Source organism: Caloenas nicobarica, chromosome 5 (genome assembly GCF_036013445.1).
Source record: "Caloenas nicobarica isolate bCalNic1 chromosome 5, bCalNic1.hap1, whole genome shotgun sequence".
Taxonomy (NCBI): Eukaryota; Metazoa; Chordata; class Aves; order Columbiformes; family Columbidae; genus Caloenas; species Caloenas nicobarica.
In genome coordinates, this window is record NC_088249.1 from 48526804 (window position 1) to 48815161 (window position 288358).

A 288358-nucleotide genomic window follows, 5' to 3' on the forward strand; every position below is an offset into this window, starting at 1 on the left:
ACTGTGGTCAACAGTGCTTCATCTGTGGGCAGCAGAGCTGCCATCAGGTCAGTTGACTTGTCTGGTTTCAGAAGGTTTTGTCTGGTTTTGGTGGGATTTTACCTGGTTTCAATTTGGTTTTGTCTGGTTTTAGTGTGGTTTTGACTGGTTTCTATTGCATGTGGCTCTTGAAGAGCTGGGGGAGGCTGTTGTTTGGAGGTGGAATCAGCAAGGCAGGGGAGTGCCAAAAATGTCTGGTTGCACTCTGCGACGGCAGTACTGGTCTGGTCGCCACCTTCAACTAGTTTTAGTGCCTCATCCCTCGGACCCACCTCAGTTTCCCTGGAAGGGAAGGTGCAGTTGAAAGGGGCTCTGCTGAGCCCATGCTACTATGCCTGACCCAGCATGGCAGTTCTGCCCTTTACATTTTGTGTGTTTGGGTTTTTTTCCAGAGTTTAGGGTTGATTATGATGTTTATATATTATAAAATGTATGCCTATCTGTGAATGAAGATGCACAGAGGGGACATTGTGTAAAGCAGGGAGTCGCCTTCTAAAGCAAAGGGAGACAGCCTGTCTGCAAGTCCCAGCTCCCACACCTGCCATCTTCTCTGCATCTCTTCCCAATATATAGTAACAGAGCCAGGAAAACGTGTTGTGCTCCTTATCAATTGACATAACGGACTTTCTTGGGGGCTTGCATCATCAGGGCACTGCAGCACCATGATAGCATGGTGTTAACAGCTCTTCATCAATGCATGTAAGCAAGTAGCTGAGGTGGTGTGGTGCAGTCCACGGTCACTAGAGCTAATTTTCCATCATGCTAACATTTGCCTTGCCCATTACGAGGGTGGGATGTGCTTTCTGTGAATGACGGCAGAGAGCTCTGTTTTATAATGAGTGTGAATCATGCATGAGGTGATTTTTTTATATTTACATATATTTGTTGTGATAGTTACTCATCATAATGTGGAAGAAACAGCAGAGCTGAAAAAGTTTAAGGATAGGGTAGCTCTTGTGGGTACCTCATGTAGAGCACATGAGAACTTAAGGGTAGCACAGATCCCTGTGTTTCTTTCATATACTAAAGGAAGGGAAAAACGATACATTTCTTTAATTTCATTAAGAATCAGCAATCTAGGATAAAGCAATGCTACTTTGAATAATGTGTCTTCAGATTTTTCACGTGTTCATCTGACATGGTTCAACTCAGTACAGCTGTACATCTTGCTGCAAATCAATGACCAACTCAGCAGATTAGCCCAATTAAAACAAAATTATTGATATTATAAAGAGATGTAAATATTGAGGGTGCTGCTGCAGAAAGAAGCATCTCTTTCAGGAGAGAAACAGTGAATCAAGCCAGAAATAGGCTCAAATCTTGGGCTAGAAGAGTAGGGACTTGATGGGAGCCTGTCTCAGCATAAAACATCTTCAAGTTGTTTTTTGGACAAAGGGAAGCTGTGTGCTTATCTTTCTTTGTATACCCTCCCTTTCAGAGTAAGGACTGAATTTTGCCTGCAGGCCAGAGGGAGTCCACATCTTCCACTTCACACTGGTATTGTGTTCAGGAACTTTAAAGTTGGGTGTAGGTTGCTTGGAGTTCCTCTGTTTTTTATCACTTTAGAATCATAGAATAGTTCGGGTTGCAAAGGTCATCTAGTCCAACATCTAATAAACACAGAAAGATAGGTTAAGATGCTTTCTTCTAAAGAAAAGGTTTATCAGATTTATTATATAATAGCTGCAAACACGCTAACATGTCCTGGCCTCTGTCCAGGTACATAGCAGAAACTCTTGCCAGATGCTCAGGTGCTTGGTTTCATAATGCCCATTGCATAGAAGGCTGGACATGGTGTCAGCTTTCTTTTTGTTTCTATGTTTTTCCTACAAGTTGACCAAGCTTTGGCTCCTGTGCTTTCTGCAGGCATTACTGGTTCTCCCGAAGATTGAGTCATAGCACAGCAGCCAACCTTGCTCACGTTACCCTTCAACATATGGTGGCACATCCTTATTTTACAAAACTCTATAAACAGAAGCCCTCCCCAAGTCGTGGGCCCAGTGGGTTGCTTCCATTAGAAGGAGATTGTTGGCTGCTGGCTCAGACACATGATCATCTTATTCTGCCTGAATAAATTAGTAGAGCTGCAGCAATTATGAATGCATGTGATCTTAATGTGTCACAAACACATGGTGAAAATGCAGCAGCATGAAATGTGTTTGCTGACCCACTGGGCTGAGCAGTTAGGTCTTTGAGTGTAGAGCCTGGTTTTGTTTTCTTTTTCACGCAAGCAGATAATAAATCAAATGAAATGTAGTAGCAGTAAAATATACAAAAAAGGTTTATCCTCAAAGTAATCATCATGAAATGAGACATTGTTTCTTTTTTTTTTCTCATTATTTCAAGTGGTGCTCAGTCCAGAAAGCTCTCTAGGCTGTATTTGTTCCACATCTAGCAGTGAGTACCTGCACTGACCACAGTAAATGGAGATTTCACAATATAAAGTATATAGAGGCAGTTCAGGTTGTATTGTCAATTGTCAATGACAGCCTGTACAAACGACATTGCCCTGGAACCTGCAGGCAGGGAGATAATAGGAGAGAATGGTCTGTGGGTTTAGATAGTGGATAAATGAGAGTATAATGTTAAATAGCATTCTCAGGACAAACAACTAGGTTGTTAAAAGGATGATGAGGTTATAACCTTTAACAAGTACCGGAGGCAGTATCTGGAGAGGGGATTAATAGAGTGTAGAACAGCTACTATAGTAAAATAGGTAACTATCTAGTATATAATACAGTTATGACAAGCATAAGGCTTGTGTTTACAACAGAGTACTGTTAAACTGTGCTGATGTTGACACATTCTCTATTCTGAGTAAATGTGCCCTGGATGTAAGCGATGGATCTCAACTCAGAAGGGGCAGGATGGTATTTACACTGGCACACATCTGAATTTCAAGGGTTTTGTCACTGCCATCTCAATTCTGGGGAGGTTTGGGATATCACAGGCACTGGTTTTGTCTTATAGAGTTCCTGTCAATATATTTCTAAATCTTGATTTCATGTAATTATTTTTTAAATCTACAACTATCTGGGTGATACTACCATTACCATATAAGTTGGTGTGGCAGATGCACCCACCTCGATAAAGACCAACATTTCTAACATGGCAGTTGCTGGTGCTTTCACACCCTTATTTTCATGCCCATTTTCACTCCCCATTGTGTCTGTCATCATGTACACACCTTGGTCAGGTGCAAACCATCATGTACTCCCTCACCAGGTGTCATGGTTTAACCCAAGCTAGCAATACAACCATGACAGCCACTCACATGCCCCACTCCTCACCCCCACCGCCCCTCCCCAACCCCACCTACCCCAAGAGAATTGAAGGGGAAGGGAGAAACTTGGATTGAGATAAACACAGTTTAATAAAATAACGAAATACTAATACACTACTAGTAAATATATATAAAATAGAAATAGAATATAAAATAAAATATACTCAGTGCAATTCCTCATGAACTCCATCCACACTGAGCAGCCAGTCCCAGTTCCAGGAAGCAGCACCTGGTCCTGAACAACTGATCCGAAGGAGAGAAAAAAGGAAAAAAGGCAGAAAGGCCCAAAGGCCTCTGCAAAATGGCAAAAGGCCAAACTAAATGTCCTGAGCCGAACTCCCCCAGCTCCCACAAAAAGAGCAAAGAAGAACGAGAGAGAGAGAGAGGTTGAAAGAGAGCAGAAGATCCCGACTCTCCTTAAATATGAATCATGACGCTAGTGGGATGGAATACTCTTATTGATCAGTCTGGATGCCAGTCAAGTTCTGGCCCATCCATGCCCCCCTTCCTCAATGCCTCACACGTGTGGGCAGAGCTCTCAGAATGTCCTTGGCTCTCAGACCAGAGCAATTAAAAACATTAACTCTGTCCTGGGGTGTTATCTCTTGTTCTCAAACTAAGTCCAAATAATGACCATGCTAGCTATTAAAAAGAAAGATTTCTAACTGCATGAAGAAAATTAACTCATTTTCAGTCAAACCAGCACACCAGGGTACAGTGACCCCAGTCTCTCCCATTTGGGGGAGCAAGAGAAGTGGGACCCCTTGGTCAACAGACAAGGTCCACAGCCAATGAGGTGCCTCAGCCCAGAGAAGTTTCTGCACCATGACGAGATAGGACAACAGCTCAAATTGGACCAGGGTATAAATGGGCCCCTGCCAGAGACCATCGTTGAGTTGGTCTCTTTGGAGCAGCAGGTCTGTGATCAGAACCTCTCCCCCTAGATTGGGACACCATCTGATGAAACTTCCCAGGACTGAGTATCCTTTCCTCCCCCTGGTGAGTGATTATTTCTTCTGGATATATCCTTGAGACAGCCTTCACCCTCCAGGTGAACTATCGTATCTTGAGAGAGTTTCCCTTTTGTGAGTGTGCGCGCACTTTGGATCGTCACTCTTCTGTGTTTAAGTGCAGTAATAATACCCCGACTGGTACAATGAATTTGTTGTGTGTTACATGTTATTGGAGTGTTGAATGATTTTGGATTATCCCCATTTCACATTGGTTTCTGTCACTTGTTTTTGGCATTGTTGTGCAATAAAGTTTGTTTGAGCTTATCCTTTGTTTGGATTAGTTTTGCTATACCTCCATGACAGTGCTAGGGCACTTCTATCTCAAGGCAGAAACAATTCATGTCTACAAGAAGGATCTTAAGGTTCTACTGAACAGTTAGGTCAAACAAGGAGGTGATGTATGGTGACTGTCCAGTGTCACACAGGAAGGTAAAACAGAGGCAAAACCGTGAAATCCCAGTCCTTTATCCCTGAGACTTGTGTGCAACTATGAAGAGTGCCACACAATTCCTATGCCTGTGATTACAGGCAAATCAGAAAAAACAAACAAACAAACAAACCCCACAAACAAACAAAACCAACCAACCAAACAAAACCCCAACAAACCAACAACCAAAAAACTGGCCCGCTTTGAGTGAATGTAGTATTTAATTGCTGTCTGGCAAACTCTGAGAACTTATAGCTATGGTCTCTGACCTGAAGCTTGATAATATTTTACTAAGTGGGTTGTTGCTAGTATTACAAATGTCAGTATCTTTGCAACGGCTGCTGTCTGGGGCACTTCAAGAGGCAGCCACTTCTGATGGATTCCTCTGATCATTCAAGTTAGCCACTTCCTCAACATAAAGTGGTATGCAAATAAAACAAACAAACCAGCCTGCTCAGTCACCATCACCCCATCAGCCAATGGTGAGCATATTTCCTCACTATGCACCATTAACCCCTCAGCCATAGCTGCTACCACCTCCTGAAGCTGGTAGGGGCTGGTGGACCCCACTGCACAGGTGCCAGGGGGAGTGTTTGCTAGGGGCTGCTGTGACTCAGCAGCTCTGCCACACCTTGGAGAACAAGATTGTCTTCCCAAGCAGTGATGTAGCCTGCCAAGCCAGCTCATCCTGTGGCTCTGCGATTGCTAGATGTGACACAAGAGGAGGGAAGACAAGACTATACCCTTTTAGCAGCATTTCACCACTTGCTGCTGCATAGTCATGTCAGTCTCTGAGCATGTGGGGTGTGCTGCTGCTTCAGCTCTGCCAGGACAACCATGGTACTGTTCCTACTAATATGTTGTCTTTCCTTTGCCCCTCCAGGACAGGCTGAGGACCTAGGTGAGGGACCTTATGAAGAGTTATGTATTTCCAGTTTGCAGATTTGTGTTTCCCTGCAGAAGCAGAGAAGCACCAGTGTCTGCAAGGCAGCAGGAGCACCTGCGTACAGGTCTGGAGTTGAACCTTCCTAGAGGCAACATCTGGTCATTTAATCATCATGGGCACAAAATGAAGCCATAGTTTAAACCAGTTTTAATCTGATTGTAGTTAACTCTTCTGAACACTGACAAGTTACACTTAGGAAACAAACCTAGAAAGAATGGGACAATTGGGTGCCTTGCATCAAATAGTCCCCAGCTGTGTTAACACTAAATATTTGTAGAATAAGGTCAGCCAAGACAGAAACACTGCTGATTTAACCATAGACCTTACAAAATCCTTTATCCCCCTCATAGTTCAGGAGAGAATAAAGCCCTTTAAAGAATTTCAATGACTTAGTGTTTAGCCCAACATCTTATTGAAATTGTGAAAACTAAGAAGCTTTAAGAAGAGGAAAGGAGCATTTCTGAACAATGACTTCATGATTATGCTCCTGAGGGTGAACATGAATGTTTTGCTGTACCAAATCCACAAGCTAATCCATTTAGTTGAAACAAAATGTTCAAATTCAGTTTTCTAATCTCATTCTCAGCACTGATCCTGTGAGCATTTTTAAGGCAATGCTGCTGGGAAGTAAGATGAGACCTGCATACCATCCCTGTGGCCTTGCTGGAAAGAGCATAGGCATAGAGGGAAGCTTTAGTACCAACCCATTTGATTTTCACCTGAACCATGTGAGCTTTAGCAATTCCCTGTTCTGTCATAATGGGAGGGTTTATATCAGGACTGGTTGTCTTCCTCTCTCCTCACTTATTTTCTCCCACCTGCCCAGCATTAGCAATTATGGCATGCCACCTGGGAGCAAAAAGCAAACAGAACGTGTTAGCTTTGGTGATCTGCCAGCAAGGCACACAGTGTGGGCACAGCATGCAGACTCATGGGCTGTGTGAGCCTGCTGGGTGGCTAGAAAAGTGTGGTGGCTCCACATGACAGCTGTCCTGGCTAACCAAACCCATTTCTCTTGGCAGAATGGTTCTCATGTTTTCTCAGAGGACTTTGGATGCTGGCAAAGTGTGCCAGCAGTATGGGCAAAGCACTGAGTGAATCCCTAATAAGCTCAACTAGGCTCACCAGCATGAGCTCTGTGCTGCTCCTGCTGGAAAAGGGTAGGAAGGGACAGTTCTGATGAGCAAGTAAGCAAGCAGCAGTGGGGAGATTCCTGAGACATGGAGGCCTAATTATAAAGAGACTAGTAAGATGTTTAGAGGGACACTAAAAAGGAAATAACCTACAGGAATTATAGGTTCCTTGGGTCTGGGATGTGACTGGACAAGATTGTTGCTTTTATGAGGTTAATAGGAATGTGTGTCCTCTCTGGGAGGTTTTGCAAACGGAGAAGTTGGAAATCACTGAAGGACTGGTGAGGCTGGCGGCTGAGATTTGTTGAAAAGATAGGTGAGTTTGAGGCAGATTCTGATTAATGCTCCAAGTGCTGTGAAGTCATCAAGAGGAATTTATTGCACATGGTGGGGGGAAATTTGAACTTTCTCATAGATGAGCAGCACATAGAGAAGTAGAAGGTGCTGGCCTTCTCTCCCAAAAAAGCATTGCAGTGATGAAGGGGCTTGCTTTAGCAGGAAAGAGTAAAGAGATTCACAAGTCTATCAGGAGAAACATATCCCTGTTTTAGTATCAAAGGTTCTGTAGAACAGTCTGTCTTGAAAGAAAACAAGTTAAAAGCTTGTTAACAATGAACAATACAGGAGAAACTAGTGAACTCTACAACCGGGCTGTCAGCTCTGTGGAGGCAAGAAACCCCTGTACTGGGAGCTAAAAGGCTGTTCAAATTTGTGTTTCCCTCACTTCTCCAACTGCAGTCAGATAGACAGCAATTACATTGCCATTAACAAAAGCCTGCAAGTATCGGGATGTCTTATGCACTTGTAGAAAATCCTCAGAGGACTGGAAACCATGATTTCTTTTATCTGGTAAGTTTAAGGGCTCCACAATGTTCTAGAAACAGTGAATGTGACTGTAGTGAAGAGCTTTGAGGAACCTTCTCTCAGATTTGACTGTCCTATTGCCACATGAGTATTCCTTTTAAATGTTTTGAGCTCTCTGAGGTATCTTTGTGTTTCCATGCTGTGTTATGTGCACATATGTATATGTATGGTCTTCCTTGCATGTATTGCACAGCTAGGAAACATGATTATTTAGCTGAGTACCTCTTGTGATTTCTTCACATCCATTTTCTAAAAGAGCAGAGGAAACACTGACATACTGGGCAGACCATGGTCAATAGCCATTTGTGCAGCACAAGGCAACTTGACGTAGTTTTTTGGAAACTCCTGTACCTTATTACATCATAAAATGGGTGCAGAATTGGAAGCCCAGTGACCCTGAACATTGCTCCCTGGTGCTACCACTGACCCTATGTATGTGGGATGGCTTCCCTTAGCAATGACCTGTGGGTTTTTTTGTCCAGATAAAAGGGTTGGATGTTTATAGTTTATCTCCAAACCAAACGTAATACTGTTAATTAGAAATCATGGGGAACAGAGGAAGACCTGGTTACATCAATTATTAACATAAGAAACAAGTTCTGCTCTAATACTAAAATATGTTGTACTGTAAGCAGGAGAAATAATGAAGTATAATTTCCAACAAATATTTGAGGCTAACACTCAAGTCTAGAGATAAAGGTTAGCAGAACTTAATTCAATGTCCATTAAACACTCACCAGACAAAATATGTTTGCAGCACTCAGAGCAGACACAGAGAAGTTGCCTTTGATGGTGGGACTACAGCAGCACTTATCTTTTGCTGGTCCAACTGGCCTGACAGGAGGTTGGCACCACATTCCCACCACAGGAGAGCTTGTAGCCCTGAGAGGTACAGGTTGAAGTTCCCATGGGCAAAGAAGGGGATGGGAGCTTTTTATCCTGCAGCTTCATTAAGTGGGCTAGGCACTAGACCAGGACTGTATTTATACATTTATGTAGGAGTAGTTACATTTATACAGTCCTAAAATTACATTTGGCCCTTTGAAGGCAACCACGAGGCTGATGTGGCCACTGGTAAAAATGAGTTTGACACCCCTGCCCTAGACTGTTTTATATGAGGAGCGCCTATCTCCATTTATTTTCCCTATGGCTGCTCTTCAAAATAAAATATAGCCAAAGACTGTGAGTTGTGAAGAGTCCAGTATCTTGGAAGCATGCCTAGGACTTGGGATGCCAACTGAACTGAACTTCTGGGGACCCAGGCCAAGCAAGGCAGAGTTTCAGCACTGTGATTCATATGTGAGCTGCTTGGCCCTCACAGGGATTTTTTGATAGCTTAAAGCTTGCAGAACAGCTGAGCAGGAGGATTGCAGGATTGCAATTTTAGACTGGAGTGTCTTAATCCCCTTTCAAGCAGTTAAATGCTTTGGATATAGATACTAATAACACAGAAGAGGAAAAATGGAAGAAAGCTGCTAAATAAATAATTGGTAACACAGATTTGAGGAGAGTGAGCGTTCATCTCTCTTTTGCTTCTTTAGATGTGTTGTGAGTGTGTTTTTGTTATCTAGTTACCTATTTTAAAAAAACAGTAACACTGAGTTCGGCAGCAGTGCTAATTACCAGCATAACCACATGACTGCTTTAGGCTAACGATAGTCCTAAACCCATGTTCTCTTTTAATAGCTAAGCTGATTAAAGTAACACAGTGGAAAAACAAGTTGGAGAAATTACCTTCATGGTACTTCTCCTAGGAAAATTAAAATGCTTTCCAAGTGTGCGAAGTGAATATTGTGTCATTTCCCAACAAGCCAAGATATAGCTGCCTGGTAACTACTGAGTTCACATTTCTGTGAAACTAGTCCAGGACTGGAAGTGATGACAGAAACAGGCTGGGTCACAGAGGCAAGCTTGTGAACATGAGGAGTAGTCATCCGATCAGATGCATGTTGTAAGCAGCAATTGCAATTTATTTTTGCTTTAAGCTTTCCTCTCCCTTCTCTTTCTTCCCCTTCAATTCCACCACAGAAGAAGGTGTGTCATCCCCAAAATTGGTCAAGATGGAAACTTGTACAGAGATTAAGTACTGCAACCTTGAAATACAGAGCCAAATTCTGGTTTTACCCTCTTGTTCCACTGGATAGGAAGGAACAGAGAAGGAGAAGATATTTCCCTGTTTGAAGGCCAGAAAGGACTGCTATGATAAGATAGCCCATCCTTTGGTAGCTAAGATGATTAAATGAGCATAGGAAAAGCAAGGTGGAGAAATTACCTTCACAGTACTTTTAGGAAAATGAAGATGGTTTCTTCATCTCAGCTACCATCTCTTCCTATCTCTCCTAGCTGGCTGCCCTCATAGCATGGTACATATATTCAAGACAGGCAGCACGGCTTCACCACAGGCAAGTCTTGCCTGACCAACCTGGTGGCCTTCTATGATGAAGTAACTACATCAGTGGGCAAAGGAAGGGCTATGGATGTTGTCTGTCTGGACTTCTGTAAAGTCTTTGACACGGTCCGCCACAACATCTTTCTCTTTAAGTTAGAGAGGTATGGATTTGATGGGTGGACTGTTTAGTGGATGAGGAACTGACTGGATGGTCACATCCAGAGAGTAGTGGTCAATGGCACAATGTCTGGATGGACACAGGTAATTAGTCGTGTCCTTCAGAGTTCTGTATTGGGACCAGTACTGTTTAATATCTCCATCAATGACATAGACACTGGAATTGAGTGCAAGCTTAGCAAGTTTTCAGATGACACCAAGTTGAGTGGTGCAGTTGACATGCCTGAGGGGTAGGATGCCATCTAGAGAGACCTGGACAAGAGTGAGAAGGGGACCCACGTGAACCTCATGAGGTTCAACATGGTCCTGCACCTGGGTCAGGGCAACTCCCAGTATCAATATAGGAAGGGGGATGAAGGGATTGAGAGCAGCCCTGCTGAGAAGGACTGGGGGTACTGGTGAATGAAAGACTGGATATGAGCCAGCAATGTGCACTTGCAGCCCAGAAGGCCAATTGTATCTTGGGCAGCATCATAAGGAGTGTGGCCAGCAGGTTGAGAGAGGTGATTCAGCCCCTCTACTCTGCCCTGGTGAGACCGCACCTGGAGTACGGCACCCAGCTCTGGAGCACTCAGTACAGGAAAGACACGGATCTGTTGAAGAGAGTCCAGAGGAGGGCCACAAAACTGATCAGAGGGCTGGAACCCCTCTCCTGTGAGTAAAGGCTGAGAGAGTTTGGGTTGTTCAGCCTGGAGAAGAGAAGGCTCCAGGGAGACCCTATTGTCACCTTTCAGTACTTAAAAGGGGCCTATAATACAGATTGGGCCAGACTTTATAGCAAGGCCTGTTACAACAGGACAAGGGGTAATGGTTTTAAACTAGAAGAGGGGAGATTCAGGCTAGACATGACAAAGACTTTTTTTTACAATGAGAGTGGTAAACTACTGGAACAGTTTGCCCAGAGAGGTGGTAGATGCCCCATCCCTGGAAATATCCAAGGCCAGGCTGGCCAGGGCTCTGAGTAACATGATCTGGTTGAAGATGTCCCTGCTCATTGCAGTGGGGTTGGACTAGGTGGCCTTTGAAGGTCCGTTCCAACACATTCTATGATTCTATGGTATGTGCACACATGAGGACTGCTCATCAAAAGGATTAGGCCCCTAAGAAGTGTGATTGCAAGTAACTGTACAGGTAGTTCCCATCTCTGAGATAGGAAATGCAAAGACCTCATCACCCACTTGGGCAATGTTGTTAAATCCTTTTTTTTGTTAGGAAAGAGGTACAGGCGTACCATATATTGCCATATCCAGGCTGAACAGAGCTTGAGCTAACCTTGGGATGGATTGAGACAAATAACACCATGTGAGGAGTAGTTTTCCAGCCCCTACTTGAGATTTTAATGAATAAATTTCTCCAAACTAAACTTATCTCACTAAGGACTTGACTTGTAGCAAATGTGAAACACCTGCCCTGCATCCCACTATTCCAACCTCCCCCACCCACTCCCAAGTCTGGGCTTTAGGTAGCTGATTCAATCTGTTGTGCTTGAGGTTTTAATCTGAGAGCTTCTTTCCCAAGAATAATTTGCCTATTGGTGTGACAGAAACAGGAGGGCAAGAGTTTTGAAATGTCCTGCACCAAAGATTTCTAAAGAGTGCCTGATAACCATTCTGTGATACCCTCAAACAAATAAAACACCCTCACCCTTGTGTCTTCTGCAGCATTTGAAATATTTGAGAAGCTTCTCGATAATGTCCAGGCTACTTTAAAAATCTGTGGAAGTTAAGAAATATTCTGTTTCCTGAACAAATTGTAGATAGTAATGAGTCAATTTTTTTTCTACCTGAAGACTTTTGCATTGAAGTGAGTCATACCTCTCATCCTTTGGTGATAATGTGGTGTCAGGAACAGCTAGTATGTGCTGGAGGCTGCTTCTATGTCAATCATAAGTTGTCTTCAAATCTATATTTTCTGAATAAATTACAGACTCTCAATACTTACTGAATGACTCTGACCTGGCCAGACAAATCCACCTAGCTCGCTATATCTCATCTCCCTGCTCTTCCCATTCTCCTTACCTGCTGGCCCCAAAGCATGGTACATGTATGCAAACATGAGGAGTGCTGGTCAAAGGGATTAGATTCCTAAGACGTGTACGAGGTTGCATTTAACTGTTCATGTAGTTCCAATATCTGAGATTGGGAATGCCTTGCAGAGACCTCCTGACCTGACTGGGTGATGCTGTTTAAATCTTTTTATATTAAGAGGGATGTAGGCACACCAAGGACAAGAAGTATTTGCAAGTGTCTGTCTTCCAAGGACCCACAAAGGTATCAACAGAAGTTGGTACTTAGCCTTGAGAATCTAGGCCTAAATAATGTGCCTAAGGCTGCTGAAAAAAAATCTGGAAATAAATTTATATATGTCCAAGCCTTGTACATGGGTAATGAGAATTTCTGCTTTTCTTGGGTTTGTAGGTTTTGAAGGTTGTGTTTTTTTTAATTTCACTATTTTTTTTCAGTAGTCTTTCCTCATATGTGACTCTATATATGTATATGCAGGTAAAAATACTTTTTTGGGTTTTTTTAATTAGACGGTCTTAATAGCTGTGAATGGTGTGTCAGAGGAGCTGTGTGTATTTGGAGGATTTATGTCAGGCTTCGAAAGCTCGGTTTTATTCCTTGTTGAATTACTTGGCTTTGTTTGTGCGTTGATCTAGTGTCGATTTTCAAATTCTCCCCCTCAGGCAGAAATAGGTGACCTACTTTTCGGCCCTGGACATCTGCTAACTGTAGCCCATCCCTCCCCCTGTCCTTTAACCCCTTCTTCCCTCCCTCCATCTCTGCAGAGCATTTGCCATCTCCCAGCCCTTCGACTGCTTTAGGACTGGGGGAACACCTCTGCAGCAACAGGCAGATAATCCAGGAGGCAGTGCTGAAGTGAGGGTGCGGTGCACACATGATATCAAAGAAGGTTGTAGCTCTGTCTATGTGCCACAGAAGATCACCCCAGTAGTGTTCCCAAAGTCGTCTGGACTCAGGTAACAGGTGGAAAGTCCTGGTGCACCTTGCCTCCCCCTCATATCCTGGTGACCCAGCCAGGCCTCCTGCAGTTGGCCCTGCAGTGTTGCTGTATAAGTTTCCAAGAGGATCTGGATCCAGCCTATCAGCATCTATCAGTCCCTTGCAGGCCTGGCTCAGCAGGGAGCAGTGGTGGGGCTAGGATGAACAGATGGGAGCCCCAGGACACATCTGGCTTCCCACCAAATGAGGAGAACACCACAGGGAGCTCCTTGATGCTCCCTCCATCCTTCACCACATAGGCCCTCGCACCAAGGCTGCTGCCTGTTAGGAGAGGTGGTGGGGAACGTGAGAGGGCCGCAGGGTTGGCTGCAGCCTGAGAACAAGGGAAGAGCTCTCCTTGCCTAGTTCAGATAAGCCCCTAGACCCTGAGACAGTCTCCACCTGAGTGAAGGTTCCTGGGCCCAACATTGAGAGAGACTTTTGCTTTCCCACAAGCTTCTTAGGCACTCTTTCCCTATGCTGAACAGGAATGCTGTGTTTGCTCAGCAGCACCCATGGGGTGGTAGTCAAATATTCATCCTACTTCTCATTAATAGAATAGTTCAGTTGGATGGAGCCTACAAGGACCATGTAGTTCAACTGCCTGGCCACTTCAGGGCTGACCAAAAATTAAAGCGTGTTATGAATTTTCTCCATTCAGAATTTTCCCTTTTACAGAGGCACTGTTTCTTCCTAAAGGCCTCCTCTGCTATGAGTGGTCTTACAAAGCAGCCCTTGAGCATCACCTTGCAGTCAGCTTCAACAGTTTCTTCTGTCCCTGCTAGCCCCTTCCCTGTCCTATATCAGAAACCCTCAGCAGGAGGCAGCAGTGGTGTTTGCTTGCATTGCAGCTTTTTCAGGCAGTGCCAATAATGTGCCTTGGCTCTGAATGGCATGGTGGTAGACTGTAAGGCTGTCCAGGCTCTGGCCTTGTCGCTCCATGGCATCTGCATATTTGCAGGTCAAGAGTGTAGCAGGATGATCATGGTGGTGGAGACCAGACTCTAACCTGTGGTACCCAGGTCCTTTGATTGGTTTTCCAATACAAATGTTTCTAGTTCGGTTAGTATATATGCACTGGCTTTATTGATTATACAGTGTCTTCCTTTTGACAAACAGCAGGTGGCATGTTTAGATCAAGAATGTAAGTGCTCTGTCTCAAGACTGGGGGGCAGGGGAAGATGCTCGGGGATTCAGAAAGAAATAATGCAGTAGAGATGCCCTTTCACTAACTTTCCATCATAACCTTAAGCTGCCAATGAAAAGGTCAATTCTGGCTGAGCAGTCCTGCTTCCTCTTGCTAGTGATGGTCCAACAGGAGGGGAAGGATAGCATTTTAGACTTAGGTTATGGTTGGATTCGATGATCCTGAGGGTGACTTCCAACCAGAGTGATTCTATGATTTCCCCTTGCAGCAGCCCAGATGAAGGTGCTCAGGCACCTGATCTTGTGGGATGGAGTGAAAATATGCCCATTTTGCCATTGGACTTTTCCCATGCTGATGCGCTGCTGTTGATTTCTAGACCTTTGGTAAGGTTTGATGGTGACAGCCCAAACAATGTACAGAAGGAAATAAAAACAGGGGACAGGAGTAGATAATGGGCTCTAATTATATGTTCTCATTTAGATTCATAGAATAGTTAGGGTTGCAAGGGACCTTCAAATGTCACCTAGTCCAATCCCGCTGCAATGAGCAGGGACATCTTCAACCAGATCATGTTACTCAGAGCCCCGGCCAGACTGGCCTTGAATGTTTCCAGGGATGGGGCATCTACCACCTCTCTGGGCAAACTGTTCCAGTAGTTTACCACTCTCATTGTAAAAAAAAAGTCTTTGTCATGTCTAGCCTGAATCTCCCCTCTTCTAGTTTAAAACCATTACCCCTTGTCCTGTTGTAACAGGCCTTGCTATAAAGTCTGGCCCAATCTGTATTATAGGCCCCTTTTAAGTACTGAAAGGTGACAATATGGTCTCCCTGGAGCCTTCTCTTCTCCAGGCTGAACAACTCAAACTCTCTCAGCCTTTACTCACAGGAGAGGGGTTCCAGCCCTCTGATCAGTTTTGTGGCCCTCCTCTGGACTCTCTTCAACAGATCCGTGTCTTTCCTGTACTGAGTGCTCCAGAGCTGGGTGCCGTACTCCAGGTGCGGTCTCACCAGGGCAGAGTAGAGGGGCTGAATCACCTCTCTCAACCTGCTGGCCACACTCCTTATGATGCTGCCCAAGATACAATTGGCCTTCTGGGCTGCAAGTGCACATTGCTGGCTCATATCCAGTCTTTCATTCACCAGTACCCCTAGTCCTTCTCAGCAGGGCTGCTCTCAATCCCTTCATCCCCCTTCCTATATTGATACTGGGAGTTGCCCTGACCCAGGTGCAGGACCATGTTGAACCTCACGAGGTTCACGTGGGTCCCCTTCTCACTCTTGTCCAGGTCTCTCTAGATGGCATCCTACCCCTCAGGCATGTCAACTGCACCACTCAACTTGGTGTCATCTGAAAACTTGCTAAGCTTGCACTCAATTCCAGTGTCTATGTCATTGATGGAGATATTAAACAGTACTGGTCCCAATACAGAACTCTGAGGGACACCACTTGTTACCAGTGTCTGTAAGGAATGTTTAAGGAAGAAATGTTGTTTTTACAAAACTAAGGAGCTGGTGCCTGACCCCAGCGGGCTGGGGGGAGGACTGAGAGAAAGCAGGCTATGGATCCTTAATGTAAAACAAAGTATCTTCGAACTAATCCCAGAATGCATACTGATACCTGTATTTACAAGTTAATCTAGAGGGAAGAGTAGCCAAAGAGCCAGGAACCCATATTTTAAATTGATTGATAAGGGGAAGGGCATTGTTTGGATTAGATGAATGAAATTTGTAAACTGAAGCAGGCGTTGGGTAGTCTGTAAACCCTGCAGTACCCAACCAATGGGGAACAAGGGAGGGAAATTGTGGCTGGGATTTGGGGGGATATAAGCAAGGGCTTTTTGCCCTATTATGTGTGCCTACCTTTAGGTAGAACACCTGACCTTGCAAAATCGTTATTAAAATATGCTTTGCTGAGAGATCTTGCCTGGGCCTATTATATTTGCAAGGTTTCCTACATGTCCATCCAGACATTGAGCCATTGACCACTACTCTCTGGATGCGACCATCCAGTCAGTTCCTCATCCACCAAACAGTCCACCCATCAAATCCATACCTCTCCAATTTAAAGACGAGGATGTTGTTGCGGACCATGTCAAAGACTTTACAAAAGTCCAGACAGACAACATCCTTTGTCTACTGATGTAGTTACTCCATCATAGAAGGCCACTAGGTTGGTCAGGCAAGACTTGCCTGTGGTGAAGCCATGCTGGCTGACTCAAATCATCTCCCTGTTCTCCATGTGCCTTAACATAGCTTCTGGGAGGATCTGTTTGATGATCTTCCTGGGCACAGATGTGAGGCTGACAGGTCGGTAGTTCCCAGAGTCTTAATTTTTACCCTTTTTAAAAAACGGATGCAATGTTCCATTTTTCCAGTCACCAGGACTTAGCTGACTGCCATGACTTCTCAAGTATCATGGCGAGTGGCTTGGCAACTACATTGGCCAATTCCCTCAGGACTCTGAGAGGCATCTCATCAGGTCCCATAGATTTGTGTATGTTCAGCTTCCTTAAATGATCATGACCCTGATCTTCACTTTACAGTGGGAGGGACTCTGCTCCCCCAGTCCCCATCTTGTAGTTCATCCACTTGAGAGGTGTGGGAAAAGAGCTTGCCAGTGAAGACTGAGGCAAAGAAGTTGTTTATTCGATGAGCTTGAAATTGGCTTTCCTAAAATTCAGGGTGCTGACTTTACTCTTCACCTGTCCCACATACCCACCTACATCCACATTTAAATAATGAGTTGGATGCTGCATCCCCATGTGCTTTGTGTATAGGGTAATGAGTTCACAGACATTTCAAGCTTCTGATTTCCCATGCAAGGAAGAGTAAATCTCCAGTTATTTCATTAACTAAAAAAAGAAAGGCCATTTGAAGCAAACCCTGCCCTCTGGATAGGAGAAGCAAAGCACGTCCAGAAATTCGATCTCATTCTTTTTGAAATAAACTCTGGGCTTACACACCTGCACGATAAACAACACAGTCTAGAGCAGGCTTTGCTTGGGCATACTATTTGCAAGCACCCAGCCCTGAGTCTGGCTCTCTCCAGCTCTGCCATCTCCTGCAGCAGCCTTGGGTCTGCATAGAATCATACTGGTGTCCCTCAGGCCCAATCTGCTTTATATATGAAGCCTTCGCAAGGGACAGGAGGCTCAGCACAGCCATTTAAGCCTGTGGCATGGAGCAAAGGTCAAAAAAGGGACAGTACAGAAGTGATGGTCAGGAGAATAAATGTATGTTTTCTTCCTAGGAATCTGGCTTGGCTTTGGGTATATGCAGGAGTTCATTTCAGTTGGACAGAGTCAAGGAGAGTGAATTAATTCCCCAGGATTCCCAAGCACTGACATCTAAGCATATGTAGAAACTATAAATACATATCTAGAGATATTACACGTATATGTAACCTCAAAAGGACAGTACAGAAAGGACTAGGAAGCAAATGTGTATATATATTTGTATAGACAGATAGATATCTATTTTCAACAATACCAAAGGATCAGTTGTCATAACTGTTTAAACATCAAGCACTAGTCATGAGACACTTCATTGTTGGGTATCTTTCTGTTGGCAGTGAACAGCAAAACATGGGCTGTCCATGGGCAAGTCGGGCACTAGCATATTTCCTGTCAGAAATAAGTGGAAAAACAGTCTGCATGAGAGAAATTATTTCCATGTGCTGTCATACAGCACGCAGTCTGCAAACAAAAGTAGCTACAAGTGTTTGCACTTACCCTATGGTTGGTTGTGCCACTTCTTCCTGGTGATTCTAATTCTTCCCCATGTCCCTGTCCCATGCAGGTGTCCCTGCAAACAAGGGAAAATGGGGCAGCCTGTTTTTTTTTCCAAAAGACCCTTTTAATCTCTCTGGGCATTTGCCTTCTTCTGATTGTCATCCCTGGATTTCCATACCTTCTATCTTTCCCTCCAAAGAAAAAAAATGCAAGAGAGAGATTAACATAGTTTTAAAAACCTGCATTGGTCTCATTATATTCAAGCTGAAGTCAGGCACCAAACAAATTGCTGCTGTAGCTACACAGATAAAGCTGCCTAGCAGAATTGCTGCTTCTACCAGCAAAAAAGGGGATTTTACCGTTACAGATTTTCTAGGGCTGATGGAAATCAGCAATAGCAGCAAAATATTTATTGTCATGTAATTGTTTCCATGGTAGGGCCTTATTCTATAATAAAAAATATCACTCTCAGAAAAGCTACACACACCTTCAGTGTTTACTCTACGAAACCTAGCACAAGGTGAAGAGAGGGTAATTACCTGTTGAAAAGGGCAGTTCTGGAGCTCTGTTTTTTCAAAATGAAGTTTGGTGAGCAACACTTCACAGCAGGTGAATGTGCCACCCTTTGGTTAGTGCTAAGCTCTAAAGTATTCATGGTTTTTTACATGGATGTCTCCCTGTAAATGCCAGATCTAGTGAAACAGCAAGAAAAAATGCCCAGTAGTTCTGCAAGAAAGGCATTAGGAGTCAAGAGTCATCCCTAATGACCTAAATGAGCCACCTAGTAGATGAGGGAAAGGCAGTGGATGTTGTGTACTCAGACTTCAGCAAAGCCTTTGACCCTGTATCCCACAGCATTCTCCTGGAGAAGCTGGCAGCTCATGGCCTGGATGAGTGTACTGTTTGATGGATAAAAAACTGGTTAGAGGGCCAGGCCCAAAGAGTTGTGGTGAACGGAACCAAGTCCAGTTGGTGGCCAGTCACAAGTGGCATTCCCCAGAGCTCAGTACTGGGGCCAGTTCTGTTTAATGTCTTTATCAATGATCTAGATGAAGGGATTGAGTGCACCCTCAGTAAGTTTGCAGATGACACCAAATTGGGTGGGAGTGTTGATCTGCTGGAGGGTAGGAAGGCCATACAGAGGGATCTGGACCAGCTGGATCGTTGGGCTGAGGCCAGTTGTATGAGGTTTAACAAGGCCAAGTGCTGGGTCCTGCACTTGGGTCATAACAACCCCAGGCAGGGCTACAGGCTCAGGGAAGAGTGGCTGGAAAGCTGCCTGGCAGAAAGGGATCTGGGAGTGTTGATTGACAGCTGGCTGAATATGAGCCAGCAGTGTGCCCAGGTGGCCAAAAAGGCCAACAGCACCCCGGTTTGTATCAGGAATAGTGCGGCCAGCAGGACTAGAGAAGTGGTTATGTCACTGTATTTGGCACTGATGAGGCCCCGCCTTGAATACTGTGTTCAGTTTTGGGCCTCTTATCATAAGAAAGACATTGAGGTGCTGGAGAGAGTGCAGAGGAGGGTGATGAAGCTGGTGAGGGTCCTGGAGGACAAGTCTTATGAGGAGTGGTTGAGGGAACTGGGGCTGTTTAGCCGGGAGAAAAGGAGGCTGAGGGGAGACCTTATCACTGTCTACAGTTACCTGAAAGGAGGTTGTAGCATGGAGGGTGTTGATCTCTTCTCCCAAGTAGCAAGTGATAGGACAAGACCTCAAGTTGCACCAGGGGAGGTTTAGATTGGATATTAGGAAAAAATTCTTCACAGAGAGGGTGGTGAAGCAGTGGAGCAGGCTGCCCAGGGAAATGGTGGAGTCACCATCCCTGGAGGTGTTTAAAAGGTGTTTAGACAAGGTTCTTAGGGACATGGTTTAGTGCTAGATTTAGGTTAAGTTATGGTTGATCTTGAGAGTCTCTTCCAACTGAAATGATTCTATGATGATTCCTAATAACTTTACATTTGTTGTTCCTACTGTCCCATATTAGTCTGCCCATATGCCCAACTCAACCTACCAGCCTGAAGGGCAAAACCTTGAAATGAGTAATTGTCTGCTGCACTGGAGGCAGGGCAGTTTATTCTTGGTACTTCTTAACCTAAAATCTTCAAGGTCAGATAATCTTTGGTCATTGTTGTTGTTTTTTAACAGGAGTTGTCTGAAACTCTAGCACCTTGACATCACAAATCACCTCTATGCTGCTTTTTCTCAAGCCCTTTGCATCCTTGATGCTCAACCAGCCTGTACCATTTGGATCCTGCTGCATCTGAGGAGGGCACAAATGGAGAGTTCTATAAGGAAAAGGCCAGCATCTGTTTTGATGGTCTTGAGCTCAAAGTGGAGGGTCCCTGGGATCAGACTCTGTGTATGGATGGAGGCAGTCTGCCCTATCTCCATGTCAGTTGAAGGGAGGAAAGGCCAGCAGAAACACAGAAGTGATACAAGCTGTGGAGGTCACAGATCCAGATCAATTGCAAAATGAGGATAAGCCACAAAGTCTCTTGCAGTGCTAGCAAATGGTACTGAACACTCAAGAATGACTCTCTTTTTTCTGAAATGTGCCACTGGCTTGTCCTAAGTAGTGTTGACACACATAAGCCTGGCAGGAGGAATTAAACTACCATTAACTCATTTTGTTGTTGTTCAGGTAACTAAGCAGTGAGATAGTGAGCAAAGGACTCAGCTTCCCTTGGCAAATTTGATTACAGATAGTGGGAGCAGCAAAAACGAAAAGCTGAAATGAAAACAAACAAAAAATTACTCCTACACTTCCCTAAGAGGAGGAGGAGAAGGAAGTTCTTCATTCTAAATAGCTGACTTTAGGAAGAAAAAAACCCCACATCAACAGATGCAGATGCCACCAGGTGTCACAGCCAGTCAGGAGAGAAGCTGTGCACTGACCTTTCAATGTAGCTCTCCCACTGTAGCTGAGACTTTAAAGGGTGATGTATTTTGAATCTCCTATGTTTTGTGATGTTTAAAGATTAGCAGAATTTACTAATAAAAATTTCCATTTTCAAGTAAGGCTCCTGCTGACACATGTTGACATCTCCTAGGAGCTGCACACAATTAGTTTCCTCCCACTGTTTTTCTCCAGACTGAAAGCCACATTGGAAGTTTTATCAAAGATCACTTGGAACCACTTATAGGGTTTAAATTCCACCAGGGGACACCCTCTGTGGTGGTCACAAGTTTACCCTTGCTGCTTGTGCCAATATGAAATGGTCCTTCTAACAAGGCTGATGCAGCCTTTAAGCAAAATAAATGATCTTGTTTCTTCATCAAGACCCTGGAGACTGGATTCTTTCACCTGATCCTGGGCAAGTTGTGGAACCTCTGTACATGCCACAGGCCAACCCTACACCTGCTTAACTACCACATTTCACCCATGGGTAAGTTTGTTGTGGATTTCTGGCGTCAATAGGTCTTGCCCTTTTGATCCATGTAACTTGATTTTTGTTAAAAAAAAAATCAGTTTTTTTCCTATTGACATGTTTCATCCCCTTCCCCAGCCTTTTAAGTAACTTTTCTGTCTCCAAGCATGTCTTTCATATGCTATGATGCTAGATTGAAATCCAAATCCAGATTCTTATCTCTAACTCCAAATATTGCTGACACCCAGAGATTTTACAAATATGTCATATGTTGTTAGAACGGTTAACTCGTGAGAACATATGAACTATTTTTACTACAGAATAATGTTAATTTGTGAGTGTTCTTTCAGAAGAAGAAATCACTAGTAAGCTTACTATCTAAATACATGCAACATGCCAGCATTATTATCTAAAATGTTAAATGCTTGTAAGCAGATTTCAACACATATTTTGGCTGTGTGATCCCAGTTTTTGAAATGGGAGAAGTTATGTCTGTTTTAGCAGAACAATGCTGCCGTAACTGCAGTCTTCGATCTCAGGTGGAAGTTATTTGCGTATCTTGGGGAATTGTCTGCTGTCTCCAGCCTGTTGACTTACCTGACTGGTCTTTGAGGAACCTATCTTATGGACACCCAGGGTTTTCCCTTCTCCTTTTTGATTTAGGTCTTCTCCCTATGCTTTGTTCTACAGTCAGTTCTCCCTTACTCTAGTTACAAACTAACAGAACTAATCATTCTTATAAATCATTAACCTATTTTATATTAAATCAGAGATGCACCAAGACCTTTGGGAAACCTGTGATGTTTAATACTGAGAACTCAGTGTTATGCTGTCGAAGACTACCATACACACTGAATGTCTGTGTCATTTCACTTACATTTGTGAAAACATCACAGACAGACACTGGCTTTGTAACAAAGACAGAAAGTGGACCAGTAAGGCAAGAGACCAGCTGTTATATACAATTTAAGGTGATTGTAACTAAACTGCTTCACTTAAATGCAACAGATTGTTGGTAAGACTGAAGATTTTGGTCTTTCTAAACACCAAATATTGATTTTTTGGAAGACGGAGGTTTCTGTGTTTTTGTTGGAACATGTGATAAGGAAGTATGAATTGTTTGATCTCTTACATTACAGGATTACAGGCTACAGAATATCACCTCTGCAGAGCAAGTATCAGAATAATCCTGTCTGGTTGTAAATCTTAAGAAACAGAATTTGACAGGTTTCTAAAACCAAAAGTGACTGATATAAGAACATGAGAGAGAACATGCCACTCCAATAAAAAAAAATCACTAATCCATCTTCAAAAGAAGTAATTCAAAGTGTTTGAAACAACTTTGAATGACGCAGAACACATGAAGGAAGTGAAAATTCCTTTAAAAACGATTTTCACTTATTTTTCTTTAGCCAGAAGAAAAATAACCTTTCAGCAAAATTGGAAGAAAAGATGCTGTCCCTTTGACACCTGTCTTCTTCCTTGTTTTGTGAGCAAGATGGAAAGCCATCCTATGCCTCACAACCTTAACTGCAACCGTGTTACTGAAGTTACGGTGATGAAATACAATCTTCTGTTGTAAGACTGAGAAGTTTTTGTCCCTGCACCTGTTGCTGTCTTTACAATGCCTGACCTCTGAGAAGCACTTCTGGATGAAGATAGAAAATAGTGGTCCCAGAGATTCTAAGCATTACTTTGTTGGCTGCATCTCTAGAAATTCAGCAGGATCTGGAAATAAACTGGAATCAAGTGCTCAATTCACAAAATCTAGCCTTAGTTGTAGGTGGGAAAAAAAGACACCAAACCATAAAAAGGGAAAAAAATACTTGTCCCAGTGAACACTGTCTCTCACAAGGCCCAAGTTTGCACAGTAGGCTACAGAATGCACATATTCCTCAGTTTCTTTCATCACCATTTCCTCATTTTTCAGGTCTTATTCTCTAAGCATGTCTACTAGTAAAGGGGAGTTCCCATTCAGTCTAGCTTTCATTTTAAGTCTACTGTACAGATACAGCAGTAGACTTTCTACATTTTGGATTTTCAAATGTTGAACTTTCCCTAACCCTGTTTAATTCTACCTGGGAGATGAATGCTGTATGTGAACAAACATGGGAAACATTGTTCTCCAGGAAATGTGTGACAAACAGGTCCTCTGAATGCTTGCACACCTCTCTCCTAACTTTATACTTCAGTATTTTCTGGATACACCTGCCAGAACTGCAGAGAAAAGGGGTAAGGATGAGGCCCTAGAGCCCATAAGATGCTCACTTCTCTGCCAGGATCCCTTGTCAGCCTTCCTGTAAGGGACAGGATTAGTGTGTTCAGGTTGAGAAATGTAAAACACCTGGGATTCGGTTTGTTGCTGGCTCCTGTCAGCATACCAGGAGCTAAAAAGGATTGAACTGAATAACTGAATGGGAGCTTTTTTTTTTTTTTTTTTTGTCTTGTCATGATCAGTTTTCAACACTCAGGTTAGTGTAGGGCTAGGGAACCTAATGGTTTGAGAGACCAGTTGCTTGCTACTTTCAGTCAGCACTCTTTCCTGGCTCCAGCACCCTGCTGAATCAAACAATAGTTTAATCCCTAAATCTGCTCACTTCCCTGTAATTATAGGCAAAGGATAGACACCTGATGTGCAAGAGAAGCCCAGGGCACAGTCTCACCTGCATGAGCGTTGCTCCCAGCTCTAGCTCTAGGGAATCTAGCAGATGAACTCTTGCCTCTCTATTGTTGCCAATACATGGGCTTTTTGTACTATACCTTACAATAGAAAAGAGAAGCTAAGGATACCAACCCTTCCTAATGCTGCAGGCTATGTATAATGTGGGAACTGTCTGTAACTTTTGAAGCCTGGGATTTCCAAATTCTATTTTGAATATTTCTCAGTGACTGTCTATGTACAGTACAATGCCTACAGTAAAATGAACATAAGCACTAAATATATGGCCATACAAAGTTCAGAAACAAACATAACTCCCTAAGTAATAGAGTGTTAAAACTGTTGCTATCACTTAATTCAGATTTATTGCCAAAATAGCTCTGCCTTCAGGAAACTCTAAGAGAAGGCATCAGCCTCAATTAGAGAAAGCCCAGATCCTGTCTTTGCAGGCTGACAAGAATATGTGTGAACTAACAGCCTCTTATCCCAAAAGCCAACTCTAGCCTCAAGCCTACTATTCATGTTAATTAGAAACAGGAGACCAGTCACTAATTGTAAGAGGAAATTCAAGAGCTCATCCTGCCCCTGTCTTCCCTTTCCCTCTCCCAATTCTCGTGTTCCATGAGGAATTAATGAAAAACCCAAATTGAGCAGGCCCAAGTAAATTGCTTGTCCTAATCATCACTATGATCTTAGTCAGCTGATCTGGCAGTTATTATCCTCATCTCATTTTTACAATATATTCAGAGTCCAGCAATTAGCTTGGCTCATCAAGCCTCTATTTCCCAAACGCTAGCTTTGTCTCCAATCTTAATTATAGGCAGAGACCCTTTAGTACTGCCTAAAACCACAATAGCATTGGCTCCTGTGCACACCAATCCTCTTCCTGTTTGTGCTTTCTGAGCAGACTCCAGCAACCACCTGGGCTCTTTGGAGAAAGGCTGTGGTACACAGTACTCTGTGCTGCTAGCAGGGATGTAGGCAGCCTGCTGTGGTCAGGCACTCTCACAGAAGCCATAAAGTATGCATGCTCAATTGCCTTCACCCTGCTCTCCACAGCAGCATGCACTGCCTAAAAGGCTGCACCAACATTGTCTGGCCTCTCACTTGCAGGACAACCTGAGACCTTAAGTGAGTGAAAGGCAAACTGCCTGGGGAATACCTGTCCTAAATAGCATTAGTTTCACATGAAGAACTTTCTTCCTCTCACAACCACACATGGGCTTTTTGGCAGCATGTGTCCAGTATTACTTTATGCTTAATTATTTTCTCTACGGTCTATAATGGATAGCTTCAACACTGCTCTGTTTAGCAGCATTTCACTCCTAGTTGCTTTGGGGCTGTCAAAGCATGGAAGGAGATCCAGATAGCTGCATAGTTTGAGATTGGGCTTTTCCTCAGCGCAGCTGTGGATCACCCATGCTCTGGCAGAATGCATTTTAACCACTTTAGCCACCTCCTAGTGAATCCACAGTGATGCTGCACTGAATCAGCCAAACACCTGGATCTGCCCTGCAGTGGACAATAACAACTGGAGCAATTTTATGAAAAAGTGGATTTAGAATTAGGCATCCTTCCCTGTGAGCAGAGGATTGGTCCCGGGAACATATTCAGAGTCCATTGGGACAAATGGCATAACAGAATCGTATTTCCCAGTTACCAGATTAAGGCATCTGTAAGCTGTGGAAGTGTAAGAAACACTACAAAGATCCAGCCATACACCTGAGCAAGGTTTTCTGGAGCAAAAAGAAAATACTGTCTCCTCCAGTTTAAAAAGAGACCTTGAAACATCTGCGATTAAGGCATTGGAGGAGCAGGAATGATTGGTATGTCATGCAGAAATCTGTATTCTTTGTGTGAGATACATGTGCCAAACTCCTCCCTGCAACCAGCTGCTGTGTCAGTGAGGGTCTGCTCCAAGAGACGAAGACCTGGTGCATCTTCTCAATTGAGAAAGCCCAGCTACAGCCAGGAGTTCTGGAAAGAAGAGTGGTGCTGCTCTGCTTCACACCATACAAGTTCTTGAAAAGCTTTCTGTTCTTCTGGATAATTTGGTCCAACTTTCCTAACACAATAGGATGATGGATGGCCTGCTCCAGGCTGTGCACAGCACCAGAAGGCCAGATTATTACTATTTTTTTTCCCTCAAACTAAAAATTTATCAATGATAGCAATGGAATAAATCACTAGAGTTAGGCAGTCGTCACATGGCTGGTCCAGGGTCCACTTATATTAAGCATTATTAGCAAGGGTAATGTGGCTATGAGGAAAAAGTTTTCGATGTTTTCTGGTTCGGTACAATACAAAACCTAAAACAACTTTGTAGGAAACAGAAGCATGTCTCTGAGTTTGTATGTTATATTTTTTTCCTACCCTGGCAAAATCCAAAGAGAGGGAATTGGACATCACAAGGACTGCTGATGACTGGTCAGAAAGACTTCATTCTGAGTCTCATCTAACCAGCATGCAGGAGAAGGGATATCTTGATTAAAGATTATTTTGACTTTTAGGTTAAGGTGGTAAATTTCACAAATCTGAGACCACCAATATTGACTGCAGAAATCAAGACCAAACTAGACTCAATGGAACTAGTTTCCAAGTATGTTCACCACAAAAAAAAAAAAGAAAAAAAAAATCTGATCTGGTCTACTCAAAACACAAGTGATTTTTCCTAGGGAGTGTAACATTTTTGATAAGGTCATGATGCTGACAAATATGTGGTAAACTCTATAGCTAGCTAACAATTTTAATTCTAAAGGCAACCAGTTTTCCAATCAACCTCTTAACCTCCTTGCTCTTGCTGTTATTGTACATTTTAAATTAAAATCAAAGAGACAGAAACACTATCCTTATCTTAAACAGTATCTAAGAGAATTGTGATGCTGGCTGGTCGTGTCTACAGTAGATGATGAAACAGCTTCACTCATAAAAAGGGCTGCTAATCAAATATTTTAAAAGTATTTATTATAAAACAAAATCCACATAATCTACAGTACAAATGCAGAGTCTGCTATCTGTACAGATATTTAGATAAAATACCAGTTCCTTCAAACAAGACTTTGGTTTTGTTAACAAAAAGAAACATTACATTTTCATGGCCAGAAAATTTTTAACATATAGTGGTCTGAAGTGATGAAAGCCTCAAAGAGGTTTTTCTTAAGACAGTATTACCAAGTTCATTTGTATGCTAGAAGGCCATGCTTGGAAAAATACTTGGTGAAGACTTTCTGTAACACAAAAAAGATTTTATGGTTTTAATGAAAAGTACTGTACTGACAATCTGAAAGTAGCATCAATTTAATCCCCAAATACGTAAGTGTCAGTTACTGGGGTTTTTTTTAATGTTGTGTATTTTCGACAGGTGTAAAGATTTCTGTTGAAATAGCTATGAAGATATTAATCAAAGTTCACTTGAAATAATGCATTTGAGACAAATTCCAATATATTGCAAATTCAAGACATGCATGCTCTAAAAAAATTCAGAAGCTGTCGGCTTTCAGTTAGTTCCACAACTTGTGGATGTATGTATTTTAACTGAAGAGAACTCCATCAATAATACAAAGCTTTGTTAAAAACAAGTGGAGTACAATCTACATATGATTCTCAGGGCACTTTTGATTTAAGGCCTTTTTTTCCCCCAGCTAATATGCTGAACTGTTTAAAAAACTCAAGGCACTGAAGTATTTGGTTTGGTTTTCTTTTGTAGTAACAAATGCTACAAAATGATACACATATAAAGCTGTAATTATTAGGCTGTTTGAAGAGTACACATTTTAATATAAATTAAAAAAAAGACTGTGTGTGGGTTTTATCATAAAAATTCTTGGTACTCTTTGTATATTCATGTACCTTTACAATAGCAGCAATTGCAATACAATTAGGTAACAGGTTTGTTTATGATGCCCTCCAAACTTCACGTACAACAGCAAGGCTGTTTTCAATATTTTTTGTTTTATCTCCATAGGCTTATGAATTCCATTTACAACTATAACTTGTAGTTGCAACCAAAATACTTCCATACTTATTTGCAAACTGAAGGATTTCTGTACAAATCAAACTGAATTATCATTCCCTTTGTCAAACACAGCTACCTGGGAACACCATCACAGGAGTAGCACCATTAGTTTTTAGAGAAAAGTGTGCCAGTGGGAGTACTTGCTTTTCAGTTATGCGAATGACAGTGAATTTGTCACTTACTGCAGCTGTCAATGCTCCTCTGATAAGTCTAAGCACGTTCTCTACCCATATTTTGTCAATATAACATGACCCATTTAGGCATTGCTATTGTGGTTTTCCATCCACCAGGATTCTGTGTTGTCTGGAGAGAACCCAGCCCCTGACTCCAGAGGTGGGCTGCAACAAGAGCTGTGGTTTATGCTGGGAACAGCCAGGATGTGGCAGCTTGCTGTCATGAGTGGCTGGGAGCACCGTCAGTAGTATGTCAGGACATGGCATTTTGAACGATTTTGTTGTGGAATGCAGAAGCCATTTCTATCATCAGACTTGTTTCCATTATTCCTATCAGCAGGCTTACCATTTCTTTAAAATAAATTTTTCCTCTTTACCCCTCAAAGGAGTGCAATCCTATGTGAAAAGGCCAACAGCATAGTTAGCCAACCTCAAAATAAACAAATTAAAGAAAAATACCCTTTACAAAAACTAGAGTAAGTGTTCTCAGGAAGGAGAGCTAGAAGACATGACAGGATTGAAAATATTTATGTATATTAGTATTTCTTTTAATATGTGGTAAATACCTTAAGCTGTTCAGCTAAACTTACAATAGGGGAAGGGGCTTTTTACATTTAATGATGAACAGAAAGTGTTGCAACACCTAAGAGAACAGCAAAAGAATCAGCAGACACCTCTCAGAATTTAGGATTCAGCCTTCCCTGAACATTCTATAGACAAACCAAATTTATCGTGAGGACTGCACTCATAATTCATAATGGAGTAATAATAAAAGCATAGAAACAACTGAATAACTGATTTGTAAATATCTATCATCTTTGACTGTGGGTTGTCTAACACTCTGTCGAAACATGGACATTTTAATAATGTCCTTCAGCACTGTAACAGCAAATATGTTACTTCTAATTCAGGGCTCCATGCCAGGCACTCTTGTCTGTTATTAATTGTTGGGAACACGCTTGCCTGCTGTTTTCATTTCCTGACATTAACAGATATTACTTGCAGTACAGTTATAAGCACAGCTACTAATTTGAACTGACTCAACATCTACCCCAATAAAATGAATGACATCGGAAAATACCTGCTTCTGAAAATGCTTGTAACAAACAGGGCATACAACTTTCGTGAAGTTTGACTGATCACACTAGTGAAGTAGTACAACATACTCCAGAGGCTCTGAAGAAGGGTATCACAGGAGTTCTCCCTAGCAAAGGGATCTGACCCTACAGGCAATAGAGGAATGTCCTTGTGACTGGCATATTACTGAGTGCTCCTGCTTCCAAATCTGTTGTGCACTGAACTTTAGAATTCCAAAAGTCTCAGAATCCAAGAGGCACTAGTTGGCATAAAAATGAGGACAATATGATGAGTCCTAGCATATGACCTCCTAGATATCAGATGGAAAAAAGATCTAGGATAAACAGGACTGTAGATTTCCAGAAGGCCCATCCTAGGTGTGTAGAACAGGTATTGAAGGCAGAGATCCTTTTGTTGTTACTTTGAAAAGAATCACAACTTCTAGGAAAGCACTTGCACCCATTGCAAACCAGAGAGATCAAAGTTTATTAGCGAAAAAACAAACCCATTATTCCAAAAGAAGCAGCTTGTTTCCACTCATTACCACCTTCCTCTTCAGAATATGCTAATAATGGCAGTCTCACTTTCAGACATGGGGCATTTTATACTATGACACTATCCTAAAGAAAACGTTATTTGTCATACATACAGATTTAGCTTAATCTTAGCCTAAGTGCTCTTTAGCAATCTGTCCAGACAGAAGAAAACTGAACCAGTAAGACAGCTGGGATACTGCTAATGAAGTTTCCTCAAAATCATCCAGCAATAATGAATAAATTCATTATCTCCATTCCAATTTCCAGGTGCAGTGGCTGTTGACCAGTCTAGCTATAATTTACACAAAACTTTTGCTTGAAATTAAGTAATACTTCACTGCCAAAGATCATGACTTGTCCATTTACCTTACAGGTTCACACTGTTGCTACTACTTGCAGTACAGTTATAAGCACAGCTACTCATTTGAACTGACTCAACATATACCCCAATAAAATGAATGACATCAGAAAATACCTGCTTATATATCTGTTCTGCAGATAGGACAAATGCTACAAAAGAGAACACAGGTAGCTGCTTTCATGACTGCACTGGAAGGCAGGTAAGTTGCCCTCTGCTAGGACATCTGTCCTTAAAATGTAACACAGAATCAACCATATCATTTGCCCATCACTAGCTGCTCTCCAGGCACAGTTCTATATTACACCCTGAGCTGTTCTGAGTCATAATATGCAGTCATAATGGGCTTGCAAAATAGTGGTTGAAAACACAGGTTCAAGTACTCGCAAGCTCACACAGGTAGTCACATGCATCCCTGTGCAGGTTCATAAGGGAGAAATCTTATAATATTTCTGTCAGCTTTCTCACAGAAAGCTTTTGCACTGTTAAAGCTACACCTAAACCTTACCAAAACACATCTTTATCTCACTTATTTCCTATTCAGCCCTGAACTACCATAACTTGTCATATGCATTCACCAATTCCCTGCAACTCTTCCTGTCATCCTGATCTAGAAGACAATAGCACCTATTTTCTACATTTTAGCCTGAAAGTTCACAGGATGGAAACCACTAAGAGCACACTGAGGATATTTCTGCAGAGAAGTAGCTCCTGTCCCTCAAATTTTCTTTCTGGTCTTTTCTAGCACCATGTAATCCTTTTAAAGTATATATAGCAATCAAAAATAATATTTAGTATTTAAATGTTAAGATGCTAAATTTGTATACAAATTCTTGTTAGAAGAGGCTTTTAAAGTCAGTATTATGGAGCACTGTGGGGCTTAGATTCTCATCACCAAACTTCAAGCAGCTCAGAGGAGGCAATTTTTCAGCAAACATCAGGCTATGAATGTCCAACTGAAATTAAAATGTACACTCTTAATTCACCCCATTCAGCAAGTGCTTCCTTCCTTCTGAATACCTAAGTCCCAAAAGAATTTGACTCTTAAGACAGTTTATGCTAATTTTCTTGGACTCAACTCCAAACTTTGCAATAGGATACAAGTCTTCAGACGAAGTTGTTAGGATTGTCATAGTTGTGGTTCTTTAAAAAGATTGGTGGTTTAATGAAAAAAAAAAAAGTAGTTTTGCATCTGGTGTCACCACAGGAATACAGGAAAATTAATGTAGTATGTCTCTAAGCTAGAACTATAACACAAGACAACTAAACTAATGAATTAATTATAAACAGTGAATAGTTATCATGCACAAAATTACAAATGATATGAAATTGGACTACCAACTGCTGTAATGCAGAACAAGTACTCCTTTATATAATTAACACGGTCCATAAAATATCCTGGGGATCTATATTCCTATTTTAGTTCACTGAAACATGATCACATGAGAATTGCTTTGTTTCACCAAATCATTAACACTTGTTCAGAGATTTGCCAAGTCAATCTGAGAGTAGCAAACTCTGACGTTGTACCTCTTGGCATAGTACAGAATTACTAATGTTGATAGGGGATGGGGAAAGAACCCATTCTTAAATTCCAAAGTTGTATTCTCCAATTCTGAATTCTTCTCCATCAAAAATGGTGGGCACATTTTTTGTGCTCAGTCTCTCAAGTGAAAATCTAGACATGAAGGTATTCTAGTAAAAGCTACTTTTAAGAGTTTTAGTAACACACCAGTGACAGCACAAATCTTATCCTTGAACAACGTAGATAGGAAGAACAAATCTGGACTAATAAATCCGAAAACACAAAATGGATCAGAACAGTGTGGTCCCAGCCCCTCCACTGTCACAACAAAGACCCCTCTCCTGGAGTTACAAGGTTCCTCTGATGTTCTCTTAAATAACATGCTAAAAGATCCAAAAGCAACTATAATTTAAGTTCAAATGAGAGGAAAAGTTTTCATTGTTGCAAACAGTATTAAGGCTGTCAAAGGCCCAACACATCTGCTGTTCAGTAGCTGAAGAACAGGTATGCCTTTGCATATTCAGAACTTCCCTCAGATGTCCCAAGTAAGCACTCACATTTTTGTTACCAGAGCTGAATTTATAAAGTGCTATACAATACCTAATCCCTTTTGTTACAGCAAGAGACCAGTCAACACAAAAATTTATTTTCTGTATTTTGAAAGGGACTGATCCTAGCTCCCCAAAGGGTTTTTTTTGTAGGAGTCATAAGCACTTTTCTGATCATGGTATCTTTAGGTTACAGCAGTTTGTATGTGAGTTTATGTTTTTTATTTCAAGACAATTAAAAAGCAGTATTTGTGTCCTCTCCTTCCTCCCCTGTGCTTTTTCTGTCTATTTCTAAACCTAAACTAATGCCGTGGCAAATTTTTAAGAGATATGACTAAACTGTTTGAATGGCAGGTGTTTTAGTTTTGAGATAGGCAGATACCATTTTCTACAAACACCAATTAGAATCAAACAACTTTCCTCATTTAAATGAATACAAGTGACCATATCATTTCACTTTGGAAAATGAACACTAGAGATTCAGCAATTCTCTGATCAAGTCAACACAGATAAATATCTCGGAGACCTGGCACAGTGAATTACTGGACTGCTGGGAAAAAGAGAGCTGTGCTTTGAGAAGTAGCTGACTATTACAGCCTCTTCCCAGACCATCATCAATGCCTCACATCCTTGTGGTGGATGAAGGAGCTTGGTTTCATCACTGTTAAAATGGTGAGTCCGACCCAATCTGCAGTTTGTCAGGTATTTCTCTTAGCTTAAATACCACTTTAAACTTGCTCTTTGCTTTCACCCACAGATTAACACAACTGCTTTGCTACCATTGACCCAGTGCAGTGGGGAAATGATTGGAGCTAAACCAAGCTTTTTATGGCTAGTTATCTTTTTTAGTTTGAATCAGTTCCAGAACTGGCCATGTGCTGTGACATGAGGTAGGGTATGATACCTGTGGGCCTAGTTAAGACGGGAGTTCTGGCCAAAAGAAGTGTTCTTCCAGTTCAACGCTAAGCAAATGGAGGGGAAGGTTTGAAATACAAGTCTCAACATACAAGTTCTGCTGGGAAGCATTCAGCTCACTTGCAAACAGGGGCATCTAAGGGTTGTGATCTTTGCATGTTTTCTCCCAGTGGTGGGTATCTCCCAAGAAGATACTGACAATGTTATTTAAATGTGTTTTTATTCTCTGTATTGCTTCCCCAAATCCTTTGGAGACTGAGTCATTTTCATGACTTCAAAAAGGCAAATATGGCACAAAAGAATGGAAATTAAGTTAAAAAAATCAATTTTATAAATATCCTCCCTCTGTACAATTTTTCACAGCCCCATCCCTCCCACTCATTTTTATTCACATTTTATTTTTTTTAAATTCCCACCCCAATTAAATCATAAAATATATATTTAAAATCTGTTCATATTTTAAAATATTTACAGGAAAAGTTCCTTCTGTTGAGGTCATGAGGAGTCCGTACAAGGAGAGGGTGGAGGAGGATAGAGGTGAAAATAGCTTCGTTCCGTGGCAGGAGACGGAGGGCAACTTTCTTCTGCTGACATGTACTGACTGCGAGGAGTGGGTGGAGGAGGATAAGGGTCTGAGTCTGAATTTAAATCTATATAGTATTTGTTGGCTTTCCATCGACTAGTAGTATAGTCACTGTCACAAACATCTGTGCTGCATGGGGTTGTGGGTGGAGCTATCCCTCGTATAAGGTATGGCCTAAAAGAAAAAAAAAAGGACATATGCATTAGTTGCAATCTGGTGAAAAAAGAAAGAAAGAGATTGAAAATGAACAAGCTCTGTGTCCTCAGTCAGGATACCTGTCCATTAATATCATGTGAGACTTAACTCAAGTTTTCTTAGGAACCCAAGAAGTACCTGAACTGTGTTAAATATAAATGGCACAACTACCCTCAGTCAGCAGTGCATTCTTCCAGCCCCTGACCAGTCACAGGAAGCCACCACGACCATTTAGCCCAGTCACTAACAAATAGGTTGACTCATCAAAGAGTTTTAAGATAAGCTTGAGGAACTGAACAGAAAACACCAACCTTCTCCATACAGGATGCTAAGTGACTGTTACATAGCAATATAGTCTATATATATTGCATTATTACTCAGTAACACTGTACTGAAAGGTGCTAAACCCTGTAGTGTCAAACTAAACACAAAGCCACTGTTTAACACCAAAACTGGCAGAACCTCGATTTGAATGGCCATTTATTAAGAGAGGGAAAAGTCTTTTTAAACAAGGCAAAGTCTGAACAAGAACATTTTGCTTAAGATCCAAAACTAAAGGACAGATCAACAGAAGATTATTAAACCTTTTATCTGAGCTGTACCTGTAGGATCTCGTGGTAGAAGGAATGTTTGAGGAATAAAACATCTCCGCATTATACAGTGAGCGATCAGTAGCTGGGGAAGGAGGTGGGTTCAAGATCTAGGAAGAACAGCAGTGTGAAAGTTTGGATTAATTATATGACTGTACTTATTTTGTAAATATTATTGATGCTTTCATCCTGTCACTCATCCTTATTGTAGTTTCCTTGCTGCCTGGGTGGGTAAATGCATTTTTAAAGATCACGGAAGTTCATTACGAGACTTTACTCTGGGCTTAGGTACACTAGGCATCCAAAGTTCTCAAAGCACAGGGAATTTTCTTCCTTGCCACACACATTATTACCTGGAAGGCTGGGGTAAAGGTGGAGGAAATTAGACCCAGTTTTACAGAATCTCAGTGCGCTTTCTTGAACATAAGGACTGATATCATCCTCAGCAGATGCTAATGGTAAATGAAGTCTGTTCCACACTCAGCCCCTAAACATACCCCCAAGTCAATAGCAGGGTCAGGAGGCGAAGTTCCTTTACTATAACTAACATGACTCCATCCTTCCCTGAATACTTTTTACTGCCGTTCTGTAAACATATCATTTTGGCACAGCTCACAATGCAAACAGTCTAAGCTAAAAAACAGCTATAGCCTGCCCTAGCCTGTGTGTACATATACATGTATATGAACAAGCTCTGCGTGGGTTTTGTGCTGGTAACCTTCACACTAGGAAAACAGTTTATTATGCTTCAGAATCCTTTAGGATTCTTCCCCTAGCAGGAAGCAGAAACCCTGACACAGCCAGCAGGACATTGGCCTAAAAACAAGGAGAGTGCTTCATTCCCTCCAGTGTGGAAAATTACAGCATTGGTGTTGATGGTAGGGCCTTGCTACTGATGTGAGCACCTTGTACACAGCCTGTCCTGGGCATTCTGCCAAGCCATGGCCTGCCACAGTGACCATGATAGCGTTCTTCCTCTGCCTCTGCTCTTCTCTCATAATAATATTGTAAAATCACTGGAGTGGAGATCATTGGTTTGGTCTTCACTGTGCAGCATCTAGCAAAATGATTCCTGGCCATTGAGTTGAGCTCATCATTACTAATAGTGACAAGCCTTGCATCCAGATCCATGTGAGGGGAGACAAGCTTCAATATCATCATTGGCAGCTGTGGGGAATGACAAGGAATTGCCCCAAGAGTATCTTTCAGAAATCCTCTTCCTTGGAGGAGCACTGCATGCTACTCCTGGATTCTCTCCTCCTAGCACCCTGAGCTGCATCAACACCACTTCACGGTCAGATTAAATCCAGCAGAGTGTCAGCCAGGATGCCTGTGGCCAGGTTCCCAGGTATATAAACTGACTTAACTCCATTGACATCAATTCTTTCCTGGTCTCTATTCACTAGACCATCTCTCAGTACCACTAAGAGGTGTTAAGCAAAACAAACAAAAAAGCCAAGACAATGAGACGCTTAGATCTCTCATTTTTATTATTAACCTAAAGCCTACCTAACCAAAATATTTGGATTAAGTAGTAACTTCAGTATAACAAAGCCCTTGCAACAGCTTCCTTCTAAGTATCCAGCATGCCTTGCCTGACGGAAAGCCTGATATCATGCTTGCAGGCCCTGGCTGACACAGCCTGGAGTGGAAAGTGTGGAAGAATTCCCTGTAATAGTCACATTAGCTCAGACCAGAAGTCCAACTGAAGAGTTGATCTTTTGGCCAACATGTATCCCATAGAATGGCACAGGCAGATCAGCTCTTCAGCTTCTTTCCTCTTTCAAGATTTAAGCAAGGGGTTTTTCATATAAATTCAGGGAAGTTTTTTCTGTTCATCCTTTTTAGTGTGGCACTGACACATCAACTAGGTAGCAGCATGAAATTGTTCAGCAAGTTACAGAGACACTGGTGAAGCATGAGACAAGCTAAATTAGGAGGGCTGCTGAGTTCTAAACTTCTGCTAGCTGTGACTACCTTCTTGATGGTTTCATTGAGAAGGTAATGCAAGAAATAAGTAACTAATTTTAATCAACAAATAAGCTCATGAGCCTCTCTTTTCTGTCTTTGTCCTTCTTAAAGGTGAGAGAGAGCACATTTGCCACTGGTCAAAACACTATCAATCAAAATGCTGACACATAGCATAATAGTTTACATGTAAACACATTACACATATACCTGCACAGTATGCAGGCTCCTGATTAAATACCACTGGAACATCAACTCAATAGCTAGTAGATTGACTCTGCAAGCTTGTGTGAACAGAAGAGTGAATATATGTTTTGCTCAGAAGCACTAACGAAAAAACCTGTCATATGACAAAATGCTGGTGAACAGTAACCTTTGTATGTCTCTCCTACATATTCTAGGAGAATAATTTCCGTTTATACTATACATCTTTGAATTAATGAAACTTTGACATGGAGACTAAAATTCTGTTACTTCCAACAGTTAAAAACCGGAAATGGAGCTAAATTACAGCTGCAAAACCCAAAGAAAGTAACCTCTGCTGGTCCCAGTGTTCTCTCCCAGTGTATGCACTTAGTTTTCTAATAAAGCATCGATAATTGACACTTTATCTAAACAGCAAGCCAAGCTTATTTCGTATGTGTTTGCATTCTAGTCCTGCCATGTCTTGTTTTTCTTTTAATTCCAGGTGTGCCTCCAGCATTACACACTGCAAAATGTCATTGGGCCACTGACATAATAGTTTACAAAGAACAAAGGAAGTGGCATCTCCAAGGGACACAAGACAGGAGAACGGAAGTGCCCACGAACAATCCAACTGAGTATTTAATAACAAAACATTTTTGACACCATATAGCATCGTGTAATCCTGACAGACTACAACAAAGCCCTTTTGTGAAGGTCAGTGGGTGTCATACTGGGCCTGCATATCATAAACAGAGAACAACCATTATTAACATTCCATTTAGTAATACAAATTTTGATCTTCCTTTCCTTCAGAAGTGGGAGATACCTAACTCACAGGTATATTTTCAAAACATACTTGTGGGTAGAAAGTGGCTTTGGTGCTGGATGAGCTACTCGAAGAGGCTCCAGTAACGTGGTTTCTATCATATAAGGGGGCACCACTGCTTCCTCCCATGAGACTCATGGAGCTAATCATAGACTTTCCACAAGAGATGCCTGCAGTAAGACAGAGAGGAAAAAAAGATTAGGTAAACCACAATTTCACCTACCAATGCAAAACAAAACAAATCCACAGATCGGCAAACCCATGCAATGCTACTGGTTGTCACTTCGGAAACAGTGTTTTATGTAAAAACTTCAGGATTACAAGAAACAACATATTGTGTAAAGAAAACACCTCACCTCCAGACCACCTGTTGTCTCACTGTAGCACTGAACTCCTCACAACCTGCTCTCACACTGTGCTGAGAAAGGAATCTCCAGAACAGTTGATCCAAACTTTTGCTCAGATCACTAAGAAATTTCCAATTAAACAAACTCGGGCATTTGCAAAAAAAGTGTTACACCTTGCCCAAGTAAAACAAGCTAGAAACCTTCAAAGTTTTCATTTCCATCCAAAGAAATTCTATTGTAAGTACACGAAAAACAGCGAAAAATAAAAAAAACCCCAGGTGACAGGAAAGGGGAAGACAACATTCTCCAATCTGTTTTACTCCAATATACACTTAGATCAGGCAATATATTTTCAGCTTCTTCCTGTCAGAACATTCGGTGCTAATGGAAGAGTTTAGTTTGGGAAGTTTTCAGAAATTTATCAGATACAGGAAATATTTGTTACAAGTAAAGTGACTCTATTTGTGATCCTCATTCATGACTATTTATCTTTTTTGGAAATAGCATGGTATTAGGAACCTATGTTTTTTCTTTAGAATTAAAGTCTATGGTAATATTTTCAGCTGTTGTAACTTGTGACAGCAATATGGATTAGAAAAAAACCTAACAAATACGAATGAGAATCAGAATGACAGCTTAGTTTAGCACCCACAGAAGTATAGATGAAAAACACTGATATTTGCTTTATTTAAAAAAGTTTTAGTGTGAAGTCCAATTTAAAACACCACTGCAAAGATTTCACTTGCTAGGATTTCATCCTGAAATTTTATTTCCTACCACAAAAACCTCTTGATAACCACAAAAACATAATTTAAACAGGAACAGCTGATCAGAGTCATTAAAGTGTGAGAAAGGCTAAACCTAAGTTGTATCTCCCTATCTTCAAAGCCATGGCTAGAACAAAACAACAATTAGCACATCTCAAAAACTTGTTTAATATTAAGCAGTGACACATCTTTTCATTTGTCTTTATCATCTACCTGATTTTCAGCTGACATGAAAAGCAGACTCCAAGCACTCCAAAGCATGGATTTCTTGTATTCTGACCCTGAAGAGATGTTTTTTCTTCTCAGGGCTTTGTAGTTAAGAATTTGCTATTTCGTCTACAAAAAGTGTATTCTACATTTTTAAATAATAATTTGAGGTACATCATGGGGGTCACAACACCACCATGCAACACTACAAGCTTGGGGAAGAGTGGCTGGAAAACTGCCTGGCAGAAAAGGAACTAGGGATATTGGTTAACAGCTGGCTGAATATGAGCCAGCAGTGTGCCCAGGTGGCCAAGAAGGCCAACAGCGTCCTGGCTTGTATGAGAAATAGCGTGGCCAGCACGACTAGGGAAGTAATTGTCCCACTGTACTCAGCATTGGTGAGGCTGCACCTTGAATACTGTGTTCAGTTTTGGGCCCCTCACTACAAGTAAGACACTGAGGTGCTATAACGAGTTCAGGGAGGGGCAACAAAGCTGGTGAAGGGTCTAGAGAATAAGTCTTATGAGGAGCAGTGGAGGGAACTGGGGTTGTTTAGCCTGGAGAAAAGGAGGCTGAGGGAAGATCTTATTGTTCTGTACAACTACCTGAAAGAGGTTGTCGTGAGGTGGGTGTCGATCTCTTTTCCCAAGTGACAAGTGACAGGACGAGAGGAAATGGCCTCGAGTTGCAGCAGGGGAGGTTTAGATTGGATATTAGGAAAAAAATAATAACTGAAAGGGCTGTCAGGCATTGGAATAGGCTGCCCAGGGAAGTGGTTGAGTCACCGACCCTGGAGGTGTTTAAAAGACACATAGATGAGGTTCTTAGGAAAATGGTTTAGAGGTGGACTGGGCACTTATTAGGTTAACGGTTGGACTTGATCGTCTTAAAGGTCTTTTACAACCAAAATTATTCTATGACTCTATGATTTAAGAGTTTACTTTGATGTCTATATGAGGTTTCTGGGTTCTTATCTACTGGCTGAATATCCTGAGCTTTTATGTATACTTCGAGTCCTCCTTCTATATCAGCATCATAGCTGCATGCACTTCTCTGGATGCATGCTTTGAGTCCTTTGTGAGGTAGAGAAGCTTTGCTGTTTTACAGATGGAGGACTGAGACACAGAGAGAGTAACTACTTTGTCCAAAAGCAAACAGGAAAGCTATCTCAGAGGTGAGCTAAACCAAAGGGGATGTTTTCATTACGCTTCAGGGAATGACCAGCCAGACTACAGAACTGCAGCCAGACTGCTTGTGTTCTTCTACATTTGCTGTTTTAACTTTGGGCAGGGAGGTTTATCCCCTTCTTTTTTGTTTTATAGTAAACTAAGCTGCTTCACTTCTCTGCTTCTTTCCACTGTGGAATGACTTATCCATCCTGAGCAGTCAGGACAAAACCGTGTGAAGACCTTGACGGACAGGACAGAAACAAGGATATCTGAGTACAAGACATGAAGAACAACTCAACAGAGCTCTCATTAGAATGCTGAATGGTACATGCATTCTTAGTTTCCAATATTTCATGTGGTTCACTACTCTTCATAGTGTTTTTCAGGCCTTAGGTAAGAAGTGCTATGCAAACCCCAGGCTTTATTATATACAACAGAATTAACTATTTAAAGAGGATGTTTTCACTGGCAAAATACTGTAGCTTTTCTATTAAAAACATAGATATGTGTGCAGATGCAACCTAGCATGAAAATTGCATTTGAAAATCTGGCAAGATGCCTAATGAAATGCATCTAATAGTTTTTGCATATGATTCAAATGACAGATTTATACCACAGCCACTGAGCAAGCAGGTCAACAACATCTAATTTCTGTTCTTTGAAAACTTCACATCTAGCACTCTTAATAACCTGTAAAACTCCAAATACAGACAATGTAACGCTACTGATTAGATGCAAGGTCCTTACCATCCTTACCAGTAAAAGTGCCATGTTGAGAACTTCCTGGAGCAATAAAATTAAGAGGGACATGAGGGGTGCCACTGACATACTCATGTGGAAAAGGACTATTGGGCCCGGCATAGCGCTGACACACCACTCGCTGACAAACAAAGTACATTCCTCCCATGACAAAAAGTGACAGTATTATACCAATGACAGGACCAATGGCACTACTGTGTGGCTGTGCCTCATCTGAGGCTGGCTTTGTTTTTTCTGGAAAGAGAGGAAAAAAAAAAAAAGGAGATCATTAAACGTGGGGCAATATATATATATGTTGGTGTCCTGGAGCTCATGCAGGAAATCAGTCAGCTCACAGTCATTCACACGGTGTCTTTAAAAGTATCTACAAACTCAGGCATCTATAACTCCGTGTATTCGGATTCAATGCACCAGACTTCCTCCTCTTCCCCTCCACGTACATAAAGCAGTATTAGCATGGTACTCTCCCTTTTGTCTATCAATTAATCTGTAACAGGATTACTTATCATCTTGACATAACAACAGCCTAGAAAGTTTCCGTTTCTTCCCCCCACAAAGTCTACAGGTTAAGGATAGAGCACATTTATAAACATGAAGTCCTGAATCAGGGAGGAATCTGCATTCTCAAAAGCCTTTTGGACTAGCAATAACATTAAAAAATTAAAAGAGTTTACAAGTAGGGAAGCTAACATATGTGTTAAGCAGTGGTTGCCTTCCTAGCTAAAATAAGTCTTAAAATAGAGTACTTCTCCTTCCTAAAATATTACTTGTTTTCTAAAAAAACCTCTTACAAATTACAAGGAAAACAAAATCCAGAATATTTCAAATGCTTTCTACTTGTTATTTCTGTTTCCACTATATAGCCCAATGTTAAATAACAAAAAGTCCTGCAGTATTTGAGATGAGCATCATATCTCCCCTGATTATAGGTAACACATTCAAAATTCTTGCCAAATAAACCTGACACCTCTGTTTTTTGCATATGTGACATTCTTCAGTGAAAACATTTTTTCCATGTGATTCACACAACATTTATTATTTTATTTTTTTACATAACCAAATACATAAAGCGAAAAAAAAAACCCATCTTGGTAAAAGCCTACCAATTTTACATGTTCCGATCAAACTACAGACCCCTTCCCCCCTTAATGAAGTTGTATGAATTGAAATGGTTCATGTAAGATTCAAGCCTTCCCTTCATAAAATTTTTCTCCAGTGGTTCTAAGTTTCATTCCCTTCAATGAAAGGGAATGAAAACCAACTGAAATTTGAGGATGGAGATAAAGGAAATACAAAGATCTACCAATGAACTCTTTAACAGCTCAGCATCAAGAATTAATTTCTGTCTTAAAGTCTTTATCTACTTTTCACACTAGTGCATGATAGCTTTTATGTCAACTAAGGCCCTAACTATGAAAGAGTCAGATTAGTTCAGTTATGACACCAGAAGAAAGCAAGGCCAAAATTAAAACATGTTCCCAGGATTTTAAAACACACAATTCTCATTTTGGTTAAACCTAGCTTCTTTTCAATGCAAGATCCTTATCTAGAAAGACGCAATCATTTTTATTCCCTACTTGAGTTCTTTCCCTCTGTCAAGCAAGAATCCACAGAATGCTCCATTCCGGAGAGACTCCAGAAGAGACAGTCTTATGTCTATATAGAGACATGTTTAAATCAGTTAAGACCTAATTGTAGGACTGGACTCAAAGTGCTAACAGGAAACGGCTGCATTAACTTGGCACCAAAAGATTTTGCCAAGTGCACAAAGAATTTAAAATGAAAAAAAAATACAAAGGCAGAAGTGGATTACATTATCCAGGGAACTGAGGGAACTGGGTGAGAACTGAGAGATAAATGGAAAATGTGAGAAGCCTGAGAAGCATAGAATCATATAATAGTTAGGACTGGAAGAGACCTTTACAGGTCATCCAGTCCAACACCCTGAAATAAGCAGTGACATCTTCAACTAGATCAGGTTGCTCAGAACCCTGTCCAGCCTGGCCTTGAATGTTTCCAGGGATGGGGCATCTACCACCTCTCAGTCTGAAATTTCCAACAGGAGAGCTAAATAGTTTTTGTCACCATTCTTTTAGCCTTTTCTTCATTTCACCACTTGGGCTCCTTTCACCACTCTTGCTCATGAAATACACTTTTCCTTGCTGTAGCCACTGTGAGAATGGAAGGAAGAAACAAGGTTACCCTGACCAGACCTGGTGACCCCTCCTCTCGCCCCAGAAGTGGTATAGCTTCTGACAACTGGTGCTTCAAAACATGACAAGACTCTAAGATATTAAAAATGTCACAATTAGCCAAGGTCCTATAGCCAACATTATTAAGCAAAATGCAGCATTTCTCTACACAAACCCAACACCAGATATTTTTTCAGAATGAATCACCAACAGATCAGCACATCTATTTGCTTTTGTTCAAAAATGCTATGTTCCAACTATTTTTCCAGGCCACTCATGAGCTACTAAATTGTCTCTTTATCTGCCCCATTGCCTGAAAACTTCATGCACTAGTCACCCTGATGGTGCAAAAAGAGGGAAATCGCAAGCAGAGCACAACTAAGTAAACTTTACTGCCCACTTTGGACTGCAAAATAACAGACCTTGCTAGGGACTAATACAGCAATTGCCATCAGTGTGCCTGTAACTTGCATATACCTATGGCCACAAAAATGCAAAGTATCATTTTGACCAGAACAATCAAGGTCTCTCCTTAAATTCTTTCCCTACTGGCACTTCAAAAGACCAGCTTATGGTTTCTTGTGGACATTTGCTTATCGTATGCTAGTTCCTCCACATAATTATCCTCCAGCTTGACTCTGTAACTGCAGTGGATAGGGCTGCACATTTTTGAAAGCCACACCAAGCTTAGCAGCAGCTCTGCAAGTTCCAAGGTACTGAGCAGAGCAGAATCAGGTCCCTTTGGGTATGGATCTGAAGGCCCATCTAAACAAGACAGTGTTGTATCTCATCCAGTATTGCAGAACTAGCTTGAAGTAACACTGGTATTTCAGTTCATCTTCACTACTGCCGTTCCTGCATTATCTGAAATTTACCCGCATTACAGACTCACTACACTATGCTGCAAGCTCACACTTTTGCTGCACAGACCAATGGCACAGGATGACTATATTTAGCAGCCAAATACAACTGTGAGAGTATCTGGCTTCCTGATTCACTGGGCTTCCCTGAAATAATGTAACTATATAAGCACTGGGGATCTGCATAATGATGTAGGACAGTACACTTGAATACAGCACTTTAATCTCAAGGAAAGACAACTCACCACACATAAGCTCATCAGAACCGTCAATGCAATCTGGAAAGGAGTCACACTGTTGCTTTAGGAGGATACACTGGCCACTTGTACATCGGAATTGACTGGGTAGACAAATTGCTGTACAGAAAGAAAGAAAAGATTAAGTAGTACTTGCATGAGAGCATTTGAGCATCTTAAGAAAACCAAAAGAAGTAAGACATGAAGAAACAGTGCATTTTAGATTATGACCAGGTAGGCACCTGAACACCTTGTTTGCTGCTGTGGGTCAAATGCAAGTCTGCATTTCTCAGATTCTTCCTTCTTGTTATACATCATACTCGGTGGGGCTAAAATAAAATTCTGATCCCAGTAACTCCCCATCCTTTGTCAAATCAGTCCTGTTGGGGCAATACTGGGATCAAATCAGCAAGAATCTCTTAGAATAACTGAGTGTAGTTATTCACCTGATGTTAACAAAATCACAGAATCGCAGAATGTTAGGGATTGGAAGGGACCTCGAAAGATCATCTAGTCCAATCCTCTCACCAGAGCAGGAACACCCAGATGAGGTTACACAGGAAGGCGTCCAGGTGGGTTTTGCACGTCTCCAGAGAAGGAGACTCCACAACCCCGCTGGGCAGCCTGTTCCAGTGCTCTGTCACCCTCACTGTGAAGAAGTTTCTTCTCATATTTAAGTGGAACCTCCTGTGTTCCAGTTTGTACCCATTGCCCCTTGTCCTATCATTGGTTATCACTGAGAAAAGCCTGGCTCCATCCTTGTGACACTCACCCTTTACATATTTATAAACATTAATGAGGTTATGTAGTAACTTGGCATATTATAAAACCTTACATACTCTATATTATCTTAGGTAGCCCTGTATAATATAACCTTGCTAAATAACTGCTAAATTTCTTATCTATATTCAGAAGCCTTTGTTTCAACAAAAAGGAATTGTTAATTAACTTTGCAATCTCTGTCAAGTCAAATAATATTAAATGATCAGTAAAGAGACTGTCTTACGAGGGCTACTGACCAGCAATTCTGGAAGGTTCACAGTACAGGTTATTCAATGTAAAAAGTGTAACTTTCTTCTGGAGAAGATACACATTCATGTTTTGGGTCACAGCACTAGTGTTGTTGTGAAGTGGACCTCCTGAATAGCCATACTTACTTTGCCCTGATCTAGTTTGCAAAACAATTCTTGGGTAAGAAAACTAAATTGTGGAGAAAAAAACTTAGCTAGAACCTCCAAATGCATCAGCTCCTGATTTGGACTGGTATGCCCCCAGTAAGTTGGGTGCAGCTCTACAGGCTCCTACAGTGCATACAAACACATGTTGATAGAAGGCTCTAAAAGTATCTAAAGCTCCCACCAGACTACTTAGGTTCTTGCACTATGAGAAGGGCCATGTTCTGTGTTCACCTTCCTATTTGCCAACAACTGCCAGCCATCTACTGGCTGCCTGCTGCTCCTTTGTCTTCCATCGAGACTTCTGTCTTAATATCCTCTCCCTTCTGTCATGGTTTAACCCGAGCTAGCAATATAACCACGATAGCGACTCACTCGCTCCCCTGCCTCCCACCACGAACAGGGGACAGAATCGAAAGGGAAGGGAAAAACTCATGATTGAGATAAATGCAGTTTCATAAAATAACAAAATAATACTAACATACTACTCCTACTAATAATACATATAAAAAGAAAATAGAATATGAAACAAAAGATACTCAATGCAATTCCTCACGAACTTCATCCACACTGAACAGCCAGTCCCAGGAATAAGCACCCTGGTCCCAAACAGCCAATGCCAGAGAGAGAAGAGAGGGAAAAAAAAGGCAGAAAGGCCCAGAGGCCTCTGCAAAAGGCAAGATGGCAAAAAGCTGAACTAAAGAAAATCCCAAACAGAACTTCCCTGAACAGGGAGAAACTTGGGACAAACCAGCTCCGAAAAAAGAGAACTAACCAGAAGATCCTGACTCTCCTTAAATATGAAACATGATGCTAATGGCATGGAATATTCTTATTGATCAGTCTGGATGTCAGTCAAGGCCCATCTGTGCCCCCCTTCCTAGCTGACTCACACCTGCAGGCAGAGCTCTCAGAACATCCCTGGCTCCCAGACAACTTTTACTTTGTCCTGGCGTGTTATCTTCTTGTTCTCCAAACTAAATCTAAACAATGACGAGAAAGGTTTCTAACTGCATGAAGAAAATTAACTTGTTTTCAGTTAAACCAGCACACCTTCTTATGTGCCACATCTTCTCTTTCTGTCCTGCCTTATTGATGTTTGTGCTGGTTTGACTGAAAATGGGTTAATTTTCTTTGTGTAGCTAGAAACCTTTCTTTTTCATAGTTAGCATGCACATTATTTGGACTTAGTTTGAGAACAAGCAGATAACATCCCAGCACAGAGCTAATGTTTTTAATTGCTCTGGTCTGAGAGCGAAGGACTCTGAGTGCTCTGCCCACAGGTGTGAGGCAGCGAGGAAGAGATGGGGCAGAGCTTGACTGACATCTGGATTGATCAATAAGAGTATTCCATCCCATTAGTGTCTTGCCTCATACATAAGGAGACTGGGTGTTCCAGTTGTCTCTGCTCTTCTGCTTTCTTGCTTGCTTGCTCTAGGGCACAGCCAGGGGAGTTTTTAGCCTGGCCTTTTGCCGTTTTGCAGAGGCCTCTGGGCTTTTCTGCCTTTTTCCTCTCTTCTCTCTCTCTGGGATTGGCTGTTCGGACCAGGTGTGGCTTGCTGGGACTGGCTGCTCAGTTGTGGACAGAGTTCGTGAGGAATTGCCTTGAGTATCTTTTATTTCTATTTTATATATATATTTACTAGTAGTGTATTAGTATTTTATTATTAAACTGTGTTTATCTCAATCCAAGTTTCTCCCTTCCCTTTTGATTCTCTCCCCTGTTGAGGGGGCTGGGGGCGAGTGAGTGGCTATCACGGTTGTATTGCTAGCTCGGGTTAAACCATGACAGTGTTGCATTAAGAAGACTAATTTAGCAGAAGTTAAGCCCCCTTGCTGGGCTGAACCCCCGAGTGATGCCCAATTACATCATATAACCTCAAGCTGGCACTGTAAGTCTGATTGTGCTCAATGCCTGGTAAGCGCTTGCACAGATTCACAAATAGTATAATATATACTATAAGTCTGAGTGCATTCAATAACGTTGAATTTGCACAATAGATTCATTAATAGCGCGGGGCAGTCGCAGTCATTGAATTTACGCCGTTGCGCAGATTCACAAATAGTATAGTTTATACTATAAGTCTGAGTGCATTCAATGAGAAATTCTCACTACAAATAATGAGGTCTATTAAAGCAACGGGTGCAAGTTCTTTTAGATACCATTGATTAATGCACTTTCTGCAAAAACACACTTTAGTTGCAAAATACACTTTAGTTGTAAAAACAAATGCTAGCTGCAAGAAATAAGTATTGGTACCATATATATGTAAATTCTAAGATGACCAAATAACACTATTAATGTGATTACAAATACAAGCTTGAAGTCTAACTGTCTCCAGGAAAACTTGGTATGACTACGTGCACAAATCTCACCCCAAAGCATCCCTTTGGGGCAGAGAAGATAGGCACAGCCTGTCGACTGGTCTGACAAGTCTTATGCTATTCCCTTGACTTCTCAGTGATGGTGTCTTCCCTCACCCTTCCTCTATCGTTAGGGTATTTTATACTATTTTCTACATTTAGGTGGAGCTTGAGTGACTCTAGTCATACATACCTTTGTTATTGATTGGTGTAAAAAATGTTGCTTTGATTTTTAAGGTAAAAACTTCACTATGCATGTTCCAAAGTGTGCTAGAGGCATATACCCTTTGAAATGGAGGTGTGTTTTGGCATTATTATGAGATTATAATGAGCAAAGTTCATCCATTGGACAAATTTCTGGCTCAGCAACTAGTATTTTGGATGGAATTGAACACTTACCCTTTTTAATTGACAGCAGCTATATCTTATCTTTAAAACCGGTGGCAGCTATACCATCTGGTTCCTGTACCTGCCTTGTTATACGGGGCCTGGCTGCGGTATCTTCATATCACTCCGCTCCCTGTATCTTCTTAATTGGTACTACACTGAGCTCCCCAGGTACTACCATCCAAGAATGCAGGCCAGGTGGAGGGGGGAGCTGAAACCACTCTTCCCCACCAAGCAGCTGCCTTATATGCTGAAGATGTGGATATAGCTTTATTCTCAATAAGTGTATCCTTGATAATTAGTTTCAATAACTTGCCCCCTCAGTAATTATTCCACAGTGGGACTCCTTGTTTCTTCTTGATCCAGCAATAGAGAAGTTGGAGCACTGAACTCGTGTTGTACAGAAGTTTCTTCAGTGGCATGGTAATCCAGATGCAGTATCAAGAGACTGTTAACCCTGTGACTTTCACTTGGTATGAGAGGGCCAGCTAGCAAAGCCGCACTAAATTCAAGAAGATGAAAGCCACAGTCTTGAAGACGTGGGACAAGAACCACAAACCTATCCAGAGACATTTCTTCGGCCACTTCCAGTCATAGTCTGCAACCCCTGTGCCAATGCTTCAGATTTAACTCTCCAAAAGCATGCCTTGGGAAACCAGAGCACAAGAGAAGTAGCTTCTGATAGAATCAAGGCACTGAACTCAGACCCATGGAAAGGCACTGATTATCACTGCTCTGACCAGAAGGCAATTCCTCTGATGCATGAGGTATAGTAGAAAAGTTCTGTTAAACCCAGTTAGCCTTGCCACCTTAATAAACCTCATCTAAAGAACGAGAATGTACTATATGCTGCCTTCCCTTCCCCAAACAATGGATTATAGGCTGATACACACTAAGGGATGAGAAAGGCCTATTGGTTTTATTTTTGTTAAGAACCCACTCAGGCCGTGGCCTGTAAAGATTCCTGAGGACTACAGAGGTCACGTTTGCCACATCTCTCTCAGTCTAACCCTGGACACTGAGTATGTTCATAGGCTTTCTAGGGATGTGTCAGATAGCATCCTGGACAGAAGTCTAGTCTTGGGTGGCCCAAGTGCTTGCAGAGGACTAGGCATACAACCACTGAGCATTCAACCTCTGAAGAAACATGTCTTCAACTATTCTAGACCAGATGGTAAAGCTCATCTGTGCCCGCAAGGCAGCTGTGCAGGGCAAGGCAGATGCCTACAGTTCATATGGTGCCAGGAACATTGGTTTAAGTTTGCTTAGCAGGGCCTACTATTTCACAGGGAGATGACCAAATGCACATTTCACTTTGACTCTGTGCGTGGGTAATGGCACTGTTACACTGCATACAGGCTCCACAGTGGACAAAGCAGAGCCTCTTGATGAAGCAGCAGAGGTAGTAAGTACCACCTCCCACAAGAAAGACAGGAACTCAGACATGGTTGATCCTCTTCTTATTTGCAAAGAAGGTACTGGTGTTCTGTTGTCCAGGCTTAGAGTTACAGAAGACATTGCAAATCCACAAAATTGTTCATTGAAATGTCCACAAAAATCTACTCTGCTGGCCCAGTGTCAATGGTTAGCTACTGAGTGGGTAGAGACAAGGGTCTTGAGGCTTGAGGCAAGAGCCTCCTAGAGCCTAGAGGCTCCTGAAATTTTGTACAGCAATAAGAAGCCTTGGTGTCAGATCATAGTCAGGTGTCTGTTTCAGCTATGCCTTAATACTAGACACAGAATATGCAAGTTGTCCCAGCAATGAAAGGATGATCAATTGCACCCATCCATGCTTCTCTCTTTGACTCAGATCCTAAGGCTGACTGCATACAAAGCAGCTGCAGCAGCAGGAGTTCCTTGGATGTCGTTCCACAGATTTCTCATAGAAATGTACACCCAGGATTATAAGCATCAGCTTGCTACGAGTGAACTCTCAGAACAGCCATTGCAGCCACAGGATTAAGTCCATCTCTTCCTCCCTGTGGCACATTGCAGTGACCACCGTCCAAAGGTGAAGTGGACACCATGGAAACAATGCAAACCAAAATGGTAATTATGCAGGGGGAAAAAAAAGCATGTGGTAAGTTCTGCCAGTTTCTTTTCTATTTTCGTTCTAAATATGGATTAAAGATACTTTCCCCAATCACCCCCACATCTATAGTTACATGGTCAGCAACTTATGTAGCTATAGAAAAGTTTAATTTGAACAACGAAGTAAGGAAGAGGGAAATACAGAGTCAGTGGATAGCTAAGTTAGGCTTATGGTTAAGGCTGTTTTATCCCATTTGAAACTAAAAATCATATATATATGTATATATAACCAAGAGTTCAGGAAAATTAATCTTACTATCACAATCTGCTTCATCAGATTTATCTTGGCAGTCAATTTCTCCATTACACCGTAAGTGTGCATCGATACACTGTCCTTTCTCACACTGGTACTGCGATGCAGAGCATATGGGGCAGTTATCTTCATCGCTCTGGTCATCACACTCTGGAAATCCATCACAACGCCATGCCATTGGGATGCAGTCAATCTCTCCAGTTGCACAGGTAAACTGGTCGGGGGAACAAGTTGGGGGTTCTGGAAAAAGGGAAAACAAATCACATTTATATATTCAATTTCAGCCCTTACAACAGTAAAAATGTGACAGACATTTTCAAAAAAAACACACGGATGCCTGGACTGAAGTTCTGTGACAATCTTAAGATTCCGGCATAGAGGAAAACATGATTTTGCACAGGGAATGAAATTTTGCCAACTTCCTAACAAAAACTGTATGCATGCCAATTAGAGAAGCTTGCTCTAGCAGGCAAGCACTGAATTAAGGAAAGGAACTACTACTTTTTGGAAGGCACTGTCATACACATAACTTCAAATGAATACTCAATTTCTGATTGCAAACAATATTCCCCACAATTCTAATCCCTGCAATTATATTAGCCTGGAACAAATCTTCATAAAAATTCTGGCACAGGGAGTTACTTGGCAATGGATACACCTAAAACATATAACATCTGCTTCTACAATATCTGTTCCTCTATTTTTCCAGTGGTTTCTCTGCAAACAAATTTCCAAGTCAGATATTAATTGAAAAACATGAATGGAGAAAAAAATATCTGTAAAGGCCTGTTAAATATCAAGCTAAGTCCTCTGGAAAGTTTCTGGGCTGCAGGTCAGTGGATGTTCAGACAGCAGTCTGAGGAGCTCTGTAGGCCTGCCCTGATCTCACATTCTTTCACTACAGTCAGAGACAGAACACTGGACCTTTTGCACAGCCATTTTTACGTTTGTTGGACTGAAGAAAGCTGGGACTTCCCTTCAAATTTGACCTTTAATGGACCCCAAGATTCTGGCATCAATGCATTCCACATCCATACTGTTACTCAAGTTGCAATCACACACTGATAGCATTAAGCAGCAGCTACAACCTCATGTAGAGATGCAACAATTATCCTGTAATAAGGCATTCATAGTTGCTTTCTTCAGAATGTCAAAAGACAAAGGCATTCCAGATCAAGAATCTATTGCAAAAAATGTCCCAAATTCTTATATAAAGCAAATTAGCACACACCTTTTCACCATTAGTATCAATGAAAGAAACGGTTGACATATTATATAAGTCCCTTCAGTTGTTATCAGCACCAGTTAGCTATGTTCAAAATGAGGGGACCATCTCAAAACACTGCTGCAGTGAACAGATACATTTCCACTAATTTCCAAAGTAGTTGTGTCAAATCCCTGTGACCTAATTAAGACAGTTAACAGTCATTAGTCCCCGGATTTGCTGTTGCCAGCTAATACTCTAAGTAGATGCTTTACCACTAGGATTAACAGGGTACCACATCGTACCCTGTCTAAGACAACAACATTGAGCAAGCTGGAGGTGTGCTCTGACACTGGATGGTAATACTCCCCTGGAAACCTAATGAGGTTTTAACATTCAGGCTCAGGAATGGACTTCACAAAGAACCCAGCAAAAGGAAAGCTTCTCAGTTGTAACTAATGACAACACTTTTGTATGAGTATTTTTCTCCTGAGGGTGATGTTACTGATCCTACAGCTATGCAAATACATGCAAACCATTTTCAAAGTGCTGCTGTCCTTCCTTCACTAGGGAGAAATGTTCAAGAACAAGACTCAAGTATAATCAAGAGCTTGAAAAACAACATACAAATAAAAATCCAAATGCAGTTGATTTTTGAAAATGTTATGATATTTAAGTTTCTGATTTATGATTATTTGGTGTAGCAATATGAGAATTACAAATGCAGCCAGTGACCTGACAGCTATAGGTAAGATAAAGACACTGGATACACACATCAATACAATTTTTGAATTAGATTTTTATTAAGTGTGCTGTTTAGATAATTCAACAGACAGATTACTACTTCTCCATTTAGAGGCACATTTAATGTTGCATTATGGTTGCACTTGGTAGGCATAAGCTTGTCTTGTCAAGAGCATTCATAAGGTTACATGGACAAATGTTCTCCAGCTAAAATTGCTATTAATTTATTTTGAAATAGTGGCTATTGGCTGCTACTACGGCAGACAAGATACATTAAAAAGTTGTTGCAGGTTTAGTGAAGGATTAGAATAAAAAACCCCTGATATGGCCACTGATGTGGAGGCCCCTTGATTTTAAGATTTATAGCTGAAGACATCAAAAGAGGAAGTAAGAAGCTCTTATGGCCATGTTGTGCAACAACAGTACAAGAAATATAAACAGATTGATTTCCCCTGTTCCTGCAGATGTAACCACCACTACCCTAAAACCACATAGCCTGCTGTGGTCATGGGAAAGAAAACAGTCTATAATGGACATGACTGTCCCATGGGAGGTCAGAGTTCAGCCAGAAAATGATATCCATAGAAAATGAATACATAAAAATAAGTGGACCAACAGAGCCAAACATTTAAGATATGATGCTTTCCAAAAAGAAACAATGTTTTATTTGTTTTGTTTTTAATCCCCTCTGCAAGTGTAACATAACAATTTTCAGAAATCCTGGGACTGTGAAAGGGAAGTCCAAAGAAAAAGTCTACCATGTGGAAAAAGGATTGCAATAGAGCTTTTGGCCTACATTTCATAACTAGACAGTACAGTGTTTTGTGTTATGAGGCCAAATTCATTTAAAAGACTGGAGTATGACACTGTGGGAATCATATGCAGTTTCTGCTGCTAGGTCATCACAGGTTGATGCGACAACATCTTGTAAGCATTTGTTTGAAGCACCAACCTGTCACATCATACAATTATAAAAATGTCAGTAGAAGATGCAAATATTTTAAGGTCAAACGAGAATATTCTGCTCACAATGAAAAGTCACATATGTCCAAAAACTGAAGCAAAAAACAGTTGGTAGAAGAATCAAAGGTCAATTTAACACATGATGCAACACACCATGTATAACAAAACACTGTGTGTAAATCCACATTTTGGATTGGAATGCAACCTCAACCCCCATCTCTTCTGATGTAAACTGCTTAGCAGTACTGTTAAACAAAACTCACCTCCACATGTTAAGAGATTTTGTAGAAGCACAAGGTGCTCAGGACATGAACATCTTGGAGTCCCATCCCCTTTGGCAATGCAGATGTGCGAACACCCACCATTGTCACGAGAACATGGATGGACAGCTGGAAAAAACACACAAAAAAGTATATTAGAGAGCATAAAAGAAATCATAACCACTCATAGCTAGGGCAAACTCACAAAACCACTTGTGAACCACTTCTGTTTGAGTAACCAAAATTGCACTACAAATTAACAGGAAGCTAAATGCAGGATTTTTCAGTTCAGTGCTCAAAAGCCGATTTACTACTTCATGAGGACTACATTTCTCCCAGTCACAGTGATATGGAGACCTTTAAAGGACTTCTAAAAAGAATTTGGAAGCTCAGGTGAAGAGGAATGAGAAGGCAGACTTGAGAAGGTCGCACCTAGACCTAGGATAGCTCACTGTAGGAGCGTCCTGCCAGTTCTCCCTCCCTCACTGGAGGCTTTTACATCATCGATTGTGCTAAGACAAACCAGTCATGCGTTACAGAGGGGTCTAAAACCCGCAGAGAAAAGGCAAGTACAATTATTTTATTTCATTTTAAAGGTTTTCCAAATCTTATCACTTGGTTGTACTTAAAAAATAACAACCATAATTATAAGTAGCCTTTAGAGTAAATTCCGTATCATGTGAGCTTGTATAAGGCAAGTAACTAAGTGCCATGAAATCACATATTCTAGCTGTGCAGAAATACTCCTCTGGACAAGAAAGAGGAACTTGTTTCTCCATCTCTTCTAGGATCTGATTGTTTAAGTTGAAAGCACTCCGTGGCTTACAATATTCAGCTGGATGAGGATTTTGAGAGTGACCAAGAGTGAGAGACATTACAGGTATTGAAATAAACTCACAGAATTCCTCCATATCAAGCTCTTCCACAGCATGAATGCCTGTTAGGTGAGCAATTCGGCCTTGAATTCTAGTCCTTTTGTACCCATTTATTTTCTCCACTCTCTCAATCATCTGTTGCTGACGATCAATCCAATACAAGTGATTCCCCAGCACAGTGAGTCCCATTGGCTGAAGGATGTTGGAGTCCTCCAGGGTCACGCGGTTAGCACCTGAGTTAAACAAAAAAAAGGCTAGTTTTACACTAGTTGACTTTTAACTAATTTATTAAAAAAACCCCAACCAAACCCAACATTGAAAATAGTTAGCTGTAAAGTCATCGGCTTCATTTGTCTATGCAGAGGAAGGCTCTGCTTGTTCAGCCTTATCTCAGGTGAATACAACCAGTTGCCATGTCACCAGAGCAAGCAGATACAATGTGAAACACAGCTCATCCTTGCATATACTGGCTGGTCAGCCAGCCATGATCAGCCTCATGTTAACACGCTCTGTTATGTGTAACTGTGTGCAATCTCTAAAAGCCTGTGTCACCAATAAAGACTCAACTCTTGGGCCAAAATTTTTACAATACATTCACACACTGAGCAGTACACTTTGTTGGAATCTACAAGCAAGCATGAAATACTACCAATTAGCTTCACTGCCATTACTCAGGTAAAACATACATCATGCAAAGCAACAGGGAAATAAACCCTGTCATATGCTATATCACAACCACCAGAGATATGATCACAAAAGAAAAGCTCACATTCTAACAGTCACACTTCTTTCTTCACTTTCTCTTTTTTCCTCAGTAACCAACCAGAAAACCAAAACTCCAACTAATTCAGTATGCCCTTAAACAGAACACTATCAAATGCTCAGATTTTCTGCTCCACAGAAATATGTCAAAATCTGCTCTCAGCCACTGTGTAAAAATCAGGATAAATAAAAATGCATTTATGACTGCTTTTAGCTTTAATTGCTTGCAGTCTTCTACTGCGTACTGTCCTACACTTAGTGGCCTTTAATTGTTGCTTTTGTTATGCTTGTCTAGGGTAAAAAAAAGATTCCAAATTATTCTGTTAATTCACATAAACCATTTTGAGGCTGCGTATGCCTATGTATACTGGATATATGTGTTTTTTAAAATTAATCAAAACAAAATCTTGCTGCTTCTGCTCTTGTATTTCATTTTGGAATGAAGACCTTATGTCTGCTTGCACTTAAAAAATAAAAGTTTTGAATATCTACACAAAACGAGATTACAGAATCTGGATACATAATAAAATGCTATGAGCACAGGATTCCACTGTTTTGCTGCAGAAATTATGTAGAGCTCAGCCAAGCACAAGAACGTAACATATATTTCAATTACAGATTCTATTAGTTTGGCACATAAAATTACCACCTGCAATGACTCTTGCTTGACTGTCAGGACAAACAGCATGCATGCGAATGTAATTTAGTTGTACAGAGATCAGAAATTCTTGGACTTCGAGTTTTAGTTCTTTAGTGCTGAATTTCTTTTGTTTCCAAACCAATGAGGAAGACATCTTTGTTTCATTCCATTTTCAGAAGAAACATGTATGAACTATATGTGACAGTAGAGTCCTGTAATCTGATATATCTATTATTGTATGCACCTTCCAAGTACCATGGAATTTTACTCTTGGGCAGAATAAAAGAACAGAATGGATGCACCTGCACTAATTCTACTACATGGGCACTAAACCTGACCCTTAGTACTACTCTCTAGCAGTGCAGTTCCTGAGATGTTCTTTGTCTTCTCCAAAACACATCTTAAAATTTAGAAATACTAGGAAACATTTTGACAGAAGAAGGTTCTCAATTATCAAAGCATGGGGCTCTTTGTTCATTTGCCCTGCAACCTGCCGAGCGCCTTTGGCCCCTATGAACTTCAGTGTCATTGGATTTTCAAAGACAAGTCCTTTTGTCAGATTAAGTCTCATATTTTGACCCAAAAGCACAATTTTCAGCTGCATTCAAGATACCACAAGAATAGGAAAGCCTCATTTCAACTCGCTATAAAGAAAACAACTTCTGCCTTCATGACTTTTTAAGTACTAAATTGCTCATCCCTTTAGAAATAAAAGGCAAGCTGGTTTCCTGAAGGATATCCTGAAGGCATCCTGAAATCATGAATATATGAGGTGTCAGGTGACATTTACAAGCTAGCATTCCTGCTACAATCCTAGCCTGTTTGGACAGCCTACCAATCCAGTCCTAGAACACACTGCATTTAATGGTTTACAGGGGCGTACATCAAGCATCATCGTTTTTCTCCCTCATATGCAAAAAGCTGAACACTGGTGATTTGGGAAGCTCCTGGAGGTAGCACTAGATAAGGTGATTAATCTATACTATAATTACATTGGATTTGATCTTAAGTAAATGATAGTTCAAATTATTAATTAATAATTTTAAAAGGAGAAGCAAAGGGCACCTACAGCACTGGATGATATAATTAAATTGTTGTTTAGAAGAATGATCAAAATGAAAAACTTGATCTGAATAAATAAAAAGATATTTTCAACATATATGGTTAGAATAAAGAAGACAAAACATGTTGCAAATAAAGAAGTGTCAGATTTCCATAGTAATCAGTTTGATTCCCAGAATGAAACAGATGTGTAGTCTTTACAAGATGGAAATCAATAATAAAATGTAAAGAACATGAAGAAGGCAAGACACATAACTCCTCTATTTAAAGTCCAATTGAAAACAAAGCAAGTCAAATTTATTCAGCAGCCTCAGTTTATACTAAAATCCTTTTGCTAATATATGCCCATTTCAAAGTGTTTTGCTCAGAAAATAGTTTTTAGAGGAACTAATTCAAGCCAACATAACTTTGGCTGTCAAATTTTTTCTGAAGCTGTGATGCAAAACTGCAAAATTATTTTAAAATAAAAATATGTCGTTATTTAAAAAATCAGTAGCTCACTGAATCAAATTACACTGATCTCAGCTGCAACAAATACAACCATCATTTTCTGGCTATATTATACATGTCCTCTAGTTAATAAAAATTGCTTTCTTTTAATCCTGTAGCTTTCCCTTGATTTTATCTTACCTACAGGGTTTGACTCTTTAGCTGTGGCCCATCAAATATATGTGCACTAAAAGCTTTGGTTCAATATTAACTACAGAAAGTTTAGTTTTCCCTGTAAAAAGATCCAAATAATTGGATTAAAATATATACCCAGTATGCAAAAATACGCTTACAGGGAGTTTTAATGGCATGAAAATGAAGAATGTGTACAAAGGAAGCTGCAATCCCAGGATACAACTACCAGCGTGTGATGGTCTAGTTGCTGATTTATTCATGTATCAGTTTACCTAAGTCTTATTGTCAGGTCTTATTCATTCAAGACTTAGATCTAAAACAATAATTAAACAGACTCCTCTGCATTTCATGCTGTACTGTGCGAGGTCACAGTCTACATCTTCCAATCTGTAACATGACAAGCAAGAAAAACCTGCCCCCTTCCCAGCCCCATCTGCTAGCTGTGACTCAACCTTGCATGTGTGCTAAATCAAAGGGGAAAAAAGAAAGCTTATGTACACACAAACAGACAACCTACACATGGCTAGGTTCACTAGCTACAGTTTCATTAAGTAATATGGCTTCCTCTTACATGGGGGGCCACCTTTTTATCAGTAGCAGCACCAGGTATTGATCCTGTCTTCCCTTCTCAATCCATTAACTTCTCCCTGGTACATAGCCCCTCTCCTAAACCATATGATTTCCACATAATTCTTTTTGTTGCCTCTTCTCTAGCCCTTGCGTTTGTAGATACCACTTCAGCCACAATATCTGCGTGATATGCTGCTTTTCCATCTTGTCCTTTTACTTTTGGATTTCCTCCTACAGAACTTATCCTTTCATCACTAGACAAAAGCCTCTCAGTATCTCTGATGCATTTTGTGTTACATGTCCTATTCTGTCAACCTTTACTTCTCAAACATGGGTTTTTGCACAAATCAAGCCCTCTGACACCTATCCTGGATTGGACATTTTGTGGCTACACAGGCAGTTTGACAATACTCCCCCATCCAGCTTCCTAACTGATGAAAGACATGGGCGGCTTTACCTTCACAGCTCCAGCTTCATGTTTTTGTATCTTCCCTGGCAAACACGAGTCCAACTGTGAGTCAGTTTTAGGTGCTCAAAAGTGAACTGTCCTTGTAAAAAAGTGAACAATTTTCTCCTGTTCCAGTTTGTTGCCCCACTACAACACAAGGGAAGGATGTGACTACATGGCAAAAAGAGAAGAGCCGCCAAAAAATGGAGAATCAGCCTGTTAGGGCAGGTGCCAATCACTACAACAGCCCAGCTTTTACTCCCTCACACTAGTTCACTTTTCTCTGTGCTTCCTTTGGGATTTCATTTCTTGAGAGACCAAATCATGAGTCAGAAAGTAGGGCCATTGGATCCTCTGTGCTATACTTGCTCACCAGATAAGCAAGCCCATTTCTCCACTTCTTCAGCACTATCAAGTGCTTTTAAAAGTCAATGATGAATAGCAGTCTCTAAGATCCATGTGGTGCTCTTGCTATGAGCGTGGAGTAATGTTTTATTTTACTAATGTGGGAAAAATGCAATTAATTGACATCTCTCCACTGTTTTGCAACACGGGTATTCCAGATGAGCTGCCTTATCATCCACCTTAGAAAAAAGCCATTCCCCTTCCTTCTGTTTTTTCAAGCTACCTTGATTTACTAAGATGTAAACTCCAGAGAAGGAAAAATTGAAGAGTTATGCAAACTTTTCAAACCCTAACGAAAAAAAGGGCACAGGGGAGGTGATTTAGAGGTTCCATGACTGGCAACACCTATTTAAATCTGATCTTGCAAAAGTTGCTTTTGGAACATACCAAAAGTCAAATGGGTCTCTTGGAGGGTGGCAATCATTACAGACATGTTTAACACAATCAGATCAAAGATGGGAGCCCACAAGCAATAGTTATCTGCGACTGCCTACACAGAACTGGAAACAGCAGAGATAAAATTTACTGCGGTCAGCATCAAAGAGGGAATAATGTCCTATACATACACACACTCTGCTCCAAACATTTAACTGCTACCACATACCTGACAAGTCACAGCTTTCGATGCGCTTCAGATCTGCATCCACCCAGAAAAGCTTTCCAAGTTTGTTGTCAATCACCAGTGCCACTGGTCGGATCAACCCAGTTGTAAAAAGCACTTCTCTCTCTGTGCCATCAAGGGCTGCACGCTCAATCTTGGGAGCTCGATCTTGCATGTTGGTGAAGTACATGTACCTGAGAACAAAGAAACCAGGTGCTTAACTGAGAGCTTCAGAAGGGAGGCAACTCACCTTTGCATATAGGTTCTATGTTGTAAGTGGGAATGGTTTACACAGGGACGACTACAGTGACTGTTGCTCACAGCTGCAAAGGCCCAGATCTGTCAGCTGCAGAACCCCAAACATTTGTTAACTGGCATATTGAAACAGCCTGAAATTAAAGGCATTTTTCCTTAATACACCAAGTCACAAAATGCTTCAGTACTCAGCACTACTGCACTGTTCCTGCAGAGGAGGTGGTGCTTGTAAGAGACTAGCACGGATTTTCTGCAACCATCCTTGGGTAAAGCTGTCCCCATCTGTGAATCAAAGCCCAGCACCTCTTTCTGACAAAAAGCATTAACTGTCACCTCCTCTCCTTCTGGGCTGCCTTCCTTCTCAGCAAGCAGAAGTTCCTATCAAATGTGAGAGAAGCAAATATCACAGAAGGAAGAGGAACTGAGGATGGCATGTTCCTGATGTCTTATTTCCATGAATTCTTTGTATCTGCCTAAGCCAGTTCAGATGCAAACAGAAGAAGTCTCTGTCCTCCCCCTGCATAGGGAAGTTCAGAGTTTTAGAGATAACAAACCCAAACACCCATTTTAATTGAGAAAGCAGATAAGCTTTTATAGATACAAACTATGTCCAAGTGACTTAGTCCCAATAAGAGTAAAATCTTTCCTCTAATTGCCTACTCCCCACACTAGCTTTTGAACTGTGCAGAGTACACTGAGTATTGTGTAAAATACCAATCCTATAAATGCTCAAGATAGACTCTCTGGGTATTACCGTATCCACACAGTTATGAAATATTGTCATTCAAAGTCTGCCAAGCACATGCTAAGCCATTTAGTAGTAAATTGCAATTTAAGCATCTAACTTATTAAAGAGAATAGTAAAGGACCATCTTTGACCCCTAAGAATTAAGGTACTAACCACCTGAGGTGGAGATGAGGTCTGCTGAATCTAACCAAAACTGCTTTGCAGCAAAACAACACATTTTCTTCCTGTGGGAAATCACTGCATGCTACCTGGTTCAATTCGTTTCAGAAGTTTTCTGAGATACGCATCAAGGCAGAACTAACTTTAAAAAGTATAGAACATAAGGGTTTTGTTTGTTTGTTTGTTTAACTTGCTGCTATTACATAAGCAGGGATAGTTGTATCATATGAGAGATCCCATTTTTTTTCTGGAAACATTTATTTTATGATGAACAAAACTCTCCTGTTTTTCCCATTAGGTGGCAGGGCTGTGCACTCACACAGCAAACAGGACAAGATTGTTTTGCTTTGCTGTTCCCACCTGGGTTAGTTCCTCACTACAACCAACTGCAAGGCTGTGTGAACATCTAAGTCAGTACACCAGAGGAGGCAGCAAAGGAGAGAACAGTAAGAGAAAGGTGGATACCTTTAAAAGCCACACACACAGCTGACATACATTCCAAGAGAGCTCTGTACAAGGTACATAAAAGAATCTCACCCTCGCTCTGCATTCACTACAATGGCTCTGGGCTTGTCATGATCCCCTCGCAGCACCATCCCAATTGACTCGCCATTCAGCCTGTGGACATTGATTGAGTTTGTGGCCTCACAGGTCCAGTACAAGGTATGGCTGTATATATCGATGCTAAGGTCATGTGGCTGCTTCTCTGGGTTCTGACTTTGGTTTGGAGTACTCATGACAGTGAAAGGCTGAAAGACAACATATGGGGAACAATTTCCAGTAATTATTCTGATTACTGACTGAAGAACACTGATTGCACAGAAACATCGTCTACCTACCTGATAGTCCAGAAACACCTAAAACCACCCACAAGGAAATAACAGATACAAGAAATGTGATAAAGCTTAAGAAAAAAAGATTTGATTCAAACTGTGGATTAGAGGAACAACATCTGTAGAAAATTTGTTGTAAGATTATGCGAAACTCCCCAGAAAGCAGTTGTGGGGCCTCCTATAGTAGAATTAATTAGCAGGAGATGGAAGAAAACAATATTGAATGTTTATGCATAGAAAAATCTTGAATGAAACAATGCAAGAAACACGACAGCCTTCTGGCCAGACCTGCACTGTTATACAATTAACTGAACAAATCTCTATTTCCAAAATCTCCTTACTTTATTTTTTGTGGTGTAGTAGATATTTATTTTCTTTAAGTCCTGGCATATCTTAAAAACTAAAATCTTTTAATGAAACTGGGTTCTGTTCGCTTACATGTCAAATGGCTACAGCTCTGCCTCACACCCATACTAACAACATTACCTTGTTTTCACCCTCATGTCTTTATGACAAACCTTATAAAACTTCACATTATTGCCAAGTTCCTGGAATCATTACCCCAGACCCCTCCTAATCCAACTAACATATTATTTACTATGCTTTTTAACTCTATGTTGAATACTAACAGAGACTTCAATACTTTATTCCTGTGAAGAGCACTGGAGCATATAAAAAGTCCCTAAAGAAAAATAATCTTTCTGTTGTTTAACATTACACAGGCTTCACTAGTGTACAGCCAATCCCAGTGCCATTGGGGTAACAATACTGCTGGCAGGACTCCCAACATCAAAGTAGCCTTCAAAGGTGACTGCTTCTTGTGACATGATAATGGTGAGGGGAAAGCAGTGGCTTCCTCAAGTGTCCTAATGTGGTGCTCTCAATCCAAACATAAAAAAGTTCACATGGGTCAAGAAAGCTGAAGACAACATTCTGTGCTCAACTTAAGTCAAATGAATTACCCAACACAGCATTTCTTGTGAAAGTTATATTTCCACAATTTGGTTTTAGTCCTCCAAGTTCTGCAATAGTGATATACAGGCTTTTTTATTTTTATATCAAGCTTTATCCCTATTTTGTCTTGACAGTGCGCCTAGAAATCATTCTTTCCTGAAATCAAAGGTAATATTACCCAGGTATGACACTCATATTCATCATCTGCAAACAGCACACGTTGGCAAAACTAAGTAAATATAGTTAGTGAAAAAGAAAGTCAAAATCTGCAAGGGACCTGCATCTTCAAAGCTGTGTGACCAAGGTAGAAGAAAACACAGCAAACAAATCTCCATTGCAATTTACACTTAGCAAGTACCAAAGAGAAGCTAGACTACAACAATTAGCACCTAGCATAACTGCAAAAAGCAAGCGCAAAACTTCTTCGAAATTCATCCACAACCCAGTTGGCTGCTCATCTCAACATACCTTCTCCCAATCTTAAAACAAATGGTCAAAAAATTGTCACTTCTTCCTTTAAAGGAAACTGTAAAACCTCTAAGACTCTAGATGCATGAAGAGACCAGTCCATTTCCATTGATACCATGTCACGTTGTTTAGACACGACTGCTCAAGAACTAGGAAAATATAACTTACCCATTCTCTATTTAACTTTATATTCTTATTCAAACCATAGTTCTTAAAGAACCTGTTATCTTGACCGGCGAGTTAAGCTATATTAACACATAACACAGCCTGGAAGTACAGTATACTTCTTTCCACTGTTGTGTTAGTAACTAGTGCAAAAGAACAATGTTCCCAACCCAGTAAAACAATTAAGCAGGTGGATAAGCCTATCCCTATCTGGCACAGCAGTCAACTCTACATTCACTCAGGGTTTAACTACAGCCTGGATAGCTGAGGGTTTTCATTTTGAGAGAGATTTACAATTATGACAATATTATCACACAGTTGGCATACGCAATATTGATTTTAGAATACAATTTTTCTGTCCTGAGTATAGTGAGTCTGCCTTACTTCAGTGCCCATTCTTAGCTTAAGATTGCAATTCAAGGCTTATAGTTTCAGATACATGTGATGTACTATATTCTATTACACTTCTTTGAGTATAAATTAAAATCACGATCCTAAAAGTCTTCAGTAATTTCCACATATGAATATAATACACATGAGTAAGTGCTGGCAAGAGTAAAGTTGAAACCAACGATTCCTTGGTGCAGGAGATGGAAGGAGAAAGTCAAGCACAAAGCACACAAACAGAACAACACAAAACTATATACACCAGGTAAACTTGCCTGGGTGCCATCATCTTTGGCTCTTTTTATAATATTCTGACGTCCATCTACCCAATAGATCAATTTATCTAAGGGATCATAATCAATAGCCTTGACGTTCCTTAGACCATGCATAGGCAGGATGATATCTGGACTTTGCTGATCATCTGGTATCATCCGGCTGATCGCAGATTTCTGACTAAACAACAAGAAGCTGGCAGGGGCTGAAACAAACCAAAACAGAATGCATAAGAAAATGCAACTCACATGGTCAAAAATACAACCACATGTAGACAAAGAATATTTAGGACAAAATCCCAGAGAGACAATTATATTCACAAAGAAAATGAAGGTAATTCATAATTAGAGATTTTTGCTATTAAGCTGAAAATGTTTCTTTATGTAGTTCTGGAGGGTAAATGTGCACAACCTCACTCAGAAAGTATTTCCTTTTCATATTCTAAAATAACTATGTTCCCCATGGGGAGTTTAAGCAACACTATTGACAGTGGGCAATACGCAGTCACAGGTTTCCTATACTAGCATAGAATCATTTTGGTTGTAACAGACCTTTAAGATCATTGAGTCCAAATGTTAACCTAGCCCTGTCAAGTCCACCTCTAAACCATGTCTCTAAGTGTCATGTCTATATGTCTTTTACATCCCTCCATGGATAGTGACTCCACCACTTCCCTGGGCAGCCTGTTCCAAAGCTTTACAACTGTTTTGGTGAAGAAATTTTTCCTAATATCCAGTTTAAACCTCTCCTGGTACAACTTGAGGCCATTTCCTCTTGCTGCTTGGGAGAACTGACCAACACCCACCTCGCTACAACCTCCCTTCAGATAGCTGTAAAGAGCAATAAGGGCTCCTGCCCTCAGCCTCCTTTTCTCAAGACTAAACCACCCCAGTTCCCTCAGCTGTTCCTCACAAGACTTATTCTTTAGATCCTTCACCAGCTTCGTTGCCCTTCTTTGGACGTGCTCCAGCACCTCAATGTCTTTCTTGTAGTGAGGCACCCAAAACTGAACACAGTATTCGAGGTGCAGCCTAACCAGTGCCACAAAGAGGGGTACAATCACTTCCCTAGTCCTGCTGGCTGCATTATTCCTGATACAAGCCAGGATGCTGTTGGCCTTCTTGGCCACCTGGGCACACTGCTGGCTCATATTCAGCCATCTGTCGATCAATACCCCTAGGTCCTTTTCCGCCGGGCAGCTTTCCAGCCACTCTTCCCCAAGCCTGTAGCGTTGCATGGAGTTGTTGTGATCCAAGTGCAGGACTCGGCACTTAGCTTTTTTGAGTCTCACACAATTTACCTCAGTCCATCGATCCAACCTGTCCAGACCCCTCTGTAGAGCCTTCCTACCCTCAAACAGATCGACACTCCCATCCAACTTGATGTCATCTGCAAACTTACTAAGGGTACACTCGATCCCCTCATCCAGATAATTGATAAAGATATTAAACAGAACTGGCTCCAATACTGAGCCCTGGAGAACACCACTTGTGACTGGCCGCCAACTGGATTTGACTCCATTCACTCTTTGCGCCTGGCCATCCAGCCAGTTCTTTACCCAGTGAAGAGTACTCCTATCCAAGTCATGAGCAGCCAGTTTCTCCAGGAGAATGCTGTGGGAAACAGTGTCAAAGGAAAGGCTTTACTAAAATCCAGGTAAACAACATCTATAGCCTTTTCCTCATCCACTAAGTGGGTTACTTTGTCATAGAAGGTTAGTTAAGCAGGACTTGCCTTTCATAAACCCATTCTTTCATCCAGTTAAAATTTCTTTATATGCTACTGTGTCAGGATGTCTGAAGCTTTTTTTTTTTTTTAATGTCGACAGTCCATTTTCTATTCATCTGCTATTTTCACTTGAAACCTAAATTCGTATCGGATAACCAGTGAACTGGCAGGCTTATAATATCACATACAGGGGGAAAGCAAACCTATTTGAATTTTAAGTGCATGTGCATGTTGTACAAACTACTTAGGAAAATCTTCAGCCCTAATTCATGTCACAAACATGGATATAAAACCCCATACTCTGTCCTCCTATTTAACGATCAGCTTTAAAGCCAGAACCTTTGAAATGGACTTGAAATGGACTTCACTTTCTATACTGAAAAGGATCATTAGCACCTGGGAGCCACAAGCACTGAAGAATATAGCAGCAAACAAAAAGGCTTACAACTACAGTTCCTGCTGTTGGGATCCAAGGTATAGTGAGCAGCACAGCCACACCTAAATCCATTTGGTATGGCAAGGCACAAGTGACCACAGTGGCCGTTATTTTGCACACAATCATTCAAGCCATCCTGACGTGAAGAATGGAAGACCAATATATCCATCACAAAATCCAGATGGCCCTGAATAAGTGTCCTGTTCTTCCCACTGGTCTTGTCTGCTCTTTCTATGCTGTGAAGATTCCAGTCTGTCCAGTAGATGTAGTCACTGTATTGGGTTAATCCAAATGGATGAGGTAGATCATCTGCTATGATTTCTCGTTCTTGTCCTGCAAAAATACAGATAATCAACTACAGAACAATTCCCAAGTAATGAAATGAAGAGTGTGACTGAATAAAGTTTTTCCTTCCCTTTTGAAAATAAAACCTCATTTCCTGAGTCAGCATCGTGGGATTCACTATTAAGCAGTATCTGCTCAAGAGGTAACCTAAACACTTGCATTCAAAAACCTTATACTGATACCCTCTTGCCGATAGAGCAATTTGAAACTGTCAGTGTACTGTTGTTTAAATAAATACTACTCTATATGTGTCATGCTTATCATCCCAAAGAGATATTAGAAAATATATTCAAGAATACTATCAGCTCCAGGAATCACTTAGGCCAATAAAAACCCCAATTAATATACACAAAAGCAACAACATACAACAAACATGAGATTCACAGAGAAACAGCTATGATAAATTATGGTGTTTCACTCAAGAAACACAAATATTTTGCAGTGCAATTTAACATACAGCTAGCCCAAGACATTAGGAAACCATTTGTTTGGCAGAAATCCCAATACTCCCACACTCAGTGGCTCAGTTAGCAACATTCATAATAGATTTAATACCTTCTAGAGTGTTAGATGGCCTCTGCCAGACATGCGCTACTGAAGTAGATGAATTCTTACTGTAAATCACCTTCCTAAACATTTTCAAGCATAAACCTCTATGAATCTTTGCCACTTTACATCAAATGAAGATGTCACTTTCATCAGCATCATCTCCTGCCTCAAACGTCCAATGCTACATTCTACAGAACACACCATATTTCTTCCTCTGCCCTACTTTCCATCATGTCCTCTCCCATTTGGCCAAGACTGGAGAAGGAATGAAAACCCCAAAAACTAGAACATAATGCCATTTCCCAATAACCACCAGAACTAAGTATAGAGTCAACCTTCCTTACATTTAGGCATCTAAAGTGTCTAAGGTAGAGGCACAGATATCCTGCTCACTCTCAGGTACTTAGAGCAATTCTCAACCACAGTGATGAATTCAGGAGATAGGCTCTTTTGAAAGAAGCAGATATGCTGTCTTATTGACTTTTGATAGTCGGCACATGAAGGAAAATCTCCCCAAACAGTGATTTTTTCCCTGTGGGGTAATGTTTATAATGCCCAAGATTAAGCTGGGACACCATTCATTCATCCACTTTAAGAGTGCTTTATTCATTGCTGGCGGGGAAGACATTTCTATCAGCAACACCAATTCAGATCACTCCTGGCAAAGAGACTGGCACTGCATAACGCAGGCCAAGTCTAATCATGTCCTTAACCAATAAGCCCACTTGCTAGATGCCTGAGTCTTTATAATCTGCTAACTAAAAAGACATCATATAACATTGTTAGCTTCAGTGCTCATCCTTCTACTTTCTTACCACAAATAAATGTTAACAGTAGGTTCAGCTTTAGAACCAGTTTAATTTACCACAGATGATTTCAATATTGTGTTTCTTCTCAATGCCATAACCAGTTTCTAGTTCAAGCCTGCCTCTGGCTATTTTGTTTCTCTAAGTATAATGCACAAGCTTAGTGACAGCTTTGACAGATCATGCACTCTAGATGGAAAAAACCCCACTCTAGATAAAGAAACAGTCTTACCACAACTTCTAAACAGTAACATCCATTCAGCAGTTGTCAACCCAAAGCAACAAATACAAGAAATGCAAAATCAGTGATAGCCTCAGAATCCAAAACTGCTCTCTCTGTTTTCCTGAGCTTAGTAGATTCTCTATACTCTGAAGATATGCATACACAATAAAGCCTTTTAAAAAACATCTCACTCTAGTGATAGTTTTTCAAAGATTTAAAAAAAAAAAAAAAAAAAAAAGTTGCAGGAAAATTATGTATGTCATCAATCAGCATTGCTGTAACAATCTTGTAAAAGTTTGCTTAAATACTCTATGTTCTGCCACATAAACTTTGATTTTTACATTGGAATCACTGAGGCATTAATTCCCATGTCACAAAGGCCTCTCTTTGGAAATGGACCATGGATAGGGTTTTGGGTCAGGAAATTCTGGATTCCATTTCTGATCCTATCATTGATTCACTGTGTGGCATTTGGAAACTTATATAAACTCTGTTTTCTCAAAAAAGAACTCCTATCTGCCTCAGCTTGAAGACCTTGAAGACCATTTAATATTTACAAAATATCTGGACAATACAAAAGCTCTATGTGAGCTGCAGGAAACAAAACTCCCTTGTATTATGCGGTTATCATGTCAACATCAATGTGAAAGTTCAGTAAATCTTAGCACACCCCTTTTATGTATAAATAAAATTCCAATGGAAGATATGCAAATGTGTAAAGTTGTATACAAACCATGTTATGATACACTGCAGAAGTAGCTGCACAACCTTTCAGACTGTAGGAGATGCAAGCAGTATTTGGTTTTGAACTAATACAATTAGTCTGAAGGTGCACGATAACACTTCAAAAGAAAATGAGTGGCCAGACTGAAAAGTCAGGGGTGGTAAACCTATACATTGTCCTCACTTTGAGAAATTCAGAGGCCATCTCTGCTTTGATAAAACACAGGCAGTTTCATATCAATACAGAGAAGTGACACCATATCTCACCATCATTATAAATCATCATACGTTTTTTCATCTAGGAAGTTTTTTGATCTCCTTAAACATTTAACTCTCCATTTCCTTTCATAAGAAAAATATACGTGCAGATTTAATATCAATTATATTATTCAAATTTCATAATATTCAATTGCTTTACTATGGTCAGTGCATATTTCTGTACTGGCTAGTGTAATGTAACACTGGATTACCTAGCATATTTGATGACTCAATCATGCTTGTGTCTAAGTCAGTCCAATATAGCCTTTGGTCTGCATAATCAATAGTGAGGTCATTGGCACGACCCACTTTATCTACCAAAGTGATGCTGTTTGTTCCATCCATATATGCTCGAACAATCCTAGGTTTACCTCCCCATTCAGTCCAGTACATGTATCTGCAACGAGAAGTGGAACAAAAAGAGTACATCAGCTAGGTAAGATTGTGTTTAGCTGCATGCTTTGATTTTTCTAAATTTATTTTCAGTTCTTAAAAAAAAGGGATAACCCATGCGGTTATGTGCAGTATTATAGTACTCCTTTTTTAGACAAAGGTAGAAAAATATGAGTGACAATTCTTATTTTTTCATTGTAACCCATAGGGTTGTGGAGCGTTTATTGTCTTTTCAAAGACCCTGAAGAAATGGAGCTATAGAAACTGCCAATTAACTTGTCACGTACAAGAACATGCACACAAAGCTTTGAAAAACAACACTGCCCCTTACCCTTTGGTAGGATCAAGAGCCAGAGACCTTGGGTTGTCCAAGTCCTTCCACACAAGAACCTGCCTATACTGTCCATCCAGGCGGGCTACTTCAATGCGATTGGTTCCAGTATCTGCCCAGTAGAGGTTCTTTCCCATCCAGTCTACAGCCATTCCCTCAGGATAATCTAGCCCAAACTCAATCACATGTTCAACAGAGCTCCCATTCATGAAAGCTCGGCTTATGGTCTGGAAAATAATTGTGTAAAAATATTACAGTGTTTACAGATACCCCACTGCAATAAAAAGGAATAATTATTATGAAGTTTAGAATACAAAAATAAAATAGTAAAAAAGATAAGCTAGTGTTACATTTTTAAAATGAAATTAAATTTCTGTTGTCAAAGAAGATATAGCAATTCACAGGATAAAAAGACCTGAATTTTCAGAAAACTATTGGTTTCTGATGACCAATCTAAGACATCGTAGAAGTATATGATTTTCAGAAAGCACTATGTATCTGCACATTCTTCATTGCCTTCTACTTGCACACAATAAGGAATTTTTTTTTAATCACTCAATTCACTGCAATGTTTTAAGTCTCAGAAACACATCTCAATTCACAGAAATCGGAATTGTTTCTCATGATCAGTCACCTGGAGCAAGTTTGCTGATCCCATCTATACTTTAGTTATATACACTCAACAAAACAAGTCATAAGGCAAGGTCTGCGTACATATAAACAAGCCGCTCCTAACAAGGAGTACAATCCCCAGATAAATAATTAGTAACTTCCAGGACCAATGTACAATCACCCACCCTTGTTATCAACACTAAGCAATCATCCTACATGCCTGCTAATATGTCAGCTATCAATTCCTTAATAATTTGATAAATGAACCTATCAGGGTAACAGACATTTTATACTTTTAAAGGTAAATGTCAAAACCAGAAATCATGGAGTATGTTTTTATAGGTTACACCCAGATCTCAGAAAAACTTTAAACCCTTTTCAAAAACGAGTCCTCATATAACCAGAGGCAGAAGGAGGTCAGGGAAGTGGTGGTTACCAAAGGAAAGGGAGACAACTGTGGGCTCTCAAGGTACACTACCTGCTGCTAAGCTGCAGGAGGCGAGGGGACAGGGGGAGTGAGAACCCAGATGTGCTGAAACATACGTTGATACATATGTGAAAATGAAGTATTCTGGATAATTCAGGAGGCCACAAACAAGTTAAATGTTTTCCAGTTCTGCATGGAGTAAGACTGGGATCTATGCACTGATGCAGTTTAAGTCATGTATTTTCCACGGTAAATGGTTAAGATGACCATAGCTCCAGCTCTCCATGTGCTTGTGTGAGATTTATTTAGTAACTGTGTCTACAGTATGCTAATTTATTACATCAGCACTGTTGCTGAAGGAAAGGTATCCACATTACAAGCAGCACTGTTAATGCTGAAGCGGAACCCTCATTAGTCTTCACAGAGAGGCTATGGAAACTGCACGTGCCCTGTAGTCACTAAAAGTGAGCTTTTCCCTATTATGGCTTAGGGACATTAGCAAGGAAACATTTTTTGCTCTTGGAAAACGTATTAAGAGGCTAAGTAGAGGAATTCAGTTCCAGTGAAGTACACCTGTCATTTTCTACCATTACTTAATTCACTTCAAAAAAGCGAAGTTAACACTGATGAACAGCACAACACTCACTTTAGTATGCACCTGGATGTGAAACAAATATGTCACAGGAAACATCAGACTCCTGGGGAACATACTCAGATAGAACTGGGGTAGGTGGGGACTTAACAGCGTGGAGGGGACTGGGCAAGTTCCTTAGCCTTTTCTGTGCCAAGCTGGAGACACAGACTAACAGCAACTAATCCAAAGTTCACTTGCCAAATGTTGAGTAAGACTGCCTTCCAAGTCAAAACTGGAATAGGATAGAAAGCTTGGGGTGTTACTCTACTATGTGACATGAAAATAGCTTTTTAAAAATAGATACATATATGAATGCAACACATGCAGCCTCCAAGACTTCGGCATTCAGTATGAGCACACATGACTTCGGATTTTTATTTGAAGCAGGAAGATGCCTGTCACACAACTGTGCATTCAACAATGCAACTGTCTTCATCTCCAAGAGTCTCCTTGGATGCAACTCAATGACAACATTAGCAACTGCAGGACAGATCATGTAACAGGGATGTTTGTTAGATCAAAGTAACTGCTCTTTATGCTGGCTTTATATGCAGGGAATTCACATGTCAATAATACCTTCAAACTAACATCAGTCCAATAGATTCTGTTATCAGAGACATCAAAATCCAGAGCAGATGCTTCCTTGACACCAGTAAGAGGAATAGCAACATCATTATTATTGGTTTCAAGGGAAATCCTATGAATTGCTGCTCTGCTTGTGAAAACCAAGAAGGCTTCAGGAATGATGCACGTCTTCATGTCACTCAACAGCTCAAGGCCAATGGGACAGGCACACCTGGTCTCCTGAGGTGTAAAGAAACACAGATGGCTGCAGCCGCCATTACTCTCTGCACATGAATTAGTTCCTTCAAAAAAAAAAAAAGAAAATGAAACAGTTATTGGTGCACTTTGGAGGTAAGGGGGAAAGAGGAAGGGAGGAGGCTGAATAGAAACACAGTGTAATTATAATTTTTCAAAATAAGTTAACACTTGGGTTGTCAACACATGGGTTGTCAACATGGAATTCTAAAAACACCACTGAAAACTGTTTATTTCCTTCTACCCAAAGATTAGGAAGCTGGTCCTATCCCTCTTATAGCACAAATAACAGCTACAAACATACTCTTCTAGTTTCCCCAAAGATTTAATTCCTCCACTGAAGGCAGGTAATTACATACAGGTTCACAGCTTGGTTATTTTTGGCCAAGTACCTCATCTTTGTATCTTTTTGAAACCACCAGTTTTAGAAATGTTCAGTGATTAAAAATGCTGAGAAAAGAGCTGGATAACCACAGTTCTTTCCCAGCTGTCTCATTTAAAGCTGAGAAAATTCATTAGCAGAAGCATTTCCAAGAAGATCACCACAATCTCACATTTATTTTTTTGTGTGAACAACCACGATCATATGGGGAGGGAATGTGGAAGGGAGAGCAAGGATCAAAAGATAAATGAGTGTCTTTCTCCATCTGCTGGAATCAAGGATTTAGATAAGGACTGTTACCAGCAAAAAAAAAAGTCCAAGATGAGTCTCGACCTTTTTTTTTTTTTTTTTAACTTTCCCTTTTTAAGGCATACATATTTCAGACTTGTAGCTTGAGAACTTGATTATCCTTCAAGTAAAGCTTCCTGAAAGGCTGGAAATCCATGTACTGGCAGGGTGTATAACAATTTGACAATTCTGTTGCAACTATTCTCAGTAATTTTGACAGCTGTTCCAAGTAGTAAACAGATCTATGGTGAACATGAACTTCTCATTAGTTACTACTGAAAACAGGAGGTCCTGTGACATACTCCTCTGCAGAATGCTAGCAGAAGACCTAAACCACTGGTTGCATCTTTCGGCAGATGCAATGGAAGAACATGAAGCTTAAGCTGCTGAGGATGCTAAGGGCAAGATTTAGCTGTTAAGGGCAAGATTTAGTTGTTAAGATTTAAGTACAATTTAGGTGTTAAAGTTAGTATTTAAGTGCCACGTGCTTTGAGGCAACGTTGTAATGGCCACTAATTCTGCACATATCACCCAACATAGTAAAAAGCATTCTGCTAACTGAACATCACTGGGACTTTTTACTGGAAGAAAGGAGCATCAGAAAAAGGAGCAATTAAGTGAACACCAGAAGTAATGATTTCTATAGATTGGAGGGAGGAATAAAACTCTCCTCATAAAAATTCAAAGAGTGTAGTGGAAGTTGTGGAAGACTTTTGTCAAATGTCACTAAATACTGGAAGCCCATACTTCTTTCGCAACACTCTGTTTTCCCAACTTTACGAACAATAGGTGAAGTTTTCCTTTAAAATGATTCAAACATATGAGACCACAGTTATTCTCATTATAAGCAATCAACAGTTGCTTAATGAAAGCAAGACCATCTAGAAACTACTACAGATCCATCCTATGATTGCTCATGCTTACCAGACACTTTGGTAACACTTGTTGCTTTAAGGCCCATTAAATCTGGCAGCTGATCAATTATGATGTCTCTGCTAGCCTTTATCTTGTGAACTCTTTCAATGCTTCGTCTCTGCCAGTCAGTCCAGTAGATGTAATCTCCCAGGAGCGTGAACCCAAATATATGTGGAAGCTTATCTTCTAACAGGATTTTTCTCATTGTTCCATCAACATTTATGACCTGTGACAAAAAAAAAAAGGAAAAAAATAATCTTCTCTAGTGCAGGTACTATTAAAATGGCAATATCAATCACATTTTGACAACTTCTATATTTTTACGCAAGAAGCTCTTGAAATTCACAGCAGGCTTCTTTCAAAAGAATGTACCTCTAAGTTTATTGAAAGAGAAATAAATTGGAATGACAAGACTAGAAGTGGTTTATCTCACCCCTTCTCCACTGGAAAACCTAAGCAACATGAATTTCACTTGCATCAGTACAAACCTGCAAAGACCACTACAAAGGGAGTGTTTCTTGGGATGGGAGTGAGGCTCAGGAGATATTTAATCTCTTGTTCATGTCTTGGTCTCACTACTGAACTCTTTCCCCGGAAACAAGGAATTGCTGCAGTGACCTTCAGCACTCAATCACGGAGAACGGAGGCCATCAGAATTCTTTCAGGGCATGATAAAGCCAAATAGAATCTGTATATTCTGAAATTTCATTTCTTTTACCATAAAAGAATTGAGTTTTTCTCACTCTTGTGATAAGCAAGATCTTTAAGATGTGGAATAAGTATTGACATATGTAAATTTGCATTCCTAAAACTGCAGAGAAATCAAAATAGTAGAGATGGGATAAGCTCCACATGTATATCTACTATTGGATAATTATTTCATAACCAAGTACTACAATGATCTCATGCTACTCCACTTTGCTTGGCATAAGGAAAGAGATTCATTGGGCAAGATGAAATTAAAATGTCTGCATACAAATCCCTATGCCACATGCCTAAAGTCACCTCCATCTACTACAGAAACTGCAATTATCTTTTCAATCATCCAGACATCACTTACACACGGCAAAGAGTGTATATTTATAAGACCTAGGCAAAATATTTGCCTGACAAATCCCTATATTCCTCCCCATCACACTTCTTGCAATTGGTAGCTGCAATGTAACTATAATATTTTTAAGGTGTTACTTGAAAATTTATACTGTAAGCAGCAGGAAGTTCAGTATCATACTGAAACCAAAACAAAAGACCACCACTTAAGACAATTTAGTTTCCAACATGCTTCAATTAAATCTCCATTTGTTGCTAGAAACACTTCACAGGTGGACAACTGCTGTGCTTTAATTCAGGCTCATATGGCTTGTGATTGAGGTTTTAAATAGTCTCCTCTTTACTATTATTTGGAAATAATGTTTTTATTCAGATACTAAACCTGTATCTTGTAGGTGATTAAGTTGCCTTCACTGTGAAACACTTCTATTTTCTTGTGATTTAAAGACAGCTATGGTCATTGCAACACCGTATTCCTCTACTTTTAAACTGCTGAGTGTTTAAGCAGTATTTATTTCTTATTAAAAATACTTAAATGCTATGTAATATTAAACCATTAAATGCCTAACAGTACTATGGACAGTCAAAACCAACCAGCAGTTTTACCACAATTTAATACAGATATCATAAAACAGTAAGTTGCAAGGTTCTGTCCATACATGGCAAGCAGAAGCACCTACAATTTCTTTTTTTAACATGACCAATGACAATCACCACATCTTACTATATTAGCATGTGAATTTCAGTATGTTCACGCAAACCCATGGAAGATATCCTAACAAATTAAAAAATAGAATCTCTGCTTTGAAACCCTTTACACTTTACAAATTTGTGAAAACAACATGCATTTCTTCCATGACACAGTTACTCTGGGCACAATATTTCCTGTTTAGAGAAATACGAATAAGATGTGGTCACTAATTTTACTATATGAATTTTATCTGAAAATATTACTAAATGCTAGCACACTGTATTGGGTTTGCATGGCGAGGTTTTGGTAGCAGAAGGTGATACATGGGTGGTTTCTGTGAGAAGCTGCTAGAAGCTTCCCCGCCCTGTGCCATAGAGCCAATGCCTGCTGGCTCCAAGATGGACATGTCGCTGGTCCCTCTTGGTGATAGCATGGTGATCTTGGTGATCCCTTATGGTGATACCACCTCTTCAGTGCAGCTGAAGAGAGGAGTGAGAATATGTGAGAGAAACAATTCGGCAGACACCAAGGTCAGTGAAGAAGAAGAAAGGGGAGGTGCTCCAGGCGTCGGAGCCAAGACTCCCCTGCAGCCTCTGGCGCAGACCAGCTGTCCCCCTGCAGACCATGGAGGTCCATGGTGGAGCAGATATCTATGTGCAGCCTGTGGAGGACCCCATGCTGGAGCAGGTGGATGCCTGAAGAAGGCTGTGACCTCGTGGGGGACCCATGCTGGAGCAGTCTGTTCCTGAAGGACTACAACCCATGGGAAGGACCCATGCTGGAACAGTTCATGAAGAATTGCAGGCTGTGGGAAGGACTGACATTGGAGAAGTTTGTGGAGGACTGTCCCCTGCGGGAGGGACCCCATGGTGGAGCAGGAAGAGTGTGAGGAATTCCACACTTGAGAAGGAAGAAGCGGCAGAGATAATGTGTGATGAACTGAACGCAACACCCATTCATTGCCCCCCTGTGCCGCGGGTGGGGGAGAAGATAGAGAAAATAGTGAGTGAAGTTGAGCCTGGGAAGAAAGAAGGTGTGGGGAAAAATGCTTTAAGATTTGGTTTTATTTTTAATTACCCTACTCTGATTTGATCAGCAATAAATTAAATTAATTTCTCTGAGTTGAGTTTGTTTTGCCCATGATGGTAATTGGTGAGTGATCTCTCCCTGTCCTTTTCTCAACCCATGAGGCTTTCATTGTACTTTATCTCCCCTGTCCAGCTGAGGAAGGGGAGTGATATGAGCAGCTTGGCGGGCAGCTGGAGTCCAGCCAGGGTTAAGGCACTACAAACACAGGACGCACACTAGATTTTCCAGCCACCACCAGCCAAACTGCAGAGACAAGCAGTCACCTACTGCATCCTGGATTTACCTATCCTATAACACAGTCTATCTTGCAACGGTAGAATGCAGATGTCTTCAACTGCAGGGGAGAACAACTTCATGAGAACTCTAAGGCTATCTAGCAGCTTATGTGAATTGGAACACATGCTACAACATAAACCTCTGGATTACAGAATCATAGAATATGGATTCTTTCCAGACAAAAGTCTCTTGCTGGAGGCATTTAAAAATAACACTGGCATTCCTGAAAGCTAAGTTTCAGGGGAGTTTTGTGTCAGCCCATCAACCTACAATTCTTCTACTACTTGATGAAGTAGCAGAGACTGAAGATTAATGCCTTTTTATTTTGTTAAGCTAATTAGAGTGCATTAAAAAAAATAGGCTATATCTGTGGTTAAAAGCCAAATGGTTCTGCAATTATCTCATTATATCATGTTCAGGCAAACCCCAAATGGTCACTTTTTTACAACAGTATCAATCTCACAGGCAATGCTGCAAGTTCAAAAATTGATCATGCATACTCAGGCGCTGGAGCCAAACTGGTGCCACACTAAGTAAACAAGACACCATTTCCTTTACAACAATTCATCAGCAGGACAATGATCAAACTAGCACATTTCCAACTACTTTTACAAACATGGGCAGTAAAAGTATGATTCAAATATTAGAGCTGCAGATTAAAATACACCAGACAAAGATTAGATCCAAAGATGTAGAAACATACATTATTTAAAACCATTCAAATCTGTGGATGTTATAGATGACACTAAGCTATTGAACTTTATGAGCCTCATGAAGTTCAACAAGGCCAAGTGCAAGGTCCTGCACCGGAGTTATGGCAATTTCCAGTATAAGTATGTGCTGGGGAATGAAGGGATTGAGAGCAGCCCTGCCAAGAAGGACTTAGGGGTACTGGTGGATAAAAAATTGGACATGAGCTGGAAATGTGCACCTGCAGCCCAGAAAGCCAATCATGTCCTGGGCTGCATAAGAAGCAGTGTGGCCAGCAATTGAGGGAGGCAATTCTTCCCCTCTATGTTGCTCTCAGGAGATCCCACCTGAAGTACTGCATCCAGCTCTGGGAAAAGACAGACATGGACCTGTTAGAGTAGGTCCAGAGGAGGGCCACAAAAATTATCAGAGGGCTGGAGGACTTATCCTGTGAAGAAAGGTTGTTCAGCCTGGAGAAGAGAACGATCTGGGAAGACCTTATTGCAGCATTCCTACATTATATCGCTGTTCAAGCCTAGTGGGATGGAGATGTAAAATGTGGAATCAGACATCAATAAAATGCTTAATGGCTTATATTTTGGCTAAGGTGGCAATGGAATAAGTGTTTGCTCTCCCTCTCCCAAACATCCCTCCTCCCAATCCTGTGGGCAGAACACATATACAAATCCAATCAGGCTTCCCTTGGATGCAGGACAGCACCTCTAACTGGGAGCATTTTTCTGTGCTGTGGGCAATTGACCTGTCTTAGTGGTTGCTAGTATGTGGCAACAGGTAGGAAACACTAACTATATTCTAGTAGCAGGAACGGCAAAGCTTTAACAGCAAGCTGTTGCATGCAGTTCAATACAGGCACATATACATAGTGTTTGCTTCAAATTTTGCTGCCATCCATCTTCCCAGAGATTCATGTCTGCTCTAGAATATTAACTGAAGCCCTGAGAATACAGAATAAAAATCTACAAACAGGCCTCACATTATGGCCAAAGGCATGATTCCTTTCACTGATATAGAACAGCTAATAAAATTCTGTATTAACTCATAATTTAATATTTGAAATGGTGTGTAGCCTGCCAACTGCATCCAAAGGGAAGCTGTTCAGGTGCATTCCTTACCATTTAGCACAGAGACTAGAATAAGCTTTTTTCTACTGAAGGTTTTCATCCTCTTTCTATAACTGATCAATGGATCTCAACTTGGGTGAAAGGATAAATGCAAAACTAAATTTGCTGTGCTTTCCATACAAAACACTGAAAGCCCTCCTTGAACAGAGGCACACACTGAAAGGCCCTAATTAGTCTTAAGACTTCAATGACAAATCCCCTAATGAGGCATTGCCAAGCTCAGCTAAAATCTGTTGTGGGCAAAATGAAATCAACATCAAACGCTTTAATGAACTGCATTACACAAAAAACACAGCAAGGTGATAAGGTGTGATTTTTTTGATGCTGCTGCAGTCTATGCAAAATGATTTAACAAATACTTTTGAAATATAACACTCAAAAGCTCTTGGCTCTTTGAAGATTAAAGTAAAACAATGCAATTAAATTCTACACAGCAGCATGATGTCTTTTGACAGAACAACAAAGAGAACTCAGACACTTTGCTCCTACATTTAATTCATTAAGATAAAACATAATTTATTCAATTGCTACAGACAAAGCTGTAATCAAATAGAAACCAATTCTTGGGCTGAGCAAAATTATTATGTGAGCAGTAAGCAGACATAGCAGGTTGGCAACAGTAAAATGACATGACTGCCATATTATTATGAGACCCACATGAAGGACTTGTGGATCTACTCCTTTTCCCCTATGAAAGAGGAGAGTTACATTTTCTTTTGCTGTGAGGGTGACTTAGAACTGGAACGGGTTGCCCAGGGAGGTTATGGAATTTCCATCCTTGGAGATATTCAAAAGCCATATGGTCATGGTCCAGGGCAACTATCTCTAGGTGGCCCTGTTTGAGCAGGGGGGTTGGACCAGACAACCTCCAGAGGTCCCTACCAACCTCAACCTTTCTGTGTTTATGTGAATGGCTTCTAATGATTCTCGATTTTTGCCAGGAGACTCTTAAAAAGCAACTCAAGTGAACAATGCCCAGTCATCTTTGGCTGGACAAAGAACTTGTAAGGCAAATCACGTGGCTGGCAGTCAACAGGGAAAGCAAAAGACAAAGAAAAATCGAGAGAAGTGGAAAACTCCGGAGGGTAAAGCAGCCTGCCTCAAAAAGAGAAGAGTGAGGCAGCTGTGAGCAGTCTGTACCACAGTCTATATTCAGCTGAGTATAAGCTCTTCATTAACATTTCCAACAGCTGAAACACAATCATCTTTCATCAATGCTTCAGGATAAAGAAAACCCCTTTTTTTTCTGGCCTGAAGGGTCTTAATGCCAGGCATGTTACTGGCAGACACTGGCAAGCAGAAAAGAGAATGACATTAAAACACAGTACAAGAATCCATATATCAAAAAACGGTGGGGATGGATGGACAACAGACATATCTGGCCATTTTCCACAAAAAAAGACTACTTGAGTCTCTTAGCAATCTGTTGCCTCAAACACCGAGTAAGACTCAAGAATTTAGAAAGCATTTCCTCATTGTTGTCAATAATTTCTGTTCACCTTGACAATATTCAGGCTACCTGGTAAAAGCTGCCTCCTAAATAAAATCCATTAGGTTTGTACTGTTACTACATTTCATGGAATAATCCTACATGTCCTGCATGTATTGTGGTTCTTCTTTTGGATAATTCTCATTTCACGTAAGTTTTGATGTTGACATGCATTTTTATTATTATTTTCTGAACTCTCACATTGCTTAGGTGTTAGTGTTCATTGTCAATTGCAAATTATCAGCACCCACCTAGATTTAGAATAAGCTATGAACCAAGAAAGCATGAAGAACAAAGCTATACAACATTATGAGTGAACCCCTCACAAGTACATTTACAGCCTCCTAAAACTAAAGCATCGCAGTAATGGCAAACCATCCCTGCTGCTTGGCTCTATCTTGCAGCCGGGATGGTATGCTACGGCTGGTAGGGCAGCTATGCCTGTTCTATAGACAGGCAAAGCAAAGTAGCTGGTGTGTAATGCCAAATTAAAGCCACTGGTAAAAGAGCCCTGTGCTGGTTTGACTGAAAAAAAGTTAGTTTTCTTCACGCAGTTAGAAACCTTTCTTTTTCCTTGCTAGCACAGTCATTGTTTGAATTTAGTTTGAGAACAAGAGATAACAGCCCACAACAGAGTTAATGTTTCTAATTGTTCTGGTCTGAGAGCCAAGGACGTTCTGAGTGCTCTGCCCACAGGTGTGAGGCAGTTAGTAAGGGGGTACAGATGGGGCAGACCTTGACTGACATCCAGACTGATCAATAAGAATATTCCATCCTATTAACATCATGCTTCATATTTAAAGTGAGTTGGGATCTTCCAGTGTCTCCCTCCTCTGGCTCTCCTCTCCTCTCTTTTTGTCTGAGCCAGCATGGAGACCTGTTTGGAGGAGTTCTGTTTGGGAACTTTTTTAGTTCAGCTTTTTGCCATCCTGCCATTTTGCAGAGGTAAACACTTGAGAAACACTGGTTCAGTCATGACCCCGTCTTGTGGTCTTTCCACCTCTGTTTTATATGCAATGCTAGGTCACATGCAGTCAACTAAGTCACAGTAAACAAAGTGTTTCGTCCGGCATAGTGGGGCCTCTTGCTGAAAACTCAGCTTCTTACTCTTGCCTTGGATAATCATAAAATTTTCATATTCTTAACCTTACCACAGTGCAATTACCACAAACTGCTTGTGCCTCTTAACTTCATACTAGGATAGGCAGGTACAGTGCTTCAGAGAGACAAGCAATGAATCCTTTAAGCTCTATGTCACCAAAAGTGTCACATATAGAAGTTCTATCAGAAGTCAAAGGTTAAAAAAATATACCCTAGATTAGTTTACAAATCCATCTATCCATGGCACTACACCTTGAAGAATGGATGCTTTTATCCTAATTTAATAATGGATTAGCCAAGTCTCATGTACCTCCCTTAGTTATTCCTCAGAAATTGAATCAAAGTTCTCTCATTAAACAAAAATGTCTATCAGAGGGAGATAGATGAAATATTAATCCAATAGAAATATAACCAGAGGCAGCGGGCATACAATACCTCCCTTGGAGGGAGGCAATGAAAGTCTAAGGGCTCCTGTATGCATCTACAAATATTCATTCAGTTCCTCATCTCATGAAGCCTCCTGGCCCAACTAAACAACAAATTCTGATCACGATTCCCTCCTATTTGTACCATCTATAGAAACACTGCATTAGACTAATCCAATAAATCCAGTCTTATATACCACCATGTAGGGTGCATGTCAACAAAGCACAAGTAAAAGCCACACACAGAAACCTAAACAAGGTTGCCCACAGTTAGCTGGAGTGTCAACAGCTGTACATAGCCCAGGATAAGACACTGTGCTAACACAACTACATTGCTAGCTCCTGCAGAACTAAGCCAGGTACCTCAGCACAGCAAGCTCTGACACATGCAAGCCCTCTTATAGCTGAAATACATCTGCTGAAAGAACACATCATGGCAAGACCCCTCCTGCCTTGATAAGATGCTTGCACTCCACTGTCACTCAGGAAAAGCAGTATTATCAATCATATTTATTTGAGACACTATTAATAGTAAGTTATGCAGGTAGCATTCAGAGAGTTTATTAACACAATGTAGTTACCAGATGGTCTCCAGTCCCTGAAGATGGTTAAAAAACCAAAACACAACTTTTGGCCAGCACAATCTTACCTGTTTTCAAATAAAGCTACCTTTGCTTCTCAGGTGAAAGCCTGACAGGACAGCCAGACCCTCAGAAGATGTTCTGAAGCTCAGCACGTTAGGTTCACAACAGGAAACCAAGTCCTGCACAGCTAAAGGCCCTGACTCTGGTGATTGTGGTACAGAATGTGTTTTGTGGTGTTGTATAGGGAGGATGCCACTACTGCTGCAGCCAAAACTTAAACTCTCTTGTGGAGTAAATGTAACACAGAAAGATGCTTCATTACATTGATCTGTCTTCAGCAGCCCCCTCTGGAGGTCAGACCATCAGTTCAATTGCCCAGAATGTCACATTTTTCATGTAGATCTCACAATCATATGAGCTAACTGTCCCACCCCAGTTCTTAAACAGCTTTTCATAGGATCACAGAATGGTTGGGGTTGGAAGGGACCTCTGGAGATCATCTAGTCCAACCCACCTGTTAAAGCAAGTTCACCTAGAGCAGATTGCACAAGAATGCATCCAGGCAGGTTTTGAATGTCTCCAGAGAAGGAGACTCCACAACCTCTCTGGGCAACCCATTCCAGTGCTCTGTCACCCTCAAAGGAAAGACGTTTCTCCTCATGTTTAGATGGAACCTCCTATGCTTCAGTCTGCATCCGTTGCCCCTCGTCCTGTCATTGGGCATCACTGAAAAGGGTCTAATTCCATCCTCTTGACACCCACCCTTGAGATATTTATAAGCATAAATCAGATCACCTCTCAGACTTCTCCAGGCTGAACAGACCCAGTTCTCTGTCTTTCCTTATAAGAAAGATGCTCCAGATCCCTAATCATCTTCATAGTCCTCTGCTGGACTTCCTCTAGTACTTCTTTGTCCTTCTTAAACTGGGGAGCCCAGAACTGGACACAATACTCCAGATGTGGCCTTGCTAGGACAGAGCAGGGGGGAGGATAACCTCCCTTGACCTGCTGGTCACACTCTTCTTAATGCACCCCAGGATACCATTGGCCTTCTTGGCCACAAGGGCACATTGCTGGCTCACGGTCAACCTGTTGTCCACCAGGATTCCCACATCCTTCTCTGCAAAGCTGCTTTCCAGTAGGTCCACCCCTAACCTGTACTGGTGCCTGGGGTTATTCCTCCCTAGGTGCAGGACCATACACTTGTTGAATTTCATCAGGTTCTTCTCTGCCCAGTCCTCCAGTCTGTCCAGGTCTCACTGGATGGCAACACAGCCTTCTGGTGTATCAACCCTTCCTCCCAGTTTGGTATAGCCAGTACACTCAGTCTCTTCATCCAGGTCATTGATGAACACGTAAAACAAGACTGGACCCAGTACTGACTCCTGTGGCACACCACTAGGGTCTCTAACTATAATAGAGTCTGCACCATTAATCACAACCCTCTGAGCTCTGCCATCCAGCCAGTTCTCAATCCATCTCACTGTCCACTCGTCCAACCTACACTTCCTTACCTATGAGGATGCTGTGGGAGACAGTGTCAAAAGCCTTACTGAAGTCAAGTTAGACAACATACACTGCTTCCCCCTTGTCTACCCAGCCAGTTATGCCATCATAGAAGGCAAACATGATTTCCCCTTGGTGAACCCATGTTGACTACTCCTGATAACCTTATTTTCCTCCACATGCTTGGATATGACACCTGGAATGAGTTCTTCCATCATCTTTCCAGAGATGGAGCTGAGGCTCACTGGCCTATAGTTTCCTGGTTCATCCTTCTTGCCCTTTTTGAAGACTAGAGTGACACTGGCTTTCTTCCAGTCCTCAGGCACCTCTTCTGTTCTCCAAGATCCTTTGAAGATGATGGGGTGTAGATTAGCAATAATATCTGCCAGCTCTTTCAGCACTCACAAGTGCATTCCATCAGGGCCCATGGATTTATGGGTGCCCAGTTTGCCTGAACAATCTCTTAGCTGATCGTCCTCAACCAAGGGAAAGTCTTCCTTTCTCCAGACTTTCTGTCTTACCTCCAGGGTCTTGGATTTCTGAGGGCCAGTCTTAGCATTAAAGACAGAAGCAAAGAAGGCATTCAGTAACTCTGCCTCCTCTGTACCCTCTAGTCACCAGGGCACCCGTCTCATTCAGCAGCAGACCTACATTTTCCCTAATCTTCCTTTTGCTGCTGATACACTTGAAGAAGCCCTTTTTGTTGTCCTTGACATCCCTGGCCAGATTTAATTCCAAGTGGAGCTTAGCCTTCCTTACCGCATCCCTGCATACTGTAACAGCCACCTTATATTCCTCTCAGGTGGTCTGTCCTTTTTTCCACTTCACATAAACATCCTCTTCCATCTGAGTTTTGACAGGAGCTCAGTGTACTTTAACAAAAGGAAAATAACACCATCCTGTTCTCCTGATGGGACAACGGAAGCATAAGATAGAAGTTGCCTTGAATCAGCAACACTGAGAACTCAAGAGACTCAAAGGCCAACCTAACATCGGATTTATCACACCACAGTGCCTTCCTTCCAATGCTCACGTAAGTGAGAGCATTTGACAGGTGGAATTACCCTTTTGTCCTGGTTTTGTTAAAAACAAGACCAGTTTCTCTTTTAGTGAATTTTCCTTTCAGTTAAGTTCTTCTAAGTAACTGCACTTTTCTGAAGTTGGATACATGTTTTGGTAGACATAGCAATGGTATGCAAGGTCGCTGATAAGAATGCACATTGTGTATTTGCAAGGAGGAGCGAACTGAACAGGTGACTAAAACTGACCAACTAAGTATTCCATCCCATCCATGTCATACATCATATAAAGGTGGTAGATCACGAGGGTCTTGTTCTCTTTGACTACAGTGGGCATCTGGGGAGGACCCTGTCTGCTGTCCCTGCAACCTTAGGCCTACTGACAGACCCTGCATCATTGAATCCAGTTCCAGTCTGCTGCAGAGTCCAACCCAGGACTTCCGGATGCCTGCCCTGCAGTTGCTGGAGCAGCGCTGAGCTGTGCCAGGAATTTCAAGATTGGTTTTGTATATTTTGTATTATTTTCTTTATTTTATTAGTAGCATTAGTAAAACATTTTTAACTTTTTCCAACTTGCAAGTCCTCTCTCTTTGCCTCTTTTCCCTCCTATTGCCTTTCCTTAGTGGGGAGGGGGGGGTGGAGGGGGTTAACAAAACATCTGCCACAGTTTACTGTCACCCTGCAATCAAATGGTGACACCTTTCAAATGTGGTTAATGTGCAGTATTTTCCACTTACTGGAAGAAAAATAAATAAATAAATAGCCTCCCTATGGTTCCTACACAGGGCTGGTTTCACTCAAGAGAATACAAATTCTTCAGTCCATATCATGTATCTTATTTTCAGTCCAAGGCCTTCGGCCTAATGAGCAGAAAGTGAAAGATGTATAGAAGGCTCCCAAGAGTAGATCTAAGTAATGTTGTTCATCAAGAGCTTGCTAGATCAAACCAACATGAAACAGTGGTGTCAAGAGTTTGGCTGAAATTTAGGGTGCCCTTTTAGCTTACAAGACATATTTTTTTAGGGCATGATTCCCTGTACCCCAAAATAAGTAAATAAAAGAGGTATATTTAGCATCTACTGACAGGAGAAGAACAGACATATATAATGTCTTCAAGAAATTAGCTATGGTCAACTGCAACTTGCAAGCTTCTTCTCTGCCTTTATCAGGCTGGTCTAAGATCATAATTAAGAACTCCAGACCAAAAGAAATGTACTTAAGAGCCTCCTCCTATTCAAAGTCGAGCAGTTAGCTCAGGTACTGGGAGGATGGTTTGGTTTTACGGCTCAAGTATTGGACAAAGATGGATCCCACTGTGTAACCTCAAGTAAGTCACCAAATGTCTCCACGTGCATAACATGGATAAAATTTTCTCTTTTCTGAACCCTACTTTATATGTTCAAACTGCTTCCCAATACCAAAGAAAGGAGTCAAGCTAATATATCTTTCAGTGCACACCTTAAAATTTGGTAGGCACTGCTGCTCAGGCCAGTTCAAGCAGATGCCACCTTGCCTCTGGTCCCTCATTCCCCTAGTCACACTGACACCTCCTTGCCATGTCAGCACAACTACCTGTGTGGCAGAAAACATATCAGATTGAAAAATATTATGTAAACCTTTTTGGCTGGTTATTTTTTAGCTGGATCAGTTCCCTGCTCTGGTTTTCCATATGGCTGCACAGTCTGCTATGTCAGCCAGAACAGAACAGAACGCACTATGAGAGAGGGAGGGCAAGGACCACCTGCAGGCACGGATGCAAAGAACTCATATAACACCATGTTCAGCAATGTAATAGACCCATGGGCAAAGTATGTCTTTATAATTTGCCTCACTGGGTAACATGAAGAGTTATTTCCTTTTGAAACAGTAAGAGTGATTTTATACTTAAAATTAATTAGGGGAGATATTATAAAACAATAAATACATTAAAGAATTGATGACTTATATGTTATATAGTTGATAATTGTACCTTAGAGGGCTGACAGTTAATTAGAAACAAATGAGAAAGCTTGTGCTCTCTTATTCCTACACAAATCTCCCAAAAGCTCATATTTAACTTAAAACCAGAACTACCTGAAGAAACTCAATCCTAGGTAAAAGGGGCAAAATACAATCTGTGCATGTGACTGAGTCACCCACAGGGCACATTTGCAAAGCCAAACAATAAAAACGGACCCAACACCACCTCTCACCTGCAATCTGCCTACTAGTGACTCTCCTACCATAACTAAACTACAAAACTCCAGGTTCACTTTCAAATTATTATCTGTGAAAAGTGAGGAGCTTGATAACAAAAAAAGGGCATAGTTTTTTCACCCTGAATTTGCAGAGGAGGCAACGATTCCACCTGCTTGCACTCCAAGATTTATTTTTCTTCCCTGTATTCCCTTGACCTTGCAAACACTGGATTGGAGCAAACCCTCATATTTCCAAACAGAGACTGCAACATGATGCTTCTAAGCCTAGAAAGGTTCAGCAGAAAACCAGGATTAAATTTTACAGGGGTGAGGAAGGAAATCTATGTGAATTTGAAACATAATTTAAAAAAACTAATTCAGTCATGAAAGTATTTCCCTCCCTGAAGGCCAGAACAACTGAGAAGTTGATATTACAGAAGACTGGGCTTACAAGAATAGGACAATGAAACACCAGTAACTATATTTTTATGGTTTTGGATTGGAGGGCTTGTTTTTGTAAGGATGGTTACTTCTAAAATATGCTTGTAGCATACAAGCAACTGCAACCATGGCAGCCCAGGCTAGGACAGCAGTGATGGAGTAGTAGATTAAAAAATAAAGCATTTCATGCGAGCCACAAATACTCTCCTCTAACAGTACATTTTAATATAGGTAAAGCACAAAGACAGAAATGCTAATCACTAAACTCTTTCCTCCCAGGATCACTTGTTGACCTGCCATGTCCAGGGAAAATCACTGAGCTTAAACCTTTTTGAAAGATGAAAGAGTAATTCAGGTAAACAGCATATGCATACCTAGCTTTTCCTCTTCTGAAGGTATCTGTTTTGGTTCAGTGTTAGAGTCAGATACTAGGAGCAGATGGACCTTGGCCTGACCCCAGATGCCCTTTTTAAAGTTCTTACTCAATAATGTACTAGGAAGTCCTGAAAGAAACAAGAACTAAAAGTTGACTGAGAAAGAAAGACTGGAAATTATCATCTGAGCAAAGTGTTTCCTACCTTCTGATCCCAATTAGGAGGGGAAGTATCTCCAAATTAGAATCCTCTCTGCCTCTGAGCTCAAGTATGATTTCAGTAGTACTCATGCTCTCAAATAAAAGAGAGGGATCACAGGAGCTAATTAGCTGCACCCACTTATCCTTGAAGATATTGTATTAATACCTCTTCAAAAGTTGCAGCTTTCAAGTACAAGAAGAGAGATATAGTTGTAACTGATTAATGCAAACCCAAAGCTATGTCTCTCATTAGCAGTAGGCCGAGTTCGCAACTAGACTGGATGTGACATTTCTGGCTCATAATACTTTCAATAGAGAATTGGAGACAAATGCAAATACTGTACAATGTTAAAGGCTTTGGAGGAACTCTGCCCAATATGATATGCATGCACAGCAGTGAGCACAACAGCATTCACGTTGGATGCAACTTTTATCTGCTACTGTAGCATAAAGGCATAACCCTACAACAACACTTGCGTATCTTTAAGAATATATGTCAATATATTGCTTTTTTTTTTAAAGCAGCATAAAAGAATGTATTTTAAATTAAACAAAAATATTTGCAGTCATATTAGTGGTCTACTTTCCAATATTCCTACAGAAAGCCTACAAAATAATCAGAAATGTATGCTTAGCTTTATTTAAACCTGCTAGGATTTCTGACAACAATAAAAAAGCTTCAAGGAATCATTGGTAAGCTGCCTATGAAAACACACAAAAAAATCTAAAATTTTGCATGAAATTCTTGAAAGAAACATTTATTTTGACACAAAAAAGTGAACAACCACCAAAAAAAGGTTACTAACAAGGATTTGAGCCACAAATACTTAGATTTGCAAAAAAAAAATATGGTTGTTTAATTGAATCCTAAAGGCAATTTATTCAAGATACATTACAGATAATTATTTTAACCTTGTCAAAGCGGTCAGGTTTCACATACTCAAAATTATAAACTGTAGCAAGGCAAAAAAGCATAAGGCAATTTTAAAATCAGCCTCTTTCACGGGCCTCATGCATTAACACAAATTAAGGATTTAGCTTTAATTGGAAATGACAGCCTTTATTAACATTTTAAAGAAATCTCCAGTTAATTTCACTGCCAGGCTGGTTCCTCGAATTCTAAAACATTAATCTGGTCCTGAGGCATAGGCACTACAAGTCATTCTACAAGGAGGACTGGATCACTCCTGATCTTCGTTCAGTAACACTGAACTACTCGCTTCTCCTATGTTCAGTTCCAACCCAGCTATGTCAGCCTTGCTCAATCCGAGGCTTAAAAAAGAAAGCAGCAGTTCATCTCAGTACAGAGAATGAAGTCAAAAAGGAATTTGAGAGAAGCCTATTCTCAGGTCAGAAGAGGTCAATAGCACAACTGAAAGATGTTCCAGACATATTCATGGAAGTCCATTTAGGAATCAGGTATCTAATATTAGAAAAAAAATCCCACTCTACTGGAAAAGGACTCTAAAAGCTGCTTCTGTGAAAATCAAAGAATGTTTTCTGAAAATATTTTTGTGTAAAAAGAAAAAAAAATATTAGCATTTTCCAGCCAAGAAAAAGGGAAGTATCGTAATTCAACAGCGCTATTTCTTCTCAAGGTAGTACCCCTAGAAATGTGTAGATTTCCAACTCCCTTTGCGTGCTTCTTTCAGAGGTATGTGAATGCTCCCGCAAAACTATTTGATATGCTTCCTAGGAAAAAGTTCTTCAATCTGCTTCTCTTCTTGCTTTGGATTAAAAGCAACAAAAGCCACTATCATTCAACAGGTATCCATGAGAATAGTTAAGTCTTTTTTAACCCAGGTGAGTGCTTGGCTCCACATACTTGAAAAAATTGAAGCCAAAGGTAAAGGTTTAAGATGCTCATTCACCTCTCTCAACATAAACTGAGGCTATAATTTTATTACACAACAGTCCCATAACTTCATGATCATTTTAAGCCACTGGAAGAGATAGTGCAAGAATGTCTCCAGCTCATTCTCATTTCCTTCTATGCCGGTATATGCATTTCTGTACCCATACAGTAAGCTAGACTAAGGATTTGATTCAGGGTAAAACTAACAACTTTTCCTGTCCTATCTCAGCTACAGTGCTGACTTAAATCTACCTCAACACTTCGGTGTAAATCTGGTTTAAGGGCTTCCATCTCCAAATCACAAATGCCATGGCTGCTCGAAGCAAAGTGCTCTTATGATATTTTTTCCACCATTTTTACTCAGAACGCACTGAAAGGCCAGATTTGTATCAGTGAGTTTTATAGCACATCTTCCCACAGCTGCTATAATAAAGAATTTACACCAGTGTTGTGTGCCTTGGGTAACACATGAGAAACACAGCACTCCTGCCTGACCCAGGATGTATGCTGTCAGGTGACCTATGGCATGTGAGATTAAAGTTTAAGTGAAGAAACACCTTAAAGCTGTAGGTAGCAAGGAAACCTAAGAGTGAGCCACTCTGACACAAGAACAGCACACTCTTCTTCTGCATTCCAGTTTCAGCCTTTCAAAACAACTGGATGTTGTCTACTGCTTAAAATGATAGTAATACAGTAAAGAACTATATATATTAACCACTAGTTTATTTTTGTAGGTGTAGTATCCTACATCATAGAAATATGTTTTTCTTGATTACCCTTGGACAAAACAGTCATGTAGAACATGAAGTACACATAATACTACTTTTCCATCTAGCCTTTTCTGCAGTAAATTTGATGACATCGTCACTCACATGTTACATCAAACACAATTCTACATAGTATGTACCAACATACACCTACAGTTTCTACAATCCCTTCTGCCAATCCTGTGATTCCTTAGCTGAAGTTAAATTATGTTTGGATGTTCATTCAAAGGTTGTATATGAAGGCTGAAGAATCAGGCTGACAGGAACCTCATAAAGTTCAACAAGGAGAACTGCAAAGTCCTGTACCTGGGGAGGAAGTACCTTAGGGCACCTATACATGCAGGGGGCGACCCAGCTGGAAAGCAGCTTGGCAGAAAAGGATCTGGGGCCCCCCAAGGACACCAAGTTGAGCATAAATCAGCAATGTGCCCTTGCTGTAAAGAAGGCTAATGGTATTCTGGGCTGCATTAGGAGGAGTGTTGCCAGCAGGTCAAGGGAGGTGATCCTTCTCTTCTACTCAGCACCGGAGAGGCTACCCCTGGAGTACTGTGTCCAGTTCTTGGCTCCTCAGAACAAAAGAGGTGTGGACATGTTGGTGTGGGTCTTGCAAAGGGCTACAAAGATGGCTAAGGCACTGGAGCATCTCTCTTATGAGAAAAGGCTGAGAGAGCTGGGCCTGTTTAGCCTGGAGAAGAGAAGGTTTAGGGGGAAATCTCATGAATGTATGTAGATATGTGCAGGAAAGGTGTGAAAAAGATGGAGCCAGGCTCTTTTCAGTGGTACCTGGTGATGGGACCAGAGGCAATAGGCAGAGATTGAAACACAGAAGGATCCCTCCGAACATAAGGAAATACTTTTCCACTGTGAAGGTGACCAAGCACTGGCACAGGTTGCCCAGGGAGGCTGTGGAGTCTCTCTCCATCCTTGAAGGTATTCAAAGTCATCTGGTTCTGGGCAACCAAAAAGTCATGGTCCAGGGCAACCAGCTCTAGGGGGCTCTGCTTGAGCATGGGGGCTGGACATGATGACCTCCATAGGTCCCTTCACACCTCAACCATTCTGTGATCTGTGTGACTGCTGTTCTGTGAAGTCCTTTTAACTCCAAAAAATAAGCAGACATGAGTGCTTCCTATCCCCATTATTTGCACTCCATCTTGTATCCTGTAAATCCCTCCATATTGTGGTCTCCAGCACACATGGAATGCACTGCAAACAGACAATCCACCAGCTGTGGTGGCAACTGAGAACCACAATGTTGTTATAAAACATGAAACTTCAATCCCAATTTGGGTGCAGTTATGTTAATAAGTCACAAATAGAACCATAACAACAACAACAAAAATCAATGCATTTTCTTTTTCTTTAGATTGATTTAATTAGATTGAGAAAAAAAATGGTGCTTCCTGATAACTGAAGTTACAGAACTTTAAATTTTTCTTCTAAATTAAAAAAAAAATTAAAACCTAGTTTTACAAGGTAAACTTGGATTTCAGATATATTTCCAGGTGTTGTTTAAAACATATGTATTGTTAACAATATATGATTTCTGTTTGGTTTTGCTACCTATTGGTTATTACCATCCTACAGGTGTAAAGTCCCCCATACGTAGCCAGAAACTGCATCTTTCTAGATAGTTTTTGTAAGCATATTTTGAAGTAAAAATCCCACAATAGATGACACACCCACTATTGAAATCTTATTTCCCTTCATGGTTCCCCATATTTGCATACACTTGATGAACCATTAGTAGTAAAAGATGAAGAACCTCTGCAGTATTATCACAGATTTAATCAAGACTACCTTTTTGTCAGATTTAAGTGATTCCACTCACTTAAAAGACTTACCTTATCACATGATAAAAATTTGAGGAGTTGTTGATACAGCTGGGCAAACCTGCATGCCATATGTCAAACTAGCAGGATACTTCATATCAAGGATGTCCTGGATCCAAAAGTAATTTTGCCATTGTAATGAAAAAACATCGACAACAACAGACTGGTATCAAAGAGAAAAAGAAACATATTTCTCTCACTCAGCACTGCATGGGCTCAGAAGACTCTTGTGATCTTAGTTGGAAACATAGGTATCAGACCCAGCTTTTGAAAGATGAAAGAAGAGACTACTAGTTAACAAGTATTTCTCAGACATATCAGTAGCCCCCTCTTAGCATTTATTTTACATTAATTTTAGGAAAGCATTTACATACTCCAAGTTTGCCATTCCTAGAATTTGTGGTTAATGAAAGCAAGTGACTTAGCTGCCCTGTGATTCAAATTATAGAAAAAGCACATGACTAGGGGGTGGGTGGGCAACTTCGTACCACAAGATCATAGTTTCACTGGCTCAGAGTTCACTGCACTACAGGACTTATTTCCCCCAGTCTCTAGAGCCTTATGCACTTCCTTTATGCATACACTTACATACAACATAAAAGTGTTTCTCCTGTAAGAAGAGGTCTATTTTTATATGGGAACAAACATACTTTACTTAAAAAAAAAAAAAAGCATAAGCATAACATCTGATTGTGGTGGTGTGCTTGACACGTTTTCTTTGTAAACCATACTGAGTATCTGAGCTCCTTTTTCTGGTTGTTTAGTTAAGATGCAGTCTTCCTCAACATACCACAGCTAATATTTCACTCACTCCTTCAGCGAACTTTAAAATAAAGCAGTTCATAAAAAGGCATATTCTTATCGATCAGTCTGGATGTCAGTCAAGGTCTGCCCCATATATGTCCCCTTCCTAGCTGCCTCACACCTGTGGGCAGAGCTCTCAGAAATGTCCTTGGCTCCCAGACAACAACAATTAAAAACATTAACTTTGTCTGGGATGTTATCTTCTTATTCTCCAACTAAATCTGAACAATGACCATGGTAGCTACAAAAAAGAAAGGTTTCTAATTGCATGAAGAAGATTAATTCACCTTCAGACAAACCAGCACGATTGGAAAGCTGAGAAAGCAAGCAAGGAAAAAGAATGACCTCTGCTTTTTTTTTTAATAAAGAAGAACTTTACTAGGTCAACAAAGGTTTTAACATTTAAATTACAGAATGGGAACAACTTCTTCAAGAACACGATTAAAAATTATCTTGTCAGCAAGGAAAAGTGGAGGAAAGGGCAGAAAAGAACACAGTTGGAACACAGCCAATATTAAATATTTATTAAAGAACACTGCAAGCAAGAACTAAATCACTAATTGCACCTGCAGTGATAACACTAATTACTTTCTCCCAATTCCATCCCTCCTTCTGATTCTAAAAACTTCTGGACATTCACAAACCTTTTGTTTTATCCCATCTGTGGAATAAATTGGATACTAGAGTGGGAAGACTTCTTCCTTTTTTCCTGCTATTGGTCACTTGCAAGACTGAACTAGTCTCTTAATTTCAGTGCCTCCGTTTCTCTCCCCTTTTGTTTATTCAGCTTTGGGGCTTGTTGGATGGCTTCTTAGGTATTGTGTTTGGGGTTTTTTTTTGTTTTCTTTGGGGTTATTTGTAACTTATATTTGGCATTTTACTTAAATCTTCAGCTCCTGAGAGACACTGGGTGGAAATCTTGGCTTAAATTCTAATATAAATGTTTCAAGTGTTCTGGGTTTCAGAGAAATTTTAAAAATGTAACATGAATCCCTGAAAGGCTTAAAAGAAAAGGGCAAAAGAAAAGTAGTAAAAAGTAATTTTAAGTCCCCATTTTTAAGCAGATCTTTACGGAGCAGATCCATTTCATGCATGAGCTACACTGCCTGGGGCAATGGGCCAAACCCATTGTCTGAGTTTAGTAATACAGGAACAGCCACACACTGTGTTTTCAGGCTATGACTGGCATTATCAAGGTTCACAGTCTGCATTAGGAATAAAAAATAATAATCTCCACTTTATCCTTATCAGGAACTTTCTCATGAAAGCACACCTTGAGTAAGGGCTGAGAAAGAGTTTAAAGATCTGGCTGCATGTGTGTGCATATGTTTCTAGTATGTTTTCAGAAATCCTGTTTCCTGTTGGAAGATTCAAAGACACGAATAATATACAAATCATGGACAAATCAGTTACGTATTCTTTACTTCTCAAGTCAAATTTTTCTGGTGATATATAATGAGATTTTACATACTTTATGCTTCACTGACTAATTAGATCAATGCAGGCTACTCCCCCTGTCCCTCCCTTTTTGTAGTGGGGACTTTCATTGCCAGTACTTACAGAAGTGTGATTGCTTTTGCCAAGTACTCGGAGACACTGCTAATGGCTTCATTTGAACTCTGCATTGCTGAATATTAGTATGGAGGAGGGGGATGTTGCATATTTTAATCCATATTGTGATTGCTTTGATGTTGTCTGTAATGAGGAATATGTTTTTGTTTAGATATATCAGAGCTGTTACAGGAATTTGTGCTTCCCAAAGGGTTAGATTTCCACTATCAAACACACACAGTGTGTACTTAGGAGAAGCAGGAGGCTAACTAGAGGTCAAACTACAGTGCTTAGGCTTTTTCACAGTTCTTTCCATCCACAAATCCAAACACTTTGTACAGAATGCTATCAGTTATCCCCACCTTGCATGCAAGGAAACTGAGTCAGGACACTGCCACACACTGCTGTAGGTCACATGGATGGTTAATGCAGCATTAGTAGAGTCACAGGACCCACTGCTGCCTCCAGATCGACACTGCCTCCATACATTTTGAAAACACACAGAGGAACTACCAGAAATAAGGATCCATAATTTTCACATCCAGGGGAAGGTTTGTCTGAATACGTTTTTAAAAGGAATAGAAAAAAATGTAACCAGGGGAATATGTATGGCTCCAGTTACTCCTCCTACTTCCAAATGCTGAGATCACAAACTACAGCATTACTTTTTTTCTCCCTTCACAAGCTCAAAGTCCACATATAAATTACTACAGGTTCTTGAAATGAGGCATTTATGCCAGAGGCAAGAATGAAAATGCACCTCTACAGTACAGAAAAATGTTATCTCATTGCTAATCTCCCAGGTCAAGTACTTAGAACCCCAGATGGCGATGACTGTTCTGGGGGAAAAACAACCAACCAACCACAACAAACAAAACCACCCCCCAACCCGCCCTCCCCCCCCCCCCCCCAAAAAATCCACCAAAAAAAACCCCCCAAATGCCCCCACACTTCCATGTAAATTAAAGCCTAATTGAGTACAAGGTCTTACTGTACAAAAGTCTAGAAAATAAACTTGTCTTGCCAAAGTGAGTTTTGCCTCCCAGTTGTCAATCTGAAAGTGTTGCAGGACTTTTTATTATTTCAGTGTCACAAATTCCTCTTAAGTCTCATTTAAACATTTAAGATTAGGATATTTTAAAATTACAATAATTGAGCACTTGCAATGGCAGAAGAATGTTCCAGAGTACTCTGTAGACTCTCCAGAGTTTCCTTTACAGAATGAAACTTCTGCTTGGGGTCTATCTTAGTCTCTTCATATTTATTCAATGTTTTGTTTTGACCAATTTAGTTCTTTATGATCATTACAGTATTCTAGTAGAAAGAAATTATGAGGGTGAAAGTGGAAGGAAAGGAGAGTGAAAGTGTTACAAGACTCCAGATCTGGTAGAAAAGGCACTTTTACAGACCTTTCAGCACCTTCTGAAAACATTCGGATTCACTGCAGAAGGAAGAGGGCTCAGAGTTAATATATGAAGAACCTGGATGCTCCTGGCTGCCAGAACTGCACTCCTCACTCATAGGTGTGTGAGAAAACTGGAATTTTTCTCTGACCTAGTGGGTAGCACACACATTTTAGACACTAAGAAAGCTGCTGCAATTGCATATTTATTTAAGGAATGCAAACATCATCTGAATAAAATCCCCTGGTACTGCTGCTGGACAGGACTAAATTGTACCAGTCTCCTATGACCAAACAGATGAAGATGTGGTGGCACTTTGCCTCACTGGAGAAGAGTGTAAGGGCAGATGGTCACCCGCCCAGTCTCATGTGCCTAGCACTGTGATAACCCCAGCTGAACACATTGGGTCTTACCTGCTACAGGGAATGGCTTAAGGCCATGCCCTGAGCCTTAGCTCCCAGCTCACTGTCAGCAAGGATGAAAAGCCAGGTCACAAGGATGTTGCAGAGAACACTCTGTGTCAGAAGTTACAGACTCACGGAGAGCCTCTCCCTCTGATTTTATTAAACAAGGCTGAAAACCAGAGAGAGTAATCTAAACAGAGCAAAATAATTAATATTCTACTTTGAGTTACTGGGCTGACATAAAAGAACAGCATTTATAACAACTGTTCCATGCATCTATTGGAGATGTATGCTTTTTTTGAGTCTGAGAACATGGGAGGAAGCAGCCACTGTGCCTACAAAAATATTAGTTTCCTGTTTAAATTTGAGACCCTATTAAGACTTAATGGCTCATCCTCTGAGAGTTTTCTTGAGATAGAAGGAAGGTTGGTTTGTTTGTTTGTATTAGGGATAAGGCAGTTTCCAGTGTTTATATTAATCAATTTTATGCCTCTTGTGAATTTTAAAAAATCAATTAATTTACTCGAACACTGCCTGTGGTGAATTTGCTCAGTACATTCAATACCAATTCCTTTTTTAAAAGAATTGGTCATTACCACACAAAAAATATTTCAAATTTTGGGAATGCCTGGACTATGCAGCTGTTACATAGTAAACTATTAGATACTCAAAGGAAGTTCCTCTCAAAAAGGAATTTGAAGCTGGTTTGATCAGAAATAGGAGACCTTCCTATGACCTTCCACTGCCTTTATCTTAATGCTGATGTGTGAGTTCCAACTGTGTATTCATCAAGAGACTTCACCTACCCCTTGACCACAAACAGCTGGCATTGCCCACTTGGTTCTCTAAGGAATTGTCAAAAGCAGATGCAACACGCAGAAAAAAATACTTGCAAAAAACTACAGTGAAAACTTTCACCTATTTATTTGGAAAGATACCACGGTGAGAGGTTGACAAGCGACATGCCTTTGGCTTGTCTAATACTCACCTCTCCAAAGCAGAAGAAATCTAAGAACTTATCGAAATGAATTTCATTTCATTCTTTGTTGAATTCTCTAAGAGAGAAGCTCCAGTCCATTTACTTTAAAGCACCAAGGCTGAAAAAGACAGCAGTTCTCAAGGTGATTCATCAATGGATTAGCTACTCAAGAACTCAAAGAGGGGCAAAGACCCAGATGTTATGAGAATAAACTGTTTGAGCCTCATCTGCTGATGTAAACTTGTCATATGTTAATACAGTGTATAGATGTATGGGACCTCTTCATTCTGTCTATCCCTCTCCTCCAAATGCTTGTTTCAGCATGGAAAAACAAAGTGAGTTTGTATCAAGTTCAATCTGGAGAAAAAGAAACTATCTCAATTGTTACAGCATTCACTCACAGCATATAAGGTATCCCACTCCACTCTGGAGACTCTACTGATCTGACATCTGTAAGAATTCTGTTGCTCTAAAACCAAATGATTTGTGTTTTATTATCAGTCTGTAGCAGCAAATTATCTTTGATCTCACCCATCTTGGCCCTCCCAAACCTCACTGGCAATCTTTTATATTTTGAGAACCATTTACTATGTGTTTTCAACTCATTTCACAATATCTAAACAAGCTGGGATATTCATCCTCCCCCCCTCCGAAAAAAAACCCCAAACCCACAAAACACAGCAACAACAACAAAAACCCAACAAACAACCAAACAACAAAACAACAACAACAAAACTCCAAACCAAAACCAAACCCGTAACTTTGCATTGACAAAGCTGTCCTGTGCTACCGAGTGCCCTATTACAATCACAAGTCCAAATGTTCAAAAGCCAGGAAACAGATAATGAAGGCACAAACTAATGCAACCTTTACTTTGTTCTTAAAAATGGTAACACCTAGCATTGATTTCCATACCCTGTAGCAAAATCAACATGATAACTATGAAAATGAAGGAACATCAACATGATACCTATGAAAATGAAGGAAAAAAGGCCAGTTATCTTGTAGATCCTTCCCATTTCAGAAGTGGAAGACAAGAAAAACCATGGATGAGAAGCTCTTGACTACACAAGGGTAGAATCAAGTCCACTGGTTCTGTGGAAAGAATGGGATTCCTCCTCCCTTTGAACTGTCTCCATAGCAGGAACAACCAGGTGATCGACAAGGTAAAATTGTCATAAGGGTGTATAGCTCACACCAAAAGGAGATCCTGTTAATGCATATGCACCCTACAAAGTCTCCAGACCCACATTCCATAATGTCATGAATGCAAAGCATCCAATACAAGGAAGAGAAGATGTTCCTTTCCTGACTGTATGGCCATGCTAGAAGCTTGATGACAAAACAAGATGAAAGGCAAATGCTTGTACCAAGAACAATTTTGACATTTGCTCTACTACTGAATCCTCAAAGGTGGATTCACAAGACTACAACATTAAAACAGTAAGACAAGCCACAGAGAGGAAAGAGCAGAGGCCAAAGGAGCAGCAGTGGCACTCCACAAAGATGCCTTGAATCTACTCATTTCCTGGCATCAGTAAGTTTGCATTTATGTAGCATTTCACACACCTTAAATCAGTAAGACTTCAACAAGCTGGAAAACACTAACCTTCCTCCACTGCAGGGACACATGATACTGAAACACCCAACCCAAGGTCTTGCAGACCTACTTTTGTCCCCTTGGGGTCTACTTTATGATGGAAGATTTCCCCAGTACAACTCTGCCAGACACACCCACTAGCAGGGGAACCTCTCATACTGAAGGAAGGAGTGATGGTGCTCTCTGGATGACACAAGCACTCTGAGCAAATCACCTGCCGAGCTCTAGCACAAGCTGAGGGGCATAACTTCTTCCACACTCCTAACCCTCCCAACTCTTAGACCTGGCCTGAGTCCCAAATCTACCCACCTCCAGACAATTAACTTACCTGCAACATGTCACGATATCGTGATTTGTGATGTGAAGGGCACTGATGCTCCCCACCTACAAGAAGAGCTCTTCAACTTCCTAGAAATGGGTAGTGCAAAGTTTAACCATTCCCTTTAGAGGAAAGTACTTATGTTTTACTGCCTCACAGGATGCGCTTGAAAAGTTGTTGTAAAATACAGTATCTCCCTAGCAGAGCAAAACCAAGCCTGGACCTTATTAAACCTCTGCTGGGACATGAGAATGCAACCAGCCTTTAAGAAAAAAACCGAAGCTCAAACCCAGGAGTTTTGTAATTACTTCTTCAGAATGCCACTAAGGTGATATCGCACCTTAGGCTGGGCCTTGCAATTCAGCAGGGCAAAGTACATGGAATCACGGAGTAGTTTGTGTCGGAAGGGACCTTCAAAGGTCATTGAGTCCAACACGCCTCCAATGAGCATGGACATTTCCAACTAGATGAGGTTGCTCAGAGCCCTGTCCAGCTTGGCTATGCATGTTTCCAGGGATGGGGCATCTACCACCTCTCCGGGCAACCTATGCCAGCATTTTACCACCCTCATTGTAAAAAATTTCTTCTTCACATCTAGAATGAATCTCCCCTTCTTTAGTTTAAAACCATTATCCCTTGTCCTATCACAACAGGCTCTGCTAAAAAGTCTGTCCCCATCTTTCTCATAGGCCCCTTTTAAGTACTGAAAGTCTGCAATAAGGTCTCCCCGGAGCCTTTTCTTCTGCAGGCTGAACAATCCCAACTCTCTCGGCCTTTCCTCATAGGAGAGGCATTCCAGCCCTCTGATCCTCTTGGTGGCCTCCTGTAAGAGTCGGTCCAAAGAACAGTTTCTGCCTGAACATCGCCATCAGGGACTTGGAGAACAGATGGACTGATAGAAAGAATTGGACAATGATTTGGAAAAAGGCCTGAAGCAAGGAATCGTGTTGTGCAGGTCTCTCAGACCTGGGGGCTACAGGTAACAATGGCTGCTGTATGGACTCTACCTGCTGCCTGAGCCAAACTTGCCCCCACCTCCTGAGAGGAATTGTGTTACGAAGGCCTCTCCAACCTAGGGACAATAACTGCTGTCCAGATGGATTTTCACCTGTTGCTTGAGCCAGACTTGCCCCCCACCTCTTCCCTGTAACAAAGGCCAACGAAGAAGAGCATGCGCAGAGGCTCGCCAAGGGTCTTGAGGTCACCCAATGGACCAGCAAGAGATCCCTGAACCAAGGCAACGCAGGCGCAGACGGGTTCTGGCAAGAGAAGCGAGGACTTTTTGGGCCTGCGCAGTTAAGCCTGGATTGTGCAACAAAGGCGGAGATTGGCCTCGATCTGTGGGAGTGAAGCGGGGGTGAAGAAGCATAGAAGACAATTCCTGATGGGACATCATGGAGATCTCCCCACCGAAGGATCCTGGATCATGACAGAGGACCGGCAGGACTCTTCTCACAGGACCTGAGACCAGAGAGACGCGTTTGGGACTCGTTCAGTGGTAACCAAACCTCATTCTGCCCTTTTCTTTTTACCTTTCCTTTTTCCTCTACTCTCTCTACCGCGTGCTGCTTTACGGGCAAATTAATAAAGCGACACTGCTTGACTGAATTATAAGCCCTTGGCATTTTGGTTGCCTTAATTTTGTGCCTCGAGATCAAGGTAAATGAACCATCACGAGTCCATCACCGAACGGACCGTGACATTAAATTGGTGTCACGGACAGGATTTTGAGAGACAGAGCGGTGCAGGTAGTGTCTGGTCTGTATCAGGGGAAGGACGTTTCGCTTCAGCTGCCCCTGGCCCTACACTGTTATCAGTGACAGGTGTCCAGAACGCAAGGGGGGCGATTCAGATTTCCCACACACCACACACGCCTTGGTGTAAAACACTCCAAACTCGAGTTGAGGGCTCTGTCTCTTGAAATTAGACCAAAAGATCTCAACGTGCAAAAGGGGTGTTGTTCTCATGGTGATGAGAATTGTTTTCTAGGGATAGTGAAGGGGTAATTTTGTGGTTTTTGTGTAATTAAGTTGAGCCTTCCCGTAGCAGATTTTTTGGCCCCTTCAACCACTCGGGAAAGAGACGGGTGACGCAGCAATTGCTGTAGCTTGGTGTAACTAAGTTGTGCCTTCCTGAAGTGGGTGTGTTCCCTTCGTAATAAGAATGACTGAAAAAGCTGATAATCAAGATTCTTGGTTAGTAAAAGATCGAGACTCGTTCTACACACTTTTAGCAAAGCATGGGGCTTGACCCTCCGTACCCAGAGAAGACTGGGCTCATGATAATTGGGCTAATTTACAGAGTGTAGTGGACCGAGTGATTTCTTTATAAGCTAAGTCTAAGTTTAGATCAGATAAGAACAAAGCTGTTGTGTGTGCTGTACTAGGAACTAGCCTGGTAGCAGCGACTGAGGATCGCTTTAGGCGATGGAGTAATGAAAGTAAAATTAAAGAATCCCTTGAAAATCTGGTGCAGGTTTTGCAAAAAACTACCTCCAGTTTAGAACAACAATTAGAAAATTGTTTTGAGCAATTAGAAAAGGAGAGGGAAGAAAACCGCTCATTAAAAGCTACTCTAAAAGAGGAGTGTTTAAAAAACACAAGAGTGCTGAGGGAGTGGGAGCTAGAGGAGAAAAGTATCTGACAGGTAAATCAAATTTACCCTCAGAAAGAATCTGAAATGGAGTACATGTGGTGCATATCCCTAACCGGGGGAGACCAAATTCAGTTAAGTGAACAGGAAGGTATCAAACCAGTTATAATAGAAATGCGAGAACAAGGTGTTGTCATAGATACCCATTCTCCTTTCAATTCTCCAGTTTGGCCAGTTAGAAAACGTAATGGGGCATGGCGACTTACAATAGATTATTGTAAGATTATTGTTGGCCGAATGCCAACACTGATCCTTTAACCACCGCTGTCCCCAACCTGGCCAAACTAATAACCATGATACAAAAACCAGTCACTTCTGGGACCCCTCCCCCTGACAGGGTGGCCCAAAAGGCCTCAGTACGGAAGTGGTATGCTCAGATTGTACACTATTGTAACATTTTCTCAGTTTCTGAAGGAGCTTTAAAAAAACTAGCTATACAAGAAATGGAGAGCTTGGACGATGACCAAGACAAACCTGCCTCAGTAATTCAAGTCGCACCTCCCTTTTCCCAGGATAAGTCAGTCAGTGCTTGGTTTACTGATGCTTCTGCTAAAAGAGAAGGTAAAATGTGGAAATACAGGGCAGTGGCACTTCATACCTCTTCAGATGAACGTATTATAACAGAGGGAGAGGGTAGTGCACAAGTAGGTAAACTAATTGCAGTATGGAGTGTTTTCCAACATGAAGCACAAACCGTTTCTCCTGTCCACATTTACACTGACTCTTATGCTGTGTTTAAAGGATGTACCGAGTGGCTTCCCTTCTGGGAACAGAATGGATGGGAAGTAAATAGGATTCCAGTGTGGCAAAAAGAAAATTGCAAGAAATTTTAAGTATTGCTAGAAAGGAGAATTTTGCTGTGGGCTAGGCGGCTTCTCATCAAGTAGATGGGGGATCCACAGGAGAATGGAATAACCGAGCTGATGAATTAGCAAGGTTAGCCCCTGTACAAAAGGACTAAATTTCAGAGGATTGGGAACGCCTGTTTCCTCTGGCCCCTCTCCAACAGGTCCCTGTCTTTCCTGTACTGAGGGCTCCGGAGCTGGACTCTCTACTCCAGGTGGGGTCTCACCAGAGTGGAGTAGAGGAGCAAAATCACCTCCCTCGAGCTGCTGGCCACACTCCTTTTGAAGCTGCCCAAGATATGATTGGCCCTCTGGGCTGCAAGTGCACATTGATGGCTCATGTCCAATCTTTCATGCACCAGTACTCTCAAGTCCTTCTCAGCAGGGTTGCTCTCAATCCCTTCATGCCCCAGCCTGTATTGATACTGGGGGTTGCCCCGACCCAGGTGCAGGACCTTGCACTTGATCTTGTTGAACCTCATGAGGTTTGCATGGGCCCACTTCTCACACTTGTCCAGGTCACTCTGGATGGCACCCCATCCCTCAGGCAGGTCAACTGCACCACTTAGCTTGGTTTCCTTTGCAAACGTGCTGAGGTTCACTCAATCCCACTGTCTGTGTCATTGATGGAGATATTAAATAGTACTGGGCCCAATACAGAACCCTGAGGGACTTCACTTGGCACCGGTATCCATCTGGATATTGTGCCACTGACCACTACTCTCTGGATGTGACCATCCCGTCAGTTCCTCATCCGCTAAACAGTCCACCCATCAAATCCATACCTCTCCAATTTAAAGAGAAGGATTTTGTGGCAGACCGTGTCAAAGCCTTTACAGAAGTCCAGATAGACAACATCCGTAGCCCTTCCTTTGTCCACTGATGTAGTTACTCCATCATAGAAGGCAACTAGGTTGGTCAGGCAGGACTTGCCCTTGGTGAAGCCATGCTGTTTGTCTCAAATCATCTCCCTGTTGTCCAAGTGCCTTAACATAGCTTCTACGAGGATCTGTTCCATGACCTTCCCAGGCACAGAGCTCAGGCTGACAGGTCAGTAGTTCCCACAGTTCTCCTTTCTACCCTTTTTAAAAATAGGTGCAATGTTCCTTTTTTCCAGTCACCAGGGATTTCAGCTGACTTTCCTGACTTCTCAAATATCATGGAGAGTGATTTTCCAACTACATTGGCGAATTCCCTCAGGACTCTGGGATGCATCTCACCAGGTCCCATAGATTTATGTATGTTCGGGTTCCTTAAGTGATTGTGAACCTTCGCTTACAGTGGGAGGGACTTTGCTCCCCCAATCCCTGTCTTGCAGTTCATCCACTTGAGAGGTGTGGGATGTGAGCTTGCTAGTGAAGACTGACGCAAAGAAGTTGTTGAGTACCTCAGCCTTCTCCTTGTCCGTTGCTACCAGTTTGCCAGTCTTGCTCATCGGGTGGTACACTTTCTTTGACTTTCCTTTTCTGGTTGACATACCTGTAGAAGTCCTTGCATCTCTTGCAAGAATACCTTGCATCCCTTGACAAATTCAGCTCCAGCTGCGCCTTGCCCTTCCTGACCCCACCTCTGCACAACCAGGCAGCATCCCTGTACTCTTCCCAGGATACTCATCCCTGCTTCCATTGCCTGTACATTTCCTTCTTGCCCTTCAGTTTGACCAGCATGTTTCAGCTCAGCCATGCTGGCCTCTTGCCCTCCTTACCCAATTTCTTACACCTGGGGATTGAGAGCTCTTGTGCTCTATGGAAAGTGTCCTTAAAGATCTGCTAGTTCTGTTTTGCTCTATTGACCATGAGGGCACTTTCCCAGGGGGTCCTATTGACTAACTCCTTGAAGAGCTGGAAGTTGGCTTTCCTAAAATTCAGGGTCTTGACTTTACTTTCTGCCTGTCCTACATCCCTCAGGACTGTGAACTCCACAAGTGCATAATCACTGCTGCCCAGGCCACTTCCAATCTTGATGTCACCAATTAGCTCCTTTGCATTGGTGACCATCAGGTCCAGTATCACATCCCCCGTGGTAGGGTTGTCTATTACCTTGCTTAAGAAGTTATCCTCAATGCACTCCAGGCTTGGATTACCTACAGCTTGCTGTGCTACTTCTCCAGCAGATGTCCCCCAGAAGGACAAGAGCCTGCAAGCACGATGCCTCCTGTAGCTGAAGTAGTCTCCCCCTGACTGGGCAGCCTGTAGTAGACACCAGCCACAAGGTTTCCTTCATTGCCCTGGTCTCTGATTCTTGCCCATAAGCTTTGAACCTGCTCGTAGCTATTCTACAGAGAGAGCTCTTCACATTCTATCCATCTCCAAACTAGGTGAGAGTGCTGACCTGCTGGAGGGCAGTAAGGTCATACAGAGGGATCTGGACTGGCTAGATCTCTGGGCTGAGGCCAATTGTATGAGGTTGAACAAGGCCAAGTGCTGGGTCCTGCACTTGGGTCATAACAACCCCAGGCAATGCTATAGGCTTGGGGAAGAGTGGCGGGAAAGCTGCCTGGCAGAAAGGGATCTGGTGGTCTTGATTGACAGCTGGCTGAATATGAGCCAGCAGTGTGCCCAGGTGACCAAAAAGGCCAACAGCATCCTGGCTTATATCAGGAATAGTGTGGCCAGCAGGACTAGAGAAGTGATGGTGCCACTGTACTCAGCACTGGTGAGTTCCCACCTTCAATACCGTGTTTAGTTTTGAGTCCCTCATCATAAGGACACTGAAATACTAGAGAGAGTGCAGAGGAGGGCAATAAAGCTGGTGAGGGGCCTGGAGCACAAGTCTGATGAGGAGCACGGTTGAGGGAGCTGGGGCTGTTTAGCCTGAAGGAGGCTGAGGGGAGACCTTATTGCTGTCTACAACTACCTGAAAGGCGGTTGTAGCATGAAGGATGATGGTCTCTTCTCACAAGTAGCAAGTGACAGGACAAGAGGAAATGGCCTCAAGTTGCACCAGGGGAGATTCAGATTAGATATCAGGAAAAAATTCTTCATGGGTTGTCAGGCATTGGAACAGGCTGCCCAGGGAAGTGCTGGGAGTCACCATCCCTGGAGGTGTTTTAAAGGTGTTTAGATGAGTTTCTTAGAGACATGGCTTAGCGCTAGAGTTAGGTTAGGTTATGGTTGGACTCGATGATCCTGAGTGTCTCTTCCGACTGAAATTATTCTATGATCTCTTGATGTGGAGGGCAACCCCTCCACCCTTCCTTCCTTACCTGTCCCTTCCGAACAGCCTGTAGCCATCAATCGCTGCACTCCAGTCATGGGATCCGTCCCACCAGGTTTCAGTAATAGCCACTAGGTCCTAGCTTTCTAGTGGCGTGGTGGCTTCCAGCTCCTCCTGTTCATTGCCCATGCTGCGTGTACTAGTGTAGAGGCACTTCAGCCGGGCTGTCGGCCATGTCACCTTCTTAGAGGAACACCCCTTAATTCCTCTGAAGTATTTCACTGGTGTTTTCCTCTTGGCTCACCTCCATAAGACTTCAAGTGTACCCCAGTGTGGCCAATACATCCCAGGGCCACTGGCTCAGGGTCCTCGCTATCACCCTGCCCTTCTAACCGTGGCATCTCATTCCACAGCTTGTCACAGGCAAGCCTGATATTGTCCCCCTCCCCCATCATGTCTAGTTTAAAGCTCTGTCAATGAGCCCAGCTAGCTCATGAGTAAAGACCCTCTTCCCCCTTTGAGAAAGGTGAATCCCATCCAATGCCAGCAAACCTGGTGCCCTGTAGGCCATCCCATCATCAAAAAACCAAAATTGTAGTGATAACACCCGCCATGGAGCCATGGGTCCATCTGTTTTTTCTAATGTCACTGAGCGCAACTGGAAGGAGAGAGGAGAAAATAACTTGTGCTCCCAATTGCCTTAACAACCATCCCAAGGCCCCAAAGTCTCTCTTGATTGCCCTTGGACAACAGGTCACAGCTTCATCGCCACCCACATGGAAGAGCAGTAATGGGTAGTAGTCTGAGGGTTGTACCAGGCTAGGAAGTTTCCTGCTGATGTCCTTAACTCCAGCCCCAGGGAGGCAGCAGGCTTCCCTAAGAGGAGCGTTTGTCCAGTCCAGTATATTGGACACTCTGCTCCCCTCAGAATGGAGTCACCTACATCTGTAACCCATCTTTTCTTCCTCGTGGAGGTGGTCATAATAGGCTTTTCTGACCCCGTCAACATCTTTGGTATAGATGGACCTTCATCCTCCTCATCCATTGACTGACGTTCTATATCCAGAGCCTCATACCTGTTGTACAGAGGCACCTGGCAGGGTGAGGTGGGCAAGAGGGGGTTTCACCTGCCACCGCGAGTGTGGGCTTGCCTCCGTCCAACTCCTTTCCCTTTCAGTCTGGTGGGGGGAGGATACAGGACCCCCTTGATCTTGTTTTTCTTCTGATGGCCATTCCTCTTTCTGTTTCAGGGTGGCCAGAGCATGGTTCCACCAGTCTATCTCCTTCTCAGACTCCCTGATGCTTCTTAACCTTTCTACTTCCTCTCTTAGCTCTGCCACCAGGCTGAGCAGGTCATCCACCTGGTCACATCTCACGCAGCTGTTATCTCTGCTGCCAGCCCATACCAGTGAAAGGCTCTGGCACTCTCTGCAGCCTGAGGTTTGGATGGCTGCATGTTTCCATGGGAGCTCTGCCTGGGTTGCTACGTCCTTCCTGGCGAGTGCAGAGGACATAACTTTGCACTGGGTGGTTACCATAGCCAAGCTCCTGGGAGGGTGATAACCACCAATTGAGATAAACTCTTGAGCTGGTAGGGTAACTACACCCTTCCTACACGAACTGCCATGCAAACTGCCACACAAACTGCCACAACAAGCTCTGCTTGCCCACCCTGTTCGCAGCACTCCTGGTTGCTAGTGCTCCCTGGGCTGCTTTTTATAGGCATAGGGTGGTGGTCACCGTTGCCCTGGCAATGCCCAGGTCTTGTCGGTGTCTCCCCTGAGAGAGCTGCCAGCTCTTGGCAGGTCTCTCCGCTGCACTGGCATTTCCCTGCCTCAGAAAAGCCCTCGCTGCACCAAGATCTGCTGCTCCACTGTGGATTAGGTTGGCTCCGGACCAGCTTCCCTCAGCTACATCTTTTGTATCAGTTTGGACCAGCAAAAATGGTATCTCCGAAGCATGGCACAGTCTTCAGGAGTAACTTCAAAGCTAAGTACAAATTCACAGGCACAAGATCTCCCAGCTGAAGTGATTTCTACACAAGTTGTCACAAGTAGTGACAATTTGGGTATCAAAACTTTGCTTAAGTTGACATTATTTTTATGGAAGCTGTGCAAACAAACCCAAGCAATTCTCTTTTTAATGCTCATGACAGATATTTCATTTACACATTAACAAAAACACGCACTTCTGTGTTTTCAGTCCAGGTTCTCCTTCATGTTGCTACATGCAGGTAGTACTGGTTCTACATTCAGCTGCTGGTTACAGCTTCTCTTTTAAGCATTTTTATTAATTTGATTTAATAATACACCACATATTAATATTATGTTCTGACAACAGACTTGGGTAGTTGGATTATTTCCAGTGAGTATGAATCTACGCCAGTAAATCCAGCATTCCGAAACAGTTATATGATGAGAACGGGGAATATGTAGATTATCCTGTGCTGCTGTATGATGACACCATTTCTTGGTGGAAAGTAGAGAATTATTTTTACTAAAAAGTAACACAAGTGCTTTGCTTTCCAAAGAAAAAAAATCACCCTCCCCATCACCAATTCATTAAACAGTTCATAGAGTTCAATCTCAAAACCATTTAAGAGAACAAGGTCCACTTAAATTCATACACATTTATCCATACTAAGCTTCTTCTAGTTGCGCTGAAGATGACTAATGAGCATGCCACAGGCAAAGTGGGTGACACCAATATTGCCACAAAGACACATGGCTTCCACTTCTATACAATGGTAAATGTAAGAGGATCATATTTCAGGCTGGACAGCCAGTTTTAGAGAATATTCCTTCCTAATCCCAAATCCTTATGATTCTGCACAGAAATACAAGGTACACCAAGTACCTATAAGAAAGGATTTTCTGCATCACCTCAGACCACTGATTCCGTGCCAAGTCTGCAGATGCAGCCAAGGCGAATAGGTCTTCTCAGTTGTACATGAAACACAGAAAACTTCTGATTCCTACAGGCTTAGAGCTGGACCCCTGAGCCATGGGAGTTAATAATAATGCTACCACGTGAGGTTAGACTGAGGAAAAGTAAAGCAAAGTGAAAACAAAGAAACATACGGAAGAACCCAGAAAACGCAGCATTAAAGTAAACGCAATGTTTTTATACCTTACAATTCCATAGCTATCATTGTTCACAGATAACACAGAATAGAATTTGGATGTGACTTAAACATCCATTGCTTCTCGATTAGGAAAACTTCACATGACAAGAGCAGAGAGGAACCTGAGGAGGTAAACTAGAAGACTGGCTATCCACACCCCTTGAGCACAATTTCTAAAAGTCTCTTTATTGCTATCTGTGTAAGGAAAGGGAAGCCTCAAACCAAATCACAGACACTGGTGAAATAGATGCATTGAGTTCTTACTGATTATCTGATAAACTGAAGGTCCATTCTGAGATGTTTTCAAGAGACAAGGGGTTTGAGTGGGGACTTCCCTCATGTAGATCTATGCTAACTGCTTGCAGCTAAAACAGAAGTACTTATGATAGGAATGGAAGATGACGACAGGGTAGCTGGGTCTACAGCCTTGCTGCTTTAACCAGCTTGATGAGAAACCCCAAGGGGAGAGAAACAAAAAACAGTTCTGCTTTCCTACAGACAGATCTCACCTGCCTTCTCTAAAACAACATGGTTTTCATGACCAGTGGTTTCTAAAGCAGAGGGGCTCTCCTGTGCTTTAGCAGCTAGGTGAGAGAAATGGGGTATTCAGGCATTCAAAATAAGACTAAAACGTCAATAATACATATGACAGAAAGGAGGCGAGTTTTATGTTAGAAGTAACTACCTAGGCTCTAATTATGTCCTTCCTGGAAAGTTTTTTCTTGCCTTAAATTTGTCAAAAATGTTTAACATTTTAACAAGGAATAAAAACAGATTCCTAGCTAGAAGAAAGGTGCACTCTGTGCTTGCCACTCATTTTCACTTTTCAACAGGATATACGTATATTATTATACACAATTATTAATTATACATATTATATATAAATACTATACATAAAAAGATCTTACTGATAAATTTTAAAAGCACATGATCCAACATTTCATATAATCGTGAACTAGTGAACATAATTAAAAATAAGCCAACACAATATTTGATCTTAGAAAAACAGCATGTGTTTTTTTTAGCTAGAAAGTAACTTTAAGTCAAGTGAAAAACTCAAAGGCAACTCAGATAAATAACTGGCAAAATATAATCTGAGCAGTCACTTGTCTTTCTAAACTAAGAGCTCTGCTCAAGCAGATTTATAAAGGTAAAACATCTCATGAAGCAATGTCACTTCAAATTAAGAAGCAGGAAAAAAATTACTGTGAATTATGAGCTAAGATGGTAATAGCAGCAGGCAAATTTTACAACTGTGAGTGGATGGTAGATGACATCTATAAAGTGGCTTTAAATGTTGGGCAAAAGTCACTGGAAGCAAGGCAAGACAAAAAAGTTCATAGAACAGCTCACAAGAGGCTCCCAAGGGAAAGGGAAAGGCGACAGAAGCTAGCTGTAAATGCAAAAGGACAGCAGGGCCTCAACATAGGTGAAGTCAGTCACACAATAAAGGTCACAAGGAAAACATACAACACCCTGGCTGTATGTTGCACCCTGGCTGCTCTTGCTAGATTTTTGCAGGCAGAAGAAAATGTGAAACAAAAGGCCTGAGTAGAAAATTAGAAGCAGCTTTCAAAAATAACACCATACAAAACATCACTGTTTAGGAGGGAAAAACAGGAAGGGGGGGGGATGGGGAAAGAAAAAGGGAGAGGGGATAAAAGAAAAAGGGAAAATAAAAGAAGAAAAGGGAAAAAAGAGAAAAGAACAATTCCAACAGCTCGAGTACTAGTATCTTTAACACTGCCAACTCACAAACCTGTCAAACATTTTCCTCGCATCTACTACACTTCTTTAATACAACAATACTTCTGAAAAGGTAAGGCAGAAGAAAAATGATTGCACTAAATTTGCGTAACGGCACAACATGGGAGATTTATGGGCATTTTTAAAAGCCAAAACACCCACACAAATTGTCTGCAGAACTGCAACAGTAAGCTATTGGGCTTCTTACCGTTGACATCACAATTGTGTTGGGGAGAATCAAGTCTTTTACTATCAAAATGAATCACAATTCCCATTCTGCTCCTCAATCCCAAAAAACCCAACCCAACCCAACCAACCAACCAACCAAGCAAACCCAAACAAACAAGCAAAACCACACACAAACAAAAACCCCCACACGCAAAATGAAACACAAACAAAACCCCCAAAACCCTGAGTGCTGCTAATTTCACCTTCTCACTGAGAATGAATACCAGATAAAAAGGGAGCCGACAGCTGACCCAGAGCCAAACAGAAAGCTTTCAGGCACAAAAACTGCCAAGAACAATGTTTTTTCTGTGCTCAGAAATTTTTTTACATGCATGTCTGTACAGACAAAAGGGGTGTATCTGGCAACATGGCTAAAAATATACATTTATGATGGAGCCTTTTAAAAGGAGAAATAAATTAGAGATTAACGCCTTTTTATATAAGCTGCAAGGAGAAGAATTCCTGGAGCGATTCAATTCAGCACAAGGAACAAGGTTTCTTTCAAAAGTCACCCTTTAACCCCAGTCTTTCAAAAAGTCGCCCTTTAACTGGAAAGGGTGCTCCTTTGCAGGGAGTCTGAACTGAGAAATACACAGCTCCTTGCTCTCTATTTATAGTCATTCAGGCAGTGAATAGTCTCATTCCAAATGCCACAAGGCATACTTACAATCTTTTATTCCTGAGACCTGATTTGTGTTTCATTTCAAAAAGTCCAACCCGTTGAAAAACAAAAAAGAGGCAGAGGGAGAAAGAGAAATGGCAATGCAACAGAAACTTTTTTTTTTTTTTTTCAACTTTTCCTTTATGAAGCTGGTACTGAACAGTGTGGAAAAGAGGGTTTCTTTTAAGAAACTTCCCTATGGGACAGAAAAGAAGTGTGAGCTCTGGAAGGGCCAGCATTTTTAGTTATTAACACAGAATACCAGTTGCCTTGCAATATAAGCAAGTCTGGGAGAAGGAGGAAAAGGAGCAAGCAGTGAAAGCATTTCAATTACTTGGCTTTGAAGAACCCTTCTCAATGAGACAGAAAACACTTGTCAAATGCAAGATCAAGTGAAAGCTATTTCTGCCAATGAAGTGTGCAGGTGGCTGTGGGGGTTCCAATGAACCCTAACTGGGCCTCTATTATGTCTTTATTGCTCACAAAAAGGCAAGGGTCACCTTCAGTTTAGAATAAGTTAGAATACTTTCCCACAGAATGACTCTGGTCAATCAAGCTAAGCAAAGGAAGTCTTCTCTGAATGACTGCTATCCCATCAGCACACTGAAGAATTTTTAGAAAGGCTAAAAAGACACAAAAACCTTTGGTTTCATCTACACTACTGACATTTACCAGAAAAATTTCCCACCATTGCACGCAATCTTGGGAGAACTATGGTAGGCTGTCATGTATGTCTGTTAGATTTCTTTTTTGTTAGGGCCAGATGACAGGAATCTAAAAATGATACTGGCAGCTTTCAAAATTTCACTAATAAGACATAGCACAAAAAGCTAGTTCTACACCTCTATTTTTAGCATGCATTCTTCAGAAATGTGGGAACCCCACCAGGTGAGCCCATCATGTCACGTCTCCTGTTTGTAACACCATGCAGGTTCACATGTTTCACAACAAAAGGCTGCAGGAATTTCTGCTGATAGGCATGGCTGGTACCTGCACCTGCCCTCCCAGCATTGCTCAAGACAATCCAATCAGTGCTTTCCAACATTATCTTCTGTAATGCTGTGAAAAATCATCACCAAAGCAGAAACCTTAAAAAACCCAACAAAGCTCAAAAACATAGCAGCTAGAATTTGTGTTTGTGGCACAAAACTCTGTATTCTTCATTTGAAAACCTCACACCTAAGGTGACAAGAAGGGTGCGGTGTCCTCTCCAGTGAGTGCAAAGGATTACACACGAGAAAAAGAGTTCCAGACACTGAAACGTAAAGTATTTCCAATAATTTCCTTCCAAAACAGCAATAGGAAAATATTGTAAGAGCAGGGGAAGCACTTCTTCCTAGAGAAAAGTTAGTTCCCAAACTATGGTGACAAATCAACCCACCTGATAGGGTACACTGTGCATATTGACACAATTATCCCCAAAGAATCAGAGAAACAAGTGTCTCTCTCAGCACTGCTGTTAAGACAATATTAATGGGATCACAACTCCTGGGCACCACAAATCACCTTCCTTCTAGGCCAGAAGTAAGCTGTATGGCAAAGCTCAGAATTACTCTTGGAAGAGAACAGGAGAAAGTAGCAAAACAAAACCAAAAAGGGCTAAATACAAAATACCTTTTTTAAATATAGGAAGTTGATCCCAGGTAGGGAAGTAAAGCAGAACTCTCTCCCTAGCAAGTGGAAAACAGTGATTTGATATCAGATAGCCTAAATAATTCTTTGGGCAGAGTGTCTCAAGCATGTAAAACTCAAATAATTCTTCAACTTTGTAGTTTAATACATCCTCAGGATTTCCTCTTGATAAATATAGCAAAAGCTGCACATACAGAAGTAATTCCTGTGCACTACACAAAGACTAAATTTAGAAGCTGTCAGCTGCTCATTTTTAAAGTTGTCCCTTTAAAAGAAGTAGTACAAAACAACAAAATCCCTGGAAAACTGACAAGATTTACAGGTCTTTATGACTCTACAGCAACTCTAATGAATCATAAATGGTTGTTGATGAAAATAAGTTCATAATGGTACAGATCCACTGTGGAAAAACTCAAAGGAGTACTTAAATTGGCAGCTGCCAATATCTGTGGATTTTTCACTTTGAAGCTAATTGATAGAGTACCAAGCTGGGCACATAAAAGTTTGGGAAAATCCCTGATCAAGAGCATCCCATAGAGGGTCATTTAATCAAATAATTATTTGAGAGTTTTCTACTAGTGCATTAAGCAGCACAACTAACACAGGCCACATCATCTCCTGTATCTTCTACTAGGGACAAGAAGGCCATGCTGTGACTGCTTCCACACAGTGGGGTTTTGCTGCAAGGCTGGTTTTGCTCTGCTTCTTTACAAGTGAACATTTCTGGTTATTTATCATGCGGAAGCTTAAGGCCAACTAATACAAACCCTGGACTTGGAACAGACAGTATTGAAATTTTTGATGTTTTTTAGTTGCTGAAATTGGGAAAAGGGGGAAGGAGAGGATATTAATCCAGTATCTCAGCACAACCCTTGAGAAAAAATTCTCTTTACTACAGAAAAGATTCACCTTTATTGTGGAAAATCTATTTATGCTCAACAGTATCCCAGACAGCAGTCTTCATTTCAGACATGTAGTTGCCTTTTCCATATGCATAGCCTAGACCATGAGGAAAAGAACCGGAGTCTTGAATTTGAAGTTATCTGGGACATCTCAGCTTAAAGAACTAAGTATGTGTTTATGGCAACACATGCTGCTGAGGAGACATGGTACAATGTTTTTGGTCCAGGACATTTGCCTTGAGGACTGAAGCCTCCACACCCCTGTCTACTGGGCTGCTGCATTTCAGCCAAAAGGTGACAAAGACAAGACTAACTGAGGCTAGGTCATCATCCACCTGTGAAGACACCTCCCCCATCCCTTCCGGAATGGCAGAAGAAATTTTAATCTAGACTGATGAAGAATGGAAAATTATATATATCTCCAAGAGTCCTACTGAACACAGGATGGAACTGGGCAAAGTTCAGATATGTCCCTTCTAGCAAACATTTTCCTCTTCAACACTGCCATACCTTTCTCTTGCTCAGGGCTCAGATATAAGTTGACCTGGTCGCTAACTCAAAACACTGAAAAGGGACAGGAGGGAATTCACCTTGATAAGTTTATCTTCTTCCATTTGGTCAGTGAGTCTCCCTGCTCTCCTTACTATATAGCTTAGTGCGGAAATGTGCGACACTTATGATCTGATAAAGCATCTTATTTTCTGAACCTGGACCTTACTTTCTTCAGCACCTCCCACACTTGGTAACAGTCCTCTTAAAAGCAAACAAAACTCACGTGGTGCAAGGTATAAAAATACATATTGAAATTCCTAATAAAGCAGTAAGCAAAATACAGACAACTTCACCTTGTAGTTTGAAAAGTGGAGCTACAAGGCTCTATCCTCCTAAACAGGATATGGACATTGCATGTTGGCAGGTAGAGGATGGCTATATTTCTGAGTTCCAGAAAGAGGTAGTCTCACACCAGGAAATCCTGAACCAGAGTTCAGGGCTTAAAAACTAACACAGCCAGAAAAGTTTAAATTCATAAGAAAGCATCAGGATCTGAAATGACTCAGCGGTCTGACCTACTGAACATTACAGATCGTTGTATGACATCTCAGCAGTCTCTGTTCCCCATTACAGGCTGGTATGTACGAGACTGGGCCAACTGCAAAATCATTTCTATGGTAGCAAACTAGTTAAGAAAGATCAATCCATACACACCCAAGTGGAAAACTCTAAATTCTTACAGCAGAGGAAGCTGAGACTCCACTAACATCCTTGCCAGTCTGAACTGAGGTGATTATTCTTGACTCTAAATCTGGTGATGAGTCTGATGGTGCATGCAGAACACAGCCAACAAGCAGATGAGACAGTGGGGATTCTTGAAGAGGAGAGAACAAATGCCTTCTTCCCCCAGCTGCCAGATCTTCTTCCTAGAGGGGCACATCCCCTTTTCACTGAAGTAGACCTGTCAGGCTTTGTATAATATTGTAGAATTAGTGAGAATCTGTTTTACTCTTTATGCAACTCTCCACAGGTATTTATAATTGTCATCATTAAAGCACCAAAGTAAGAGAGATAGCTTTCTTCTTTTCCAGAAAGCCTGTGTTCCATCCCAGCAATATCCCTCTGGGAAAAGCAATAATAACTAATTTATCATCAGTCTTAATGAAGTCCAAAAACTGTCATAACCCTACAACAACATTTTAAAACAGTCCTTCCTCCAAATGACTCCTCCTGTCCATTCTACAAAGACTATCTGACTGCTGGAAAAAAATTTGATCCCAAGCTCACTATTATAGATTATTCCCCTCCAGAATTTTAAAAGATACTTAGTTATATGCCAGGTCTTTAGACACTGCTACAAATACAGCTCTCATGAGATACTTCTTTGCTGTTCTGTTAAACTGTTCTTATCCCAACCCATGAATTTTGCCTTTTGTTTCCTCATCCTCCTCCATCCCACCGGGGGCCAGGGAGGGGGGAGTGAGCGGCAAGTGGTTTTAGCTACTGGCTGGGAGACAGGACTGGGGCTAAGTAGTTAACAGTCCTTTCTAGTGAGCCAGACAGGAGAAACAAAGGGTTGACGTAACAACAGAGCTGACCAGAGTGCGTTAAAATACGCATTTACTATATTAGTTAAGTAGTCGCCGGTCATGATGTTGCTTTGTTTGTCCACACGGCTGTGTTATGTAAATTCTTACATGCCATATATATTCCCTGCAGTGCTGTTTCTCACCTCCAGGAAAAGGATTAGGTTTGTCACAATACTGTCCTGTGTAATATCAACTTATGATATGGTTATTTCCTGTTTTGCATGTCTATGTTCATACTTTTATATAATATTCGTGTCACTTCCATACCTTGGGCGCCATCTCTTGCAATTGATTAGTATTGCACCCAGTCTGTGGGGACAACAGAGGATGGGGGGATGTTTTCCCTGCTTTGGCACCTCACTTTTCACCTCTGGCCTAGGTGTAACAGTTTTTGAGGATTTTGAACACCCTGAGGATATTCAAGCTAGCATGCTCTTTTTGCTATGTCTCCAGAATGTGTCTCAGGTCATGTACAGAGTTACAAAAGGATTTGTTAAGACTATTACCCAGAGACTTGCCCCGAAGTTGGATGTTCATGGGTGGAATGGCACATGGGAAAACATGGGCAGGTATCTAGAGAGTTTCTCACCTCCAACGGTTTGGAGCTTCAGTCCTGAACAACTATAGGAGCTTGATGCAGTGATAGAATATTTACAAAGAAAATGCTCTCACTACTCCAAAGAAGCAAACCTTACTGCATTGTGCTGGGCCCTGAGCAGTAACTACCAAATGCTGCTCAATACCATGCAACACCCGCAAGGGGAAGAGTGGGACAGCAGACAGACAGGCACTCTCCCACCCTCCTGTCAAATACTGCGACTGCTCAAACCCAAGCGACAGGCACTGTGGCTACTCAAACCCAGGCAACAGGTGCTGCAGCTGAACCAGAGAACCAACCTGTGTCTGGATCAGTTGCCCTCATACAGAAAAAGAAATACACAAAAAAATCGGGTCACTTAGTGAGGGAAGATGACGACCCAGCCCCACCACAAGAACAGGAGGAGGCAGAACCAGAGATAATCACGGATGTCTATCCCCAAGTGAGCTGCGAGATACACAAAAAGATTTCAGCTGCCAGTATAGCAAGTACATCATTGCCTGGCTGTTTTGATGCTAGGACAACAGGGCCAGTAGCTTGGAATTAGAGGGGAAGGAAGCCAAGCAGCTGGGATGCCTGTCTAGGGAAGGGGGCATTGACAAGGCAATTAGGAAGAAGACACAAGCTCTCAGCTTCTGAAGGTGACTTCTGTCAGGTGTGAAGGAAAGGTATCCTTTCAAGGAAGAAGTCATTTGTCACCCAGGCAAGCGGACCACCATGGAGAAAAGTGTCCAGTACTTGAGGGAATTAGCTGTGCTGGAGGTGATTTATAATAACCCTAATAACAAGGATTTACCCACAGATCCAGATGAAGTCCAATGCACACAATGCATGTGGCAGAAGTTTCTATGGGGTGCACTATCGTCCTATGCCAGCTCATTGGTAGCAATGTCCTGGAAAGGAGGCGAGGAACAAAAGGTGCATGAAATGGCTGGCCACCTCTGGCAATATGAGCCTGCATCTCAGATGCAGAAAAACTACCAGATATCTTACCTGAAAAATTATCCCAAGAGTTCCAGCATTTTGAAGACAAGTTCTGCTCTCCACTTGTACGGCCTAGGATCTCAGCTACTTGGAATGAGCTTTTCTTGATCAAGAGAGAGAATATGAAGGGTATACAAAATGGGACACCTTGGGGTTTTTCCTGTGTGACCATGGAGAGGACATGAGGAAGTGGGATGCAAAAACATCCACAGTTCTAGAGGCACAGGTACATGAGTTACAAGGAAAGACAACCACAAGAGGGGATTCTGCTAGAAAAAATGCTGCTCCAGTTTCCAGTGGGCAGTCCCCCAGACAGAGTAGAAGGGCAGATCCTCTTGAAGGGACTTCTGATTCATTTTTGCAAAAAGCAAGTAATGAATTCTATAACCAGGACTAGAGGTGCCCTGCCTCCAGAGAGGCAAAGGAGAGACACAACTGGGTTTATTGAACTATGTGGATTCGATGGTCTGGAACGTCAGGCCCACAAGAGTTCAAGTCTCCAGTGGACATCAATGCACAATGTACTCTAATTCCACCAAACTATGAAGAGGCAGAATCCATCAGTATTTCTGGAGTCACTGGGAGATGCCAACAGTTGACTGTATTAGAAGCTGAAGCGAGCCTAACTGGGAAAGACTAGGAAAAGTACCCCATTGCAGTCTGTGCATCCTTGGTATAGACTACCTCAGGAGAGGGTATATTAAGGACCCAGAAGCCTACCAGTGGGCTTTTGGCATAGCAGCCATGGAGACAGAGGATATTAAACATCTGTCTATCTTGCCCAGTCTCTCGGAGGACTCTTCTGTTTTAGGACTGCTCAGGGTCAAAGAACACCAGGTGCTGATGGTGCACTGGCAGCAGTATTGCACTGCACTGAGACTCTCTGATTCCAATCCATAAGAAGCTTCGTCAACTAGAGAGCCAAGGAGAGAGCAGTAAGACTCACTCACTCTTTAACAGTTCCATATGGCCAGTGTAGAAGTCCAATGGAGAGTGGAGCCTAACAGTAGACTACTGTGGCCTGAATGAAGTCATGCTGCTGTTAAGTGCTGCTGTGCCAGACGTGCTAAAGAGGCAATATGAACTGGCGTCAAAGGCAGCCAAGTGATATGACTCAACTGACACCACTACTGCATTTTTCTCAATTCTTTGGCAGCAGAGTGCTGGCCACACTTTGCTTTTATCTGGCGGGGCGTCCAGCACACCTGCAATCAACTGCTCCAGGGGTAGAAACACAGCTCTACCACTTGCCATGGACTGATCCAGACTGCACTGAAACAGGGCAAAGCTCCAGAACACCTGCAATACATTGACAACATCTTTGTGTGGGGCGACACAGCAGAAGTTCTTGAGAAAGGGGAGAGAATAATCCAAATTCTTCTGAAAGCTGGTTTTGCTATAAAACAAAGTAAAGTCAAGGGACCTGCACAGGAGATCTAGTTTCTAGGAGTAAGGTGGCAAGACAGATGTCATCAGATCCCAATGGATATGATCGACAAAGTAGCAGCTATGCCTCCACCAAATAATAAAAAGGAAACACAAGGTTTTTTAGGTGTTGTGGGTTTTTGGAGAATGCACATTACAGTCAGATTATGAGCCCTCTCTATCAAGTGGCTTGGAAGAAGAACACTGTCAAGTGGGACTCTGTGCAATGACAAGTCTTTGAACAAATTAAACGGGAGACAGTCCATGCAGTAACCCTTGGGCCAGCCCAGGCAGGAAAGGTGTTAAAAATGTGCTCTGCGCTGCAGCCAAGGAGAATGTTCCTACCTGGAGCCTCCGTCAGAAAGCATCAGCCCTTGCGAGAGCGGCTGACGTGGAGTGGGCGTTACCACGGTGACGGCGGGAGATTTAAAAGCGGTTGAAACTCGAAACTAGCACTCAGTCGTCAAGATCAGCTGATCGGGACCAGCTCGGCCAGAGCCGTCAGAGCGATCTCGAGGTAAGGAGAAGCGTGGGGGTGGGTTTCGGTTTCGGGACCCGGCAGCCCCCGGCAGCCCTTGCGAGAGCGCCTGACGTGGTGTGGGCGTTACCACGGGGACGGCGATCACACCCCCGCCCCTCGCCTTGAAAAAGCTTCAAGGAGCCATCAGGTGCTGGGAGAGGCAACCAGTGATGTGGGTAAGTATCACCTACACTGTGCTGCAGCAGCAGGTGGGGTAGCTTGTGCAGTAGGGCGCAGAGACTATCACTCCTCGCTTGTTAGACCCTCTCACCAGTGTCCCTGACTGTTGCTGACCATGGTCTCCTCCAGGAAGAGAGCTTGCCTAAAGAAGACTGTGTCGACTCAGACGGAGCTATTGCCTTGAACCGTGGCTGTCCAGGTGTCCGGCTGCAGGGAGTGCCAGAGCCTGCTGCTGCCAGGGGAGGGAGGCAGCATTCAGCCTGTCTGAGGTGTGAGCAGGTGCAAGATCTGCTCATCATGGTTGCAAAACTTAAGGAGGAGATTGAGACACTGAGGTCCATCAGGGAGTGTGAAAGGGAGATCGACTGGTGGAGTAACTCCCTGGCGTGCCAGGCAGAAAGGCCCCAAGGAGGAACCCCCAAAAGGTGATGGACCCCCTGCCCTGTTGGGCGGAGAGGGAAGATCTGAGAGAGCCCCTGCCCTGTCGCTGTTGGGCAGAAGTAGGAGGCCAAACAGCTGAGGAGGGTTGGAAGCAAGTTCCAGTTAGGGGTCACGGGCAACCCCCCTCCCTACCTGCTTTGCTTCCCCAGGTGCCCCTCCGTAATAGGTTTGAGGCCCTGGATATTAAAGAAGATGTAGGTGGGGATGTGGTGCAAGGGCCGCCTACGAGGTTACATAGGAAGAGGCGATCGACTCCACGCCTCAAGACTGCCTCCGATAAAAAAGAAAGAAGGGTAATTGTGGTAGGCAATTCCCTTCTGAGAGGAACAGAGGGCCCGATCTGCAGAGCTGACCCTCATCATCGGGAAGTTTGCAGCCTACCTGGAGCTCGGATCAGGGACATCGCCAGGGCGCTCCCCAACCTGGTGCGCCCAACAGACTACTACCCCCTACTGATCTTCCAGATAGATGGGGAGGAAGCTGCATCTCGTAGTCTGAGGGAAATGAAGAAAGACTTCAAGGCCTTGGGACGAATGGTGAAAGAGTCTGGGGCTCAAGTTATCTTCTCTTCCCTCTTTCCATTTTTGGGTGATGATGTGGGATGGAATAGAAAAATTAAGTCCGTAAATGATTGGCTTCGGGACTGGTGCTACAGGCAGGGCTTTGGGTTCTTTGATAACGGCTGGTTTTATAAGACACCAGTCCGGTCAGTGATATGTGGGAAAGGTTTATCCCACAGGGGCAAAAGGATGCTGGGACAGGAATTAGCAGGGCTCATTTGGAGGGCTTTAAACTAGATTTGAAGGAGGATGGGGTTGTAGCTGGGCTTGCATCAGTGGGGCAGCATGCTGGAATACATAAAGACCGGGAGGCCCCTCAGGCCTCTAGGGTGAAATCGGTGTACTCGGCCCGCTCCCTGAAATGCCTGTACACCAATGTGCGCAGCATGGGGAATAAGCAGGAGGAGTTAGAAACCTGCGTTCGGTCAGGAGATTATGATCTGGTGGCAATTACAGAGACATGGTGGGACAGCTCACATGACTGGAATGTGGTCATGGATGGCTATGTCCTTTTCAGGAAAGATACACCAGCCAGGTGTGGTGGTGGAGTTGTTCTTTAAGTGAGAGAGCAACTACAATGTACAGAGTACTGTCCAGGTGTGGTGGAGGAGCAAGTTGAGAGTCTGTGGGTGAGAATTAAGGGGCAGGCTGGCAGGGGTGACACTGTTGTGGGAGTCTATTACAGGCCACCACATCAGAGTGAGGAAGTTGATGAGGCCTTCTACGGGCAGCTGAGCGTGGCCTCACAGTCACAGGCTCTGGTTGTTATGGGGGATTTTAACTACCCTGATGTTTGCTGGAAGGACTACTCAGCCAGCCAGCCTCAGCCTAGGAGGTTCCTCCAGTGCATTGATGATAACTTCCTGATGCAAATGGTGGAGGAGCCAACTAGGAGAGGTGTGCTGCTGGATCTTGTCCTCGCTAACAAGGAGGGTCTGGTTGAAGCAGTAAAGGTGGGGGGCTGCCTTGGTTGCAGTGACCATGAGATGGTGGAGTTCAGAATCTCCTGTGGTGGGAGCAGAATACCGAGCAGAATTGCAACCCTGGACTTCAGCAGGGCCGACTTTGGCCTTTTCAAACAATTGCTGGAGGAAATCCCGTGGGCAAGGCTGCTAGAAGGTAAAGGGGCCCAAGATAGTTGGTTAACATTCAGGGACTGCTTCTACCAAGCTCAAGATCAGTGCATCCCGATGCGCAGCAAGTCAAGGAGGGGAGCCAGGAGACCTGCGTGGTTATACAAGGAACTGCTGGGCAAACTCAAGTGGAAGAGGAGAGTTTACAGATCATGGAAGGAGGGGCTGGCCACTTGGGAAGAATATAAGGCTGCTGTCAGAGGATATAGGGAGGCAACTAGGAAAGCTAAGGCCTCCTTAGAGTTAAACCTGGCGAGAGGGGTCAAGGACAACAGAAAGAGCTTCTTCAAATACATGGCAGATAAAACTAACACCAGAGGCAATGTAGGCCCACTGATGAATGGGGTAGGTGCCCTGGTGACAGAAGATACAGATAAGGCAGAATTACTGAATGCCTTCTTTGTCTCTGTCTACTCTGCCGGAGGCTGTACTGAGGAGCCCTGTACCCCTGAGGCCCCAGAGGAAGGCAGGGCAATGGAGGAGTTTGCCTCAGTTGATGAGGACTGGGTTAGGGACCAGTTAAGCAATCTGGACATCCATAAATCCATGGGTCCAGATGGGATGCACCTGCGGGTGCTGAGGGAGCTGGCTGAAGTCATTGCTGGACCACTCTCCATCATCTTTGCCAAGTCTTGGGAAATGGGAGAGGTGCCTGAGGACTGGAGGAAACCAAATGTCACTCCGGTCTTCAAAAAGGGCAAGAAAGAGGACCCGGGTAACTATAGACCGGTCAGCCTCACCTCCATCCCTGGGAAAGTGATGGAACACCTTACCCTTGGTGCTATCTTAAGACATATCAAGGATAAAAGGGTCATCAGGGACAGTCGACATAGCTTCACGAAGGGGAAGTCATGTTTGACCAACCTCATAGCCTTTTATGAAGACGTAACAAGGTGGATTGACGATGGCAGAGCAGTGGATGTGGTCTACCTTGACTTCAGTAAAGCATTTGACACCATCTCCCACAGCATCCTCACGGCAAAACTGAGGAAGTGTGGACTGGATGATCGGGTAGTGAGGTGGACTGCAAACTGGCTGAAGGAGAGAAGCCAGAGAGTCGTGGTCAATGGGGCGGAGTCTGGTTGGAGGCCTGTATCTAGTGGAGTGCCTCAAGGGTCAGTTCTGGGACCAATACTATTCAATATATTCATCAATGACTTGGATGAGGGAATTGAGTGTACTATCAGCAAGTTTGCTGATGACACCAAGCTGGGAGGAATGACTGACACACCAGAAGGCTGTGCTGCCATCCAGTGAGACCTGGACAGGCTGGAGAGTTGGGCGGGGAAAAATTTAATGAAATATAACAAGGGAAAATGTAGAGTCTTGCATCTGGGCAGGAAGAACCCCAGGTTCCAGTATAGGTTGGGGAATGACCTATTAGAGAGCAGTGTAGGGGAAAGGGACCTGGGGGTCCTGGTGGACAGCAGGATGACCATAAGCGAGCACTGTGGCCTTGTGGCCAAGAAGGCCAATGGCATCCTGGGGTGTATTAGAAGGGGGGTGGCTAGTAGGTCGAGAGAGGTTCTCCTTCCCCTCTACTCTGCCCTGGTGAGACCTCATCTGGAATATTGTGTCCAGTTCTGGGCCCCTCAGTTCAGAAAGGATAGGGAACTGCTGGAGAGAGTCCAGCGCAGGGCCACAAAGATGATTAAGGGAGTGGAGCATCTCCCTTATGAGGAAAGGCTGAGGGAGCTGGGTCTCTTTAGCTTGGAGAAGAGGAGACTGAGGGGTGACCTCATCAATGTTTATAAATATATCAAGGGTGGGTGTCACAGGGATGGAGCCAGGCTCTTCTCGGTGACAACCAACAGTAAGACAAGGGGTAATGGGTTCAAGCTGGAACACAAGAGGTTCCACTTAAATGTGAGAAGAAACTTCTTCTCAGTGAGGGTGACAGAACACTGGAACAGGCTGCCCAGGGAGGTTGTGGATTCTCCTTCTCTGGAGACATTCAAAACCCGCCTGGACGCCTTCCTGTGTAACCTCACCTAGGTGTTCCTGCCCTGGCAGGGGGATTGGACTAGATGATATTTCGAGGTCCCTTCCAATCCCTAACATTCTGTGATTCTGTGATCAAGGGAGACTTGAGGTCAGCCCCTGGTGTTTTGGAGTCAAGGACACGGAGAACCTGAGGCCTGCTATACTCCAGCTGAGTATTAGCAGAACATGAAGAGGTCAGAGCTGCTTCAGAAGTGGCTGGTACTGAACCACAGCTTCTCCTGGCACCTCGACTACCTGTGCTGGGCTGGATGTTCAAACGAAAGGTCTCCTCTACACATCACGCAAGTGATGCTACATGGAGTAAGTGGGTCACGTTGATTACACAACAGGCTCAAATAGGGAATCTTGATCAGCCAGGGATCTTAGAAGTGAACACAGACTGGCCAGAGGGTAAGGACTTTGGAGTATTGCCAGAAGAGGAGGTGACGTGTGCTGAAGAGGCCCCACCATATAAGAAGTTACCAGAGAATGAGAAGTGATATGCCCTGTTCAGTGACGAGTCCTGTCATATTGTGGGAAAGCACTGGAGGTAGAAAGCTGCTGTGTGGAGTCCCACATGACAAGTTGCAGAAGCCACTAACGGACAAGGTGGATCGAGTCAGTTTGCAGAGGTGAAAGCCAGCCTGCTGGCTGTAGGCATTGCTGAACAAGAAAAGTGGCTGGTGCTTTATCTCTACACTGACTCATGGATGGTGGCAAATGCCCTGTGTGGGTGGTGACAGCAGTGGAAGAGGAGCAACTGGCAGTGCAAAGGTAAACCCATTGGGGCTGCTGAATTATGGCAAGATATTGCTGTTTGGCTATGAACCTCCCTGTAAAAGTGCACCACGTAGATGCTCATGTGCCTAAAAGTCATTCCACTGAAGAACATCAAAACAACCAGCAGGTGGATCGGATTGCTAATATTGAAGTGGCTCAGGTATATTTGGACTGGCAACATAAAGGTAAATTATTTATAGCTCAGTGGGCCCAGGATGCCTCAGGTCATCAAGGAAGGCATGCAACATATATATAGCAAGTGCTATCGAGACATGGCACCCCAGAAAGAAATAAGTCAGACAACGGGACTCATTTTCAAAACAACATCACAGACACTTGGGCCAAAGGGCATGGCATTGAGTGGGTATATCTCATCTCCTATCACGCACCAGCCTCCAGGAAAATTGAACAGTACAATGGACTGTTAAAGACTACACGGAGAGCAATGGGTGGTGGACCTGTGAGAAACTGGGATTCAAGTTTAGCAAAGGCCACCTGGTTACTTAACACTAGAGGATCTACCAGTCAAGATGGCCCTGCCTAATCAAAGCTTCCACATGTTGTAGAAGGGGATAAAGTCCCAGTGTTGTGCATGAAGAATGTGTTAGGGAAAAGAGTCTGCATTACTCCTGCCTTGCAAAAAGGCAAACCCATCTGTGGGACTGCTTGTGCTCAGGGACCGGGGTGCACTTGGTAGGTAATGCTGAAGGATGGAGGAGTCCAATGTGTAACTCAGGGAGATTTCATTCTGGGGAGAATACTCTCATGATGCAAACTGAACAATGGTAATTGCTACATAACACTACACAAGATACTAACAGTATTCAGTAAGTACCTTTCAGGTTAATGAATCATAGAATGTCCCAAGCTGGAAGAGACCCACAAGGATCATCAAGTCCAACTCCTGTCCCTGCATATGACAACCCTACAGTTCACACCACGTGTCTGAGGGCATTGCCTAGTCTCTCTAGATACCTCCCTGGGGAGCCTGTTCCAGTGCTCCACCATCCTCTGGGTGAAGAACCTTTTCCTAATGTCTAACCTAAACCTGCCCTGGCACATCTTCCTGCCATTCCCTTGGGTTCTGTTGTTGGTCGCTAAAGAGAAGAGACCAGCACCTACTCTTCCTCCTCCCCTTGTGAGGAAGCTGTAGACTGCAATCAGGTCTCCCCTTAGTCTCCTCTTCTCCAGGCTGAGCAAACCAAGTGACTTTAACCATTCCTCATACGGCTTCCCCTCCAAACCCTTCACCAACTTCGTAGCCCTCTTCTGGACACTCTCCAGTAGCTTAATATATTTTTAACACTGTGGCACCCAGAACTTCACACAGTGCTCCAAGTGAGGCCGCACCAGTGCGGAGCAGAGCGGGACAATCACCTCCCTCATTCGACTGGCAATGCTGTGCTTGATGCACTCAGGACACGGTTGGCCCTCTCGACTGCCAGGGCACACTGTTGGCTCATGTTCAACTTGTCATCGACCAGAACCCCCAGGTCCCTCTCTGCAGAGCTGCTTTCCAGCATCTCGTCCCCCAGTCTGTAGGTACAGCCAGGGTTGCATATCCCAGGTGCAAAATCCGGTACTTGCCCTTGTTGAACTTCATGCAGCTGGTGATGGCCCAGTTCTCCAGTTTGTCCAGATCCCTCTGCAGGGCTTCTCTGCCCTTGAGAGTGTTGACAACTCCTCCCAATTTTGTGTCATTGGCAAATTTACTAAGCAATTTCTCTGTCCTGGTTTTGTTAAAAACAAGTTTCTCTTTTAGTGAATTTTCCCCGTCAGCTAAAGTCTTCTTACTAACTGCAGTTTTCCTGAAAGTTAGGTACATGTTTTGGTAGACATAGCAATGGAATGCAAGGTCATTGATAATGATGCATCCCATGAGATGTGCAAGCAGGAGGTGAACTGAAAATTGACCAACTGAAGTATTCCATCCCATTCACGTCATACTTCATATAAAAGTGGGGGATCACGAGGATCTTGTCCCTTTTTCCTTATGGTCGACATTGGGAGAGGACCTTGCAAGTTGCCCCTGCAAACTGAGGCCTAGTGACAGACTGAATCCAGTTCCAGTTGGCTGCAGAGTCCAGTCCAGGACTTCGGGTGCCAGCCCTACATCTGCCAGAGCAGTTGCCGGAACCTTCAAGATTGGTTTTGTATTTTTTGTATTATTTTCTCTATTTCTATTAGTAGCATTAGTAAAACATTTTTAATTTTTTCCAACTCTCTTCTCTCCTTCCCAATCACCTGTCCTTAGTGGGAAGAGGGGAGAGGGAGGGGCTGAAGGGGAAAGGGGGGGAAGAGGAGGTTAACAATACCTCTGCCACGGTTTTATTGTCACCCTGCAATCAAACCACGACACCCTCAAATCCTGAGTCTAAGTCATTTATGCAGACATTGAAGACTGCTGGCCCTAAGATGGATCCCTGCAAAACCCTGCTAGTGACTGGCTGCCCGTCTGACATAACCCCATTTACTAGAACCCTTTGAGCCTGGCCCATCAGTCAATTGCTCACCCACTGCATTGTGTGTTTACCCAACTGTGTGCTGGCCATCTTGTCCAGGAGAATACTGTGAGAGACGGTATCAAAGACTTTACTGAAATCCAAAAAGATCACATCAACAGGCTTCCCTTGGTCAACTAATGAACAATGAACTTTGACAAAACTGAACGAAGTGCAGCAATGATGGAACCAGAGCTGGCTTGAACAACTGGCATCCAGCTACCTCCTCGAGGCCAACACCTTTGACCTGCAAACTGTAGGCAGGAACTATGCCAAGTGCAGGAGCTACAAGTTCCAGGTGCAGCACACAACAATGCAACACTCCAACATGACATTCCATCTTTCTTGCCCCAGGAGACCATCCTAACAGATAGAATCAAAAGTCATGGACTAAATGGACTCAATGAACATTTTAAAGGGATGAGGCTATGCCACGAAGCACGGGAAAAATATCTGTGTGCATATGTGTATATATATACTTAAAGCAGTAGTAATAAATTGAAATCTACTGGTATGTGTAAGACCTGAGCATGACATTAATGGTATAAAATAAGCGGTGGAATATGCTGGGTCAGCTGATATAGGGTTAATTTCTACAAATAGCTGTGAGGACGACACAGCCAGAACAGCTGATCCAGAACTTGCCAAAGAGGGTATTAGATACCATATCAGTCATGCTCAGTTACAAAGGGGGCTGGTCAGGGGGGCAGTCTTGCTCACTCTCTCATTGTGGGGACCAGGGCAGTCTGGGATGCGCTTTTCTCTCCAGACCACACGGTTTGGTGCTTCCGTTTTTTGGGCGCAAGCAGTTGTAGGGGGCAGGAGGGTGGAGGTTTGGTGCGGGCTGCAGTTGGGAATCCACTTGCTGCTTCGGAGGAGCTGGGCTACAGCGGCAATTGCCATGTGGTGAGGTTGTGCTGTGTATCCATTGCTTTGTATATTCTTTCATTACTGTTGTTACTATTTGTTTGGTTTTTTCTTCACTGTTCCTTGAAACTGTTCTCATCCCAGCCCAAGAGTTATGCCTTTTGTTTCCTGATTATCCTTTCCATCCCACTGGGGATGGGGGAGGGGTGAGTGAGTGGCTCATGGTTTTAGCTGCTGTGTGGGGGGGTGGCACTCCAGCTAAACAGCAACACTTGCTTAGAAAAAGCAGCCTTAAATTACTGTAGTTGTTAAATTTTTCTCCCCAGTACAAGAGCGTTCTGAAAAGCCTGCTCCCATTGAAGCAGCAAATTGTTACAAATATCATTTTATGCTACTTATGCAGAACATAATCAAAACCAAAATTGTCATAAAGCTGGTTTCCTTAAATTTCAAGAAGAGCCTGCATAACTGCATCTTGAAAATTTTTTTCAGTGAACTCCAGGATTGTCATCTGGTGCTGACTTAGACTTTAAACACCCTACAAACTTACACAGAATTACTGTACATAATTATGAATCTTCTGCAAAGACAAATGAAGGACATTTGTCAATAGAGGGGAATGAGGGGGGAGGTGAGGGGAAGCTGCCAGAAAGGATAGTCTGCATATCATTTATTCCAAGAATCTTTCACAAACTTAAGTAAAACTTGTACGTAATAACGGGCACCTAAGAATTCAATAATTGCTCATTATGCAATTATACCTTAGGCACTTTAAGCAAATGCTGAAGAAATAAAACATGAGAAAACCTGGCTAACCACAAAATTGTTTTAAGGAGAACTAGGAAACTCTACACATGGATGCCATTGGGTCTTTGCTTCTCTGCCAGAACCGTGTAATCCTTATTAATCTGCTGTTTGTTCCTGGAAAGTACCTTTTCTCTGTCAGTAAAGTCCAGAGCTCAACTGGATTAATTCACGCCCCCTACTCATAGCTGAAGCCATGCAGACAAACACTCGATCTCAACAGACACAACTCAAAATTTGCTATATATTTTTCCCCGCTGTACACTTTGTCAACTAAATAAAAAACAAACAAAAAAAGCTGGGAACAATGTTACCATAGGGTGCCAAATCTGCAGCAAAAAGCCCATAGGCTCTTATCACACGAAATTTTGACAAGCCTTACCAAACGGTTTCTTCAGGATGCAAACTGTTTGCAAAGTGACTGAGTCCTTTGTGTTGCAGCTGAATGCGGCAGATGGGAAGGTCAAGAAGGGTTTTTTGCCAGGAAAGGGTAACTGCTATTTTCACCTCGTGAAATAAGACGCACAAATAAGAACATACTCTCCTGGTATAAGATTCTGCTTGGTACCCTCCACAGCCCTGCAGCTTTTCTTTTCTAATTGTGGAAGAGTGCACCTAAAAGTAATGTCAAAATGTGTTACCAAAACCACCCCTAAAACAAACAAACCAACCAACTCCACAATCCCTTCCCCTCCAAAAAAACCCCACAAAACAAAAAAACCCCACGACAACAAAAATAAAACCAGAGAGATTGACAGTACATTTCAAACCCGAGGTCCAGCAAAAACAGGACATACATCTTCAGCTTGTCAAATTTCCAAGCTGTACAAAGTTCAGTCACTGTTTAAGCGCTCTGTGTGTGAACAGCCCTTCCCAGGGATAGTAAGATGACTCCCTGCAGATCTAAAATACCAGAAATCAGAGCAGCACACCAAACAGAGATACATACAAACATGCACAAGCTATATTCACTCTTGGTTTTTTTCTGTTTGGAAAGCAACTGAAGGCATGCTATGTGATGAAAGCAATTCTCACCTACAAGCTGTTTGTCAGGAAACTACAAAAAAGTCTACATAATGCACTTTCTACATTATCGGGCATCCGTCTTAATACTACTTCTTCCCCAACAGGATTTAAGTCCAACCATGCTCTGCACAGTAGTAGAGATAATGGTTTATTTTATTTTGCAATTTCTTCACAGTGAGCTGGGGCATTTTGACACAGGTGAAAGTAGATGGATAGAGGAAAACACTGGAGATGGGAATTTTCTCCTTTACCTTACACCTTTAGCAGATCTTTGGTTTACAGAAAATTTCCAGTTGCTTCAGGAAATCTGAGACTGCAGTTTTCAGATGAGAAAACAGTCAAGTGATAGTAATGCAAAAGCCCAAGAGAAACTAATTACTCTGAAAAAAAGGCAATGGGAATAGAGGATGTGCATTAAGTCAACTACTCCAATGCAGAGCAATATACTGGACCTGCCACTGTCCCTCTCCATTATCACCTAACAGCTCTTCGGCCTTGCATCTTCAGCACATACAAAGCAGCACACAGTGATCCACATGTCACATGACACCTTCTTTGCCTTCTCCAGTACAGTGCTAGTTTCTGAACAGCGTGGTGGCCCTCCATTTGGTTCAAGTCTTCCGCCTTCAGGAGTGCTCAACATAAATCTGAATATCATTTTAGACGAAGCAAGAATTCTCTTCTTGCAGTGTAGCTACAATCACCCAAAACTTCATCAACTTTTTTTTCCCCTACCTAATGAGTTACAAAATAGAGTTACAGCTCACTATCTACTATCCCACCCATGCTGGTTTTAGGTATTAACATAAATTAAATTTATCCAGTAACATGCTTCAAGATAGTTTTAGGTGCTTACCAGGAAAAAGAAAAATCCTAATACTCAGCTAGGTCCACTATAGTATAAAATATAAACTGACTTGCAGTCAACTGGTTTTTGTTTCTGACAAGCTGGGGATGCAACAGACATATACATACACAACAAATCACCAAGACACCAGCTGCATTGGCAAGCCACTTAAATGGCATGTTCTTGGCAACAGAACACACGCATAACAGAATGAGTTTATGCTGAATAACTAGAACAGCGAGTAAAAGTCCCACCCGATACACCATACAGTGACGTTTCGCATGTACCAAGGTCAAGCAGAGTAGCATAAACTATGGCTTACTAGGAAAATCTAGGGTATCAACAGAACCTCTCAAACACAGAAATCTTGCAGGAAAGGACTGTGAGGTTCCAAATATAGCAAGATGAGCAATAAATGCGAAATACAGTCCATTAGATCAATTTGCTTCTATTCTAAAATATTTCCTTAGCAATCTTTTTTCATCTTACAGAGAAGTATTAATCAAAAGGTCTATTACAGTCCAATCTCAAACTGGCCAGTATCTGAGCTGTGTCAGTGATTGTTTAAGTCACATAGCTCTTTCCCAAGCGAGCATAATACACAAACATATCTGGCACATCTTCCAAAATGGAAAGTGAAAATTCGTTTTCTAAAGGAAGTTCTGCAATAGACATGTAACATCCATTTCTACTGATAACATGCCAGTGGCATTTTAACTCATGCCAGTCTGGAATGGACCACAACAAACCCCCTCGCCGCATGGTTCAGAACTGCAGGCATTTTTCCCCATAATATCCTAAATGGGCCTATTCAGATATTTGTAAATACAGCCTCAGAACGAGTCTCTTTGTAATAGCTAACAAAAGTAAACTCCAAGCATAAAGGGAAAAAGTGCAAAAAATTAAAAAAAGAAGGGGGGGAGACTTAAAATGAGAATATTTACACCTGTTTTTATCTAAGAAAATGGGGAATCCATTGCTAGGAGCATGGAGATTCCACTCTTTGTGCTAACAATTAAAACAGGGTTGCACAATATATAGGAATCTATGTATCTACAGAGAACCACAGAAAGTAAGTACAATAAGCACAAGAAAAAACCGAGGAGAAAAAAAGCCCTTACCTTGCCTTCTCTGATTTTCCTAAACTTTGATGCCAAACCAAACTATCCCTGGCTTCATTGCCTTACAATGAAGTGAGACGGATTGACTAGGCTGCTTAAACTTACGAAACACATTGCACAACTACAGTCCCAGATATAAAAGGTGGCATCTGGAACGTTCCCTGTCCGGCAGGCTGAAAGGTAAGGGGGAACAGGACCTCTCTGATAGATATCAAGCCCAGTACTGCCAAACACTGAAGCTGTACTTCTGGAGCTAACTGTCTTGCTTCCCTTCCTACTGAGGGCAAAACCTCTAAAGAGCACAGTCATTCCTCAAGATTTTTTTACCTAAAAATGTTACATATACTACTGCTGAAACAACATGAAAACTCCATCAACCTCACAGGCCATGACCAAGGGAAAAATTTCTATATTGCTTTTCTTAGTTATTGGTACAGAAATAGACTGTTGTAACAGTAAAGGCAAAACATGACTTCAGCAAACTAGCCTATACCATAGGAAAAAAATTGTTAATTATTGCTTTAAAGAGAAAAAACTTTTTTGGGGGGGGGACTTCACCCTCACATTCTGGTTTGATTATTGTTTGTATGAATTGATTTAAATTAGCTAGTTATTACCTTCACCTTACTTTGAAATTAATTCAAATTCTCTGTAGAATTCCCTCTTCAAATTAAAATACTCAGAACTAATTATTTAGCACCTTTAATTTTCAAACTGTTCTTCTGACATCTTTGTGGAAATTAAACAACTACTTCATACTAAGAACATACCACACACAGGTCAAGTGACCTATGGCCACCAGTCACCTGGAGCTTAACAAGACATTAGAAAGGAACACTTTTGTGGCTGACAAATCTAACAACCTAAAGAGAACAGAGCAGGAATTTCTGAATTTGCCTGATCTCAAGTCATATCTCATGCTGTCATCCAAACCCTTGGGTTAATCGTAACCTACTAAGAACTTTAGACTGAGGTTCAAAATCCAATTTTTCCTTATCAGAAATACGAACACAAATGGCCAGTAAGTAACCAGATGCACTTCTTAAATAACTATTTTATTTAGAGACTAAGAACTGATGGTGGTGGGGAACATGACAAGATCTTAAGCAACTGTTTGAGACTTCTTCACGACATCTGGCTGTATCCGTGTCCTCAGCTGTCACAAATTAAATGGACACACTCGTGCAAGTAAGACCACTACTACATAAAGGTCTTCAGCAACTCCATGAACACATCCACAACAAATGTATAAAATAGCTGTTCATCAGCATTACTAGATTACACAAAAGCCATGTGCCCTTCTATATCACAATATTATCAAGCTCTGTCAATTTGCTGAATTTCCTCCCAGTTGAACAGTGTTGTTAATAATTCACTGAAACCTCAGAATTTCATGAACATACACTCAGAAGCCCCAAAAAACTTTGCCCCAAACCTTCATTCTAATCTTTCAGTTATTTGTTATCTCTTGCTTTGAGTGAAACTTCTTTGGGACTCAGTTCTTTGCAGCGACATGTAAGACTTGTTTCGCTTCTGTGGGAGCACAATTATTCTTTTAGATTAAGATTTAATAATGGGATACTAATGTGAAAACAATCGGAAAAATGGCGCCTCCTTTAGGAAAATGTCTCTTGAAACATCTCCAGCCTCCCTGGTGCAACTGTCAATATCCATGATTAGATCAGTACAGATGCCTGCTTTGACCGTATTTTAAATTTAAAGGAGTGAAACTCCAGAATCACTTCACTATCTTGTTCCTCGGAGCACATGATAACAAACGAGCGGATAATTTGTCCAACTTGTCTAGTATTTGAGCAATAGGTAGGCAAGATGAATTTTTTGCATTTTTAAGAAAACTCTTCCCAGAGAAAAGGAGGCATAAAGGAATCACACCATGTTCTATCATTCTTTCAACAATTAAGAAATATTAAATATTGTCATAAATGTTTATACAACTTTGTGAAGAGTATTTCCCCTTCTAAAATTCAGAGGTAGAATGCCTACACTGCTTTCAAAAGAGGCTGTACATTAAAAATTACTTCTTGTCCATGTATCTGGACACCACATCATTGTTAAGGTCCTGATATATGGCTCTCTAGGGCCTCCACATCCACCTTCTCCTGCACACAAATGTTGCATCAAGACTTCTGCATACAGCAATTCTAGATACTAGTTCCAAGCACCACAGACAAGTCAGAACATCTTTTAAAGATGTTGTACCTGAGCATCCGAATTTCTCACAAAAGTTTCAGGTAAAACCTGAGATTTCAAGCAATTAAATTACACTTGTAGCAATGTAGACATAACAAACATAACGCTTCTTGCAAAAGTTTTCTGAACCACACGAATGTGTCTCCTTTCTTCTCAAATATGTCTTGTTATGCTAAATATCATGTTAATATTAGTGAAACAACAGACTCCTTTAAAAATGCATAAATGTATCCATAACATAAAGCAGCACACAAGAACAGCACCTGTTTTCTAAGAATGCACCCAAGTATGGCTCTATTACTCACCTCAATTTTATCTGTTTTTGCATCTCCCCAGTAAAGCTTGTCTTTTTCAAGATCCAGTGCCAAGCCATTAGGCCAACCTAAGGATGTATTCACCAGAACTCGCCTTTCTGAGCCATCCAAATAAGCACATTCTATCTTTGGACTTTCACCCCAGTCTGTCCAATACATGTAGCTGTAAAAAAAAAAAAAGAGGGGAAACAGTCAATGCACATAACATGCAAGACAAAAAAAGTGTCAAGATCTGTCCTGCTTTTGAAAGAACTTACTTTCTGCTTTCCCAACTGCAGCAAACAAGCTAACTCGAACTGTAATCAGTGATGACAGTATGTGTGAACATTAAATAAATTAAACTACTGAAAACGTGCACTGGCCCAAATCTTTCATTGTTATGGTAACACTGAAGACACAGAGAAAACTCAGTAAAACACACAATGTATAGGTTCACTGAAGAATACAATATTTAGAAATCACCTTTTATATGCACTGTATTAAAGGGATGAAGCAAGGGAAAGCCAGTTATTTCCAGAGCATTTAACAAATAATACACACATAATCTCAAAATTTGCAGATTTTCAGTTTCAGAAGACCATAAATTTGATCCAAACACCTATCACAGGGCTAGCAATAAACACAAAACTTACCCCATTACAGGATTGAGTACTATTGCTCGAGGTTCGTCTAGGTTTTCTGAGATAAGGATCTTTCTCGATGTCCCATTCAACCGGGTCACTTCAATGCGGTCTGTTCCAGTATCAGTCCAGTACAGGTTCCTCGCCACCCAGTCCACAGCAATACCATCTGGATGGTTTATTTCTGTGGTTACCAGAGTCTGTGCTCCAGAACCATCAAGGTAGGCCCGACGAATTGCCCGGACATCATCATCAGTCCAGTAGATGTAGCCTTCTACAGGATCATAGTCTATGGCAATTGCATGTCTGATATTGTCTATCTGCAGAATAATGTCAGTGAAATCTGGCATGTCCAGAGAAATCCTCCTCAAGTCAGTTCTTCTAGCGAGCAGCAAGACTTCTTCAGCACCTGGGGAGAAAAACATTCATGGTATAATTTCCTTTGCTATTGATGTGAACACTTCACTACACCACAGCAGGCTGTAAACTGTCACCAAAACAAGAAGAGATTTCCTTAAAATATGGACATCAAACTTTCATTGAAATATAGACGTCTGAGGATGGAGTTATTCCTAATCAGTTCTTCTCAACTAGCTACTTGTGCTGGCACTCTTATTCACAATGACTGCACCTTTCTCACAGCCTCCTAAGCTAATATGGAACATAGCAATCTCTATCTAGAATCTTAAAAAAATAATAAATAATTTGGTCGGGGGTGGTCCAAATATTTCATCACATTGTATAGAATTCCTCAGTCAAACTTCTCACTAGCTGTGTATCAGTGTATTAGACATGGTTTTCACACACAAGCTCTACATAATAAATGACAAAGGCTAACAAAACACTTGATTATTTTATAAACAAATTACATTAATTATTTGCTCCAAACAACCCAACAAGAAAGCAAGTTGCAACTACAGCAAGTATTTCTCATCTGGCCAAAGCTGATGCAAAATTAATCGTACGGCAACAAGATTGTTGTTCTTTTGTCTCCTCTGTTCTTCCTCCCCACTGCAAAAGTTTCACTGCTTGTGGAAAGGGTGCCAAACAACAACACAGAGCACACGTCAGAAACAAATGGCATCTTCAATGTCGTCTTTCTGGCAACTTTTTTTTTTTTTTTTTTTTTTTAAGTACAAAACAAGGATACACAGAAAAACATGCAGTTGCTTAACACATTTTCCCCATATCCACCCATGTGTGTGTGCTTCAGCACAAAAAAGAGCGATATGAGTATGTATCTTTTTCCTTCCCTGCTACTAAATCAATGCTGTGTAGAGTTTGAACACTGACAAGGAGATTTACTGTTTAGCAACACTGCAAAACTGGAAACCAGAACAAAAGTAACTTGTGGCACTTCAGCTAGACTAGTAAACACCAGCAGGAGGTGGAAACCTCCAGTTCCCACCAACAGTATAGAATGAATGAAAATGACCCACATAAGACATATGTTTTGAGCCCACTAAGAATAACAGAAATTCAAATCCTCATGAGAATAGTCTTCTAGAAATAATTTTCACCTAGGCATGCATATGGAGTTCTGCAGACTCAGAAGCTGAATCTATTGCACATCAAAACCAAATTCACATTCACTTTGGGAGCTGGACTGTGCTGCTATTTGCTTTTGGGTTTGGAAATCAGAGCTTAGTCTCCAAATAATATCTCAGAAGCTCTGAAAAGAAAGTGCTCAGGCTGCAAGGGTATAATAAAAGGAAAGGATCTAGAAAAGCAGTATTGTAACATCACCCAAACAAGTTTGCTACACAGAACAGAGGACATAGTTTGATGTGCACTTTGAACTACCACAAGTCACCGCAGCTTCTGAATGAACTGATGCTGCCCTTCTTGCTATGGGTTGCTTGTTTTCAACTTCTGTATCACCCCTTCTCACATGCAAGCACACCATGGCTGTATGTTGCAAATCATACTAAAGAGTTGATCCGAAAAAAACCTAACTCAACAGAAATAAATCCATCAGTCTAAGTTAACAACCAGATTGGTTCACTGCAGAGCTCCAGAAGCATTTGTGCTGGAATGGGGAGGGACACCAGCAAGAATGCTTCTTCTAGTCAGCGGTAGCTGACAAGGTTTGGTAACTACAGCATCAGTAGCACCAACAAACTTCGAGGAAAGGCTTGGGTAGAAGGAAAGCAACAGTAACTTCAAGCTCAAAAACCATGTAGAGAAAAGAGAGGAAGGAAAGCCATACATTCCCAACAGCAAAGCAAGAGAGATGCCTACCATCAAGATTTCATTAATATGTATTTTCCAGCTTCAAAAGCTGGAAAATAAAAACAGGCTTTCAGGAAGAGTGTTTCTTATGCTTGAAACTTATGCTCGCTACTCTGGGCATACGAAAACTAGTAACCTCCTGACCAAGTTGAGAAGGGAATAGCCACAGGTGACCAGACAACTTGTAAGGCTTCCTTCCTCCATTGCCCCCTTAGGTAAGTACAGCAACAGCTTTTCATTTTTTCAAGTTTCCTTTATGTTAGGGGAACAACATGCATCAGCAATCCTTAAAAGGCACTACTAGCAAAAGTATGAATTTTCAAAAGCTTTATGAATTGTGGCGGATGCACTCGATCTCCTCCCAGCCAAATCAGCAGCAGTTTGGTCTAGACTCAAAGGAGATAAAGGTCTGAGCTGCAGCTGGGCCAAGAACTCCTTTTAGGAAACCCACAAGGAAGTAGAACAGCACACTGAACACCGATAAGTTGTGGGTGCAGAGGGTCTCGTGCAATTTGACTGTGAGTCAACCACTTTATTCTATACATATGAAAGCCTGGGTGAGCCTACTTTGAGCTCTCACTGCTAAATAAGCTGGCAGTATGGTGATGGTTTTACTACTCACAAGTCAGTGGATGAGACAAATTTAAGTTTCATATAAATCACAACACATACTAAATATAATGAATCATCTAGAAGTATAAGGTTGTGTGATTTTTAATAGACTCTTTGCTTCATGTTACTTAGTGAGCTGGATTTGCTGAAATCTTAAGCTGTAAAGTTCTGCTCATATTTGCCAAAAGCAACTACAAACTACACTGAACACCTGCAAGATAAGGTCTAGTTCACACTTTGCTGGAAAGAATGGAATTAACTAGGGAAAAAAAATAATGACTTCAAGGCTAACACAAAGACAGTACAGACATCTGCAAAATGGGGCCTGTTTTGCACTTCCCTGAGAAGAAAAGAAATTCTTCAGGCAAAACAGCACCTGCAAGGCTATGGACTACAGACAACATTTACAGCTAAACAAAACAAAGGCACATGTAAGATAAGTGAAAAAGATCCAATGAAAAGCAAGAAGACCCCAGACTTGAACATTGCTATTTGACTGAATCACGGTGTGAGCGGCTTGTAAAGATATAAAAATGTATAGCCTTCTATGCTTAGTTGGACCTTTGCACACGTACCCAGCTTGAGCAAGCCCTCCTGCTATTCTACTCCTCTTTTTTTTTTTTTTAAATTTCTGCAAATGCTGTTGCCTGAAAGTTTGCCTCTGGAGTTCTGGAATATAGACTCTGGAGCGAACGGTTATCAGGGAGAGAAGACACCTGGAAGTTTGCTCCATGTTCTCAGGCTGCTGGAGAGAAAGTAAGCAGCATTCAGCTTGACATATTTCCTACAAATAATAGAGTGAACTTGCCACCAAACTCTTTTAAGTCACAGTTGTCTTTGAGAAATCTAAACATTGTTCTGCAGTAAGCAGAACTTCTAAGTGACTCCCCTGTGACAATGAATCCCCTGGATCTTAGCACCTTTACTAAATAAAAATGATGGGATGCCTAAAACAGTGTTTGATATTTTACATTATGCTTAAAAATGTTGTTTTACTTCCTGAACAGCGAAAAAAATCAATCAACTGTTTTCTTAAAAAAAGACCATGGTGGAGAGAAGTCCAATATATAGTTTATACCTCTTCTTCTACCACGCTTCTTTGCTAGATGCATATTCTGACAAATCATCTTTGAAAGATTAATGACATATAATGGCAAATGGCATGAACAAAAGGTGACACTGTCAACTACTTCACTGTAAGTACAATAACCCAAAATGTGTTGGGATCAATAGCCCAGCTGAAGTGCATCTACAGCAATGCACGCAGCATGGGCAACAAATAGAAGGACATGGAAGCCTTTGTGTGGCAGGAAAACTGTGGTATAGTTGCCACCACAGAAATACGGTGGGATGACACACACAACTGGAGTGCTGCAATGGATGGCTATAAAGTCTTCAGAAGGGATAGGCAAGGAAGGAGGGGTGATGGGGTAGCCATGTATGTTAGAGAGTCTCTTGACTGTCTAGAGCTTAATGATGGTGACAACAGGGTTGAGTGTTTCTAGATAAGAATCAGGGAGAAGGCCAACAAGGTGGATATCCTGGGGGGAGTCTGTTACAGACCACTCAACCAGGATGAAGAGGCAGACAAAATATTCTATAAGCAGCTTAGAGAAGTCTGACAATCATTAGCCCTTTTTCTCATGGGGGACTTCAACTTACCAGATGTCTGCTGGAAATACAGTACAGCACAGACAAAACAGTCTAGGAGGCTCCTGGAGCATGTGGAAGACAACTTCCTGAGGCAACTGGTCAGTGAGCCCACTAGGGAAGGCACCAGCTGGACCTGTTGTTTGCGAACAGAGAAGGACTTGTGGGTGATGTGATGGTTGGAGGCTGTCTTGGGTACAGCAATCACAAAATGACAGGGTTTTCAATTCTCTGAGTGAGGGTGGGGGGGCATGCAGCAGAACTGCCACCTTGGACTTCCAAAGGGCAGACTTCGGCCTGTTTAGGAGGCTGGTTGACAGAGTCCATTTGGAGGCAGACATGAAGGACAAAGGAGCCCACAAAGGCTGGACATTCTTCAAAAAGGAAATCTTAAAGGTGCAAAAGCAGGCTGTCCCTGTGTGCTAAAGGACAAGCCAATGGGGAACAGGACTGGCCTGGCTGAACAGAGAGCTTAATCTCAAACTCAGGAAAAAAAAAAGATAGTTTATGACCTTTGGAAGAAGGGGTAGGCTACTCAAGACTACAAAGGTGTTGTGAGGTGATGCAGGGAGAAAATCAGAAGGGCCAAAACCCACTTAGAATTTAATATGGTTACTGCAGTAGAAGACAATAAAAATGTTTCTATAAATACACTAGCAAAAGAAGGAGGGCTAAGGAGAATCTTGATCCTTTACTGGATGTGGGGGGAAACAGTGACAAATGATGAGGAGAAGGCTGAGGTACTTAATGCCGCCTTTGTTTCAGTCTTTAACAGTAAGAGCAGCTGTTCTCTGGGTACCCAGCCCCCCGAGCTGGAAGACAGGGAGCAGAATGAAGCCCTAATAATCCAAGGGGAAATGGTTAGTGACCTGCTACACCACTTAGACACACACACAAGTCTATGGGGTCAGATGGGATCCACCCAAGGGTACCGAAAGAGCTGTCAGAGGTGCTCACCAAGCCACTTTTTCAATCATTTATCATCAGTCCTGGCTAACTGAAGAGGTCCCAGTTGACTGGAGGTTAGCAAATGTGATGCCCACCTACAAGAAGAGCCAGAAGGAGCAACTGGGGAACCACAGGCCTGTCAGTCTGCTCTCGGTGCCAGGGAAGGTTATGGAGCAGATCATCTTGAGTGTCATCACGTGGTATATACCAGACAACCAGGTGATCAGGCCCAGTCTGCATGGGTTTATGAAAGGCAAGTCCTGCTTGACTAACCCGTTCTCCTTCTATGACAAAGTGACCCACTTAGTGGATGAGGGGAAGGCAGTTCCCAGACAGCTATTTTAGAAAGCTATTGAGAACAAAAGCAGTCCATAGTCTGATGCTCTTCTCACTCTCTACTGTTCCTGGGGTAATCCCTGATGTAATCTTAGGGCTACACTGACATCTCTGGATTACAAAACAGGTCAAAACCAAGAGAATATGGAGAGAACTAACTTCAAGCAGAAAGGGAGAATCTTCCAAATAGTATAAGGGTTGTATTCAAAACTGATCTCTGCAGTGTTAAAAATGGTATTTTTATGGAGCCTGTTCAAATTCAAAGGCTTTTAGATCTCTTCTGTTTCATCAACTTGTTCATGTTGACATTTTGTCAGAAGTCCTTAACTTGTATCAAGTCCCATGGTGCTAAGTATTAAACATATTTGTTTTTTTCCAACCACCTCAAAAGAACAGTGTCACTGTTTTGTCCAGAGCATGTTAGTTTGACAACAGCAGAAATGAAAAGTAACTCAAGTCATATATGGAAAATCCATATATGGAAAATATATGGATTAATATTACCTCCCTATTACCTCCAACAGTACAGATTGTCCACCACCAAATAGTCTCTTTACAAGAAGAAATTCCGAAAGGTCCTATTTCTTAATACATTTAAACACACAAAAACCATTTGATTTTCTAATGCAAATTAAAATTACACCTTAATAGCCAAAGGAAAAAAAATCCCTGTTAGAGAGAGCACCTGCAAATCGGGACACTGATCTTCCACTGAAGACACCTCTTCCACTGAAGAGGTCGGAGAGCAAGCTACAGCAGCATAGCAACTACAGCAGAACAAATATCTCGTGTAACAAAGTTTTATGTCTTGCTTCTCTATACCTAAAATATTTCACTTGTGGCAGTCAAAATAAAACCTCCTGTTCAGTGCAAGTTAAGTAAAAATTCAGGCCTCAAAACTCACCATGGAAAGGAGGATGTATCTGGTCATTCAAGTGCTCTACAAATACAGAAGGGTTTTAAACTATAAACTAATTTTGAATTATTTTTGCTCAACTGTCTCAAAAAGTGAGCATCACTGCAGCTGTTCAGCCACCCACAGCACTCAGTTTCATATCCATCTTAACTTCTAATTTTCTACTTAATAATAATAATCTTAATATTGAAGTATGAGTAGTGTGAAGCAGAGGAGCATAAAATACACACCTAGCAACTGATAACACAGCAATTACCAATACTACATGTATTTCTAAGATGACCAACATCACAAGCATCATTGCATTGGAATAGATAGATAAGAATCAAATGCATATGTTTTGCCTCTTTACACAACTGATTGTAGCTTTGCCTTGGTTCACTGTGAACGAGGTCAGAGTTGAATGTACCAGAGGAAGGAACTGGCAGTCCAAGGCCCAAATTATGCCTAGAGATGCTGGCTAGACAACAGGCTGAAATACACTGTTAATACCACCCTAAAATTCACAAGTAATACCAAAACAGTCTTTAGTTCTTCACAGCAGCAATAACTGGACTCAAACTTACCTCATCCAGCCTTGCCATATGTTCACCTGTGCACATGGTCACGCATTCATTTGCACACAAAATAATATTTTGACAGGACAGCCAGGACCCCTTGAATTAGCAATTACATAATGACTATAATCTTCTTGCAAAGACTAAAAAACATGCCTGTTCCTGACATATTCAGCTGCTCAGGCTTTTTCTGCAGGGAAATGCTACTGTAGAAATATTTGCAACCTCAGTTGTGTCCCACAGATGTACATGGCTAAAAACAAACAGGGAGAAGAAAACTTTTCTCTGCTGACCTGGCAGATCAGAAAAAAATCTTAACTTCAGTTGACAACCTGGACATTTTATTGATAGTTGGACTGGATTCTTCTTGGGAAATTCTTCCAATTTCTAACATACCTCTAACTGTGACTTATGGGAAAAAGAAATAATAAGCGGGATGAGCTACCTGACCAAATTAAATTTCTGGCTGCTTGGCAATTTCTACTGCTTAAAATTAAGTCAGTTATTACACAACAAGACTCTTGACAGACATGCATCTACATCCTTGGATATTAAAAAACATGTGAACAGAGAAAATGCATCACAGCATCTCTCACTACATTCTGTCTCCCATTTGAAAGCTGGTAAACGAACATTGACATAGGTTATTTTTTTATAGGTGCAAAAATTCTGGATTTTATTGCAACACATTCTAAAATTACAGTGTTGGTTACAGCTGTATTTGACTCTATTAGCAAATTTCTGCTATAGAAAAAAGAGTTGGCAGCAGGCTCTGCACACATCACTGAGAAGAGAGCTTGACATTGGTTCTCTCTAAAAAAACTGGAAAACATGCTTGTCTGCCTCATTAGTTTTATCTGTATCATGGAGGTATTTTGATTATTACTGTTGGTAGGAATGTTTTCAAGGCTACATAAGTGTTACGTTGTGACTCGCCTATTGTTATGCTAGATATCCTAGAACCTGCCTAATATATTACAGCTAGCTACTTACCTAGTGCTAAGGTGCTACGTCATTTATTTAGTCTTCAAAAACCACTCTCACTGTGGTCCTTTTGTAAACACATGATTAAGAGACTCCCAGCAGAGTTGCTAACTGTTATAACATGGTCATATATAACACCACACAATGAGCAAACGCCTTTTTTGGGGCGACCAGGGAATGCAAGCTATTCTAACATCACAACTGCAGCAACAAAACACTTCAGCCTAAGTTTATGTGAAGTCCTCTATGCAAATCATAGACCAGAAAAAACAGAAGGAATTAGGTCTCCCTAAAGTTTCCATTTAGAAAGCATTTTAAAAGAGCCAAGTTCAAATTGTTGTTTTATTTTTTCAACAGGTTTAAACTTTGAACTGTTCTGTTGTGTGTTTTTCTTTGGTTGGGTTTGTTTTCTCTAGTGGTTGTTTTTTTATTCAGCAAAAGCTTTCTGCAGATCTTCTACATAATTTTTCAGCAGGTCTAATATCCATAAAAAACAATTAACTGTTCTGGTTAACATGCAGAAGAATATCTGAATTTAAAAAACAAACAGAACAGAAAACAAAATAATACCACTGAAGGCAGTTATTCTCACTCCCTGAAGACTATATTCTCTCTTTGCAATCAAGAAATTCTATAAAAACAAGTTAAAAGACTTTTTTTTTCCCTCATACATGTGATGCTTTCCTCCCATACCCAGTTATCAATTATTTGTAACACCCATGCTACATATAGTGTGTGCTTTGATTTGGTTGGTTTGTGCTCTCATTATTAAAAAAATCATGCTTCAGTGCTGGCAACAACAACTGTATTCTATTTGCAAAATGAACTGCAATCAGAGTTGACAGCAGCAAAGCAGGCCAGCTCAACAGCTTGACAAGAATCCTTTATTCTTCCCTTAGCCCACTTCACATTTGACAAGTGACCAGACATATGTAATACAGTAACAAATGCTCCAATTTATTCACCCAACCTAAACAAATGTAGACTGCATTGGCTGCCTCTGCTAATCTATGCCAGAAAATGCTATGCTATTTCTTTCCCATTTGTCTGTCTGTTAATTAGGCTAGAACAATGGTCCATAGTGGGACTCTTCCCTCAGTTATATTTATGTGCACGTGCATGCATCTGCACATATAGACTCAGTCTAGTTACAGGCAACTTCAGAAGTCTCTGTATTTATTGGGGGGGAAAAAAAAAATCAGATTCATTGTAAAAATAGGAAACCTTTTAGCTCCTCTCTGAAGAACAAACTAGTAAGCACTTTTTGAAAAGAGTGCATTAGAAGTACTTTGCAGGCAACTCTTTTACAAGTTGTTTGAGTACAGCTATCTCAGTACTCTTGATAAAATATTTATCAGAAAAGCAAGGGATTTTGCTAGTTGCTGTAATGCAGTGAATTACCTGGCAAAGTTTTGGTGTACAGCAAAAAGTGTGGGGGGAATGTGCACAGAATATGGGGGTGGGAGAAAATTTCATTGTTCTCTATGGAGTGCATGAAAATAGATAACGTTGCCATGCTGTTTAATAAGCTTGCCAATATTCAAAACAATTACAGCACCTTTTACAAGGGTTTAGCATTAGCCGCTCTTCACGCCACAGGAAAAAAGATGTAATGAAACTCACTATGGGAGATTTAAATCAACACCACTGTGTAAAACTCCATTCCTGCTATTCAACTTCCTGCTATTCAACTTCCACAGAAAATCAAAATATTTAAGGAGTTGAAACAAACCTTGGTAATACCTAGAAACAGTCGGCAATTCTTTTTCTATATTCTCCTTCGGTACCTTAACAGAGCCAGTTGCAATATGAACACCACTATGCATCTCAGTTCAGGTCTTTATTTATCTTCCAGTCTGAGAGGAAGAACACGCTGCTTCATCCTGTATGATTGCAGTGGGCTGGGAAAAGTTGGCCCTGTACTCTCCTACTTGACACTGCAGACTGGGGAGAGCATACAATGCACATCAGGTTTACCAATTTAAAACTGAGAGTTGTGTGCACTGGGCATATGCAATCAACAAAACAAACAGGAAAGGTTTCTTTGAAAGAATGTTTTGAGTGCCTGCATTCAGACAGGAGTTGATTTAATTAAAAAATAAGTAGGCATAAGGAAAACACTTGTGACAAAGAAAGGAAATACCAGAGTGCTCACATAACTCATAAATTACATCACATCTGTCTGCATGTTACAGTGAAAAGCTATTGTCTACTGTTTCTTCCATTAGCTCAGTAGCAGATTTCTAACAGTTACTTTACCTGAACCAGAAAAAAAATACTCAATTCAGAGTTTTGACACATTCATACAGCCCTTAAAAACAACCCCACAAACAGAATATTAAACTGAACAGCTGATAAGATCATTAGCACAAAGCAACTGACTAAGAAAAAAGTAATGTTTCTTCCAGATAAAGCCATTGCACCACAGAAGTCATAGTTACCCTATTCTAATTTAGGACTAAGCTTCTGTGACACCCCTTAAGTTTGTACATACCCAGTACTACACCTGTGAGCACAAAGCTTTGTAAAGTTACTACTAACAGAGAAGATAACTCTTATGAAGACTTACTCAAAATAGCATTAGTAGAACAGTCATAACTGTATTGGTAGTAACCAGAACCAAAGATCAACATAATTTTTTAGCTATTCCTGCACCAAGCAAAGAATATGCCCTTATACAGAGGTTTAATCCAAAAACCTCAAAGCACTTAATCTGCCGCTCTGAGGTCTGCCTATACTGTATGTACTTTAAAGAATGAGAAAGTTTAAAATGTTAAGTGGTAAATCTGAATGTTAGCTTACAGATATCATAGTCCCAGCTTCTACTTTTTATTAACAAAAAAATGAATATCCCTTTGCACAGAATTCTTAATAACATTCCATCACAAACCATGGGGAAAAGGATGGCTCGAGAAGAAGCCTGTCAAAAATCCCCGCTGCTAGAAAAAGAGTATAGTTTTAGATTTTGGTATTTTGTGGCAAAGCATGGGTTTAAAGTTTAAATACACCTATTCTCTGCTGGAGATATACAGCCCCCCACTGGCTCAGAGTAAGGAATCACTGAGTTCAAAAATGACAGCCATTTACCACCTAGCTTCTGTTAAACAGAGTTCTGGCACTGACACATTCAAATACACACAGACAATCAAAATTCATTACAACCCAACAATACACATAGTTAAAAACACCCCTGCAAACTGAACAGAAATACACTTACAATACAAGGTGTTTCAAAAAGATAGACCAAGTTTCTAAGTATAGTAATTTCAAATTGGGTCCATGTTTTGAAACACCTCATATTTTTTCTGCAACCCCGTTTATGTTTACTTCTAATTGCAGACGTTTCCCACTCACCACGAGACCTTGAACATATTAGTTTCTCTGCACTGTTGTCCTTTTTTACACAAACAGAAAGAAAAATTACTTTACATCCCACGGGCCCTCTCTAAAGCTGAAAGCTCCATAATGCTCTGCAGTTCAAGCGTTCTTTATTATGTTCCAAGTATGATGGAGCCACAGAAAATTCAATTCTGAGCTAATAACAAACTGACCTCCTTCTATGACAAGGTGACCCACTTAGTGGATGAAGGGAAGGCCGTGGATGTCGTGTACTTAGACTTCAGTAAAGCCTTAGACACCATTTCCCACAGCGTTCTCCTGCTCGTGAGCTTCAGCAGCTCATGGCTTGGATGGGTGTACTCTTCACTGAGTAAAGAACTGGCTGGATGGCCCCTTCCAAAGAGTTGTGGCGAACGGAGTCAAATCCAGTTGGTGGCTGGTCACGAGTGGCTTTCCCCAGAGATCAGTATTGAGGCCAGTTCTGTTTAATGTCTTTATCAATGATCTGGATGAGGTGATTGAGTGCACCCTCAGTAAGTTTGCAGATAACATCAAGTTGGGTGGAAGTGTTGATCTGCTGGAGGGTAGGAAGGGATCTGGAGGGATCTGGACTGGCTGGATCACTGGGCAGAAGCCAATTGTATGAGGTTGAACAAGGCCAAGTGTTAGGTCCTACACTTTGGTCATAACAACCACAGGCAGCACTACAGGCTCGGAGAAGAGTGGCTGGAAAGCTGCCTGGAAGAAAAGGATTTGGGGGTGTTGATCGACAGCTGGCTGAACATGAGCCTGCCATGTGCCCAGGTGGCCAAAAAGGCCAACGGCATCCTGGCATGCACATCAAGAATTGTGTGGCCAGCAGGACTAGGGAAGCGATTGTCCCACTGTATTCAGTGCTGGTGAGGCCTCACCTTGAATACTGTGTTCAGTTTTGGGTGCCTCACTACAAGAAAGACACTGAGGTACTGGAGAGAGTTCAGAGAAAGGCAACGAAGCTGGTGAGGGGTCTGGAGCACAAGTCTTAAGAGGAGCAGCTGAGGGAACCGGGGCTGTTTAGCCAGGAGAAAAGGAGGCTAGGGGATATCTTATTGCTCTCTGAAACTATCTGAAAGGAGGCTGTAGCAAGGTGGGTGTTGGTCTCTTCTCCCAAGTAGGAAGTGATAGGATGAGAGGAAATGGCCTCAGGTTGCACCAGGGAAAGTTCAGACTGGATACTAGGAAAAATTTCTTCACAGAAAGGGTTGTGAAGCACTGGAACAGGCTGCCCAGGGAGGTGGTTGAGTCACCATCGCTAGAGGTGTTTAAAAGATGTATATGGCTGACGTCATAGGAGACCTCTCTCCGTGATTTTTCAGTGCTTTTAGGAATCTGGAGAGATCCCAGATGACTGGAAGCTGGCAAACGTCGACCAAAACTACAAGAAGGGTTGATGACCCTGGCAACTGCAGGCCTGTCAGCCTCACTTCCGTGCCTGGCAAAATCATGGAGAAGATTGTTCTGGGAGTTATTTAAAAACATCTGAAGGACAACACAGCCAGTGGTCCCAGCCAGCACGGGTTCATGAGGGGAAAATCTTGCTTAACAAACTTAATTACGTTCTACGACAAGGTTACACAACTAGTTGACCAAGGGAAGCCTGTCAATGTGATCTTTTTGTATTTCAGTAAAGCCTTTGATACTGTCTCTCACAGTGTTCTCCTAGACAAGATGTCCAGCACACAGCTGGATAAACACACAATGCAGTGGGTGAGCAATTGGCTGATGGGCCATGCTCAAAGGGTTCTAGTAAATGGGGTTATGTCAGACCAGTCACTAGCAGGGTTTTGCAGGGATCCATCTTAGGGCCAGCAGTCTTCAATGTCTGCATAAATTACTTAGTCTCAGGACTTGAGGGATTGCTTAGTAAGTTTGCCAATGACACAAAATTGGGAGGAGTTGTCAACACTCTCAAGGGCAGAGAGGCCCTGCAGAGGGATCTGGACAAATTGTGGAACTGGGCAATAACCAACCACATTAAGTTCAACAAGGGCAAGTGCTGGATTTTGCACCTGGGATGTGCAACCCTGGCTGTACCTACAGACTGGGGGACAAGATGCTGGAAAGCAGCTCTGCAGAGAGGGATCTGGGGGTTCTGGTCAACAGCAAGTTGAACATGAGCCAACAGTGTGCCCTGGCAGCTAAGAGGGCAACCGTGTCCTGGGGTGCATCAAGCACAGCATTGCCAGCTGGGCAAGGGAGGTGATTGTCCCGCTCTGCTCCGCACTGGTGCGGCCTCACCTGGAGCACTGTGTGAAGTTCTGGGTGCCACAGTGTTAAAAATATATTAAGCTACTGGATAGTGTCCAGAAGAGGGCTACGAAGCTGGTGAAGGGTTTGGAGGGGAAGCCGTATGAGGAATGGCTAAAGTCACTTGGTTTGCTCAGCCTGGAGAAGAGGAGACTAAGGGGAGACCTGATTGCAGTCTACAGCTTCCTCACAAGGGGAAGAGGAAGGGTACGCACTGAACTCTTCTCTTTAGTGACCAGTGACAGAACCCAAGGGAATGGCAGGAAGATGTGCCAGGGCAGGTTTAGGCTAGACATTAGGAAAAGGTTCTTCACCCAGAGGGTGGTGGAGCACTGGAACAGGCTCCCCAGGGAGGTAGTCACTGCTCCAAGCCTTACAGTATTCAAGAATAAACTAGACAGTGCCCTCAGACACGTGGTGTGAACTGTGGGGTTGTCATATGCAGGGACAGGAGTTGGACTCGATGATCCTTGTGGGTCCCTTCCAACTTGGGACATTCTAGATGAGGTTCTCGGGGACATGGTTTAGTGCTAGAGTTAGGTTATGGTTGGACTCAATGATCTTAAGTGTCTCCTCTAACCAAAATTATTCTATGATTCTACGATTCTAACACAATCATACGTCAAAGTGTAAACATCAAGGAAAAATGTTATAAACAACTGTAAATTAGGGTTTGCAAATCTAGGGAGTGTCTTAACCTCACTGTTGCAGTAAAATAGAGATTGGCCATCAATGTTTGAAGAGGTAGCCAAGCTACAGCAGCTTAACAAGTTATCACCAGGACTTCGTAACTTTCCATGTGTACGTCCCTAGCCCATGGTGAACACAAGATAACAATATTTACACATACACCTGTTCAGTGCAGACACAGGGTGTGGTTCTCCTGTAGCATAAAACCAGAATCAATATAGAGACTTGATAGTGCTGAAAAGCGAGTGTCACTTTTTCCTTTATACACCACCCTTTCCCGCACACCCCTAAAAAAAAAACCTAACCTCACACAAAAATGAGCTAGTTACCATCTCTAACTAGACAGTGTTTCCAAGTCCTAGAAAGTACTCACCAATGTGAAACATGCACCAAAGCACAAAAAGAAAGCTTCATTCACTAGCCCAGCAAAACCACTGCATAAAAAACAGTGTGACCCCTGCAGCATTAGCTGGCAGGTTCCAAAACCACTGTTTTCTGTTTTGCATTGTGAAGAATGGCAAAGAGAAATAAGACACAGAGAATATTACCTAACCCTGATCAACTGTCTCAATGTGCTAGGTCATCTGAGATAGGGTTAATTTCCACAGGTAGCTGGGTGGATGACAGAGCCAGAGCAGCTGACCCAAAACTAGCCAAAGGGATATTACATACCATAGAAGGTCATGCCCAGTCGGCAAATAAAACCACGTGCTGCTCATTCACCCCTCCCCCACCTCTAGTGGGATGTGGAAGAGAATCAGGAAACAAAAGGCAAAAGTCGTGGGTTGGGATAAGAACAGTTTATGGAACAAAGAGAAGAGAGGAGGTGAAGAGGGGAGAGGAGGGGAAGAGGGGAGGAGAGAAAGCACATAAAAAGTGAGGAATACACAGCACAATCTCTCACTATACAGCAATTCCAACACAGCAGCTCAACTCCTTCAAAGCAGCAATTGTGGATAGCAGATCACAGCTCGCAAGAAAACCTCCTCAAAACACAGCAACGAACTGTGTGGTCCAGAGAGAACTGGGAGCACCCCAGACCACACTGCTCCCAGTAGTGAGAAAGAGCACATTGTGACATACAAGCACTAAGAGTTCCTGCACTTGAGCATTTATAGCACACGCTAAGAGTGTGTGTGTATATATATTTTTTTTGTTTGTTTGTTTGTTTTTAAACATTTATACCCTAAGTTGTAAGTCAATTTACTGCAAGACAATAAAGGTGATCCTCCTTCATTTCAGACAATGTAAGGAATTTAACCCCAGCTGGCAACTAAGCACAACATAGCTGCTCACGCAATCCCCACAGTGGGATTGGGGGAGAGATTCGGAAGAGTAAAAGTGAGAAAACATGCAGGTAGAGATAAAGGTGGTTTAATAAGTAAAGGAAAAGCTGCACATGTATGCAGAGCAAAAGAAGGAATTCATTCACTACTTCCCATCAGCAGGCAGGTGTTCAGCCACCTCCAAGAAAGCAGGGCTCTCCATCAGGCATTAATGGTTACTCGGGAAGACAAGCACCATACCTCTGAACATCCCGCCCAACTCCTTCTTCCCCTCAAATATATACTGAGCATGACATCACGTGGTATGGAATATCCCTTTGCCCAGTTTGGGTCAGCTGTCCTGGCTGTGCCCCCTCCCAGCTTCTTGCGCACCTGGCATGGTGTGAGAAGCTGAAAAGTTCTTGACTACTTAGCAACAACTAAATCATCATTGTATTATCAACATTATTCTCCCTTAAATTCCAAAGCACAGCACTATAGCAGCTACTAGGAAGAAAATTAACTCTACCCCAGCTGAAACCATGACATTACTATATTGTTGCTCTTGCAGCCTAATTCCTTACCTTGAATTATTGCAGAAAATCATTGATGTTTTTATAGCCTTTGTTGGAAATGACTGTGCTCAGTCTACTTAGAATCATATAATATCTCGAGTTGCAGGGACGCATAAGGATCATCAAGTCTAACGCCCTGTTCCTTGCAGGACTACCTAAAACTAAACTATGTGACTAAGAGCATCATTCAGATGCTCCTTGATTTAGATCTATACTGGGCAATGTTCAGTATATTAACGGAACATACTTTAGTTGGCACTGCCCTTAGTTTCAGGCATTGCTCCTTTGTGCGAGCTTCAAAATAGCAAGAGCATTTCTCTGAGAGTATGACAAACTTGGAGGTCATGGACAGAGAAGGGATATCTCATACAGATGGACATCAAGTTCTTACTGCTGTTAAAGATCAGAACCTGGATTTAGCACTACACGATAGGAGTAGTCTAGCTACAAAAGGCTGATGATGCAGGTTGCCACTAAGTACTTCCCCTTGCCAGATACTTGCTCAAGTTGCACTTGATTTGTCATCTATTGTTTGCATGGCATAAGAGTACACCTATATGTCAACCACCTACATACCTTCTTACCAAGAGGTCTCATCTTGCTTTCAAGTACAAGAAAGGGAACAGACTCATCATCCTTCCCAAGACAAATGGAAAAAAAATAAACCAGTGTAAAATTAAATCTCCAAGAGTTTTCAGCGTAAACAATGCCTACAGAAATGCACAAAAAGGTTTGGGTGTGGTGTTGGGTTTTTTTTGTGGTTTTGTTTTTGTTTTTGGGGGGTTTTTTGGTGGGGGTTTTTTGTGGTGGTTTTTTTTGTGAAAGCAAGCACAAAAAGATTCCTCTTAATGGAGATTTAAATCTGGTTGTCAAGGGTTTTAGATATAAGAAATGTGTATAACATAACACCCAGGAATATTTGATTTATTAAAAGCACATCTGCCACAGGTTGCATAGGAAACAGTGAAATCACCCAGAACAGAATTAGAGAGTAAAATACACCATACAAAATAAAAGAGACTTTACAGAAATGAGTAGCTTCTCCTCCAAACTCCAGAGAAGACAAAGAAAACGGAGCTACTGTTTCCACAGTTGTTGTAGGTTAACCCCGGTGGGTAGCTCAGCCCCACCCAGCCACCCACTCACTCTACACAAGAGAATGGGAAGGGTAAAAGTGAGAAAGCTTGTCGGTTGAGTTAAAGACAATTTAATAGGTAATGCAAAAGCTGTATGCTCAAGCAAAGCAACATAAGGATTTCACTCACTATTTCCCATCGGCAGGCAGGGATTTCCCATATGCCGCCTGTGTCCCCTCCCAACCTCTTGTGCACCGCCAGGTTACTCGCTAGCAGGGCAGAGGGTGAGAAACAGAAAAGCCTTGACATTGTGCAAGCACTGCAGTGTTCAGCACAAACTAAAAAAATCCCTGTGTTATCAACAGTTTTGGTCACAAACCCAAAACATAGCACCATATGAGATGCTATGAAGAAAATAAACTCCATCCTAGCCAAAACCAGTACAGCAACATTAGTAAAATGGATCATAAACTAATGATGTCTCGGCCATGTGAAATTGCTGCAATGATGTTGCGTAACAAGTAAAATTCTGTAGCTTTTACTGAAATGTTTTATCTATATACTGCAGCAAAGTGTTACACATTTAATGAGAAACAAAAAGAAAACTGGAACACAGCTTCCAGAAGCTGCATGGATCTGGACTAATTCTGACATTGTGTAGCTCTGTATGCTCCTGCTGAAGTAAAAAAATATACAATAAATAAGAACATTAGTTAAAGTCCTAGTTTGTCCTACTTATTACAGCCCCATAGCCATAGGGCCAAGCTAGTAAAAACTTGGGAGGGAAAGGTGGGGAGCACTTGATCTTTCACTCAAAATGCTTTCCGGTATGAGGTTTGGGTTATAAGTTTTAAAATGCTCTCAAATTAATTTTAGTTCATTTACAATCGACTTGTTTGGCACCATGATATCAGAAAATTAAGTGCAATGGGAATAGGATCCTTTGGGAATGCAACACTAACAGGTAGAGGGAATTTAGGAAGTCAGAGTGACCACTTCCAGGGAAATATATCCACTTTGAAGAAAAAAAGATGAGTTTTTTTAATATTCTTTAAGAAGGTTGCACCAATAGCTGTATGCCAGAAACACTGAATACAACAGAAAGAAATTATATATTTGCTAAAAACGTAAGAGAAATAGGCTCCTGAACACTGTTTACAGAAACTGGAGCCGTCACAGACATACAAGAGACTCATGAATCAAACTAATTCTGTTCATAAGGAAGATAAATGTGATCCTTAGACAAAGAAAGAAAACCCTCAGGATAGCCCTGAGTCAGCAAAATGACTGAAAGAAGGTCCCCAAGCTTTTGAGATTTCCACCTTCTGCGCTGCTTTCTCAACTGGCCTATTTGCTTTTCCACTGCTGATCAAACCAAACTTTGCTTCCCTGAAAATATGCATAGAGCATAGTTTTTACTTTGGTCTTAGGACCTTGCATCAGAAAGCATCCAAAGCAAGAAACTGCTGAAGATCAACTAAAGCAGGCTTGCAATTTTATGACTGCATGAATAAAGAGCTAATTAGGTAGAATTACACATTTTAAATTATTTCAACCAAACCTTTTAACCTTTCTCAAACATTCATGTAATTGCTCAAGCGGGCTTAGAGAAGACTTAAAAAAAAAAAAAAGCAGCAAATTAAAAACCAACAACAACAAAAACCCCAAGCAAACAACAACAAAACCCACAAATCAAGAAAGCCATCTGGTCTAAGAACTGAAGCTCCATTTTGAAACATGAAATTTCTGAGGTCAGTCATTCCTGGAAGTTATCTGCTACCAAGAGTTACTACTGACTAGGCCACGCTCTACAAGCACTTCAGACTAGAACAATCCGGCTCTGATAGAAATTACAAATTGTAACTACATTATCTTCTACACCGGCAAGATTGGGTTCACATACCTATCTAAAATCATGTATTTGGATACATCCACCAAGACAGTAGTGGTCCAACACAACTTCTTAAGTAATTCCAAAGATCATAGCTTGAATGCTCACTTTGCTAAGAGTACATGGTCAGGTGCAGCTGATTTACTTTCTAAATTTACAACCACCCCTGCTCGTTGATATGGGAACTCCAAGCAAATCCAGAGGATTTTCTGAGCTAACAGAGGAAAACAGATTTAATATCACAAGTCTGAAGGGAAGCAACACAAAACATCTACCTGCACAAAACACGTACACCTTCCTAGAGAGAAGCTGATACTTGATGCCAGTTGCAATCTATCTGTATATTTAATATCCATTATTAGTGATGGATATTTACTGGAGAGCTAATTTTTTTATTATTTATTCAGATCAACTGTTTATAGCCAGAGAGAAAGCAAGAGAATGAACCAATACCAAAAGCCAAAACTACAGAATAACAAACGATTCTTAACACAGATAAAATACTTATGGCTTCAGCATATCAGAAGTTAAATAATTAGAAAAAGTGTAAAATTCCAGTTTTGGAGTTTCAATGCATATAAACATAACCCACAGCAAAGCAAATAGTGGCACAGCCTGTCTTTGACATCATGTTTTCTTAATTATCTAGGCCCATTACAGTTCAACGGCTACAGAGCTCTCATATCTGAACATTACCAATATATATATTCTTCAATATCCAAGAGAGCTGAAATTGCCTAAGAGCTTCAGAGTTTTTCTGCAGAAGAATACTTTCTGACAGAGATACATAGTAACATCGTATAGTTATATTTGCATCAGTAAACTCCCCCGGGAGACAAAGATGTTGAGAACAGAACACTTTTTCCCTCTTGGAGACAAATTCCTGGTAGCATTTGTGTAATTCTGTTAAAAGCCTAATGTCAAAGAAGCTGATATGCCCAAGTGACTTTGTACTCTGGAACTTTTGCCCAAGCCAATATAGGGAACAAAATGGGGAGGTGGTCAACACTGTTGCAATCGTAGTTCCTGATACAACTTTACTACAAAGGACTTGTACACAGAACAAAAAGACAGCTCATTGCAACCAAGGAGTTAATTAATAAGAGAGGTAATTGAAGCACTTGGATATCAGCATAAGGCAGACAGGACTACAAAAGAGGTGGAACTTGGGAAAGAAATAAACCATAAAACTGAACCAAAAGGCCACATTCTTATGCAAAATCAGATTTCCTGTTCCCATCCCACTTTTTTGCCCTCCTTTGACAGAACACCATTGACAGATTGTCTGGCCTGACAATGAAAAGGTGAAAGAATAGTATAAGCAGTCACTCCAGCTTGTGCTATCTGCCAAAATGCCAAAAGCAGGCTGACCTTCATTCCCACTGCCAGAAACATGAGGCGAATATGAATGTCTAAAAAGGTTGCCCTGAGCATTCAGCAATGTTTTTTGAAAGCTGTGAAAGGGAAACTTTCCGAAGCTGGAAGAAGGAAAGGAAAGGTCTTTCAGCAGCTGCAATAACTACCTTATAAGCCTTTCAATTGTAGCAGGATGAGTTAATAAAGCTGGACCTTAAACCCTGGAGGTTCAGTGTTCAAATTCTGCTTCAAGTTCACGAATGAAAGGAATCCATTATGCTTGGTTTAGGACTCAGAGGAATCAAGTCACATCAGAAAATGACTATACTCTTTGACTAGACTTGCTGAAAACACATCAGAGACAAGCAACAGAGTGGCTTTTAGTCTATTGGCAGAACATTTTCCAAAACCTTGCTTCCTAGTGTCCTACCGCTGTATCAGTGTTAATTGCCTGCTTTTGTAAGATGCATTTTTAAAAGAGGCTTCCTGATCAATGACAAAAACAAGCTTCCAAAGAATACCACTAGACTCACTCAATTTATGGATATGAAATATGCATCTAATTATACTTTCCAGTTAAAGCATGTACTCCAGCTATTAGTCTCTAAACAGCTTTCTACTGGTAATACACAAGCGTGTCCTACTTCTATGTGACATGGAACAGCCACCTAGGACATTATTTTCTCTAGCTCAGTCATCTCAAGCAGCAAACTTTACAAGCCTCTTCACACAAAGCCTTGCCTCACTTTTTGAAATTAAATATAATGTCCAAAAAACACAAACTAGACCCGGGAAGAAGAAAAATCTCAGCGCAAATTTCTCACAAAGCCTTCCACAGAGCAGCCCAAAGGGAAACAGAGGGATGATTGATCTTCAGAACGAGAAAATCTGTATTTTTAATTTAAATCTTAACTTTGAATTTTTCTGTACATATTATTTCATTATAAAACTAACTGAAGCAGGGGCAACTCATTGGACTTGACCTTGAACAAATTTTTGGCACACCTGTGCACAGAACACATCTCAAGCATATTGTTAACTTTGAGATGCAACGGGAAGGCAACAACTTGGCCAACCTCTACAGCATCATTGACCGCTACTGGACAACGAACAGCAGGGAGCGGAAGTCTGTCCATGGTCCATTGTCCAAATAGAAACTTGTCCTACAATAGCTTACTTCTAATAAAATTCCTCTGCAATGGGCTCCACATACTACTTCATTCCTACAAAGAACTGGCAACACAAAATACAGTCAAAATTTTCTGATTTCAGATGCAAGAGATTACTTTAGTTCATAACAATCACTTTCTTCAGTAGCTTGGCAGGAGATTTTGGTGCAGTAGATCTGCCATCTTCATCAGGACAAGAATGACATTTCAGTGTGTCGGGCAGTTCCTCTCAAGTAATTTCCTCAAGGCTCATCTTTTAAGCAGCAAACCCCAAACAAGTCCACACTTTCTCTGTAGAAAGACCAAGATCCTACCTGATTTGCATGTCCTGCCATCGTCTTCTAGCTGCACACCAGTAGGACAGGCGCAGCTGTAGAAGGGGTCTCTTGGAGACAGCAGGCACAGATGGGAGCAACCACCGTTGTTTTCTTCACATGGAGTGTGAACTTCAAGAAATCAAACAGATTTATTTTAATTTTTCTAGAACCCCTAAAGCCCTCTTTTCTCTACGAGGAAGAAGTAGATCCCAAATGACTGGCACCGGCTTTAGTGCTAATAGACAGAGGAACCACAAAATAAAGTTTTTGATTCCCCCTTCCCCAGTGCTTACTTCTAGGGACACCTAAATACAGATGCATGCGAAAGTTAATTTTGAAAGAGCTGACAGCTCACAACATTCTCACTATACAGTTATTTCAATGCTTCTAAAGCTGAGCATGGCTAAGGAGCTTTGGACATCTGTTACTTTCTGGATGCTGGATCTGCTAAGCATCATGAAAATAGAAAACAGGGCTTGGAGGGTAGTGATGGGGCGGTGACCAGTTCTATGAAATAAAAAAAAAAAAATATAACAACTTGCACAATTACTACATTACAGTAGTGTTGCATGTTGGAAATATCTTTTCCTACTGCAAAGCTTTCACAGCAAGACATATCCCTGAATCATCAGGAAATCCAGAGGAGCAACATGTAAAGTCAGCAATTTTGAAAACGTAATAAACAAAAAATGGGGGCAGGGGAACAGGACAGGGACAGACGCATGACATCTGCATGCACCTCTCTCATTCACATGGGGAAAAAATGGCAGCAAGAGATGAAACTATTGGCATAAATAATTATGGAAAATATTGCCAGCTATTAAAAAAATATTGCAAGCTGTGCAAGATCCCTCCAAAATCAATCACAGTTAAAATATGCATCTGACCTGCTTTAATATAAAACCATAAAATATATGGCTAATTTAGCTTGTGGTACTTCCACTGACAGCCACGAAGAAGAAAAAAAAGGGAGAGGAAGGAATCCAGGCCTGATCTTGATGAAGTCAATGGCATCTGAGCTATTTTCAGCATATGCTGTTTCCCTATGTGCCACATTTTCTTTGTGACTGACCCAGAAATACTATGACCCAATGCTGGGACATTCCCTGAGCTAAAAGCAATGACAAGAATTCAGCATAGACAAACTTTTATGTGGATCTGAGAGATAAACCAGGGTGCTGTGCATACCCAACAACCTCAATGAAAACTTCCACATGTTCCATCACCAAGATGATCTCCAAACTGCTTTTGCTTACTCTCAAGTCTATTTACTGACATCCTATAAACTTTACTGGAATAACAAATGTTATCTTTAGGGAAGCAGACTTTACAGTTGGCATAAATAAAGAAGCAATTCAAATGGCAAAAGTATCTCCCCTAAGCAAGAGATGATTCTTCCCATGGCTACTCAATTATATACATTTCCACACCATTGCTTTTAAATCCCATTCTCACAATCCTAAAAAAACCTAGACCAACTGCCACATAGAATCACATGCATATATGAAATATATACAGCCTCATTCGATTCTCAGTTCTCTACACTTGCCTTTCTTTGAAGTACCATCACATGTAAAGAAAAAATAGAGGCATGCATATGTTTCATATAAAAGCTCAGAACTAAATCCCTTCCATACTGAAACATTCATGAACTATTTGTTACCCCTTAAAGATAAATATGATAAAGTATAGACTGCAAAATCCACACAAGTACAACATGAACACTACATATTTGTAGGTGATTCTGCTTATTTAAAAAAAAGGTAATACTAAGCATTTTTTTCAATTGTCTTTAACGTTGTTAAAAAGATGCCAGAATGAGTCTCTATCATTCTCACTCAGATATTCCAAATCAAAAGATGTCACTGAAGTACTGCACTGAATTTTGGATTTTCTTACCAACTGGGATGGGCTCATACCAATTCAGGCTGGAAGTTTTAAAGAAAGGGGTCCTTATAGCTTTAGCAACCAATCTCCTGACAAGTGTTCAAAACTTTACGACGTCACACTAACCATTTTTATAATTAACGTTTTTCCAGATAGATAAGTAACAGTCATTCAAAAAGTTTCAGGGAAAAGTAAAACCTACAGTATGGCTGCCGATCTGGACTTAAGACCTGGATGTCCATCGGTGAATATAAGGCAGACAATATTTCTCTCCTTTTCTCTCCCGTCCTTTTGTTACAGGCATGAATGGAGCGCGTTTGCCAGTCTGTCCAATACAAAGTGTCCCCAGACAACGTCAGTGCAAAGGGATGAGTAAGACTACCTTCAACAACTTTTTGCCTAGATGAAAGGAAGAGCAAGGATTAAAAATGCATTACTTCCAGACAGAAAAAACTCTGGTTCTGCAAAAACTCATACAGGAATCATCTTCCTTTAAAAAATTCACTGGACCAAGAGATTCATCTGGTGATAAAAGACATTGCTCCTTCATAGCAGTAAGGACACGAATATACTGGGTTTCATACTGACATAGTATCTGATTCAGCTCCATACTGACCTCTGAAAGGTCGCACCAAAGTTCCTTAACAGGCTGTGCAAATACCCAAACACAGTTGCTTTCTGGAGGAAACAGAGGTCTGAAGAGTACTCCTTCAATTAAAGCATTACTTCTTTTTGTCCCCCTACGCAACGTTAAGAGATCTTTTCCCAGGACTTCAGTTGCACTCAGTCCTTTCTTGTAGCAGGAAAAGGAAGAAACAATCTGAGTCTCTTTAAATCACCCCTCTTAACTTGGTCAGCAGCAGAAACAAGTAATTTTCAGATTATCTTTTTAAATGTAGAACAAGGGCCACACATATTTTTTCTAAGACTAAATATTTCTAATTAATATAAATCAGAAACATTTCAGATGTCTTTCAATGACCTCATTCAGCCACACTGCTCTTCTGGGGATGCATATATTTTCACATTGGTTATTAGCTGAACTGAAAGCCAAAAAACACATGACATTTTCAACATGTTTTCTAAACTCACAGGATCCTCAAATTTACACATATTGCAATAAATCTGTATAATTTAGATTCAATAGTTTTGGAGACATTTACTAAGTCAGTGAAAACATACTTGACAATTCCTCAGTCAAAACAACATGAACCCAGTTTTCACAAAATTCCTGCATTTTATGTATGCACAAACTCAAAGACACACACATACCTTCCAAGCCAGTGTTTTGACACAGCAAAAAAAGTATACAAAATTTTTCATCATATAACTTTGAGAAAGCTGAAGTCTCAGCATCATGCTGAAGGAAAGTGAGGAACATGTTTTTCTTATACTTGTATTGAGATCTGTATTTAAATTGTTTCCATTGAAGAAATTGAAGAAGAAAACAACAACAACAAAAACCACCAAAAAAATCCCACCAATCTCACATTTGGGAGTGAAAGGATTGTGTTTCATTTTGAGGAGCATAGCTACCATTTGCATTTTCCAGGGTGAAGGAAATATAAAAAGTCCCCCCAAATTCTTCATATATATTCAGACATGGACAATTTTAAAACAGACTGACACATACAAAGAAGTATTTGTATATACACATACAAAGCAAGTAATGTGGAAAAAAGAAAAAATTATTCTTCTTTCTGTTCTTGAGATAAAATTGAAACTACTCTAAAATTTCTGTCCTTCAAATTATCACTACTACTCTCACTATAAAACATGATAGAATAAATAGAAATACTGATTCCACTTTCTCTTTCCACTCTCACCTTTGCTGTTGCTTCTTTACTAGTAACAGCAGCAGCTGTATTCTAGTATCCTAGCAGCTGTTTTCCACCATATATTGCCCGCACTTCCATCATTCTTAGATATCAAGCCTCCCCTTCTCCTGAAATTACATCCTTTGAAACAGTTCCAGCCGATGTGCTTGCAAACTGAAGCTTGCTAAGATGTAACAGGCAGATTGCTCCAGTAATATTAATCTACCATGTAGAATGCAAATTTCTTCTTTATTTGAAGTCTGAAGTGACTCTGACATGAGAGGGGTAGAAGCATTTGGAACATCATAAGATTTCTTTATTGACAAGTCTGAGTGATATTTATTTTGCTCTATGTTTAAGGAACAGAAGCAAACTCCAAAGTTTTCATCTAGTTTGAACCACTATTGAAGTTTACCTTGACACCAGAACCTAAGATTCCCAACTTCAGACTTCTGTTTCAATATTGATCAGTGGAAGAGAAAAAAAAAAATAAATAAAAATTTCATTTCAGAAGAGTTAAAATTAAGATCAATATTCATGGCATTTTATTAATAAGCATAATATTTTAAGAGGGAAGCTTTATCATATAGTAACAATATAAAATATGCACAGCTAAATGACATCAAGCTATTATATTGCACAACACCTAGAAATCCATATGCACATAGACACAAGAATTTCCAGAATGCATCCTGCATAGGAATATCCTGACATCAAGTATGCATTTACACCCTTCAGCAGTTTAGTAAAATATGTAAGAAGTGTACAACAGTGAGCTATTTTTTTTAAGGCAAAATACATTATTTTTTCCTAAAATATTTTCATTTAAGGTTCAATAGAAAACTCCTTGGGAAGTGGTGAACATGCACTAATCTATCACAAAGTTATTCGGACAGAATGCTGGAATTAGTGTATTCACAGGCTGGCTCCCTTTCAAGTGGCCTTTCTCTACCTTAAAATGAGAAAAATAAATTTTACTTACCAATTACAAATTTAACTTTTAACACATACATGTGAGTAAATTTTATACAATTTGTATGTGTATGGTAACTGCAGAATAAGACTGGAAACCTTACTCTCTGCCACTCGCATCCAAATCGGAGAAATATATTTATGTTGTATTGTATGAAAATCTCTCTTGGACTTTTAATTTCGAGAGCGCATTTTCTTTCTGTCTGTGAATCTGCATACAGCTTTTGGGCTACCACTCCCTTCCATAAAGGTTTTTTCCCTTTTCTATACTTCTGTCAGTCAGTACTTGCAACTTACTACAATGCCACCACTATCTAGCTCTTACATAGTGCTCTCAAAGGAACTTACGAGTGTTTTATAAAGGATGGCAATATTGTTACTCCTCTTTTATGAGTGCGAAAATCAGGCACAGAATGCACTTCACTAAAAATCTGAAAAACACCATGGAAAATGTAGTGGGTTTTTTGCAGGGAGGCATATTATTCTATTACACAGATATGTGTGAAATAAAACTCCTTCAGCTTTTTAACAAAGCAAAATTATTTCATAACACAGACATTTAAAATGTTATGAAATAATGAAAATGTCATTTTAAACTATCTGAAGACCAAAGCTAGACTAGAATACAGAGACTTACCTCCTTGGCAAGACATTTCGCTAGCAGATGAGACTCACCCTTCAGGACCAACCCAACCTGCCCTTTGAACATTGCATAGAATCGAAGGTGTAATCTCAAAGGTCTAGCTCTGCCCTGTCTGAGGGGTCACCTCTCTATGTCTACAAAAACCAAAACTCAACAGCACACTTGTACAGGAGCCACCAACTGAAACTTCCACACTGTGCTTTCTATCTAGCTCTAGGAAAATCTGCTTCCTGCTCATATGCAGTCTGAAATAAGCTGAATTTGGTTAATTTATAGGCATGCCATGAAGGACATCTTTGGAAGCGGCCAAGGACAAGTGTGTCTCAATGTATAGTTCCTGCTAAAAAAAAGATACAGTAACAATACTGTAAAATCCCTGTCACTAGTTAAATGTTAGATTGCCTAGGGCCGAGGATAAGCATCTTCGACTATTTTCAACACAACATGAGCCTAAAAATGAAAAATCCTGCTGTACAAGGCAGCTATAAGCAGTTCTATAGTGAAATACCGATGCAAATTGTCTTACTTTTAAAACCAGTTTTGTAGGACGTGAGGCTATTTTACTTTTTGCAAGGCTATTACCAACTACATTTAAAAGAACATTAAGGTATTGGCATTATTGCAGATTACAGGAAAAAAAGCCTCAGTTCAAAATTAATGCACAATGTGAGAAATATCTTACACCATACTATTGACTAAAGGAAACTTACCTAAAGGAACCATCCAGATTTGCCCTATGAATGAAACTAAGTTTTGCATCAGCCCAGTAAAGTTTCTGCTCATCAAGATCTATCGTGAGTCCATTTGGCCAATAAATATCTGAATCGACAATTATTTTTCGTGTGCTGCTGTCCATTCCTGCCCGTTCTATTCTGGGTGTTTCACCCCAGTCAGTCCAATACATGTACCTGAAAACGAAAGCAGAGATGCACGCAAATTAAATCACAATTCATACTGGTTAGCTTTAGGAACAGAAGGGATAGCAGCTCTTTACAAAGCCTGTAAGTGTATATACACAGAGTGTACACAAATGTATACCCCCAAAACTTTAATAGTTATTAACCTATTAACATACTAACATAAATCAAACCACGGTTCCAGACGGTGCAAAAAAGTCCTTCATGACAGCATCTCTCACAAGCATTGCCTCTGCATAATGCATTACCACTCTCTTTCCATGTTGGGCAGCACCTGACTGTCATAAGCATTTACAACTGAGTACCATCCTGCATGGCCAGTTATTATTAAATATCCTAAATCACATTCTGAAGCAACTAATTACCTATCCAAGCAGGCAATGCCCACAGCTGAACTTCCTTTTGCAAGTCTCTATGCAGAAAAGAATAAAATCAAGAGCCCTGAAATTTGTTTATGTCTATTAACAAATCATGAATCTGTGCAGACTATTAGGTTAATATTAGGTTATTAGGTTAAATTTTGGGGTATTTCTTTTCCCCCTCCCATCCATGCCCCAGTTTCCCTGTCACTCCACCCGTGGGCAATTTAAGTAGCCTGAATAGAAAAATTAATAGTACTTATCAGCTGGAAAAGACTTGATCACAGTGTGGCAAATCACGCAATGTCTGCATGAAAAGCTGAGACTGCACAGTTAGGAAAGAAATTGTCTGATCAGAAGAGGACACAATTCCCAGTTGGCAAACGTTACCCAGCATAATACATTCAGGTTGCAAATTGAGCATGCCAGTGGTGCAAACACAACACAGCAAGCGCCTTGCACAGCTACCGCAGGCCAGTCAGAGAAATGATATTGCTTTGCCAATATAGCCATTTCTGGCATAGTCTGTGTCAGGAAATCTTTGACTTGAGTGAGCCCTCAAACAAAAATCAGGTGTCTGTGCACTGGACTCTCCAGCACTTCGCATTTATCATACTGTATTAGATCAACAGCATTGCCAGATGGGCACCAACTTGGTAAGCTACACCTAAGCTAAGTACTGTTACCACTGGAGCTCCAGAAAAGCATGGTAAAGAGGCTTCTATTGTGTTTTGCCAAGCCCATGCTTAACCAGATTTCTCATAACCTGGATTATCCCAAACCCTCAGATCCCATGAAGAAGACAGCACTGACTGTGCAACCACAAAGGAAGTAAACGAACGTGCATTTTAAACATACATGGAGGAAAAAAGCTTAATGGTTTCTTTTACGTAAGAGAATGCCATTCACTTTGGGACCAAAGATGGGACTATATTTGTAATGGCTGTCATGGTCCTCAGCAGGATGTTCTCTCCTTTGCAACAAAAGACGCTCCTGTAAACTGCAGTAGCTCTATAGCTGCTTCATGTGCAGCTGGAGCCATCATTTCAGCCAAGGATGCACAGGCAGCTGTACAGCACATGTCCCTCACAACTCAGGCTTAAAATGCTGTGACCTTCATGTACATACAGCACCCCCGTTCAGCCGTACCTCCAGCGCAGCCACAGCACTTATTTAAACCATTCTGATCACAGCAGCCTGTCTGATTGCTAGCATGTTTAGCCCACTGAAGAGGAGAATACAGATTGAAATATATAGAGGTAGACAGATAGAAATTACTTACTTGTACCACAATACACACACGCTTGAGTGCGAGAGGGTAAAACAAGAGTTTTCTAGTTGAAATGATAAAGCTTCTATGCTGACAAGTCCTTCTGAGACAGCTCACCTCAGAGCGGCCACAGTGGACTCATGCCCCAGATGCCTTCCCCAAAACATCTCAGCTCCAGCAGCTAGGAGAGACTGACTGCTCCTGAAGAAGCAGCAGCAGTAGCTGAGCTGCCCCAGTTCACAGAACAACCTATGAACGTAAATTGCCACTCATTTTGGTTTTCCTTAACAAGTCAGGCTGTAATTTGTGGCAGCTCATACTGTGTGGGTAGGCAACTACTGACAACAGCAGCCAGAGAAAAGCAGGCATAAAAGAAACTGTCTGCACAATGAACTGGTGAATCAGACTGTGATACTGATCCAGCCAAATACTCATTTTTGATCAGGTCAAATCAGTACTCTGATCCAGCTCACCTGCACTAGCTTGAAGTATTCAAGGGACACCTTGAGCTACCTCTACAGGAATGAAGATGGACAAAGAATGGACTGTTGAATTAAGAAAAACCTGCCTATTAAAGGTAACTTTGGGCTATATCACATAGCTATGACAGTCCCACACTTATTCATATATTGAAATGTATAAATGCAAACTAAAATGGAGCTTAGACCAAAATCAGAAATCCAATGACAGTTATTTAAAACCAAAAAGTTAAAATAAAAAGGATGAAAAAATATTTCCACAATTACCCTTGAGCAAAATTTCTCCACTCAAGCCTCTGATTAAAATTGCAGCCTGCTCTCAAGCTCAATGCATTCAGATGAAGAAAAGGGAAAAAAAAAAAGTCTGTAAGCCAAAGGGCCCTCATGGCTTTTCTATGACATTAGCTCAAGAGCCGCTCCTCCTCCTCAAAAAAATTTTGTGAAATTTCATAAATTATGTGTTTAACCTTGGCCACACAGAAAGTACTGGACAAAAGTAGTACTTTCAACTTCATACATGAATTTGGCACAGGAAAATTACATCCGTACATTTTAGCTCATTAACAGGTACCAAGCTCAATCCTTATCAATGCCTGTGTCATTCAAATATCTAAAACTACACAGTATTAGCAAAGTAACTATACCGCAAAGGAAGGCTAGCAGGATGAAGATGCATTTACACAACATGTAGAACAACAACCTGAATGCAAGCAGTGCTCTTTCAAAGCACTTCTCTCCCAGTTGGACTTTATTAATGCAACCTATTAAATATTATTATTACCCTATCACCAACTCATCCTGATTGTAGGGTGTCTCTGCAATCCTGTTAAGTATCATGAAGTTGATGATCCTGGTGAACTTTTCAGTATATATCAAGTCTCTGCAGTAATCAAGCACTTACTGAAGTAATGGTTTCGCTGCCCCCACATGCTACAAAGCACCCCCATGGTCCATCACAGGAAAGCAGGCCAAGCAATGGAATGGCAAAAGCAATTGTCTCCATTTAACCTCCTTCTCTTTTCCAACAAGCTTTAACCCTTTCAGCAGGCAGCAGGTGCTGAATTGCCACGAATCACAGGAAACCAGCTCTGGTTTGAGGATCTCTTAATACATCAAGACCCTGAACTGGGAGCCTGGATATCACTGTAAGAAGAGAGCAGCTGTTTCTGCAGCAGAAGTGCGAGTCTCTGATCTATGCAAGCCTACTTAAAACCATGCTGCTGCCAAATGAAGTGGTTCTTTCCTTGGTTCCTAACCCTGGTGCTGACATTACAACCCTACAAGAGAAAACAAACAAACAAACCAACCCAGAAACTTTCAGTTACCTTAGCAAATGATCAGTCTGGCCAATGGACCCACAGCAGTGGTGCTTAAACAGAAGGAACAAATAAAGGCAGTGGCCACACAGCTAAAGCCACCTATGAAACTCCTCCAGAGAAAGAGGCATTACTCTCCAACTCCCTCTAGATAAGCCACTCACAAATTAGGGCCTTGGACTCTACAGTTAGCTACGGCAGTCCTCTTCATGCCTCTTCTCCCACCGTAACATGTAGGCTGACATTTTTTGGTCAACACAAGGCACAACACAGTATTGGACATCAGACTCTAACAGGCCATAAAATGTCATGTTTTAAATGCATGCTTGTGTGGGATTTTCCAGAATTTACGAAGTGTCAAGCTTTCCTTTTTTTTTTTCTGCCCTCCTCTATTTTGAGTGACAAAGCTAGTTCAAACCAATTTAAGTACAAACAGCATCCTAGCTGCGACACTCTACACTAAGGTTCAGCTGAAGACAGATTTTTGGGGGCAAGTTATAAATCCTAGAGAAGTAAAAATCCATGGTTATTATGGGAAGAATGATATAAACTTAGCTAAAGCAGCACTGCAAATTTAACTGGAACAGTAACACCAGAAGATAAAATTTTGGGGGCAGGGGTTGGAAAACAGGGGGCACTCCAGGGCAGAAGTGGGGAAGCTTCCTTGATGTGATTAGTTATCAAGAGAAAGCCAAAGGCTTCATACCTACCCTTGAAATAACCCATGGATCTGTTCCAAAAATGAATCTTCCATCAAAACTACTGATATCTGCTTGCATTAGTCAGTTTCATCAGAGAAAGAACCATACAGGTACAACAATGGAGAAATTAAGTATTTTAGTAATGTCCAATAGTAGCCATTATGTCTTACACATCACAGCTGCCAAATGCTCCCAGGATACAGGATCAATTCTTACACAAACAGCAGATATTTTCGGTTGGGGCGTTATGGGCAGGGGAAGAACACAGCAAAAAAACTCAAAGCAGCTTCTCAGAGAGAAGGAATCAGTCTGCACACCCTAAGAGTTTATACGTGAGGAACTGATTTAAATCAACCTGATTTAAATTAACCTTAATTAGTAGATTTTAAACCTGTTAAGATTACTTAATTCAGGAGCCTGGAGTAGTAACTGACACATTATTTCTGCAGAAGGGAAAATAAAGACTTTTTTTTAAAAAAAGCATGCTCAATAGTCCACATTTCTTATTTACCTCAACAAAAACCAAGCACTTTGAAACAGTCTAGACATCATCAGTGTTTCTGAGAGAGCTGACAGTTTGGGACTGACATTTCTTTATTTTTCAAATATAATTTTTTTTTGTTGGTGTCCAGTACCTAAACAATCCCCATCATTTTCATTTTGCTATTAAAAAAAAACCAACACCAAACAAAACAATAACCACCATATATAGAGAGAGACTGAGATTTGGTAATCTGCGAGTTTTGTATCCCATCTGGATTGCAACAGGCCAATAAAGGTGTAACAGCACTGAGGCTATAAAAGAAAACTAAAATATCAATATCTAAAGAGCTAATTAAAAAAATAGCACTGTGAGCAAAATTCACTGCTAAGCAGCTATCATAGAACAACACTCTTAAAAATACTCCAAACCAAACAGCACTAGAGAAGCGCTGAGCAAAAAGCAGCCCTAGGACAAACTCTTGGATTACTTCATTCAGTTCTTCAGACATGCTTAAGTGTCTTCTCCCTTACTGGGTTTTAAACTTTAACTCCAGACTTTCAAGGAAAAAAGCAAGTGGTGGGACGGGGGAGAAGAGATTAACATCTAATCACACAACCACTAACAGTCCATCCAGCAGTCAGAAGTACACGACTCAACAGTTTGTAAAATTCAGTTACTGCTCCATTAGTAAGCACAGTAGCTACAAGCTTCACTACTAAGCTTTCTAGTCACACGGCAATTAAACAAATGCACTTCAACTGCAGTCAGCAAGTCACTGTTTTTTGGCACATACTTAATTACCACATCGAATCAGAGTGCTTCAGCTGGTAAACTGCACCCCAGTGGTCTTTTTAGATTCCAGGTGCAGGAGCAAAAGCAGGATGAAGACCATATTTCCCCCCATTTTTTTTTAAAGCTGCAGGTAATCTCTTATTTCCTGGTACTTCATCTTGCTTGTCATCATTTTTGAGGTGACTTGAAATCACGGCCATGCCCTCAAAGAGCAGACTATCAGCCATCTCAGCAAGAAAGTGTCATAGACATCATAAAAGGCAATCAAACACTTTTTCCACCTCCTGAAACACAGTACAGTTGTCAAACCTTACATAACCTGCTTACACAAAAGGGGCCAGTTGTACAGATGATGTAAATTAGCACAAACTTCTCCAATTTCCACAATGTTCTCGAACTTATACAAGCCCAGGGCACAGTAAAGGAGCTTACAGGAAATTGCTATGAAGTTTAGATTCCTGTGCATTTAAAATTTACTTCCCTCAACCTACCTTTAAAGTTACAAAAACTCAACTGTGAAACTAAACAGCACCAATTGTTTACAAAAGGGAAAAGAATGGCTATCTTGCATAGCATTAAGCTACAAATTACTTATTCAAAATACCTCTTTTCTTTTTCCAAGCACTGAACTTTGAGACCTGGATGTTCCTGACAAAAAAACATTGTATCAAACCCGAAAATATGCCACAGCAGGTAACCACCACAACTAATCACACTGTAATCAAAGACATGTTTTTAAAACAAAGCTAACAAAACCCCCGAGAACCACTCTTCTCCACTACAGTTTTCCTACTGTGTCTTTTATTCTGGCAGGTTTATTCTTTTAAAATACATACATCGCATATATATGTAGTATACTATCTGGCAACTAAGAACAAAGAGGAAAAACATAATTGACTGTCAACTGATGGATGCTCAAATATTATTGCACTGAAGTGCTTACAAGGAAAGAACACATTTTCCCTGCTCATCCATATGGAAAGGAGTAAAACACCCTAATGATTTCTCAAAGGTAAACAAGCACACATTCAATACAACAACAGCTTGCTAAAGAGTCGGGTTACATGACACGTGGAAGCTGAAGAATCCTTGGAGAGAGGGACTCAAGATTTCCAAACACATTAAGCTAGAGAAGGAGAGCAGCAGCAAGGAGATAACTTGCAACACTACTCAGGGGGAGTTAGGAAGAGAATTTTCAACTTGGAATGCAATATTACTGCAAATACCTCTGACACATGGAAAAAAAGAAACAGCACTGGTAGGATTTCCTGGGGGGAAAAAGAAAAAAAAAAAAAAAAAGGAGTTGCACATGCTTTATGTGTTATGCACTTTCCCCTCCAAAGAACGTCCAGCACATTCATATGCAAAGACACTACAGAAAACAGAAAAAACAAACATAAGATAATATGAGGTGCTGTAACTGCTCCTCACAATCACTAAATATGCTACAAGAGACAATGCAATATAAGTTTTTCTTCCTAGACATTTCCGAGAAGAGATGAAGAAATATTATATATAAAGAAACTATTTCATATTGAAAGCACTTCACAAGCAACTCAGCATTATACCACCACTCTATGACAGTCAGAGAAGTTGCAGAAAACAAGGTAGGAAAAGGACCTCATGAGGTCACGAGCCCTGCACCAAAAAAAGCTGCTTTTCACAGAATCATTGAATTCCTGAGAATGGAAGAGACCTCTGAAGATTGTCTACTGCAATCCCACCCCTAAAAGCAGGGTCAACCAGAGCAGGTTACCCAATCAGGTTCTGAGTATCTATAAAGTCGGAGACTCCACAACCTCTCTGGGCAACTTGTTCCAGTGATTCATTGCCCTCTCAGTAGAGACACATTTTCTTTCACTTAAGCGTAACCTTCCCTGTTTCAGTTATGTGCCTATTGCCTCTAGTCCTTTCACTAGATACCACTGAGAAGAGTCTGGCTCTATCATCTTTACTCCTTCACATCACATATTTATACACATTGATTAAGATCCCCTGAGACGTCTCTTTTCAGGGTAAACAATCTTAACTCAACCAGCCCCACCTGCCACAGTGAATGCCTGTCCTGGTTTTGTTAAAAAAAAAGACCAGCTCTCTTTTAGTGAATTTTTCCTTTCAGCTAAGTTCTTCTAAGTAACTGTACTTTTCTGAATTTTTGCCTGCATGTTTTTTGGACACTGTGCTTGAAACTGCTAAGAGCAACCAAGGGAAGGCTGAAGAAGCTCTTGCTTAGATTTATTGCTATGACAGCTAAGAATTCTGATAACATCCCATAATTGAGAGAGGCATGTTTGCCAGGAGGGGCAGATGGAACAGGTGACTAAAACTGACCAGCTGAGTATTCCATCCCATAATCATTATACCCCCTATATAAGAGGGTGATCATGAGGGTCTCATGTCTCTTTGACCATGGCTGGCATTTAGAGAGGACCCTGTCTGCCTACAATCTATAGGCCTCAGGACCTGCATCCCTGAAATCCAGTTTCCGGATCCCTGAAATCCAGTTTCCGGTTTGCTGTGAAGTCCTCCCCATGACTTCCAGGTGCCTGCCCTGTAGCTGCTGGAGCCACACCAGCTCCTAGCTCCACCGCTGGAGTGACGCCAACTCCATATCAGGCATTCAAGATTGGTTTTGTATATTTTGTATCATTTTCTCTATTTATTAGTAGCATTAGTAAAGCCTTTAAAACTTTCCCAACTTGCAAGACTCTTTCTAACTTGAAGTCCCTCTTCCTTATCTTTCTATCACCTTTTATGGTGGGAGGGATTAACAGAGGGCATCTGCCACAGTTTATTGTTGCCATGCTTTAAACCTTGATAATGCCTTAGTCATCTTTGTTGCTGTTTGTTAGGCTCACACCAGCATGCCCACATCTCTCTTGAGCTGAGGAACCCTGAACTGGGCACAGTACTCCAGGGTGGCCTCACCTGCCTGAGTAGAGAGGAAGGTTCACCTCGCTTGATCAGTTGGCAACACTCCTTCTAATGAAGCCCAAGATGTTGTTGGCTTTATTTGCAGCAAGGGCATATTGCTGGGTTAATTGACCTCAGGTCCTCTTCTTCTTCAAAAAATATGCTTAATTTTAGGAAAGGGAAAAATAGTGCAAATCTCACTACATTCAACTCACTTTGAGACACACTGCAGCAATTCAAAAGTCAAGGGATGCTCCTATCAAAAGGCACAGAATTAACTGTTGAACTCCATCAGCTTGTGACATACTTCCCACTCTGTTGTTTACAAGCAGATCCAGTCATGACTTAAAACTCTGACTTAACTACCTCTACCTAAAGTTAAGCCTAGATTACTTCCTCTCTCCATAAGGAACATTGGATTAAAGAGTGTCAGTCAGGACAGTCCAAGAAATTATCTACACATTTTGCTGACTTAATGGAGGACAGGAGTCCAGAAAACATATTGAACAATGGTAATTAAATTGTGCAAGTAAGGTGTTGGTAGCTCTCTTACCCATGGATCTCACAACCACCCTTAAACATTTTCCTCAAACCAATATATTTTGTCTATTTCAGTATGCTGATTCAGTTTAACTCAATGTTTGGGAAAACAGTACACTCAAATGACAGCCAATAATTAGTCAAGGTATGCAATCTAAGCATGTTCATTTGCATGCTTACAATTTTAAACACAATTTAACAAATAAAACCCTGTTTTAGTACACATTCAACAGGTTATGTGGAAAAATTCTTACTTCAGCTTATACAATTGCTTAATTTTACATGTGCCAGTCCAACCAGATCAACGCATTGTATATGCCATGATTTCCAGACTGCCTCTGTGGAGCTATAAACTGCACCCATCAAGTCCTCTAATCAGAGAATCCCTGCTTCCACCATCTCTTTGGTCCCAGAGCCAAAGCTACAAGACCAAAGCTACATTCCTTACTTCACCTGAGAAAGTAATGCAACACACACTGACACTGAGACAAACAAAGCTATGCTGCTGTTCCTTCTATTCCCTTAAGAAGTGGTGTAGAAATTAAAAATATAAGAATACTATGATTCCTAAAACACCTAAGAAAACTGTGTAAAAGGTAAGGAAGCCTCAGTCTCCAGGACTCAAGATATGACAAGTCACAGAACCTGTAGCAAAAAAAGAGTGCTGCACATTTCCACCTCTTTCTCATGTGATTCCAGCTAGGGGGAGGTGGGGCAGGGAGGGGCAGGAAGTAAATAACTTTTTTCTGCCATCTCTGAACAGACAGCTGTGCTCTCAAATGAAGCAAATGGTCATTGAACAATTTATGCCCTTTAGTCCTATCTATGAGCAGGAAAAGAGATAAATAAGAAAAACAGATTGACAAAACATTTGTGGAAAGGCTGTCATCATCAAAGGGATCCATCTGAAAATTAGAGTAAATAACACTTCACGCAAGAACTTCAAGTTTCTCACAAATGAGACTATTTGCAGTTATTTGGCCACAGAACATATCAAAAGCTTTTCAACTCCCAGAAATCACAGCCATAACAAGATACTGCATATGACTCGTAACCAATTTTATGGTTTAGTACTTTTCTTACATTCTAAGAAAACAACTATGCTACTTATATATTCATGCTCATTACAGTGTTTCAAATGATTAACCAAAAGCTTCAAAATAATTTTAGACTTGTAATTAATTACTAAATAGAGACACACAGGATATAAACTAATCTTTAGCTTTCAAGGCAGCAATAATCATGTTTCACTCAAAACCAGGGCATCTTCTGCTTTTAACTGAGTAGCCATGAATGAAAGTAAGAATTGCTAAAAGGCATAAACTTTACCCATGCCATGTTTGATGTTTTTCTTCTACAGTATTTGCAACAGTTACAAGTTTTTATTTAGTATTCCCCTCCTCTCAACTATTCACACTCATTTAAATAAAAATTTTTAAAGCCTCAGCCTATTGCAGCTCATACAGATCCCAATGATTCCAGAACAGAAAGCCAACAAGCTTAACCTTAACTACACGACATACAGGTCTGTAGGACCAAGGTCCTGGTGAATCAGCAGTAAATAAATACCACTGCAGTTTTATTTAAGTGCTATTATAAACACAGTTGTGAGTTATGTAAGAGCAGCTATAGGTCTGGTTCATGGTTTTGCTGTGACGCTGGATTAACAACTAGGCATGTTTGAGGCTTTTTAGACTCTGAACTGAGAGCATTGTAATTTTGATATCTGTCCCTTCTAAATCAATTTTTTAACACCCCACTTGTCATATTTAGTCATCCAACCCTTTCCTTCCTTCAGTGCCAAACCTAGGTCAATGATGGTCATTGCTTGCAGATGTTAGCTAATCTGCCATAAGCAACCTGAAGCGATGGTTAGGCTGGGCTATAGCCCACACTTCTCTAATGCCATTCAGAACCTGGTTAGACTTGTTTGAACCTCTAAACTAATGGCCATTCTGCGGAATCCCAAAACTGTTTAATGGCTTTATCCTTTGTATTCACTAATGTTTTTACTGCTGTTTTCTAATTTGCATCCCCAAAAGGGGAAGTCTGCTCCATAAATGAAGGCGGCCTCTGCACTAGTCTGCTGCCACTGCTCAACAGACCCACACCACATCATGAAAGAAGGGTGAAAATGTAGAAAGAGGTTTGCAGTTTTCCTTCAGCCAGACAAACCAATTCAAAGGTCCCTGCTCTCTGCCTCCACAAATATCATTTCTACAAAGCCCACCAAAATTAACATGCCAAGGTATGGCCAATTCAAAAACCCCTATGACTATACCAAGTGAAGACTGCTGTTACACGCACACAAAAAACCCCCACAAAACAGCATGGGCTTTTTGGAGGCAATAAATTTTTATTTTTCTTTAAAATAACTGCTTCATGGATGTCTCATTCAGCTCTTTGTGCTTTAGCAAACAGAGGAGGCAGAAACTTTGCAAGCAGTACTGTTTGCTGAATACACCAAACCATAAAAAATACAGCCTAAACTTGAAGAGTAAGCTTGCTCCAGAAGATTCACAGTAAAAGCTGCAAATTCAAACTTAATAAAACTTGAACACAACTGAATCCCCCATCAGCAGTCCACCTAGCATGAATGTATATAAATCCTAATGTTTTCCAAAACAGTGCCAAGAATTTTAGCTTAATGTCTTCCGTTAAATAAACTCAGCTTCACATAACCTACACCAGGTCTGGAATCTGGATGTTCAGAACAAAATGTCAGTGAATTCACAGAAAAATGGTTTGTACTCTGTCTGCTTCATTTATCCTTAATTTCAGGGAAGTAGAATAATTGGTTTATCACATATTCTTCCTCCTTTGTTTCCTATAATATATAGTGGATCCAGCAAGAAAGCTTTAAGGTGTATTAGAAAGAATGCCATGTTACATATTAAGCAGCTGCCTGTTAATTATGATACTGTCTCAGAGTATCAGAAAATCCTGTACAATTAATGATTTTCAGTAGTTCTAGGAAGAGTGGAAACCCACAGATGATCTGCAACAGTCTCTAACAGCTTGCATTACAATAAAGACATTTTAGACATGCTCTGAATGATTGTTGTTGGAGATGACAAAGTCATGTCTCTTTCAACTTGCAACCTTCATATAAGCATTGTCTTTAAAAACGGAAGGTAGGAAGTGTGGAACCAATAAAGGTCTCTCTAAAAATGTCACTACACCAAAAATATCCAACTATTTAGCAAGCCTGCCAAAACATCAAAAAAATCATACACTTGAATTTCAGCCAGAAATCACAGAAAAACAGGCTTTGAATGGTATCTCCAGAAGTCAACTAGACTATCTCCCATGCCTAAGGCTTGGTCATTACACCTATAACGTTCTTGACTGTATATTCAATACGTTCTCCCCTATTCTCTCAAACTAATCTATGTCTTGAAGAATCATACTCAAAATGGAATAAAATCTATTTATTAGGCAAATGGCATGCTGGGCATAACATCCCACTGCAAACACCACAACATGAAATGGAATCATCCATCTCTGCAGAACAGCCTTACTAAAACTAAAAGAGAAGGTGTCATCAATCTGCACAAGGACACATTATTTTGTCAAGAGAAGGAAATTAGATTGGTTTGACACACAGCATTCTTGACAAGCCTATGTTTAGCTACTACTAGTATCAGCTAAGCATTTACAAACTGCTTATTTGTCCCATTTTTCTTCTGGAAACTAAAGTTAACCGGCCTATCCCTAATAAGTTTTCTTCCTCATTTTCTAACCTACCCCCCACTTCTCTGGAAGAAACTGCTAAAAGGCCAAAATCCCATATATCGAAATTCTTCCAGACTGAAAGCAAATGTCTAACAACTTTAGGTCTGCATCAACCAGTTTTAAGAATCCTAACCTAAATGTCATCAGATTTCATGATCTAGAATAAAAGCTACAAACTTACTCAAGTGCTCTAATTGTTCTCTTCTATTTTAGTACAAATTCTTACTCTTCTGTCAGTTGTAATAACTACATTAGCTACCTGATCACAAGAACTTATTAACAAAAAGACAAATGAAAAGGTATTAAATGTTTCTTTTTTCCTACTGTCATCCACTTTCTTTCCCCAGGAAATACCAGTAAAGAAGGAACAATTGATTCTAGGGGAGCTCAAACCCAGAGTCTACTGTGCAAAAATCAAAGGTAATGATCACTACTTCATGGATGCTCCTATAAAATATTTCATAACTACTATGTGAAATGAAGTGGTTGTAAAGGCAAATTAATTTTAATGTTTTATGTCATTAATATACACAATGTATGATTTTTTAATTAAGTTTACTATATTAGATAGTTATTTGGGCAAATGTGCCTTTAATTCGATAGGACCCTTGTGCAATACTGGATTTTGTCACTTCTACCCAGAAGAGCCGCTCTACGGAGGCTGGTTTTAATAGACCACAGTACGGATGAATCGATTAATTATAAAGGATACACATATCTTCATAATGTATTTTCACAGACCATTCATTTATGTTGCTTTTTTACATTGGATTAATACACAAATCAAACAGACTAACAATCAGAAAAGTCTGACATAAGTTAAAATCAACAGAGGTGTTTCATATAAAACTACTGTTCCAAATGGAAAGAGAGGAGAGGGAGGAGAGGGAGGAGAGGGAGGAGAGGGAGGAGAGGGAGGAGAGGGAGGAGAGGGAGGAGAGGGAGGAGAGGGAGGAGAGGGAGGAGAGGGAGGAGAGGGAGGAGAGGGAGGAGAGGGAGGAGACGGAGGAGACGGAGGAGAGGGAGGAGACGGAGGAGACGGAGGAGACGGAGGAGACGGAGGAGAGGGAGGACAACCTGTAGGCTGAACTAATGTTCAGAACAGCAGCACTGGCAACCCAAGGAATTGATGTGAGCAGAAGTCAGAAGAATTTTGTTGATCAATACCAGACAGTCTCAAGCTGACCAGCATATGTGCAGACAGGCAAATGAATCTTGTTCTTTATATTAGCCCATTCCACAGTAACTGTTGATACTTGCACACCTTCCCTGAAGGAAGAAATGCAAGATATTTAGAAGTAGATAAGTCCTCCAGGAAGGAAAGAAGAGGCTACCACAAACCTACAGAAAGGCAAAACCAAGGTAAGATACCTAATATACACCAAAAGAAGGCAACAAGGTAAGATACCTAACATACACCAAAAGAATGTCTTCTCTTGTTACACTTACTGGATTTTGTGTATGTTTAAGAAATGCTGCACATCTGTGCTGCAAAAAATTGCCTTTCAAAGTCACAGAAAATAAACCATGCCTGCATCCTTCCTCCCAACATGAACAAGAATTGGATTTGCAGAAGCACTGCAACTTCACCATCACCACTTATGATTTTTAAAAAGCTCTCCTTTTGACCTGTAGCAACAATACTTTCTCTCCTAGTTGTTCTAATCCAGTTTACATTAAAAATAATAATTTGATATTTCCTCTAATATAGGAGCAATATACTACCAGAAATCCCCAGTTAATCATAGAATTATTTGGGTTGGAAGGGACTTTAAATATCATCTAATTCAAACTCCCCCTGCCATGGGCAGGGACACGTTCCACTAGCCCCGTTCAACCTGGACTTGAACACTTCCAGGGATGGAACATCCACAACTACTATGGGCAACCTGTTCCAGTGCCTCACCACCCTCATAGTAAAAAAAATTCTTTCTTATATCTAATCTAAATCTACCCTTTTTCAGTTTAAAGCCATTACCTATCACTACAGGCCTTTGTAAAAAGTCCCTCTCCAACTTTCTTCTAGGCCTCCTTTAGGTACAGGAAGGCTGCTATAAGGTCTCCCCGGAGACTTCTTCGGGCTGAACAATCCCAACTTTCTCAGCCTGTCCTCATAGGAGAGGTGTTCCAGCCCTCTGATCAGCTTCATAGCCCTTCTCTACACTCGTCCCAACAGGTCCATGTCCTTCTTATGTTGGAGGCCCAAAACCAGAATGCAGTACTCCAGATGGAGTCTCATGAGAGTGGAGTAGAAGGGCAGAATCACCTCCCTCGACCTGCTGGCCATGCTTCTTTTGATGCATGGCCCAGGATATGAGTAGCTTTCTGGGCTGCAAGTGCACATTGTAGGCTGACATTGAGTTTCTCATCAACCAATACCCCCAAGTCCTTCTCCTCAGGGCTGCTCTCAATCCATTCTCCGCCCAGTCTGTGTTTGGGATTGCCCCAGCTCAGCTGAAGGACCTTGCACTCGGCCTTCTTGAACTACATGAGGTTCACATGGACCCACCTCTCAAGCCAGTCAAGGTGCCTCTGGATGGCACCCCTTCCCTCCATCATGTCAACCGCACCACACAGCTTAGTGTCGCTGGCAAATTTGTTGAGGGTGCACTCGATCCCACAGTCCATGTTGCCAACATAGACTTCTAAACAGCCCTGGTCCAAGTACCTACCCCTGAGGAACACCAGTCATCACTGGTCTCCACTTGAACAGTGAGCCATTGACCACAACTCTTTGAGTGTGACCATCCAGCCAATTCCTTATCCACCAAGTGGTCCATCTGTCAAATCCATGTATCTCCAATTTAGAGACAAGGATGTCATGTGGGACACAGTCAAATGCTTTGCACAAGTCCAAGTACATGACGTAACTTGCTCTTCCCTTACCTACCAGCGCTGTAACCACATCGCAGAAGGCCACCAGATTTGTCAGGGATGACTGGCCCTTAGTAAAGCTATGTTGGCTGACACCAATCACCTCCTTATTTTCCATGTGCCCTAGTGTAGTTTCCAAGAGGATCTGCTCCATGATCTTGCTGGGCACAAGAGGTGAGACTGACTGACCTGTACTTCCCCAGGTCTTCTTTTTTTTTCCTTTTTTAAAATGAGGGTTATATTTCCCCTTTTTCAGTCAGGGGGAACTTCACTGGACTGCCACAACTTCTCAAAAATGACGGATAGTGGCTTAGCAACTTCATCCACCAGTTCCCTCAGGACCTGCAGATGCATCTCATTAGGTTCCATGGATTTGGGCACCTTCAGGTTCCCCAGGTGGTCTCAAACCTGATCTTCTCCTACAGTGGGTGGTTCTTCACTCTCCCGGTCCCCTGCCTTTGCCTTCTGTGACTTGTGTGGTGTGGCTAGAGCACTTGCTGGTGAAGACTGAGTCAAAAAAATCATTGAGTACCTCAGCCTTCTCCATATCCTGGCTAATCAGATCTCCCATTTCCTTCTGGAGAGGGTCTACATTTTCCCTAGTCTTCCTTTTACCACTGACATACTGATGGAAGCTTTTCTTGTCCTAGATGTCCCTGGCTAGATTTTATTCTATCAGGGCTTTAGCTTTCCTAACCTGATCCCTGGCTGCTCAGACAATTTCTCTGTATTCCTCCCAGGCTACCTGTCCTTACTTACACTGTCTGTAGGCCTCCTTTTTGTGTTTGAGTTTGTCCAAGAGCGCCTTGTTTATCCATGCAGGCCTCCTGGTGGTTTTGCCTGACTTCCTCTTTGTCGGGATGCATTGCTCCTGAGCTTGGAGAAGGTGATCCTTGAATATTAACCATGTCTCTTGGGCCCCTCTTCCCTCCAGGGCTTTATCCTAGGTACTCTACCAAGCAGATCCCTGAAGAGGCCAAAGCCTGTTCTCCTCAAGCCCAGTGTAGCGAGCTTGCTGTGAACCCTCCTCACTGCCTAAAGGATCTTGAACTCCACCATTTGATGATCACTGCAGCCAAAGCTGCCCTTGAGCTTCACATTCCCCACCAGCCCCTCCTCATTGGTGAGAACACCTCTCCTCACTGGCTCCTCTACCACTTGAAGAAGTTATCATCAACACATGCCATGAACTCCTGGATTGCTTATGCCCTGCTGTGTTGTCTCTTCAACAGGTATAGAGGTGGTTGAAATCCCCTATGAGGACTGGGGCTTGTGAATGTGATGCTGCTATTATCAGTGTATAGAGGACCTCATCAGATAGGTCTTCCCAGCTGGGCGGCCCGTAGCAGACCCCCACTATAATGTCACCTGTCCCTGTCCTCCCTTTAATCTTGACCTATAAGCTCTTGGCCAGCTCCTCATCCATCCTCAGACAGAGCCCCATGCACTCCAGCTGGTCACTGACATAGAGGCCAACACTCTCTCCTTGTCGCCCCTGCCTGTCCTTCCTAAAGAGCCTGTGTCCTTCCATTCCGACACTCCATTCATAGGAGCCATCCCACCATGTCTCTGTGATGCCAATAAGATCATAGCTATGCAAGTGTGTGCACGTCTCTAACTCCTCTTATTTATTCCACATACTACATGCATTGGCATAGAGCCGTTTAAGTTGGGCCTCCAATGAAGCTGACTTGCTGGTTGGAATGGCTGAAATGCCTTTATGCTGCTCTTCAGGTGCTCTCCTGCTAACCTGTGATCTTTCCCCAGGCTTTGGGCACCTCTTGCTGGCACTGGCATCAAAATGGTAGGAGTGGGATGGATTGAGGTTCCCCTCTTCTGACAACTTTGGTTTAGAGCCCTCTTCACCAGCTTGGCAAGCCTATGACTGAAGATGCTCTTCCCCTTCTCTGACAGATGGACCCCATCGGCTCCCAGTAGATCAGGTTCCTCAACACAAGTCCCATGGTTTAAGTAGCCAAACTCCTGGCTGTGGCACCAGTCCTGTAAACACCAGATACAACTGGCCCTTTCAAACCCCTCCCCTCTGACTGGAAAGACTGATGAAAAAACTAACTGCACTCCAGAGTCCTTTGCTGCTGCTCCCAGGGCTCTGTAATCCTTCCTGATACTCCTCAGACTGCTTCTGGCTGTATCACCGGTACCCATGTGAAAACAATAGCTGTGGATAATAGTCAGTGGACTGTATGAGGTTTGGTAGTCCCTCAGTGACATACCTGGTACGAACCCCTGGTAAGGAGCACATCTCTTTGGAGAGTGCACCACGTCAGCAAATGGTGCCTTCATACCTCACAGAAGAGAGTCGCCTACTGTCACCCATTGCCTTTTCTTGGTTGTGCTAGCTGTTATACAGGGAGCAGATTGGGCTGCCTTACTCAGCTCCAGTGTCTCTCCTGATGTGACAGGTCTTTCCTCTTCAGTCTGCAGAGCAGTAAAACAGTTCTGCAAGGGCACCTTAGGCTTCATGGGAAGTCACTTCCTCCTGCTGGTCCTTGCCATGGCAAGCTTTCATTCTTCTGCATTATTGGCCCCCTCCCTTTCTGTGTGCACCAGTGGAGGAGTTTTTGCCTCTCTGCCCATGGGCTGTGGGTCCACTGCAGGCTGCACTTGGAACCAGCTATCTTTCTCACCTTTCCTGATGTTACACAGCCTTCTCACTGTCTCCTGCAGCTCAGCCACCTGCTGCAGGAGGTCCTCCACCTGGGCACACCTTTTGCAGGCAGGTCTGTGCCTGTCCCTGCCCCAGGACAGAAGTCTAGGCTCTTCCTGCAGTCTGAGGTCTGCAGTGCAGCCTCTCCCTTCAGCAGCTCTGTCTGCGTGGAGGCATTGGCCACCACTGGGGTAGATGGTGCAGACCCCCAAGCCAGAGCTGCAGCCTTTGCTCTCAGACAAGTGCCCACCATTCTGCATTGAGGGTCAGGTAGGATGACTGCCCTTGACCTGTGCAGATGGTCACAGAACAGTGCTCAGTTGTGAGGTTATGTGTACTTCAAGTCTCCCACTCAGTGGAATGCCCTTCTTTTGAAGAGGCACCATCCTTGCACAAACTGCCACAAAAACTGCTGTGCCACGCCCTGGCAGTCGTACCGTGCCATTTGCCCACTCTGTTGGCAGCACTCCTGGTCACTAGCGCTCCCCTGACTGCTTTTTAGAGGCATGGAGGTGGTCATGGTTGCTCTTGCAATGCCCAGGCCTCATCAGCGTCTTCTGTGAGAGCTGCCAGCTTCTGGTAGGTCTCTCTGCTGCCCTGGAATCCCTTCAGTTTTTCAAAACACAGTTAAAAAGCACATAATAGAGCACAAAATGTATTGTCATGAACAATATTAAAGCTACCTTAAAGAAAACAGTCAAAACACAAGGAACTGCATCCACTTACAAGATGTCAACCTGGCACTGGTATTTCATAGAAAGTGCCATTGCATTCTCTCTGATCCATCTCATTATAAAATACTCAAATGAACATCACATTCCCTCTTTAAATTACACTACTGAACGCTACATCTAAAGTTAGTCTTCGGCATTACTTAATTCTGCAATTCTGCAGAGATTACTTGCTGTCAGGATACACACAGGATTCCTGCTAATTTATTTAAAATATTTCCATACAGCAATTTGCTATGGGAAGAATTCCTTTCACCTAAAGGCATCCATAACGATGTCAGGATTAAGAGGACATGGTCCCTTCTGGAGCAGAACTTTGGTCCAACAAAGTCACTTCCCTTTTTACTGCAGCAGATTAGTGGCAAACCACCTCGCTTGTGTGGACTTGTGCACACAACAGAAGTTCACTTCCCTTTTCCCCTTATCCTGGGGATCCATCTAGCGCAGCAGACCTTCAGTCATCACTGAAAGGAATGCATGGCCCAAGCTGCACAACATCAGTACCATCTGTACTCAGGGATAGCAAATAGCACATGTGAAAAGGTAGGCATTGAGTACTGAAGTGGGAGAGAGGAAGTATTTTCAAGTATTTTCAAGACCACTAGAAGTGACACATACAGCCTGCTCCCTTATTACTTCCTAAACTGGTCACCTTCCAGCATTTAGAGTCCCCACTTTCACCTGGATTCTTTACTTACCAGCACAAACATGATTAATCAACATCACTACTTAAAAAGATCTTGTTTAGCAGGGCATAGCAAGTGAAAATTTCTGTTTTGACTCGTGCAAATTTACACACCTTGCTGACTAGATACATTAAATAGACATCACATGTCAAATGCAAGTTAACTTACCAGACAAGGTAACTGAGAAAATAACAATTAAAAAAGCTTGGAAAATTCATTACTTTTCAGAAATGAAAGAGAATAAGTTAGGCAATCGTACAGGTTGAATATTTGGCTTGGCACCAAAGAACAGCTGTATTTTTCTTGTTGGCTCTACGTCTGGGCTGTCATTTCTTGCCACAAAATATTTAAGCTCAAACATATGTTCAGATACAGATCTTGAGAAAAATAACTTGGGAAAACTTAAACTGAAACAGAAGGCTATGTTTCTTTTTCAGAACTAAAACCTCAGAATAAATAACCACTGTATCGACTTAAGAATTTAACTCAAATTAATATTTACCCATGAGCAGGATCCAAAGCTATTGCCCTGGGCTGATCAAGGTCTTGCCAGAAGAGGACTTTTCTAGATGTTCCATTGAGATTAGCTACTTCTATCCTATTGGTTTCTGAATCCGTCCAGTAAAGTTTTTTCCCAATCCAATCACATGCCAGGCCATCCGGGGAAACCAGACCAGAAATGATGACATTCTGCACCACATTCCCAGTTTGGTTAATGTAAGTTTGCTTGATGGCTTCTTCACTCACATCTGTCCAGAAAACGATGCCTTGCGAATACTGGAAGTCAACCGCAGCAGCATCCTCTAAGCCACTGACCACCACAGTAGACTCCAGCTTCATGCCTCCAGCATCCACAAGTCGAACATCACGCCGGTTGGCAAAAAGCAGAAATGGAGATGCTACAGAAGAAAAAAGTGAAAACACGTTAGTATTACTGGCATCTACAGATACTAAAGCACTGAGTATGAATATGGCAGAAGAGGATTTCTTTTCCCAGATCAGAGGGGCTAACAGTACAGCAGAAGTAATGTGGAAGTTTCATGAGACTAAAATGCACATTACCCAAAAATCTCTTCCTTCCAAGTCAGACAAAGGAGTAAAAGACAGAGGGAAGAACAGGCCCAATTCTGTATCTCTGTAATATGGATAGCATCTTCAACATAGTTAGGAGTTCAAACTGAGGTCCTTCAACAATACCTTCAACAATGCCTTCTGCCAGTCCATAAATCCAGGTTTAGAGCAAATTAAGTCTTCATGGTTTAGAAGCTTGGTTCACCAAGTTGAAGTAGTAACAACACAGGGCAAGTTCTGATGCCTTTCAGTAGCAGGCTGGAAGCTACCAGTATGTGCTGGGTCAGCTGAGATAGGGTTAATGTCCACAGGTAGCTGGGGGGATGACACAGCCAGGACAGCTGACCCAAAGGAGTATTTGATACCACACAAGGTCATGCTCAGTTATAAAGAGAGGGCTGGCCAGGGTGCGAGCCTCTCCTTCTGACTGCCGGGAGCAGGGCATTCTGGGATGCTGTCGGTTCTTTCTGGACTGTGCAGTCCAGTGCTTTTGTGTTTCCAGTGCAAGCTGCTGTCTGGAATGGGAGGGGGAGGTTTCAGTGTGAGTTACAGTCAGAGTTGACAATCACTGTTTAGAGGAAAAGGTTGCTTGGAAAGGCGGGCTGCACCGGGATTACCACGTAGTGAGAGATCGCACTGTGTATCCCTCACTTTGTATATTTTTTCATTATTATAATATTATTGTTACGGTTTGTGGGGTTTTTTTTTTTGCTGTTCCATTAAACTGTTCTTATCCCAACCCACCAGTTTTGCCTTTTGCTTCCTGATTCTCCTCCCCATCCCACTGAGGGCAAGGGAGGGGTGAGCAAGAAGCACAGTGGTTTTAGTTGCCAGCTGGGGGGTGCTGGGGCTAAACTGCAACACAATACTAGACACAACACCCTGAGATGCTCTTACCAAGTGCCCTCCTAGATGGCAAAGACTGTGACAGAGATTCAGAACTACTGTCTTCTCGTTTGCATCACAACAAGAGAGAAATTCAAGGAAGAGTTGTAAGGAAGAAGATGATGTGGGTTCTGGAAGTTTGTGGGGACTGCTGGTAGCTTGAAGAGGCAACCACAGCCAACAAAGGTTCTAGCTGTTTGAAGTTCTAAGTGTATGGTGGGAGCTGGAGTCTTAGTACTGAATGGCAGGGAACAGGTTCTGAAAGGGGACCTAACTTAAAATTGATGCAAAAGGGATGGGAAGTTTGAAGATATCAAAAATGACAGCCATAGAGATATTCCAGCAGTACCTGTTCAAGTTCTAGATCTCTATATGCAAAGTTCAGTTGGACAATGACATCGCCTCACTGGATAACACTGGTATTCACAGACAGAAAGGAAGGAGGTAGAGAGAAAGACTCATGAGACGCAAGGAAACTAACCTAATTGAGTTGGATCTGACAGCAAGGCATACAGAAGCAGTAGTAACACTGACAGAGATTTTAGCAGAGACAAGATGACTTTTCTGTCATACCAGATCTCATCTGACATTATACCCTAAAAGGGAGATAAGTCTGTTCTTGCAATAGAGGCTGTCCCTCCACACTCTCAGAGGGAAAGGTGTGAAGATCTCAGTCCTACAACTCCTCCCTCCACCTCCCACGCAGAATATTATGAACTCTAGCATGGGGAGATTGTAAAGTTCCTCTGAAGGACTCACCATGGGGGGAGGAAGCATGATTCAAACAGAGACAAAGGCATGATTCGGCTCAGCTGCTTTTTCCAGAGGAGGACATTAAGCAGACATACTGCAGAACATTCCTTTCCAACCATAACAGCCAGACTGATGGCCAAGTTAACCACTTCATTTCTCTCCTAAAAGTGCAGGCTTGCTGCTTCATCCAGCAGTAAACAAGAAAAAGTTATCTGCAGATGTGGCTGGCAAGGCAGCCACCAAGTACAATGATGCCACCGTATGAGCCACAGCTGTGAATACCACTGGCAGGTAAGAATGCCAGTATTTCAGAAAAAGCAGCTAGATGTTGGAAGGAATGGAGCTCCCTCAGAAGCAACACACTGGCCTGTTCCGTTGGACAGTATTATAGTTACAACTGGGCAGATGGCAGTAGACTCACCATATTTCATAGAGCTTATGTTTTTAACAGAGATGGATGGAAGGCAGAGAAGAAGAAAGTTGATTACTGCCTTTTTATGTATGGTGAAGTGCTGACAACTGTAAGACTGTGTATTTTTTTTTTAAAAGTGCTGTCTTAATATCGCTTATGAATGTGATAGATATGGTGGTAAGGGAACTATGCTAAAACTGATACTGTTTCTAGTAGTCAACCAAATGAACTATACATAAAGGGTACAAATTCCCCAGTCTTATGTCTGCACAAGACAGCTTTCCTGATGCAGGTAAAACAAGTAAAATTCAGTAATTAAACACAGACAAGGATTTGCCCAAGACCATTCAGTAGATCAAGAGCAAAGCTGGAAATTGAACCCATGCTTGATTCCTAACCAGGAACAGGCCAGTGTGTTGCTTCTGAATTCAGCCATTAATTTTCATTTTTTGTTTTAATTGTATCAATCCCATCTACAGCACTTAAATTTTATTAAGTGCTTCAGGGGCAACCATTAGTCCCAGCAAAGTGATGTAGGACAAAAAAAAATTGCACTATATGATCTTTGCTGTTGGTTTCAGTAATAGTTCTGAAAACCAGTTTGATGGGGCCTCACTCATTTACCTATTAAGACTAAGATGATAATGAATTATAACCAACAGAGCATTTGTCATCACTTGCTGGTTAGCCACAAAGCTGCAACAGTTCTAAGATAAGCTGAGCAAGAGAATTTTTAAAAGTTGTATTTATAGTACTGCTTTATACTTCTTGGCATGCCTACATTTTGTCTCCTTCCCCTCAAAGCAGAAATAGAAAGACATGAGAATACTGGGGTACGTGCATGATTCTTACTGTTAAAAGCATCAGAAGTGCAGAACACGTACAAATCCTATGTACAACACAGGAGAAAAGCCTTACTTAACAACTCTTAAACCAGTTAACTAGGCTAAAGGTCATGGAAAGGTTTAACTGTGCTTCTAAGAAAAGTGACCAATGATCTTGGGAGCCTGGTACACAATATAAATGAAGATTTCATTCTAATAAGCATACAAGCTAAAATTGCCATCCAAAAATCACAGTATGTGCAACAAGTTATATTTTAAATATTATTTCAATTCTTAACAGGATGAATGCATAGGGGACATCTGTGGTTTAAGCCATGTGTACTGCTGGACAGAGAGAATAGCATACAATTATTTCAGCATTCAATGTCCCAAACCACAAAAACATTCATTACCAAGCAACAAAACCACTCCACATACACTCCTGCCACAGGCACACAAGATGGTAAAAAACAAACATCTCAAAACTTTTGCACCCAAGGATGTACGGTCTCATGGAAACTCTTAAGACAGGATATGGAGTAAACATGCCTCAACTTTCTATACTTAAAAATAGCTGTTATGCAGAAACAAGACCATGTAGGTAGGGTCCTAGCAGACTTAAATTAACCAGAGAAACTGGTTCTACAGCAAAAAGTGATCCTGCTTGTCCAGCTCTAACTCTTTTGGATGGACGCTTAAGGCATAAGGAGGCTTAGACCTTTGATGTGTAACATAAGGCTCCTTCTAAACATTTAGGGAAGTTATTCCACATGCTGTCACCCTTTTGGGTGTTATCCCCATTTTTCATGGCCTAGCTCAAGGGGAGAGAGACAGGAGCTGGTGGCAGCAGGAAGCTCACATGCCACGACACGCAGACACTACTGGAACCATAAAGATGCAGGAAAGAAGGTAAAAAGGAGAGAGGTTCAGACTTGGAAGAGAAAGGAATGTAATCAAGAGTTTAGCCAAACCTAAAATCAAGCACAACTGAAAAAAAAAAAAAACCAGTCTGACAAGAAGGCTAGGCAAGAAGGGAATATAGCATGTACAAATCCCACAGATACACATAACATTATTTTACTCTTTAAACACAACTGTTATATATTTAGGAGGAAAAAAATAATAATAATAAAAAAGTTATCTTTCTTAAATACTTCAGGCTCCACATTCTCGACCCTGGTCCTTTTTACTGGCAGCTGCTGCTGCTGCAGAGAATCTGAAATCACCAAAGATGTTGATCTTCCTGTACTAACTGCACATACTCAACCCAAGTTTAAACTTGCCAGGTACAGTCCTCCAAAGAGGTCTATTGTTTTCATCCTCAAAAAACCTTACTATAGATAAGGTGAATTCCTAGTGTAATTACTAAATTATAGAATATTCTTGCTGCAACACAGAAGTAGGTGGTAGCAGTTCGTAGAACACAAGACTAAAAAAAATCAGGCCTCCTTGGTTTCACTCCCATATATACCTCATTAGTGAACTTGAGCAGGTGCTTCAGCCCAATGATTTGTAAAAATCATTCCACCTGCTACAAACATACTCTTCCTGCTGCTGTTAATTATCTCAGAGGGCTGCCATGAAGGCTACTCATGCTTAAGCAAGGCACTTAAAGGTCTTCCAGCAGAAGGCTCCATGATGTGCTCAGCTTTTTGTTCCTGACACAGCTTTTTTTTCTCTGTGAACCACAGAGCAAGTGTGGTCAGTGAGCTGTGAAAGAAAAGAAAGCATTCTGGTAATCAAGTAAGGAGGATTCATTTCCATTTTACCTGATTTTAGGTAGAATCAAGGTCTGAAATTCAGGAGGGGACAGGAATGTTATTTTAAACCACTAAGAATATCCCCCACACTGTGTGCAGTAGATATCATGCAATTTTTGTAAATTTTACTCTTTACTAGCCTGTATTTTAAATTGTTTACATGGTCACACCGGGCATAAACCAGTGGAAGGTAATCCAATTCACGCTAGTATCCCATATTATGAAATATACTTGGTGCCGGTTTTATTTATAGGTGCTATTACCTTGAGTATCACTTCTGAATACTAGAAGACAACCGGGATCTCAGTGATCTATTTGCCATCAGGCTATAGTAAAAGGGAGGCTGTTCATCCATCAGTGTACCTAAAAGAAGTGACATGGCATTAGCCACAAATACATTGGGGGAGGGTTTCTATAAATAAATTATAGAAATTTAAAGAACATCTGGTTTAGTGGCAGCAAACTGGACAGGGTCCACAGAAATGTATATATATTAAAAAAAAAGTTTTATGTGGGTTTAGAAAACATACAAAGTTTGTTCTCATCTAGGAGAGAAGCTGGGAAGGCACGAAGATAAAGAAGAGTAAAACAACAGTCCAACCAGTAAACACTTTTATGAGGGGCTGAAGAGAATTTATTCTTGGCTACTGGAGAAATGACACACTAAAGAAATTAGATCTGGTTAGGCTCTGGGCTTTTCATTGATGCAGAAGGAAATGCAGAGATGATGCAGAGAGAAATATACTCTGAGATACTAGAACACACTAGAGAAGCTGCAGAATTGCTTGCAACAGGTGATTTTTAATAGCAGCTGGATAGCGATTCCCCAGGTGTGGCTTTTGTACAATTAATTCCTGCCTCAGCAAAAGAGTTTCACCTGTGTGTCTTGAAATAGAAGACAAAAAAAAAAAAAAAAAAAAAAGAGCTCAGTGGACTGAACTTCCCATACCATTTCACTGAAAATCTTGATTACAAGGGTGTAGAGTTGCTTGTATTTATCCTTGGTTTTACACAAAACAGTTTTAAAAACTCTCCCAGTAACATAATACTCACATCACTGTTTCTGTTGCCCTCTTGAAGAAGATTAATTTAGTAGCTTTATCAAATACTAACATTAAAATATTGTTAAATTAACAGCTACCTACCTTTTATTTTATATTTTTAAATTAATAAGCAATAAGGTTTTTTGAAGACCTTGTTATATTTTCTGGATTATGTAGGGTTCCCCAACAATAATGACAGGGTTTTAGGAAGACAAGAGATTTACTTCAGCTTGTTGTTTTTGTTTGGCATCCCAGTTTTTAAATAATAATGTTAGCAGTAACAACAAAACATAGCACTGATTATATACTATGTCATCTCCATTGGCCTAAATTAGTTCATTTCCCTTGTTCAAGAGATGACAAAGGATTTCTCAGAAGAGCATGCTCTGAAGAAGCAAAGGTGCTTCATACAAATTATGAAACTTTGGATGTGTTCAGATTGTCTGGAATGGCAATAAAATGTTTTAAAACTTTCCAACAGCACACTCTGAACTTATTCATTATTGTTTTGTCCTGTTTCTAGTTATATTATCTACTTCGAGTAAAAATCTTCACATTCCAGAATGACATGGATTCAGTATGCATAATTTAGTGCATTTCCATCTCTGCAGAGGCTGGAAGCAAGCTATGTGTGTTCAAGACCACTTTTCTGTGGACACATTTTAAAGGAAGGTTTCTCAAACTTTTCTCACAGACCACCCATCAAGCACACCACATGAACTTCCCTCCTAGTGCACAAGGCAATGGTACTCTCAGACTGTCCTTAGTACCCCTGTGGCAAATACTGAAAATGGTTACATGGTGCAGCATATTTAATCTTCTTTTAATGACGCTTAGCAGCTGGAAAGGAGGACAGCCAAGTCCATGTAAGCAGCCAACACTACACAGACCACCAAGCAGCATACAGAACGTATTTGTAGATCTGCTGAAAAACTAAACAAAAACCAGAATATCTGCTGTGATATGGCAACATTTACATCAAGTTGCTGAGATACTCATTTAAGACTCACAAGCACTTCAACCATTTTATTTAGAGGAGAACACAGATTCACTAGAGCACAAAGCAATTTTCATCTGGTCTGTGTTTTTAGAATAAATTTCTAAACATGATTGCAAAACTGGCTCTTGGCAATCGCTCCATGTGAAATGCACAACTGGTGTTCAGCCAAACAGTTGTGAGGACTGCAGTCTCATGCAATCCCGACTAGCTGATGCTAAACAGATAATACCTCTGAATCCCCATTTCTTCCTGACCTCAGATTCTCACCCAAGCATTTTACAGAAGATAAAATATACAAGGGATTTTCCCAAAAGCAGAAGTATATTGTTCGCAACAACTTGCTTATTCTTCTGAGGATTCTGCTGCAATTTGCTACTCAAGAACCATAATGCACACAACAGCTTAAATGTAAATATACTCTCTGTTGGGGGTTAGGGCATTTTGGCTCCAGGCAGACACCCAACAACAAGCTTTGAAAACTAGCACTTTGAAAACAGCTGTGAAGCTGAGCATCCTCCAGTCTTAAAAGTCAACTTTTGAGTTTGGTGCTGGTTAGAGATTAGAACCTGCACTGAACTGCAGGGGAGGCTAAACTGACAACTTCGGTCATGATGAGCAAAGCTCCCAAGGTCCACTGGAAATCCCAGTCTAAATGTCGACAATAAACCCCACAAGGAAGGTGAAAACTTTGCCACTCTTTAAGAATAACTACGCAGCAGTACCTCACAGGTCTGCACTGGGATGCCTAAGTCCAACACTGTGTCCAAATGGAGGAATTGGATAGCAGAAGGAGACCCATCACATACGCATAGGCGATCTACTGACCAGCACCACAGCTGGTCTCCAAACTTCCTCTACGTTAAGAACAATGTGATACAAGGAAGGCTGTCACAGGCCTCACACACAGCTGTTGTCTCAAGATGTGATGAGCAAACTTTTCCAGATCCATCATAGACTACTGCACTGGACACTCACCTCCTCCAGCTATACAAAGCTATGGTCTTTACACTGCTGTCTGTAAGAGTGAAAGATGCCGTAAACCACTTAAGATTTGTAACCCTGGGTCCAAAAAACTAACTCTACGGGCTATCATTAATGACAAATTACTTGCACTGAGGGGAGTACTGCTTTATAGTATCCCTCACGTAAAAGCCTGCAGTGACTCTACCTCAGCTAGAAGCTCAGTTCAGAAGTCTCTGAGGACTGTGTTCTGAGGTAAGTCACTCAGCAAGTCGCTGAGGAGGTATCATCATAAAAATACAGTTGCTGACAGCAGGCACATTCACGTCAAGGGCAAGTCCCTGGCCCTTTTATGACAATACACTGTTATCAACTACTGCAGCACTAGCCGAGGCATTTGCCAAATATAATAGAAGTTCAGACTTGTGTTTTACCTATAGCTGTTCAGATACTAAAGAACAAATACTTTCCCTTTCTCCTCAGCCTGGTTAACTGATACACAAATTTGTTTATTACCTGATCAGACAGCATATTTGCATCAACCTATTCTGATGTAGAACTTAAGAAAGCAATGACTTAAACTTGACACGAGTAGTGATGTTCATGTGCATGGTGCTAGCAAAGTCCACCCCGCGACCCTCTCTTTGCAAGGTGGCGGATTGTGCATTAATTCCTTATTGGATTGTGTTTCGATGCTGGACCCAGAGAACTGAGTTAGGAATGCATGTTCATGGGGTGGCACAGTACTGGGAAGGAATTTGGCAGATAAGGATTTGATTTCCATTCTACCAGACCACCCTGTTCAAATATCACTCGTCTTTGCATTGTTTCTGTAATACCAAATGCTTTCATTGTCTTGTCAGTGAGAAGGTTTCATATTTTGATTAAGAATTCTTTAAAGTACAAACTTGTATTTTATCTAATTCTAGAGAACACTAGTTTGAATCCCATAACAGTGTTTAACATATTCGAACCACACTGGAGCTATCAGCTGACTTATGATGGTTTTCTTTGTGAGAATTAATACGGCACTCTACGTGTAACCACAAAAATTTGAAACAGCCTGTCCATTGAGATCTCTGGTATTTTCTGACTTTAGAATAAGCAGAAGTGACATTGAAGTAGTCTCTTACATGGTACTGCTGCTTTGCCAAAACAGGTAAGTGTAAAGGCAGCACATAAAAATAGGGATGGGGGATGTGGCAGGAAAAAAAACATACTTGGGTGTTTCACATTCTGTGATGCGGAGTATATGGTAATAATTTTGCTGTTATTTTAAATGGGGTAGGCATGGGTTTCCCCCCAGCCCCATGTTATGCTTAGTAGTTTTAAAACTTCAGAGAACACTGAAAATTTGTCCTGCTTCTGCACAAACTGGTTTAGAAGAATGCAGACAAAGGGATAGCTTCCTTGAACATCTAAACACTACTTTTGTTGTGGGTAACAGTTCAGATCAATCCACAAATGAAAAAAAAAAAAAAAACACAAACCTGCAGTGTCTCCTTTTTAGATTCTGGATGCCAATGGAAGCAAAGTTCAGGGTGGGTGTTTTGTGGGTTTGGTTTTTATGGGTTTGTTTGTTTGTATTGGGTTTTGTTTGTTTGTCTGTTTTGGGGTGTTTTGGTTGGTTGGTCGGTTGGTTTGTTGTTGTTGGTTGGGTGGGGGGTTTGTGGAGGTTTTTTGTGTTTGTTTGGGATTTTGTTGGTTTGGGGTTTTTTTTGCCCTGGCTTATTTTATTCCTCTTTGGTTTGGCAGAGAGCTCTCACCAATAATAGTAGATTATGTAGCAATGATGGTTCCAAACTTTTAATGGATAAAATAGTGGTTCTACATCATTTGGAAAATTTGGCTTGCAAATTTTCTTGAGAAATTTAACAAATACAGGCTCGACAAAGGTATGCTTCTTTCTGATCTGAAGTGTTTCCAATTTCTAGTTCCAGATGTTACATTAACTCCAAAAGATGCAAATATTAAGCAAGCTAGAAAAAGTCATTTTACTTCTATCTCCACCAGGCATATGTTATGTACCCTTGAAACTGTAATACGTTTATAAAATGCCAGAAACTACTCAGCAAAAGCACGTGCTGGATTCAGCTGCTGGCAAATGTTATTCTTTGGAACAAAAGTATAGATAAGTCAGATGTGGAAGACGCAAACATAGGTTCCACAATCTGTCATGATTTTCTTCTAGCAGTTAAGAATCTTCCCCAATAAAGCCATCTTATTAAAGGGAACCTGTCACATGATACTGGCTTTTAGAGAGTGTGAAGTTGACAGTTTTCAGCACCAAATTGCAGACAGGACTTCTGATTTTTGTGCAAATAGCATAACTGTCTTCCAGACCAATATGCAAGATTTTGGTTTTGTGAGAGCTCATTAGGAAGGAGAGCAAAAAGAAGATAAGGTGAGAAGGATTATTTAAGATAATGAAATCTGTAATATTGTGCTTGTATTTATATTGCTGATACTACTTTGTGTCCTTTAATGTAGCAAATAAATACAGTAATCTGGCCCAAGCTTTGTAAATTGCTCCTTGCTGGAGATGATTCTGCTTTAGCCAAGAACATTAGTTAAACTAAATTCATTCCTTATGGCTTCTTTTGTCTCTCTAAGGTCACCGTTTGTCCTGCAAGTTATCTGAAGCTTTTGTTCTGCCAGAACTACACAAAGGATGATTTTCTACTTTCTTCTTTATTATTTTACAAATCTGTTTTTCAGTATCATGGAGGCAAAGACATGGTGCTTCCCATAATTTAGCTTTTTCTCACACATTTGTTCAAAAAATAGTGGATTTGCTGGAAGAGACAGCATGTCAGGTTTTCAGTAACTTTTCCTCCGTTTTTTGTCAGAAGTTAGTCAAGGGTCAGAAAAAAAAAATCATCTGACTTGCTTTATTTTGGGGTTAAAATGGTCATAGTATATTACAAATTGAGTATCTCTTCCAAGGTCTGAGGGGAAGAATTAATTAAAAGAGGTGTCATGATGCCATTGAATACAGCTGTTTTGACAAATTGATTTAACGTATCTTTAGTGACTAGTGTATCATTTTTATGGACATAATGGAATAGGATTCTATGGTCTTTGGGGCATGGCAGCACTCTGCTGTTAATGCAAATTAATCCTAGCATTATTTTCAATGGCATTGCAGTTCACATACTTGCAAAGCGTGTGGTCAGCTTGAACTGAACTGGCTGATAAGGCAGGTAAGTAAATATTGCACAATAACTGATGACATTCTTGCTTTAGAGGGTAGACCACATTCTCTTATCATTTACCTGGCAGCCATCATCGGCAGCTGTGATACGTTTTTATCCCTGAGTCCAAAAATTTTTGTTAAGGTTTCTGCTGGTGACTATGTTTACTTCAACAATGAGTCCCAAGGACTCTTAGTTCCAAACTAAGATTTGGTAGTATGTCGCTGTTGGACAGAAAAGCTTGAGTGGTGTTTATCCTGCAAAATTATTTTCCCTTTAAATTGGAGGTGCACATGGTTCACTCATAATCCTGCTATCGCAAATTAGTGAAGATCATAAACTGGCAAAAGTTGTTCCTTCATCAAGGTATACAAAGGGTCCCTAGCAGAGAGCAATGAAGTACAAATGCTAGCCTAGCTGAAGAAACATAAAATAATCATCTGTGCTATTTGTCCCGCCAAAATGTGGAAAAAGGACATTTCCAGAGAAAAGAGATGTCGCCTCCAAACCTATAGAATAAAAGAGGCTTTCCACATTTGGACCTGTGTTGGTAATATTCAAAAGAAAGCAGATTGTATCAGTCTCTTTGTATTATACCTATTTTTATAGGCTGGCAGTTTTTGTGTGCAAGAAGAGAAACGTGTTTTGGAATTCAGCTCCAGAATGCTAACTACTGCTCTGTACAATCTCATGGTTATTAAGTGGTCACTCCTCTCAGTGTCGGTTGAATTCTGGTGTTACATGTAATTGTGTAATATGTAATCAAGTATAAAGGTCCCAAAAAGGAGACTAAATAGAATATTAAAGAACCAGCGATGCACTGCAGTGAGGGAATGTTGTAAAATGGCAAGCGGCACAGCAGCTAGAGGGGTTCCCCAAATTCCCAGGGCAGTGCAGGGTGAAGTACATACTCTCCCGAACACAGTATTCCAAAGCATGCAAATTGAGCTCCAGCTACATTGTGTCAGCAGGGATTTTGATTTAAATATGTCCTTTGTATTGAGTGGGGTCAGATGTGTTTTGTTGTGCCTGAAGCTGAGTCTTGTACTGAACTTATTTTTCCCTTTCCCCATTCCTGCCCATCCCCAGTTACATATTGTTCCCCATCCCCCCGTCTCCTACTACCTCATGGATGTTTTAGTGCCCTGGAATATGCCAACGAGACTGCATGCATAGTTGCTTTCCTTGAGCCAATCCTGTCAAAATGATGTAGGTTAAAAAAGGCAGGTACATTAAAAAAAAAAAAAAGTACTAAGGCAACTTCTTCACCCAGTTCATCTGCAGCCAGAATATAGTCTGGTTGCAGACTTGCAGAGCGCTGTCTCTGTGCTGCTGTATCTTGTACACATGATGCTCAGGGGAAGGAACCTTATAGGTGGTTTTGTGCTTTAAAAAAAAATAATATGGTGGCACACACAAGTCTGCCTTACTTTTATGCTTTAAACATAGACCTAGCCATCCACAAACTCGCAACTTAAGATTTCAAAATATTTCCATGTAGAGCTACAACAAATTCTTACTCATCTTTTATTTTTCAAGTTAGGCTTATTTACCTCTCATATTTACATGCAAGGGAGAAGGGCTATTTCCCCTACATACTAAAAATAGAAGTCATGCTTAAAAATATATATATTATGCCCCAAAGGTAAGGTTTATGTGAATAATTTTTAAAAAAACAAACACACAGAAGACACCTTAAATTTCATTAGTGAATTGCAAGAAAATTGAACACAGTGCCTGCATCCACCTAGCCTTTGAAGCACTGCATGAAAGAGAAAGCTGAACAACCATAAGAAAAATCTACCTTCTCTAAAAACTAGATGTAAACTAGACCACAAAAGCACTTGCTTTTTATGAAAAACAGCTTTCTTCTCAAATACAACAACAAAAAGGCAATCAACAAAAAAGAAAACCAAACCCACACCAAACAAGCACTAACTTGAAGCACAGTTGACGGAAGCCCTTCCCTTCTATACTAAACTTCTCATATACTAAGCTTCTCATTCTGTAACTAAATACTTGCTCACAATTAGGGTAACCTTCACTTTCTACTTACAGAAAGCACTGTAACATTACAGTAAAAGTAGTACAAAGTGGAGACATTCAAAACCCACCTGTGCACCATTCCTGTGCAATCTACTCCAGGTGAACCTGCTTTAGCAGGTGGGTTGGACTAGATGATCTCCAGAGGTCCCTTCCAACCCCAACCATTCTGTGATTCTGTGAAACAGATAAATTGCTTATCAAGCTCATCTAGTGCAGCAATTAACTAAATAAGATGCAAATAAAAATGAGGATTTCTTTCTCCTTCAAAAAGGGGACCTAAAATCCTGAACTCACTGTTCATGTCAGTCTTCTATTAATTACCATGTGCAATATGGGTCAACCTTGCCATCAAAAGACCTCACTTGGGTGACAGAAATTAACTCACTTTTGAGGACAGTTCAGGCTTGTCTCCTTTGCTGTGACTAATACTTGAAATGTAGAGCAGCATTGTGCAATACATGTTATCAACTCAGCAGGAATGAGATCCAAAACTCATTTTATGAAAGTTACTGAGAAGCCAATAACTATTATAGAAGCCATCATCTATCCACTACTTCTCAATAATTGCACCATAAAGCTCTGAAGCAAGAAGATGCACTTTGTTTTCTGTATGTTATCAACATGTGAAAAACATCAACTTTCTCATGTTTTATGTGGAGGAAGTTAGGGCATCTAAAACCTCTCAAGAATGTGCTCCAATGGTTACCGCATTATGTTGTTTCCTTTACAAAACTCTAGAATGCAGAGTACGTTTATATATACATATATATATATCACACATTTATATATATACACTTAGTAAGGTAAAAGACTTGACACCAAATGACACCAGACATTTCTAAAGGCTACCTAAGTTGAAGCTTTCAAACTAAAAACTTCATCCCATGCAGTAATTGTCCAAGGACACAACAGAACAGCACAACATCAAAGGAGAAAATATCTATCTGCTCCTGCGCAACAGTTAATCTATACAATTAACCCTCTATCACATTACACTATAAATGCAAACACATGCTCCATTTCTGTGTTGCTCAGAAGATTCTCCAAGATGCTATTCTTGTTACTAATGAGGTGCAGCACAAACAATTAAAGACTTGTAAAAATAACACATCGAGTTTAGATTTTATTTATTAAAAAAAAAAAAAAACACAAAGAACAAAACAGCACAGTCTGTGTAACATCTGAATTGCATGGAAAAATGTGGCATTATCCTTCCTTCAAAGTTGACTATGTTAGACTCAAAATCCTTGATCTTGAAGTATCAGTTTTATTAGACTAGATAAAAATTGATTAAATTCATATTTTACCCTATATCATACAGCAACATCTCTCTCTCCTCACTGATGCAGGTATTTATTAATAAACACATTGAGGGGGGAGAGGAGAGAGGAAAGTGGAGAGAAGAGGAGACAGAGGATAAAACCCAAAATAATAATAAAAAAGAGCATGGAAAAGACATCCTACAAAACAAAAGGTAACTAAAGAGGTTACTTTCAACCCAGTCCTCTAATCTAGTTTACTACATAGCCACACATTTTCATGTTGTCACTGGATGTTCCTAATTTACACCACAATTGCAAACAAATTCCTCTTCATTCAGGCTTAAAGTAACACCAATAGTTACAAAAAGGTTCCCAGTAGACTCTAGAACATTTAAAATTAGTAAATCCACTAAGCGGCATGACACTGTTGCAAGCTCATTTGCAGTGACCTGTCCCTAAATATTGGTGGTTTTGTTTGTTTGTTTTGTTTGTTTAAAAAACACCACACACAAACTTCTCCAGGATTTAGGAAGCAACAAGAGACCCATTTCTTCAGTCCAATTTAAATATCAAATCAACCTCTGGGAAAGAAAAATAAATATTAATGAAAATCTAAACAGTAAGCTGCAGGATAAAGTAAATCCAGGGCTTTTTGGGCTTTGCATGTAAACTTTTGTGTACTTTTCAAATAAAGCCTTTTTTGTTGGTGCCAATTTTACAACTGTATAGAAAGATGTGCTTTGAGGTTGCTAATAGACAAGTTTTGGGAATTCTTCTTTAATATAACATGAATTTCCAGGTGTCAGAACTAGAAAGTTTCATGCCATTTCAGACACTGGAAAGCATTTTGAAATCATTACTGCTTTGCCAAGCCATTGCTGAAGCCAGTACAACAGGTGGAGTTGAAGTTGGAATATATGTAGTGTCCAGCAGAGAGTCTGATCATACATTTGGCACGTGCTCAGCCAAATGTGGGAGACAGGCACAGACTGCTATCTGCTGTAGACTGATCTATTTGTTCCCAGCAAAAATTATCCTTCTAGGGATAAGCAATATTTATGACAGGACTTTGAATAAATTACCATTCCATATTTCAAAATCTTCGTAAATAAAGATAATAAAATACACTCATTTTGGCCACATATACAACAGTGATCTGACAACTGACATCATACACATCAATAACAGGAAAAAGAACACAGATGAAGCCCAAAGTTTAGAAATTGAACTTGGGATAGCATAAAACGTTAAAGTTTCATTGAAAGAAATGTTGCCAAGCACACTAAGCAAACACAACTTACTGAAATACTCACAGTAATCTGTCCCCAGTGTCCTGCTGATGTTTAGATAGGAAAATAACCCTGTAAAGGTCATTCCTTTTTATAAACAGCCAACATTTATTGAGACTTCGTAATAACAAACTGGTGCTAAAGATTCTTTTTGCAATCATAAGTGTGTGCGTGTAATGCTTCCCCATCTCCCACTGTGCTTGACTGCTCTATTCTTCCATACAAACACTTCAGTTTAAAAAAAAAAAAAAAGGTTATAAAAGTTATCAAAACTCTAGCTTTGGAAAAAAATGGTAGGTTTTTGTAGAATTCAGTATATTGCTTTTGCCTCACAATAAAGTACCAGAAAAGTTACACAGAAGAAAGCATTGCGTGCAGCTGTAATTAAGAGCACAGCAGCTGACAAGTTATATTTTTGTCTCTGCAACAGCTCCATGTGCCTCCAGAAACCATGCAAAGGCTTTTCATTAGCACTCGTACATAGTATCTCAATTGCTATGAAGCTTTACTGAACCAATGATGACTTCCTGTCAACACAGTGGTTGGCAACAGCAATGAAGTGATTTTAGTTTCCAACATAGACCAAGATTTTATTTATTTAAAAACAACAACAAACTCCAAACTGTGACTCTAGTCTCAATGAGCATAGGAAACAATGTGTAAAGCAACTTCTTCCCTGTTAATGGCCAGGGAACTAAACAGCTAGAGAATTTAGCAGTTAATTAAAAAAGAACAGCAGAATTTACAAGTAAAAGAACAAATTCCTACCCTGTACTAGTATGCTGGTTTGAGTGTACTTGTCCTGTAGTGTGAACTCTCAAGCACATCTTTACTTCTCTTGTTTCTTTCAAGAGCCATGTCCTGGTTTTGTTAAAAACAAGTTTCTCTTTTAGTGAATTTCCCCGTCAGCTAAAGTCGTCTTACTAACTGCAGTTTTCCTGAAAGTTAGGTACGTGTTTTGGTAGACATAGCAATGGAATGCAAGGTCATTGATAATGATGCATCCCGCGAGATGTGCAAGCAGGAGGTGAACTGAAAATTGACCAACTAAAGTATTCCATCCCATTCACATGATACTTCATATAAAAGTGGGGGATCACGAGGATCTTGTCCCTTTTTCCTTATGGCCGACATTGGGAGAGGACTTTGCGAGTTGTCCCTGCAAACTGAGGCCTAGTGACAGACTGAATCCAGTTCCGGTTGGCTGCAGAGTCCAGTCCAGGACTTCGGGTGCCGGCCCTACACCTGCCGGAGCAGTTGCCGGGACTTTCAAGATTGGTTTTGTATATTTTGTATTATTTTCTCTATTTTATTGGTAGCATTAGCAAAACATTTTTAATTTTTCCAACCCTCTTCTCTCTGTCCTTCTTTCCCTCCCAATCGCCTGTCCTTAGTGGGAAGGGGGGAGAGGGAGGGGCTGAAGGGGAAAGCAGGGGGAGAGGAGGTTAACAATACGTCTGCCACGGTTTTATTGTCACCCCACAATCAAACCACGACAGGCCAAAAATTTATTTGGAAGAAACTCTTGCCATGTCACCTGAAATATCCTCACAGGCTCCTGGCAAAATTGTCAAGAGAAGGAATACCTAGAAGAAGGCATCCTCCCTCAGAAACTAGCATTCGTGGACAAGAAGGTCCTAACAGTCTATCAACAAGCATATGGGCAGGTATCACGTTATAACATGATAAACAACCATGACATAAAATATAAACAACCATGATATACAATCAGTCTATATCAAGATGTGACCAGCAGATGCTCAGATTAACTAACAAAAGCCTGTTACACAATCCCAATCTCTACAGCACAAAATGACATCCAAGGCTAAGACTGAGAAAGGACTAAAATAAAGTATTCCAGAACAGATCTTTGTGGGGAAACCATTCCAAAATATAAGCACTCTTGGGGAAGTAACTGTGGAATAGCTGTTAGAATATGAATTCAAAAGCTATCTCAAACAAAGCAAGCTTTCTTACCCTACAAATCTGTATAAGGAAAATTATATTAACAGGTCCCTAGAACATTCCTCAAAGTTGGGCGCTGCAGTACATCTCCTTTAAAAATAAAACTTTCTTCTGTGTCCCTGCAATGCTGACTTCACAGAATTCTAGGAATCAGAAAGGCACCAAAAAAAGCACACTAGAATCTTTACCTGTACCTACCAAGTGCCTTCTGGATGGCCACAGAGGCTTTTACACACACATTTTACGTATGTCAAAGAGCAAGTACAGTGTGAAGGACTGAGTCAGCTGTACTGAGAACATACAGTACTCTACATCTTCCCTCATTGCACACAGAATTTCTCAGGAAGAAAAACAAACAAACAAACAAAGAGAAAACAAACAAACCCCACAAACTAACACAACACCACCCTCAGAATAACCAGGCAAGAGGTCAATGCTTACAAAGATCCCATAGCCATTGTTCAGAGAAAACATGTCACTTGCATCATTCCACACATGCAATAAGCTCTAGGCTGGCTGAATTCTGCCTCTGAGGACCAGCACCAGATGTGCTTAATTTCCAGATGCCAGGAGTTCCACACCCTGGCGATCAGAACCAGAGTTATTTTCCATGAGCTGTAATTACTGTAGCAGGATGGAAAAGAGCTGGATGTGTCAAGGTGGTAATCCCCAAGGTAAAAGAATCCTAGATCACTTACATTTTTCGCAGATAACAATGAAGACCTTAATTTGGACCATGCAATTTGAGAGATAATATGGAACAGAGGTCACAAGTGTAAAGTACTTCTATCTACTTGTCCTGGTTTCGGCTGGGATACAGTTAATTTTCTTTCTAGTAGCCATGTTTTGGATTTAGTATGAAAAGACAGTTGATAATACATTGATGTGTTAGTTGTTTCCAGGTAGTCAAGGACTTTGCGGCTTCCCGTGCTCTACCAGATGCACAAGAAGCTGGGAGAGAGCACAGCCAGATCAGCTGACCCAAGCTGCCCAAAAGGATATTCCATACTATATGATGGCATGCTCAGTATATAAACTGGAGTTGCCCAGGGGGCAAATACTGCTGCTCAGGAAAAGGGCTATTGCTGTCATGGTGAGCAATTGCATGGGGCATCACTTGTTTGTTATATTCTATTATTATTATTATTATTTTCTCTTCCCTTGCTGCCCTATTAAACTGTTCTTATCTCAACACGAGGGGGTTTTTTCCCTTTCTAATTCTCTCTCCCATCCTACTTGGTGGGAGGTGAACAAGCAGCTGCATGGTCCTACCTGCCAGCGGGTTTAAATCACAACGCTGCTCATCTTTTCTCCATTGTGCACTAGGCTGAATGCCAAGTACCAATCCCCAAACACAGGCTAAGCTGCAGCTTCTCCATTTTTACCAATTCTGTCATGGGCAGACAATGTTAATGGAGCCCCATGCTAAGGGGACAGCAAGCAGCTTCTTCAAACTGCCAGAAATAGAAGGGTGTTTGGGGTAGGTTTTTTGAGGGGTTTTTTTGGTGGTGGTGGTGGTTTGGTTTGTTTTGTTTTCCCTTCCATTCAATGATGCTGCCTCATCATCCTACTTAGAGAAGTAATCCAACAAGTTTCCAAGAGCTCTCCTGACTACTGTTTTTAATTAATTACCCACCTACAGATATTCCAGCCTTTAGCAACCTTGGTTCTTCACACAGTGGGGCAGGGGGAGCACAACACAAAGCAGGCAGGTAAAAGGAAAAACAATACACAAGATACCTGCCTCAAAGAGCTTTCAAGCTGAGAAGAAATACTACCAACACAGGAGAAGGATAAAACATGCAGAAATAATAAAATAAAAACTGCTAAAGGTATGGAAAGTGTTTATGCAAGATTAAAGATTTAGGTGCACAATAATGATCAGGCATACAATTTTGATTAATAAAATACACACCACCCTACCTTTTCAGGGGTACTTTACCTACCATTCTGTTAGTTTCCATCTTCGTTTCTAATGAAACACCAGTCATTGAGAGATTAATTAAAAAAAAAAAAACAAAGGAAGTTTATTACTAGAAAATTATCTACCCTGTTTCCCTGAAAATAAGACAGAGTTGGTATTAATTTTTGCTCCAAAAGATGCTTACTTTTTTACATGTATAGCTGCCTGGACACTATTTAAATTGACTTTTAAAATGAACTCTAACTAGGGCTTATTTTTTGAGTAGGGCTTATATTTTGAGCATCCTGAAAAATCATGCTAGGGCTTATTTTCAGGGTAGGTCTTATTTTCAGGGAAACAGGGTAAAAAGCATATGTATAGGAAAAGATTACTAAGAGATGCTTCTTGTGTAAAACACTCCAAGATGCATTCAGAGAGAACATTTATGTATCACTGTCACCTTTTCTCAGAGGAATAGTTGAAGTGCACGGACTTAATGGCATACTTCAGTTAAAACACCAAAACCAAATCCAGGTATACTGAATTCCAGTCCCATATCTAGCGACCATGAAACTTGCCTTCTTAAAATTATGTATCGAGATCTAAAATCAGGAGTTAAAGTCTACATAAAAAGCAGTGGTTTTTTTTTTTCCTCAGAAGTGGAAGGTTATTCAATAACACAGCCATTCGAATAAAAAGAAAAAAACATAGCAGGAGAAACTGGTTAACCAAGGTTTAAGCACATAAGAACATACATACATATTATGTACACACTCATACACACACATATGTGAGATACCACCCCCTCTCCCCATCTCTCACACCGTTCCACATGTACATACTTCATCATAAACTAGCCAGGAACTTGTAAGAGATTACTTCTGCCTTGGTAAGCACTTCTGTGAACTTAGAACAAATCTGCCTCTGCTCTGAGGAACTGAGTGGTCTGGTAGCACATTTAAACTGAGTAACTACCAGTGACTAAGTAAAATCCAGGCATTCTCCAGTTCTCTGGCTCATGCAAAATGGCTTCACTTTCCACAAATGTCTTAAAAACTCTTTAAAACACTAAAATTTGCAAATGGCAGAATGACTTCAGTATCAAGCAGCATCTAACACCGGGATTTTGTCACAATCACCAGGGATTACTCCAAGTAGAAGGATTACCACCCCCCAATCCTGACAACATATTGTTTTCTGTCGCTTTGATAGAAGAAGGGAAATTCAAAAGCAGCCACGATAATTCCATGGCCAACCCCCTGCCCTTTAAACTTAAATTAAAAATCTTCCTAGCTGAGCATTTCATTTATCAGTTACAGTCAGATGTGATGGTAACGATGAGTGGAATGACCACAGCCATGAAAATATTTCAGAGAGAAAATTAATCACAACCTATATCACATATTTTGGCCACAAACTCACTATGAACAGACAGCAATTCCTCTGAAAATATTAACCATCTGTAGAATTTGTTTGTCAAAGTTTATTAGGCGAATAAGATCTAGAAGCAGACTGTTAATATGCTTATTAAGTGTCAAGTACATCATTTGAAGTTCAAATGGTATGGATTAGTTCTGCATGCAAGCTACGAAGCTCACTCCAGTTGCTCATCTGCAAGTCTTACAGAACACCTGCAGATAACGCCACAGTTTTGTGGTTGTCTTTCAAAGCAATTATTCTTTGCCCCTTAAAAATCTTATTTTTATATCTGCACAAAAACTTTTAGAAACTGTCCCATACAAATTATTTGGAAATAATCCTTGAAGAATAATAATAATAAAGACATAAGGCCTTTCACATTGCCTCAAATATCAAGTATGCACTACTTCTAAAACTAAAGCTAGAGAAATCAGCTTAGAAGACTTCCTAAAATTCGACACACTGAGCTTTCAACTCTGAACACTCTCTTCAGATAAGGTCTGGTTACACAGGAATAAGCCACAGTTTACACAGCACCCTAGAAATGATGGACTGATGGAAAAAGACATGACGAAGTGCCAAAGCACCTCACAGGGTGCAAAAAAAGAGCAATATCTCAAAACAACGAAGTAGCTGGCAGACCACTCACTCAATGTCACAAAAAATACCCTTCAGTCTTATCTGAAGAGACAGACAAAGAGTATGTTATTCAGGAAGTCTCAGAAACAAGAAAAAAAATTCCACACTATAAGGAAATAAAGCTTCAAGTGGCATGAGCCAGCTATTCCAGAAAGCTCCCAGAGATGTGTCATGGTGGGAAACCTGCAAGACACTTCCCTACACCGTGCACAACCCAGCTCTTTACTTCAGGAGCACATACAAAATAAAAAGGGGTACTTCTGAACACCACTGTCGTAGTGAATCCACTGAAAAAGCGTGTCATCTCTTAAGGAAGGCCAAACCCAAATCCTTATTTAAAAATTATCTAGAGAAAAGACTGTGGCAGAAGTGTATCATAACAAAGTGCAGCTGTAAGTCAGGACATCCTACACACTGGTTAATTCAAAGCAATATAAAGCTCACGAAGCATTTTGTTTGGTTGATCCACAAGATATATTGTCACTTAGGCATTCTATGCTGCTGGTTTTTTGTTTCATATAAAGACAAGTACAGCAGACAGGCTTAGGGACATGTGTCCTTCTCAATTTATAAAGGTATAAAAGGAAGCAACTTCCCTTTCTTCACAGCCATAGTCTATAGTGTGAAGTTAAAAACATCCCCTCCCCACCCCCAAAAAAAAAAAACAAAACCACAACAAACAAACAAAACCCACAACACATTTCTAGTCATCTAAACACTTTTTTCCCCCTCTCCCTCTGAAGTCCAGCTAGGACCATTTTAATTTGAAAGAACAGAAAAGAGTATGTTCACGCAAAATGGAAAAAAAAAAAAAGTACAAGGACTGGACAAAGCATCCATGAATCTAGAATCCAAGTAAAACTGAAGTTTCCACAAAAGGTATGTTGAAGTTATTGACAAGGATTTCAGTGCATTACTGCTGTTATGCATAATCTGTGCCTAATTCAAAACCTGGAGTATTTGGCTTAAGCCACAAGTACATAGAGTGTGCCATAAAAGTTCTCAAATGACATATCAATAACCTATAGATTATCACAGCACTGAATACTTTCATCATGTTAGGAAAAATGTATTCATGGAAAAGGTTGTGAAGCAGTGGAACAGCCTGCCCAGGGAAGTGGTGGAGTCACCATCCCTGGAGGTGTTTAAAAGACATATAGATGAGATTCTTAGGGACATGGTTTAGTGCCAGTGTTAGGTTAACGATTGAACTCAATGATCTTGAGGGTCTCTTTCAACCAAAATGATTCTATGATTCTGTTTTCTCAGATCCTCCACTCGTTTTCCTTTTCATTTAGTTAAAACTAACACTGAACAAAATCACATTATAATACACTATTTGATTCCCAAACCCAAAAGCCAAGAAATCTACTAAGCAGGTCCACTCAGTCCGCAGCTCCTCCTCACCTGCCAAGAGGTTTAGAAACATGAAACACACACTGGTTCCTCACACTCTGGCGTTTTTTTCTTAAACATGGCAGAAAGAAAAAGTCAAGCTTCTGCCATCACTTACTGCCACCTCCTACCTCCAATCTAATTCTTGCAGGCTGAGGATCAAGAGTCCCCTAGGGCTAATTTATCACCTTTACTATCATGTGTGACAAGCTACTTCCAAAAAGTAGTATTAATAAACGTTTAATGAATGACATTTAATGCAACAACACCCTGAAATTAGTCAATATACACTCAAGGCAACCTAACGAAAGGGCAACAAAGAACCTCTGGAATCACCATCACAAAATGTTGTCAAATCCTGAGCCAAATGAAGGGAAGTCAAGTTAAGTAACTCAGTCTTTTACCTCCCTCTTAGACAAAACTCAAGTCAACAGGGGTCCTATAAGAAGGACAGAACCACCAAATTAAGAGCACTGCACTTTCACAGGATACCTTGTGCCACCCTTTAACAACAATCCATGGGAAAAAGAAAATGAAAAATCAAGCCCTTTGTGTAACCACACCAAAGACAGAAATATAATTTTCATCTTTTCGCTTTTCATAGTAGAGGGGAGAGTTATAATCTAACACACTTGCAACTTCATTTCTCCAGTTGCATCATTTTTCACCATAGCTCAGGAACAGCGCACTTCAGTTTTATTGAACGACTACCTGGTTTATCTCTATAATCTCAACAGGAAGACCAGAGTCCAAAAACCTTAATTCTGCCTGCTACAAAGACAACTTTTATTACTCTTTAAAGGAAGTCAACTTAAACTGGGGAAGTTCAGTTTCCTTATGTGTAAACAATAGATGCTATGTTAGCAAAATATTCAGAACTAGCTAATATTTATACAGCACTTACGAAAGCCCAAGTGCGAAACGGTATATGCCAATATTTGAGGTCCTCAGATCATTGATGATTGCACCAGGAACTGACTATTTCATCTACTGTCAGTGCTGTTTATTGCACTAACAATAAACCTTCATACTGTGAAATGAAGACAATTCTGTAGCTGATTCACAGTCAAGAAATTCCTTCTCCCAGCAGACTGTCCCTATTAAGCTAATATAACAAAACGTACTCATATAAAGTATTTATTGGTTTAAAAGCAGTTTCACTGCCTCTAACCCTTTCATCATCCAGAGCAAATGAACCAATTTAATCAAGCATGTGTCAATCTACTGGCACCTTTGCAAAGTCACCTATGGATTTAACCATCAACACGAAACGACACCTTACATCTGCCTATGCTGGTAGGCAAAGCATGAGTCAAGCAAGAATAAAGGAAACAACAACTAAATTAAAAACCCTGTTTATTATATGGACCTTCAACATCCTTATCAACACATCACCCATTCTTTACACTCCTTGGAGCTTCTCAGTAGAATTTTGTGCTTTAATACATATTTTCAATCTTTAGTAAACAGAAACCACAAAGATGAAATGGTGGTGAGCTCCGCATTCTGATTTTTCGAGAGAGAAGGAACCAAAAGAATTTTTGGCCCATGAACTCCTAACGAACAACTGTTTTGAACATTTTATGGGACATGCTTCCCATTTTCTCCCCTCACCACAAATGTTTAATCACTCAAAATCTGAAGAACTGCTCAAAATATCCTTTGACTCTATCATGAGACTTTCCACGCCCTAACTTAATAGGGGTAGAACTCTCCAAAAGTATCTTTTCCAGTCCAGAAGTCCCAGGTTTGGGTTGTCAGGAGACGGCACATCTTTGACTTCTTCAGAAAGTCCCAAGTGTCCAAACAGCACCTGGCTTTAGCCAGCCAGTGTCCCCAGCCAATATCCTAATTATTTGCTCCTGTCCTAAGTGAACTTGCAGTGTTGTTGGAGATGCCTTGTTGGAAAGCAATATAGTGAAAAAGGAAAATAATCCACATGCATCAAAATTTCAACAAAATGCTGACTATTGTGCATAGTAGAATTGCATCATTGCTGACCTGTGCCATAAACTGGGAGGACACTTACTCTACTGTCATTCTTCTCTTGAGGCTCAGGTTGGTACCTATTTGAGCTCTTCACAAAGTTTTCAAGCAGAAAGTAACAACTATTTTCTTCAAGTGATGTTAGTGCTGTGTTTTTTTCAGCCATATCATATTTGAGAAGTTCTGAACTTACAAAAGCCAAACATTTTTAATGTTTAATAGCTATTGGGTTAAAGGTATAAGAAAAAATTAAGAGGATTTCATAAAATTAAGAGCAATCAAGTTACCTTAAATAGCTTCTTTCTAACAAGGAATTTAAACCTAGTTACTGTTCTCAACCTCAAGATGGCAGGTTGCTTTCATACAATACAGTATGTTTACAAAAAATACTGATCTAACATGAAACTAAACCTTGACATTAAAGCTATTTCTGAGCATCACAAATAACAAAATTTCTTTAATTTCTGCTTTGACAAAAGGAGAGTCAACTACATTTAACTCTACATTGTTTGCTAAATTTTAACTAGAAGCAAAGTTACGTTAGACTCTCTTTATAAGTCAGGTGCATATATACTCTAGGAGGGGGTTTGTAACCTTTATTTGTTGTTATGCTGTCAGACCCTACCATAACAATCAAGGATAACAAGTTCCCAGAAACAAACTCTATTTGGCTTGTGTTATTAAAGAAACAGGCAGGACTGAGAAAATTAACAGCTGGAACAAAAACCATGGTCTATTTTACTAATGATTACATTATAAACAAACAAAAAATTCTTAAGATAAAAGTTAAAGCAGTTGAGATTTTAAAAAACATTCCAAAATAGCAACAGGCAATGGCAGAATTTACACTGGGCTACGGATGAAGCACATTTGCACTCTTCTAAAGTATCGACTTTGTGCATCATGCTGATTTATTTATTACAGACACATCTACAGTATGAGTAATTATAAAGCATCTCTGGATGCTTTAAAATGAAATTAAAATGAAATCAATTTAATTTAAAATGAAATAGTAACTAATGAATTCAAACACCATGTGTAAAAGATAGTTAAAGCCATTATGCTTTGTCTGGAGATAGAAAATACAGTGCTTTGAAGGTATCAATTAAAACTTCAGAGTCAATCTCACTATTTCAAGAGGACTTACGACCATAATTTGTGACAGACCCTCACATCGTACTAGTAGTAGTTACTAGGAAAACAGCCCCCCACATCAATAACAGACTAACCGAAATGGCACTGAAATGTAGTTGGGGACTCCTGTGTAGCAAATTTCCCCATCACAAAATTAGCAAGTGTTCTTTCCTGCTACATTCTACATTTAGACATAGTGATAAGTTTCATTAGATTTAAGTTATCTCAGGAAAAACAGTATGAATTAAAAGGCATTTTAGGTCGTGCTCAAATGCATCCCTAGTTTCGAAATTTGTAACCATCCCGTCACACTTCTCTGTTCACCTTCCTTTATCTTCTGTTTCTTAATATCAGGCAAATAGTCATTCCATTAAAGAAAACTAAGATACAGCCTTACAATTTTGGGAAATGTTCTAGTACTCAACAAACAACAGCTAACCAAGCTTTTGTTGAGTTTAAGTAACACTAATTCTTGCTTGCGATAATTCTTAAACAAGAATTACCTCAACTACTTCCAGGTTTTACGAGACCCACATAAAACACCTGCTGTGCAGTAGTAGACATTCAGAATTTGAATATTTTCAGACAAAATCATGCCATTGTCATAACCATCTTGTTCCTGGATAATTCGCCCAGGCAAGGGATTCCTCCCTTCAAGGAAGCACCAAATGCAACTACCATTTTGTCTTATCTCAGTGAAAGGAGGGTAAAGTACAACCCATATCTGAAACACATTTATCATTATTTCAAGCCACATAAATAAAACCACTCCTGTGGAGCAAGGACTTAGCTCCACAGCAAAATTATTTAACAGCCAAAGTATTCAGGATCTATTACAACATGCCAAACTTTGCAGAAGCTTTAACACTGCAGAAGTTTCAGCACATCCTCAAGTCTTGCAGAGATGTATTTACATATTTGTACAACAAGCACATCAAAATACTTTTAAAGAGGTAAAAGTCCCTTAAAGTCAGGCATCTGCTTACAGAGTGGGGGTTCTCAGGAATGGAACTAAAAACACGGAGAGTTTCTCATAGTACAGGGTGTTTCAAAAAGATGGACCCAATTTGAAATGACTGTATCTTGTCATTTCCTCCTGTACTATGAGGAGTACCGTCCAGATCAGCCTAACAAAATAATCACATACCTTGCTACTAAGTAGGCTGAACAAAAGCAGTGTCATTGAGATTTCTAACCAAGACTATTTAGCTAATTGCTAAAGACCAGTACATTTATAGAAGAGTTTTTCTGTGCATGTTAAGGAAGGTGACTATTGATAAACAATGTATACTGTATTAGAAGAATCCCTGTCTATAAAATTAGGTGAATGAAAACCAAACTCCAAGTTACAACTTATTTTGCATTTTTATGGTGAATTCTTATTTTCCTAAGAGTTCCAAATGTAAAGTTATCCCTTTTAAAAATATTTCTTTCCATTAGAGTCTGTTAAGCAAACACTCAAGGGATACTATCAGCCTCTTCTCCATTTAAGACACCTATAAATTGATTTCCCCCCCTAAATAGCTTCAGTCAAGCAAGAACATGAACATCTTTACACAAACGTAAGTGTTCAGAAAGGAATAAGCCATACTTCAGGTTCTCTGAAATATTCTTAAAAAACTAAGGCAATGTGTATGGAGAAGGTGCATCCTGAGACATAATGGGCACCTTTTTAATATAATCCTGACAGAATAAACAATACATAATACACACCTACATAGAGCTCCAACCAAAAATATAGGATGATGATGCCAGCAGAAAAGGTCAGTTCTCTAGCTCTACATGACAGTTCTAATAATTACAGTTTGAAAAGGTGGGTGGCCTAATAAAACAGGCCCTGAGGTGATATTCTGACAGCCTTGGCCATACTGGCGAGTTTTCTAAACTACCTAGGAAATGGCAACAATTAGGCTTCGGCTTGCTGAAGCACCGGGGTGATACATTCAAGCAGACCAGATGCAGCAGCAACAAACCAGAAGTCTTACACACACAGCCCTAACTCCCCATCTTCGGTGATAAAAAGTCGGAACCCAAGTAGCACACAGAGAGAAAGGATGGTGAACGGACCCTGGCCCTCTCCTCACGGATGCTGCAGGCAGAGCAGAGCCTCCGTTTATTTGTGCTTTTAAAGGATTAGCACATTCACTTAAAAACTTATTGCAAAGGGAAAGCAAAGGGCAAGATCCGTGCCTGGGACGGAGCCCAGGGTAGCGAGGAGGCCAGCGCTCCGCCGGCACGGGGAAGCCGAGCTGCAGCTCCGGCAGCGCCCGCGGGGCTGGGCCCAGGCCGGGCATCCGCACACCGACCCGGGCCAATCCCTACCCGCCGCTGCCTCCGGCCGGGCCGAACGGTTCCTCCCGCCGCAGTGCCACCGCCGCCCCCGCCTCCCCCCCCCCCCCCACCCCGCCTTAAAAAGGAGCTGGAGGGAGGGAAACTCGCCTTCGTCCCACCAACTCCCCACCATTGCCAAGAGTTTGTTGAGCGACACCCGACACGCCAAACCCCAGAGAAATCCCTGCCTCGATACCGCGGAAGGACGGGTGTGGGGACGGGGGATGACGACTTTTGCCTCTCCTTATGCAAATGTACACGTTTACCTGAGCTGCCCTCGGGGGGTTATGTCCAGAGGGGAGGAGAGGCCTCCTTTACCTGCGCCCCCACTTTGCAGCAAAGAGGGCCTAGACGGGATAGTTTGGGGGGGAGGGGAGAGGACGCATCCAGCCTCCTGTCCTCGTCCCGTCTCGTCCACGTGCGCGTCCTTTCCCCCCCGCGGGAGCCTGGCCCGCGCCCCCACGCCACAGGGTCCCGCTCCCGCCCCCCTCCCTGCCGCCGCGGCCCCGCAGCCCTCCCGCCGGAGCGCGGGGGAAAGTTTGCCTAAGTCCGACAACAAAAGAGACAGCGGCGCTCGCCTCCCCGCCGACCCGGGCCCCGCGACGCCCCGATGAGCTTACCCTCGGCCGAGCCCGGCTCGCACCGCAACACCGAGGCGGCCAGGAGCCGCAGTAGCAGCAGCAGCGGCTGCGGGGCCGCCGCCTCCATGTTGGGCCGCCGCAGCAACTGCCGGAGCCCACGGCGCGCCTCAGGCAGGCTCCATGCTCTGAGCTCTGCGCTCGGCGAGGAAGGAGGCGGGGAACGGGGGAGGCGCTGGAGCCGACCCTCCTCCTCCTCAAGCCGTCGCCAGGGAGGGGGCTGGGATCCTCCGTTCGCACCCGCAGCCCCGGGAGGAATGGAGGGCGCACCGTCCCGCCGCAGCGTACCCCACGCATGGGTACATCTGGCCGGGGAACGGGGGGAAGAGGTGGGATTTCAGGGTTTTCTTCTTTATTTTTTTTTTTCTCGTTCCTTCTGGAGCAATTACTCCAAAACCAGCCAAGAAGGTCGGAGAAGATGGCTAGCTGCGTGTTGAAAAAACAACCTTTGGTGGATTTAGAAGTTATGCATGAGGCTGCCCACCCCTTTTTCTGTCTCCAGGAAAAAGGGTGGTTGGTTCCTTCCCACATAGAGGTTTGCTTTTGCATTCCTCCTCACACCAAAACAAACGTTTTATAAAGCTACTCTTCTACAGAACATTACTTTTCAAAGAAAGGCACATTCAACAACGATCTTAAGTTGCCTTTTCCCCCTGCTAAACATGCCACACACTACCACTAGGAAAGGGGCAGAAACTGCCCTGTGCTATGAGGCCTTTGCAGTGCTTGGGGCAGGCTGCAGAGAGCTGAGCAGCATGCAGCTCACACTGAAACATCCTGCACCTCTTGCATGTCAGATACTATCCCACCTCCCTAGCAGGGATAAAATAAAAGATGTAAGTCAATAATTTCCATTGGAGCCTCCATTTTCCCTTTTGCTGACACTAATTCTACAATAGAAACAAAGGTTGCTAGATGGAAACAACCCGGGCCTGCCTGGCAACCCCTTAAACTATTTTTGCAAGTCTCAGAGCTGGAGCTGTAAATCACAAGCAAGTACTTAACAAATGGATGTTAACTTTAATAGTTTATTTTCATTTCAGAGATGAGTGAGTTCCAGGTTTCCCAGTTGCCATGTAGTTACTTAACTGCCTTGCTGTAGGTGCTACAGCAGCAGTTGAGATTTCTTCTTGATGCCCTGTGGATCCCTGCTCATCTCAAATACAAGGATCAAATATTCAGGAATTGGTTTAAGTCCTGTTGGTTACTGCATTGCAGATTTACTCCCAGAATTGCGTTTCTCAGAATGGGAAAAGGTGTAGTGGTTTGGTTTGCTTTGTTTTTAAAGTCAGTGGTATTCAACTTAACTAAGAAAGAAGTTTAAAATCTCAAGGAGTTACAAAAGGCTTATAGTGCTGACCTTAAAGTTGACCTACAAAGGAAAATAAAGTTTTCTTCTCTATCTTGCTGCTGCTTTAATGTATAAAGAATATGTATTTAAAAGAGGGCTCATTTTAGGTGACATTTAAAATCTAGAAAAATCTCAACTTTCTTGAAGACAGGAAAACCAGAAGTTGGTCTTTCTTAATAGGTCTATAATAAACTGGAGCCCAAATCTAGGCTGCTGTAAATCATTAATGGCAAAACTTTGTGTGAACACCAACTGAATAAGGGTTTTGTTTTGGATCTTTAAAAAAAAAAAAACCTGCGTGACACCAGACAAATAACTAGAAGAAAGATTTCTTTGTTGGACAGTGATTGGATTTTACTTTCGATGGATCCAACCTCCTGTGTGGTGGAAATTACCCAGTAGTCCTGGCATCACAGTAACTGGGGATAATTGAAGTGAGAGACAGAGAAAGGGCACATGAAACAGTTGCACTCGCAGCAGGCAGTGGGGAAGAAGCTTGGGAGGAGCACCCTTATGCAAAACTGGTTTCTGTGCCTCCATGGAAAGCCACGCTGTCCTGTGATGGCATCAATAGCACCACCTGAATCCCTCTTGCCACCAGAGTACTTGGGTTCCCACCTGCATCTTCCCGCATCTAACATGACCAGGGAGCAGTTGCTGACTTATCCACAGCACCAAAGCCAGCATCAAGCCACATGGGGTGGGTGAACCTGCCCATAAGGTTGCTGAAGGGAAGCAGCAACTTCTCTTTCAGCAGGCAGCTGCTCCCAGGACTTGATATCTCGGAGCCCAAGGTTCCACACTAGGATGTAATATGGCTGCTGCTATCTCTGCTCTGTTCAAGTGTTGCTTGTTTATCTCCCTATCTGATCCTGTCAAATTACATGGGAAATTTAGGAGTAGCAGTGTTTTATATCGACAGGGAAAAATAGCAGCATGTGAGTGGCCACACTGGAGAAAGAATCAGTATTTTATACGAGAGGCTAAAGAGAGAAATGTGACTAAAAAAGGGATATGGATTGAGAGATTTCAAACCAGAACATTTTTCAAATGAAGGCACCCACTGTAAGAAGAGATATTGAGACCACATGACTGATTAGAGCCACAAGTCAACCGTGCTGTGATGAATAACTATACACAAGTATAAACCACAGAGTTTCATACCACATTGAAGTTCATTCTTTGCCATAGCATAGATGTGGTATAAAAGTTCATTTTCAGAGTGGACTATTCTTGCCTAATACCCCCTTTTCTTCCTGACTAGGTCTATTGCAATTAGCATACTCAGTGATAGACTCAAAGCTAAAACCAAATGAGGAGAGATTAAGCTATGGAGGTAGGCAACTAGATAACAGATTCTTACCAGAATGCATATTTGGGGCTTTGGCCATAACAGATTCTCTAAAAAGACATTAATCATGATCTAAAGCAATGGCAAACCTAGTAGCAAACAGGAACACAGTATTCTTCCAACCCAGAAGATGCCATCTTAAACACAGTTAATATGTTGTAGGGGAATCCGGAGGAAATTACAGTTGGGGCAGCTCTGAAAAGAAGTCTCATGCATGTGCTGAGAAAGCTGCCTTCCACCTGTTTTCCAGCCCTGCAAGAATTCCTCCAGCAAAATCAAAGAGGCAAAGCTGTGACATTCCTGAAATGTCTGATATAATGTCTGTAAGAAAGAACAGTTAAAAAAAAAAAAAAAAGCTTATCAGGATAGCAAAAGCATGATCCTATCCTTCCTCTTCATGGAAGAGAGATCCCTTTCCATACTGTTGTATGCTCACAAGTAGGACTGCAAAAGCAAAGCCAGTACCCTACTTCAACGAAGATTTCTTGTGTAATCCTGGGCAAGTCACTATATCATTTCCTCAATTTCTTCTACAAAAAAAAGGAGCAAGAGGAATCATTTTTCTAACTATCATCCTTTCTGTGTATAGTGTGAAGGAAGCTGCAGCAAATTTGGGGCCTGGCTGTAGGAAGCAGGAAAGGGGGAAATCCAGACTGGAAGCCCAGTGCTCCCCTGCCAAGCTGTACGCAGGTGAGTTCTTGCATTCTGCCATAGCTATTGCTGATGGAGAAAGGAGGGACATACAGAGACATAGGAGGGAAAACAAAGAGCCCAGCTGTATCCGAGCATCTAGAGATGTCCTCCAGGATAACTTAGCCATCCCACTCCAGCTGGGAAATTTGGCTTGACTGAAATGCTCCAATTGTTTTCTGCATGTTTACTCCTCCAGGATTTCTCCCTCCTATCCCAGTTTACAGCATCCTTCTCTCTCAGCTGCCAGAACTGTGCTCCTATAGAGCTAACATTTAATAACAACTGCAGAATCCCCTAAAGTGAATTTATTGCCTTATAAATGAATTTACTGCCTTATAAATGACACCCAGGTTTATTTTATGATGACTATCAGTACCAAGTTTAGTCAAATGTTTAGTCAAATGAAGTCACCAAATCTGGATAGGCTGAGGATGTTCTTTGGTGTTTTGCAAAAGGAAGGTAATGTGAACAGTGACAAAGACAGCATCAAAACACTTCCCTTCTCTACTTCTAAGGCCATAGGACAAAAACATTTTCTTTTCCCAGTGTTACCATCACCACCTCCTTAACCATAGAGAAGGTACAAGTAAGACAAATAATACCTTTGGTTATATTATGCAGTTTCCCTGGCATTGCACAAGGATAATAGCAGATTTTGTTCAAAATAATTATTCCTCAAAATATCTCAGTAGCCCAACTTTGTCTACATTGCAGTTTTCTTCCCCTTCTTCTTCCCTAAATAAACCCTAACACAAACTGAACAGTTAAACCAGCACAATCTGCCACGCAGATACAAAAAGGAGCAACTTTTTCAGTTTAGATTAAAATCAGTGATCTTTCAGCCTCTGGTTTGTATACTACTTTTAAAACACTCCTAAAAGTAACAATGAAAAGCAAAACAAATGTTGGTGTGTTTAAATTTTCCATACAGGACTCTGTGTTTTGGGAAAGCTTTAAGGGTTGAAAAAGGGTGAAAGACTTAATATGCTCAGGGAAAGGTTAAGGTTAAACATGTTTCGGTATTTCACCACCTTCATAATAAAAAATGTCTTCCTTATATCTCGTCTGAATCTCCCCTCTTTTAGTTTAAAGTGATTACCCCTTGTCCTATCACAATGGGCCCTACTAAAAAGTCTGTCCCCATCTCTCTTATAAGCCCCCTTTAAATACTGAAATGCTGAAATAAAGGTCCCCCTGGAGCCTTCTCCAGGGCTGAACAACCTCAACTCTCTCAGCCTTTCCTCACAGCAGAGGTGTTTCAGCCCTCTGATCATTTCTGTGGCCCTCCTCAGTACCCATTCCAACAGGTCCATGTCTTTCCTGTACTGAGGGCTCCAGGCGGCGTCTCACCAGTGCAGAGTAGAGGGGATGTGACCATCCAGCCAACCCCTCATATACTGAAGTGTCCATCCATCAAATCCATATCTCTCAAATTTAGAGAGAAGGCTGTTATGTAAGTATTTTCTTACAGAGAAATTAAAATAAAAAGTTGAAGACAACAAGAAAATATGGTCTGTCTTCTCCTTCTCCTTTCCCCAGACTGCGAGGTCATTGTCTAGCCTAAGCTATGTCTATGTAACCAACAAAGCAGGACTGCTTGCAGTGTCATAAACCACACAGGAAAAAGGGTAGCAGAAGAAGCCTTCTCCTAATGCACTATTAGTCAGACAGAGCTGCTCTTGACATAGTGAGGATGCAAGAACAGATGCTGAATGGGTCATGGAGAAATGATGTGATTTAGGGTAGCATCTTAACACTACTCAAAGCATCTCTGCACTGCACAGGTATCTGGGTACAGAGTAGAGTAAGAAAAGGTTCTTTTGAAGGAAAAATAAACACAACTTTTACTCTTATGCCAGCCAATCCTGCCTCACTTCATACCCCAACTAATTGCAGTTGATAAGCACATGTAAAATAATAGTAAGTTGTTACAATCTGTGTGCCAGGCCACAGAGTGCAAACTTCGTAGTATGATTATGCTTTCAGTGAGCACTTGGCAGTACAGAAGAAACATTGCAAAACACTGTGATCTGTTAGCACTAGTACCTGCCTGTCATATTAATCCATACCTTAAATGACAAAGGCCACTTCCACCATTAAAGGCATCACCAAGTCAAGTAATGTAGGATTGGAAGACACAGAAATAGTATCAGAACAACCTGGTGGTAAAGTGTTCCCTTAACTAGATTACACCCAAGTCACAGACTGAGATAATTTCTTCGACATTTTCAGCATTAGAAAAAAAGTTTATTTTACCTTTGAAAGCTGTTCAAGATAAGGAATGTTGTAAGCATGGGTGAAGCCATGCTCAACTAGTTACTATCTGACTAAACTTTGGGAGTGTTTAAGATACCAGGCAAGACTTGCTCTGCCCCAGCAAGATGGGAATCTTTCTTATACACAATGGGAAAGACCCTACGATATAGCTCAGTGCCATGACTATTTAGATATTAAAATGGTGGATGAAACCAATCCTGAATGCAATCTCTTATGTGAACTCCATCTCCTTGCTGATGGCACTGGGAGTGGTTCTTACTGGTATTAAACTGTGTGCTCCTGTTGGCTGCCAAAGAAAGTAAGAGGAAGTTAAGGGAGGTAAAAAAGGAAGGTGACCTGTGGGGGAAAGTTGCAGACAGGTGTAACTGAGGAAAAGAAAAAAAAAAAAAAGTCCTGATAAAGTTTTCTACAAGATTTATGTTTTACTAAACATCAATACACACACACAAATTTATTGCATTTAACATTCTCTTGAACAATATCTGGTCAGCACTTTACAATATATAAGAATATATAAATATGCCTATATTGAGTTTGCTATGCGGCAAATCAGATGGCTGAAACTCTGGCGGTACAGACAAACTAAGTCATTTCTAGAAGTGTGCCTGAAGGTCCGGAATAGAGAATAACAACCTGTAGATGGCAGCATTGGTGAGCATCACGACTCAAACTGCAGCTTCATCAAGCCGGGGTAGTTCCGACGATTTTATACGAAGTCTTTGCAGCATCTTCCATTGTGGAAAACAGGTTTTCCCATCATTAATTTACTTTTCACAATTTGTGCTTTTAAAACAATTAGAGTTTACTCTCTCATCCCTGTTGGACAAAGCACATTGGCCTGGCAGCAATAGCTCTCTGGACAAAATCAGAACTATTTCAGCAGCTCATAGGAATTCTGGTCAGTGATAAGGGACTCACTAAAATGGGCACTATCTAGCTATAATAAGGATCACTGCTATACCTGGAAGAGTCATAATTCACAATAAATTAGGAGTCTAGTGAAGGCAAAACTTGAAGTCCTGTTAGTCTCTCAACACTATTTAAAGAGCATACATTTTCTTTTGCAGGGCATCCAAGATTAATTATAAACTGAACAAACTTTTGGTCATACACAACTACAAAACCTTTTCTCACTTTAGAATCAATATAATTTTCAAACTCCCCTGTGCCAGCTGATGGCTGTTGAGTTTGTGTTGCAAACAGCATGGGGGAACTGATCAGGTTGGACTGTATCCACAGGGATAAGCAAATGCAACACTATTTCTGTGAGCTTCTCTACCCTCTAACTGTTAATTCTTCCAAACTGGTGTTGTGGGGCTTTTTTAGTTCCCAGAAGAGAAGCTGAAAGTCTTGATGAGGGCTCTTGTCCTGCTGGGACACTTCAACCACTGCTTCATCTGCAGGAAAAGCAGCATGGCAAGCTGTAGGCAATATAGGAGACTCCCAGAGTGCATTGATGAGGGGGACTAGTGGAGCAAAGTCCCTCCCACTGTAAGAGAAGATCAGGTTCATGAGCACTTGAGGAACCTAACCATACATAAATCTATGAGACCTGGAAAGACGCATCCCAGAGTCCTGAGGGAACTGGCTGATGTAGTTGCCAAGCAACTCTCTATGATATTTGAGAAGTCTTGGCAGTCAGCTAAATCCCTGGTGACTGGAAAAAGGGAAACATTGCACCCATTTTTAGAAAGGGTAGAAAGGAAGACCCTAGGAACTACCAACCTGTCAGCCTCACCTCTGTGGCTGGGAAGATTAGGAACAGATCCTCATAGAAGCTATGCTAAGGCACATGGAGGCCAGGAAGGTGATTTGAGACAGTCAGCATGGCTTCACCAAGGGCAAATCTTGCCTGACTAACCTAGTGGCCTTCTATGATGGAGTGACTATGTCAGTGGGCAAGGGAAGAGCTATGGATGTCATCTATTTGCACTTCTGTAAAGCCTTTGACATGGTGCCCCACAACATCCTTCTCTCTAAATTGGAGAGATATGGATTTGATGGGTGAACTGTTTGGTGGATAAGGAACTGGTTGGATGGTTACATCCAGAGAGTAGTGGTCAATGGCTGATAGAGATCAGTTGACAGTTGGTGTCTCTCAGGGGTCTGTTATTGGGACTAGTACTGTTTAATATCTTCATCAACATAGACAGTTGGATCTAATGCACCTTCAGCAAGTTGGCAGACAACACAAAGCTGAGTGATATGGTTGACACGACTGAGGGATGGGATACCATCCAGAGGGACCTGGACAAGCTCACAAAGTGCGCCCACCTGAACCTCATGAGGTTCAACAAGGCTAAGTGCAAGGTCCTGCACTTGTGTTGAGGCAACCTCCAGTATCAACACAGGCTGAAGGATGATGGAATAGACAGCAGCCCCGCAGAGAAGGACTTGGGGGTATTTGTGGATGAAAAGCTAGACACAGCCTGACAATGTGCATTTGCAGCCCAGAAAGCCAACCATATCCTGGGCTGCATCAAAAGAAGTGTGGCCAGCAGGTTGAGGGAGGTGATTCTGCCCCTTTACTCTGCTCTGGTGAGATCCCACCTGGAATATAGCGTTCAGCTCTAGAGCCACCAGTACAGGAAAGGCATGGGCCTGTTGGAGAGGGTTGAGAGGAGGGCCACAAAAATGATCAGAGGGCTGGAACACCTCTCCTGTGAGGAAAGGCTGAGAGAGTTGAGGTTGTTCAGCCTGGAGAAGAGAAGGTTCCAGGGGTCCTTTACTACAGCCTTTTAGTACTTCAAGGAGGCTTATAAGAGATATTGGGACAGACTTTTTAGCAGGGCCTGTTGTGATAGGACAAGGGATAATGGTTTTAAACTGAAAGAGGGTACATTCAGACTAGATACAAGGGAGAAATTTTACATGATGACGGTGGTAAAATGCTGGAACAGGTTGCCCAGAGAGGTGGTAGATGCGCCATCCTTGGAAACATTCTAGGTCTTTTTGGATGGGGCTCTGAGCAACCTGATCTCATTAAAGATGTCCCTGCTCATTGCAGAGGGTTGGACTAGATGACCTTTCAAGGTCCCATTCAACCCAAACTATTCTATGATCAGATATTTGGCATATTCTGGACTCTACAGTTTCCGTTCATCCATGTTTCTCAGATACTAAGTGTATGCATCAAACATACAATATTTGCAGAACACAAATGCATAATAGACATGAATTTTGACAGAATGATACAGCAGGCACACACATGTACAGGAATGTGACGCTGAAGAACCATTCAGGAGATAAAAAATTGTGCTCAATAATTTATGTAAGGCTAATATTTGTACTAATGAAGCACCAATGTGGTATCAATCCAATTAAAATACAGAACACATGATGTTCTGCTTAGGAAACAGGAGGGTTAAGGTTTCGTTACTTCTTGGACTTGTATGACATCAGAACAATTGTTTCAGCCAACAAAGCAGAGCACTCCGATGAAGAGGAGGACATGCCTGAGTTAAGGTCTTGGTCCTCTTCACTCCAGAGAAAAATGGGGTCTTTACAAGAAAATTCTATCAGCTCTATCTTCAGTTTACTGACTTCAGAAACAGGGCAGCCTTGAACTTACCTTTGGTATACCAATTTCCACCACACTCTGCCACACACACATTCAGCATTTCTTAGTTTTCATTGCTGCTATCTTCCCTGAGGGATTTTGTAAAACAAGCACTTAAACTCTTCAGTGTGGCTGCTAAGTTGGAATACTATCTGACAGAGAGCACAGAGATGGCTGTGGTAAATTCAGGCCATGAAAAAAGTTTAGAAACCAAATTACGAAACTTCAGCCAAACTGAAACACGACAATGGTTATCTGTAATTTCCAGGGGAAATAAGGGACTACAGAGACAGGAATGCCACAGATCACAGGCTGCTCCACAGGTTGTTCAGCCATATGTGGCAAGAAATGCTGCAGATGCAAAAATCTGCATAATCATGCAGAGCAGAGTCCCTCCCTATTTGATGCTGACAGCATTTAAACACACTGAAACAGCAAAGCAGGAAAGGAAGCTGGTTGAGAGGGAGCAAATGATAAAGTTTCAGAGTCTTAGGAAAGAGTGAGAAAAGCAAATTAAGCTGCTATAGATATATATAAGCTGCAGAAGTATATATATACATAAGCTGTAGAAGTTTAACAAGGGCAATGCTGGATTTTGTACCTGGGACAAGGCAACCCTGGCTGTACCTACAGACTGGGGGGACAAGATGCTAGAAAGCAGCTCTGCAGAGAGGGATCTGGGGGTTCTGGTCAACAGCAAGTTGAACATGAGCCAACAGTGTGCCCTGGCAGCCAAGAGGGCAACCGTGTCCTGGGGTGCATCAAGCACAGCATTGCCAGCCGGGTGAGAGAGGTGATTGCCCCACTCTATTCTGCACTGGTGCGGCCTCACCTGGAGCACTCTGTGCAGTTCTGGGCACCACAGTATAAAAAAGGTATTAAGCTACTGGAGAGTGTCCAGAAGAGGACTATGAAGCTGGTGAAAGGTTTGGAGAGGAAGCCGTATGAGGAGCGGCTAAAATCACTTGGTTTGTTCAGCCTGGAGAAGAGGAGTCTCAGAGGAGACCTCATAGCAGTCTACAGCTTCCTCACAAGGGGAGGGGGAAGGGTAGGTGCTGAACTCTTCTCTCTGGCAACCAGTGATGGAATCGGACGGAATGGCAGGAAGATGTGCCAGGGCAGGTTTAGGTTGGACATTAGAAAAAGGTTCTTCACCCAGAGGGTGGTGGAGCCCTGGAACAGGCTCCCCAGGGAGGTAGTTATGGCTCCAAGCCTGACAGTATCAAGAAAAGACTGGACAATGCCCTCAGACATATGATATGAACTGTGTCGTTGTCATATGCAGGGACAGGAGTTGGACTTGATGATCTTGAGGGTCTTTTCCAACCAAAATGATTCTATGATTCTGTGATTAGATGAACAGAATTCAGATCTCATGGGAAAGAAGTTCATGGGAGTCTCCAGTCCTTAAACAAGTCATACCTAAGACATAAACCATCCTCATGTAGAAGTGGCAAGAAGAAAGAGACTAAATCATGAAGTTCTTTACCAACCTTCCCCACAGAGAGGGGGAATGTAGACTGTGGGAAAAGAGCTAAAAATTACACGCAATGATAGTACAGATGTATAGAGATAAAAATCAGAGAGGACGTGGCAGAAAGTAAAATATAAATAGCACAGAGATGATAAAAGATTATTAAGCTTGTATTGGTACAATATTAGTAAAAGTAAAACACAGGAGGAACAGATCTATTAAGAGATAGCGAAAGCTCTTATTAGGCGTCACCAAGCAGGCAGTGTTTCATGAATGTTTTGCTTCAGTGGGTATTAAAAAAATCACTGTGGACCATGCACAGAATTAACATCAGCAATACCAAGGCTAGAATTCAGAAAGAACAGAATAGATAAGCTACACAGATTTTAGTTGGGTGAAATTAATCCACGGAAATTTAGAAGAGCCCTCTGAGCTATCAGCAGTTGTATCTGACAGCTTGTGCAGGACTAGCATGTTTCCAGAAGAGCTGTAAAGACAGTGTTTATCTTTGAAAAGGGGAAAGGGAGCAGAGTTATGGCTTGCTTCATTTAACTTCAATTGCAAGACAAAACATAACTAACGAACCATTTGGGAGCATCTACCAGGTAACTGTGAGACAAGTAACATCCAACCCACATCTGTCACAAACAGATCTAACAAAGCATGTTTAAATTTTTAGAGAGACAAGGCAAGTACAAGGAACCACCTACACTGACTCTGCTGAGAGCTTTAACACTGTTTCACACGACCTTGTCAAAAAAACCCTACAAAAATATGGTCTGAATTAAAATATTACAGCGTAACTGTGATATTAATTGTAAAACTGCATCAGTAGCTACAATATTCATCAGGACTGGCAATCTAAAGGAAGGACAAGTAAGAGGATAGCCTCTGTAACGAGAAAAGGAATAACCTACTTTCCATGCCCTTGGTAAACAGCACAAGTACAGGGATCAAATCACAGCAAGTGGAGGGTCCAGGTTAGATATGAGAAAAAATATTACAATGATATGGATAGCTGGAATAGATACTAAAGGAGATCAAGGAATCAACCCTGCCAGAGGTTTTAGGAGGTCTTGTAACACAAACACCTCTCAGATTTATTGTACACAGTCAGTTCTGCCCTGAGGCTGGGGCATGGGGCAGCTAACCTCTCAAAGTCCCTGTTCTCCCTTACTTACCTCAATCTTAAAACTTCCTTACAAAAGAATTCCATTAGTTTTCTAGGATGTCCAGTAGTATGGAGAGGTAAACCAGAGCTAATGAATAGAAGTACAAATTGACCAGCTCCTCTTTTGTAGCATATGATGCACGGACTCTTGGTAAGGTGCAATGAGAGACGTTTATTACAAACTCAGGCTTGCATTTATACTTGCTATGATGCTTGCTCAAGCATTTGCTGATGTCCTGGTTTTGTTAAAAACAAGACAAGTTTCTCTTTTAGCGAATTTTCCTTTCAGCTAAAGTCTTCTTAGTCGCTGATAAGGATGCATGACCCGTAAGTGAGGGGGGCAAGGAGGAGTGAACTGAACAGGTGACTAAAACTGACCAACTAAGTATTCCATCCTATTCGCGTGATACTTCATATAAAAGTGGGAGATCACAAGGATCTCGTGATACTTCATATAAAAGTGGGAGATCACAAGGATCTCATCCCTTTTTCCCTTCTTCGACTATGGCCGACATCTGGGAAGGACCCTGCCTGCCATCCCTGCAAATCTGAGGCCTAGTGACAGACTCTGTGTCCTTGAATCCAGTTCCAGTTTGCTGCAGAGTGCAACCCAGGACTTCTGGGTGCAGGTTCTGCTGCTGCTGCAGCAGTGCTGAGCTTTGCCGGGGAATTCAAGATTGGTTTTGTATATTTTGTATTATTTTCTCTATTTTATTAGTAGCATTAGTAAAACATTTTTCATTTTTTCCAGCTCTCCGTCTCTTTGTGTCTCTTTGTGTCTCTTTGCCCTCCTATCATCTGTACTGAAGGGGGCAGGGAGGGCGGGGCTGAGGGGGCCTGGAAGGGAGAGGGAGCTAACAAAGCATCTGCCACGGTTTATTGTCGCCCTGCAATCAAACCTTGACAGCTGATTTGCTAAGTTAGTCATTACATAAGCAATGTATTTTGTGTTCCCATCAAAGTTACTACCATAAACGCATTTTTTGTCTATCATAAGCGATCCCTCTGTCCTTGATGTATCAATCCTGTATCAATCTCTCTGTTCTTGTATCACGTAGCATACAGTACTTGCTTCTTGTATTTTTCCACTTACGCTTGTTCTCATGCTGTCGACTCTTGCAGTTTCTCACAGGCCCAGTCTTAGCATACTGCCACACTCTTCTTTGCTCAGGTAAAAATATTCAAACATTCACCACCAAAAAAAAATTAAGATAAAAGCAGATAAGGCTGTTGAACCGCCTGACTTTTGTAATATCAGACATCACTAAAAAAAAAAAAATTAAAGAGGGCAGTATCAACAACTAATGCAACCTCTTTAAAAGCCCTGTAAGAAAAAGAGGAGTTTTCAGCAATTTCAGAAACTCTCTCATTTAGAGTACAGTGGAGATTCAAAGGAGGAAGGGGAAGGGTGAGGACAAACAAGACTGCCCAATCTTACCTTCTTATAATTTATTTTTTTCATTTCTGTGAATGATCTGGAAGTCCAACACATCTTTCTTTCTTGTAAGCACCCCAGAATGGCCACACACAGGTACCCAATCCATGACCAGAGAGCCTCCCTTCCCCTCTCCTGATTGACCTAGGACTTGCCAGAAGTGACCTGGTGATGCTTTTTACCCCTCCAAGCACTTGAGACTTCTCTCACCAGTAGAGGTGAGAGCAGTCTCGAGAGGTCCAGGACTCTGTGAGAGTGCAAGACTTGCAGTGCCTGACCTAGGATTCCCCATGCTCTGCAGATCTTCCCAGCATTTCTTCTTTTTTCATGAGAGATCTTCTACCCCCTGCAGATAATCCCATGCCTTTTCACGCAACCTCTTGAAAAATTAATCATGCTCCCCCATCTAAAGCATTCTTTGCCCTTCAAAAATATTTCTACTTATATTACCATGTTGCCCTGATCTATCATCACTGCTATAACTTTGCAAACATGTTCCAATCCTTTCTATAGTTTTGGATTTTTCTCCCCATTTGCTATGTAAGCCTTGAAAAAAATCAGTTGTCAACATTGGCTGCCATGAAGGCAATAACCTGGAAAAGACACAGCTTTTTGGCATTTTTAATCATCCATGTGTATAAACCCTCCATACAGGAGACGGAAAAGCCACACGGTTATGAAGGGCTCTGTCCTGCTCCAAAGGGCTGGTGTTCATGAGAGGTTGTCCATCCAGGCTTGGCACATACTCTTCCTCTACAATTTTGTGCTTACCATCTCTCAAAGTTGTTCATTATCTGTATGCTAGGTTATCTCTCCCTTCCTTCACAGCTGCTCTTCAAACCCTATCTGACCAGCAGCATGGACTCAGAAGGACAGACTCTAATGCCCCTCTGGAGCTACACATGTCTAATTGTGGATTTGTACCCAGCGTGGACAGGAGGCAAGTTTGGGCCAATGTCTAAACCAGTGAGACCTTCCAGTGTGCCTTAGAATCATAAAATAATAGAATGTCCTGAGTTGGAAGGGACTCACAAGGATCATAGAGTCCAACTCCTGTCCCTGCATATGACAACGACACAGTTCATATCATATGTCTGAGGGCATTGTCCAGTCTTTTCTTGATACTGTCAGGCTTGGAGCCATAACTACCTCCCTGGGGAGCCTGTTCCAGGGCTCCACCACCCTCTGGGTGAAGAACCTTTTCCTAATGTCCAACCTAAACCTGCCCTGGCACATCTTCCTGCCATTCCGTCCGATTCCATCACTGGTTGCCAGAGAGAAGAGTTCAGCACCTACCCTTCCCCCTCCCCTTGTGAGGAAGCTGTAGACTGCTATGAGGTCTCCTCTGAGACTCCTCTTCTCCAGGCTGAACAAACCAAGTGACTTTAGCCGCTCCTCATACAACGTCCTCTCCAAACCCTTCACCAACTTCATAGTCCTCTTCTGGACACTCTCCAGTAGCTTAATATCTTTTGTTTATACTGTGGTGCCCAGAACTGCACAGAGTGCTCCAGGTGAGGCCGCACCAGTGCAGAGCAGAGCAGGACAGTTGCCTCCCTCACCCAGCTGGCAACACTGTGTTTGATGCACCCCAGGACACAGTTGGCCCTCTTGGCTGCCAGGGCACACTGTTGGCCCTCTTGGCTGCCAGGGCACACTGTTGGCTCCTGTTCAACTTGCTGTTGACCAGAACCCCCAGATCCCTCTCTGCAGAGCTGCTTTCCAGCATCTCATCCCTCAGTCTGTAGGTACAGTCAGGATTGCCTTGTTCCAGGTGCAAAATCCGGCACTTGCCCTTGTTGAACTTAATGTGGTTGGTTATTGCCCGGTTCTACAATTTGTCCAGATCCCTCTGCAGGGCCTCTCTGCCCTCGAGAGTGTCAACAGCTCCTCCCAATTTTGTGTCATTGACAAACTTACTAAGCAATCCCTCAAGTCCTGAGACTAAGTCATTTATGCAGACATTGAAGAGTGCTGGCCTTAAGATGGATCCCTGCAGAACCCCACTAGTGACTGGTTGCCAGCCCAGCATAATCCCATTTCCTATAACCCTTTGAGCTCAGCCCATCAGCCAATTGCTCACCCACTGCATTATGTGTTTATCCAGCTGTGTGCTGGCCATCTTGTCCAGGAGGATACTGTGAGAGACAGTATCAAAGACTTTACTGAAATCCAAAACAATCACGTGGTCAACTAGGTGGGTAACCTTGTCATAGAACGAAATCAATTTTGTTAAGCAGGACTTTCCCCTCATGAACCCATGCTGGCTGGGACCAATGACTGCGTTGTCGTTCGGATGTTTTTAAATAACTCTCAGAACAATCTTCTCCGTGATTTTGCCAGGAACAGAAGTGAGGCTGACAGGCCTGTAGTTGCCAGGGTCATCCCTGTTGCCCTTCTTGTAGATTGGGACAATTTTTGCCAGCTTCCAGTCATCCATGACCTCTCCAGATTCCCAAGAGCATTGAAAAATCACGGAGAGAGCTCTCACTATGATGTCAGCCAGCTCTTTAAGCACCCTTGGATGAATCCCATCAGACCCATTGAATTGTAGGGATCTAGCTGGATTAGCAAATCCTGTACAAGTTTCAGATTCTTTGGGAGTTTATCGTTCTCTCAGCCACAGTTTTCTAGCCCAGTGTTATGAGGGCCCCCAAGTCCATCATCAGTGTTGAAGACTGAGGCGAAAAAGCATTAAACGTCACAGCTTTGTCTATGTCCCTGTTAATAAGGTGACCATGCTCATCAATTAATGGGCCAATGTTACTCCTAGTTTGCCTCCTGCCTTACAGGGGGGCTGTTCTGGGAAATTCCAGGGAGGTCCTGCTAGCCCACGTAATGTTCATGTAATGGGACACCTGACACCAGCAGGCAGATTTGTATAGGAAGGGAATGAAGATAGAGGCAGCACTGCCTAATGGGTAGGGCATGGTCTGAGAAACTGGAGACTTGTATTCTGGATGTATTCTCAGTTCGGCAGCTGATCTGCTGAATAACTTTTCCATGTGCTTTGGGGTTTTTTTCCACCTGTAAAAGGGTGGTAATTAATCTTGCTTTCCTCCAAAATGCTTTCAAGTCCACCAGTAAAGCACACTACACACTAGTTCCACTAGTTCATCAGTGAAGCAAGCAGAAACTTCTTTACTTTCTTTTATGCACTAAATATGAGCACTGCCAGCTCATATGAATAGGCACAGTGGGCAACACTGGTTTGCTCTATACAGTCTATGACATGAGAGAAGCCATGCTGACATCTGTTATTCACAGAGTCACAGAACGGTTGGGGTTGGAAGGGACCTCTGGAGATCACCTAATCCAACCCACCTGCTAAGGCAGGTTCACCTAGAGGAGATCACACAGGAATGTGTCCAGGTGAGTTTTGAATGTCTCTAGAGAAGGTGACTCCACAACCTCTCTGGGCAGCCCGTTCCAGTGCTTTGTCGCCCTCAAAGTAAAGCAGCTTCTCCTTAAGTGGAGCCTCTTATGCTTCAGTCTGTTCCCATTGCCCCTCATACTATTGTTGGGCACCACTGAAAAGTGCCTGATCCCATCCTCTTGATATCCATTCTTCAGATATTTATAAGCATTGATAAGAACCCCTCTCAGCCTTCTCTGCTCCCGGCTAAACAGACCCAGATCTCTCAGTCTCTCCTCATAAGAAAGATGCTCCAGCCCCCTAGTCATCTTTGTAGCTCTCCACTGGACTTCCTCCACTAATTCCTTGTCCTTCCTAAACTGGGGAGCCTAGAACTGGACACAGTACTCCAGATATGACCTCACCAGGGCAGAGTAGAGGGGGAGGAGAACCTCTCTCAACCTGCTGGTCACACTCTTCTTAATGCACCCCAGGATACCATTGGCCTCACGTCTCACGTCTGCCCAGGCAACTACAAGCTAGATGTCTTATAAACCACAGTCTGACAGCCACACTAAAACAGCAATCCAAGAGTCACTTGTTGAAAAAGCAACTTTTAGAAGTGCTTCAGCATTCCCTTCTTGAGACTAGGTATTTATATTAGACTGGCAATCAGATAGGCACTGAAATAAAGAGCTGGATTTCTTAAACATCTCAGTGCACTACATATGGTCTTGGAGTCATGCTTGAGAAACAAAAGCCCAGCTGCTGGGTACTCATAGTATTAGGATAGCTGGCCCCACTCCACTAACACATACATTATCTGGAAATGTCTCCTTTTACCTTGGGAAAGGTCTTCCAACAGCCTAAGCCTGCTGAGGTGAGGATGGCTCACAGACAGGTTGCAAGCTGAACTCCAGTGAAGCAGCTGCACAGGAGCTGGCAAACAGGGGTCTCATCCAGGGGACACTGTACAGCACAGCACACTGTTATGGAGTGTCTCAGTGTCAGCCCTGCTGGACAATTTTGTTCCAACACTAGGATGGTACACTGAGAATTTGCCTCAAAGGTGAGACCAGAACTTCCTTTGACTGCAGTACCGTAATTTCTGGTGCCCCAGATCCTCCCTTCACCAAGCACATCACTGGTGAAATTACCAGTACAGCACCAAACCTTCTCAGTAACCTGGTTGAGTTGCCCTGCTTTCATTCCAAATTGCATTCAGTTTACATGGACACATCCTGCAGAAAAAGAAGCTGATGCTTTACACAGAGGACCAGGCAATGGCTAGAACAGCTTAGTCAGAGAAGTGCAATGTCCAACAGGAAGAACTGAGACATACAGCTGGACGGCTTGTGCTTTGACAGTAGCCTGTTGCGTGGCCCTGGGCACGTTATTTCACCTTTCTGCCTCCTGTTAACAGCAGGTGATGGTGCATGCCTGTGTGCCAACATGTTTCTAGACTGAACCTGCAGAGCTCTTCTGCATGTCTCTCACCATCGCTTCTACCCTCCACTCCTTCAGGCAGAAATTTTTGCAGAAACTCAGCAAAGAAGCCCTAAATACTAGCACTTCTTCCACAGAACAAACTCAAGCTGGCCTGAGAGCAGAATTTAAAATATAATCTAAAAAGCAAGCAACATATTCTTAAACATAGGCCATAAAGAGACAAGCACCTGGCCTCTGGCACAGCTGAGACCTGCACAGCAGTTACTGCCAGGTGAGGTCAGCAATTTGGTATTTCAGTGGAGGTGGGGAGGAAAGGGCAATCATATGCCAAATTCATTTAGCTACCATCTAGGCTGTTTAAATGATTTACAGCATTGTTAAGGCTCTATCCTATCTCCCTCCACAGACACTCATCACTGTCTGCCTTCCTGCATCTTTTACATCAGCTCTACCAATCCTCTACAAGGATTCCTTGTCACCAAGTCTTCCTCTTGCTCTCTTATAATGCAAAACAGCTGTGGCAGGCATGTCCCAAACAAAGCCTTATACATTTCTGGTGGAAATGCTTCCTCACTGCCAAACCCCCCAGACTGTATATTTACTACAGAAAATTCAAAACATAACCACTTCTCCTCCTCCAAGCTGTAATTTCCTCCCTGCCCGGCCTGTCAAATTTAAGATTTCACATACTATTCTTATCTCTAGTCCCTGCTTACCCCTGCCCCACCACTTAGCAAAGCTGACAGCTCTCCAGCATCATGAACATTGCTATAAGTTTCTTCTGTGGAGCAGAGTAGCACATTCTTCCATTTCTGAAAAAGACCACAGAGGATGGTTTGAAGTAGAGATAGGAAAATTACTGTGGCGCAACAAGAATCCATCTGAACTGTAAAGACCTTCTCACCAGGTAGACCTGTGTTTAAAAACAGGCAGGTGGTGAACACCTCTCCTCTCTCACTTGTGTTTTACTTTGCATCCTATTATCTGGCAGTTTTGCCCAGAAACTACTATGGCAAAATTCAGTGGGAAAGCCTGGGCTTGGGATATTTTGGGTCCAGTTCTGCTAACTGAAGAAGTCTGGCTGACTCAATTTATGTTTCAGTACAAAGTGATAGATACCTACTTTGAACAGAAGACCAATAAGCATTTTACCCCTTCAGTTTGGCTGTGAAAGCCAAGTCTTGAACTGGGCCTGTGCTGGCACAAAAGCAATTAAATTTGGTTTTATAGATTGCACTCTGAAGAATCTGGGGACAAGAAGCATTGATCTGAGCTGCTTCATAAACCCCAGTGAGTTATCTGTAATTTTTGCTACTCACAAAAGGAAAAAATGATCCTATGCACACCATTCACATAGCCAAGACATACAGGATGAGTTCAGGTACCAGCAGTACATGTCAATGTATCCTGTTGTAATGTGGTGACTTCAAAGTACTAGAGTGATCTCTGAATGAACTAGTTTGAGTCCCCCACAGCCCCTAGTTGCCGTACAGGGGCTTCAGGTAGGTTTTAGTGTACCCAATGGGGTGCTTTGCACCTCTTCTCATAACCAATAACTGGCACCCACCACTACTATCCTGCCCTTCTTGCTCACCTCCAGCAGCAACTAGCACCAGCAAAGGTGTAAGGCTCTTCTCAGTCACTGCCGAGGACAAGGTAGGTGAAGGACCTCAGCAAAAGCCTTCCATGAACAGGATTCAACTCTACCAGCCACAGACTGCAGTCTGGAAATGGTGAGCACAGGTCTGTATTTGTGGCAACATTTGTGCAGCTTTTCGCAGAGGCTTCCCCATAGTCTTGACTGAGCCTTAAAACCTGCTCCCGTGAAGCTGAGGTCTTGTCTGCACAAACTGCTGTCAAACCTGGATACTTGCACTCTTCCAGTAGAAGGCGGTGTATAAATATATATGACATTTTAGTACCACCGCACATGGAGCTTATCTAATTTCTTACCTAATACGAATCTACCAATAAGATGGGATCAGGACAGCCCATTCTGTGTTAGCAGGAGATGATCACTTGACATCTGGCTAGGGCATTGCTGTGGCCACAGCAATCTGCCTATTCCAGTGCCTCCAAGCCACCAGGTGAGTGGCCTTAAGGAATGACTGAGTCAGAGATAGCTTCTGGCCACCAGTTGGCAATCAAAACCAGTCTCACCAAAATCTACATAGGATGCAGTGGCTGATATTTGACCTATGATTTCCTGTGTTACACACAACTATATTACTCTTTAATATAGAGGCAGGGCCACTGTATTGTTGTCATCTCCCTGCACATACAATCTCCAGCACCTAGCTGTGTTCTCTGGAAGATTCCTGGTAACTTTCCTGAAATCAGATACAAAGAATAAGTAGTAAGAGGAAGAGAAGCAAAACCTTTTCAAGATACTTACAGAGACATCTGTACATCAATTCTTTTTTACTGCACCAGACACATAATATTCATGAAACAGAATTATCAGGGACTGTAAACAGCTCAGAATGAAGTTTCAGTACAGCGGCATCCTCAGTAACATGACTGAGGTGAAAGAAGTGATGAGTGAGCAGGCCTGTGTAAGGATGATGTGAACACAAGCAGGTTACAGAGTGTAGGTGCAGCCACACTCCCCAGCCCTCCTGAGTTCCCAGTACCGGGCATATACGCCAAGCAAGTTTTGAATATACACAGTATGGGAGGCAAAAATCACTTCTCCAATTACATGCTGCCCCTTCCCACAGGTAATTACATCAGCAGCTGAAATGTCTGTGATTAATTTGTGCAGGAAACTGCTGCATTTCACCTCCCATTTTAGCAGGAGATTTGTGGCATTGCAGAAAGGCAGGAGTGGCTGCTGCTCTATTTTGGGAGGAAAGCGTACAGTACATTTCTCTGCAGGAAAGAAGTTTTAGAATGGGTCAAGGTATAGTCAAGACAAAAAAATAAATGACAAAGGTTTGGTGACTTCAAACTGTAGTCACAGTCAGCTTCTTGATCTTTTATTACCCTCCTTACTCAGCTAACACGCAACATCTTTCCTAAAACCTTATAAAATTCCCCAAAATATATTGAACATCTTCTTCCAACAACAGGCTATGAAGCAGGGCTTGTCTTGGTACAGAATGCTAGTACTAGAGTCCTCCAGAGAAGTGTTAAGCCTGCAGGTTACTTCTGTCCAGCCATAACTCCGCAAAGTCATCCCTGCTAATATTTGGGCCAGATACTGCAATTCTGCTGTTTCAAAAATATATACATTAAATATATGCAAGTAAGGGTGAATCATAAAATACACTGAAGGAATAGGAAAGACTCGCCATTTCCAGGAAGGAAAGGGGAAAAAGAGAAGAGGCAATTACATTTCTCTGAATGACTCTTATGCTGCTTTGTTCAGCCACAAGAACTCCCTTCTACAAAGCGCTAGACGTTATTTGTTCACAACCAATGCTATTAAATCAGGTCATGTATGGAAGAGAGGTAAGAGATGATGGTAACCTGTACTGGGGATCTTTTGTAACAGTTTTAGGTCATCTAGTTTTATAACTTAACGTGTACAGGCACACACACATACGCAATAGCTGCAGCAGAACCTGTCCATCCTTGGGGTAGCACACAGGGGCAGTCCTCAGCACGCAGCAGCACCCTGGAAAGCTTGCAGAGAAGCTGGAGAACCCAAACCAGGTTCACTGAGAAGTTTGCCTTTCATCTTCTTCTGGTAGTACAACATAGCACGGGGACACCAAGGCTGAGGTTGGTACCAGGAGGCAGATTATCATCAAACTGTCCAAACCTCACAGCCAACTGCTGGAACCCAACAGCTGACATGCTGAGGTGGCAGTCACTGGCTCCTGGTAGTGAGTCCTTGCAAACAAAGGATTTAAGCAATTAACATGCAATTTATTCAAATCAAGTTTCTGCATTACCTCCTCCCTAAACTTTCAAGAAATCATGAATTTCCATTGATATATTTTTTAAATTGTCATTAGGGGTCAGATTTCCCAGCACTTCTACTCATCCTTAAACATCTTATTTGTTTAGCTGGATGGAACTGTTAAGGTGAAATACCACATATGATGCAAGAATTGGCAGACAAATTTGGCTAGGGCCCAGCATTTAATATTTAGTTTCTCTTGTGGATTTAGCAATTGAAGTGGATGAAAGAGGTTCCTGATCTAGTCTAGTAGAGACAATGATCCTGAATTCTCAAAGTTCATGGCCCATGTGACACCTAACCTTCAGTAACTGTCCATAAGCATGCTCTCATTCCCTTGCACAGGCAAAATGATCCAGTTTAGATTCTTCATGAAGATGGGTTGCTCCATCTGTTCCTGAAAAGATGTTTTAGAAGTAGACAACTCCAAAGTAAACTGTTGGTTATACATATCTGTGAGACACAGAGTTTTGGTGCTGAGGCACAGGGCTCTGCCCTTGGTGAAGACGCACAGTACTCCTTCCAGTGGTCTCCACCTGTGGGACAAATGTCTGCATAGTGAAAAGCAAAGTCCAGCAAAAAGAAATGTGAGGGGCTACCCTAAAGGAGGAGACAAAACATTAAAAAAAAAATAAATAAAAAAAATCAAACGCACCTGTTCCTAAAGGCGAGTAACTGACTTGGGAAGACACTGAAGAAAAGGATCAGGACTAGGACCAAACCAAGAGCCAGGAGTACAGACCAGTTGCCATTTGTTGAGAGAAGGTCAGATCTTATTCTAAGACATTAGGAGTGATATATTTGGTACTAGAAAAAACAAACAAATAAACAAACATGCTGCCACTGGTCCATACAAACATGAAAGATATGGAGCACGCTTGCTGTTTCTCACAATGAAAGAGCTAATAGGGGATCAGGTAGGGGTGGGAGCAGTGGTTAAATTGCCAGACAAACACATCTGAGACAAGCTGTAGGAAATACATTTTTTTTCCTGTGGATAGCACGTAAATTGAGGAACTCAATGTCACCAGATGCTTTGAAGACTAACCATAAAATTTGTATAACCTCTTTTTCAGCCAATTGAATGAGTCCATTGAGGTCTATTAAATGTGATGATATAGATGTAACCTCCAGCTCAGCAAGTTTTTAAACCACTGATTGCTGAAAGCTGAAAGCATGTTATGGAGTAAGCATACCCCAATTTTTATTTTTTCCATATTCACTACTGGACATACAAAAATTCTGACACTGTGCTGAACCGTTTTGTATGAGTTGGTATTAAAGTGTTTTGCTACAATTACAGATCCCTACCTTAGCAGAGTTTTAACTTCTTCTAATTCTCTCACACAAAAAGTAATCTAGTTAAAGGAAAATTAATAGTATTGATAGTTTAGGAATTATGATCAGAAAAAAAGTTAGAAATAACATACTTGTTTTGCCTCACAGAAAAGAAAATGAGGAATACATGGAAAACACCTTAAATACACAAACTTTTTACACTCCAGAACATTGTTCAAAATGTTCTATGCCTGGAAAAGAACATAAAAGGCTAAATTTATAATAAGCAAGATTGCAGATAATCATTGCAATAAAACTTCTGTATGGGTATATAGCGCAAGATTGGCGAGGAGGTTAGTTAAATGTAAATATGCTCAAAGTGACTGGCACCTGTCTGTAGAAAAAGCACATACATCACACTAATTGTTTTACTGACCTTACGTGCTTGATGAGTAGAACCTCTGTGTTAGATAACACAGGCCTGTGAGAAACTCTAGGCACCTTATCACTACGTCTGAGATTCCTGCTTTGTTGTGAGAAAGAGTGGGAGGCTGCGCCTGCCTGAAGCCTTGAAACACAGGCGAGCTCAGCAGGCCCAGTGATCTTCCAGCAGGGCTGAACTTACCAGCGCCTGCATCCTCACTTGTGTTACCTCTGCCCAGGAGCTTAGGTGCCACTTTGGAGATCCCCCAGTAGAGAGGTAACTAAAATAAAACTTGCTCTTTGCAAATGCATTCATGGCCTCTGGCTCTTCTTGCGATGTGCCTGCATATGTGTACACATTTGGCATTAGTTGGCAGTCACTAGAACCAGCCATGCTGTGGTTGGCAAAAACACCGGGGACAGGGGAGGCCTCGAAGGTGACTCCCCAAATTCCGGGATGGCCCATTATGGAGTGCTGGGTCCCCGTGGCTGCTCCCCTGTCTGAATTGGCTCCGCCGGAGGCATGGCCTGAGATTGACGACGGGGTGGTGATTACCCCCCAGGTAATTCAGGCAGCTATGCTAAAGTTTCCATGGAGAGCAGCATCGACTTCTTCTCGCAAATTAGCGGGGAGATTGGGATGGTTATTCGTTACCGGTCTTAGAGCTCTTGATAGTGAAGTTGTTGCACTGCAGAGTAAAATAAGAGAGTTGGAAAAGGAGGTTGAGATTTTACAGGATGCAAAGGTGATCGCACAAGAAGTAATTACTGTTCAAGCAGAGCGGTGCTATGAGCTGCAAGATAATGTAGTCTGGTTGCTAGCGTGTATTGCTAAGGAACAAAGGGAAAAATATGCAAAAAGGGCGTTTCTGTGTTCTCAGGTTTGTGCTCTTACCACAAAACGCTCTTGGAATCCCAAGGAATGGGATGGAAATATTTGGAGTGAATCCTCAGACTCCAATATTGAGTCTGAATTTGATCCTGACTTAAACGGCAGGGAGGTGGTAGGAGCACAACCCCCCATACAAATGATGCGGCAGCACAAACAAGCAGATGGGGGGGGGCGGATTGCGCGTACTCGCTCTCTGAAGGAGTTAACAGCATTTTCAGAGGTCTCTCAGCAGATGAGCAAGGAAGGAACACCGGCACGGATTTTGCCAGCTTGGGATAGTGGAGCTGTGTCTATCCATTTATTAGCAGATGAAGAAGATTTCTTAAGCCTTATAGCCAATGATGATCAGATACAATGATATGCTCAGCTGCAAACTGTCAGAGGTCCAGACAGGCAAGATATTATTGCACCTACGCTATATCAGTGTTTGTGTGCAGCAGTTTTAACAGCATATGCTGCACCTGTTGAATCTGTGTTGTCCTGTGGAAATTGGTGCACAACAGAGGAAAGTATTGATTTAGTGTGGCAGATGGGGGTGGCGTATGCACTGATTATGGGATCTGATCCGGACAGGGTAGCAGTGACAAGAAGTATTAAAATGCAACTTTTGAGAGGAGCGCCTGCCTCACTAATACTCGTGATTCTGCCAGCAGTGACAAATGCTACAGGTAATGCAGGCACTCTAGCAAATGCCTTGAGGGGAATTGGGGCTGTAATTTCAAGACCCCCTGTTTGGGTGGTTGATAATGGAAATCTGGCAAAACCGAAAGGAGTTACAGCACAGGTGATGAGAACACTAATGTGGAATGATTTAGTACAAGCTGGTATCCCACGATCAGAAATGGGTGGGATCATACCATCAGAAATTTTTTGCCACTTGCAAAAGTTAATGCTTATGCAAAAAAGCCATCCAGCCCTAGCCCCCCCACCAACACTGCACCCACCAACACTGCACCCACCCTCCACCCCACCTGCCACCTCAGTGCAAGACCAGTTTGCCTTTACCTGGCAACAAAAGCAATATACTTGTCGAGTATTGTCTCAGAGACACAAACACAGTCCCTCCGTTTGCCACCGAATGGTAGTAGCTGATATAGCACTATGGTCAGGTACTGTTACTGATTGCCATGATATTGATGATCTGTTGATTATGGCAGTGTCACAACAAGAAACTGAAACAGCTGCTGAATTTTTGAAGGTGCATTTGCAGGACCAAGGCTGGGAAATTAATCTGACTAAAATGCAGCGCTCTAGTGCTACTGTACTATTTTTAGAAATAGTTTGGCATAGGCAGCTTAGAGAAATACCAGATAAGGTACAGCACACAGTCCAGCAGTTTTCTGCACCAGCTGCAATAATACAATTACATGCCTTTTTAGGATTTTTAGGGCATTAGAGAACTTTCATCCCTACATCTTCTGTGGAGGAGGATTCCCCTTGTGAAGGGGTAATAGCAGAGCACAATAAAGTTGATTCATTTGAGTCTCAAAACAGTAAGGAAGCAGATAATATGACCTCTGCCGAGCTGCATGCTCAAGCTCTCAATGTGCATATAGCTTGTGGACATGGATCAGCTTATGCTGCACACGCATGGGACATTGCTCACAATCAAACCCTTTGCTGTTATATACTCGTAAAACATGCTCACATCATTGCGCTACTTGTACACAGCTACATTTAAGAGCATGAGGAGAGGTAAAACAGGGTCAGTTGGCCTTGAATACCTGTCAGGCTGATTATATTGGGCCCCTACCCGCCTCTAGGGGGTGGCAATATGTATACACTTCTGTGGGTACAGTGTCAGGACTAACTACAGGGGAAATGAAATTATTCACACTAATGGATTGTGAAGTGGGACTGCAGCCTATTGACCTAGATGTAAAAATTCACATGACTCCAGAGAACACTGTATGGTTTTGTACCCTGACTTCTCCTCTTATGTTACATCCTTTGCTAATATCAGATTCTTGAGTTCTTGTATTTCAGGTATCTTCAGTGAACACCTGTGTTTTATCTAGAGGAGACAGCACTGGAACAATATTATTGGTGTCACAGACTCAACATCCAACTGAAGTTCAATCTGAAAAAGTGCAGACCACAACCTTCCAGTCTGTGTGGGCAATTAACCCACATCAGGTTGTTAAACCCAGAGTGATACCAGCTGAAGGAGCTGGAGCAGCAGCATATGTATTACTGGAAGGTGACAACACTCCTGTTGATTAACTTAGATTTGTCCTGGTAAATTTAGTTTTGTTCAGCTGCTACTGTACCCTAATAATTTGCCTTTAATGTTTAAAAGAAAATAATGGCTGCAGATCTCTTAACAATGTGTTTCACTAGTATGACAACCCTCATAGCTGTATTACAGTATTGTGCTATGCTAAGGGGTTTTAACATTAATGTTTCTTATTGTTGTTTCTCTGAGTAGGTAGTGGCTGCAAATGCTGTTTTCATTTTGAAGGCAGGTGTTGCTTCAACACAGATGATGAACTAGCCAGCATGGAAGACAACATCTCACATCTTTGGAACTAATGCAGCAAGTGAAACAATCTACTGATAATGCCTGGCTGAATGACTCGTTTAATTCCTTGATGAGATGAATGGGACACCTGATTATTATAGAAATTATGCATTATTGTAGAAATATGTTTTTTTCCTTTTTCTGTATGTGTTTATTGTGTGCCCCTGTAAACTGCTCTATGCTACACCTCACAAGCCCAAATGAACAACTCCAGCTTTGTGGGCCCCAGCAGAAGCAAGTCATGTGAGCAAGGGGGTGGAATGTATGGAAATATAGTGCAAGATTGGCGAGGTTAGTTAAATGTAAATACGCTCAAGTGACTTGCAGCTGTCTGTAGAAAAAGCACATACATCACACTAATTGTTTTACTGACCTTGTGTGCTTGATGAGTAGAACCTCTGTGTTGGATAACACAGGCCTGTGAGAAACTCTAGGCACCTTATCACTATGTCTGAGATTCCTGCTTTGTTGTGAGAAAGGGTGAGAGGCTGCGCCTGCCCGAAGCCTTGAAATATAGGCGAGCTCAGCAGGCCCAGTGATCTTCCAGCAGGGCTGAACTTCTGCAGCGCCTGCGTCCCCGCTTGTGTTACCTCTGCATGGGAGCTTAGGTGCCACTTCGGAGATCCCCCAGTAGAGAGGTAACTAAAATAAAACTTGCTCTTTGCAATGCATTTGTGGCCTCTGTCTCTTCTTGGGATGTGCCTGCGTATGTGTACACAACTCTGTAATTATGAGGTTAACTAAGCATTATAGTAGACAACTGAGACTGTAGAATCCTCTTCATGTAGCATCTTCAGGAACAGGTATAGACAAATAATTGTCAAGATGTCTACATATGGTCTATGGGGTGGTCTAGGTATGTTTGGTGTTACCTCTGTTAACAGGAAGAATTGCATTATTTTGTCAAGTCTGTTCCAGCCTGCAAGTCTAGGACTCCCAAGGACTCAAGATGCCAAGAACAAAATTAGAGAAGACTAAAAAATACAAAGTGCAGACCAGGCAATAGACAAGGGAAGTCAGATTTGCTCCTAGAAAGTGATAAATTTGACCAAGTTGGTATTTCTAAAGACTTGTGAGAATATTCAAAACAATTGTTGTAGCCCATATTAGAAACTGACTCAGCAGCAAGAGAGGAGGGAAAGCTGCATTTGATGGTGATAAGTCACTCTGAAAAAGGCCAAATTGATACAACTCTCTTTCCTACAATGTATGTCCTGTGTTGACCGTGAGACCTCCACAATTTAAAACACTGCAACTCCCCTGTTTCATGCCCACCAGGCAAAAAGTAATACTTTGCTGCTAGTCAACTGCTATGCATCGGCTGACCAGCTGTCTAGCACGTTAGCTGGCCAGCCCATATCATGCTGGTTTGGCAAAACAGATAGTGGGACAGTATCACAGCTGAGTTCTGCTTGTCTCTTCCCCAGTTAGGGCACCAATACGTAGCTCCTCTCTTCTGCCTCCGCAGGAGTTTAGTTGAATTTATAGGCACTTAACTACCACCTTGGTGGCAAGTCCTCTGCCTAATTTGTCATCAGTGGACATCATAGGCATCATATGAATCATCACAGGAAATAAATTATTCAAGTAGTGACTGATTCACTTACCAGTTTCAGTGGGACAAGACTTCCCTGTAGCCTGTTGAAGATTAAGGGATGATTTGACAAGAGTTTACATGTGTCTACATTGCAAAACTGAGGGCCTTCCATCACCACCACCAAAGATAAAAGCTCAAGTGGTCACCTGCTGAAATCCTGACTAGCAATGGATTAAACATTTTTTACCCTATCCCAGGACATTTTAGGTAATTTCTCCCCTTGTTCTCACTGTGAATTGCCTTAAGAGTGCACCCAATCCAGCTGGGCATTCTCCGTGTGCTCTAGCAGCATCCAGTTTCCTAGCATCAGGAACAGCTCATTTCTGGCACAGGTTTCTTCCCCATGTTGGCAACCATGGTGCTTGTAGCTAATGAGCTTTTAGCTATAATTAAGCAACAGGTGCTGCTTTGAGAATCAGCTGCTATAATCTGTTGTAGTAAAATGGTGAAAACATTTGAGTCACATGGTGCAGTGAACATGGGTTATAGGATAACAGATTAAATTGTGGAATGATCTTCAGTAGGTTAAGTTTCAAGGCTTGATCCAGAGTACAAAGCATTCAAAACATTGAATGAAGTCTAAATTACCTTCAGCAGCACTGAACCAGACCAGTAGCATTTTCTATCTTAGAGTATGGATGCCTTCACTAAAACCAGTGTTTGGTTCTGCCTGAGGCTGTGGCAAGTGACAATCCCCCAAAACTGTGGGCGTGACAGGCAAAGTACAGGAGGAAAACAGATAAGTAAGAAAGAAAACTTTTCATGTCCCCTCTCTCTGCAAAGTTCATCTGTTCCACTTGAGACTGAGCTCCACATGGATTCCTATTCATTCAGAAAGGAAGATCTCAAAAATTGCCAGCATGCACCCTGGGCAACAATGCTCTAACCTTTTACAACAAAGCCAAATAGGCAACTTCAGTCACCAATGTCTGCAAACATGAGCCCTCTCACCACTGCTGCACTTACTTCAAAACTGTATCATCCTCTGCCTCCTCACTGACCACAGGAAGGATGTGGTTCACCAAGAATCATTTTCCAAATTCATCCCAATTGCTCAATTAATTATCCTTTAGCTTTGACATGAGGAACTAGTTTCTACCTTCTGCAGCAGGTCTATTTTTAGTGAAGCATCTATTTTCTCGGTTTTGTTGTCCCTTATGCACTGTTAGTCTTGCCCACACAACAAATCTGGCATTGATCGCTTGTTGTAGACAAATATTTTTGGCTTAGGCTATGAAAGAGGCAAAAAGGGTGCAGAGAAAAGGAGTCTTAATAACCAGAAAGCATCACTGTAAATCACATGAAGAAAGCAAACCTAACAAAGAGAAATTTAAAAAGGTATTATTTGTATGTAGAAGTGAATGTGTGTTCGTGAATATAAATCTACATAAGTGGCAAGTGTCCCCCAGCTTCTGCCAGTGCAAATTCAGATGAGCAAATTCAAGTCCAAGACTGACAGATCATTTCACAGGCACTTCATATCCTCATAATAATTTCTGACTCTGAGCAGCTGCCAGACAAGGGACTGATCCTATCTGAGATCTCAGCTCTGCATTAACTGCTTTCCAGGCTGACTGAAATGAAAATGGGTACTAGGGATACTAATGTGACCCAGATACAGTATATTCAAGAAAATACTGCTCTGAGTGATGGTCCTGCTACTTGAATGGGAGAAAGGGAGAAGTCAAAAGGAAACATCCTCCTTGTCTACATTCATCCACTTTGTAACGATGCTAACACCTTAAGTGATTTGAAGTGAATGGCTTTAAGGCACAGTCCAGCTCTTGCATGTTACATGCAAGCTCTGTCACCCTAAATGGGTGACACTTGGCACCAAGTGGCTCCAGCTGCCGCCACCTCCCAACAAAAGTCTTTCTGAAACTGTTATGCATAGTGTCAGCTTCTAATTTCCTTAAAGAAGGTTTGAAAGTGCATCCAGAGCTGGACTAGATGCAGGTGATGAAGCAGCATAAACTGCTCCACACCACAGTGCCTCTGCTCCATCATTAGAATTTAATCTTCCCAACTCACCTCATAACCTCGATCTTCATTGAGACTGCCTAAACTGCTCAAGGTAAAACAAAGCAGCATGACCAGCCCCCTTTGGCCTGCATGCTCTACAATGCTAAAGGGCAAAAGATACTGAAAATGATAAAACGAGCTGGAAACTTGGTCTAAAGCTCTGTGTTTCTGAGTTTCAGTCTGCTTTATACAAACCCATCCACGCCACTAGCTCTCTTTTGTGAGCTGTGTTTAGAGTTTAAGAGCCTTGGAGCACCTTGAGCTTACTGCCATCCTTTAAACCTCAGCCTGTGAGAAGCAAGGGGCCTCTTGAACTTATGTAAACCAAAGAAAGTCTGAAACTTGATGACAGTAGTTTATTGGACTCAGTACAGCAAGGAACAGACTGGGCTCTGGCTGAAAATGTCATTAATGCTATAGGTCCTGTTATAGACTGAGAAACCCATAGCATAAGAGGAGGCATCAGGAAAGGCTGAAGGGACAAAACAGGCATGCAAACTATTTGTAAACTGCTTAACACTGTGTACATACATGCCTACCACTTGTATCCTTCAGCCACAGTTTTGATCTGTGTTAGCCCTGGATGTGATCTCCAGCCACAGTGTGTGCATGAAAGGAAAATCATCCTCATTTGATCTAGAAATCTCATATTCCTGACTCCAACTCTGCTGCTCTGGGACTGCTGAAAGAAAAAAAATCCTCCCAGTCAGGCCAGGTGTTTCAATAGCTTGGACTGGAATTCACTGCCTGGAGCCATGGTTTAGCAGTTGCTAAATCTGGACATCAGCCAGTGCCCCACACTACTAACCATTCCAATAACTCCATCAGCATCTTTGTTATCTTCACAGACAGATAAACAATAGAAACTAAGTATCAGAGATGCCTATTATCAGTCTAAATACACAAGGTGTCCACAGCTGTGAGTGTGTCCAAATCTTCCAATAAAAAGGAGAGAGGGAAGGTAAACTGTGTGGCAAAACACTTATCTTAGCGATAGGCCTCAAAAGAGTTTTCAGGAAAAGCGTACAGTTTGGGAGGCAAATTAGCAACCCAGCACAGCTTCCAGGACTGCTGTCAGTAGCTAGGAGGAGCAGGAATTGAAGGTTATTAGGCTTCGCCTAGAAGTCTGCCCCAGAGCCCCAGGCCAAACGCTGCTGCCTGCCATCCACTCCCCTAGGTGCGGCCAAACCCATTGGTATTGCCATGCCCTTGCCAGCCCTGTGTAAGGTTCATGGCCACTGATGGAGCCCTCTCCCATAATCCTCCTCTCTGCACCATCAAACAAAAAACCCCAAGATAATACTGGCTCATTTTTCTTCTGGATTCCCATGTTCCAAATCCAGTAAATATCAGTTCAGCAGGTTTTTTTGTTATTGTCCATTTCAAGCAAAGAAAAACTAACCTGTCTGGGATTCTGCAAAGAAGAGCTGAAGCTAATGGAAAGAAAGAGCAGAAAACTGTTTTGAGGAGCCCAAAGTGTTCCATATAAAGGACAAGCCAGCCTTCATAGTACAGATGAAGGATACGCTGCTTAAGGGAGGTTGCTTAGAAGCCTTCAACTGAGTTTTCAATTACAGCCTCCCTAGGTCATCTTCGGTATGCCATCAGTTCCTCCTAGGTCTTATTTTTCTGCATCTGCAGGGGTAGCAAAATATCTCATTTCTCCACACCCCTTTTGTCTGGCCAAACTGTATAGCCTGCAGTTCAGGTCTGGTTGTGGTCTTAGTTAAGACTTGAAGAGGCCATGGGTTCACAGTAGAGCTGAGTTTAACCCAAGATGCTTAGGACACCAAGGGAGGCAAACAGAGATCCCTTCCCATATTCAGATTTGCATTTCTCTTGCTCCCATGGAACAGCACCTATGCAGAGCTCCTGCTGCAGTACCATCCATTCCCATGGTGCAATCAGTTCTAGGAGAAGCAGGCTAACTTTCTGGAAATGCTCTCCCTCCATCTCAGCACAGCAGAGGTTTTAGTCTCTGCTTCTTCCACAGGCACCACGCCTAAAATATAAATTATATTCCAGAAGGTGGGGGATTTTTTGAGGTTTTTTACTCCTGTTTTAACCTTTTGCTAGGGTGTGGAAAGTGAATAATTCCAACTGAACATTCCTTACATAACATACTTACAGTCGGTTGCTTAATTAAGAATTTAATAAATGTGAATTAATTATCTCTTAACGAGATTGCTTTGTTAATGCCCATGGCCATAACCCTTCAGGGCTCTCAAGTCGTGTCACATCTCAAAAGCTTGGCTGAGTCAACATTTAAATAGCTGCCAATAAAATACTTGTGCTGCCTGAGGTGGCATTTGAATTTTACTAGATGATTCCCTTTCCAGGTTGAACTCTGTACCTTTGCACAGTGCCATACAAAGCTTTGCTCTCAGAGACTCCTTTTCTGCGTGAGATGCAAAGTGGAGAACAGACTACTTTTTACACAGCTTGCAGCAGGCAAAGTTTTACAAGTCTTACTGGCTAGGTCATACTCCAGCTGGAGTAATAATAATTCCCTTCACTTCAGTTTTCACCAGGAACCAGTTTTCTCCACTTCTGAAAAAATGTGGTGCAATGCTGCCCATATGCTGTTAAGACCTGTCGACATGACAGACTTCTGGCATCTTCTTAGGTACCTGAAGTACCTATAAAATGCTCCTTGGCCATCTAGCACTCTTATTACTAATAATATTAGAAGAGAAGCACATATGGACAGCTCTCATTTCGATTCACAAATGGATTTTTTCAGTTATAAGCAACTTCATTAAACTTTAACCTTTTCAGGTGGATTTTTGTCCTTCTGGCTTCTGCCTAATTTTTTTTTTTAAAGTTTGGTTCAGCTGTTTTTAGTTTTAAGGCAGTGAGTAGGCAGGGAAAAATACAACTGTTGCCATGATTTAGAAGTTAAAATAAATATTCTGCACTTCACCAAGAGAACTTCTGAAGTTGGCTCAGACATGCACTTATTAGTTTTCCAGTGAAAACACTTCTCAAATTAGCTGAATCACATCAATGCCTACTGAGCTAACCTACCCAGAATCCACTACTTAAAATCCAGGAACAAATCCAGAGATGAGTCTCTTAGGCAATAATCACTCAATAGCAGCAATGGTGATAGAGGTCATGGCCTTTGAATGCTAGAAAAGACATTTTGCAGAGCCTGTTCTTCAGGTCAAGGGAAGGTCGTTTAAAGGAAAGGTTGCATCCAAGATCCAAGAGAGGAAGATGGTGCTGGAGAACAGCCTGTTCCTGGCTGTTTTGTTGTTGGGTTTTTATTTAAGTAAAAAAGCAAGCAACACCCTCTCACCTCCAAGAAGTCATGCTGTTAATTCAGTACAGAGCAGAGCAGCAGAAACAGCTGAATCAGTACCACAGAACAGCTCCTGGGGAACAAATGCCTGACAAAGTGACACCTCAAACGGAGTCTATAGCTGACGGAACAGCAGCATGAAGTCAGAGGTTCAACACAAGACTCTTATCCAGCTAGCAGAAGGAGAGCACATATTAGACAATTAAAAGTCCCCCTTTTTTTTTTTCCATGGTTACCCATATCCCAGACAAGGCTAAAAGTAGATTTTTATGAAAATCCATGTATTTTAGGGCTGCGTACTCAGCAGACCATCTCTGCTCCTTTCAAGGCATGCTGAGCCTTGATACCATGTTCCCTCTCCTGCAATTTGAAACACTCAGACGTTCTTACATGCAAAACAACTGCATCCCTGTAACACATTTTTTCCTGTCCTGCCACAAAATGAAGGTGTGTTTCCTGACTTGTAGTTTGTTGCTCTTCCAAACTGCCCTGAGTGGTCTGCTCAGCATTACAACCAACACAGACTGCTGTGGCATAGCATGCTGAGGAAACATCCTGGAACTGGCATTTCAGAGTAAGCCAATGCCTCATGGAAAGCTTCAAAGCAGAATCGACACTACCTCTAGAGCTGGAGAGCTTCTGTTTCCTTCCCTCCTTACCACAGATCCTTCTTCTTGTATAAAAACAACTGAAGCTGTATTGTCACAGACGGGGCAGGAAGCAGTGAACTGGAAACCAGAGGCCCAGCCATTTCCCTTGACTTCGCCACTCTTCTCCTCTACCTCCCTTAGTTACCACTTCTCTGCATTCACTCTTTTCTACCCCAAAGATGTCTAGTCAGTACAGGTCACAAGCTCTTCAAGCCATGGACAGCATCTCAATACATGTATGCTTCCAGCCTAATGCAATGGAGAACCTGATTAAAATATTTTAAATAATTACATACCAACTAATAAAAGTCATATCGTATAGGAGAGGCTGGTCAGCTTCTCTTCTGGTTATGCACTTGAAGGCTAAAAGCTTTGTAAAACATTCTGTGTCAGCTACTCTGGAGAGTGCAACATTAAGGAAGCATCTCTTGCCCTTCTGTTCCAAGATCTAAAAGTACCTCTCACCTTTGGGTGTCAGCCACAGAAGGATGGAGAATGGTCCCCACCAGTAAGATGCTCCGGAGCATGAGCAGCAAGTCTGGCTCTTGTCACTTGAATTCACCTGTCACCCATTTCCAGGCACCTGCACTACAGGAAATAGTGCCACTAACACAACAAACCGGAACACTCCAGAGCCTAAGTGATCCTCTGGCCCTGGCTCCAACTCCACCAAGCCAATGGGGTAATCTCCTCTGGCTTCAACTGACCTGCATTTTCTACAGCAGCTGTATCATGACACATGCCACAGCTTACTAGTGACATTTTCAGGCACACCTAAGTCTCCTAGGCTGGCAACAACATCAAGCACCACATCCTGGCAAAGATGCCATCTGGATGTGAGGTTTACCAGTGTGTTTCATCACACTGTGCTGTATCTGGAATGAACAAGGTGCAGTCACTCTCCCCTCCATGCTCTCACCCATCCCACAGCTGCTGCTTTGCCAGCTGTCTGGGGTCATGCCTCCAGCCAGTCTTACAAGCAAAAGGAGAACCTGGTACTCTTCATCAACCTGCCAATGCAAGAAGCGCTCTTCCTGAGCAGGTAGCAAAAGTTCAACAGACAGGGTGCTTGATAAGAAACTTCAAGGACCTGTGTCCTCTTCCTCCTGCTCTCTACTTTTTCTGTAGCTTGCTGAACACTCCCATTTTCTCCCCTTCCCTGATTCTGGTGAATGCAGCTATGAAAGACATAGAACAAGAACAGCTGGCCCAAAAGCAAGGAGCAGCAGCCCCCTCAGCTCATTTTCAGTTCTCTTAGCCCCTTCTCTTCTGAGCCAACAGGAGAAACCCTACCCTAACACCAAAGATAGAAAATCAGTGTTTTGCTCTCCCTTCTGCTGCCTGCACACATAGATCACCCGGAGAGCAGCACCAATGGCAGGCAGCAGCTACAGCCCCACAATTGCCAAGCCACTCACATAACACAGGGAAGAGGAAGTTATCAGGCCCCAGTAACAAAAACCAGCTTCTGCTTGGCTAGTGCAGCCATGGCTCACCATGGCTTCTGCTCAGGGTTGAGCAGAAGCTGTGCTCAGGAAACCTTCTGCTTTAGCTCATGGTCCAGATTATCAGTAAAGGTATCTCAAGAGCTCCCAATGAAATCAGCACCAGAAGTCTTCATTTGCCCAAGCTGTTTCAGCAGATCAGCCCAGAGACATCACCAACATAGCCTTTATCTTAAGACACTCCTTTTTCTTTAGGTTCTGCTGGCTCGAATAAGTGATGCTGCAGCACATCCCTAGTACATGACAGCTATAGCTAAAATGTATTAGCCAGACATTTCGGAAACTTTGGAAACCTTGGGGAAAAAAAAAAAAAAAGGAAAGAAAAAAAAAAAGGTACTCAGCCTTCCAGTGACCTGCCTTGGCACCTCAGCCCCATCTCAACTTGCAGCACAGGTCTGTCCCACACCCTTGCCCAGCTCCACCAGTGCAATTCAAAGCCAGCTGCTAGAGGCAAGGGTCTTTAAGGCACGAGTCTCTTGTGAAGCCTACACAAGCACACAGTGAGATGGATCTGCACTGGAAAAAGCCTTCAGCAAGGCTGCTATAGCTAGGGGATGAACAAAAGACAAGGTGAAGTGATTTTAAAACCACGTTCTCTGGAGGCACTCCTGTCTCCTGCCCAGTGACTGTTTACCTGTCAGCATCATGAGAACCTTGCAGAAGGACCGATGTCAGTGCTCCTGCGGCCTTCTCTCTCCCATAGCATGTGGGTGGCCCAAGCCAAGAGGTTGCATAAAAAATAATTTTCCCGTTGTCAGAGACTAAAATCATCTGTATAAATATTATAGCAGTAAGTTAAGAATGCAGACTGCATCCACACTCAACCCACACAGTATCACAAGGCAAGCAGGTCAGCTGCAGACCAGGTCTCAATTAAAGAGTACATTGCAGTTAAAACTGTCCCTGTCTGCTTTTCCTTTGGGTTTAAAGTTCCTCCACAATGCAGCTGCTTTTAGTGAAGGTTTATTATTAGTCTCATCTACATTAGAACCTCCTCAACTCACTGGAAGGATCAGAAAACCCACAGAGAGAGAAAAAACAGCACATGGCAGCCCTGCAAAAGGTACACGGTCATTTGATAAGTGGAGTTTAGTTTTAATTAGCAGTGGTGGATTTGTCGTGTAGTAAGTCTCAGAATAAGGATCAGCCTCCCTGTGGCACCTTGCTGGTCATTTTTGACAGGAAATGGCATAACATGAAGGAATATTAAACCTCATGCTTCAGGGCTGGAGCCAAACCAATTCAGAGATGTGGAAGAGACATCCCACACATGCCTTTTTTTTTTAATCTTTTTAAACAGGAGAGGTCTTGCATTTTCACTTGAAAAGAGCAGTGACATCTATTTTGGCAATGGGTGAAGTATATATACTTCAAAACTATTGTGGGATGACAGTTCCTAGACCAACACATGCATGCGTTGCAGGGTGGGAAGGAACAGCCACAGTGCACCCTTCTAGGGAGATAAGGCAGTCTCACCTTACTGCTGCAGTGCTCTCTCTCTAGAGAGAGGCAATCAGAAAGAGCTTTAGAGCTGAGCTAGGAAAAGGACAAGGTAATGAAGCTATCCTTCACACAGTCCTATGGCCAGAAACTGGCTCCATAACCCTTCTATGTGGATCAGCAAAGCCAAGTATTTTCAGCTAGCAACTCAAGTCAAAGGGGTAACAACATCTCTTCAGCACTAACACCAGGTACCTCAAAGAATGCTCTTGTTCTGACTTCTAATTCCTTCTGCAGACAGTTCTGTACAAATGCATGCAGAGGTGTATCTCTCTTTCATCTGGCCAGCAATCACATACACCCAGAAACATGAAGACTAATAAACCAGTCCAGTTAAGAAAGGACTATTCTTCATGGGAATGCCTGGTCTTTCTTTTCCTTTAGCATGCATAGCATTCTCTCTAGCTTATCTGACTTCTTCCATCATTCATTATCTCTTCACAGAAAAGTTCTCAGGTCATCCCATTCATCCCCAGGATTTTTCCTGTGCTCCACTAACCCGCAAGGTTTTGAACTCCTGTAGTGCTGCTACAGCCTGACAGCTCTTACTAACATTTTCCAGAATTCCCTGCTGGCTAACAAAACTGCAAACATTCAAAGAAAAGAGCACTACGAAGCCCTGCACACACTGATGGCAAAAACAAGGCTCACAGCTGGAAAAAACCACACTGATTGTCCCAGTGCAAGCCATGTGCATCTGCTGCCCATGTGGAGCCCTCCATCCCTTCTAGCCACTGCTCCTCTTCCTGCTTGGGTTCACATGTGTTTTTCAACTGGTGAGATCATCTTTTGCAAAAGTTTTACGTTTGGCTACAAACAGACCCCAGGGCTGCAAGTGATCCAGGAGAGGCACAAAGACCATGTTAATGAGGCTCGCCATTTCCTTCAAAATGGGATACTCACTGCATGTCACAAACTGCTGGCAGATGAGATTGCTCTCTCCTGCAGAAGAGTCTCTCTACTTCTCCTTGCAGACTAAAGTAGAATGGAAAGTGCAAAACGTTCCATGGAAATTCCTGAGCAGCTCTGGACCACAGCCTGACCCTCTGTGAAATGCTGGAAACTTCAACCTCAGTTGAGTGCTGAGCCTTGGGGAAAACACCAGTGAAAACTGACCCACTCCAGGGTGCCATTTCCAGGGAAGCTCATTTTTTCCTGAAGATCTTTAGCTCAATACTAAGCACAGTCTAAATACTGAAGACATGTAGGAATACATAAAAAAAAAAAAAATCAATAAATCAGAAAAAAATAAAATTGCTCTCAGCTCTTATAATATCCTTGCAGTACACTTTCTCCCAGCAAACAGGAGAATGAGATAAAAGGGCTGGCTTTTATCCTACAAATCAGCCTTTCTGCCTGCAACCTGTCGACATTGGATTGTAGCACACAGTGCTGTTTTTAATTTCCCACTGTTGGGAACATTCACCAGGATATGCACAGGAGGAACTAGTTTAGAGTCATCTTCTACCAGCAACAGATCCCCCTTATTGACCTGGTCAGAAGTACACAGCACATTCATCCAGAGTACAAGTCTCTTCCATTTACTCTCTGCACCTTGAATAGCCATATTAGCACATACCTACATAACAGGCTTTACTTAGTTCTGATTAAAGTCATCAGTGAGAAATCACAATGTAACTCTGGGATTTTATGTCCCTGTTTAGATACTTTTGAAAACTCTTTCTAATCTGCAGCAGTGGCTGAAATCTCAAGACCTCAGAACAGAGTTTATGATTAATCTAACCCTAGAATTTGGCTACATCTTGATTTTTTTTTTTTTAACTAGCATGGTCACTTCTAAAAGTGAGCATTTTCATTTTCAAGCTGAATAAATTCCTCCTCCTTTCTTCTCCATTCCTTAGTTATAAGTTATGTAGGAAGATTTAACACTGTTTATACTCACAAGTTTGGGCTCTATCACTTCATCTGCATGCAGTAAAGAACAGGAGCCACTTGCATAAAAGTCCATGACCCTCAAACCAGTGTAATAGGTTTCACCTGTCCCAGCTTAAAGGGGTTAAAATATTTAGCCACTTTTCATGAAGACAAGTTGTTTGCTTTTTCAACCAGATTGTACAATCCCATCCAAACAGCTTTAGTCTTTTTAATTGGAACTGGCAGGATGTCGGGCAAGTTCTGTGTGCCAGCAAAGGACCTCTCCCTCAAACATACTTTGTAATTCAAAAATAACTTCAGCCAAGGCAGAAGTTGAACATCACCCAGGACTAACCAGGAAGACCCAGATCAGCCAGAGACTATTTTCTCCCAGACGCTTTGGGTTTTCCCTGCTAGAGAGAGGCTGAACTGGCAAGTTCCAGCAGTGTTGCCCCACAGCACAACCTGCTGGTATCTCTCAGCCAAGGCAGGACTGTTCTAAATACATCTTCCAGCCTAGCAGCAGCACTGAAAGGTCCAAGGTCAAGGTCCAAGGACATGAAACTACAAGGAAGTTGACCCAAAATGCTGTAGAGCAAAGACTAGCTTTGCCCACAAAGACTAACTATCCAGCAAGACCAAAAAGTCAAAGTAGAGTGCTAACACTGAACTACTTAGACTTTCTAGAAAATAGGAATCATTACAGCTCTACGCTTTGCTTTTGTTTAGTCTGGTTTCTTCAAGAAAAGCACAAACTTAGGAGCCCATGCTTTGTGCAAGATGAAAGCATTTGCTTTTGAACCCACTCAGCCAAACGCAAAGCTGATTAAATTTTATGAGACTTAAAGGCCATGTAAAGGAGACAACTAGAGTTGCGCTAGTCAGGGAAGATGCTACAATATGAACTTGCCTTTAGCAGTAAAGGCTACCAGAGAATCCACAATGTAAAAAGCCCTTAGAAATGGTTCAGTAGGGCAGGGCTCAAGTTTCCTTTTTGATGCCGGAAATGAGCAGCCACCAGACAAATCCAAAGAAATCAACTCCATGATACCTCTGTTTCCAGAGCTACTTGGGTATTTTTTGACTACATGCATTGGATGTTTTAAAGGTCACGCTTAAGACTTCTGCATATACTCCCCAATTCTCTGGACACCACATGGCATATTTCAAACTCACACTTGCATTCAAAATGTTCTTAACTCCTATTATTCCTTTTAATGTTTTAATATTCTATAATGTCCTTTCTTCACTGCTGTCTAGAACAACATACTTCTAACACAGGCAATTAAATAAGAAGTGACATTTAGAATTAATCTGATCCATATTTAATTCCAGGATGTTCTTGTGTTTTATTGAGAAAGTGGCCATGCAACAGGTTGAAACTCAGTGTGCTATGCTTCACAGCAGTGGAATGTTGGTTTTGGCAGTCCCTTGGCAAATGTCGTCTAGATAACTTGGTAGGACCCCATCTATTGTTATAATGCGAATGCTGCAAGCAAACTTTCAACACGGTTGCATTTCCTCATCTGACATACTCACTATTAACTATTACAACACTACACCATAAAATGCAACAGATTTGCCACCATTCGCAGCCTAAGCAGCAAAAGAAGTGAAACCGTTCTAGAGTGGCTTTAGCTCAAAGAGAAACAATGGGTTGGAGGTAGAAAAAACCAAGTGAATGTTTGCTGCAGCTGACCTCCAACACAAAAAGAGACAGAAGTGAAGAAATCCTAATTGCTTCAGACTTGCATATCAAGCTACCACTACAGAAGAGCCCATTAGAGGACTGCATGTGCTACTCACCTTCCATAGTACCACTGCTCTCCTTCAACGCTCACAAATAGCTAGATGCAAAATGGAACCAGCAAAGCTGCCAAATCTTTACAATTGGGTTCCAATGTACGAGGCAGAAAACACACCTTGACTTTCAGAGGCCTGGCTCTAGGACAGTATTTTTGGTTTTTAATGCCTAAACTGAGCTAGTGCAAGACAAAACCATTGGGATGCAAAGAAAAGCCTACTTGACACTTCTCCAGCTGGCACTGCACTTTGAGCACCATTGTGATAGGACAAGGGGTAATAAACTAAAAGAGGGGAGATTCAGGCTAGACACAAGGAAGAAATTTTTCATTATGAGGATGGTGAAACACTGGAGCATGTTGCCCAGAGAAGTGATAGATGCCCCCTCCCTAGAGACACTCCAGGTCAGGTTGGACAGGGCTCTGAGCTACCTGATCTAGTTGAAGATGTCTCTGCTGATTGCAGGGGGCCCAGACTAGATGACATTTAAAGGCTCCTTCTGACCCAAAATCATTCTATGATTCTTTGGTAAGCATGAAGATCTCTACCTTGTGTGCCAAAATGCACTGAGGCAAGACTTGCTCTGGTGCTCAGCCTTACACTAAAAAGGCTCAGTTTCTGCTGAGAAAGTAATTCACAGCTGGAAGTGGGGTAACTCATATAAGAAAAGACAGGTTGTGCCAGTATCTGAAGAGGAGACCTGGATATAAACATACCAGGGCTGTGGGAACTGCAACAAGCTTCTGATAACTACTCACCTTCCTGCAAGAACCTGTTAAGAAGCCACAGATTTTTAAGGTGGTGGCTTCTTCTAGCCATGGCATAGTTGTAATATTCTCATTGTGTCCATAAGAAGCTCCCTAAGATTCTTGTAAATAGAGTTGTAACCCAATTCCAACTCTTGTAATTATACTCACTTAAATTATCCCCAGAGGGTTTTACTTGTTTTTAATAAACCAATCTTAGAAAGTATCTGTTTTTAGAAAACTCTTTCAGAGTTTTGGTTAAGTCATGCTCCCTTCCTCTCCCTTCCCTTCCTACTCCCCCCAAGAAATCAGTACAGGAGTACTTCTCTTCAAAGAAGAGAAGAAAAACCAATGCAGCTTCACAAGCTTCCACTCCACTCCACTCCACAGAATCTGGTGTCCAGCTTTGGGTCTGTGAAGAGGTCCACAGAGACCAAAAGAAACAAGGCCACAGTTAGTGCAAAATTCAACCAAAAACTTGCCCATTTCCAGGATACAGAATTATAAGTCTGATAATCATAGCTTGTCTTTGTGGAAATGGCTCTGGCAACTTAAAAAATACTGCAAAGCATTAGCAGAACAGCTGCAACACTGACTCTTTATGCAGGAAGGCTCTTGCTACAGACAAGAATTCAGTTACATAGGCAGGGATAAATTACAAGGAAGAGCACTATTGCCTGAATTCAACCTACCAAAATGCAAGCATTTATCTGAGATGCCTCAATGAGGAAAAAAATAAGTGAGCTGAATCTGAGGTAACACACATCTCCTTACTTGGGAGATGGTAGGGAGTGGAGGAGGCAGCTCTTATGTCAGTATCTGGAGTAAAGCTCAAAGACCACATGCTTAGGTCTGTGGTTAGTGACTCACCTGCAACTAAGGTGAAACCTGAGATCCCTATATAAAAATGTCTCTGGACTTCGCAGTTTTACAGCAGCATCTGCTTGACATCTGCTAACAGCTCAGAACACTTGCACTGAGAGGCGAACAGTTCAAGCATCTTGATGGGGTGCAACTCCCCAGCTACACTGTGGGATGTTCCCAGTACCTTGTTGCACAGATACTGCACACAGGCACCTTCTGGAAGACAGCAGAAATCAAGGTTCAGTTCCTTTCTGCTGTGGAGAAACCAATTAAAATAACCTTACAATAAAATTCAGTCCCTCAAATATTTTTTCCCCTCCAGGAAACATCGTGTGAATTTTGTGGCTTATACTTCAAGCCTCCCAAGGAGGGAGACTCCCAAAACCACACTATCCCTTTTACCCTGAGAGATGCTCTAACCTACTGGCATGCAGATGTGGTCCATGGAAAAGCACTGCAAAATGCGACCTAATGATGACAACCAAATCATCTCACTTCCAAAGCAATCTCTTTCATTTCCTCAACATACTCGCTGGATTTTTGTCCTCAAAATTTGTATTGGGTAAGATTCAGGAAACCATCTCTCCCCCATTTCTTTCAGACAACCCCTTGCCTCTGCTGCTGCTTGTGCTATTTGCAGCTGTTTTCACAGCACTTTCAGCTTGATGATAAACAATAAGTCTACAAAGTAACCTGTTCCAGGATAAAGACTCCCTCCAAATTCTGAGCAGCCAAAGAATTTGGACAAATAACCAAACCAAAAGCCAACAGCTCAAATTCTGAGGTTTGCCTATTATCAGCCTCAAGATTACATGTAAACAGGATTAAAGAGCCAAATGATTTAAAGTAAGAAACAAGACTATCAATCAGGTTTAAAAAAAATACAATGCAACTTGATCCAGTATTTTGCTACTGGTATGTATGTGTCATTCAAATAAGATGCATTAATCAGTGAAGAATACTTGCCAGAAAAATCAAGTGTTTTTTACTCACTCTGAGCTGCAGATCTTGGCAGACAAGCTGCAACTGCACACGCAATAAGGTTTCCAAATTTCTAGCAACTCTAAGTTGGTCCTAAATAAAAAACCAAAACAGAGGCCGATACTCTATGCATGAAAAGATAATAAGCAGTAAATGGGTCTGCATACCTGGGAGACTGGCAGCATACTGCTCTGAAATTACAGAAGCAGTACCCTGGAAGATGATCAGCATCATCTGTGACATGCCCATACTTCCAGTGAGGTCTTCAAAGCTCCCATACTTGGAATATTGAAGCAGAGCTAGTTTGCTTATACCCCCAAAGCCTACTTGCCTGCTTCTGAACTGGCAGGGACAGGAATGAAAACTGAAATGCAACAAGATCTGCCCTTCAAGGGCCCCATTTATTAACTGAATATAAAAATAAGATCATTTAAGTGCAGAGGCACAGTAATCCGCTCCATAGTGAAGAGATATCTGTGGTTAGCAGTAAACAGAGTTTACAATGCCTTGTAAACAGACCTCTTTACAAGCAAGAAGCATACTGAAACCATAACACACATTGGATTAAAAGTTCCCTGTTGCAGCAATACTCGACACTACTTATCTGGCCATTTCAGAGCACTTTGCAAAAGGTGAGAGCACTCTTTGCTTTGTTTTCAGAAGAGCACACATGAAACAAATGAAACACAAGGAACTTGCACTGTAAACAATCGAAAAAGCGCCCCAGCATTTTCCAAGGCTTATACCTTGTTAGGTGTGTTTTGCAATGAAAAATAATGGCCAAAGCTATTGTGCATTATGGAAGTTTTAAAAATGACTAGGCTGTGTGTTTGTTGTTGTTTTTTTGTTTTGGTTTGTTTTTTTCCCCCAGCAACCTGTTGCATGATTGGATAATTTTTTTTTTTCCTCAATACAGTACATGGCATTTCTCCTCAATTGCACCAGAAGTAAATTTGGAAGCACTTTCAGTTTGCCTTATAGGCAAACAGGAAAGAAAAACAAGCCAGGCAGACTTTCAATCTCCTTTCTAAATCTCTGCCCACTGTTTTTTCCCCACCCTTTCACATCTCCGAGTCCACATACATTCCATTGATCAGGTAATCCACTTGTGTGTAATCCTTCTTCTTGTAGCTCTCATAGGCCTGCATAAAGAAAAGAATTATAACACTTATGAAAAAAAATGTACCGACTAGAAGCACTGCAAGAAGCAAACTTTTATCCACTAAGTACTGAGTCAGGGGCTCAGCAGCAATGAGAAGATACTCATTGTCCACGTCCTGAGTTTCTGCAGCACCTGAAGCTGTTGTTTTGGGTGCATCTGCTGGAACCGTGGTTATTGAAAAAATGTGAGATATTGACTTTTTCCCATGCCCTGTAGTAGTTTCTGCTGTAGAGCCAGTAGTGAAAACCATGACACCTCTTGTAGAGCCCAGAAAAGAAGTTGATTTACTCAAGTCTGTTGCAGCTGTACTTGCTTCTGGCTCTAAATATGGCAGCGTAACAACAGGCTGTGGGTATGCAGAGTGTGAACTCTCCAAGGGGGTGAGTGCAGTGGCACGAGTGGAAGCAGTGGAAGATGTTCCTGTATTCTGCGGGACAAGGGTGGTCAATCTTGTGCTCAGTGTCTTCAGGCCAGCTCCAACAGTGGCAGAGCTACTACAGCAGGGAGTACTGGTGGTGGCTGAGTTAAACTGCTCTATTTGAGGCATTTGAGTATCTGCTTCAGAAATTACAGTGAGTGGAGCCAAAGTAGAAGTGGGGGACAATGCTGAGACAGAGCTACTATTTCCTGATTTCTCAATGGTGGTCACGAGCTTGGTGAGATGGCTGGAAGTGGAAGCAGGGCTGTTACCAGAAGTGGGAGAAGGGGCAGTGGATGACATGGCTTCAGCAAGAAGATCAGAACCTCCAGGGGCATCTGAGGCTTTGGCAGTTGTTTCATAAACTGTAGTGAGGACAGTTGCATTTGTAACGTTTGTTGTTACAGTTGTGGCAGTGGTGGTGGTGGTTGCTGTGATAGTGGTGGCTGCAGTGGTGGTGGTAAAATTGCTTGCAACTGTTTTTCTTGCATTTGTTGTTCCATCTTCAGCCTTATCCCAAAGCAAATGCCTCAAGTGAATCTTGCAAGTCCAAGCAGTTGAAGAAAACAGGTTTTCCATGTTGTGTTGGTCAACCCATGCATTCACCATCCTCTCCTTTTTCTGTGGATAGTTTTGGTGGTGAAACAGAACTGTTTCCGCTTTCCCACCGACAATTTCTTCAAAAAGACAAAATCAATGAGTATCATAAGAATAAAATTCTCAAGAATGAGTATCATAAGAATAAAATTCTCAAGCTCAAATCTGACCTCATACCCCCAACATGCAAACCAGAACATGTATTCTGCAGTACCTGTAGTACAACTGGAATAAATCAGTCCTGAAGTCAGCAAGAACATGAAAACTTAGACCCCTGTTTTTATTGCACATAAAATCGCTTTGGCATTTTGGCTGGTGAGGGGAGGGGGGGACAGGAAGGGAGCAGGGTTTGTTTTTTGCCACAACCAGAGAACTAATTCCACAAAATGGGGTACTGAAGTATAGAGATACAATGCAGAAGTACATTATCAATAGGAGCAGAGTTATGAATACCAGCTACTGAAAAGACAACTCACACTTTCAAAGTTACACAGCATCAATAAATTCCTCATGCTTAGATTAATAATTTTCATCTCTCAAAACTGAGTGGAAATTTCCACTTACACCTGCATACTTTGGGAGAATTTCCTTCACAACTAGCAATCTAGATTTATAGTGACATAAATCCCATCTGCTTATCAAAGGTCTGGTTGCTACATTGCAGAGAAACCTTTGCCAACCCAAAAGAACCAAAAATAAACTTTCCTTTTTTAGAACTTGGGTACAGCAAACTCTTGAAACATACTATAAAAGATTGATTCCTCAGTTACCAACAAGTTCCATTTTCTTACTGTGTCACTTAATTAAAGACTGGAAAGTCACCATGAGCAATTGCTGCTAAGGCTGCTCTGATTACAGAAGCAGCCTGATGCCTCTGGCACAAAATCCTGGCAATCTCAGAAAAAACAACGCCAAGACATTTTCCTTTCTCTTAAAAAATAAGTACACCTGTTATGACTTTATTTTCCAAAGCACAGACTGTGAAGTGCAAAGAGTTTGAATGAATGATGTCTTCGACATGGAGACAAACTGTTACTCAGTAACAGTTACAAAAGTTACTTGAAGACATATCATGCACATTAAGTGCCCCAGTCCTTACTAGGCTAGTGAAACAGTTTTTCCAGTGAACTGACTTTACCTACAGAATCATCCTACAGGCATTTCATAACACATCTCCCTCAACTGAAAGTCAGTGAAGGTTTAAATGTAGACATTTAAAGCAAAAAGGACCAGGATCCTAGATTTAGCAAGAGCCTGAAGCATGGCATTACCTCCAAGCAGATCTTTGATGTTTTGTTCTCCAGCATTCTGGCACATGCTCAGCTGGTGACACTGCAAGAGGATGCAGCAATTCTGGTAGGGCACAGACCAATTACAGTGATGGTTACCTGAAAACAGCAGAGAAAATGGGTCGGTACACACGGTATATTGAATACACTGTTTTGTGGCTGTAATGAAAGAATAAAAAAAAAAAAAAAAAAAAGATAGCTGGAATGTCTGGTCTTAAGAGTTCCTGACTCAGCCTTAGTGAAAATAACTGGAAAGCCAATGAAATCAATATAGCAGCTCCAGCCTGCCTACCTACCTGCTTGTCTTCTGGTACCAACATCTCCTAACAATAGTAATTCACTCACCCAGACAGGGACGGAGAGAGTGCACTACAGTTTGGACCCATCTAAATGCTACCATTCATCCAGAGGTCTTAATGAGAGGGGGGGGGGGAAAAAAAAAAAAGTGAGCTGAAACTGAGATGACACCCATCTCATCACCCATGGGAGACAACTCTCATCTCAGTGTTTCGAGTTACCCAGAAATTTACACTTCATTTGCTGAACAATTATACCATTAGCCATGGGAGTCAGAGAAATTGTCTTTTAGTAAGTCAAATCCCAACACAAGCTAAATAAACATATCACAGGAAGAACTCTCTCTCCTGGCATTTCCTCAATCTCACTAACTTATTTCTGGGCTCATCTACATACACATAAACAAACTTTGGGGGAAGGAAGGAACCTCCTCTAACCAGCGGTGAGGAGACATCTCAAACACTGCGTCCAGTTTTGGGCTCCCCAGCATATGAGGGCAGTATTGACATACTGGAGCAAGACGAGGTATGTGAAGGTCTGAAGCAGATCATTTACAGGAAATTCCAACTCAACATCAAGAGCAAAAATTAGTTTCCACCGCAAGGGCACTCAAACACTGGCTGGCAGCCAGAGAGGTGGTACCCTCTCCATCAGATCTTGAACAGCCAGATTTAAGTTGGGTTTGGACCAGAGACCTTAAAAAGGTCCCTTCCTGCCTAAATTATACTATGATTTTATGTAATATCACAGTAGCACAGAATTGATTTCTGGGACATGTGCTGTAACAAACAAACAAACAAACAACAACAACCCAAACAAAACACACACGAAGACCACAACACACCAAAACCAACCAAAAAACAACCACACCACCCCCCCCAAAAAAAACCCCACCACCACCAAAGAAGATAACAGTGCTCAGCCTGGGATGAAGCAGATATGTGCCCAACGGACCACCTATCCATGGATTAAAGGGAACTTAAGTGTACAGTAGGATAAATCAATTTCTGCGTTTTGTTAGAAGCATAAGAAAGGGCAAAGAACATGCCTATGTGGTACATATGTCTACATTTAAAGCTCTTATCTAGAAGAGTTACCCTCACTGAGGATAAAGGCTATGAGAAGCTTGAACTTTTCATAAAAACACATTTGTGTTACCACAGTTATTAAAAGGACTTGTAGAAAATTTATGAACATGGAGAAATCCCTGTACCAACAACTGCAGTCTGTTTTGACTGCTCTAAAGAAACTAGGAAAGGTGGAATTCTAATGACTTTGATAAAATGTTAAGAAAGTGACTGAAACCATTCAAAGCCTTTAAAAACGGCCTTTTAAAGTGATAAAATTAAAAGCTTCAACAGTTACACTGAGCAAGAGACACAGCAGCAGGCCTTCAAGACATTAAAATCCATTCTTCAGAAATGAAACCGTGTTTGGATGTGCCCTGATTCCCAATCCCACCTCCTGTCTCTTACTCAATAAGCCATGCTAGTGGAGAAATGCAGACCATCTACTACTGTAAATCATGCCATTTCTCACTTCTTGGGAAGGGGAAAACAAAAAGCCAGTAGAATATCTTGCATTGGTTACATATCTAAGTCTGTCAGTTCGGAAAGGTCAAGAGACTAATGGGGTCAGCACAGTCAAAGAATCCTGGTTTCTGCTGCCACCAGGATGATATCGTATCTATGACTTCCCCATTGCTCCCCAGGACAACTAGATATCTCTTAGGGAGCTGGACTGATTAGTAGTTCCTTTGATGCAACTCCAGACTGAGGCTCCAGCTGATGTGTCCACTGCAAGATACATGCTACCCAGTGGCTCCTTTTTGATCACTTCCAATTAGGAGGGAAGAGAAAAAAAGAAAAAAAAAAAGTGGAAGGACAACAAAAGCTCTTTAGATCTAGTTTGAAATGAAACCATGTAGGCAGACATCAAGGTCTTGCCCTACCAAACTGGTTTATTTCATTTTTAAGCCTGCTGTTACTAGAAAATCACCAATGCCCAAAGGCAAGCCAAAGCCAGGTAAGCAGATGTATTGTGGAAGCAGGAGGCAGGAATATTTGCTCTTGCAGCCATGTCATGTTTTCCCTTTATCTTCCCCAGAGTGTGCAAGATAGCCCAGAAGTATGGCCAAGTAGTTCTGTTTCTCAGAGCCAGACAGCTCAGATGGCCAAGATGTTCCCCTCCAGCCCTGGACTGGCCACCACAGAAGCAGCTTGGGAGAGCTCTGAATATGGCTGGGGATGCAAAGGGAAGAGCACAAGCTTATCTAACCTCCCAACACAGGTCCACTCTGCTTACCAGGTATCTGGGAATCCTGGATTGCAAGATCTTTGCTAACATGGGCACTTTCTCCATCACGTATCTCCTTAACCTAGCAGCATCTAGAGACTTAAACCCATTGCATTAGACAACATACAGAGGTTAGAGTTACGACCCATACTATCAGTCCTAGAGAGTTTTGCTTCTTTAATTAGCATGTAATTAAAGTGTCAAACCATCTCACGATATTGGTACAGTCGTTTTGTGATATGTTAGTTTGCTAACTACATATATCCTGGCCTCTGGTGCGGGATATTCAAAGGTGATGCTGGAATAGCTAGGCCAGCAACCATTCCACTTTCTGCGGGGCACATCTGAGATGTGAATGTACTGGCAAAAGCAGTTCTTTTTGTGATAGTTGCACTACTTGTCTAAGCTAGTGACGTTATGTCAGCCAGGTTATAAATTACATCTACAGAAGAGAGCCTAACCACCTAAGAATGTTATCTTTCCACTTCTCCAAGCAATGTAGCTATGAAGACATCTCCCCCTTGGCCTGCAACTTAACACTATAATACCTTAAAAAATAACCACTGTTCCTTTATTGACAGTTACAGAGGTGTAAATTTTCTGACATCTAAGCCTCAGGCCTCACATCTACAATGAAAGAACGCACAAAAATAAATATACTTGGGGAAAGTGGGAATGGAAAACGAGAGCAGTAAAGCTGATCTTAAAACCTAAAGCTAATCATAGAAAAAAAGACATTTCAGGTCCTTCTCTCCAGATGATCTCTCTGCACATGGCTATACATTTATGTCAAGACTTCATATCTTTTCCATCTACCTTGACACCAGGTAGTGCAACATACATCAAGTAACATCAAGTAACAAATAGGAATTAAACTGCTTTAGTGGGTTTAATACAGAACATAAAACCTGAAAAAATTGATGCTTTTGGGTTTAGTTTTGTGTGGTTTCCTAAAGATGGAATGGGTCACCTAATTCTAGGGTCTCAAATCCCTCTGCCCAAAGCAGCTAACACTCAACTGGACTCGCTCTGCACAAAACATGTTTGAAGACAGCAAGGTGCAAGGTATAAAAAAAGTGGTTCAAGTCAGCAACAGGGCAAAGCATGCACTCAGATAATCTCTGAGCCCTGACCACAGACTAACTTAAATTCCAGCAAAGAGACAAGGACCTCACCTGAAGCATCTGGGCTTTGACAAGCCTGCCTGCACTGCTTTTCAGTTGTCAGCCTGTTTATTCGCACTACATGGACTCCTCTTCCTTTCAGGACAGAAAATCTGTGTTCACATATACAGAAGGAAATCAGCAGGAAGAACACAATGGCAGTCCACATCTTCAGGGTTGGCCTTGCAGGGAGACTTCTCCTCCCAGAAGCAATTCTTTCTTATATCACTTTTAGATCCACTGTAATATACCTATTAAAAAAAAAAAATTACATCATAGAATCACAGAATCATCTTGGTTGGAAGAGACTCTCAAGATCATTGAGTCCAACCATTAACCTAACACTCTCACTAAACCCTGTCCCTAAGAACCTCATCTATGTGTCTTCTAAACACCTCCAGGGATGGTGACTTAGCCACTTCCTCGGGCAGCCTGTTCCAACGCCTGACAACCCCTTCTGTGAAGAAATTTTTCCTAATATCCAATCTAAACCTCCCTTGGCTCAACTTGAGGCCATTTCCTCTCACGTGATCACTTGCTACTTGGGAGAAGAGACCAACACCCTTCATGCTACAGCCTCCTTTCAGGTAGGTATAGACAGCGATAAGGTCTTCCTTCAGCCTCCTTTTCTCCAGGCTAAACAGCCCCCGTTCCTTCAGCTGCTCCTCGTAAGACTTGTGCTCCAGGCCCCTCGCCAGCTTTGTTGCCCTTCTCTGAACTCCCTCCAGTACCTCAATGTCTCTCTTGTAGTGAGGGGCCCAAAACTGAACATTAGGAGAGTGTTCTAGTAAACACACTCCTGTCAGCGAGGACAGAAAAAAAGTACAAATAGCAAGCACGTATCATCACAGAAAACATACAGGCAATGACACAGAGGCAGGAAGTGAAAAGACCATTCCCAAAATCACAGAGAGGCTCTTTCTTTGGAAAGGATGATTTGCTCCTCTTCTGTCCAGCTCCAATGGAGAACTGCTCAAGTCAAAAGCCACACGTACAAAGCCAAACTCAAAGCCCACAGGTGTATGACAGCATAGACATGATGCCTTTTGGCTTCCTCTGGGAGCCTTAACATTGTTCCTAGCTGCAGCAGAAGGGTTTGCACCAGTTTGAGCACTCTGATAATATGGGGAACTATAGTCCTGGCCCTGCCTTTACACCAAGTCGCTCAAAGCTAGGCATCAACCTTAGTTGTTTCCTGCTTTGGTTTTCCTGCTCATTGCAAAAAGCTAAAAGAAACTTGGAAAAAATTTGCAAAAGCCAATATTTCAAGTGTTCCAAGACATTATATAGACACCTCAGTTGCTAGTGAAGAAGATTCATAGTTACAGTGAGCTATTTCCCCACATGAGACAATAAATAGCCTATGTATTTTCTTCATTAGCAATGCACACATGACACTGTCCCAATGGATGGGCTCTCATCCTTTAAGTCACTGGAGCAGGTCCTGTTGACTTCTGAGCAGATCATCAGCTTCTACCTGGATTTTTCCCTCTTGTTTCCGAGACTTTTTAAAGCTTTATGTGAGCTTCCAAAAAGTTTAGCCTGAACCAGACCAATTTTAAGTCTCTTCCTTAAGTAGTTTTTGAGAGCAACCATCTTTCTCATCACTGAAGCAAACTTTAGTCCTCATTCTGCAGGGATGAAGAGATGAAGAGAAATGGCATGGCCTTCAAAAACTGTTGAGATTCAGCTTTATGTGACATCTCAGAGGTGTGTGTGACAACTGCAGTTGAAGATGCAAAAGCAGTTCATGACACAGAAAGAACAGCATGTGTGAATGGTATAAATAGCATAGCGAAAAACATCCAACAGTCATGCCCTGAGCTCTTAACTCCAGTTCCACCTATGCTTGTGAATTTAAGAATCTGAGTAAGAGCCTTTTTTCTTCCAAGAAAGTCCAAGACAACACATATTAGCTTTGACTCTCTGATTGCAACATTTTGATGCTTCGTACCATGAAACTTTTGTTTCCAAATTTTCCTCCTTACTCTGAGTCCTGAAGCCCCGAATAGAGTAAAAAATTTGTAGCCTCAAAATCACCCTGCCTAAAAGGGGTGAAATATAAGCAAATTTTTGTGGAGGACATACAACCTACAGGTCCACATTGGACTATCAAAGACAGGGACAAAACTTGACAATAAAACAGAGTGCCTCAAAGTCAGCATCCTGTTTACTCTAGTAAAAGGAGTTATTTTGCCGGTTGAAAATAGATAGAACATTTCTACATCTTCCACTCTCCCAGAGAGCAGTGGAGACTGAAAGGACCAGACTGCAGGGTACTCACACTACTGACCTTAGTTTATGCACTCCTCTGCAGCTTTCTCCCTGGAATAAGTGTGCATAGCATCACACTCGTTTTTTGTGAGTAGGTTTCTCACTGCAGAACCCAAGTTCATGCTTGGGTCATCCTCCACCTGGCAGCTGGAAATGTTTCTAAATCTGACCTGACAATAGAAGTCTTGACAGGGAGGGGCAGCTCTCTAGACTCACCTAGTTCTCCATACCAGAGATTGCACCTGGTGTCCAGCCAGCACCAGCTTTGCCGAGGTCTCATTCCCATTTTGCCTTGCACATACAAAGCACAGACTGACTTTGTTCGTTCCTTCTCATCACTTGCTCTTCCAAGTGCACCTTAGCAGGAATTGAAAGAATCAGCGCAGGAGACAAAACGACCTACGCAATACACAGCCGCAGCACCCACAACACGGTACACAGGCATTGGCTGCAAAGGAAAGCAGCCCCAAGTTTCCAGCAGGGAATTGGTAATATGAATTTGTGTTATTCAGCCAAGATAATTTCAATACTTTTCCAACTGTTTTGAATTACAAGGCACTTCCACAAGTTTACCTTAACCTTTAGCACACTCTTGCTGTCAATCTTAGCATATGCTGTAGTTTAATCATTGAAAAGTCCAGTTGACAAGACTGGGAACAAGGGGGAAAGCAAGGAAATATGTGAAATACATTGCCCACAAGACATTTTCCTAGAGCAGACAGATCCTTATTGCTGATAAACAGTTAAAGTTTGCTTTAAACTCTGAATCCTTTAACTCAAAGCAACCAATTCGAGTTCCCTCACAGACACTATAGGTACTTCACCAAGACACTCAAAGCACCATTTGGCAACCTGCACTCCACCACATTATGCAGAAATAAGTGCACTTTTTGTAGAGTTCACAGATCACAGGCAGAGATTCAGCAAGTAGTATCTGACTCATGGAAAAAAAAAACCACACACACATCATTTTGACTAAATTTTACTATTTAATGAGATTCCATCTTGTGTTTGTTGTCCCTTTTCAAGGTAGAAGGTTTACAAGAAGCAATACTTTATAGCCTGAGAAGTGACTCTGAGAATGAATTGCCTGTACAATAATGTATGCATTTGTTGTTTTAAAGAAAATAGTAAAGAATAACAACAATGAATACAAACACAGAGCACTCTCATTATATTTTTTCCCCCATCTTTACTAATACCTTTGTAGTTATACTAGCCAACCCTCATCTTCCACCGCATTTTGGAAATGCAGATATAGCAGCATTATATCTATGCATAAATACTATTATTATTGTTATAGTTAAGATCTCAGTCTTTCAGGACAAATAAAATGACAATTACTCTCAGCTGACCCTAGAAATACATGTATTTGTAAGATGGAATGTCGATCACACTCGGTGTCTAGAAGCTGTTGCATTAACACAGGTATCTGTTCCGTATGTACAGAGAAGCTTTTATATCCCCAACCACATTAACCCACCAGAATTCCTTCTCATCACAGCCGACTTTGGTCCCACCTGATTGCAACAGCTCCAGAGAAAAGCAGAATCCCAGTAAATGCCTCTGGCCTCTTCAAAAGCACCTGGCAGCCTTTCTGGATTAGGCTGGCACTGGTTAGGGGGGACATGCTGAGTTCAGACATGAGAGGTTTGTCCCCCCTTTCCTTTAAACTAATTTTAAGTGTTATTTAGCCAATTATAAAAATCCCTTTACAGATTGCAGAGCGAGCATGTGAAGGAGACAAACACAATACACACGTTGTAAGTACAGCAGACAAGCGAACAGCTCATTCCTAAGCCCAGCAAGGAGATAACAAGATGCAGTTGTACCTTAATGCAGTCCATATGATGCTAGGGATGCTGCGTTAAATATCAGAACCTCCAGCTTTTTTTTTTTGGCCTCTTCCACCTTAGCACAATCCCATACAACCAGAACAGGAGTTATAATTACTTGCAGATCACTGTTCCTGATGCAACAACAGCCTTTTATATTTAAAAGCAATAAGCGTTATTTCTGCCTTCCCATCACAATTCTAGCCAGTCCCACACAGCTCCATTTGTACTCAGAGACCTCACTGAGCACCCACTCCATGCACCTACGGCCCAGAAAAGCACCAGCTACAGCTTCTTCTCCAGATCGTGTTGCTCCTTAGAAGAAACCATCCTCTGGCTGTCAGAAACAACATGAAGGAAGAGATGAACACTACTGTTCCCATCAGAAGTAATTTTGAGAAGTCAGGGCAAAATTCACTCTTTGAGCACTACCTTCTCCATCTGTAGAGCATCCCCAAGGAAATTAAGAGTCAAACCAAACCACAAAAGACAGAAACAAAGAAAATCTGGGAAAGGCCTACATTCTGAAAAGTGCGACATTTACTTTACCATCTGTGGCTATAACTCAGCAGGGGACAAACGTGCTGGAAAACCAGAATAGCTTTGAGTCAACAAGTGAATGACTGATAACTTTGCTATGTACATACACATCCAGAGTGCATTGCTAGCTGAGTTTCAGAAACATTTCTCCCTTCTTGCTGATCACCCTGTGCTCAAGCCAAGGAATTTGTGGGGAAAAAAAAAAAATTCAAAGTATTATTTCAAACACCACTGATTGGGATGATGTTGCAGGATCACAGTAAAGCCTTTGGAATATAAACCCCTTGCCTCCATGCCCTCCCAGCCAGCCTCAGTTGCTCCTAGTTAAGGAGAAGAAAAAAAACATGGAAAGAGGGAATGCGTGTGTTACAGATCACAGGTACGAAGTGAGCACAGTAAATCATTTAGGGCAACACATGCTCCTTTGAGCTGTCATTGAAGAGCCAGCAGACACTGCCCCAAACTTCATACTTAGAAGCATGCATGGGCTAGGCATAAGATAAGGTCCAAGAGCTGCAAAGAAATCTTCTATCCTCAGTATAACAGCAAAGCACAGAAAATAAGGGTGAAATATCTTTTGCAGACAATGAAGCCACTGTCCCATCAAATTGAGAAGACATAAGGCCTGGTTTCGACTTACAATTGCTGCTAAACATTTCTCATGTTGTGAGCTCTCAGAACAAGTGCTATATTTCAATCTCTAGAAAAACAGAATTAAACCAGATTTTGCTAAGGGAAGACAAGCACATCTCATTTTGTGAATTGAAGCTATAATGCAGGAGGCAGGAAATTTGTGCTGCAATCTTGAAAGCCATTTGGCTTCCCAAGCTTATCTCCAAGACTGAAGTTGCACAAGTGGATAGGTCTAGAGACAGAAAGGGCAGCGCCAAGGCACATGAGGATGCCCCACTGTCAGCTAAGCATGACCAGATGAAGTTATATCATTCTCTGAACACCAGCTTTAGAGTAATTAAGTTCCTTTGGCTCCCGAAGAAAGTTAGTTACAAGTTAAAGCTGTTTCTACAAAATGTCATGTGCTATCAACAATGAAGGATGAACAGAACAACGGTTGTGAAGCAGAGAAGCATTAGAGATTACAGGGAAGGAAATACGTTTCTAGATCCCTGATGTGGACACAGTTCCTTTGACTTCCCAAGATGCCTGCACAACATGAAGCGCTCCCACTTCCATAGAAAACTATACAATAGTCAAAGGTCCATTTATTGCCTCAATACAGGCTCTCCATGCCCCCACTATTTCTAGTAATAATAAAATGCCCCTCTGGGAGGATGACTGAGGTGGGACATGAACAGTTCCTTGCTTTCAGAGGGAGTTTTGAAGGAAAACATGCCTAGAAATCACTGAGCCTTGTCTCATGGATACATCAACCAGGCTAGGATTGTGACCACCAAAATGGATCTGGTAAACATCTGAAGGTGACATGAAGCCAGCACAGCATTCAAGGCTGATCTGCTGCAACAGTAGGATGCAAGTTGCTCATGCTCCAAAATGTGATTCGGAGAAGAAACATTGCCAGCTCAGGTCTGGAAGAACATCACTTACATTCCTTCTCCTACCACATAGTTTCTTCAAAGCTTAACATGGCACAGCTGGCCATGTATTACACAAGAGCTGGCACATCCCTCCGCGTTTGCAGGCATACTACTCTCTACAGCAGGCAGAACAGGGTATTGGATGGACATTGGTTTGGTCTGCTGCTGTCTTTTCTGATGTTTCTCCTGACGTGTGTCCACAAAAAAAGATTTTAAAGAATCCTACAAAGCAAAAAATTCCACAAAGACTGCATGACACTGGCATCTGTTAGCAGCCTGATAAACAACATTAGGCAGCCATTAAGTTATACGTCATCTCCTCCCCTAAACATGAACCACTTCCTTCAGCTTGTAGTGTAGTTTCCATCTATACCTGAATCTCCCATCATCTGCTCAGTGAGCAGATAAGCTGCTGTATCCTCTGGAAGACTCGTATGGAAGGGGTGCTTTTTAAAAGAAGTTTGCAGCTGCTGAAGTATTTCTCCAGCTGCCACATATTACTCTCTGCAAGAAAATCCTTCCTCCTTCTTGTAAGTGGCCAAACACAATGGATCGGGACTTTCAAGATGTTCTACATGAACAGAACCAACACCTTACCATCTCTTTCAAAGAGGTGGAATGCCAAGTTTTCCTAAGAAACTCTGAGATCACACTTGGACCTGGCTGACACATGAAACTTTCACAACTATAAAGCACTTCAGGCTCCAGGCTGACAAAGTCATGTTGTGCTACATGCGGCCAAGGTTGTGCAAATCTCACAAGGAACAGCATCTCTGCAAGGTCAACACCACCACACTCCCACAAAAGGAATGGAAAGCCATTTCCATGCAAGAGGTGGATTTATTGCAGTATTTGAACAGCAGACCTCATTCACGCAGATATTAAAGTGCTATATCCTTCAGTTTCAAGATTTTCAGCAACTTGCTCAATCTTCCTTTCCCTACCAGGAAACCAGAGAGGAAGGAGGTTTTAGTGGTTAGAGGCCACATCTGATAGTGATGCAACTCAAGCTCAGGCTCCTTCCCTGCTTCTAGCTTCCTGTGGAAGCGATAGAGTGCTACAGATTCACAACCTTGGGCACATTTAGCCACAGTGGTTTATATGGGTGGGTTTTTTTGGTTAGTTTTCTTTTGAATATTCAGCTTTACCCATGTCCAACTTTCTGTGCCTCTGTTTCCCACCTGTATTCCTTTCTCAGGCCACAAGGCAGACAGCTTATGCATTTGTTATGTCACTAATGAGGACAGCCCATGCTGGCACCATTGAGGCTCCATGGCCACCTCACTTTGCTTCTGAGAAAAAAAAAAAAAAAAAAAAGTTAAAATCTAAAACCCCAAAACCACCATCATCCATCCAGCATCCTTTCTTACCAATATCAGTGGCATGTTCTGTAGTTCAGATGGTGAGAAGTACTACTCAGTGGGACACTTTTCATGTGAAAAATGACCAGGCAGTTATTTCATTTATGAAAGTGTGGCTTGTTTTGGAATATCTGAAATAATTCAGTTTTAATAGAAAGAAAAATGAAGTGCCAAAGGCTAACTGCATAAAGCTGTGACTGGACAATAAATCTGTCAAGAGAAATACCTCCAAGCAAAAAAAATGTGCTCCATGGCCAGGTGCAACCTTCCCTAGTCTGATCTGCACCTGAAGTAGCTAGCAAATTTTCAGACATGCTGTTGTCTCATGGAACAGAAGATTAAATGCAGGGCATTTCCTACCATATGTTTCAAATTAAACAGCTTTCAACAAGACCCTCAGTGTAATAATCCCAGTGGGTTCACACATGAACTCTGCAGCCATCGAGCTAATACAGAGCAAAAGAGATCAAGAAGGCAATCTCATGATTTTGTCTTTTATAAGTACCTGCAGAAGCAGGTACTCTGCAGCATGGGTGCTTCATGCTTGCCAAGAGATGGCATTAGAATCTAGAACCTGCACAGTGTACATGCACAGGAATAAGTTGTGTCTGAGTTGCTATTAAATTCAAAGCTGCCAAGTCTGGAGCTAAGAGAGACTTAAACAAGTAGCAGCTTCAGCCTGAAGGTACAATTAAGCAAGTGTTACTTTTGGAGCAAATAAAACTGCCAGTGTGTTGAAGTCTAGTCACCCACCCACCTCCTGCTCTGCAGAATTTTACCTCAGTCAGCAATTTCCCAGCAATATAGGTCAAGTTAAGTTTCACTGAAGTTGATAGCTTCAATGCTATCTTTCACTCCAGATATTTTTGAGAAATCATTATCCTTTTCTACAGGTTCATGCATCTGTAATACTAATTTTAGGCATGTAAAAACAGAAGACACATCTCCATCCAATACACAAGGTTCTGCAACTTTGCTCAAGAATTTAAGGCTGTGCATGGTTTTCAGGGAGGTTGCAGTGATGGCACCTGATGTTACAAAAGCATCAGGCAATAATGTGAAGAGCTCAGAAACGGATAAGAAAGTTTAGACAGCCTGGAAACAGCCAAAACATGGTACCAGTGCAACAACCGAAAGGGAACTTCCGCTCAGTGCTAAAAAAACTGGAAAGAAGGAAAGCATTTTTGGCTGTATCTCCTTCCTGCAAGGAAACAGGATCTTTGTGTATATCCTGAAATATGGAGAATTTAAAAAAATTTTTTAAAAAATCAAAATATACATACCTTCACCTCCAGTCATCCTCATGAGCAACACAACTAGCAACACTCCTAGATTATCAGAGGTTTATTCTTTTTAAGCTAACAACTCTGGTTAAAAAACAAGGTAGCTTTATATGGAAGGTCTGCCAGGTGAGATGCAGCAAAAAGACATTGCAGCTTATCACAACACAATATGATGCTGGAGTGCTTTTCACCATATGTATGCTAGCAAAAATCAAAAGACTCTTCCCAGACTCTCCAAACAGGAAGACATTTATAGCAACAGCAAATGAAGGTTGCTGGCACATGCCTCCCTGCTTTGTGATTTTGACAGCTTAAAAGATGTGGAAAACACAGGGCAGGGTGTGTGGGGAAGCTCAACCAAGTCTATTTTTTCCAAACAAAGAGAGGATCAAATGCAGTAGCAGCTCTCCTCATCCTTGGTGGCCTTCCCTGTGGTAGGTTCAAGTCATGCACCAACCTGAATTTAAACCTATGGGTCATCAAAACCTAGAGGAAAAACATCCTTCCCTCTCCTTACTGTCATGGATGTTCAAGGCAGCATCTGTAGAAGTGCTTCAGCCCAGCTCTTGGATCTTGTGTCCTCCGTGGCACCAGGGCAGCAGCTGTGCTCCCCCACCTTGTTCTAGATCCCTTCTTTTCAGTTTCAGAGGAACTCATTTAAGTTTTGAGTCCTGATGCTGATTAATAGGTCAAAGTAAAATAAGCTTGGCTTGAACTCAAAGCTTCTGCAGTACAAATATCTTTGTACAAAGAGCCCCTTATTCATGGAAGAGGGACTGCACAGGCAATAGCAGGTTCTTCTGAACCTCCCTGAGCTCAATATGGAAGGTCTCTCTATCTATCTGCCTGTTGCTGACACTGCTAATGACGACTCCAAAACTATTCCCTAGGGTTACCTGAATACCATGGGCATCAGACAGTCAGCAGAGAAGTTCACTGAGAGAGATTACAACTACCACAAATATCACCTTAAATTACAAAGACATGGAAGTGAAAATCTGCATGTTTTCCCATAAGCTCTCTCATGTTCTGTATTTCACCGGAAAGATGGGGTCTGAGTACAGGTGTTTTCTGAAGCACTCTTGAATGCCTCCATGCTTATCTTAGTCTTCAATTTTTGCTCAGCAGTACAGCAACAGAATATGAGGAGAGGGGAAAAAAAAAAAAAAAAAAAAAGAGGCTGAAATCTCTCTCTCAACTTGTAACACTGAACTAGAAAAAAAGCAGGTTATTCTTACTCCTCCAGAAGCGTGACCTAAAAGCAGCAGCAGACTGAATCCATTAGAAATTTCTGGCTACTGATTTTATGCCAAAGATGCTCTGATCATGTAACAAGAGGAACAGTAAACTAGAAAAGACAAAATACCAGTAAGATCAGTCCACCCTGGTCCGAAAATGAGGTCAGCATACACTAATTGTCTAGGTCAAGAGAATGCCTCAGAGAAGTTGTCCAAGCAATGACAACAAAAACAAGGACAAACATATGAAAGCCACACTTCAAGCAGTAACTCTTGCTGCTCGCTTTGATACACTGAATGGTATTTTGAAGACTTCTGCTCCAACGTAATCCAATACAAACCTGTTTGAAAACATCAGATTGCAGTGGAACACCATTACAGGTCAGGAATCAATAGCTGGAAAAGGCTATGACTGAATGAAACCAGATACAAAACAAAAGACATGCCAAGAATTAAATAACTCACACCTGAATTAACATGCACGTCCCGCCTACCAAACCCCACCTTTTGCTCCAAATCCAGTTTACTGCTAAAGCCTCTGCAAGCCTGGAATGAGAAAAGGCTATAAATGCAGAAGAGTGAGGAGGCAGGTGGCCAGCACTGAGGTACAGCACTTCCTCAGCCTCATCCTTTAAAGCAAGATTAGGATCCTCAGAACTAGACCTCAGACAAACAAGTTCAACTTGGAGGCTGGTTGTAGGGGCTTCCCACCCACAAACCCACCCCTGCCCTCTCAGCTGCTCTTGCTCCTGTTAGAGACTGTTCAATTACTCACAAAGCAGCAGTAAATCACACCAGTAAACTGCATCAGTTTAGAGCCAGGCACACAAGGTGAACTGGCACCAATTCTGCTTTCCTAGAAAGCTGCAATTTGTAGTAAATCAAGAACTGACCCATAAGCAGCAGAGTCATCCACACAGAAGGACAGGAATCTCTGAGTGACATAATGCGTGCTCTAGCATAACTGTCAACTACCAGCAAGTTTATTTGCTTCTTAAAATCATCCAGAAACCTGAAAGTTTCCAAAGGAGATCAGAGAAAACTCCAGAGCTATCTTTTAAGTGACTGCATGGGTCAGAGGACCAGCAGTCTCCCCTTCAGGTTCCCCTCTCTATTCTGGGTCCAGCACCTTAAAACTGAGTATGACCTTCTGTGGTAGGGAATACCCCTTTGGCTAGTTCTGTGTCAGCTGTCCTGGCTGTGTCAATCCCCCCAGGTACCTCTGGACATTAACCCTCTCTCAGCCAACCCTGCACAAAAGAGAACAAGCACCTTCTCAGGACCTGAGAGAGAAGAGTCCTTTGCAGAAGGATGTGGCTGTCACATTAAGAAGCTGGAAGAGCAACTTCCCAAGTTGTTTCTTGTACATCTAATGCAATGCTCACTTCTAAACAGCCAACAATTTAGGAGGCAGAGAATGTTAGTTCCCCTAGCCTTAAAGCATGGTTGGGCATAAAGTGCCCTGGCAAGGCAATATGAAGGAAAATCAATGCCAGGTTTTCACCTTTGTTAGCAACCAGCGGGCATCAGGCTTCAGCAATATGAAGCCACAAACTTTCAAACATAAAAACACACAAAAAATGAATATTTCCACTGGATGTTGGGCAACAACTCTCGGCTCTCCTCTGTAATTTCAAAGTTGGTTTTTTGGTTGTTTGGGGGTTGTTTTGTTTTTTCTTTTATGTGCGTGTGTGCACATGCACTTTTTTGGTGGGTTTGGGTTGGGTTTTTGAGGGGGTGGTTTGTTTTGGGAGGTTTTTTGTTTGTTTGTTTTTACGAACTCCGAAGCACCTTTTTAAAAGAGGTACTTTGGCTTTTCACACAGAAATGTCTTTAGGCTTATAAGGCAAAAGCCAAAAATCCAATCTCAATCTAGCAAAGATTAAGTTTTACAAATTCTGTCACAGTACTAAAAAAATGTCCATTTGCTTTTAATGGAGAAAAGACTTGGCACACTCCACTTTATGGAAGAATTAGCTCCAACCAGGATGCTGTGACAGTAGTTCTCTCAGACCAGAAGCTGTGACTGAGCTGCATTGTCTAATTATCTAGCATGGTTAACCTGCACCTAAAGCTTTAGTCATCATGAACAGAACATTTGCACAACCTGTTCTTGGCAACAGAACATTTATGTATCTAGCAAAGGCCTGAGATAACCTGAAAACACAGCTCTAAGCCCGACAACATTGTATCAGACATCTTTTCATGAGCAGGAAGTACATAAATTATCATAATGCCAGTGACCATGAGGACTTTAAAAGGCAGAGTGGAGATAATATGCAGGTGAACCACCATGGAGAAGTAGGGTTCTCCAACAGAAGAGGCCCTGCTGCAGGTCCAGGGTCCCAGTTCAGAGCAATGATGCTAAAGACACACAGGGAACACGAGCTTCAGCAGAGCAAGGAGACACCACCACCCCTACCAACTGTATCTCAAACAATGCAAGCACCCACAGGAATGTTTAACAAGGCTATTATAACAGCCCACACTTTAAACTCACAAATTTTTTTGAGAGCCTAGCTGTAACTGAACAGTCAAGTACTTTTAGCATTCAGTGGAAGGATCTTCAAAAGTTCAATTTACAAGTGTGGAGAAATTAAAAGTTTCCTCTGCCCTAGAAAGCAGAGCATTTCTGCTTCCACCAGCTTCCCAATAAAATCCAGCTTCTGTCTCACATTCAGCTTCTGGGGCATCTTAGCCATATTACATGAGGGTACTTTCACTTGGAGCATGTATTCTGTGCTGCGTCAGCCGAGATAGGGTTAATGTCCACAGGAAGCTGGGGGCTGCCACACCCAGGACAGCTGACTCAAAACTACCCAAAAGGGTATTCCATACCATTGAAGGTCATGCTCAGTTATAAAAGGGGGACTGGCTCTGGGGAGCCTCTCTCTTTCTTACTGCTGGGGTGTGGGGCAGTCCTGGACACTCTTGGTTCTCTCTGGACCACATGAGAGGACCACATGGTAGGGTACTACTGTGTTTTGAGCACAAGCTGCTGTCCAGGACAGCAAGGGGGAGGGCAGGAAAGGGTAGGTTTCAGTGCAGGCTGCAGTCAGTGTTCATCATTGCTGCTTTGGAGAAATTGTTTGCCCACGAAAGGCAAACGCTGTATGGGAATTGCGGAAGGTTGGGCGAGGAGGAGAAAGGTAAGCACGCTCAAGTGACCCACAGCTGGGGTATAAAGAAAGCACGTACATCACACTAATTGTTTTACTGACCTTGTGTACTTGACAAGTAGAACCTCTGTGTTAGATAACATAGGCCTGAGAGAAACCCTACGGTACCTTATGTCTGAGATTCCTGCTTTGTTTTGAGAAAGAGCGGAGCACAGCAAAAGACTGTGTCTTCTCTAAGCCTTGAAATATAGATGAACGCAGCCGGCCTAGCGATCTTCCAGCAGGGCTGAACTTAGCAGCACCTGCGTCCCCACTACCATTAGCTCTGCCTGGGAGCTTAAGTGTGACTTCGGAGATCCCCCAAGGAGAGAGGTAACTAAAATAAAATTTGCTCTTTGCAATTGCATTCGTGGTCTCTGGCTCTTCTTGCAATGTGCCTGTGCTTGTGCACACAAACGGCAAACCCAGGATTATCACTTGGTGAGAAATTGCGCTGTGAATTCCTTGCTTTGCCTTTTTTTTTCCTGTTCCGTTAAACTGTTCTTATCCCAACCGACCTTGCCTTTTGTTTCCTGATTCTCCTCCCCATCCCACCAGGGGCGGGGGAGGGGTGAACGAGCAGCACGTGGTTGTACTTGCTAGCTGGGACCAAACTACAACATATTAACTCCAGAAGGAACCTCTGCAGGTGTAATCTTACCGATTTCAATACGGTTCTGCAAGCAAATTTGTTCCAAGATATGCAATAAACTAGGCGCTCATTTAGCACAAGGGTTTGGAGCTGTCAGTCAACTCCCAGGGGACAGCTTGGCCACCCCACGGTTTACACTGCATCTGTTACCACAGTTAGAGACATTAAATACCAAATGAAGAACATACCACCCAGAAAGAATTGCTTGCTAATATTGCCAAAATGTGCAGAGGGGAAAAAAAAAAAAAAAAAAAAATCAGCCAAAACCCACAAAACCCCAAACTTCACCAGTGTTTTCTGTTTATATTTTATTCTAGAAACTCTATTTCATTCAGATATTCCTTATAAGGATGTGTCATCAGCACCAGAAATCCGCTTGTGTTACAGCTGTTTATTCACTGTATTAATTTCATCGCATCAACACACATCCAGCACTACAAATTTTTCAAAGCCTCAAAATCCTTGCTCTCTTTGCAATGGGACAGAAAAGCGACAAAAGGGAATCTATGAACACACTAGATCCAGTCAAAAGCTAAACAGAAAACAAACCCAACTTTCATGGTTTTGCTTTTCAAGTCAGCTGGTAACAAAAGCCATCTGCATTACAGCTCCATCCAGGTCATGTGCTTCTCAAAGTCAAGCAGCAAGTGTCCTTGAAGAACGTTACCAGCTGTTTCCATGTCAGCCTATCTGCCTTAGGCAGCAATTCTTCCAATTGGCAAAGCACATGTTCAACTTTATATGTGAAAGTAAATCTAGGAGAACCAGTGGAACCTGCAACCTACATAAAATTAACTCATGTAACCACTGACAGGCTCATGACATTGCATTCCACTGCTGGCTTCGCTGCCAAAAATGTGCCCACTAGAGTAAGATACAGCCCAAATACCATCAGTGATGCATTTCAGTCACAGCACATGCCTACCCCAGCCATCTCAGAGATGGTCACTGCAGGCAGACCACATGGGTCCTGCCATATCTACAAGGCAAACAAACTGTTGGCCGTCCCTCAAAAAACACTATCATAGATGAAGACATAATTGTTCTTGGTGTCAATTATCTTGCTTCATGGCTTCAGACTCAGCCTCAAAGATTTTAGATATGAAAGCTAAGTTATTTGTTACATGTGGATTTGTATAAAGGCTTTTGGTGAGAGACCACTTCAAAGTTCTAAAGCAAACTAAAATGCTGTTGGCTACAAAGAAAGGCTTTTGCATGGTCTGGTAACTGATTAGAATAGGAAACAAAGAGCAGAAGGAAGCCACAGGTTTTCATGAGGACAAGTGGCCACTAGTGAAGTTCCACAGATCTGTGCTGGGGCTATGCTATTCAACACACAAGATTTGAAGAGAAAGGGAATAGTGGGATGATACTGGCTTTCAACTGAACTACCAGACAATCTCATTATACCAAGTGTCAGGAGATGATATCTCTCTCCAACACTACTGATTGCTGCTGAAGACAATACTGTCCTAGACAGAACTCTGCTTCTACCTCATGCAGATAATCTCAGGCAGTTAAGGTCTGCTAACATGGTGCAATAAGCTGACCAGTGAACAAGTTCTACAGCTCTTATTGACTGAATGCCCACTGCATGATTTTTAATAAAGTCCCAGAAGCAGTGGTGTGGACATCTAGTTCAGATAACAAAGGCCAGAAGCTCCTCTAGAGACATGGGAACCTACACACCATGCAAACTTAAGTTTATTTTGTACCAAGTACCTTGGCCAGAGTTATGAATTCCAGATAGACATTAAATAAGCTCTCTGCACAATTTTTACAGAATCACAGAATGGTTGAGGTTGGAAGGGACCTCTGGAGGTCATCTGGTTCAAACCTCCTGCTCAAGTAGGGCCACTTATGGCCAGTTGCCCAGGACCATATCCTTTTGAGTATCATGGAGACTCCACAACCTTCCTCAGTAACCTGTGCCAGGGCTCAGTCACCTTCACAGTGAGAAAGTGTTACCTGATGCTCAGAGGGAACCTCCAATATTTCCATTTGCGCCCATTGCTGCTGGCCCTGTCACTGTGCACCACTGAAGAGTATTCTCCCTTCAGGTATATACATTGATAAGATTTCCCTGAGCCTTCTGTTTTCCAGGCTGAGCAGTCCCAGGTCTCTCAGCCTTCCCTCACAGGAGACTCTCTCAGAACAGAAGTCTCTACAAATGTAGATGTGAAGGACAGTTCATACGGACTACAGTAATGGCCACGTGATATGGCTTAAGTTGCTGTCAGGAAGAACTGTCACCTTCAAGGGCATAAGCTACACCTCACTATCAGGTGAGAGGTGGTCTTGAGCCATAGCACTTACACTTCTTGTTCCTAAAGGAGCTCTGCATAGCAGTACCACGTTAAGACAACACAGGAGCCGCTGCTCTTGCGAACTAGGCCATTTCCAAGCATAGAAAGCATCTGAGATGCATCAGGCTTAGTAGTTCTGCATCAGCCTAAGCAAATATTTTAAAGACACTACACCATCTGTATCACAAACCAAGGAAGATACCATGACTATCCCAAAGACCTTGCTATAAAAAGAAACTGGAAAGATTAAGTATGTTTTACACATTTTGTAAAGCTCTAGATAATTAGGATTCATTAACAAAAACGACTAATGACAAAGAACATTTGAGGAGGGAGTATGTTTGCTCTTTTCAAAGCTGGTCTCAAGTTTTCACACTCAGAAATGAGTGAATGAGATATTTTCCAAACAAAATCTTTTAAAAAAATGAAACCCAGGTACAGAACGTTTTATTTTAAAGGAAGAAACCAGATTGCTCCTTTTCTAAGTCTCATCAGGCCAAAAAGTGGCAGAAATCCACATGAAGATTCACAGAAGCTGCTGTGAAATCCTAGTGACAACATCATCTTTTCAGGACAGTTAGGATACGAACAGCTTTAGAAAAGGGAAGAAATGATAACTTAAAAGAAAACTGGTCTTAGCAGGAAAAAACCCTTGATTGGCACAGCTGAGAAAGACAGAAAAAAAAGCATTTATAGCAATACTTACTGTTTAACTTAACAATTAAGACGAGCATCCATTTACTGCAGGTAAAGATCTGGGGAATAAATACTCTTTGTGTGGACATGGAGAATTTCAACATGCCAGTGGGTATTTCTCACCTGTCAGAAACTCCCATCCTTAACTCCCTTAATAAGCCAACCTGTGGGAATGGCAGGACATATGGCTCCAGCCACGCACATGATAAAGGAAGATCAATATTGACATGGCCATCTGGACAGTCAAGGAAGAAATAATACTAACATGGCAGGGCATTAGTTTGAAAGAGCAGAGCATAGGTAAGATAGAACAACCTTCCTTATAGGGTAGAAAAACGGGTGTGAGAAGACTAAACCATTTGTGTATAGCTACAGGAGGAACTGATCAGAGCTGGAAAAGAAAACAGTCTCTTGAAATCCAGCTTAGTGCATGAGCTACAAGACAGTCTGCTTTTCCTATGAAAGCATATATTTACTAAGAGTGCCATCAACAGCATCTCAGGAACATCCATAAATACCTGCTCTGAGGTTTGTCTTTTCTGAAGGAGATAGGGAAGAAGAGTTTTCCTTTAACATAAGCCACATACAAATCAAAAGTAGTCAATAGTAAGATTCAGGGGATGACATATATTGATAAGTGAGGAAGTAAATAGGTAGTACAAACACATGAAGTAGCCTCCTCTCCAGTTAATGGCTTGCTTGCTCTTAAGTGGATCCCAAATATTTCCCTTCAACCAGTTTGCATTCATAACACTTTATTCTCTGTTCTTCAATTTATTCCCAGTTTATGAATAGCGATGAATTTTGCCCTCACCCATCCATACGTGCTCAATTCCTGCTGACTTCTACACAATTTCCTTCTACTAATGGACTTGTTTCACAGCAGTTTCCGAATGCATCCATAGAGATCAAAAGAAAAAAATAATAATTTTGACTGCAGAAACTTCCCAGGCAAACACTCGTAACTGTTTTCTTCCTGTCGGAATTATTGTGCCTTTAGGGGAAGCAAAAGCCAATAAAAGCCTGGATACAGCAGGACCACAGCTGAAAGCATAGAAGGAAAAAAAAAAAAAGTGTAAAACATAATTGTATGCAACCAGAGAGACACTTCTCTGAGACTGTCAAAGCATTTTCACAAAGAGACGGAAGAGTGAGAAGGTATATCCTGCTTTTTAATACAGAGAAGCCAAACAAAGAAAGGTAGAGAAGATGACTCAGGAAAAGAACATATTTAATGATATTAAAATTAGTGAGATTTCATCCTGGTCTCCACACACAAGTTGTATTGGGAGTTTAACTTAAGTGGATTTAAACCCAGATTTAGTTAAAGTGCTGCAAAGTCCCCTCAAGCCAAACAAATATAGATCCACCACAAATATACATGCAAAATTCCATGTAAATTTCATAAAATCACTTTTTTCTTCCCTCCCTTTTTAAAAATAAAATAAGTCTAAAACCAGTGCACTTTCTCTATGTGTTCAAATGTTTTGCTAAACTATTGCATAAGTAGTTCTCCATGCTTGGCACAAGTCAGCTGGAGCTCAGGGAAGGTAATCCCAGTGCCCTCCTGGACAGTCAGAGGTACAAGGGTCATCATTAGCAGAAGCAGTGATGGTTGTGAAGAGGACTTGTTGAATATCTCAATTAAAAAAAAAATGGCCCTTGTACACAGCCAACTTCCCCTTCCCTCTCTGTATATTTAGGGAATAACCGAGGTTATTGGGGGGCTTGGACACTCTGTAGCCACATTTTCGTAGCACAATTTAGTTGTCCTTTAGGGGCACAGCTCAAATGAGACTCCCCAAGCAAAGGTGACAGGAGCTGTCGCAACGTACAGAGATAATCCGGGCATGCAACTGCAACTTGCACCTACTGCGCAGGCCTGACTTCCTGCTCAAACAGAGGACCCAGCTGGTTCCTCAAGCAGGTGCAAGATGCACAGATGGAGAGTAGGCCCTGCCACATGCATTGGGGGACAGTACAGCTGACTGCAAATAAACAAGTACCCATATTCCTGGCTCTCTACCCTTCGTTCCTTTCTTCATACCACACTGTCCTACAAGAAAAAAAAAAAAAAAAAAACAAGCACCCAAAGCACTTTCCAAATGGTTGACAAGTTATCATGTGATCTGGGAAGAAAGGACATGATGGAAAATCCAGGCTCACACACTGTCATTCCAGAGATCTCATATTGTGCAAAGGGTATTTGAACACTAGCTCTCCTACCATGGTGATGCAGTCAAAGGACTATATTTCAGTCCCATCCTGTCCGACCACACTGCAAAGCACCAACTCAGTGTTAGCGCAGTAACATCCTCACCTCTCGGCACTGAAACCCAAGATCTGATCCACGAGGCCAAGTCCACAACAGCAAAGAAAAACAAAGCCAGCAAAGGCAACTGAAGACTGCCAGAACTTTTGACACCTACACTGATCAACATTCAAAATCGCCCAGAGGAAACCTCATTTCAGTGATAATCACAATAACAGCACAGCAGAGCCATAAGCAGAGCTAAATGCAGAGTTTCCACAAATATATCTAAAGAACCAAAGCAACAAGGAAGCCAGACAGCACAATAGCAAGCAGCTAAGTGCTGCTCTACATACCAGCGAGGCAAGCATGTGGTTCCACTGAGCATTAAACACCACTTCTGCAGTTCTTGCCACTTACTTTTGTTGGATAAGATGTTCACAGGAACATGCGTCCATGTCCATGTAGGCACTCCTTCAAGAAGGAGGTCCCCATACCATGCTGCAGATGTGCTGTCCTTTCATGGATGAATTTCTGTACCACACGCATCCTGGGTGCCTTACCTGCATGGTGACCTCTGTGGGACTGCCCTCAGTCAAAAGCTGGGGGAGCCGTGAACAACATTTCCAAAGTGCACTACCAGCTCTTGCTAGCACTCATTTTCAGCATTGCTATTGTTCCTGCAGCACAAGCAGCATCTTTACACCCCAGCTGTCAACTCACAAGCCCCACTGACTCCTCCAAGCCTAAGTTGTAGAAAGGGAACCACAACTTCAGTCCACGGGAACAGAATTGGCAGGAGGAATGAACACATTAAGTGCTTGGTACAATCCAGAAACAAAAGATTCAATCACAGTTTACTTCACAGGACTTCTTGGCTTCCCAGTCAAAAAAGTCTACAGTCATTTGTGAGTCCTTCCCAGACCCAGGTGGCCTGGGTATCATTCCCAGGTGGGGTATGGTGAAGGGTTACACCTGTGGGACAGGCTGGAAGCCATGAAGGGAAGCAACCTTGCTGAGCCAGAGCGCACAGTGTCAGATGGCATCCAGCAACAGTGCACACAGTAAGGGATATTGCCCTCCCAGTCCTTTAAAGGGTAGGAGGAAAAAAGCCACAAAGATCATCTGTTTTGGCTCCTGGTGCAGCAGAAGCCATGAAGCGTCATCCAGCACCTACTGTGCTGGGGTGGGAGGTGGGACAAATGAACTTTGTACCAGCTCTGTGTTTGTAGGGATGAACATCTCATTCAGAAAGGCACCTGATCCCAATTTAAACACTTCAAAGGGCAAACGGTCAGCTGGTGTGGACTGCCATTGCTCTGCAAGGGAGCTGTAGCAATACACAGCAGCTGAGGACCTACACCCAAGTGCCAGTCAATTGACTGCATTTTCCTCCAGCTTTCCCAGGGCATAATTGCTCTCGCTATTAGAAGTCTATATCAAATGCAAATCTAAAATTAGAGGGCAAGGATAAATCTAAAACAGATCTTGGCAGTGCCTGAACATGCTTATATGCAGGGTCCAGTGATGCAAGCAGAAATAGGTCAGAGCAGATGGATCTGAGCATGGCTGTTCAGAACAGACATGTAGAAGAACATGCATGTTCAGAACAGGCAATGTAGAAATCTCCATATGGAGACAGGGCTGCAAGGAAATGCATGCGCATGACACCCAGCCATCCATGTGACTGCTCTGAGCCATAAGCTCAGCATCATTCAGAACAAGCATGTCAGGTAGGATGAAGCAGCTGCTGCAATACACCTGGTTTGTGGGTATGCAGCAGAGCAACAAGTTCATTCCTCCTATATCCAGGTCCCCCCAATTTTTCACTGCAAACATGCTAGCATGAACTCCTGCTTGACCTGCTTTACATTGATTTCAGTTTATAAAATGGTGTTCAAGCATAGATGATGATACAAAGAATATGTGCTTGGTTATCACTGTGTCAAAGCATAGGGACATAGCAGCAGAACTGTACACTAAAAGCTTCATGGAGAAAAGTTTTATGCATGCCTTAAAAAAAAAAAAAAGACACACAAAGAGAGGCAAGAAACTCTACTCAAACAAATGAATTCTTCAAATTTTCTTCAAGCAAAGCTTTGGACAGTTCCAGTATGCACTGCTTTGAACAAACATTTCCATTTCTTAATGTCTCTGTGACATTGTCCCTTGAAAACTTAGTCACTCATACAACTGAAAAAGTCAACTACTGCATTTAAAAGCAGCTACATCACCTAACCTTGTAATCCAGCATATGCAGCCAGACATTTTAAATACATTATCAGGCCTTCAGCATGGATGTTTTTCATCACTGAAGCTTGAACTTTCACTTGCAAATTATTCCCTTCACCTCTGAAAAGTCTGTGCCAGGAGACATCACTTGGAAGGCAGAGGCTGCAGGTTGCATGGATGTACCAAGTAGAATTTCAAGAGCAGATAGCCAGATACGAAGTTTGTTTTCTGGCAGATGGTTTTATAAATCCAGCACATAATTTGCAATTAAAACAAAAAATACACATGTCTGAACCAACATGTTAAGAGGCATGTAATCTGGAATTTCCCCCCGAGATAAATACTAAAACAACACACGTGTATACATAAATTTTATATATATAGATATATCTCTCTCTATATATATATCTATCTAAACTAGAACCAAGCAGCAAACAGCAAGTATGCTAAGGTACTATAGATGTGAAAGCTAATAAAAATGGATGGATTCCTTCTAAACAATCCATCATCATGTAGCGGACTGCTGTAACATATACAATAGTGGATGATTAAGGTAGATAAGTAAAATTAATACAGAAATACATGCACTTTTCAGGAAGAGACACCACATCAACACGCATTTTATAGCCTACTTTTCAAAGCTACTGATCAGCCACAAACCCTCTGAGGTCTAAAGGGCACCAAAGGCTCACTATCAGCGAGTTTACTTCACTCAACAAGGCTGCAACTTAGCTCAAGGTAGGGAGGATTGTTATTTCTACAGGTTTGTTCTTCCAGTAAGCAGTCAGTTAACTCACTTTATCAGGAAACAGGAGTGCTGTTGCATGACCAATTCTAACAGGGATTCAGCCAGCTAACGTGTAGGACATCAAGGCACCTTGACAAGATCCTGAGACAGGATTTTTCTTTGCCAATCCTAGAAGACAAAGTTTGGGACACAACAGAAAGAAAAGTTAGGGGATTCACTGAATCCACCAGAGCAATATCCACTGCGGTAGGATTTCCCCACAGAATGCTGTATGTGACAGTTCAGTCAAAGAACAGTATTTATTCTTCCCACCATTTACTGGATTCCAGCTCACACCTTGCTAACATTGGCCAGGATAGAGTTAAACCCACTGACAAACTTTACTTCAGGTACAATAAGATGAAAAATATTTCAGTATGATACCACATAAAGCAGAATTCCATTTACAAAGGTACTCCCAATCACACACACTTAACATTATTTATTCAAACACAAGATATTTTTACATATCTGTGATACCATGCAGAAGGGTGGTCTGCTACAGATACCATAGGGCCTAAAAATATTACATTTCAGGCAGTGAATTAGTTGCTGAGTCAATCAGTACTCTTCCCCACAATAAAACTGAGTTTCCTCCACCCCTACCTCCCCAAGAACAAAATCACCTATGAGCAAACACACATTGCTGGCAGGGGAGCGACGGGTGAGTGCAAAGCCATCACTTTCACGCTTGCTAATAGAGACGTTGCAACTTATTTGCAAGTTTATTTGCAACTTTTGTCGCAGTTTATGTGAACGGCGGGCGAGCACCTCCTCCTCCTCCCCAGGCCGCGCCCATTCGTCCCCGTCCCGCTCGCGGTCCGCAGCGGTTCAAACCGACACCCGCTCCGCGGTCCTCCCGCCCCGGAGACTTCCAGCATCGCCGCTCACTGGCACAGCGTCCTCCCGTCCCCGCTTCCATAAGCCCAGGAAGAGCTTGCTTGCGAGCTTGCTTGCTTGCTTGCTTGCTTGCCCGCCCGCCCTCACTCACTCACTCACTCACGACGTGGCAGAACCCGGCAGGGGGTACAGCCCCAAGGAGAGCGGGAGGGAAGAAGCGTTCAGCCCAGCAGAGGCGACTGCACGCCCAACCGGAACGAGAAGAACCCCACCACATGCCGCGGCCTGGCCTCGCTCCGGACACGCCCCTTGTTCTCTCATTGGCCAGCCCGCCTATCGCCCCGCCCCGGACACACTCCCTCTTCCTCTCATTAGCCCGCCCGCCTACCATCCCGCCCCCTATTGCCCTGGCCGCATCGCCTTTCACAGAATCACAGAACGTTAGGGATTGGAAGGAACCTCGAGAGATCAGCTAGTCCAATACTCCCGCCGGAGCAGGAACACCTCGCCCGCCCCGCCCCTTCCGCTACGTAGGGGGCGGAGCGTCCGCAGGCAGCGTTTTTCACCCCGGAAACACCGAGACTCGAGGGGGTGGGGGAATGGGAATCTGTCCCGCGGAAGTGATGTGCGGCTGGGGGCGTGAAGTGTGGGGGCAGCGGCGCAGGGGACGGAAGCGGCCTGGGAGCGCCATCGGAAGCGGCCCAGGGGCAGCATCGACACAACCGGCAGCAGCAGAAGCGGCGGCAGGGCCGGAGCAGGTGCCGCCACTCACCTCCAGCCGTCTCCGCGCTGACGG

General features: G+C 41.9%; 2 protein-coding genes across 9 annotated transcripts; both read right to left on the reverse strand.

Moving 5' to 3' along the window:
- Positions 1-27166: 27166 nt before the first annotated feature.
- On the reverse strand, positions 27167-213621 carry LRP5 (LDL receptor related protein 5). 3 transcript variants are annotated; one of them, XM_065635180.1, is made up of 24 exons: positions 213335-213403; positions 189412-189511; positions 183946-184342; positions 163689-163886; positions 159749-159945; positions 157657-157788; positions 135473-135869; positions 134832-135003; positions 73760-73976; positions 71923-72212; positions 69674-69900; positions 69162-69346; positions 66055-66378; positions 63884-64086; positions 61339-61550; positions 59643-59833; positions 54551-54760; positions 53656-53781; positions 50485-50721; positions 44221-44331; positions 40921-41157; positions 37705-37844; positions 34707-34804; positions 27167-34083 (listed from the first exon to the last, which is right to left on the reverse strand). In XM_065635180.1, exons 3-24 carry the CDS (start codon positions 184281-184283, stop codon positions 33822-33824), a joined length of 4704 nt encoding a protein of 1567 aa, XP_065491252.1. In that variant the 5' UTR covers positions 184284-184342; positions 189412-189511; positions 213335-213403; the 3' UTR covers positions 27167-33821. The 3 variants fall into 3 exon arrangements, with proteins under 3 accessions (XP_065491252.1, XP_065491251.1, XP_065491255.1); XM_065635179.1 differs by lacking the exon at positions 189412-189511 and having other exon boundaries at positions 213335-213621; XM_065635183.1 differs by lacking the exons at positions 27167-34083; positions 34707-34804; positions 37705-37844; positions 189412-189511 and adding an exon at positions 40118-40404 and having other exon boundaries at positions 213335-213621.
- A 44103-nt stretch (positions 213622-257724) lies between these two features.
- Positions 257725-287835, reverse strand: C5H11orf24 (chromosome 5 C11orf24 homolog). Of its 6 annotated transcripts, XM_065636364.1 has the most exons (6): positions 287718-287835; positions 286733-286851; positions 264569-264807; positions 260784-260900; positions 258630-259592; positions 258407-258477 (listed from the first exon to the last, which is right to left on the reverse strand). In XM_065636364.1, exons 3-6 carry the CDS (start codon positions 264723-264725, stop codon positions 258470-258472), a joined length of 1245 nt encoding a protein of 414 aa, XP_065492436.1. In that variant the 5' UTR covers positions 264726-264807; positions 286733-286851; positions 287718-287835; the 3' UTR covers positions 258407-258469. The 6 variants fall into 6 exon arrangements, with proteins under 6 accessions (XP_065492433.1, XP_065492431.1, XP_065492432.1 ...); XM_065636361.1 differs by having other exon boundaries at positions 257725-259592; positions 287722-287835; XM_065636359.1 differs by having other exon boundaries at positions 257725-259592.
- Between the last annotated feature and the right edge of the window lie 523 nt (positions 287836-288358).

Bases quoted from the DNA above. Each gene is read 5' to 3' on its own strand.
- C5H11orf24 (XM_065636361.1), bottom strand. From the start codon at position 264,725: ATGTGGACTGCCATTGTGTTCTTCCTGCTGATTTCCTTCTGTATATGT. The intron at 260,901-264,568 runs GTGAGGTCCTTG...TGCTGTTTTCAG, and splicing joins TCAAAGCCCAGATGCTTCAG to GTAACCATCACTGTAATTGG. The intron at 259,593-260,783 runs GTAATGCCATGC...GTCTTTTTGAAG, and splicing joins CATCAAAGATCTGCTTGGAG to AAATTGTCGGTGGGAAAGCG.
- LRP5 (XM_065635179.1), bottom strand. From the start codon at position 213,422: ATGGAGGCGGCGGCCCCGCAGCCGCTGCTGCTGCTACTGCGGCTCCTG. The intron at 135,870-157,656 runs GTAGGATCTTGG...TTTTCTCCCCAG, and splicing joins TGGCAGGACATGCAAATCAG to GTGCTGAAGAAGTCTTGCTG. The intron at 44,332-50,484 runs GTAAGATTAATT...CTTTCTGTACAG, and splicing joins TGATGAAGCAGATTGTGATA to CAATTTGTCTACCCAGTCAA.